This window comes from Melozone crissalis, unplaced genomic scaffold (genome assembly GCF_028551555.1).
Source record: "Melozone crissalis strain CALT ecotype California unplaced genomic scaffold, PUWL_Pcris_2 ptg000068l_1, whole genome shotgun sequence".
Classification (NCBI taxonomy): Eukaryota; Metazoa; Chordata; class Aves; order Passeriformes; family Passerellidae; genus Melozone; species Melozone crissalis.
The window spans coordinates 5389055-5677412 of NW_026535846.1; the positions used below are offsets into that span (position 1 = coordinate 5389055).

Consider the following 288358-nt stretch of genomic DNA (forward strand, 5'->3'; position numbering starts at 1 on the left):
CCAAATGCAGTGAGGTGAGAAAATCTGAATCTCTTGGGAGCTTCTAAACCTGAGCAAAAAAATTAAAAATACCAGACCCACCAAACTCAGATCTTTGTATACTCCAAGTGGAGGCAGAGCCAGGAGCTGAGCAGGGAGATGAAGCCAGCTGGGTGGTGTAAATGCAGGAATTCTGATTTTCTCCAGCTACCTGGGCTTAAAGCTGGGCTGCTGTTTGCTTTTTAAATTGACTTTGTCTTTCTGTAGCTTCTGGCAGAAAGTTACATGTGATAAAAGCAGGAGGTGTGAACTTCTGCTGAATTCACTTAATCCCAAAGGATTTCTCTGCTGTTTACTGTCACCTGGTTAGGTGCTATAAATCCAATTGCACCTAAAAATTCAGGCTACAGAAGATGAAGTAGTTAAAGCAGAGTGTGGCAATTTATACAAACTGAACATGGAGGTGCTTGCTCGTGTCACCAGAGTGCTTTGTCACTGCACCTGAGCCCTGTTCAGGCCAGAACTAACCAAAATCAAGTGGGAAAAAGTGAGGCTTTATTTTTCCTTCTGGCTGACAAAATTATCCCAGGCCATCCAAGAATATCCATGTGCAATTAAATGATGATTTGATCCTTTTTCTCTGGAAAACTCACCTTTGCAGGTATTAATTCAAGAAAACTTGTGTCCTGATGAAGGAACTTTATTTCTATTCTGAAAAAGCCAACTCTGCCAGGTTTTAAGCGCAGAAGTTGATTTTATTAAAACCCTGAGGCAAGAAAGCTCATCTAAAATAGTCAAATGGAAATCAAAAGCTCCATAGGTAGGACAGAATAAAATCCTGGACTGGAAAAGTTACCTCATCTTGATGAACTCCTTACCATGCTTACCAGATGAACTTTTTTTTTGTTAGTATTAGCTTTTTTTAATTATAGAATAATTTGCTTCCAGGATTGCTTAAGATACTAAAAGATGTAAACATCTTTTAGTAGTATGAGAAAAACACTGTTTGAGTCTTTTCTCATGGCAAAACTTAAAAAATTAAATTTATGTCACGTCTTAATCTCAGCCTTTCTCCCAAAAGCAGCCACGCCCAAACGATTTGCTCTGCATTCACACTGGTGCAGCTGAGTAATGTGTGTCCTGGCACAGCCTGACCAGTTCCTTGCTCTGTCCCCTGTGTCCTGGCACAGCCTGATCAGGGACAGTCCTGAAGGAACAGTCCCCAAAGGAACAGTCCCAAAGGAACAGCCTCCAAAGGAATAGTCCCTGATGGATAGTCCCAAATGGACAGCCCCAAAGGGACAGTCCCCAAATGGACGGTACCTGAAAGGACAGTCCCCAAAGAGACAATCCCTAATGAACCATCCCCAAAGGGACAGTCCCTGAAAGGACAGTCCCCAAATGGACAGTCCCCAAAATTAGAGTCCCAAAGAGACAGTCCCAAATGGACAGTCCCTGAAAGGACAGTCCCAAAGGAACAGTCCCAAACAGCCCCCAAAGGGATAGTCCCAAAGGGACAGTCCCCAAAAGGACAGTCCCTACCTGGACAGTGCCAAAAGGACAGTCCCCAAATGGACAGTCCCCAAAGAGACAGTCCCCAAAAGGGCAATCCCCAAATGGACAGTGCCAAAAAGACAGTTCCAAGTGGACAGTCTCCAAAGGGACAGTCCCCAAATGGACAGTCCCACTCCTGTGCTGGTGCACAGCTCTAAGCATTCAAACCCCTGAACTCTTCCCCTTTTCCCCTGTTTACAGCAAGCTGAGTCTCCTCCGTGCTCCCCAGCCCTGGGTTTGGTGCTCCCAGCTGTGCTGAGCTCTCACAGGACACAGCTGGAAAGGTCAGGAGGGGCAGGGGGGGTTTGGGGACACCCCGGTGACAGAGGTGGGGCAGGGTGTGGGGCCAGAGCTGCTTTGCCAGCACAGATGCCAAGGTTTGCCCAGCACTGGGCACTGGCAGGGACTCTGCCCCACGGAGCGTGGCTGGGGTGGGGCCCTGGCTCTGGGCACAGGAGGGAAACAGGGAAGGGCACTGGGCCCCTGACAGGGAGCAGGGCCAGGGAAGGGCCACAGGAGAGCTGTGCCAGCCATTTGGCTCCTTAAGGGTGATGGGAGATAGTCCTGGGCATTCTCTTATCATGGATACCTAAGAAAAAAATAACACCTTAAATAATAAGCTGATAAATCATCTCAAGGAGATGCTGTAGCATTATGAAAAGTAGGCTTTGTCCTGTTAACCTAAGATCTTTTCCTTAATGTCATAGTTTACAGTAATAGAGCTGTTAGAAGAAACCTTCAGCCAGAGACCAGATCTTGTCTTTCACTGTACTTTGATTGAGAAAGAGGAACAATGTGTCAATATGACAAACATTAATTGGATTGAAAGCTATCTGATAGGTCTCCAAGTGTAATTGTGAGCAGAGCACTGAACACAGCAGAGCTCCCTTCCTGCCCGATCTTGACCCCTCAGCACTTAACCTGTGATCGCTGACCTGTGAGAAAAACTAAATCATTACTGGTGATCTGCAGCTGCACAGAAGTTGGGGCAGGTCGCCAATACCAAACCTAATCTGGAGCACTTAATGAGCTGAGCTTAAATAAACAACATGTTTTTCGTGCCACCAGATGTAAAGTTGTTAGCCTAAGAATAGAGCAGCAGCTGGACTAAGGGGTGGGTGACAAAGTCATGGAAAGCAGTGACTCAGAAGAGGAATAATCAGCTGAAGATGAGCTCCTAATGAGATGCTCTGCCAAGAGGAGCTAATGCTTCCAAGGAACCACAAAGCCAGGCACCAAGGAAGACAAGAGGGGTTTTATTACCTCTGTGTAGGCTCCAGGAAGTCTTCCTTGAGGGCTGGAACACACACCTTGGTGAGGAAACACCCAAGGAACACAGTTTACTAAGAAATAAAAGGTGAAGGGACATTTTAAATGCATTTCTGGGAAGGCACATGACAGATTTAACCCTAAAGGGTGGTGAGGCCCTGGCACAGCCTGAGAGGCTGTGGCTGCTGCATCACTGGAATTGTTCAGGGCCAGGCTGGATGGGGCTTGAAGCAACCTGGGATGGCTGAAGGTGTCCCTGCCCTGGCAGGAGTGGAATGGGATGATCTTTAAGGTCCCTTCCAACCCAAACCATTCTGTGATTCCACAGATTTATCTGTGATTTCTCTGGCAGATAAATCCACAGATTTATCCCACAGATTTATCTGTGATTTCTCTGGCAGAGGGTAGTTTGGTAGCTGGACATCAGTACAGGTTGCTGTGCATTTTTAGGACTGGGGAAAGCTGTCCACTGGAACAATCCACATGCAGTTTGCCAGTTGTGCCAGAGTGCCTGTCACTGAGGAATCACTGGAACTATTTAATGAGATCATTTTTTTTCCAAAGGAAACACTCTGGTTTGAACAAGCAATAATTCAGAGGAATCCAGCAGCCTTCATTAGGCAGGAATTGGGAGCAGGTTATGAGAACAGCTCCTGCTAGATTTGCTCTGGATAAATACAGAAACCCTGTGGCTGCAGGCAGGGCAAAGGGAGGGGTGAACCAGGCAGCACAACCTGCACACTGCCTTGGTTCCCAGAGAGGAGAAGAGGCTGTTTTTACCCAATCTATTCCCCCTTCCAATATTCAACACTTTTTTCTGCATTATTAACATTATCAGTGGGAATCCTGGCTGCCCTCAGCAGCACCAACCACGGGGCCATCAGCGTTTGTGAACAGCGACCAAAACGTGCCTCAGACATTTCATTGCCAAGCTTTTGCTTTAACTCTGGCCTGTAAGAGCACCATCAGCCACTGGGAAACTTAAACTCATTACAGAGAGAGAATGCAATCAAGCAGCATCAGCTTTATTGCAATCCCTTGGCATTTGGAAAGTGCTGGGTGCCCACTGGGTCTTGTTGTTTAGGGGAAGCAAAGACTCTGGGCAGGCTTTATTGTTTCATTCATTTATGTGGAGAAACCAGACTGGAGTTAAAATCCTTTAAGTGAAAAATTCAGGAAAGAAAAAGGGGAAACACAGAATGGGGCTGGAGGAAGAGAGAGATTTCCAAGATTTTTTCTCATTCAATGTTGATGGTCACTTTCTTACTTCCATCCAAAACAGAGTTGTGATGGTCACTTACCAATCCTTATCCTGGGGCATGATTCCTGATGCCTCATGTGCAGTCTGAGTGTGTCAGTGAGTGGTCCTGGTGCCTGGTTAATCCCAGGGATAGCAGGGGGACCCGCAGTGCCTTCTGCCTCTTCTCTTTGGCAGCTGTTTCAACGGCAAATGCTAATTCCTCTCTCAATGTTTTGCTCTTTCTGGGAATTTAAAAATAACTTGCCTAATGAAGCAGTGCTGAGCAGCTCATATGTCCAGACAGATAGGAGTGAAATGCTTCAGTTCAGAAAGCAAAGTCGTCCGTGGTGGCAGTGCCTTTGAACAAGTCCCCCAAGGCCCTTTTTCAAATAATCCCAGGCCTGGCTGAAATTAATGCTGGAAGAAATTCAGAGGAAGGGGGGAGAATCACGTCAAAGAGGCTGGGACTTGGGAAGACTTTCTGGGTGAGCTGTAATCAGGCCCATCCTATGACATCCCTTCAGCAGTGCCATTTAATTACTCCTTCATGGACAGGGTTTGATGTACGTGTGCTGTAGCAGGGACATCCAGAACATGAAAGAAAAACATGGCACTTACTGAAGGCTTTTCAAAGATCAGTGGAGCTCCTTGTCCCTTGTTAGAGCAGCAAGAAGCTGAGCAGAGTGACAAAACTGCCTGTCCAAGGGTAACCACAAAAGCATGAGCAGAGGCAATTACAGGCTATGGCAATTTTCAGCTTCTCCCTCAAAACCACCTTGTTTTGTTACACACCTTTGATGTTCTATCTCCTGCACCCGGAGGTCACCATCCTCATTTAAGTTGACCTTGCAATGAGCTCATCTGCCCCATCAGGACAGGACATGAGAACCATGAAGGGTGAGCATGGAACAGGAGCTGGAGGAATGGTTACAGAAGGAGCTGGGCATGATGTGCTGTGAGGCAAAATTGCCATGGAAAAGCAGGCATGGGAGCCAGGGAGATACCTGGCTTCTTCCTTGGGGCCAAGACTGGAGTCAGAAAGTCTCTCCCTGCCCACTTGGAGCAGCCTTAGCCCCTTGCATTGATTTGCTACATTATTGTTTTCTTGATCTGAAATTAAATAATTTGCTGTTGGAATCTGAAATGAAGGGAACTCTCAGAACTTTGGGCTTGTAAGCTAAAGCTTAGAATTAAACATAGGATTTGATCTGAGACCTTGGAAAAAACTTCCAAACTTAAGTACTAGAAGTGAGAATGTGGATTTATAGTTTAAAGCAGAGTCATATTAAGCTGGTAAAAAGAAGTTTAGAGTTTTAGAGTACAGTACTGTAGGTTTGTGTGTTATAACACAATTGGCTAAGAAAGTTTACAGTGTAGCATGAGTCCATAAGACAAAATATTTAGGGATTACGTTAAAAACATTAATATCCTTGTTAGCAGTTTTAATTAGTTAATAAATCCTTAAAAGGTCTTGTAATTAGAGGTCTTGTGACCTTTTGTACCATGCAGTAAAAGCGTGAGCCAACCTCACCCTTCCTACCTATGTAGAAGATAAGAAAAACAAATTGCATTATCTAGAAAAATCTCAGAGGTTCCATCTCTAACTCATTCAAAATTCCTTCACAGTTCCCCACAATCTGCAGTGCCATAATACTTATCAGAGTATAAATGCTACTATTTCTAATATTTCAATGATAAAACACTATTTTTTCTGCAGCTATATGAATGATCATTACATTCTTCAAATCAACTCTTATTTTTCTTTAACTGTTTCTGATGCCTTTGGTACTGCTGAGAGACAGAATCTGCTCTCCATCCTTGGAGGCTGCTGGGGGAACTCAGCAATGCCCTCATCTCCACAAGAGGAGGTAATTGATCCTAAAAACCTGTTGGTTTTTTTGGGGCAGAAAGGATGAGGAAAGTATCCATCAGAAGAGTTTTCCACACAGACATTCACAGTACAACCTGATGTTAACCCTACAAAAACTACAAGATCTGTATCACATACAGCATGTCCGTGTTTTCATTGAATTGTGCTTAGAGTGCAATTCATCTTTCCCCCGAGTCCTGCATCAAATATGCCATGCTGCAGAAGGATGAAACGAAGCCAAACCACAGGGATCATGTGTTACTTTGCTCTGTGCTCATGCCAGGGAAATGAAGGACTTCCACCACTGGGATTCAGCTGCTAAACCCCAGGAGCTTCTGTCCCTCTGTACAAAATAATGAATTCCAGCATTGTTCTTCATCCTCCAGCCAAGAACGTGGCCTGTGTGATGTCCAGGGCAGTTCAGGCAATGGCACATTTCCTTTTCTATGCTGCATTCATGACCTAATTCCTAACTGTAGCCCTAAAATTAAACTGGTGCTTGCTCCCAGCTTGGCCACCCAGCCACTGTTCTCCTTAACCAACACCTCAGCACATCCCCTGTGGGATTGCAGACTTCACACCCTGGGCAATAATTGAGAGATCTGCACCTTTCTGTTCTCAAATCCCAGCCCTAACATCAAACAGCCTGTGCAGTGACTGTCTCACTCACACCAGGAGCTGCATGGAGCTCTGGGATTCAGTAAGAAGAATGACTTTTCAGCTCTTGGTCTCCATCATCTTGGTGTCATAACCCCAGCAGAGACTAGAGGCATCACAGAGGGGTCCTGCCAGGCACCCACCTTGGAGCAGAGCCAGGGCAGGGCAGGTGCCTCAAGCACTGATCCAGACAATGTCCTCAAGGGACTTGGGGTGATGCTAAATCCCTCTGGGCACTGCTGGACAGGTTCCCCTCACTGAACACTACACCAGGGCTTCATTGCAGCAAGAAAGATCCTAAAGTGTCTCCACAGCCAGCATTTTGCAGTGCTATCTGATGGGAGATGAAGGAGAGATGCATTCCTTAAAAATAATCCTCCTGGTGGTAAATAATGTGATTAAGCAGGCTGCCTAATTCTCCCCCTCAGTATTAAACTGCCGTGATTATTGCTGGCTGCAGCTCTGCCCCTGTCCCTGGCCTGTGTCCCCTCCTCTGCTGCAGCAGGGCTGGTGTCACATTAGCCCTGCTTTAGCAGCTGCCTGCTGTAAAAATGTGCCCTTATCTCTCAGACTGCAGTTTAGGCTCAGCCTCTTTATTTCCCTTCATGTAATCATCAGACATTTCTGCGTTTTGTCGTGATAAATACCAGACTGTTGAATCTCTGGGGCTGCCAAGAAATGCATCTCAGCACAGCACAAATAGAGCTGCTATTTTTTTTTTTAATTCCTTCCTTTAGTTTAACATTTCTTCCTGCTATTGTTATCCTTAGAAGGATAAAGAGGGCTGCATCTCAGTAGCCAGTTGCTCCAAATACATTAGATTAAAGATTAAATAACACAATAACCGAAGGCTATGAAGACTATATTAATATATTATATTGAGATAGTCAAGCAAAGATGTGATAATGTGCTATTCATTATACAGGTGTGCCAGTGCTCGCTACAGGATAAAATTAGATTGACTCATCTGCAGGTCATGTACCTTCTGCAGCTCAGAACTGGCAGAGCTTTGCCTCTCTCTGTGCTGAGACAGGAGTACATCAGTCCCAGCCCTCTTTGCACATAGAGGTGTCTGTGCTCACACCACACTGCCCAGTGTAAGCCACAAAGGATCCAGGTCACCATTGTGGGAACCCAGGACATCCCTCTGCTGGCCAGGATGGCCAGGACCCTGCCACGGGGCTCAGAGACCCTGGCATGGATCCCAGAACACCTGTGGGTTTGATTGTGACCCGTGGAGCAAACTACCAACCTTAGATGAAGATCAGCAAGCCACAACAGTTTAGGTAGAATAATAGTGAAGTTATCACGGTGTGGAAAAGTAGATTTTGGGGTTTTTGGTATGGGGGTTCAGGGGACAAGATAGAGGGAACTGGGTGCGTCCAGCCTTTCTCCTTTTTCTTCTTGGCCTCCATCTTCTGCTGTGATGTTGGCACTCACAGATTGGTTTAGAGTAGAAGCTCACTGTCTAACACAGGTGATAGGTATTGGAAAGTAATTGTAAACATTGTACAGGTAGTTTGTAGTACAAAAAGATAACACTGCCCTGGGGGCAGGCAGAATACCTGGAACTGTCCTGCTGGATGGACCTTGGCAGGGCAGGAGAAAGAATTTTATAGATAAGATACAATAAACAACCTTGAGACTGAGAAAAGAAGAGCTCTGACTCCTTCTTCAAGCACCAGGCTGGGAAAAGAGACTTTGGAACTCTTCTCGGGTCACTGTGACCAGCTGGAGAGGCCCCAACAACCACAGCCTTGGCTTCACTGCTCAGGACATTTTTCCCATTCCCACTCTTTAAATGCCACAGGTTTCTCTTTCCCCTGCTATCTAAGAGAAGATGTGCAATGTGCAAAGAGATCCTGATGCTGGGCACCTCCTGAAGTGCTGATACTGAGAGGCAAACTCAGCTCACACAAACAGTCACTGCCAGGCTGAACAGGCAGCTTGGCTCTGTGTTCCCTGTTTTCCTTGATATCCACATCCCAGCTTCCAGCCACCCTTCCTGAGGCACGTCTGCCACACACCTGAGCTATAAAACTCCTCTTGCTCCTGAGAGCATTAAGTACTTTTCTCTCAGCGAGTGGATTTGCTGTCTGGAGCTGCCTTTATCACCACTCACCCCTATTGTTATTGCCATTAAAAGGTTGGAAGCCTAAAACTGCATAATCATGTAGTCTGAGATCTCAAAATGAAATCTGAGGGTAAAGAAAAAAGAGGTGCAGGTAAAGGCAAGAAGTAGAAATGTCTCTTGTGCTTCTCATGGAAAACAAAGAGATACAAGATGTAAAATTCCACAGAAAAGATGTAAAATTCCACAGAAACTCACCTGTGTTTGTTAAAGGGATCAGCAAACACCCGCACAGTCATTTTGGCAGCCTGGGTTATCTCCCTGCAGGAAATGCTCTCAGATGGGTGCCCTGTAGGTGTGTCAGCTGGCTGGTCTCTCTGGATAACAATCACTTCTCCTTCTGCATTTTAAGATAGCTCAATATAGAAATCTCAAAAGAAAAATCCAGTTGGGAGTTGTGATACCTTGTGGTATGACACAAAAAGATAAAAACCATTCTGTTTTAGCACTGCCAAGAAAATGAACTCCATCCCACCCAAAACCAGCACACTGTCCCAGTCCTGGGATGGGGAAGGCTCTTCAGTCACAGCAAATGCTACTGGAGAAACAAAAACCCAGACACTTGTTTTGCATTCAACTTGTCAGAGCTTGATATTTTTGGAATATTTTTTTCCCCCTCAATTAGATGAAATTTGTCACAGAGTTCAAAAGTTATGGAAATGGTCCAAAAGACAGGCTGGTGATGCAGTTGCAGAAACTCTCTTTTCTTAGCAAATCAACTTAAATCCCCTAATGACTGGAGAAATGATGCCACAGCCCATTAGCTGGTGGCCACTTACATCCCAAGGTCACTGTCACTGATGAGAGGGAGAGGATGGCTGAATCCTTCCTTTCTCATAATTAAAGCTCATGAGCTGCAGACTCATTTCTAAGGTGCTCCTTTCTATTGATCTGTAATGCCACTTTAGAGATTCCAACTAATAATATTAGATTTTCATCAACTCAGATTTGGTCGTGGATGCTGCTTTCAGCTGAAAAAATCGAGTTAACTGCCTCTTGCCTTTTTCCTATTTATATTTCAACTGCATTGTGTGAGAATAATGTAACACCTTCATTCAGACAGAATTAGTCACTGACTTTATGTCGAAATCTTCAGCTTGTAGTAATCTCACCCACATTCAGCCGAGCAGGTAAGCACATACTGAAGTCTACAATTAAAATCCTTAATTAAATCCTTAAATTAAGCACATATTTAAATGCTTTGCTAAAGAGGGATATAATCTCCAACATGCTCAAGATAAAGTGTATGTTTAAGTGCTTTATTGAACCAGTGCTTTTGCTGCAACACAAAGTACATTTGCCAAGCAAAAGCTGCTCCTATAGGTGTAATTCCATAAAAACTGTGGGATGGGGGAACCTGTGGGCATTTATCAACATAAACCACACAGCATCTCTCCTGACAGATCACACCTGGAATGTTGGGAGGTGTGAGAAACCTCTGGGATGGGATGTTGCCAGTGGATCAGCTGTGCAGGAGCTGGACTGTGCTGGACAAAGGACAGGCCCAGCTTGGATGGCTGCTGGGGTCCACATGGCTGAGATTTTGGGCAGGCTTGAGCTCTGTGTTGACTTTGAGGAAGTTAAATATATTTCTAAGTTTGATATATATTTAAGAGAAGCACTTATGAATACCCCAGACAAAGAAATTCCCATTTTTTCCCCTATTGACTTCCTTGCATGAATAGATACAAATTCATCCTCAATTTAAGTCATTACCTGACACCTTCTAGAGGCCTCCAGCCTGCCAGTGCTGCAGGTGTTCCAAACTATACTGTGGAATTGTCTGCAGAATTTTGTTTCTACTTTGGGATGTGGGGAAGGCTCCTAACCAACCCCAGAGACACTGAGTGTCACCCTGGTGTCACCCAGGACAGGTTTGTCCCCAGGGCAGGTTTATCCCCATCCAAACTCTCCCCAGAGGCAGCAGCTCCCACTGGCAGGACAGAGAACTGGTGATATTAAATTGCATCAAAATTAAAATCTGACTCTGCCTTCACTCACAAGGAGAAGCCACTGGGCCATGCACAGACATGGATGACGGTTCATCCAGAAGTTACAAGTGTTTTAATTATATGTGCTATTATATAATATAAATGCAGTGGATAAACACAGCCCCATTTACCAGGTCTGTTCTGTAGCATGGCTCTGGTGGATGAAGGCTCTGCTTGTTTCATTAAATTGTTTTGGTACCACTCACACCAAACATGGACCGGCCAGCGTGGGGTTGTGTCAGTGCTTGGGAAAGCACAAGATTGAACAGGGTCCCCAGAATGAGTTTTTGAGCAACACAACCCTGATTATGGAGAAAATATGCAATAATAGCTCAGAGAAACAGCAGCCTTCCAGTTTGTTCCAAGCCCTATCCAACCTGGCCTTGAACACTTCCAGGCATGGGGCAGCCACAGCTTCTCTGGGCAAATGTGTGCCAGGGCCTTGCCACCCTCAGTGTAAAAAATTCTTCCCTGTATTGAGTCTAAGTTTGCCTTTTTTCAGTTAAAACCATGCCCCAACCCCCCTGCTGAAAAATCTCTCCCCCAGCCTTGCCCTAAGGAGCTGGAACATTTCCAGCCTGTGGGTCACAGGATTGATCCCCCATGGGTCACAGGATTGATCCCCCATGGGTCACAGGATTGATCCCCCATGGGTCAGAGGATTGATCCCCCATGGGACACAGGATTGATCCCCCATGGGTCACAGGATTGATCCCCCATGGGTCAGAGGATTGATCCCACATGGGACACAGGATTGATCCCACATGGGTCACAGGATTGATCCCCCATGGGTCACAGGATTGATCCCCCATGGGTCAGAGGATTGATCCCACATGGGTCACAGGATTGATCCCCCATGGGTCACAGGATTGATCCCCCATGGGTCAGAGGATTGATCCCACATGGGACACAGGATTGATCCCACATGGGTCACAGGATTGATCCCCCATGGGTCACAGGATTGATCCCACATGGGACACAGGATTGATCCCACATGGGTCACAGGATTGATCCCCCATGGGACACAGGATTGATCCCCCATGGGTCAGAGGATTGATCCCACATGGGACACAGGATTGATCCCACATGGGTCACAGGCTTGATCCCCCATGGGACACAGGATTGATCCCACATGGGACACAGGCTTGATCCCCCATGGGTCAGAGGATTGATCCCACATGGGTCACAGGATTGATCCCCCATGGGACACAGGATTGATCTCACATGGGACACACCTGATGGTTTTGGTGGCCATGGGCCTGGCCCAGCCCTCTGTGTGTCTTATTTATTGGAGAGTTTCTAGTGCCAGATGAAGCTCAGCCCTTCTCAAAGGTTCTGATGGGCTTCCCTGGACCATGGCCCCACTCCAGCCCTGTCACATGAGCACTGGGGCACTGAAATCCCTCCTGAGCCCCATTTTACTCATCTGAAACCCCTATGTGAACACAGGCAGCTTGTAGAGCTAGCAGCTCTGCTTTTGGGGATTATTTCCCAGCCCTTTGCCAAGGGATCCACTTGCAGAACACAGTGTTCATGTCCTGCTTTGTGCTGGCAGGGCTGGGAATGACCCAGTCTGAATGAATTCATTACTCCTATCAATACTAACAAATGGAATTGTGGTTTTTAAGACAAGTTTTATTTCTTTTCCGCAAGAAATTGAAGACACACATGCTCCTTCCCAGGAAAAGGCCAGTCTGGGAGTGTGCTGGGACAGTGCCAGGACAGGGACCCACCCAGGGACAGTGGGCTGGGAAGAGGCTCTGCTCCCTTCCAGCCCCACCTCTGCACCCGTGGAAGGCAAAGCCTGAGCTCTGCCTTGCCTTGCTGAAGTTTCCATTTCTCAGTTCAAGCAGCCCCACGTGTCAGCAGAAGTGACCCAAGCCTTTTTTCCCACTTTTTCCCACCTCCCTCCCTGATGTGCTTCCCACTAAGGAGCATCAGCCCAATTAGGGGGGAGCCTGGAGTGCCCTGGGAGGGGGCAGCCAGACAGATTTGGTTAAAGAAACGATTCCTAATATTCAATAAATGGCAGTTTTAATTTCTTCTTCATACATGATCTTAAAATGAGATTTTAAATTTTTTTTATTTATTCCATAAACAATATAACAAAACTCAGCAAGTTAACAATATGACGTTTTCACCATACAGAGTCAGTCACAAATATTTAAAACCTTTGCAACAAGAACAACAAAACCCAAAATATTACAAGAATAATTTACAAGAGGATCTATAAAACAGCAAAGCGCTCACAAATTTTCCAGTTTCCTTTACACAATATCACTACACTCTTTCACAACATTTCTTTTTATTACAAAATTCCCAACAAAAGTTTAATTTTTTTCTTTGTATTTTGGTTTTTAAAACCAGAAACTCTTAAGTATACATCCTTTTATTAACACCCGAAGGTGCAAAAAAAGGGAAACCTCACACATACAAACACTTCACAGCACTTTTCTAAGAAAAATATACACTTACAAAATATTTTACAAATTGGCACACTTAAAAATATACAAGATTTTGTAGGCGTCTTAGAGTGATCCTTAAGAATTATACTTCAATTGACTCTACAGAATATTTATAAAGCTTATTCTAAAAGAAAAAAGGCAAATCATTTCCAAACATGTTAAAATTGCAGTGTAAAATGTGGAACAGAAATGGATATGTTACATTCATAAAAAGGGCCATTTAATAGTTCTTAAATGCTCGAGGGGGGGAATAAAAGTTTTCTTTAGCACCATAAAACAGGAGCAACTTCCTAACGAGGTGCCTCTAGTTCTATGGGAGGGAACTCAAGGAGCAGTACATTCACATCTCTGGAGGCAGCAGTCGAGGCGCCCGGCGGCGCCGGGGCAGCGGAACAGAGCAGCTCCTTGGATTTCTACCCTGCTTCCCACCGGGGGTAAGAGACAAAAGGAGTTTCACTGGTACCTTGGTTTTGTGTGTTTGTGTGGTTTAGTCTAGGTTTAAGTCTTCCCTTTGTGCTTTAGAAATGGACGTCTGTCTGTCTGTCTGTCTGTCTGTCTAGCTAGCGAAGGGTAGTGAAGAGACCAATTTTATTTCTCGTTTCCTTTTGCACCAAGTGTTTAAAGGCTCAGTAAACGTGTCTGGCAACCCAAGCGTCCTGCGAGATGGAGGGAATCCTCCTGCTTCAGATCCCAATTCCCTTAGATGGCTGTTACTCCACTGTCATTAGTGTCACTTGTTTACCTGAGAAACAGATTTGAAAAGCCTTGCTTCTCCCACAGACATTGTACTTGGTTTAGTTTACATATTTTTCTTTTTTTTTTTTTTTCTTTTTTTTTTTTTTGCATTATTTCACATGCTGAAGAGATAAAGAGGCACATTCTCCAATAGATGTCAGTGGTTTGAACCATGCAACCTCCTCTGGCCACCCTGGGAGCTGCACAGGCAAAGTCCAACACACTGAGCTGAGAAAGTAAAGACTGAGGGCCTGATCCTGCACCAACCCAAGTCCACACTCCTGATCCTCTTCCCACTTACACTGACTTCAGGGGAGTTTCTCTTGGGACTTGACATCACTGCCTGGGAAAGCACTTGGGAGTGAGCTCCCACCTAAGTGCTCTGCTAGATCGGGAGCTTAGAGAAAGAACATGGTCCAGCAGCTCAAGGATGACAATGCTTAAAACATCTTTATTTTGGTTCCTGGCTTGTTTGGCCCATAATGCTGAAAAAATTAACAGCGATCCTGATTTTTTAAAAGAGCAAACGGTGCAGCAATGGTTTCTCCAAGCAATCACCAGCCAGCCTTGGCTTCTCCTCTCCAAGCCAACCCAGCCTCAGCAGGACAGCACAGCATGGCAAGGACAGTCCTGTGGCTGCCCCTGCCCTCCTCTTCCTCCTCCTCCCAAAATGCCTGGCTACCTCTGGTTCACAAGTCATTATTCTCAAGATGTTTTTTAAAAACATCCATCCTCCTATGCTCAAAAAAAAAAAAAAAAAAAAAAAGGAAAAGCAAGATGTAAACCTGGTAAGATGTATTTTGTAATAAAAACCCAAAAGGTTTTTATTGGATCCCCATCACTGATATTTTTCTATTTACAAAGCCTCTAAATGCAATTGATGGCCATGGGCTGGGTTGGCTCCTGCTTCAGGATTCCTTTCTGCAGGACATCTCTCCTATTCCTGTGCCATGGGAGACCCATGCTCCTATGGCAGAGTGGTGACTACCACCTTGCCCTGTGGAATTCTCCTCTCAGATGGATTTTGCAACCTTTGGAAGTGCCCAGTCCCTGCTTTGTAACATCAGTGCCACTCACCCAGATCACAGTTACACCACGGCTCAGCAGCACTGCTGGCACCATCCTCCCATCCTGCACCTGAGACAGAGTGAAAACAGATGAAGCAGAAAAGACATTTTAAGAGATGCTGCAGAATAAATATCTTTTGTGTGGCTTGGATCCATCACTCCCAAGATCCAACAAGGTCCTGGAGTCCAACAAGGAGATGCAAGAGGAGGATGGAAGCTGCACTGGGACTGGGCAAGAGGATGGGCTGAGATGGGAGCCAGCACAAGCAGGGCAGGGAGCCCCAGGGTGTGGGGTGGCAGCTGTGAGCAGTGCCATGAAAAACAAAAATGCAATTGGAGAACAAGAGCTTGTACGGTGAGGGATGAGGCAAAGGTGGGAAGTGAAACCCTTGAGGTAGCGATAGGCAGGTGGAGATGAATCCTAGGAAAGTAAAGTGCTGGCTCCTCAAGGTGTGGATCAGGAGGATCCCCTGGGAAACTGCCCTTGGGGACAAGGGAGCACAACAGAGCTGGCAGATCTTTCAGGATGCTCTTCACAGAAAGCAAGAGCTCTCAATCCCCAGGTGTGAGAAATCAGGCAAGGAAGGCAAGAGACTGGCCTGGCTGGGTCGGGACCTGCTGGTCAGGCTGAAGGGCAGGAGGAGATGCACAGGCAGCAGGAGCAGGGACAGATATCCTGGGAAGAGAACTGGGATAATGTCAGGCTGTTCAGGGACAGGGTGAGGAAGGCAAGGTGCAGATGGAGCTGCATGTGGCAAGAGACATAGAGAATAACAAGGGCCTCTACAGGTGTGTCAGCATGAAAAGGAAGGGTCAAAGCAGGTGTGACACAACTGGCAGACTGGCAACAATGGATGAGAAGGCTGAGGAAACCTCTCTTTCCATCTCCCATGAGTGGTGGAACCACAGGACAGGGATTAGAGGAGCAAAGTCTCTCCCACTGTAAGAGAAAATCAAGTTTGTGACCATCTGAGGAACCTGAATATACCTAAGGCTATGGAACCTGATGAGATGATCCCAGAGCCCAGGGGGAATTGGCTGATGGAATTACCAAGTCACTCTCCACAGTATCTGAAAAGTCCTGGCAGTCAGGTGAAGTCTTGGATGACTGGAAAATGAAACCATTGAACCACTGCCCTGCCAGCCCTCTGTGCCTGGGAACATCAGGACCAGATCCTCCTGGAAACTCTGCTGGGGCTCATGGGGGACAGGGAGGTGACTCAGGACAGCCAGCACAACTTCACCAAGGGCAATCCTGCCTGGCCAGCCCAGTGGCCTTCCAGGATGGAGTGACTGCATCCATGGACAAGAGCAGGGCTCCAGGTGTCATTTGTCTGGACTTCTGTAAAGCCTTTCACACAGTCCCCCACATTTCTAAACTGAAGAGAGATGGACTTGAAGGATGGAGTGTTCAGCAAATGAGGAACTGGTTGGACAGCCACATCCTGAGGGCAGTGGTCAACAGCTCACTGTCCAGGAGGACACCAGAGCTGAGTGCTGACCCTCAGGGGTCTGTCCTGGGACCAGCAATGTGGAGTAGCTTCACCAATGATGCTGACACTGGGATTGAGTCCCCTCAGCAGGTTTGCAGATGACACCAAACAGAGTGGTGAGCTTAACACACCTGAGGGACAGAGTGACATCCACAGGGACAGGGACATGCTCGAGAAGTGGGCCCAGAGGAACCTCAGAAGGCTCAACAAGGCCAAATGTGATGTGCTGCACCTGGGATGGGGCAGTCCCTGGGATCCACAGGCTGGGAATGAAGGGATTTAGAGCAGCCCTGCCAACAAGGACTTGAGTAAGAAATGTTTTATGAGGGTGGTGAAACGCTGGCTCAGGTTGCCCAGAGAGGTGGTGGCTGTTCCCTCCCTGGAAACATCCAAGGTCAGGTCAGACAGGGCTCTGACCAACTTGGTCTAGTAGATGTCCCTGCTTTTCGCAGGGGAGTTGGACTAGATGGCCTTCAAAGGTCCCTTCCCACCCAAATACTCTGTAAAGATCAAAAGGGAGGAGGGCAAATGGTCAGCTCAAGGCAATTTCTAAATGTTGGGGTCAAGAGTGATGACCTTTTCAGACACAGGGAAGGGCCAGTGCCACACCATGAGGGACCCAGGCTCTTTAACAGCTCCCCAGCAGAGATTTTTGGAGGACATGGGATGACCACCAAAGCTGTCAGCAACTGGAATGGTAGAAGGACTGAAGGAGAGCAACAAGGCAGCTGGAATTGTGATTAACACCGTTCTGGAACACCCAGCTGGGTATCCATGGATAAAACAGTTGATATGTTTCATGCCTGATCTTCATGCCCTATTGCACATTCCTCACATGCAGGAAGTATTGCTATCCCATCCAGTACAAGGGGTTTTATTCTGAGTCCCATATTCATAGCATTAACCATAAGGAGCACAGTGCAGGCCAGGTGAAATGTGCTTTCAGCTGATGGTTTTGGGTCAGAAAGAAGGTCTGTGCCACATCCCAGCCCTGGGCCTGACCTGTTTCTGTAAGAGCAGCAGCCAGAACATCCAAAGGAAGGGAGCTGCCAGACCATTCCTGCAGCACATGGAGGGAATGATCAAAAACTGGGATATGCCAACACCACAGCAGTGGTTGGAGCCTGTGGTATGTGATGAGCCTGTGAACAGAAAAGAGAGCTGCTGGGGAAGCAGGGAGAGTGTGGTGGCAGCAGGCCAGCCCAGAGCCCAGGGATGGAGGCCTACCACAGCTCTTGTCTCCAGAGGAAATCCTGAGCATCTTCTGGATCTCCCTCCTGGAGCCAGAGCTGGGGTGGGACACTGCATGCCATGGGGCACCAGGGACCACTGTCATCCCACTCCAGGCAATGCCAGCATTTATTCCATGAAAAAATGAACTTGCAGGGTGTTTTTTTAATTACTAATTTTTTTTTTCAGAGTTTGTCCTTTCATCTGTTAAATAAAACACAATGCAACTACTGAGCTGTTCTCTCTGGGATCACAGATCTGAGCTGAGCTGCACCCCAAGATCTGTAAGTGCTGAAAACATGATTCTAAACTAACACTCTGCATCTCCACTTTGATTTTAAGTGATTACTCTGCTTTTCTGCTAAATTAACTTAAAGCAATTCTGCTGCTTTGCCTGGTGTGTGGGTGGAAAAAAACTGACTTGGGAGGAAACCTGAGCCCAGTCCTGCCCTCTGTGTGACACCACGTCTACGCCTGTGGCCGTATCAGCAACGTCATCTGCCCACTGCTAGAAAGGCTCCTCTTCCTCACCGCCTGCTACTGCATAAGGTGTCCAAGCCTCACTTCCCTCTGCTCCCAATGGCTCCCAGGGCTCTTGCATATCAAGGTTTTTCATGAGAAATCAGCAGCAAAACGCACAGGCTCTCAGTTGCACAAGGAAAATAGATCTTTGTTGGGTTCCTTATTCTCGTGGAGGGCAAGGGTGTGGTGAGGAGGGTTACAAATAAGGCCTTTTGAGAATACATTTAGCATTCAGTACTTAACGCTGTCTTAATAAAGTCCAGTCATGATCCGGCCCTGATTGGTGAGATCACAAATAGCTCCATTGGTTGTATTTGTTTCATGAACTGAATCAAAGAAAAGGTTCAGAGTTGTGTTTTAAATGAATGACTCTGCTTTTGAAAGTTCAAACTATATTGGCATCGCAAGGTTAGACATGGAGGAAACACCAAAGCCATGATGGGAGAGCGCTTCTGACAGGCTCTGCATCGAAAATGTTTAAGAAACTATCCAAAGGAAAAGTGAATAGCACTCAATGTATGAAATGTATTAGTTCTGTTTTTATACCTATTTCAGAATTTATCCCAGGTTCTTATAAAATATATAAAACTGAGATACAAAGAATTAGCAATGTAACTTTGCATTTCAAATGATCTTCAGCTACAGGTTTTGCTTTAAGAAAACAGACACTTGAAAAGCAGCTGTTCTGTAGTCTCTAGATGCAGACACTTGAGTTCCTGGCAAACTTACCGTCAGTGGTTTTCTGAACTCCTCCACCATTGCAACTCTCTCCTATAATGAAACTCAACATTTCACCATTAAGTTTTTCTGCTCGTGGTTTCAAAGAGAGGACGTTACCATTTCCCAGCATCGGTTTCAAAGTTCCTTTTTTTCTTTTTTTTTCCCCCCTTTTTGTTTCCTTTTTTTTTTTTTTTCTTCCCTTTATGAGCTTTAAACCACAGGGTGAATCCGTGAAATGAGGTAAGTAAATTTGGCACACTTCTAGTCATGTCCATAAAACTTTTGGTAAGTTGTATCAGTGAACAATATCGTTTTTCATCGTGAGTTACAGGTGCTTTCGAAGGGGGGTGGTTAGTACTTAACAACTGGAATGTTTCTAGTAAAACCAAAAGGCATAGCTGCAGAAAACACTCACAACCCAATGTTGATAGAGAAGTAAAAATATATACAATACAGTCACTTGTTCATAGTTTGGCACAATTTTTTGTTGTTGTGGGTAATAGTGCATAAACTACTGTACAACAGTATGACTTTTAAAACAGTCTTTCACAGAGAATACCAGATTAGGTTTGCTTCCAAATAATAAAATTCCCACAATTTCAAACTCTTCATTTCAGCACTTACATTTCAACAGACCACAAGGCAGATTTCGAAAATGAACCGATGGGGGAAAAAAAAGAAAAAACAACCGGGAAAAAAAAAGGTAAGAAAAAAACCAAACATCAACCGTCTTTCTAGAAAAGGGAGTCTCTTCTTCAAATACAGGAAAACCCAAAAATGCTGTTTCTGCTTTAAGAAGAATGGAGTCTGATTCCCTGCAGGAAAAAATCAAACATTTGATGCCATCTTAGTTAGCTCGTCCGGAGTCACCACGACGGAGCGAACGCGCTAAAGGCGGGCGGGCAGAGAAGATGCAGCTTTAGATGATGCAGGTTAGGAGACACAACAGCAGAGGGGGCCAGAAAGCACTCAAAAATTGCCACGTGAAGCTCAATTAGGAACGAGTTCTCATTTGCAAAGTAAAGAGCCTTTAAGTTTTGAGATCTTGGCTTTTGGATGCAGAACCTCTTTTTTTTTTTTTGTGGTTTATTTTTTACAAAATGTTCCAAAAAAAAAAAAAGTCTTTCCTTGTCAAAATCATTAAAAAGAGTGTGTAATCTTTTTTTTTTTTTTTTAGTTTTTGTTTTTGTTTTTCCCCCCAATAAATAAGTAATTAAAAACTGAAGAAGCCAAACAGCAGAAAAGAGTAGCCTTGTTAGTTTTTTTAACCCCAGCCAAGCCAGAAAATTGGTCATTCTTTTAGGTAGCTTGCAAGTCATAAGTATTTTCATGCATTTAAAAATAATAATTAAAAAAAACCAAACAAACAAAAAAAAGAAATCAACCCCAAAACCAAAACCAACCAAAACTGTAAAAGGGGAATGTCTTTTTTTTTTTGTTTTTTTTTCTCATGCAAACTTTTGCTTTCAGGAAGGAAAACTGAGGAACAGCGGGCCTAGCAGGTGGGAGGGAGGTTAGGGGCATTCCAGCCAGTTTGGTGCAGCATTACCTCAGTTTCTCAAAAGCAGCTGTCACGGGTGGGTCCTTGTGGGGCTGTTCGCGGTCCGTCCGCTTGATTTTACAGTTCTCATCCCTCAGTGATTTCGAACTGGATTTATGACGGTAGAGTTTTTTATGAGTAGGTCCATTATTGCCTAAAGTGCTCAGGTTACTATAGTTTTTATCAAAAAAGGGAGCGTGAATGTCCGTGGTGAACCCGGTGGAGCAGTTGGGGCGCCCGGGGTCGCAGGTCACAGCTTTGCTGTTTTTGCTTGAGCCCTTGTTGTTCGACTTGTGGTTCTTCGCCGCCCCCGGCGAGCCACCGTTGGCCTTCTTCTTCGACTCTTGGGACGTCCCTGCCAAAATTTTAAGAGTTTTCAGTTTCAGGCTGTTGGACTCCGGTGACCGGAATATGTCTGGAACGCTGTTGTGGCCGACGGGCCCCCACAAGGGCTCAATGGAAGCCATCATAAACCTCTGCACATCGGCCATTCCCGACGCGATGTTGGACAGGATGTTGGAGGGTTCCTCAAACTCCCTCTGGTCATCGTCCAGGAGGCTGGTGGCATTGCCCAGGCTGGCTTCTGACCATCCCGTGCCCCCCTCTTTTCCCAGTGCCCACTCTCCAGAGAGCCCGTTGTGCTTGCCCAGCTTCACCCCCGCCGGGCCGCAGTGCTGAGTGCCCTCGGCCACGCCCTTGGTGGCCGTGGCCACGGTGCCCAGCTGAGTGACCACCCTGCCACCAACAGCTGGAGCCTTCTCGCCGTTGACTCCCGCTGCATTTTTCCCTTTCCTGGTGGATTTGGGTGCCTGCCTGGAGTTTTTCCCTTGTGGCTTATCGGTTCCTTTGTTGGTTTTGGGTGATTTTTTCCGGGTGGCTTTCTGGGAAGAGCTTTGGTTTGTACCCACATTCTTGCTGGATGAACTTTTCCTCTTCGATTTTGACACTTTGCTATTGGTGCTAATTTGACCAGATGGCTCATTAAATGTTGACAAGCATGGACTCTTTTCGAGAAGGCTGACAGAATCTTCATCGTTGAACATATGGAACTGGAACTGGTGATTATTTAAAGCAAACCCATTATCTGCCTGATCCTCCGTCTGCAGGACCCCACAGTTCCACTTGACCTTCTCGGAACTGTTGAGGGAGGCCTGGGGGCTCTCCTGAAAGCCCTTCAGGGTGCCCAGAGGCTTGGCATCGGAGCCAGCTATCTGTGGGGACAGGTTGGGAGTGTCTGGAGGGGACATCTCCGAAAGCGACGACTGGCGGAACCTATCAGGCGTGAAGTTGGAAATGTCTAAAAGGTCCGTGGACTCCTTCAAAGGGGTGATTTCATCTATGCTCTGCTGGATCACTAGCTTGGGACTGCAGTGGGCCAAGAAATCATCATTAATATCATCCTCGCCGTCCTTTTCACAAGACTTTAAACTTAAAGAACTGTAATTGCTAGAACTAACTGACAATGAACCCACTGAATCAAAACTAATGAGCCTGCCATCATCCGTACTGAGTGTACCTCGTTGGAAATGAAAGCGCCCCTCTCCATTATTGAAATGACATGACTGATAAGAATCATCAGACTGCACTTGTTGGCTATCCGGCATGTAATTTTTTTGGTATAGCAATTTGCCGCTATTCAGATTGACTTGAGTGTATCCAGAGGCGGGGAGGCCGTCCGTGCCCGGCGCGAACTCGCTCGGCATTGCGGCCGCCTCCGGCACGTCCCCGGGGAAGTCCTGGCGCTCGCCGCCCTTGCTGGCCGGCCACATGCTGCCGAAGCCGCCCTGCTCCATCTCCAAGTGGCCGGGCGACTGCTGCAGCTCCGACTCGGAGGGCGGGGAGAGCACGCAGCTCTGCGCCGGCTGCAGGGACGGGAAGGGCTTTTCCGGCGGGACGATGCTGGGGAGCGGGTGCTGCTGCTGCTGCTGCTGCTGCTGCTGTTCGGAGGGGTGCTGGGCGAAGTACGGGATACCCGTGTTGCTCGACAGATCTGAAGCATCTAACAACGTCTGCAGATACCCTCCGGGGATCAGGGGTACATTGGTGGTGATATTAGCAGATGGCAGAGGCTTGTCTGAAGAGGAGGTGGATGGTAGGAAAGGAGAATTTTTAGCAACCTTATCCTCGTGGCACTCTGGGAGATGGGAGCTGTCTGAAGCACAGGGACTGTTTTCGTCCTTCAGACGCGCTGCGGAGTCCTGGTTTTCCAGTGCTGGGGAGTCCTCTGCTGTACTGGTGGCAGCTTTAATCTTCTTGCACTTCAACCTGGCCTCACTTTTGAATTTGATTCTGCGGAGCACTTTCCGCTCCGTCCCCTTGTGCTCCCGCTCCTGCGGTTTGCATTTCACGGCGATGCCCGCGATGTCGTGGACGTGCAATCCGTTGGCACAGCTGGGGGTGGCAATGGCTAATGCCGGCAGCCCTTTCAGGCCCACGTCCTCCTTACTGCTGCAAGGCTGCTTGTGATCAGAGGAGCACGAGCCCAGCTTGTTCACTGATTGCTCGATGGCTTTAATTCTTTGAATCCGGTGCCTGTTTGCTAGCTTGCATTTTCGCTTCCGTGGGTGAGGGAGGAACGAAGCATCTGAGCCGTTAAGATAGAAATTCTGCTTGTGGTAGAGAGACGATCTGAGCAAATCCAGCCGGCTCTGCTGCCTCTCCTGCCAGAAGCCCTTCAGTGGGGCCAGCTTCTTGTATTTGCTGAGCAGCTCCTCGTTCAGAGTAACAGTTGTCTCGTTGGCATCCACTTTGCTGAGCTTAACCAGCATATGCTTCTCCCCTTTAAACCTGTTAATGATGATGTACTTGATGATCACGGGGGGCTCCTTGCGAGAGACTTTTCGCCGTTTCTTGGGGCACCACTCGTCGTCGTCCTCCTCCTTGGGCCCGTCGGGGAGCCACTCCTTCTTGTCCAGGATCTTCTCGTTCTCGATGGAGTCCACATCGTACAGGTAGTCGTCGCTGTATCGAACTTTCCTCTTGGCCCGCAGCCCGTAGTTCTGCTGGATGAAGGAGCCGGAGTGGTCCCGGGCCAGGTACCGGCTGCAGTCCTTGATGTCCCGCAGCACGTCGTAGGAGGACTCCGTGCAAGTGCTGTCGTCGCTGAACTCCCCGGAGTCCTCTGTGGAATTCACCGAGTCCAAGAAGTGGCTCCTCTTGGAGCCCACGTACTGCACCATCTCTGTGCTGTTGCAAGATTTATTTAAGGCAGCTTTCTCCTCCTCCTCACCGTCCTCTTCCTCACCGTCCTCCTCCTCCTCCCCCCAGATGATGCCTTCCTCAGATTTGAATTGAGAAGGGTCGGTGGCACCGCTGGGCCCCCTTTTCAGGGTGCTCCTGCTGTCCCTTTTGGTGCAGTTGCTGAACACGCTGGGGAAGAAGTTGAACTGGGCGTCCTCTTGTAGCGTGGTGGTCTTCTCCCGCACATTGTCCTGGAAAGATTCGTATCTAATCTTTAGGGAGCAGACATCACTTCCCAAGGTGGAATCGTCATCATCAAACATGTAATTGTCCACGTCTTCCTCAGAAAACAGATTTACAGAAAGCTCATTTTTGGAGCAGAGGTCAAGCAGCTCAATTTTACTTTCACTAATGAAAGATTCAAAATAGCCCCATTCCTGGTTGGGATTTGTTAGTAAAGGTTCCTCACCATTGCATTTGTCTAATAGTAATCCCTCGTAATAATTTTTCTGAGTGGGGTCCTCTGAATCACTGTCAGATTTCTCTGCATCTCTTTTGTCCGCTGCCCTCGATTTATGCATAGGGAAGCTTAAAAGCTGGTCTGAAAGCAGTTGATCCCCATATCTCATGGTTTCTCCTGTGCTCATGCAGTGAATCCCTATATCAGAGACCGAACAGGTGTCATAATCCCTATTTATATCCCCCACTTTCAAGCTTATTCCCGGCTCCGCATCGATGCCGTCCTTGGATTCAATGAAGCAGCCCAGGCAGGTCCGGCTCGGCTGCATCAGGCAGTCTCCCGTCAGCGCCGACATCCCCCCGGGCTCCATCATGCTGAACGGAGCCTTCTCGCAGTCGCCCGGCAGCGACCACGAGCTCATGCCCTTGGTCACGCACGACGTCAGGGAGATGGCGTGGGCCGACGAGTCGTCCGAGGCGTGCTCGGGGACATCGGTGAGGCGCAGTGGGGACGGGGGGCTCAGCAGGCACGGCTTCTTGGCCGTGGGGACGCGGTGGCACGCGGGGCCCTCCTTGGGAGCCGCGCTCAGCGCCGGGAACGGCGCCGCAGCCTCGGCCGCGCTGCAGGGCCTCTCATCGGTGTCCAGGGCGTGCGACTCTGCAGGGATGGAGCAGAGGGAGAGAAACACACAGGGGTTACCAACTATCCCCTATTCAGCCACAACCAAACCGCCCTTGGAGGTAGAAAAAGGAGAGGGTTACAAAGGTTACCACCCTTTAAAGGTCTCAGACTCGCAACCCCGCTCCCCTTCTCCCAGTGACTTTTCCCAAGTGCTCCTTTGGGAAGCCCTTCCCAGCAATCCAGAGTCCAGGGCGTGCGACTCTGAGGGGATGGAGCAGAGGGAGAGAAACACACAACTATCCCCTATTCAGCAACAATCAAACTGCCCTTGCAGGTAGAAAAAGAAGAGGGTTACAAAGGTAACCATCCTTGCAGATATCAGGCTCGCCACCCCGCTCCCCTTCTCCCAGTGATTTGTCCCACGTGCTCCTTTGGGAAGCCCTTCCCAGCAATCCTGGATCCAGTTAACATGATGATGTGCAGAGGTAAACAGGCTGCTCCCTGCAGCCAGCTGGAAGAGGTACAAGAGTACGTTTAAATCACGCAACGCATCCGCTCTTCCCTCCTCATATCCATACGGTTACCTGGAAACTGCCTCTCAAACCTCACAATGTTATTAAAAAAACAAAACAGGCCTAATAAAAATGTTCTCATTAACACTGAAAAAATTAACAGGAAAGTGAGATTCTTAAAGAAACAAAGCACCCCCCCTGCAGGGTCTGAGCTTGCACACACACCTGAGCTGCTTTACTGCTCCAGAGTCAGGGAGTGATGGCTGATTTAAAAAACCCAGCGGTCTTTTTGTCACTGTCCACACCAAGGAAAGGCAGAAGATAACACAGAGTTTAAAGCAATTATTGTTAGAATTATTGTGGGGTTTGCCATTCTTCCCTAATCGCTAAAAATGCCTTTTTAGTCATGTAAGGATTTTTTAACCTAAGGATTTTTTTAGTTTTACCTCGTTGCGCTTCTTTTATGGCAGAATAAAGTTATGAATGTACTTTTATCTGACTCCTGGCTCAACGGACGGTATGACCCTTGAAATTTAAATATGATGTCTTTTCATCCATGAACACGCTCTGATATCTCTGTATTAAAAAAAAATATATTCCAATGAGTGCATTCATCCCAGCCAGAGAGCTCTGCCGACTCTGAGCCTGCTGCTTTTGTCATGGCTCAGGTCTCTCCTTTTTGGTGGCTCTGCTGAAGGCACAGGGGTGAGAGCCAAAGCTTTCCAAGGAGGGACAAGTGCTTTAAAACACAACTGGAGCACCAGGATGTGGCATTAAATGGGGCATGCAAAGCGATTTATTTGGCTGCTGTGACCCTCCACAAGTGTTCTTATTCCAAACTAAGAAGAAAGTGAACCTCCTTCATCCTTGGAAGCCTGGGGAGGGGAGGCTGGTGCTGGTACAGGTACCACCAGCACAGTGGAAAAGCCCCAGGTGGGGAGGATGGAAAGGAACAGGATGCCATGGAAGGAGTGGGGTGCCTGCCTGTGCCAAGCAGGAGGTCAAAACCCCCCTAATTTCACTCCAACAAGTTTTGTGCTACAGGGGCCTTAGGGATGGAGCCATCAGTGAAGCCTGAACAAAGCACAAACTGCAGCTGGAACCTCAGAGCACTCCCAGGACTTTAAACCTCTTCCCAAAGACTCCCTAACTCCAACCAGAAGTGCAATGCAATGCCTGTCATCATCTTCAACATGTATGATTTGGGAAAGGCCAGACTGGCTTGCTTGAAAATGGTTAAAAAGAGGAAATAAATAAAAAAGCTGATTTTTGAGTCCCTCCCACCAGTCTTCGGATCAGAAATGCAGAGGTGGTATCTTTTTCCTTAAGCACCAAAACAAATTAACCAGTGCAGTTCCACTTCAGAAGTAAAATAAAATAAAAATCAGCTTGGAGCTGACAGGAAGCATGGAGAATTTGAGGATAAAAGAAGAATGTCTGTGAATGCTGTAAGACTCAAAGAAGGGGGAGGCAGAAAGCTGAAATTCAATCTCAAAAGCTACATTTAATAGGCAAAGCTGCTATTATATAAAATAAACCCTCTCTGGGCGTTTCTTTAGGTTTATACTTGTGTGAGTGAACTTAACTCTTGGGAAATACAAATGCCAAAACCTGATTTTCTGGGGCTCCGTATCAGCCTAAAATCAGGCCTGTGTTCAAGTGATGCTCCAAGGGAATACAGTTCAGGCAGAAAATGTTGGAGAAGCAAAACCACTTTTCCCAGTTTCCCTCAGCACCCACCCAGCAGCACATGGGCAAGGGGAGGTGGCAGCTCCAGAGCTTTGTGCTGGCTCCTGGCCTTGGATTCAGCAGCACCTCCCACACAGCAGTGTTCAAACTGAAAGCTCAAACTGGCAGAGGCTGGGATGGGATGTGGGGAGGGAATTCTGAGCTCTGAGGGTGGGCAGGCCCTGGCACAGGGTGCCCAGAGACTCCTGGAGATGTCCAAGCTTGGATGGAGCTTGGAGCCACCTGGAATAGTGGAAAGCGTCCCTGCTCATGGCAGGGGTGGCACTGGATGGGCTTTAAGGTCTCTTCTAACCTAAAACAGTGTTCTGTCTAATTAAAGCACTTTTATAGCCCTGTTTAATTGAATTCCATGGAATTGGTGTGAGGCTCTAAAAACCCCCCCTTACTGACCAGGGCAGCACTGACTTTGTTGTGCCCTGGATCAGACAAAGGGACCAAGGCTACAAAACCCCTTTGCAGCTCCAGCAGCTGCAGCTTCACCCTGGATAGTCAGGAAGGGGATGGGCTGACAGGGACAGAACCTCCCAAATTACATCCCAGGGACAAACAAGTGTGAGCATGTGCCTCACCTGCCACCAGCACCAGCTGTGGGGCCCTCATGGGCACCCACGTGGCTGGAGCTGCTCCAAGGTTTTGGCAAAGAACATTTGTCTCTACCACCTTGCACAGAGCTGACAGAAAGATCTGAACATATGTCAGAGGACTAAGTCCTTGACATCTAACAGGATCAAATTTATATATAAATAAAATATATCTATCTATCTATCTCAAGATTTATGGGCCAATACAAAATGTAAAAAGCCATGAAATTAAACATAAAACACAGTGAAGAATGAAAGCATCAGGCTCTGCCTCCCCTCTGCATTCACTGTGGCCAGAGATTACAGTCCAAATGACCTCAGAAAATGCTTGGAGGCTTATTTATTTCAATCAGGGTTTCAGACAGCTGAGCACTGTTACTCCTAATTAGCTATTCTGAGAGCAAATATAGAATCAATGAAAGATACAAAGTTGGGCATTCTGGGATGGCTGCAAGGGGCTGATCCTTCCCCACCTGGCTGGTGACTCCCAGGAACACTGTGTGTGCAGAAAAGGGATCACAGGACAGGGAATCCCATGTGCTGGGTGATGGGACACAGGCAAGAACGAGCTCACAAATCCAACCTTCCCTTCCCAAGAATCCTGGTTCCTTTCTCCCACCCAATCTCTATTTTCCCCCCAGTTTGTCGGACTAAGTATCCTTCAGCTAAATCTTGCTAATATTGGCTAATGTAATGCCAAGAGAGGGGAAGATTCCCCACAGATAGAGGGGCTACAAATTCTGGATGACTTTTTCCTCCAAGAAACCAAACCAAGATCTCTAATTCAAACTGCATGTGCACATAAACATTTCCATCCATGCACAGGTAAGAGCAGTTCTTGTTAAGGCCTAAAAAGGTGTAGATTTATGGCTGGAATGATTCCTGGGCAGAAAACACCCATTTACTCCCCTGCTCCACATTGCAGAGATACCCACAAACTGCTAATATTAAATGCACAAAAGGAATTAGGAAAATAAGTTGGCTTCCAAGTTGTCGCTGCTCCCTCATGTACCATAATTAAGTTCCTTACCATTTTCTTTCACCCCATTAATCAGGATAGTTTCTTGGTCTTCTGAGGCACAATCCTGCTCTTGTTGGTCATCCATCAATTTAACCTCTTTCTGTTCACTCCATGCCCCAGTGCATCTGGCCAACCTGCACATTTCCAGAAACACAACCACAGTCAGTGCAATCCCCAGGATCAGCTCAAGGAACCGTGAATAAAAAATAACAACAATAAACCACCCCCACACAGCCTCACACGCTGCCTGCAGCCTCCTTAAGAGGACAAATCCAATTTATTTAGGCTCTCAGCTTGTCACTTTTCCACTCCAAAAGCCAAGTCCCATGTATCTTCAGCGAGGTGAAAATGTTGTGGATCAGCATTTCCTCCCCCCAGGTCCTGCTCTGGGAGGTGGGGAGGTGCTCAGCACCTCTGCAGGACCCTCACATCACCCAAAATTGCTGTGCAAAGGCACATTAGTCATGTCCAGCCAGGAAAGGGCATCCATCTCCAGGTGGATCAGTGCAGAGATGAAGGAGAGGACTCATCCCAGTTCATCAACAGCAACTCTACAATGGAGCTGGAAAAACCCACAGGTGTGGAGTGACAGCTGCTCACCCTCACTGTCAGCCCTTCCAAGCACTGGCAGGCATGAAAAACTTCCCCAAAAAGCATTTTGCTGTGGAAAAGAATCTCCAGTGTCACTGTTCACCATGGGAGCTCCATCCCTGGAAGCCTCATCCCCCAGACCCCCATGGCTGCCCCCACTGTCCCCAGTGGGTGAAGCTCCAGCTGCAGGGAGTGCTGAGCAGTCCAGGCTTGGTGGGGCTTCGCCAGAGCAAAGAACCTGAGGTGAGGATCCAGCCCAGATCTTCTCATTCCTGCACTGAGGGCTGCCCACCCTTCAAAGCCACCACCTGCCCATGGAGTGATGTTGGAACCTGGGCATGGCTGGCACTGGAGAACCCTCATCAGGGATCCTGACTGACAGAATTTCACCTCTTTAAATGCAAATCCAAGTCAAAATCTATTTTATGCTCTTCTGGCAACTCAAACTCAATTTTTTTCTCTCTCACAGAGCAGGTACTAGATTGCAGCATTGGTTTAGGTGTTTTTCTGGGTTTGGGTTGGTTTTTTTTTTATTTTTTTTTGGCTTTTTACTTTTCACATCAACATTTGTCAGTGTCTGCTGTTCCCACAGCACTCATTGCCCTGGGGTTCAGCAGCCAAACTTCATTCATATTCAGATTTGCAGTGGAGTCCTCTTAATTAACGTGAAATCTTTACAACCGCCTTAGTAAGTGAAACCTTCACCCAACTTAAAGATGTTGTGACACCGAGAGGAAGATAAGAATAACAAGCATCAGTAACTCCATTCCTTTGCATATTTAGAGGAATATTTAACTAACCCCGAGAGTTTTCCTTTGATGCAAATCCCCATCTCAGAGCTCTCCAACACCAGCCTGTTTGCTGTGCTGAGACCCCAGCACCCTCCCCACAGCCTGAGCTCCCTCTGTGCCCTCTCATTGCTGACATGCTGCAGCAGGAGGGGCTCCAAAAGCCAGGCCAGAGATCAGAGCTATTTTTCCATGAAGGAGATTAATGTCTGAGCGTGGAAGGTGCTCTGCATCTGCCACTGACAGGCTGCAGCTTCGCGTCTCCTCGATAATATCTGCCTGGTAAATGTGCCTTAATTAAGAGAAATACTAATAAATTAAGTTTTTAAGAATATCTATTAATGAAAATATTAATAAAATATTCTCAGGAGAGCAGAGAGAAGCACCACTGGCTGCACACATGGGCCGGGGGGCCGCTGGGGAGGGCCCTGAGGTGTCACAGAGAGGTTTGGGTGGGAAGGGACATTAAAGCCCATCCAGTGCCACCCCTGCCATGGGCAGGGAAGTCACAGACATCTTTTATGAAAAATCCTTTCCTTAGGATTTTTCCTCCTGAGAAGCTGGGAGGCCTCAGGAACAAAATGTGACCAATGGTTATCTGCTGCTGTGGAATGCAACAGGTGCATCTGTGATTGGTCTCATGTGGTTGTTTGTAATTAATGGCCAATCACAGTGAGCTCTCTGTCCGAGACACAAGCCTTTGTTATAAATCTTTCTTTTTCTATCCTTAGCCAGCCTTCTGATGAAATCCTTCCTTCTGTTCTTTTAGTATAATTTTACTATAATATATATAATAAAATGATAAATCAAGCCTTCTGAAACATGGAGTCAGATCCTCGTCTCTTCCCTCATCCTGGGACCCCTGTGAACACGGTCACAGGGACACCTGCCACTGTCCCAGGCTGCTCCAAGCCCTGTCCATGAGGAAGGAGTCCATCTGTCCTTGATTCTGATGGATACTCAAGGGCCAGCCTTCATGGAGAGAGCAGGAACAGATGGGGGAGAGCAATGAGCACCCAGGCACCAAGGGAGAGTTCACAGACCCTTAATCTCATAGTTTATGATTTTTTGGGGATGTGTGTGCACAAGGGGGAGGGAACACACCAGGGATGTTCCTGGTGGATGAGATCCAAAGGCTGGAGAAGACAATGAAGGCAATGAAATGCAGCAACAAAGGGGATGTGCTTGAGGAGGGTCCAGGAGGGCCATGTTCCCACAGGGTCAGAGTGAAGTACAGCTGGGACAGACAGCCCAAGTTTGCTGAGACCTGCTGCACAAGGGCACCTTTGGGACCAGTGTGAGACCCCTAAAGGGACTGGGAGAACCAGCAGCAACTGGGAAAGAGAAGTGATGCAGAGCAGGAGGGAACAGAAGGCTGGGGATAACAAAGAGGAGAAGAACAGCTGGTCCCAGGCAAGGAAAGTGAAAGCAGGAGAGGTCTGGGGGATAAGGGCAGAGAATACTCTGGGTAGCAGGAGAGCACAGAACACAAGAGTCATCTGCAGACTGAGGTACAAAAGGGAGAGAATATAAATTTCAGATGGAGTCAGGCTCTGAAGAGAGGCACTGCTGGGGTCAGAGTATTATGGAGAGCTGGCAGGAAGAAAATCAAGCACCAGCTCCAAGTTTGTGAATTTGACTGGAGCCAGAGTGGATGGAGGAAGAGGATGGTGGGTGGAAGGGACATGGGGTCAGATGAGCTGCAGCCTCTGGAGGAGGAGGAGGGCAGGAGCACAGAGGGGCTGCCTGTGCTTCAAGGACAGGCACAGCACGTTCAGGCCCAGGGAAGAATTCAGAAGCACTTTTGGTGATTGCTCAGGAGCTCAGGGCACTGGGCTGCTAAGGTCACAGCTGGCAGCACACAGAGTCACTGGCCAGCAAGGAGATGGAGGGGAAGGAGCAGCAGGAAGCAAGCAGTGGAGCTGAACAATAATCCAACTCATTTTAGGCACAAGATGGAGAAATTAATGGACAGAAGGGCAGGATGCAGAGCTGTGGCAGCAACACCCAGGGCTCACTGACCTGGAGAAATCCCTTTCAGCCCTATTGCCCAGGTCAGGTGAAGGTCTGCAAGTGCCTCTAAACACCCTCATCATCACAGCTGAGGAAATTCCCCATTCCTCACAATTCCTGTCACTTTTCCTATTTCTAGTGCTAACAGGGCCATATAAAGCCTGTTAGTGACCAGCCCATGTGCACACAAACAGCCCCACAATGCAGCCTCTGCCACAAACCTCCTGCTGCCTTCCAGCAGGTCCTTCATCCAGGGGCCCAAGAAACCCAAAAGATGCTTTTGTTCTGTTTAAAAAACCTCCTGAGACACTCAAGAGGCGTTATGGGTGTTGGTGCTGCTGGAATGGAGGCAAACATGGCTGGAAAATGATGACCCAGCTGAGGCTCCACCAGCACAGAGCAAGGTCCTGGTGGAATGTCCCTTCACCAGTTCCTTGGAGTAAAACCACATTATTTCTTGTTCTAGAAATTCCTAGAACTGCAGAATCCCAGAATGATCAGGGCTGAAAGGAACCCTTGAAAAGAGAAGGAAACACCCAAATTGCAAAGCTAAAAATCCTGGACACGTTCCCTCTCTCACTTCCAGTCACACAAATGATGGAGCTGCCGCTCACTTAAGCCCATCCAAACTTTAGGATTTAAGCATGTTCCTGTTAACACTGATTTTACAAAGACAAAAGGGGAAATGCCATCCTTTTAAACAACAAAAAAATAACATCTGCTCAATGGCTGCCCTCTACAAAGAGAGCAACAAGTTGCTTTGCTTCTTTGTCAGCCAGGAAATGCCCATTTTCTGCTGTTTTTCTAAATGGGTTTTCACAAAGCACACAGGTCCATCACTGCACTCTGTCACAGGTGCCATGGGGAGGTGACATCCCCTTCTGCCTCTCCAGCCCCACAGATGCCAGCCCAAGGAGGGATTGTGCCAAGGGACCTGCTGGAGAGGTTTCCTGCCCCTGCAGACTCTTCCTTGGGCAGCAGCAGTGATTTGGCTAATTTGGCTGATTTGGCTGACGGCATTTCCCAACAGAGCCAGGGATGGTCACAGGGATGCCCTGGATGCTCTTAGAGGGTGTCAGGGTCTCTCGCTGGTCACAGTGACCCCAAGAAGAGTTAAAAAGTCTCTCTTCCCAGCCTGGGCTTGAAGAAGGAGTCAGGGCTCTTCATTTCTCGGTCTCAAGGTTGTTTATTGTATCTTATCTATAAAATTTTTTCTCCTGCCCCGCCGAGGTCCATCCAGCAGGACAGTTCCAGGCACTCTGCCTGCCCCCAGGGCAGTGTTATGTCTTTATACTAAAAACTACCTGTACAATGTTTACAGTTACTTCCCAATACCTATCACCTGTGTTAGACAGTGAGCTTCTACTCTAAACCAATCCAAAAGTGCCACCATCACAGCAGAAGATGGAGGCCAAGAAGAAGAAGGAGAAAGGCTGGACACACACAGATCCCTCCATCTTGCCCCCTGAACCCCCATACCAAAAACCCCAAAATCTACTTTTCCACCCCGTGATAACTTCACTAATATTCTGCCTAAACTCTTGTGGCTTGCTGATCTTCATCTATGGTTGGTCATTTGCTCCACGGGTCATAATCAAACCCACAGGTGTTCTGGGCTCTGTGCCAGGGTCTCTGAGCCCCCTGGCAGGGGTCCTGGCTATCCTGGACAGCAGAGGGATGTCCTGGGTCCTGACAAGAGGGAACAAACAAAGGAGTTGGTCATGATTGCCACAGAATCCAGTGCCTGGCCACTTAAATCTATGTATCTACATCTCAATATAATCTATAAATACAAATATTTATCCGCTGCTGCTTGAACATCACCTCATTCCTATTTCCTGTGTGTCACCATTACACCACTGAGCTCACTACTCTGCCCAGGCAGAGGAAGGAAAATAAATCTACCAGGACAAATAAGGAACAGCCCATGACTGGAAGCTCAGCTGCACACTGGGAATTCTGTGAGGTGGACAAGGTTCTAAGCTGGTAGTTGCTCTGGAATTAAAGTTACAAGAGTGTTTCTCCTTCAAGCTGAATAGACAAAAAGCCACTCACACCCAGACAAAACCCAACGTGCCAGCTCCTATTTACACACAGCTTCCACATCCTGAGTGTTGCAGCTCATGAGGGGAGATGGAGAGGGAGTATCCAAAGTGAAGGAGAATCTTTTTATGGAGAAGTGGGGGAAGAAAGCCAAGAAGAAGAAGAAGCTGTACCTTTTTTTCCTGCAGAATTGTGAATAAGTGCAGGTGTTCTATATATGCAGTTGTATCTTTCACAAAAAAGAGCTTTAGAGAAATTAATTACATGTCAGAGCCTCTGACAGGTCTTTTAAGAATTGTGATACTTTTGAATGAAAACATTATATACTTAAAAAGAAATACCATGTAAATGTCTCTGAGATATTTACAGTCAGTGGAGTAATAGTAGGAGAGGATTCAGCTCTCCCTGTGCATGGGGGATGCTGAGCACACCCTGCTCCTCCCAATGTCTCCTGCCCCTGCAGGACCTCAGCAACTGCTGCAGGAGCTCAGAGCGGAGCCAGGGATTGCCTGGGAACACAACCCAGGCTCTCCCCAACATGCTGAGCCACCTGTCTGTCTGTCTGTCTGCCCCCTCCATCCCTGAGCACCAGCTCCTCCCAGCAGCAGGGGCATCACACACCCCTCCTCCTGTGCTGCACCTCTGCAGAGGACAAGAGCCAGGTGCTTTTCTGCTTGGTTGGCTTTTCCTTGGGTTCTTTTCCCTCTTTTTTCCTCCTATTTTAGTCCCACAGCAGGACACAGGACCTAAGTGTTCCCATGGAGAAATTGTGGTGAGGCAGCACCAGAAGCCACAGCAATGGCAGGCTGGTGTTCACTGCCCTGAAGGATGCTGCTTTCATACCAGATCCTGAAATCCCCTGATCCTTTTTATTCCAGGGGTGCCATTTGATCCTTGTTTTTTCACTGTAATTCCATAACTGGGGGATGCCAGTTATGCCAGTTATACCATTTGATCCTTGTTTTTTCACTATAATTCCATAACAAGTGCTCAAAATTTTCACTTGCCAGCAAATGAGGGTGCATTTTAATGCTAACAGTACGTCTCTGAATAAAGTTCTGTTTCCATGAATTTACATTTCTACCTATGCTAAGGGTGCCTGATTTTTGGTGGAATAAGGAAAAAATGCAGAGTACCTGAGGCTTCCACATCTGACAGGGTCAGAATTCCTAAGGAAATGGTTCCTAAGTGTGGAACCATCTCCCTCTCTGCCCAGCACCAAGTGCTGCTCCTCTCCACCAAAGGAATGTTGGACTTGAGAGTTCTGGTTTCAAAGCTCTTTTCCCAGAAAAATCTCACAAGGAAATTGCATCTCCCAGCAGCTCCCTGGGCTTCTCCTATCAATGATGGTGAGCACACCAGAGAAAAGCCCAAGTGAGAGAGAAATAGGAAACAAAGAAGGGTTTTGTGGGTCAATCCCAGCAGTGAGACATCTAAAACCCTACAAGAAGGTAAGGCCTGACAGAGCCAGTGTTGGCTGAGAATAGGTTCAGGTATAAATACTGATAAAAGCCTCCAAATAGGAATAAATCTGGAGGGGGGGGGATAAAGTTGATTAAAGAAAAAGGAGGTTGCAGAGAAAATGGAGAACACAAAAACCATTAAAATAGGAAACAATTTCAGAACTGGTGTGTTCCCAGAAGGTGCAAAGGATGGATGAGTTGTTAATATTCATAGCAAGCCTCCACTTTCCCTCAGCTGAAAGCAGATGCAACAATTACTGCAGAGCCCAAGCCCCAACTCCTGCAGACCCCCAGATATGATATTAAGAACAGGCTATTTAAAGCCAGCTCTCAAATAAATGACAGTTTCTGACCTTACTCTGGGGGGACATAAGGTGTGAGTGTTTCAAGACCTGTCACAAACAACTTAAAGGCAAAAGGAAGGAAGTGAACAAAATTACAGCCTTCCTGACAAAGCACACGTTAAATACCAAAGGAGCTCTCTCTGCAAATGTATTCTCAGCCATCAAGAGCAGCAGTGTATCACAAAGGGAAAAAGGTGGCAATTAAAATCCTGGAGGAGCTGAAACGCATGAGGGAACGTCTGAAATGTGGAGAGGGCTTCAGCATAAAACTGTCCTGGGTTAGGGAAGGCAGAGCTGCCGAAGCCCAGGGAGGAGAGCTCCAAAATGCAAAGCAAGGAAGGGAAGAGTCAGGGGAGAATCACTGGGGAGCTCGTGGGGAAATTGAGAACAGAGGGACTGAGGAGATGGAAGGGAGAAGGATGGCCCAGGCCACAAACAAAGGCCTCAGATGAGCACAGCTCCACCCCACATCCCCACAGTGACCAAGAACCTGAGGAAACCTTGATGATTCAAGGCAGGAAGAATTAAACATCCCTTTTTACCAAATGTGGGATGAATTTGCACATGGGGCAGGTTAAATATTCCTGTGGGAATAATGAGGAAACGCAGGAGCCCAGGAGGACCTCATGAGGGTTTCAATGAGTGCACCCCATTCTGAGGACAAGAAGTATAAAGATAATTCCTGCCTACCCAGAGCAAGGGAGGATGATTAAGAAGAGTCGCTGGGGTTTTTTTTGGTCATCCTCTCATATTTTATAGAAGTGGAAGGAAATGAAGCAATAATTAGTGTCAGCAGCTGCATAGTTTTGAAAAGCACTGGCAAGTGAGGGGGAGATTTTCATCTCCTGAAAATGAGTAAGAACACAAACTTTGGTTTAGCTGCGATGGCCAGAAGTAAAAACATTTCTAATTAATGGGATCACAGAATGGTTTGTGTTGGAAAGGACCTTAAAACCCATTCCACCACCTTCCACCATCCCAGGCTGCTCCCAGCCCCAGTGTCCAACCTGGCCTTGGGCACTTCAGGGATCCAGGGGCAGCCACAGCTGCTCTGGGCACCCTCACAGTAAGGAATTTTCTCTTCATTCCTAATCTAAATCTCCCCTCTGGCAGTTTAATCTCTCTTTGTCCTGTCTGGAAAGCCTCTCTCCATCTTTTTTCAGAGCTCCCTTTAAGTAGCAGAGATGCCCACAGACAGCCCATGATGTTGCTTTTTGCCTTTCCTCCTTAAAGGCAACTGTATTCCAAACATGTTGTTTTCACTCCATCTCTGCATATGAAGTTAAATAAAATCAGAAATGTTAAGGGCTTGGATTTCTGAGAAAATTAGAGTGGAATGATTGAAAACTCCAACTCTCATAAATCTGCAAAGGTTGAAAATTCAGCAGGATGGTGGGGTATTAACCTCACAAAAACACAAGGACTCTCCAAAGCTAATTATACATCAGTCTGCTCTAAAATAACAAAACCAATAAAGAATGGTTTGGGACAGAGATTTCTTGATGGGCAGAATTGCTTCATTTAAATGAACTTATTACCCAGATTCCCTTTCTGCTGCTGTATTTATGGATCCATTGACAAACCAGTGTCTGAAAAGCTTAACAAACTCTTCCTGTGAACCTCATCAGGAAATAGGAGAGGCCAAGGTCAAGTGCATTAAGATTACAGAAGCTGATGAAGAAAGGGGATATTTCAGAGTCCCTCACACACTGGGTTTTATGAAATAACTCAGCTGAAGAAGGGTGTGTAAAATTTTGTTTAGAGATATGGATTAATGCAGAAACCAAACAGCACAAAGAGTTGGATTTCACAGGGATATGCTGAAGAAAAATCTCAGTCCTAAATTTTGCCATTGCCTCTTTCCCTATGAGAAATATTCTCTTATTTTCCCTGTTAAAAAAAGAACACCAGGTTTAAAAAAAGAAGGAGGAAAAGAGGAATATTTTTTTTTTCTGTAGAATTTGTAATATATTAAAGTTTGGGCTAAGGAGGGTAATTAGGCTGGTGCCGGAGGAGGATGTGAAAGCTCATCAGGATATTTGCAGTAACCCTAGTGGGGTAAACATTTCTCTTTTCTAATATCTTCAAATTAGAAATTTTATAGGAGAAAAAGAAATTTTAACAAATCTCGTTTGTCTCTTATTAGCAATTAGCCAGCGTGGACTATGGATAAAAAGTGTTAATTTCTAAAGTACACACAATTTTCATAAAAGCACAGATAGGAAACCCAACAGCAGAGTGCTTGGCTCAGGCACAGGAAGGAATTCAGATGGAGCAAGGGAGGAAGGGCTCATTCCTCCCATGTTTTACCCAAAGAACTGGTTCAGGGAGCTGCTGTGCCCTCACTGTGGGACATGGAATCCCAGAATCCCAGGATTGTTTGGGTTGGAAGGGACTACAAAACTCATCTTGTTCCCATGAGCAGGGCCATGCCATGTGCTACATCCCAGGCCATCAGCTTCAAGAAAGTAAAGATGGCCAGAAAAGAGGCAATGGTGAGAAATCCCCCAAAAAAGGGTGATGTTCCATGGGGATGTGGAAGACAAAATCCCCTTAGACATTATATCCAAGTTTCTAGCCAGATCCTTTGAATATTCCAGAACAACTCCCAAGTTTCATAAGGATTTTTTCTTTCTATGTACATATAAATGATTGCACTGATAGCAGATGGGCCCTTCCATACGATTTCCTTTTTAAAACTTCCAGCTTCATGAAATTCCTGCATATTCCTTGTGCTTGAAAATGAACTCCTGTGCTTTCAGCTCCAAAGCACAAAGCTGGGGTTACTTCTGCTCATTTGGTTTTAAAACTTTTAATTACACAAGCAGGTAACAGCTCTTAAATACATCATCACCATCATTTTGCCCTGAGAAAACCTCAGTGCAGTGGTTCTGCCTGGCAAGGTGAGCTTAAAAGTGAGCCACATTTTGGAAAAACATGCAGCACCTACTGCCTTGGGTTTGTTTTCCTGAGTAGTTTCCTGCAGCTGACACAGCTGGACCACAGATTTTCCAGGTAAAACAGCTTCCCAGTCTCATCCTGTGATGTGCATCCCAAGGAGTGAATGCTTCTGACTATAAAGGGAATCAGGGGAGGTAGGCAAAGGAAATGATCAAAACACTTATCACACCGAGAAAAGAACTTATTAGGCCCGATAAGGAGTTGGAATTGATGACAATTATAAGATACCATCCATTTTTAGCTAATAATTCAGAAAATGGATGAATTATTTGAGGAATAATATGTGATCATTTATTTAAAGACTTGTACTAATGTATACGCTGGAGGAAGCGGAGCTGAGGTTGTGGGAAGACTTTTAACACTTCCATTCCTGGTGGTTTTTCCTTTCCACTCAAATATAGAGATTTAATAACACTGGATTTGGTTTGAGGGTTACAGGGCCCCTGTAGAAAACATCAAGCCATTTTCCAAGGCTGTTTTATACACAACCTACTTTTCCTCCTCTTTCCTATTCACATGTAAGAAATCCACCAACATTTTCCCTTTGAGAACAGTTTCATTTATTCAAAATTCCCCACACCAAACAATCCCATCCCCACTCCACAGGCCTTAGCAGATCCCACAATTAGATGGAAACAACAATTAAATCTAAAGCCACATCTCTTAATTTTACTTGGGAAGGTTTTGGGTTCTGCCAAAGGTCGGAGGCGATTTCTGAAGGGAAAATCCCACATTAGGAGAGATTGCATCTCCTAAGATCTCAGCCCAAATCTCCATCTGTATCCAGGTAACAATCTGGAATGCTGATATTTAAGAAGAAAAATATCTGGACAGCTGCCCCAGCTCCCTGGGAAGCAATGTTTAGTTAAAGTCTTGGATATCACTGAAAGAAGATGTGGAGATGTCACACTGAGGCTGAAGCATTTTTTCAAGTGCTGAATTATTCACCCGTGAATCTCAGATGTGAAATCCAAATGCTCCGGTACTGCCCCGGCTTTAGACAATGGCTAATTCCTTTCTGTGCCACTGCAGGGTCTCTTCATCAGCTTTCTTTCATCTATAATCACAGCCAGGTCATGGATTATTAGTCATATTCAGTGCAGAATTCAAACCCTGCCACACCAATCAGCCGGGCCGGGGCTCCCCCGGCGTTAACAGAGCAGCTCCTGGCACGGCCTCACAGGGCACAGGGAGCCACAGACACAGCAGCACTGCCCAAACCAACAGCGATGGAGCCCTGAGCTGGGACAGAACACAGAATGTGGGAACCCAGAACATCCCTCTGCTGTCCAGGATGGCCAAGACCCTGCCAGGGGGCTCAGAGACCCTGGCACAGAGCCCAGAACACCTGTGGGTTTGATTATCAACCATGGAGCAAATTACCAACCATAGATGAAGATCAGCAAGCCACAAGAGTTTAGGTAGAATAATAGTGAAGTTATCACGGGGTGGAAAAGTAGATTTTGGGGTTTTTGGTATGGGGGTTCAGGGGGCAAGATGGAGGGAACTGGGCATGTCCAGCCTTTCTCCTTCTTCTTCTTGGCCTCCATCTTCTGCTGTGATGGTGGCACTTTTGGATTGGTTTAGAGTAGAAGCTCACTGTCTAACACAGGTGATGGGTATTGGAAAGTAACTGTAAACATTGTACAGGTAGTTTTTAGTATAAAGACATAACACTGCCCTGGGGGCAGGCAGAGTGCCTGGAACTGTCCTGCTGGATGGACCTCGGCAGGACAGGAGAAAGAATTTTATAGATAAGATACAATAAACAACCTTGAGACCAGAAATGAAGAGCCCTGACTCCTTCCTCAAGCACCAGGCTGGGAAAAGAGACTTTTTAACTCTTCTCGGGGTCACTGTGACCAGCGAGAGACTCTGACAACAGAACAACCTGGGGCTGCCAGGGATCTGCCCCAACATCCCACCTGCAGCACCAGGCACAGGGGAGCACAAACCAAGGCATGGCTTGGGTTGGAAAGGATCATAAATAAGGATTAGCCCATTCCAGCCCCTGCCATGGCAGGGACACCTTCCACCATCTCAGGCTGCTCCAAACCACATCCAGCCTGGCCTTGGGCACTGCCAGGGATCCAGGGGCAGCCCCAGCTGCACTGGGAATTCCATCCCAGCCTCTCCCCACCCTCCTTGGGAACAATTCCCAATATCCCACCCATCCCTGCCCACATTCTCTGCGTCCTGTCCCTCCATCCCTTGCCCCCAGTCCTTCTCCAGCTCTCCTGGAGCCCCTCTAGACCCCTCAGGGCTCTGAGCTCTCCCTGGATCCTCCTCCAGGTGAACACCCCCAGCTCTCCCAAGCTGGCTCCAGAGCAGAGAGAGTCAATATGTTTCCCCTCCATGTAAATGTAGTGGGAAGAAAAAAATCATAAAGACAGGCATTTATCAGCCTTTGCTGGAGGTGTTACTTTGCATATCAAGCCATGAGGATGCAATTGTTTCATTAGGACTTCGCTGGTGTTTGTAACGTTTAATGAGTCTTGGAGAACAGAGGAAGAAAATACTACAGGCATTGCTGCAGCCAAGATAAATAGGTAAACATCCCCTGCCTGACATCAGCTAATGCATCACAGCTCTGCTCACTTAGGGCAGCCATGAAATCAATTCTCAGTCATGAAATCTTCAGTAAAAATAAAAAACTCCTATCCCAATCTGCGCTCACGAGTTGAGGGACAATGTGAGGGAGGGAAACTTCAGATGGGCTGGAGGCTCCAGGCCTCTCTTTGTCCCCTCCTCATGCCAAGCCCTGCTGAGGGCTTTGCTTTCCACAAAATAAGGGGTTTTTTTGTCATTTTTTCCTCAAAATAAACAATCTGGCTTTAAAAAAACTTTTTCAGGAGTCAGCAGCAATGTGTTTCCAACCTCTCAAGGGCACTTCACTGTCACTTCCAAAGTACCCCAGATAAATTGAGAGCAATGATGGAGCTGCTAAGAAAAAGTCAAACAAACAAAAAGCCCAACTTCTCTTTAGCAAAGCTAAAATACATTTTAAATCACTTCAAATCCTATCTTATTTTTGTCTATACTTCTCAGCCTCCCACTGTAAAGAGTAAGATCTCAACAAAGTCAAAACCCAGCTGAAAACAGATTAACAAATTCCAGCTGAAGGATGAATTCCTGGTTTGGTACCAATTCTCCTGGAAAACCAAGACCGGATAATGCACAGGATGCACCCTGAGGTTCCCCCCTTGGGTGGGCTTTGCTCATGTCACGAACCTGTGTCACCCTGACCCTCAAACCCTGCCAGGATTTAAGGGGTGACCACTCTTGTGCTATTAGTTTGCCCAAGGGGCAGCACACCTCAGTTTCCAAGGGGAAGATGAGGAAACTGAGGTGTGCTGCCCCTTGTGATGCGATGGAACCAGAGCTCCCCACCCAACATACATCTCCCAGCAGCACATTGGCTGATATTCCTCCCACACCCTGCAAAGAGCAGGGAGATGGGAAACGCAAAGGAAAACGGAGCCCATGGGCTCTGGCTTGGCAGCAGAAACACCATCAGGGAGGAAGAGTACCATGGATGTGGTGCCATCTGTACCTTTGTGCTCCAGCAGTTGCTGCCACTGCTGTTGGCCTGGGCTGGCCAAAATCCAGCAAATTCCAGCCTCACAATCAGTGCCAGTGGAGGGGACCAGGGTGCAGTTACTATCTGAAAGAGGAGAACCTCTTCTAAAACCTCACCTCTAAAAGAGGAGAACCTCTTCTCAACCTCACCTCTAAACCTCCTAAACCCAGTCCTGCTGCTGGGATTAAAGGAGGTGGGAAGAGTGTGACCTTGGCATCACAAGGGGACACAGCCACCTCCAAGGGATTCACCAAAATCCCCACAACTCCTCCTTCCCTTTCAGCCTCCACAGCCTGGTTCTCCACCCTGCAAGGAGAAGGGGTGCAAGGCAGGAGCTTGGGGATCCTGCACGTCACAGAGGCACCTCAGATCCTGCTCAGACTTCACAAAACCATTCAGGGCTTTTTTGGGCAGCAGCTTCCATCTATTTTGGGCTCCAACTGATTGGCAATTTTGAAGAACGCGCTGCAAATTGCTCTGCTAATCACAGCAACTCCAGCCATGGAACTGTATTAAAATAACATCAGTGCTGAGACACAAAGCTGAGATCAGCCAGGGAATGCTGAGCTGAGGCTGCCTGCTCTGGAGCTATCATCCTGCCTGCCTGGAATGCTGCAGCTCCCCAGTTTTTCCCTGCTTATTCCAGATTCCAGCTGGCTGCTTGCATCAATTCAATGATAACAACACTCAGGGTTTCTGTATTTTCAGAAAAGCAAGTGGTTCTGTGGTGGCCATGGCCTTTCCCAGGCTGCAGGCGCCTTCTCAATGCCACCCAGGTTGGCACACAGGGATCAGGCTGCAGCTCTGCAGCTCTGACATGCGGAGTGTCAACCACACCTGGGAAAGGCCATTCATCCAGCTGAAAAATAGGGATCTCTCCAAGGAAATATTGACAGACACAAAAGAAGATTTAAAATTCCTCTTATACCAAATTGTCTCTAAATCCTTTTAGTGGAGGCAGGGAGAGACAGGGCTTTGTGCCCTGTGGGGAAAGGGTCTGCCCTGAGCACGTGGGTGCCTCTGTCTGACCTCAAACCCTGCTCAGCTCTGCTTCCCCCAGCTCTAAACCAACAGAGCCCTTAGGGAGCATCATCTGTGGCCTAACAGCCTGCAAGGAGGGTCTGTGCCTCCATCCCTGGGATGAAGATGGATGAATCCCTCCCTTCTGCACCACAGGTGAGATCCCAGCACCTCTGTTGAAGATTGCAATGCAAGATGTTTTCAATTACCATCTGTATGGCAGATTATCTTTTGTCAAGTGGGCAGTTTGCCTTATCTCTCTCTTTGAGTGACCACATTCACTCCTCCCTCGGGAGGGGACATTGCTGATAACAGCTATTGAATGTCACTGCATGGCTGATAAGAACTACAGCATCCCACTGGGAGATGTGAGCCCAGAGGGAGGAGCCAAGAATTCCTACCCAGATATAATCTGGAGATTCTGGAACACCGGCACGGCTTATCCACTGGATTCCCCAGAGGAACAGCAGCTGCCTCTCCTTCCACTGCATCTTCAGAGGAAGAATCCATCCTTTTCTACAGGATCCTGCTCCAGCAGAACCACCCCTGACACTGCAGGAGGGCTGAGCCACAATTCCAATGGGACTGCTGCCAACAGCCTGACCCACAGGGTGTCAGGCTGGGTTCTGACTCTGTCACTGTTGTTCCAGTGTACTGCATTGTTTATTTTATCCTTTTTTTTTTCCTTTCCCTATTAAAGAACTGTTATTTCCTGCTCCCATATTTTGCCTGAGAGCCCCTTAATTTAAAATTTATAGCAATTGGGAGGGGTGAGGAGGGTTTACATTCTCCATTTCAGGGGAGGCTCCTGCCTTCCTTAGCAGACTCCTGGCTTTCCAAACCAAGACAACCTCCCACCAGGGTCTGGAGAACTTGGGGCATCAACTCCCACCCCAAGACAAAGAATCTCCCACCATGGAGAAACAATGAGACTGTGACACTGCGTTGTCTTATTTTCCAACTCATCCCTTCAGATTTCTAATGAGATAAAATGAAAACTTCCAGTTGGATAAACCAAAAATCATCATTCAAAGTCCAAGCAGGGACACACACCCAAGGCTGCTCCTGGGTACTGCCATGGGTCAGCCCAGGTTGTTTGGATTCAGTGTGTGCTGCAGAGGTGGATCCTGCTTGGGAAGGGGCTGTGCTGCATCCCTGTGGGACAGAACCAGCAAGTGTGGGGCAAACAGCTCTTCAGGAGGTGTGGATTAAAACCTTCTGGCAGAAAAATGAGTCTCCTGTGTGCAGAAGGGTGTTCCCATCACCGACTGTCCCAAAAAAAAAACCAAAAAGGGAAGGGGAACAATGCTCTCTCTGCTGGCTGGCAAACACAAAGGTGGAAATGGAAGGATAAATCACCCAGCTCCCCTTCCACCATTTCCCTTACACTGGTGAAATATCCTCCACAAAGGATGGAATCAAAGTCCATCCCCAAGTTCAAGAACACATTTAATGCAGATCTATTCATTCCAAGTAGTGTCTGCACAATGGGCAGCCTTCCCCTTCAAAAATTATTCCCAACGGCACGCTTGCTTTTCATTCTTCTGCATCTTAACATTTAAAAAATACAGCACATTTGTAATGAAGACACATGTTGCATAAACCACAGCCTGCTCTAAAAAGTAGATTTCACAAAGACTTGCCACGGTACAGGGACAAGGACCACTTGTTGATAAATTACTTTCACTCCCAGAGTGGAAAAGTCATATTTGTACACAGCATAAGTGGTGCTATTGTTGAGCAATTTGATGGAAGTCCAGCAAAATACGTTGTGCAGGTTTTTATTTAACCTCATTTAAATGAAATTAACCAACAGGGATGGTGTCTAGGGACAAAACAGAATCCTGTACATAAATGAACCAAATGTATCACTGCGTGCCACATCCAGTTTTCCCTTACACACCTCCAGGGATGGGGACTCCACCACCTCCCTGGGCAGCCCCTGCCAATTTCTGATCACCCTGACTGTGAATAATTTTTTCTTCATGTCCATCCTGAACCAGATGAGCTTGCAGCTCGGAGCCAGGTAAGCTTTACAGTCCCTCCCAACCCAAATAACTCTGTGATTCCATGATTTGCTGATGGAAAGATTTGGTACTCCTGCAAGAGTGACACATATGCATAAAAAAGGAAATAACAATGAAATCCCTCTGAGCATAAAGCCAGTGTGGGAACAGAGCTGAAAGTGAAGACATTCAAATCACACAAGAGACTTTTAAAAAACAAAGTGAGGGTAAAAGGTGCAGGGGGCAACTGCTGTCCAGGGAGAAGAGCCTGGGGTTTGCTCCTCCTGAGCCCCAGGGATCTGTGCCATGCCCACCCCAAAATGAGGAGGTTCATTTGGAAGATTCAGACTCCTGGAAATTAGTGCAGAGCTCCAGATCACAGAGATAACAGGCTGCCTAAAACTGACCTGGGATTTCATTAGAGCTGATAACGGTGGGAAAAAGCCCTTCCCCAATGTGCATTACAAATTCAGTCTGTAGAAACTCTTTCAAAGGTATCTCAGTTAAAGCAAACCATGTGCAGGCGTTTGATTTGCACAAAATCAGGGATTCTGCCTCTGGGAGCAGCAGCTGATGGGCATGGAGGCTGCAGGGAAAGTGGGGCTGTGCCTTTGCCAGGAGGGACAGGAAGAAACAGAAATCTTTGTCCTGGTCCTGGACCTCTGGTGAACTCAAAATCCCAAAGCAGAATTGATCAAATCTCATAATTGCTGAAAAAACCACAGCTGGAACACGGGAGTCTGTGAACTTCAGCATGGAGGGTGACCATGGTGGGATGAAGGGTGGTGGGCACGGGGCAGAGATGTGCTCACTGTCACTGCAGCCTTTCTGCTGATGCAATGGGGAAATCTTCCTGACTGAAGAATGGGAAAGTGGCCTGGAGACAGGGACACAGACTCACAGAACAATAAAATGCTTTGGGTTGGAAGGGACCTTAAAGATCATCAAGTTCAACCCCCTGCCCTGGGCAGGGACACCTCCCACTGTCCCAGGCTGCTCCAAGTCCTGTCCAACCTGGCCTTGGGCACTGCCAGGGATCCAGGGGCAGCCCCAGCTGCTCTGGGCACCTGTGCCAGGGCCTGCCCACCCTCACAGGGAGGAATTCCTTCCCAATATCCCACCCATCCCTGTCCCCTGGCAGTGGGAGCCATTCCCTGTGCCCTGTCACTGCAGGCCCATGTCTCGCATCCCTCTCCAGTTCCCCCAGAGCCATTTAAGCACTGGAAGGGGTTGTAAGGTCTCCCTGAGCCCTTCTCACAGGACAGGAGTTACATGATAGGAGTTACATCATTCCCATCACCTTTTTGGCCTCCTTTGGACTCGCTCCAGCAGCTCCATGGCCTTCCTGTGCTGGGGACTCCAGAGCTGGAGGCAGCTCTGCAGCTGGGGTTTTTGTGAAATACCCATCCTTTATCTTAGCAAGACAGCAACAACCCACTGAATAAACTCCAGAGCAATGCATAAATTAAGTCCTAAACCAGTCCTCTAGCTGTGCCCATGGCTCTTGTTTAAGGAAAAGGCATTAGCACAGCATCTTAAAGTCACTTAGAGGATTCCTGGATATTACCCTGGCGAGGTGACGCCGCTAATGATGCTGCAGGCAGAGTCTGTTTTCCCAGCCTGGATGTTAAAAAAAGGGGATTGGCATGTCCAAGTATATTTAAAGCACAGGGGACAGGCTGCTCTCCCAGCAGGACAGGCCCTGCAGCAATCCAAAGCCAGGGCTTTTGGCTCGCCACGCTGGAGAGGTTAATGGGGAAGGCCCGTGTGCTAAACCCACATGATATCCCTGCTAAAAACCTCTGAGCAGGAGCTGATAAATGGGCTGTGCTGAGCTCAGGGCTGCACAGCTCACGCTGCACCCCAAGAAATGTGAGAGGTTTCCAAAGGAGCCAATTTAGGCTGGGCACGGCGAGGTGGAAGCTGTCTGAACAGAGCTGTCAGCTCAGCCAGGCCTGCCGCCCATTCCAGGGGCTGGGCTCTGCTCTGGGAGGGTCATTTGTGAGTTTGTCGATATTTAAAAACATTTTGGGGTTGGAGTGAGTCCAGAGAAGGGAATGGAGCACAAGGAGGGGCTGAGAGAGCTGGGAAGGGGCTCAGCCTGGAGAAAAGGAGGCCCAGGGGGCCCTTGTGGCTCTGCACAGCTCCTGACAGGAGGGGACAGCCGAGGGGGATTTGGGATCTTATCCCAGGGAACAGGGACAGGAGGAGAGGGAATGGCCTCAGATTGTTCCAGAAGAGGCTCAGGTTGGCTATGTGGGGAAATTCCTTCCTGGAATGAGCACAGGAGCCCCCATTCCTGAAGGGATGTACAAGCCATGAGGATCTGTTACCTGGGGACAGGGTGAGTGCTTGGGGGAGTGATTGGATCTGAGGGTCTCAGAGGGATTCTCCAGCCTGAATGAGGCTGTGATCCCATGACTGTGTAGGAAAACCAGAGCTCTTCCAGTGGCAAGCAGCAACCTAAGAGCTACAGCCTGCCCCACCCCTGGTTTAAAACAATTTATGGGATGGATTGAGGGCTTCTGCTTTGGGCTCATCCTCACCTGAAAAACACAAAGCTCTTGCCTGTAGAGTGACTTATCCCAGCAAGAATTAAGTGCTGCAGAAAGGAAGCAATTAAACCCCTCACAGTGATTCAGTCCATAAAACATTTTCACTGCTATTTGTCTGGGAATAACTTGCCAGAAATGACAGACCCCACTTATGTGTAATGGCTTTTGGAAGAGGTGGGAATCCCCTGGGATGAGACACCCAGGCATCCTGCAGTGCTCTGATTCTGCACCCAGCCCCAGCCAGGGCCCACTCCTTGCTGATCTTTCCCACTTTAATGATTCTGTGAAGAAATCCAAAAACCCAGATCCAAGGGAGGAAGGGAGCAATTGAAAAGCACAGCTCAAGGTGGAAACTTCCAAGGTTCACATCAACATCTTTAAAATCTGAGAATATTAAACATTTCCTGGCCTTTTTTTCTTTAATAGGCAGGGCTGTATCAAGGAGATAGCCCATTACAAAGTACCTGAAGTGGCTCAGAGAAGAGGGGCGAGGCTGGGGGTGCAGAGGATGCTCCCCACCCCTGGGCTCACTCTACATCCCTGAGATGCCACTCAAACACCTGGACAATAACAACCAGGGCAGGGTGTGATGCCTCGGGAAGGCTGACCTAGAACAGAGGCTGGCCAGAGTTAAAGAATAAAGCAGGGATTTATTAAAAGGCCTCAATAGATCCACTTGGGCAGCACAAGAGCCCAACCAGGGCCCCACCCAAGATGAACCAAAATGGCCACAAAATGCACGACCAAACACGGGGTCTCTCACTTTGATCAGTTCTGCTCCATTTGCATATTGGAGTTAATTATCCAATTACAGCTTTAGCCCATCCTTCTTGCTTTTCTCTCTTCATTCCACATTGTTTGTGCTCTTGGGCCTGAGATTTGGATCATTTGTCCTTGGTCCCCAGCTAGAGCAGGAATTGTTTTGTCTCCCTGCTCTGTGCACAGAGCTCACCATCCCCTCATATGGAGTCCAGACCCACACACTAAAGCAGCACAGAATCTGAAAAACAGAAAAGCTGAACCTGAGGCCTCAGGAGGAGCTGGGCAAGCCCATCTCCCAGTGGTGATTCTGGGCCACCTTCCAGCCCCACACTGCTGCTCCAGGGGCAGCCAGGCTCCCTCAGGAACCCTCCCCACTCCATCAGCCCACGGACAGGCAGGAAATTTCCATGTGCAAGCCCTGTAAGGTTTATCCAGCCCAGCTCCGTGCCTCAGTCTGCCAGATGACAAACGTCCTTGGCTCCCATTTACTTCAAGATGTGCTGAGAGCCTTTCAGAAATTAAACCTCTTTATTCCGAGGTAAATGACGCATGTTTTGCTGCACAATCTCCTTCCCTATTATCCCCCATGCCCAGCACTGAATGCAGGTGTCACAGATGGTGCAACTCCATCCCACTAAAGGGTTTTTGCCCTCCTTTCTTGGAGCCAGGAATATTTTCTCTCAATAGCAATCAGATCTCTGGGTTGGATTGGCTCAGTAGTGTCAGGTCACTGCTGCAGCTCCCCTGTCTACCAGCACAGATTTCTTTTACTGTTGCTTCTCCTGGCAAGGATCTGACAATATTTCATTAGCAGATCCCTGGTGTCTGTTCTTTGCATGGATGGGGAGGAAAATGACAGAGTTCCCCTCTCTCTTTGGGCCTGGCTGTGGGAGGGAGGTGAAGCTCCACAGAATTTATTTGGATTGAAAAGGATGGGATCAGTTTGGAACTCAAAGCACTTCCATGGATTTTTTCACCCTGGTTAACAACCCAGCAGCACTGCAGAGGGGAAAGATTTTAAATGATCTAAATTTAGTGCTTCCAGCTTGCCCTGTGGGATCAGCTCTGACTCTTTGGTGTCTTTCTCCTGGAGTTGAGACCTGACAGTCTCACCTGAACCAAAGCCTGTGCCTGGCCCACCAAACTGTAAAGAAATGCTTGAAAACATGAAACAAGTGTGACTTAGAAGCTCCAAACCCCAGCACACACATAAAAGAAATCAGGATTTACTTTTTAAATCGCATGGTTTCAGCCAGTCTCACAATTTCTGAGCATGTGAGGATTCACCATGTTCCTTATCTTTTACCATTTATCCAGTCTGCCCACATTTTTCCCTGACTCCAACCTTTCACAGTTGCTACAATTCCTGCTCTGATTTACCTGCATGATGTCACCATTGCATTAAATGGTGTTGGTTTGCTGGGAACTGCATTGTTCCCCTCTTTTTACAGAGGTTCAAAAAAAAAAAAAAAATCCAGTTCTGAATGGCAAATTAAATTGGACTGAAAATAGCATGCAAAAAGCAGTTGTGTTTGGGACCAATTCCCCATCACAGGTCCCTTTAACAGGCACAAACCCCTTCTCATGTAACGAAGGAAAGAAATCCAAAGATATACAAGAGATTTTTCTTGAAAATCTTACAACATGTAGATGCATATCCATAAAAATATTCCTCAGCAAGTTAGAATCTACTTTTTAAAACCACAGCTCTAAAATGGCTTAATGGATGAAAACCATTTTTGGTTTTCTGTTATTTTTTGGGGGTGTTTTTTTGGTTTGTTTTTTTTTGGGCTGTATTTTTTTTTTTAAATTGCATCTGGGCTGACAGCTTGAACACTGAGCTGCAGCCTGTGAGACAGAAATACCAACTCACACAAGTACCAGCAGTGCTGCTCCCAGTCGCTGTAATGATCTTAATCAAAGAGTATTGTGATAAAAAAAGGGATTCTGGTCTGCCTGCCTTTGGCAGATCCTAAATATCAGTGTCCACATTCCACATGATGCAGTTGGAAAAGAGAAATTCCCTCTATGGTGAATCACAGAATGGTTTGGACTGGAAGCGACCTTAAAGATCATTTTGTTCATGATAAAGTGGCCATGGGAGGGACACCTTCCACTGTCCCAGGCTGCTCCAACCCTGTCCAAGGTGGCTTCCAGGGATCCAGGGGCAGCCACAGCTGCTCTGCCCTCTCCACCCGCACAGGGAAGGATTTCTCCCCAATATCCCATCCCTCCCTGCCCTCTGGCACTGGGAGCCATTCCCTGTGTCCTGTCCCTCCATGCCTGATCCCCAGTCCCTCTGCAGCTCTCCTGGAGCCCCTGCAGGCACTGGAAAAGGTGGTAAGGCTTCCCTGGAGCCTTCTCTCCAGGCTGGCTCCAGAGCCCAGGTCTGTGTGTGGCAGGCTCAGTGCTCCCACAGCTCCACCCAGTCCCTCTGTGCCCCAAAGCCAGCAGGAAGCCAAGGGGAGAAATGCTGCTCTTGTCCTTCCCCTGCTGCCATTCCTGCCCCAGAACTGCTGTGGGGAGAAAGCCCTGGGCAAAGGAGATGTCCATTAAATATCCATTATTACCCCAACTGACCTCATGTTTTCCCCAGCCAGCTGCTGCCTGACCCAGGGGTTCCCCTTGGGGTTACGCCAAGCACCAGCAGCTCCACCAGGACCCAGGAGCATCCCAGCAGGAATGAGCCCACCTAAACAGCACTTCAGGAACCAAAGCAACAACATTTTGATGCATCATGGTACCTCATGATGTTGGTAATTAATGTCAGCTGTTAATCCAGGTGTGAAAGAGCAGCTCCTGTGACCATCCCAGCTCAGCAGGTCCCTGCCCTGTTGCCACCCTGGTACCTCAGGCAGGATCCAGCCCTGCAGGGCTCAGAGCCCCACAGGAGCCATTTCAGCCCTGCTGGGAAAATGTCACACTGTCATTTGTGCACAACAGGGGCTGCAACACAGGCAGGGAAACGTGAGGAGGAGGAGGAAAGTAACTGTAGTGTTTGTGAGGGTCCCCAGGACGAGGTGGGAGATGAGAATTTGACTCCATGTTCTCAGAAGGCTGACATATTATATTATATTATATTATATTATATTATATTATATTATATTATATTATATTATATACATTACATTATATACATTATATTATTATATATTATATTACTATATATTATATTAATATATTATATATTACATATATGTTATGTGCTATGTAGCATGATATGATATGATATGATATGATATGACATTATATGTATGACATGATATTATATGATATGATGCTACGCTAAAACTATACTAATGAAAGAGAAAGGATACATCAGAAGGTTTAACAAGAACAAATAATAAAAACCCCTGACTCCTCAGAGTCCAACACAGCTGATGGTGATTGGTCATTAATGAAAAACAATTCACATGTTTGGATAAACAATCTCCAGAGCAGCAGGACATGGAGAAGCTGAGGCTTCTCACCTTCCCAGGAGAAGAAATCCTGGTGAAGGGATTTTTCAGAAAATATCATAGTAACAAGTAACACTAACAGAACACCTGGACAGGCAAGGGAGAGGCTCCGTGTAAATCCTGTGTGAGCTCCAAGGGAAGCACAAACAAGGTGAGGAAACAAACATGGAGCTCCTGCCTCCGCCTGACTGCCAGGTGCAGAAACAGCTGGGGCAAGTTCAAATAATGAAAGCACAAAGTGCAGAAGTGTTCCTGCCACACAGAGCTCCAGTGGCTGCATGCAGGAGGGCTGGAAGAGGCTTTCCCTGTGCCAGGTAGGCTGTGCAGGAAGAGCTGCAACGCCTGTCTCCCGTGGGTGACAGTGCTGTCACAGAAAATGTTTAAAAACCTCACAAGCCACTGGGAAAAAGCAGGAGGAACAGGGCTCTGAAGGCAGCCCAAGAGCTGGCAGTCTGGAATCTGGGCTTGAACCAGTGGAGAAACCAGGGGAGAACCACAGGATCATCAAGGTTGGAAAATGACCTCCAAGATCACCAAGACCAGCCCTTACCTGGACACCACCATGACAAATAAAGAATATCATCACAAAGTGCCACAAACACTCAGTTTTTGGACACTTTCAGGGATGGGGACTCCACCACTGCCCTGGGCAGCTCTTCCAATGGTTAACCACTCTCCCAGTGAAGAAATTTTTCCCAATATTCACCCTGACCCTACCCTGGCCCAGCCTGAGGCTGTTCCCTCTCCTCCTGTCCCTGTTCCCTGGAGCAGAGCCCAAACCCCCCCTGGCTGTCCCCTCCTGTCAGGAGCTGTGCAGAGCCACAAGGTCCCCCCTCAGCCTCCTTTTCTCCAGGCTGAGCTGCTTCCCAGCTCCATTCCCTTCTCTCCATCCCCTCCATGTGCTCCCTGTCCCAGGAGAGGAGGCGTGTTAGAGGCACAGTGTCCTGAAAAGCCTGGAACACCAGTGCTAATAATAACAACCTCCAAAAGCCTGGCCGTGTTTATCCCGGGAAAAACAAAGAGTGAGCATCTGTCACCAGCCCCTGCTTGCCAAGATGCAGCTTCCAGAGAACTCTGTGGAGCCCAGATTGGCAACTCTGGGCCAGAGCAGCTCGGGTACATGAGCCACACGTGTGTCACCAGCCTGGACACTGTCCCTGTGTCCCCAACGCCTCCCCTGTCCCCAACACCTCCTCTGCCAAAGGTGGAGCTTCCCCTCAGGGTCTCCAAACCCCTCAGCTGATGAGTCCATGGATGCTGTGGCTGCAATCACAACTTGGGCCTGTTTTTCTACAATGATTTTTCACCAGGAAGAGCCTGTGTGAACTCCACTAAGTTGAGCATTCACCTGTCTCCAGCAAGTCCTGCTGGAGACAGGTGAAAAGCAGGAGAAATCACAGAAATTCAATCACAGAAATTCAGCTCATGGTATCTCTGTGCAGTTTAGATCATAACAACAACTCTGTGGCTCCTGGGCAGTGTGTGTCACCTGCTTCCATGGGGCGGTGACAGAGATGGCTGAGACTGCAGTAAATCCACCTTGGGTTTCCTCCCTACCAAGCCACAAACTCTCCATCACTTCCCAATTTTAAAGCTGACACTCACACACTGTATGGACCAAGGGTGACTTTCCTCCTGGTGTTATTATTAAAATAATCACACTGGCTGAAGCACTGCTACAAACAAAACAACATTTGCACTTCACTCCACAAAGGGGGCTCTGCTAGGCAGGAGCATTCCTACCCTTACATCCTGCCTCTGTTTTGGGCAAGCAAAAATAGGAATAAATGTTCACATGGAAACACAAGCAGATTTAGGTGAAGCTTAAGGCCTGAGTACAGCAAAACACAGATATGAGCAAAATAAACATTTCCTCTTTATTAGCTTCAATTAAAGAGCTATTTTGTTTGAACTTCTCTCCTCTGTGTTTAAGCTGCACCAAATTTGCATCATTGTTTGAAGCCATAAAATCAGAGAATCGTGGAATTGCTTAGGAAGGAAAAGCCCTCTAAGATCCTGAGTCCAACCATTCCCACAGCACTGCCACCATCACTCAATGTCCCCAAGTGCCACATCTACACAGCTTTTAAATCCCCTCAGGGACAGTGATTCCACCACTGCCCTGGACAGCTCATGCCAGGGCTGGGCAGCCTTTTCCGTGGAGAAATTTTCCTCAATACCCAATCTAAACCTCCCCTGGCCCAGCCTGGGGCTGCTCCCTCCCTTCCTGTCCCTGTTCCCTGGGATAAGATCCCAAATACCCCTGGCTGTCCCCTCCTGTCAGGAGCTGTGCAGAGCCACAAGGGCCCCCCGATCCCCCTTTGCTCCAGGCTGAGCCCCTTCCCAGCTCCCCCAGCTGTATGAGTGGAAAGAAATCTCTGGAAAAGTAACCAAACATGGAAGGGGGACTGGTGGATATTCACTGCCCACATCCACAAGTCACCATTGAAAAGAGAACTGAATTTAAAGTTCCTTTTTTTTAAACAGTGCGATGCCACAGCGGCCATGCTGAGCAGAGATGGGAAGAGCTGACAAAATTCCCCCCCAAAATTCCCTTTTTCCACCATGAGCTGGGCAAAGGAGAAGGCTCAGAGGGGCAATCCCTGTGGATAAAGACCCTGATGTTAAACCAGGAGTCAGCATTGCCCTGACCTTGGGACACACAGGGAGCACTCCTCACCACATCTGGGGGAGATTCTGCCAGCAGGGAAACACAAGGAATGCTGGTGATAATGACAATGATGAGGTGGGAAGAGAATAGGGATGATGATGATAATGGCAGTAGTAACAGTCATGATAATAAGTACCCCATTAAAGGTGTCATTAACTTTGTGCAACTTCTAACTACATAATATAAATAAATATGCAATAGATATATAGTGTGCACATAAAAATACACATATTTTACATTTATATATATTTTATATATAATATATATAATATATTATATATAAAATATATAAAATATATAAAATAGAAGATATATTATATATATTCTATGTATTATATAATATATTAAATATTAAATATAAATAGATGTAGAATATAATATTTTAATATTATAGTATATATATTTATATTTAATATTTTGTATAGAAATATTAAGTATAAATATATTGAAGTATATATATAAATAATAAAAATAGATAAAATAATATAAAATATATAAAATAAAATAATAAAATAAAAATAATAAAAGAATATAAAGTTAAAAAAATAATGTAATATTTAAAAAAAAATTAATTTTAAAAGCCCCATGCACATACCTGACTAACTGCCTAAATAAATCTGAAATGTGCCTGAAAGCTTTTTTGGCCAGGAAGGGCTGGATGTGCCGGGGTGAGGTGCTGCAGGTGGGTCCAGTGTGTACCAGGGGCTGAGGGGGATCCAGCAGGGTTGGGTCCAGCAGGGCTGGCTCTGGCACACCCAGGGCCTCTGTGCACTTGCAGAACTGGAGCCAGGATCCAAACCCATCCCTGTCCAGCTGCCAGCCCCCAGTAACTCCGCTGAGAGTGGAATCGCTGAGCTCTCACTGCTAAAAAGCCCCTTTGAACGTGCTGGAGCGTCTTACATAAGGTGGCAATAAACTGGCACCAAAAAAGAAAGCAAGTAATTACACTAGTGCCTTGTAAGCTTTGATTCTGTGCTGTTTGGGAACAATCTGAGGATTTTTTTTGTTAGGCTTATGAGGATAATGCCGAGAACAGCAAAGGTTTGGAGGTGGGGTGTCCAGCTTTCAAGCTCCCATGTACAAACACAGGTTTCCTTAGAATTTCACAGCCTGACAGGCACAACCAGAGAGAAGCAGGAGACATTTCTGCCCTCTCCTAGCAGCTTATGTATTATTCCTTAAAAAATAAAAAATAAAAAAGGTAAAGAAAAGAAAAACTTCCAGAGCAATGTGGTGCCTTTATTCCCTTGTGTTGTTTAAACCATTTTTCAGGGCACTACACAATGAGCTTTCTTTGGGAAGTAGAACAGTAGCTTTTCCTCAGACCACAGTGAAGCACTTACAGCTCCAGTGCCTTGAGAAGGTGGTGGATAAAATAGAAAAAAAGGGAGAAGAAGCTAAAAGGAAGAGAGAATGAATTGGGAACTTGAATCAGGAAGAAAGAGAGGGGGGAAGAAGGAATAGGCATCAAATGCAGGGATAATTGCAAAGCACCACCACACTCCTGGCCAGGGAAAAAAAGGAATTGTAGATGAATCATGAGTGTGACAAAGAATCCCTTCAACAAGTTGTCTTTTATCACAACTTTGCTGCTCTACAGCTACACTGCAAGCAGGAGAAATTGCATCATGTCAACAGCGAGTTTATAGAGATAAAGTGACTGGAGCAGGGGATAGATGCTGCAGTCACTCGGGCTGCAATGAATTCCCTGAGAGCAGCACACACAGGGCATGAGAACAAGAACACACCCCTGAAAGGGGCAGCTCCAAAATATCCCTGGAGGGAACCTCCTAAAAATCATCCCAAACCAGGGGCATCCTTCACTAGATCACTATGACTCAAAGCCACAATCTTTTGTTGAGGTTTAGATTGGATTTTAGGAGAAATTTCTTTCCCCAAACTTTTGTCCAGCCCTGGCAGCAGAGGAATCCCCATCTTTGGAGGGATTTAATATGGATGTGGCACTTGGGGACACTTGGGGTCACTGGTGGCCTTGGCATTGCTGAGGGAGTGGCTGGACTGGATCTGAGAGGGCTTTTCCACCCTGAACAATTCTGTGATTCTATTCTGTGACTCCCAGCCTGTGTCTGAGCCTTGCCCAGCAGCTCTGGAGGGATTTTCCTGCCTCCTTGCCCAGGTCCTTGCCCTCCTCTCCCCTCTGCCCCAGCCCCCAGAACGGCTGCTGGCTCAAATGCAAATAGTGCACATGCAGGCACAGGAGCTTTTTTTAAATTCTGAAAGCTGAGACTTCTAAGTTTATCTCAGAAGGACACTGGAAAGATGAATAGAGAGAAATTATGCAGAGAAAGAGAAAATATTCAAAGAGTGGAATTATGTATGCATAATTGCCTGGCTCCCTGGGGTGCTCGGGCGAGTACACCAAGTCACTTTGTGAAATCATTCCCCACAACTCCTGGATCCTAATTATAGTGCAGTAAGTGGGGAGAAGCTAATTTTTAAACAGTCCTGATGGGGTAACTGGAAGAACCATAAGGATGCTGTTTAACCCCTTGCCTACTGAGAGGCTTCAAGCAAAGAAGCCACCACAGGAGGAATAAATGAAATGCTGGTGAAGCCAGTGCACTGTTCCCTGGTTGATTTAAAGGTGGCCAGCAGGAGAACCAAGCAAGCACAAGCCTTCAGGTTAAAGGAGAAAAAAAGGGCAGACCTGAAGAAATAAGCCAAAACTAAAAAACCACCAGTAAACATGACCTCTGCCCAGGCTTCAAAGGAGACTGGAGGCAGCATTTGGGTATTTCTGTGTCCTTCTGCCCTGCACAGCAAATTCTCAGCCAAAAGCTTTATAAATCCTAAGAATGCCTGTGCAGGAACCTCTTTATCCATGCAGAAAATACAACCACAGCTGCCTGGTACCTCAGCATAATCCCTAGTGCAGCAGGAGTACCTGCAGCACAAAGAGCCCTATTTAATGCTCCCTGGAACCCTGGCTGGCTTGGGAAGGACCTGGTTCCAGCAGGGACCTGCTGATCCAACACCTTCTGAACCCTCACAGGTCACAGACATCAGTGGGACAGCAGGAAAGGACAAAACTGGGTGGTTTTCCTGCATTATACGTGCAATGCTAAACCTGATTTTTTACAGCAAAATAAAAGCAGTAGCAGGACATCCCTGCCCTCAAGGTGTGCCAGAGGAGGTTTAGGTTGGATAATAGGGAAAATTTATTCCCCCAAATAACTGCCCAGGGCAGTGGTGCAGTGCCCACCCCTGGAGGGATTTACAGCCATGTGGATGTGGCACTTGGGGACACGAGTCAGAGGTGGCCTTGGAGGAATGGTTGGACTCAAAGATCTCAAAGGGCTTTTCCAGCCAAAATAATTCCATGACCCAACCCATGCTCCCACACTGCCCTGTGAGTTCAGCTAATGCAGAACTCAGCCATCAAAGGCCTTTTATTCTCACCATGCTCAAGTTTAAGCCAACCAAAACCACTCCTGGAAGTCCTTAAACTCAGATATTTTGACTAAATTCCCTTTAAATTTCTCAGCCTGGTAATGTTTGTTCTCATTCATTCCAAACCCCTTCCAATGTTCCAATTAGCATTGTTTTTCCCCTATCGGAACAGATGCAGGCACACAGTATTAAAAAAGAAAAATAAAAAAAATAAAATACACCATTTACCCATTCTAGATGGACAAAGAATGATTTTGTCCCTCAGCCATGCCTTGCACAATGGCACTAAAAGCATGAAAACACCACTCAGGACTCCCAGGGATGCAGAACACCTGGATCCAACATCTGCTGCCAACAGACACAGGGGGAAATGCTAGGCTTTCACTCCAGGTTGCATTATTTTGAATCCCCAGGGTGTTTTTCGGCTTTTGTGTTTCTACCACATCCTTTTGAGTGGAGAGACCCCTGGAGATGGATCCCCTTCAGGGGAGCTCTTAGCCTGGAAAAGGGAGGCTGAGGCTTGCAGGGCCCCTCTCTGAGAAAAGCCACCTCCAAAATTTTATAGATATCCACAGGATTTAAGACCAGAAGACCATTTAGGAGGACCTCCTAGAAAAAGAAGCAATTAAATCTTCCCCAGTCACCTCTTTGTTGAGGCCAATTATTTGTTCGGAGGAGAATTTGCAGAAAGTTGTGCTTGACTTCCAGCCTTGATCTCAGATCTCAGCACGTGAAGAACTCTCAGTGCAGCCTTACAAATGATGAACTCTGCCAGGCCCACATTAATACCTAACCCTCATGCTCAGAAAATTATATATTCTACTCAAATTGAATAGTTTTTCCTTTTTTTTGGCCAAAGTAATAGACACAATTTTGCTACTTAATCCTCTCTTATTGTCTCAAGCTCACTCAAATTACAGCCATTTGAACTGAGATCTGAGCTCCCCTGTGCTTAAGGAACTCATTAGACCAAGGACAGTCAAACTTCCCAGCTCCCTGAATACTAAACTCCTTGTCTGGCCAGGAGCCACAGGGTGAGCCCTGGGTGCTGTGGGAAGGAAGGAGGGAAGGGCAGGAGCAGGTCCCAGGTGGGTGATGGCTCCAGGGACATCCCAGTGCTCCTGTCAGCTCCAAGGCAGGGGACAACCACCAGGAGCTGGCAAAAAAATCCCCACTGAGTGGATGAGACAGTTCATGTTTTCACTACTTCCTTGGAAATAAATGTTCTGTTCCATCTGAAAACAAGAGGAAAACCTGAGGGAGAGCATCCAAACATTGTTATTTGGGGCATTTGTCCCAGAAGAGGAGATTCTGGTTTATCATCTCATTTTGGGGTGGGATTCCACCTCTCTCCTTTGAAAACCTCACAGGGGAGCCCTCAGTTTGCCTGAGTTCAGAGGCCCCTCAGGCTTCAGGCTGAATCTTGTGTCACCCCCTGTCCTGTCCTGTCCTGTCCAGCACGGGCAGGATGACACAGCCAAGCCAACCTCAGCACATCTGGGGTGGCACCTGGCTGTGGCACACGAGGTCAGTGCTGTAAAACACGGACACAGAACACTGTGCAGGCAAATCTCCTTCTCTTTTTCTTGGGACAAGAGACAGAATCAGGCTCCAGGGGTAACAACATTTCAAAACAGATGTAAAGGAGGAGTTTGAGGATGAGAGGAGGGGCTGGGACCAGAGCTTGGCAGCAGCCCCTCACCTCCAGCCCCAGTCTGGCCCCAGAGCAGGAGTAAACCAAGGATTTCCTGACAAAGTTGCTGAGCCTGCTTGGAGCCTGACAGCACAGCCACCTCCTGCCTGACAGGACACCAGGAGTGACAACACCTACAGAAACTGAAATTGCTGTCTGCACTTGAAGGTGGCCCCGTCTGAACTAAAATGTGCAAATAAATTTGCACCACCAGTGTTGGGTTCTCTGGGTGAGCTTCAGGGCTGTCAGTAAGACTTAGAGAATTGCTTGGGTTGGCAGGAGCCTTAAGGAACATCTTATTCCATCCTCCTGCCATGGGCAGCGACACATTTCACCATCCCAGGCTGCTCCAAGCCATGTCCAAGCTAGCCTTGGACACTTCAAGGATCCAGGGGCAGCCACAGCTGCTCTGGGCCAGGGCCTCACCACCATTAACCACACTGATTTCTTATAATCATTATTATATGTGAAATCCCCAAAGAAGAAGCCTGTACAGATGCCATGACACAGAAAATTTGACTGGGTGCAGCAGCAGCATGCTTGCCATCAAGAGATAAGGGTGGAGGAGCCACAAGAGGCAGAGAGGCCACAGGGGGAGGGCACAAGGAGGCCTCACAGTGCCAGACATGTCTGCTGGCTTCCACACCATCACCATCACCCCACAGACAGTGTCAGAGGAGAGTTTAGGGAGATCTAAATGGGGAATATTCCAGCAGGAGCTTGCTCAAACAGCTTTCAGTGTTACACAAAAGGAAACTTTCAAGTGTTGGGAAGGCCCAGGCAGGATTTTCTGCAGGATGTGCAAGGGTGCTCCAGAGACTGCAGGACCAGGAGCCCTGGGCAAGGGCAGGAACCCCAGGAGAAAGCTGAATTCAGGCAGGTTTCCACAAGGATCTGCAAACTGGCTAAGAGGGTGCCAGAGGACTGAGACTCAGCTGGGTGCTGTCACCTCCTGGAGACAGATGATTGTAGGGATGTGCCCCTTGTTGACAGAGTGACCAAACTATCCTTTGTCTCTAAAAAGGAAAAAAAGCTCATAAGTTTGTCTCCTCAATTAGGTAAAAGACACCTCATAGGATCTGGGGGACTTCACCTCAAACTTAAGGGCAGCCAACTGGACAGAAGCCAAAAAGTCCCACCTAAGCAAATTCACTAGAAAAAGAAGAGAACAAAGGAAATAATCACTTTTTTGAGGTGTTTTACCAGGAGCAAGAACTTCTTGTGCCTGGCTCAGTTTTTCTCTGTAAAGAGTTTTGTTATTTTGCCTTTTACTAAAACTTTTCTAGGTTAGTGTTTCTAACACTATCACAGAAGCCATCCTGCTGATTTTATGCTTCTAAGGTAGCTGAGCTATCACAGGTGTGATATAGACCTCCAAGAGCTCATGAGACCTGCCTGGAGGAGCCCTATATCAGATATATATATATATCTGTATATATATCTATATATATGTTTATATAGACATATATATACATATATATATATCTATACCTTGGGCTGGGCCCTGCATGCTGGGGATGCTCTGGCATGGGTCACAGCCCACAAGGAAGACCCAGGCAGTGACACCCTCATCCAGCCTCCCAGCAGCACCAGGAGCAGCCCAGGGGAGCAGAGAGTTTTGTCCCTTTTCCACCCTCAGAGTTCCCACTGGGTGCAGATGATCTTGTGACAAGATCGATGGATCCTGATATAGCAGCACTTGAGATAAACACTGCTGCAAAGGGCTCTTGTGGGAGAGTCTGGTGTCAGGAGGAGTTTGGAGGGATGGGGCTGAATGAAGGACAATGGAACACCTCCAGCTGCTGGGAGGGAGCACTGTGCCACCTTTAGTACAAACACACCCTTTTGGGGTGACACTTAAAGCCATTTCTTATTTCCAAGCCTTCTTTCCACAGTCCTTACAAAAGCTTTCTGGCATCAGCACAGCTGGCTGGATGTGTCTGACACAGAATTCCTATGTCACTGGCTCAGAGTGCTCCTGCAGCCCCAGGCAGAGCCATCAACATCTCAGTGGTGAGCCCATCTCCTCAGCTCCAGCATCTACACCTCAGTGGCGAGCCCATCTCCTCAGCTCCAGCATCTACACCTCAGTGGTGAGCCCATCTCCTCAGCCCCAGCATCTACACCTCAGCAGTGAGCACATCTCCTCAGCTCCAGCATCTACACCTCAGCAGTGAGCACATCTCCTCAGCCCCAGCATCTACACCTCAGTGGTGAGCACATGTCCTCAGCCTCAGGGAGATGAGCAGGGCCTCACCTCCTCCCTGCAGCCCTCAGTGCTTTGGAGGGATGTGCTCCAAAATCCCGGGCATTGTCACCATCCTGCTGTGGACCTGCTGTACCCTGGGGTGTTACACCAGGTAAACACCTCCAAAACATCACAATTCCACATCTCCCCACTGCCTGTGGCCAGATCAGCACGAAAACAATGATCCTGGTGCCTCAAAGCTGCCAGAGCACTGCCCAGCATGGCAGAGCATGGCAGAGCTCTCATCTCAGAGGGGCTGGTGGCACATGGCACAGAGAGAATCCCAATCCCTGCAAAGCCAAGAGGAGCTGAGGCACAGCAGGACATCCTTTGGGCAGGACACACCACTGAGGACACAGATCCATAGACAGACAACAGCTTCCTCAGGGACCTGATTGCTATAACCACATCAGATTGAATTTTTACACCGATTTTTAAAAAAACCCTACACAAACACACCCATAAAATCAGGAATCTTGCCCCACCCTTTGGCCAGGTAAAATCACATGAAAGCTCCAGCTCTGGCTGGCACAGTGGCCAGGATCAGGAAGGGGAGGGGATGTTTATGAAATGGTTTTAACCAATTCAATTTTGAGGCAATTTGTGCGCAGCAGCAGCAGAGGCAGCCCAGGCTGCAGCAAACAGGGAGCAGGCTGGATCAATGGCAGGCTGGAGGTGGGGGCAGGAAAGCAGGAGCAGCAGACTGTGGCACTGAGGCTAAAGGCTTTGGAGCCATTTATTCCATGGGAAACACAGCTCAGAGCCACACGGGGTCTGTGCTGGGTATGGCAGGACCTCCAAGGGACAGTCCCCAACTCCAGGGAGGATCAATACCAAACACTCCAGGAAAAGCAGGAAACTTCTCCCTTTACAAGAATAAATAAATGACAGCTAATGGATGCAATCAGGCTGTCTGCAAAACCCAAAAATTCTGCTGAAAAAAGCCCCCACCCAGCAAAAGCTCCATTGCTGTGCCAGCAGTGCTCCTGGGACAGCCACTCCTCACAGCCACCTCACCCCAAACAAAACCCTCCTGCCAGAAATGCGATGGGCTCCTCATTTTCTGTAACAAGGGAAAACATAGAAAAATCTCCAACCCCTTCCCCAGCTTGGTTCTCAGCAGCCAAGCTTCACCTGGAGACACCATTCCCCTCTCCCCCATCATCTCTATCAATGCTGTGGAGGAATATTCAAGGAGTGGACAGTGAGAGCTGGTTTGGGGCTAGAACAAAGGGAAATGGCTTTCTGGACCTTGGTTTTGACAAATGAGGGGAGGAACTGCCCCTGATGGCTCCGTGTGCCCTGCAATGCAGGATCAGCAGCTCTGGATCTCTGCACCAGCAGAGTTTGCTGGGAACTGCTCCTGATGGTGTTTGCAGCCCAAGGATAATGTGCTGCTCTTTCCACATCCCACTATCTCCATGCCCAAGCACATATGGTCTGGCTAAATAAGAAGCCTTGGAAAGGCTGTCAACAAGACTAGAGGAAGGTGGGCATCTGTGCAGAAACATATGCATGTCCCAGCACTGCACTGTGAGCACGGAGAGGATGCCCAGAATGCCACCAAAACCTGCCTGGCTCCAGCAGAACTGGACCAGGGACACTGTGGCTGCCACTTCCCTTTGTGCTGAGGGACTGCAAACCCATCATTCTGCTTCCAAGAAAGCTCCTGCCAGGAAATCTGAGATGTTCCCTACTCTGGTCCAGCATTTCAGGGCATTGCTGCTCCAGCCCTTGTTTATAGACTCACTGATGTATTTGCTTCAAAGTCTTGTGTGTTTGCTTTATATTCATCTGTAAAAATCTCCCCCACGGTACTAAAGGCAGTGGAATAATCTACTATTGCAACCCGCACTCCTCAGAGAATTCTGCAGTTTAAAAAAAAAAATCAAAAAAAAAAAAAAAAAAAAGAAAAAAAAAAAGAAAAAGGGGAAAAAAACCTGGTTGAATTTGATTAAACCTTTGGAATCTCTCCAATATTTCCAGTTATTCCATCTGTAGAAACACTCTACTGGCACTTGGCACATTCAGAGCTTTAACTGCCTTCTAAATCAGCAGCAGTTCTGCCTAACAATTTGGCATTTGCACAGTGCCTTGTAAATCACCCACCTTACATCTCTGGGTACGAGCACCAAACCCTCCAAAAAGCCCATTACTGCCTCAGAGAAATTCTTCAGCAAGAAAATACCTTCCTATGGGCTTGTCTCCTGACAAAAGGAGGGGGGCACTGGCATGCAGTGGGCACGGTACTGACACCAGGGCTCCTGGTGTTACTGTGGCGCTGAAATGAAACCCAACGCAGCCAGCTGGTTGCTGCACTGCTATTAGAGCTTCTTCTCTGTTTCTGACCTTTCTAGAACTCTCCAAAATGCATTAATCTTTACCAAATCCAGCCAGGATCTAAGCTTGGTGCAAGGTGAGGGTGTTGGTGTCCTGGTCCTCCCAGCTGTCACCATGGAGGGAACGATTACGATTCCATCAGCCAGGATTTGTTTGGTTGTTTTGTTTGGGTTTCTGGTTTTTTTGGGGTTTTTTTTTTTGGAAGTCAGGAACCAAGCTTGGAAGGGTTGCAGCTCCAAATCAAGCCACAGAGCAGCAGGAAAGCACTCAGCAATATCAGCAGCGATTTGTGCATTTCTTGCAAACAAAGAGCGGAGAAGGTCGGCGTTGTTACCTCCCTGCTTCCACCTCTTTTGTCTTCCCAAATTGTTGGAGGCTAAAAACCTCCCCTTCCCAAAATGCTCCTGGCTCTTCTGAAAATGCTATCCCCTTATCTTTATGCACACCTGACCATCTTTTATGCCTCCCCATCCACAAAGTGTAAGAAAATCATCAATTTAAGCACAACGCTCACGCCTTGCCCCTCGCCTGTGCCTCAGATGTTGCTTTGTGTGGGCCCTTCCCAGCATGGATTTGGGCTCTGAAGTGTATGGGGGGAGATAAAAAAACAAAGAAGAAGAGGACAAGGTAAAAAAGAAATAAAACACACGGGGTTAACTCGCCTCCCACCGCCCTTTGCTTCCAAAATCTCACTGATTGTCACACGTGCTGTGACCCTGCAGCATCAGAAACCCTGAGGGTCACCTGAGGACCTGGAGATGGTCACTGGGCCATGCAGAGTGACCACTTGGAATGTGCCAGCAGGACAGAGTTCAGGGCTCTGTGATTAAAGAGGACTGGACACCACAGGCAGGGCTGGGAGGGAATTTCTGACTTGTTCTGCAGGTGCAGATCCAACACGCAGAGTTGAAACACTCTGGGCCTGTCCCACAATGAGAGACAGTGACTCCAACTGATTTACTCATTAATATTCTTTAGGAATTAGTGGCTTAATTGATGCTTCCCATACTAACATCTTGAAAAAACTGCATTTTGTTCATCCTTTTATATCCTTTGCTCTAGCCCTGCTTGGTGTCTTTCTTCTTTTAATCCCAAGGAGGAATAATTTCCCTCTCTGGCTGCACTAAGACACCTGCAGCAGTGAGCACCCACTGAAGTGTCCTTCACCCATTTTCTATCAGTTCATCAGGCAGAGCAAGGTCCCATCCTACATCTACCACAGGATCCTGTGCCACATCCATAATTCTGAGGTTTGGGTTCCCCAGTAAACAACTTAAACCAGTAAAAAGCTTAACCCAGTAAACAACTTAACCCAGTAAACAGCTTAACCTCTCTCTGGAAGGAGCTGTTGGGGACAGGGTGTGACCAGGACACCCAAGGATGCTGCCCTGGCACCAGGGGCTGGAGCAGGAGGAAGGATCCTCAGCAGGAGCTTTGGAGAAGCAGAGCTGAGCTCAGTTAAATGCTCCCCACCAGGGCTGGGAGAGCAGCAGATCTGTGGCCACTCAGCTCTGCACATGATGAAAATATCTGTTCCCTCCCAGCCAAAAACCCTAAAAATAATAACTGAGCAGAGCTGTGCCTGCAGCCAGCGATGCATACGAGATGATGGCCTTCTCAACACGAGAGCAAAAGGGCAAATGAATCACATTACACTCCATGAATAAAACCAGAGCCTCAATGCACAGAGACTTAATGACTCCATTCTGGATGCACGAGAGAGTCTGGCCTCGTTTGCAGGGGTGCTGAGCATTCCCAAGTGCCCCTCAGCTCCTGGGCACAGCCAGGACTCTGAGCTCTCCTGACACCCATCCACTCTGAGGAAATCCCCCCACTGGCAGGGATTTCCTGTGAAAATCAGAAGCTCTCAGCAGCTGGGCTGGGCTAAAGATCACCTATCTCAGACCTGCTGCACCCAAATCCATCCCTGGGCAGGTGGGACTGGGGGCTGCAGCTCTGTTTGAACTTTCATTCCATGCAAAGGGAGGAGGAACAAGCCCTGCCCACGATGGTGCCCCTGGAGCAGAGAGAATCCAGGATTTCCCCAGGATGTTCCCACTGGCACCAGGAGGTAACCATGGCATTGTCCCAGCCCACCTAGACTCATTCCCTGGGCCTGGTACCCTGAGGAGGCCCCTGAAATGGAGAAAAGAGCATTTCCAAATGAGCTCCTCAGCCAGGAGCTGAGGAGAGCACATCAGGCACATCACGGAGAGATGGCAGAATAAACCCAAACCCCACCGTCAGAGCATTGCTGGGAAGGGTGCTCTGCATAGCACAGCACCCAGGGAGAGTGGGAATCACCTCCACTGGGATCCTGCTGGGGTGCTGAACATGCCACCACCCCTCCCTGGGCTTTCAGGGCTCCCCATGGCATTTAAACCCAATCCTGTTCCCATTTTGTTTGGTAAACCTTGCAAGGGTGGGATTCCCCACAGCAGCTCCAGTGTCACAGCCCTGTCACATCCACCAGTGCTGGCAGGGTGAGCTGCACCCCAGCCTGGCACCAGCCTCCTGGGAGGGACTGAAAATCCTCCATACCTTCACTATTTTCCTACATCTGCTTGGAAAACAGAGCCCAGGACAACCTCTTCCAAACATCAGTCCTCTGGCAAACAAAAGGAAGTCAAAGGCAAACTATTTATTGCCAAAACCTCTTCCTTCGTTGTAAAATACTGCTTAATTTTATCCCTCAGGCATCTATTATCTCATAGCCCATATTATTTTTCCAGCTATTACTGCTTCATTTTCCCCATCCAGAAAGTCCGTGCAGGCAGCAGCCAATTTCCGTCTTGGCAGAATTGTTTAGGAGAAACAAGCAGCTGTTTCACTGGGGTCCTAAAGAATTGATGGGGAAGCAATGCTCCTCCTTTCTTTGGCCACAAGAAACCTTGGAGGAAAGTCACATGTCCTCTGCCACCAGCACTGTCACCCTGCCAGGGGACACTTTGTGATCAGAGAAGTTGGGGGGATCCACCAGACCCCTCATTTACAGCCTCACACTGAGGTGGAAATAAAGGTGGGCATAAATACTTTTATTTTTTTAAAACTTTAAATAAAAGCTGCTGGTTTTAATAAAAGTTTAAAACAAAAAGTAAAACTTGTGGCAAATGGAATCTGCCTGCACTGCTTCTGTTTCCCATTTCTGATAGAATTAGTTTTACCTCTTGTTGGTTTGGTGGGGGTTTTTTTAGCAGCAAAGCTTCTGTGGGGAGCTCAAAGAATTCCAAAAATGCCAACACTGGTAAACACAGGATATTCTCCAGGCACAAAGCCCATAACCCTTATTTTATGGAAACTTTGGAAAAGTGATTACCAGCATCAGCTGGCACAGGAGGGACCAGCACACACCTGAGGTTTGCAGGAGAGCCCCCAGGAAAGCATCTCTGCTTCCAGACTAGCATGGGGCAGGTAAAGGATGGGAAACAAGTTTAGAAACTCTCACCAAACAAAAATGATTGAGGCAATTAAGAAATACACAAAATGGTGAAATACTGTAAAGGCACACAAGGAATGAGCAAGTTACTGGCAAAATGTGTGAATGCCCAGGTGTGTCTGTGTGGGTGAGATGGACAGGGCCATGAACCCATCTGGCCTGTGTTCACAGCAGCATTTTCCATGCAGGGGTGTGCCATAGAAACATGGGAAATCCTGGGCTGGAAGGGACTAACAGGATTGAATCCAAGTCCTGCAAGGACACAATCCCATCCTGTCCCTTGCAGGGCTATCCCAACCCTCCTGCAGCTCTGGCAGCCTTGGCACCATTCCCTGGGGAGCCTGGGCAGTGCCAGCACCATCTGGGGACAGAACCTTTCCCTGATACCCAACCTAACCCTGCCCTGGCCCAGCCCCAGCCCTTCAGCCCCTGTATTTCAGCCTAATTCCTAATTCCAATCTGGGTTGAACATTTGCTGAAGCACTGCTGACCCTTTTCCCTCCAGACACAGCTATTTATGGTAGTGTTGGGATTCTGGGTGCTTGTGGAGTTGACTTTTTGTGTCACAAAGCACCTGCACATCCAAGGGTTCCCTGGTGAGTGGACAGGAAGGGATTGGTGATAATGGAGGAATGGGAAAACATTTTTTAGGGACCATGGAAGAGCCTTGATGGGCTCAGCTCATGGACAGAGCATCCTCCACACCCTCCTTCCTTTTAACACTTTATTGCTGCTCCTGAAAAAAGGGATTTTCCTTTCCCACCCTGGCTTTAGGAAAGAGAAAAGAAGCTCCTAAGGCAGTGGGAAGCATCAGGGCTTTGCTCCAGCCTTGTCCAGTGGGAGTCTCCAGAGCAAACAGGAACTGCAAGGCAAGGCTGGCAGAGAGTCAGGGAGGCAGAGAGGCGTGAAAACAGGATGGATGGCAGGCAATAAACCCCCAGTATTTCACTGAGGGACTCAGCTCTGCATCACCTCCATCCACCAGCACCACCAGGGCTGTGCTCACACCAGTGGCACTGGCACAGGAGGGGCTGTGGCCATGGGGGAGCATCACCAAACCAAGGGCTGAGGCCACCCAACATCCACCCCCTCCAGCAGCTCAGATCCCCCTCCAGAACAGCAGGGAAAAACACTGCAGCTTTTATCTGTACATGAGAGAAAAGGGATGGGGCAAATCCCACAGCCAGGAAAAGGAGCAGTCCAGGAAAGGCCCTGATGGTGGATGCAGGATTGAAATGATCCTGCTCAGGGACTCTGTCCAGGAAGGATGAAAAGGGCTCAGCCATCCTGGGTCTGACCTGCTTCAGGAAGAGGAACCTGAGGAATATGTTTAAAAAGGAAAGTTGTTCCCTGCAAAAATCTGGGAAACAATTAAAAGAGTGAAATCAGAAAAAGGTCACCCCCAAAACTCCCAGTGTCCCTCATCACCCATTTCTCATGGAAGCACAAAGCAGGGCAGCTTCTTTTTGGGAACTAAAATGGGAAACCTCCCCTCTCTCTTTATCTACAAAGAAATCACAAAAACATCACCAAGAACAGAGGATGACAACCACCTCACCACCCCAGTGCTTTATTTTCTGCAGCTCCAGTCCATTTCAGAAAGAGTCACTTGTTTTCAGTAGGATTTTAACAGGTTCCTGCACCTCCTGCCATCGCTGCCCATCTCTTGTTCCAGAGATCCAGCCACAATTCCACAGCAAAAACAGCCATGCACAAGCTTTGCCTGCACACCAGGCTCATGGCATTCCACAGAGAGCTGGCACCTCCCAAAACAGAGCTCTGGCAGGTCCAGCTGACCTCCAGCCTGGACACAGGTGGGGGCACCCACCCAGGCTGTGAGTAAATCCCACCACTCTCTCCCCAAAAAGAAGTAAATTCCCCCTTAGAGCTGCAGCAAACTCAGGCAATCAGCAAGAAGAAAGCTTTTTAAAGAGATACAACCCAGGATTTCTGTGTTGAAACACACGCCACAGATGGTGGAGCAGACGAGGATTAATTCATGAATCATATTTCTTAAACGATACAATCTCTCTTTTCACTTCCATACTTTCCCTTTTTGACTCAGAAGCAGGGATTTAAGATGCCCTTCCTAGATATGAATTTTGCATGAACAAACATTGCAGGGGTAAAAAAAAATAAAAATAAAACCAACAAACTTACAACAGCAATAAACCAGAAGACCCAGATGTTTAAAGAGAAGTTCTCAAATGTAAGTGAAGGTGGATCTTGTCCATCTACATGAGAACATGTGTGGAAATCCAATATATGCAAGCACAGAGCTGGGAATGGGGTGGGAAAACGAGCTCACTAATGCTTCAGCCAGGGTTCTGGATTGCACCAAAGCTGATTTTCTATCTCCTCCTATCTCACCCCCACCCTCGCAGCAAAAGGAAAGCCTGGAGGCAAACATTTCCAGGAGAGGCCTCCTGGCTCTGCCAGCCAGTCTGTGCCTCCTGCAGCCCCCATCAACGCTTCCCTTTGGAAAATCCCAGCACAGGCACCGCCAGCTCGCTCTCCAGGAACTCAGGGGCTGCAGGGAGCGGCAGCAAGGCAAAACATCCTGCCCCACAGGAGCACACAGCTCCCCACCCCAGCTGAGAGGGGCTTGAAGTGGGGAAGAGAGAAGGAAATGACACAAGAGCTCTCGAGCAGCGGGAGACTCCGATATCCCGGCTGGGGGCTCCTTCAGACCAGCCACAGCCATGCCAGCCTGAGCAGAGCCTCTGCTCCCCCCAGGCAGGAGCAGAACCAGCACCAGCACCCCAAACTGCCCCTCACCTTGCTCTGATCAGCAAAGCAGCATTTCAGGCATTTTTTTCCACTTTGCACACAGAGCAGCTGTGTGTGTGCCTAACGGCTTCTTTACACAGTCTTGCACTTCCTATTGTAGCTTTACACACAGAATAAGAGTGAAAGAAAAAAAAATCACTTACCCTTCAATTATTTCAACCTTTCCCTGCTCTGTGTGTGACGTGGGCTTCTCTTTTGGTTACTATTTCCAGATTTGGTCTTTGGGTAGGTGAATGGAAGAGGAGAATGACAGGAGTTGTATTTGATGACGATGGAGACTGTAAAATAAAGAGAAGCATTTTCAGCACAGAGCAGTCCTCCCCTATACATCCAGATCAGATTATATTAAATTAAATTAGTGACACCTACATAAATGCTTCCTACTGTTTTTATGCACACATACAAATATCACAACTGTCAAGGAGAACGCGGCTGTCAGTGATACGGCAGGGGGGAAAAAAGAGCAATTTCTAAAATGGAAGGGAAAAAAGGAAATCTAGGCTAACAACCAGCATTTGAGCAGCAGCAGAGGGGTCTGCAGGAGGGCCAGGAGGCAGCTGGAACTGCCACAGGAGCACTGGAAAGGGCTGGAGCAGAGGACAGCATGGAGGGAGCACGGGCAGAGAAACTGCAACAACAACCCTGACAAAACGCTCCTCTGCTTCCCAAAATACCACATCAGCTTGTGAGGAAGGGAGGAAGGAGCTGAGAGAGAGCTTCAGGAAACACAATCCCCCCATCCCCTGCAAGGATGGAAGGACTCCTAGCACGGGAAGGAATTAATAACGTGGTCATCGTAGCAGCAAGTACCCCCCTAAAAACCAGATTAATCTCCCACCATCTGCTTTAATAGCAGAATTTCTGCTAAGTGGTTTTCCCCTACACAGCCCCACACACCCATGTAAACAGACAAACAAACCATTTGGCTTCCTGCAGTCCTGGGGAACGCAGCTGCTCCGAGCAGGGCTCGCTGCCTCTGACACCGTGCCAGCCTTGAATTCCTGCCATCCCATCCACTCCCACACCTCTGCCCACACCCTCTCCTCTGCAGCCTCCTCAGGGCCTGGGGTACCCCAAATACTGCCCATCAAACATGGCAGCTGGGACCCCTAAAATATCCTCTGATTGTAGCTGAGGAAAACAAGGGAGGTGAGGAATCAGAGCAATGGACTTCCACGCTGTTATTTTCCTCGTGGCAACTCTCCCATCCTCTGTGTGCAACTGGCACCTCCAGCACCACGAGTCCCAGCCCAAACACTGAAAACACCCCAAAAAAAGCATATTTACAAAATCACTTGGAAGATGCCACGGCAGGCAGTGGAAAAAATCAACCCCCCAAGTGAAGGAGATTGTCTGCTTGGTTGGAAAAACACAAAGGTCACCGCAAGGAGTATATAAAAATACACGCTAACATTGAAGAGGTATAAACATAACACTAAATAACGCTTTTTATACCCAGCTCAGCATTTAACACTTGCCCAGAGGCCTTTGATAAATCCCAGGTGCCTGAACAAAGCAAGGAAGCTTTTTCATTGCTATTTAGCAAAACAGGGAAAGTAAAGCACAAGAGAATAAAACTGTTCAAGACATCAAGGACCGAGTCAGAAAGAAACAGCCAGGTCTCCACATCCAGCTCTTCCATAGCCAAATGCCCTGCCAGGCTGCTGGATGGAAATAGAAATACTATTGTTAGCCCCAAGCCATGCAGACTCATTAACATTTATTTTAGTGCTATAAAATATATTTTTAAATACTTGAAGAAATAATCTGGAGGAAGTGCTAAAAGCTAGGAGCATATTTTCAATATGTCCCAGCTTTTCCAGGGAGATTTGAGACCTCCTGGAAAGACAGTGACCACCTTGGAGGCTGTGGGAGCATGAGGGCACCTCCAGCCACCCAGCAGATGCAATTCCCTGCTCCTGCTTCTGCTCCCAGATTGTTCAGTGAGAAGGAAGTCTGAAAATGTCATGGATTTTAATTACTTGTGGACAGCAGAATCCCCAAAGTATTGTTTCCCACAGGTTTTTAATGCATGTGTTTATATGGGAATAACATTTGGAAACAGAGGAACCTGATGCCTGTGGGGTCACTTCAGCAGGGACAAATCCTGCTGAGCACCTTCCACAGGGCCCTCATCCCAAAAGTTCTGGGGACAAAGCATGTCAGAATTATCAGGGGCATCTCCCCATCCTTGTGGAGAGCAGCAGCTCCATGGATACTCCAGCTCTTAGGAGAGGGGTTTGGGGTTGGTGGAGAGGAGCTGTGGTTATTCCAGAGGCACCCATAAGCACATCCAGAGAAAACCATGGTGTGGGAGAGGAGATTCACCAGGGAACAGGATCCAGAGGTACACAGGGACACACAGAGCACAGGGCCCTGTTCCTGCCACGCCCAAATGGATCAAGCATATGGAGAATCCATTTTATCTTAAATAAACACTCCATAACACAGCTCCTGCTTTCCATCTGAAGCAGCCAGCCTTGGATAAAATAAAATGGGAGGAGCCAGGGATGGAGAAGAAACAGTTCTCCGTCGTAGACATCTTTTATGAAAAATCTTTTCTTTAAGATTTTTCCTCCTGAGAAGGCTCAGGAACAAAATGTAAACAATGGTTATCTGCTGCTGTGGAATGCAACAGGTGCATCTGTGATTGGTCTCATGTTGGTTGTTTTTAATTAATGGCCAATCACAGTCAGCTGGCTCGGACTCTCTGTCCCAGTCACAAGCTTTTGTTATTATTCCTTTCTATTCTATTCTTAGCCAGCCTTCTGATGAAATCCTTTCTTCTATTCTTTTAGTATAGTTTTAATGTAATATATAGAATAAAATAATAAATCAGCCTTCTGAAACATGGAGTCAGATCCTTGTCTCTTCCCTCAACCTGAGACTCCTGTGAACACGGTCACAGTTCTCTCCCTTTTCCTTGTCAAAATGTTGTTGGAGATTTCATGTTTCATGAATTTGGACAGTCTTTAATCAGTGTTCTGGTGGGGGAAACAAAGGACCATGACCATTTGTGCAGTTCCAGAGCAGGTTCAATACATGTCCACTGTGCTTTGCCATGCCAAATTGGAGATACCACCTTCCCCAGCCTCAAGGGGACCAGCCTGGCCCAGGGCACTGCCCATGGGATGGCACAACAGATCTGGAGGATCCAATGCTCCCAGGTTTCACAGGGCTGGTTCTCCCTGGGCTCTGGAGCTCAGCAGATTGCCGCAGTTTGGGTGCCCGTCCCTCAGCAAAGTCTGCACCAGGCACCGAGTTCAAAGTCAAAAGGAACATTTGTTCTACAAGAGAACACACTGCAAACGACCCCTAACAAATTGTGGCTGCTGGAGCAGCCAGCTCAGAGCACAGCAGCGTTTCCCAGCCCCGCTGTCACTGCGGGCGCTGCGAGTGGCAGCGCAGGCACAGCCACAGTTTGTGTTTCAGCACAAATTACAGAGCTGGAGAGGCAGCTCTGCTCTTCCCTGCATTGCTTCCCTCACGTTTTGATGCCCATTAAATTCCTTCCCATTTAGCTGCTTTATTTCAGCTCCTGGCTGCATAAAATCGCTCCGCGCGAGCGCCGAAGCTGAATAAATAACGGCAAAACTTTCCCTGCAAAAACTCCACGAGCTGTTATGTAAAGCAGGGAGGGGATCAGCAGATAGAGACAACTTGGAGGCAACCTGAGGGTTGGGATTCTGTGTCAGCTCGATACACAGGGGAAATAACCCTTTAATCCAGTGCAGTGTATTTCATTTACTGTAGTGTTATCCAGTTCGAAGATGTTATGAAAGGAATCCCTGGAGAGACTTAAGACTTCAAAACCAGCCTGAGTTTGAACTTAATTCCACTGTTGCAAAAGGCTGGAGCTGTGGAAGATGACCTTTTCCATACCTTGGATGCCAGGAGCCATCCTGCCTCATAATGTCACGCCAAATTAGAATATTCTCTTTTTGTTTTACTCGGGATTTTATTTTGCCGTTTCTTTTTAATTAAAAGCATCTGTCACTGTTAATGAAACGAAGGGAAAGAGAAGAAAAAATATCGTAACACACAAAAAAAATTAAAAGCTGGTGATGTCCAGAGAGATGGAGAGAGTCAAAAATCTGGATAATTAACAGAGGAACTTTCACCTCCCCATGAGATCATCACCACAGCCCAGGTCAGGACCAAAGGATCACCAGTGCCATCTCCTCGCTGCTCATCACCTGAACAAAGCAAAGGGATGCTCCCCACACACATCCCCCAGATCCCACTGGCAGCAGGGCCTTGGGTGGCCTCTTCTCCAGTAGGAAATGAGGAGGAAAATACTTTTGAGGTGCAAATCCCAAAGTTGTTCACGTCTTGCCAAGGTTATCCTGAATGAAAGTTCAGAAATAAAAACCAACCCATAAATCCATGCTAGTGAAGCACAAGCTGGTGGAACCCCAGGGGCGAAGGTGTGAGGTCTCATCTTTCACCAGCTGCAGGAGCTTCCCTGCCCAGGGGGTGTTTTTAAGGAACCCTGCAGGAATTCATTGAACAAGTCATGGAAATCCCAATATAAGTTGCTCACTACTGTTAACTGCTTCCATGGACTTTCCTGTTTGGAGGTGAACCATAAAAGGCCAGTTTTCACTCGCTGCCTCTTCCAAGTCAGATTGTGAGTGCAATTAAATGTAAATTTGTATTTTCCAAAAATAGGGTTCCCCCACAAAATACTAAATTAATTACAAAATGTATTCCTAATGTGAAATTATTTAGCCTGTTAAAGCGGTACAAACAGCTTTATTGGATCATTAATGGTTAGAAACGTTCAGTCAGCACAGTTGGAAAAAATGTAAACTAAATATGTCAAGGATACGTTGCTTTCTCTACTCACTATTTTTTTAATGTCTTATTTCATGGTAGATAAGTGAAAAATCTTTTTACCTGACTTAGTAAGAGGCTCATTTACTCATGCAAATTTAAAACCAAGTGTCATAATACAATGAAATTATAAAAACATATCAAAAAGGAGTTAGTGAGTCACTAAATTTAGCTCCTAATGGAGTTCAAGCTGTCTTATACAGTTGTATGTTAATGGGAAGAGCTCTGGTGGTCTGTAAACATCAGAGCAGAGCTCAGCCACCATCCCACGTGCCTGGGGTTGCTGGAGAAGCCCTTCGGGTTTCCAGCCCTCCACACCTGAGGAAATCTAAGGGAAAGTCAGATTTGATCCCAGCCAAGGTGAGGAATACAGCCAGCATTAAATAAATTAAAATCCATTGCTATGAGCTCGGCAGAGTCACATCCCAAGCTCTGCTACCAGACCTGGGGTGATTTACAGGTGTGATCCTCAACATCCACAGGGATTTTCCTAATCCATCCAAAATATTAGGGCTGACATGGGGGAGCACAGACTTTGTGGGCTGGAAGGTACTGAGCAACGTGAGGGCTTGCCTGGGAATCTGGGCAGATCCAAGGAACAAATTAAAGTGGTGCCTCTGAAACAACAGCAGCAATTCAGGTGCCAGGGCAGGAGCAGGATCCTGGCTGGGGTTTTGTCACTCACAATAGTCCAAGGACAGCACTAACATGAAGTCTTTACATTCTGGAACAATCTCATTCCAGGAGTAAGGAAAGATGGTGTAAGAGAAGAAAAAGGGAGGGCCAAGGTTAAGAGATGACCAGAGCTCCAAAATCCATCAAATCCAAAGCACCCACTGGGCAGGGTGGGAAAAAAGAGGATTCTGCAGAGAAATTGGCTTAAGATACAGGGAGGCAACTCCTTAAAGGTGAAAATGTCCCTATAACACCTTCCAGTGCCTAAAGGGGCTCCAGGAGAGCTGGAGAGGGACTTGGGACATGGGGATGGAGGGACAGGACACAGGGAATGGTTCCCACTGCCAGGGGGTAGGGATGGATGGGATATTGGGAATTGGGAATTCCTGGCTGGGAGGGTGGGCAGGCCCTGGCACAGGGAACAATTCCTGCCCAATATCCCATAACAATTCCACAGAGCGGCTGTGGCTGGCCCTGGATCCCTGGCAGTGCCCAAGGCCAGGCTGGACAGGGCTGGGAGCAGCCTGGGATGGTGGAAGGTGTTCCTGCCCATGGCAGGGTGGAACTGCATGGGCTTTAAGGTCCCTTTGAACCAAGCCATGCTGGCACTCTCTGACATCCCTGTCCCTGGGCTTGGGTTTGGGCGCCAGCCCAGCAGGACAAGGTGGCTGCAGCACAGGGGACAGAGGGAGGTTGTGGCCCCATGCAGCCCCTTCAGCTGCTGAAGGGCAAAACTGGGGTCCAGCACACCACAGAAGGAAGAAATAAATATTCCCAGTGCTTCCTGACCTGGCAGAAAATCGTGAAAATAAGGCCCTGTAAGGAGAAGAGGCGAGGGAACTAATGGGGAAACATCTTGTTGCATTAAGGGCTGTGTTAAAGGTTTACAGCATCATCTCCAGACAAGCCCACTGATATTCCTGAACCCTCATCGATCCACAGGTCAAACCAGGAAGGAAAAATATCAATTTCAGAAAATATCACTGGCTGAGATACAATAAACCTACCCTGTTCCTATGCACAGGTAAATAGAGAGACCTTTCCACGCGAGAGAGAAACCTGCCAGAGAGCTTGGCTGTAACTACAAAATCCCTGACCTGTAACACTCACAGGCTGATGCAAGGAATTAGGGAGATGTCCTACATAACTGCTTTAATTAATTTGTGAAATTTTGCACCCTTCCTGGAGGCGGGCGACGTGGCCCTCTGTGCTCCCTCGGATTGCCACCGCTTTCAATTTTATTTTTATCCCGAGTTCGATATGAATCAGGCTTTGCAAAAGACAAAACAACCCACTGTAATCATCCAGCATGCCAATTAAACTAAAAGATACCCTGGAAATTAAAATTAAATGCCATATCTATGAAAAGCAGCAGACAGCTTCCTCAGAAGCAACAAAAAAATCCCATTTTATAGGAACATGACCGTGGCAGCCCAAAATCAGCGCTGAAGCACTTCTGTAACTTACTGCCACCCTTCACATCTGCATACTGGAGGTCTTCATCAAACTGGGTATGTTTTTGCACGTTTATCATCAAGATTTATTGAAGTTGATTCCATAAATTTCATTGAGTTGTTCACTGCTGCTATTTGTTTCCAAGGCAACAAATGCACTTTGCCCAAGCTGCACAGTACATCACAATTGTTCAGGATTTGGGGGTCCCTGCCCCTGGAGCTGCACAGCACCAGCACCTCTCAATGCCAGCCTGGCAGTGCTGGCAATTAACAAATTTGGGGGGATTTCTGGAAAAAACAATCCCTATTAGGAGAGAAAAATGTCAAATGAAGCAGGCAGGGTGCAGGGTGCTGGCGAGAAGGTGGGATTTGTGCAAAGCCCCCGCTCCCATCTCATTTACACCTCGGATAGCTGGAGGTTGAGAAATCCATTCGCAGGTTCAGGAGGAGTTGGAAGGTTCTTTCTGCACAAAATAATGACAGGAAGTCGCCTCTTTGTCATCATGGTGGAGAAAGGGACAACAGAAGTGGTGAGGGGAATGGAGAGGAGGAGGAGGAGGATTTACAAACACTGCACATGCAGCTCCCCATCAACAGCACCCAGAGGCACACAGAACTTGCAGGCAACCTTGGAAAAGTTTGGCTTGAGATAAGAAAAGCCAAGCACCAACTGAAAGGAAGCATTGCTGCCCAATTTCCTGCTATTTGAAAAGTGGCATCACTGCTGTCCTGGCCCCACCAGTGCTGGAAAAGCTCAGGAGCACCTCTCCCTCTGCACCACAGCACAGGGCACAGCGCTAACCCACACAGGACCACCAGAACATCTCGTGAATAAGTGGTAGTGACAGAGGCAACCTCAGCTGCAGGAAGGCAAAATTCAAATGCAGCAGACCAAGGCAAAGCAGGTTCTGCTCCTGGGGACTCCTCTGGGAAAAGCCTCCCACAAAAAGCCATTCCATCAGCATTTCTAAAAACAAAACCAATCTTGGACACAGCGATGATGTTTCAACAGGACACAGCATTTTTCCAAAGATAATGAAGATATTTTTGTTTATCTGTCATAAGCAAATATCCACCACTGAAAGAAGGGGTGGCTGCCAAACTCAGCACACCAGGGCTGGCTGGTACTGACTGAACTGGAAACTTCATGGTGTGAGTCAGGGAAACCTAAAAACCATTCAGCTTCCAAACCAGAGTGCTGTATAGATGCAGAGGAGACAGCCCCAATTATCTAGAGCACAGGAAGCTGCAATCCCTTCCCTTTTCCCTTTTTTTTTTAAACAAAATTGCTTTGTTGGGTAGCACATTCCCTTGGATTCCCAGAGCGATCAAAAAAGACAGCATCCCCGATGACAAAAGCCACTAGTTTTTCTGCTTTCAGCCTCAGAAACGTTAAAGGATTGTTTGCTTTCTAAGTGCAAGTCCACATTTAAGAGGAATAAAGAATTTCTCTGGCAGGCTGGATCAATGATGCAGCAAGCCAAGCATGCGACCTCCCGCAGGGAGCCTGGGTCCGGCGCTCCTGGAAACAATAAAATAACCTCACACTGCTCCTGATCGACTGCATGATGTGGGGAAGGGGGGGAAAACTTACTCCTGACCCTCAGTGTGGGAAAGGGGGGGGAAACTTACTCCTGACCCTCAGTGTGGGAAAGGGGGGGAAAACTTACTCCTGACCTTCGAGGCAAGGAGCCACCCCCTTCTGAATGAACTCATGGCTTTCATTAACACTGCTAGGATCATTTCATCCCCTTCTCCCCTTGGTCAGGCTGGCAGCCAGGATGCCAGCCCTGCTCTCAGAGCCGTGGCACTGGCTGCAGCCCATGGATTGCCCTCTTCTTCCAGGAATGATGTTGGAAACAGACGGTCCTTGCAGTCGGGCGACGGCTGAAGAACATCCCACGCCGCCGAAAACACTGAATGTAAGGATATTCTCCAGCCAGCAGCACAAAAGCAGGGAAGGGTATAAATAGCCTTTGAGGAGGGTGTATAAATAGCTGTAGGTAACATTTGTATGCTATAAAAACCGTTCATTTTTGGCCCAGCTTCGCAAGAGTGAGTTTCCTCTCGCAGCACTTTGGAGACCGGCTTCCCCTCGCCTTGCAAGCAGCACAGCAGGGAGAGGGCAGGGACTGCTCTGAATCCACAACTGCAGCCCTCGGAAAATGCTGGGAGTGAATTTCCCTGGCTGTTTGAAAGAGACCTTATCAAGGCCTATCCTAATAGGAGACCAAAAATTGGATATATTGGGCTAGATCCTTCTGCAGGTGGCAGGCATGGGGCAGTGTGGGGCTGAAGGGGGGTGGTGATTTTCATGTGCCTTCCTTCAACATAAAACCCAAGTGATTGCATAGCCACATGCACATCTTAAGCTCTCCCTCTCCAAAACAAATGCTACCTGTCAAAGTGGGAATGGGGCACTGCCAGCTCCAGGCTGGGGGACCAGTGTGGTGACAGCAGCATCTGCACGTCAGGCCACCCCTCTGCCTGGGCCATTCTTACCAACCAGCAGAGGATATCGAGGCCTATCCTAATAGGAGACCAAAAATTGGATATATTGAGCTAGATCCTTCTGCAGGTGGCAGGCATGGGGCAGTGTGGGGCTGGAGGTGATTTTCATGTGCCTTCCCTCACATAAAACCCAAGTGATTACGTGGCCACACACATCTCAAACTCTCCCTCTCCAAACAAACCCTATCTATCAAAGTGGGAATGGGGAGCAGTGTGGTGACAGCAGCATCTGTACATCACACCACCCCTCTACATACCTCCACCTGCCTGGGCCATTCTTACCAACCAGCAGAGGATACAAATGCTCTTTAAAAGGCCGTATTTCCCTCCCAGGCTATTTGCTGGTGGTGCAGCCTGTGGTTCACACAGCCAAAGCAGTGGGAATTTCACATTCTGACCGGCTCAGCTCAGCTGTCCCCCTCCTGTACCGCAGCATCAAAGATGCTCCAGCCCAACCCCATCGCTCTCCACACCCCCTCGCTTCTCGCCCTGACGGAGCCGTGTCCTGGCACATCCCCACAGCCCCGATCCCAGCTCATATCCCTCCCCAAGCCCCGGGGAGGCCGGCAGGGAGCAGCCCCCTCCGCTGCCTCCCCGGGGAGCGGGGCTGCACAGCAAGGCTTGGCATGAGCGCTGAGCGCTGGCACCGCTCGCCCAGCCCCGGCAGCGGCTCCCCGCCGCGTGCAGGTGGCTCCTTTCATTGCTGATTGCTCCTCAGCCTTCCTTCCCTCGGGCTGGCACCGTGCCTGGGGCAAACTGCAGCGAGCGGGGCACCCACAGAACAGCCGCTCCAGGGATGCGCCTGGGATCAGCTGGGCCCCGGGTCACCCCATGGAGGATGGGACACACCATGGAGGATGGGTGCCCCATGGAGGATGGGTCACACTACAGAGGATGGAACACACCATAGAGGATGGGACACCCCACAAAGGACGGGTCACCCCATGGAGACTGGGTCACCCCATGGAGATTGAGACACCCCATGGAGGATGGGACACCCGAGGAACAGCCGCTCCAGAGATGCGCCCGGGATTGGCTGTGCCCCAGGTCACCCCATGGAGATTGGGACACTCCATGGAGGATGGGTCACCCCACGGAGGATGGGACACCCCATGGAGGATGGGACACACCATGGACACCCCATGGAGGATGGGACACACCAAAGAGGATGGGACACCCCGTGGAGGATGGGACACCCCATGGAGAATGGGACACACCATGGAGGATGGGTGACCCCACGGAGGATGGGACACACCATGGAGGATGGGTGACCCCATGGAGGATGGGTCACCCCATGGAGGATGGGACAACAGGTCCCAAATGCCTCTCCAGGGCAAATGCTTCTCCCCTCACCAACATGATGCCCCCCAGCCAAAAGCTGGCACAGCATGAGAGCTGCAGAGTGGACATATTAGAAAAAAATCCCTGTTGAGTTTGTCCACCAATTCATTGATGGCAAAATGTTGTGTCAGAACATGCTGGTTTCAGCAGAAATCACACCAGGAATGTCTCAGAAACCCCAACATCCAGAGCAGGTCACAGCATCATCTGCCAGGCACAGAGATCTGGGTTCAGGACCCTGCTGTGTCCACCTCCCACCAAGCATCTCCCAAACCTCCAGGGGAAACCCAGGGAGCAAAATCACTGGACCAAAACCTTCCAAGGTTGTGGAGCAAAACCACCCAAAGCTGTGGATCAAAATCTTCCAAGGTTGTGGAGCAAAAACCACGCAAGGGTGTGGAACAAAAACCACCCAAGGTTGTCGAGCAAAACCACCCAAGGTTGTGGAGCAAAAACCACCCAAGGTTGTGGAGCACCACAAAAAGGCACAAATGTGTAGACAAATCTCTACAAAGCTAAATACCCGGCCTGTCAAATCCACAGCTCCACAGGCTGGTAACAGCAGCTCTCCCAGTTCCCTGTTGTTCAATAAAACTGGGAAGCACAGGACCCCACTGGAGGATCCCTGGCAGGCAGTTTGGGTAGTTTGGCCTTTTTTAACTTTGCCCAAACCCTGCTTTAGTTCATTTTGGGCACAGGGTGTTTCCCAGTCTGGATCTGACCCTTCAGCTGCAGCTCTCCGTGAGTGCCTGCACCAGCAGGGACTGTGTGTATTTGTGGGAGAATGAAGGAGCTCATTCAGGGCTTTGGCAAGATGAAAGGAAAAACCTTAATTAAAATAAGTTTTAAAGCCCATCAAGATTTTTTTTTCTCATTCAGATTAGCAGCCATGCTAAGATTCCACTCAGACTCCAAAGGTGCTGCTTCCCTTCTGCCATTGTAAGACACCACACCCCACAGAAACCTCAGAAAATAGAAATAGGGGGGAAGGGACATCTGACAGTAACTGAAATTACACAGACTTCTCCAAGAATGCAAAGTAATGCCCTTATTTTGTAAAACCTTCCTTCTAACCAACCCAGCTCATGACAAGCACTGCTGGGAGCACACCACTACTCACAGAGGGTCTCATCCAGTGCCACCCCTGCCATGGCAGGGACACCTCCCACTGTCCCAGGGTGTCCCAGTGTCCAGCCTGGCCTTGGGCACTGCCAGGGATCCAGGGCAGCCACAGCTGCTCTGGGAACCTGTGCCAGGGCCTGCCCACCCTGCCAGGCTGGTTCACACAAGGTTTGGACGACAAGGACACTCACTCATTCCCCTGTGGGTTCCCCAGAGCCAGCAGACACTGACAGGAGCAGCCTGACCGAGCAACTCCAACCACCCAGGCATGGAATTCTCCTCTCAGCCTAGGGAGCTTTGTTCCAGGGCAAAGGCAGAGGTGGGGCAAGGACACATGGCCACAACAGGCTGATTTTAAAGGAAAATCCCAAAGCCACAGAAGCTCTGCATGTTCACAACACTTACAACTGATCCTGGCAGATACAGAGCAATGAGTGATCAACAGTGCATGAGAAATGCAATTTAACATCGCAGTCCCTGCCTCTGCTTCCACCACTATTTGTGATCCCCAGGCATCCCCCAGCACCTCCAGGAGTGAATTTTTTGAGGAACATCTGCAGAGTTACAGCAACAATCTCACACAAACATGTTTTACAATGAGGAGCAAGCACACAGAGAGTCTCTCCCTACCATAATTCCAACTAACAAAACTGAATCAAAGATAACAAAAATCCTTTGTGCTCAGAGGTTTCTGCAGCAACACCAGTCCTGACCTTCCAGTCACCCATCTGCCCTCCAGCCCCAGAGTACAGGATTTGGATGCTTGCTGTGATAGGGAAGAGGAAAAACAGCATTTCCAGGCAAACCTTTTGACAGATATTTCTTCTCAACTCCACAGCAGCCCGAGCCAGGGCATTACCTGTATTGCATCCCAGGTATCATCAGTTTGATATTGAGATTGCTTAAAGAAAAAGAAAAACCAAATTGATTTCTTGGGAGGATAAACTCGCAGCTAAAGGGAAAAACTACAATTACACTTTTCAGCCATGAAAAGTAAATCAGATGGTGCTGAAATCCCAGCAGAAAACACAGATTAATTAAAGTCTGCACTTTCTAAATCTGTTATTCAACTAAACACAGCTGTTAAAAAAATGATGCCTTTGCTGTAATTTCCATGTACATTCATACCGCCGAAATACTGCAAAAAACATTATTAAGTGTGTTCAGTGGCTGCTTGAGTTGAACAGGAAAAGAAAGCACACACATATCTTGAATTATGACAAGGATTGCTTTCTTTAAAAGAAAAAAAATTTACTTGGGAGCTCAAATGCTGCTTCCATGGATGGGCTGGGATTTATTGCAGTGGGAGGAGAGCAGGACTGGGACCCTGAGGTGGAGCAAAGCAGCAGCATCTCAGCAGGGTGGGAGCTCAGGGTGCTCCCTCCTCCTGCATCACCAGGGGCATCCATCAGCCAGATCCCAGCTCTCCTTCTGGTGCAAACCCACTTGTGCTTCCAAGTGCTTTTGGCCATCTGTCCGTCACAGCAGCGCTTCCCAATTGCACTGATTGCATTAACCCTAATATATTTTAAGATCTTGCACAGATTTAAAAAAAAAAAACCAACCCACCATCAGTTATTCTGCAGGGCCTCATCTAAAAGCCCATCAAGGCAAGGAGAGGCTGGTGCTGACCCTGTGGATCCAGCTCTGCTTCCACACTTTATTTATCAATTATTCACCAGGAGACAGCGCAGTTACCAACGCAGAGAAATCCTACAGGACACATGTCCTGGTCCCCCTGCACATCCCAGTCCCTGCCAGGCTCTGGGGAACCTGGCAGGGTGAGGAAGAGCCCAGAGCTGGCAGAGCACAGCCACAGTGCCACCCTGCCAGGTGGGGATAACCCAACACACCCCAAACAAAAGCTTCCCTTCCTTTTCCCTACCTTTCTTTCCAAGTCACCATCAAGGCTCCAAATGGAGAAATTGGGATTTCAGTGGGACCTCAGAGGCACTCTGCAACTCAGCCCAGCCATGAGAAACTTCCATCCCAGCCCACCTGAGATGAGATGGAGGGGAAAGCAGCACCTGAACCTCAGCTCCCCTGCAAGGGGAGAAGGCCTGGGAGAGCCTTGCTGCCTCCCAGTCCTCTGAAATCATTCCAGCTTGAAATATAATTATGATGATCTAATACAGTCATATATTCATGTTGGCAAGAGCTCCCTACCTTAATACCAGCCCGGAAAGCTCCTGTAATGCAGACCTGGGAGGTGACAGCAGTGCCACCAACACCCCCCCCACAGGCACTGGCACCAGGGGGACCCATCTGAGACCCTGGAGAGGGGAGAGCCAGCAGCAACCAGGGCTCTGTGAGACAGCCACCACTGTGGGCACTCTGTAAGGGCTCTGTGAGACAGCAGCCACCATTATGGGCACCCAGAGCTCTGTGAGACACCAGCCACCCCTGTGGGAACCCTGTCAGGGCTCTGTGAGACACCAGCCATCACTGCAGGCACCCCAGGGTTCTGTGAGACACAGCCACCCCTGTGGGCACCTCAGGCCTCTATGAGACACCAGCCATCCCTGGGGTCACCCCAGGGCTCTGTGAGATACCAGCCATCACTGTGGGCACCCCAGGCCTCTGGGAGACACAGCCACCATTATGGGCACCCAGGGCTCTGTGAGACACAGCCACCACTGGGTCACCCCAGGGCTCTGTGAGACACAGACACCACTGTGGGCACTCTGTCAGGACTCTGTGAGACACCAGCCACGCCTGTGGGCACCCCACAGCACCCCTGGCCCAGCAGGGAGAGCACCCAGTCACCACCACCCCCAAGTGAGGCCCTGTTTGCATTTAACCTCAACAGAAATCACCATCTCTTCATTCCCCTGCATTCCTTTTTGTTCTTTTTTTGTTGTTGTTTTGGTTTGGTTTTGAGTCTTTATTTTTTATTTTTTTTTAGGAATGCAAAACTGGATGGGAAAAACACACATTCAAATGTAAGGAGGCTGTAAAGAAAATCATTCTCAAGCCCAGGGAGGCCCTTGATTCCTCCCAGCCAGCTGTGTGGGACAAGGAATGTGTTGTGTCGCAGACCTCCTTTATGGAAAATCCTTTCCTTAGGATTTTTTCTCCTGAGAAGCTGGGAGGCCTCAGGAACAAAATGCAAACAATGGTTATCTGCTGCTGTGGAATGCAACAGGTGCATCTGTGATTGGTCTCATGTGGTTGTTTCTAATTAATGGCCAATCACAGTCAGGTGGCTAAGACTCTCTGTCCAAGACACAAACCTTTGTTATCATTTCTTTCTAGTCTTAGCTAGCCTTCTGATGAGATCCTTTTCTTCTATTCTTTTAGTATAGTTTTAATGTAATATATATCATAAAATAATAAATCAGCCTTCTGAAACATGGAGTCAGATCCTCATCTCTTCCCCAATCCAAGAACCCCTGTGAACATGGACACATGTTGAACAAACTGGGCTAAGCAACTCCTCCACAACTCTACAGAAAAAGACCCTTTTCAGGAGGTTTCACTGTTGCTGGCATGAAACACCTCCCTGCACCTACTCATTATTACCTTCATACCTAATCTACCCAACCCCATCAGTGTGCACCTTCTGGGAGCTCCCAAAACATGATCAACTTGGAGAAAAAACCAATGAAAACCAAGGAACTTTTGGTAAAAAAGAGGAGCTGCATTTTTTCAGGGATGAGGAAGATGCACTGGTAGCAAAGTACTTCCTATAATCTTCCATTACAGGGTGAAGGTTTTAATAAAGTGCAATAAAAAAAGCTCACATTTTGATCTTTTCCCAGAGCTAGACATGGTTTAATTAGCTTGATCTCATTATGTAAACTGGAGAGGAAAAAAGAACACCATTAAAGCAATATCCCACTGGCAAATGAGACAACCTTGACACCAACTATGATATTTTCTTGGAGAACTCTCCCCTGCCTTTGATGCAGCTTCCACACCTCTTCCCCATCACCACATCCTCATCATCCCACCTTTCCCAGCTGCCCTGCTCAATCCAGTGGCATTTCTTGGTTTCTGCTATCCCCCAAGCAGCCTGGAAAATGCTATTAGGGGGAAAAAAAATAAAATAAAAATCCAGCTAGATGCTGCCTTGGTTGTATTTAGCCCGAGATCACTCAGCATGCTCTTTAGAAAAGATCAACTGGAACTAAACGTTGCCATAATATAACTCCATCTGTTAAAGTACATACTTTTGTAATAACACATTCAGAATTCAATGAGAAAAGCCAGAATTACAAACAAGGTGTCCATAATGAGCCTCAATATAATTATTAAAGCAGATAAAGTAAACCTGGGTTTCAATACAAGGAAGTTATTTGGACCTTAATGATAATGAAAAGTAAAAAAGCATCTGTAATTTCTGCTGAAATGTATTTCAGAAAGTCAACTAAGTGCACGTCACTTTGTTAAGACTATTCTTATTATTGTGTTTGCACTGACAGCAAAATGCTTCTTAGTTCCAGCTCCTGGGATATATAAAAATATGATTAGAGCACTATAACAATACAACAATGGATTAATTTGCCCAAGCATTACATTTGGATCTGAAAGACTTTGATAATTTATTTTACCAACTGAAAGGTGGTTATTTTGGGATCCTGGCTCAGAACTAAGTAGTTCAGTGCAGCATTTTGAAATATTTTTTTTTGTTATATTCCAGCACTGGCAGCACTGGGAGGTTCCAGTGATTTTCTCCTGTTTGCCTGTAACCCTGAGCTTTTGTGGCAAGCCTTATCCTGGGATTTAGCCTACTCCAAAGGGCACCACACACCCCACAGCCTGCAAAACAACCAGGCAGTGCTGATTGATCTGGTAAAACTGCCACCCAAGGAACAGAAAATGATGGGGTTTGGGGATGTTGAACAATCTTACCTACAACAGGCAAGGAGAGCACAGAGAACTAATCCATGCTGAACACTGAAGGTAACAGAGATGGACCAAAAGCTGTTGAGAAGTCTGGCCTGGAGGGCAGATGATATAAAGGAAAATAATGAACTCATCTGCTGAGTGTCAAGCAGAGCCATGCTCTACAATGGCAAGATTAGCATGGAATAATCACAGATTATCAGCAAATCCAGGTGCTCCCTCTCAAATGAGAAGGTGATTAGGAAGAAGTTGCCATTTTGGCCAAAAACAGGGACCAGAACCATGTTTTCCCAAAAAAGTAAAGGCCCCAGGAGCTCAGCTATGGGGCTGCTCCAAAAGAAGTGGGTCTGCAGAGGCAGGAACAAAACACAAGCCAGAAATACCCAACACCATGAGGCAGCACAGACAGGAGGAGCTCTGACCCCAGGCTCTTAAATCAGGGAATCACAGGATCATTTCAGCAGGAAAACCCCTCTGAAATGATGCAGTCCAGCACTGCCAAGGCCACCATCACCCACGTACGTCCCCAAGGGCCACATCCCTGGGGGTTTTTACATCCTTCCAGTGATGGGGACTCCACCTCTGCCCTGGTCTTCATTTCCATGAAGAAATTGTCCTTAACATCCACTCTGAGCCTGCCCTGGCCAGCCTGAGGCCATTCCCTCTCCTCCTGTCCCTGTTCCCTGGGAGCAGAGCCCAAAGGTGCCCCCTGAGCCTCCTTTTCTCCATGCTGAGCCCCTTTCCCAGCTCTGGATTATTGTTTCAGGAATATCCTCAACTCTTAGGCAATCAGATTTATCCTGTAGCAAATTGCTCAAATCTTGCATGAGACTTTCTTTTTATCCTAAAGGAGATTTTTAGGAAGACTGAAATTTCCCTGCTCTTCATCTTCCTCCCTAACTCTAATTATTTTGCAGTTAACTTTTATGCCTATTTTTTGGTTTTACAAACTAAAATTTGGTCAAGTATAACATGTCATGTGCCCTTTTGTCACTTGAGGAGTAAAACAGACCAAATTTTCCTTTTTTTTTTTTTTCCCAGAAGAAAGGAAAAACAATAATGGGGTCAGGGCTCAGTGACATGGCTCTTTAAAAGTGCCAGTGAAGTTTTCTGGAAGGTCTCGTTCTCCAAGTTTAATTAAAGTCATAAACCTTATAAATGCTCTTTGTCAGACTTTTTTCCCTGGAGGGATGGGGGCAGAAGCTGCTGGGTGAGGATTCCAAACAGGATCAGCAATTGGCCTCTCCAAATGGGCACCAGGCAAGGATGGGAAGGAAAAATCTGGAATTATGTGAGCATTTGAACAGCCTGAAATGCTGTGTGGAATTCATATGTAGTGTTTTGTAAGGGGTTTGTCCCCTCCCCAGCCTACAGGATAGTGAGATAGCATGGATTTGGGAAAAGAGGAGGAGGATAAAGGGCAAATGGAGGCTGGTCTGTCTCCTCAGCGTCATCTGAAAACTCTCCCTGCCCTGCTTTCCATATGGAACCACGTGAGCTTCCCATTCATTCCTATCAGTGCCTGGCAGATTTGGATGATTGCCCAATGCTAGTGATGCCAGAAATCCCAAACATCTCAGGGGTGATTCATCTGAGCCTTGACAGCTCTGGAGCTGGGCTGGGGTGGGGGGAGACCCAAAAACCCAAATACCAAAGGATGGAGGGATCTCAAATCCTCCTGGAGCCACAAACAGAGCAAAACTCTATTCCACGGCTGTTCCATCAGGAACTGGAGTGACAGGACAAAGAGCAATGGGTTCAAACTGGAAGAGAGGAAATTCAGGTTAAATATTAGGTGGAAACTCTTCCTTGTGAGGGTGGGCAGGCCCTGGCACAGGGTGCCCAGGGAAGCTGTGGCTGCCCCTGGATCTCTGAAAATTTTCAAGGATGGCACTTGGAGCAGCCTGGGACATGGAAGTTGTCCCTGCCCATGGCAGGGGTGGAACTGGATGAGCTTCAAGGTCCCCTCTGACCCAAACCACCCCATGGCTCAACCTTGGCAAAGCCCTTCCCCCCGGATGCTGTTTGAGTCTTGTTTATACAGTGCTCGCTCATCCAAAGAGTTCACAACTGGAGAACAAGGGAGGCTTTGTACCTCCTTGCTCTGCTATGTTAAAAATTGATTTAGCATAATGGTTTCAAAGAGATTCAAATCCAATTTTGTAAATCAAAGCAGGAACTGTACTGACTCATTCCACAGCAGCAGAAAGGAACCTGCTGAATTCTGGAAACGACAGTGGCAGCCCTGAGCCTCTGCTCACACACACACACACACTCAAAAAGTGATGAACCAAACAAACCCACAGTTTAATAAGCTGCTTTTTATTGACAGCATCTGCCCTCCACATCTCTAAGAAGGGATTTTAGAACCTCAGAATGGTTTGGGTTGGAAGGGACCATAAAGATCATCTGGTTCCAACTCCCTTGACACGGGCATGGACACCTGCACTAGACCAGGTTGTTGCATGCTAAATCATCATCATCATCATCATCATCATCATCATCATCATCATCATTCCCAGATCTTCTCCAGATGATTTTCATCTGGAGAAGAAGAGCAGAAGAAGCTGTGGTCAGCCCCAGCTCCTCAGGTAGCATCATCCAGCTGTCCTGCTCGTTGTGGGGCACTCATGGCTAAACCAACATGAGATCCTTTCTCCTCCAAGCATTTCTCATCATTCAGGAGTCAGCTTTGCATTATTCAGTTCTATAAATGGCTTTCAGCATTAAACCTGATTTACAAAAAAAACCACACCAACCTGTAAACAAACACAAATGGGCAAAATAAGATAAACTGAGATAAAACAAATGCGCTCTGCACATGTTCTAAGAACTCCAACATACAAACTACCTCCTTCAAGGAAAACACATTCCCTTTAATATCCTGGATATGCAGAAATAGCTGTAAAGCAAAAAAAGCACACGTTCAGAATCATTTACAGTGAGTATCTTTGATGGTGATGGCAACTCTTGAAGCAAACACAGGCAGAGCTGACAGAGCCTGATTCCAGGCAGGACAGAGATGTTCTGCTGGCTGCAGACAGCCCAGCACTCATTAGATCTTTGAAACAAATTCTGCCTCGTTTCTTACAAGCAGTACAGAAATCCTATCACTAATTCACATATAAACAAGCAATCTGAGCTTTAAAGAGCACCTGAACCCTGCACAGGCACGGGAAGAATTGTGGATATTCCAGCTCAACTACTTACATAGATAAGGTGGGGTTTGGTGGGGTCATTTAATTTTGTTTTCTTTTAGCGAGAAGATATTGACATTTTCCCTGGCTTTCTTTTCAATTCAACACTTAACCTTGTTTATGCTACTGATTTCTCACCTAAATCAAGATCTCTGTGCTACAACACAGAAATATTTTGTGTTTATCCTCAGTTCCCCAGCTCTACCAAATATTTTCTACAAAATCCCTGCGGAAAGCTAAGGGCTTGTTCCCTACTTAGGGGGATGTGGAGCCAGAGAAGCAGGAGGTGTGGAGGAAGCCCTCATGTCACAGATATTATCCCAGTGATGTTTTAGAGCTGGGAGCAACAGGGAGGAGGCAGTGACAAATTTCCCATTGAGAGGAGTGAGATAAAGAAATTCCTACAGAGAATGGCACACCTGGGGTTGCAAAAACAGCCCTGGCCAAGACCAGATCCCAGACAAAACTCTGAGAATGTTTGAGACAAAGTGGGTGAAGTTCTTCACTCATCCTCTTTTCTTCTGGGGTCACTCCAAGCCCCCACCACAGCAGGCACCAGGCACTGCTGAGTTCGCATCCTCCTGAGCCCCCTGGACAAATCCCCCTTCCCCACAGGGACAGGGACAGCATCCCAAGCACAGCAGCTGTGCCAGCTCTGCCTGTGGGCCAGCACGTGCCACCAGAGCCATCCTCAGGAGCTGTCCTGGTGTGGCTCAGATATGGATTAGGCAAGGGGAAAAGGAAGGAAGAAACTGTTCCTCCTTCTCCCGCTGACATGTGAACCAAATACAAACATCCCCTTAATTAGCAACACCCTCCAAATCCCTGGCAGCTGCAGTTTTGATGGGCATTTCATCTAATCCAGCAATTCTTTGCATGGAAAACAACCACCTTAGCCCCACTTGGAGGATTATGGATTTCCATGGATTTCTGGGGGTGCTGAGTTAACTCCTGACGCTTCCAGCACCAGTCACAGCTCTGAGACATTCCCAGGGGACACCTGAACTGCCTCAGCTCCAGACAGGCCTTCCAGCCGAGCTCCAGAACTCCCTGACTGGGACAGATCACACCAGCACAGCCAGAAAAAAATCTTTCCTTTTTTCCCTTTGAAAAACTGTGAGGAATATTCTGGAAATGCACCATCTCTCCTCTGCTCTGTCATCATCATCATCATCATGAAGAACCTTCGGTGCACAGCAGCAGCTCTCACCTCACAAGGTTTTTGTCCCTTCTGTTGCTTTTATCTGACATGAAGTGAGAGGACAAATGGGGGGCTCTCATTTCAAGGAGAAAATGATCCTTTTCCCAATTTCTGTTCCCATGGGAAGGCTCCATCCTGGGAGGGCAGCTGGGGATCCTGGCTGCTCCTCACAGACCCAGGAACAGGTTCTGTACTGAGAGCCGGCCTGCAGCACGGGATTAATGCAAATGAGGAAAATGAATATTTAAATAAAACATTTATTAAGGACAGATTAACTCTGTCAATCACTGCTCACTTTTGTTTTGCTGCGTGCGCGTTCGGAGTGGCTGCACAAAAACCAGTTTTGGTTTTTCCAGGGTATATTTAGCTCTGTATTTAGAAGTGCAGCATCCTCCAAGATTTTTTTTTATTATTATTAAAAATGAAGTGCATTTCCTTGTGCAAAGGAGTACAAATTGCTACTTAAACTTTCTTCTATTGTCTATTTGCCTGCAATTTCCACCTCATTTGGAGCCTTTTTGTGTCTGCCCTTTTGTTTAGTTTTTACCTTTGACGTTCTCTTAATTTCTCTTCAGAGATACCTGACACCTTTACATTAAACTCACAATACCCATAATTCGGGAGTTTTTGGAGAAAGGCTGCTCAGCAGCAGCAGTAGTTCCCAGGATGGGGAGCTTTGGAGAACCATTTCCAAAAGGAATTTTCATTTCTTGTCTCCAGAGTGTGTATGGAGAGGAGGGAGCACTGGCACACTGTGGTGGGCTGACCTCAGCCGGACTCCCACTCAGCCACTCCATCCCTGCCCTCCCCAGCTGGTTATGGGAGAGAAAACACAGGAAAAGATTTGTGGGTTGAGGTGAGGACAGGGAGAGATCACTCAGCAATTACTGCCACGGCCAAAACTTGGGGAAATCAATTTCTTTTATCACCAATCAGATCAGAAATAAGAAAAGCAAATTCCCCCCACTCCTCCTTCTTCCCAGACCAGACATCACTCCTGGTTTTTCCATCTCCTCACTCCCAGCAGCACAGGGGACAGGGAATGGGGCTGTGGCCATTCCCAGCAGGACAGGGGACAGGGAATGGGGCTGTGGCCATTCCCAGGGATCCTGCAGCTGGACAAGGGTCCAGCACAGGGCCCAGCAAAGGAGGATGAGCATGAACCAACTGCCCAAGCTCCAAGGCTGTGCAAAGACATCCCCTCACCTCCACAACTCCCTCCTCCTCCCATTTGCTACAATGACCTTACACACACCCAGGGCTGCCGAGTGCCCAGATCCCCACTGATATTTGGGAAGCAGGAGCTCTACAACCATCCAAGGTCTCAATCTCCTTCAGAACTGTCACAGATTGAAAGATTCAACCCATCTTCAACCCCACTGGGTGGGGATACAATCCTACCTCAGGAACAGCCCCACCAGCACAGACTCCCACTCATCTCCCCCCTATGTCAGTTGAGTCCCATCCCCACCTAAATGGGATTTAGTGACCCAAATGGGATTTAGTGCCCCTCAGCCATCCCTCCCCAAGGCTTCCTGGGTTTGCAGAGGAAGCACAGCACCCACCCTCCTCACAGGCCCCCCAAACTGAGCCCAGCCAAAGCATTTTTGCTTCATCTTGGTCCTTTTCAATCTTGATTTCCTTTCAGCGAGTGTTCCAGTGCAGCACTGCTGCTAACAATGGGGTTATAATATATTGCTGCTGGAAGAAATAATGAGAATCTCCTCCACCTCAGCCTCTCCCAGAGCCTGCCAGGGCTGGAGTGGCTCTTCAGAGCACACCAAGGACAGGGCACACTCTGAATGGTTATTGTGAAAAGCACTGAGACCATCACCCCAGCCCTCAGCAGATCAGTCATGCCCCTTCTGCTAATGCTTCCATTTTGTTTGCAGAATAAAGTGAAACTGGTTTGCCCCTAAATGTTTGCTCCCTTTCTCTCCAAGCACTCCTGTGCTCTTGTTTCCTCCCCTCCTGATCTCAAACCAAACCAGCTGTTTGGTTTTGCTCCCCAGGCAGCACAATCAGGCTATTTCCCTGTAATAAAGGAGAGGGGAAAGCAAAGAAAAACCCCAAAACTCAAACCCAAGAACAGCCAGGAATTGGCATCTCCATCAAACACACTGGCATGACAGTAACAGTAAAAAAATAAAGCAAATAAAAAGACTCTTGGCCATGAAAATGTGAAAATTGCAAAATTTTCACTGTGTCCCAAGGCTGAAGGGCTTCATAAAATTACAGAATGGTTTGGGTTGGGAAAAAAACCATCTTGATCCACCCCTGCCATGAGCAGGAACACCTCCCACCATCCCAGGCTGCTCCAAATCCTGTCCATCCTTGGGCACTGCCAGGGATCCAGGGGCAGCCACAGCTGCTCTGGGCACCTGTGCCAGGGCCTGCCCACCCTCACAGGGAACAATTCCTTCCCAATATCCCATTATTCCTTCCCATTATCCCATTATTCCTTCCCAATATCCCAATATCCCATTATTCCTTCCTTCCCATTATTCCTTCCCAATATCCCATTATTCCTCCCCAATATTCCTCTGGCAGTGGGAGCCATTCCCTGTGTCATGTCCCTCCCTTGTCCCCAGTCCCTCTCCACCTTTCCCTGCCCACCCCAATCCCACAGCAGAGAGGATGAAGCCCTGTGAGCTGCCAGCACCACATTTTCCCCTCCTGCAAACACCTCCCACCCACCAGTGGCACGGAGATTTGATTTTCATCTGCTTTGCTGAATTTCTGCTAATTGCTCCTAACGCGCTTCCTCCCGTGCCTTTATGGCTTCATTCCTCCTGGGCATTCCAGTTTCACTGAGTGCAGCAGGAAAAGGAAACCCAACCACACTCTGATGATGGAATCACTCATGGCCTTCACAAAAACCAGAGCACAGCTGGGTTTTTGGGAGGATTCATGTCACCATCATATTTTCTGAAAAATCTTCTTTGCCCAGGATTCTTCTCCTGGGAAGCTGGGAAGCCTCAAAGAAAAAGGAAAACTATAATTATTTCATTTGCTTCTCCTGTGTTTTGCTGCTTTGGAATGTGATTGGAGATTTTCTTTTATCCAACATGTGAATTGTTTTAATTTAATGACCAATCAGGGTCAAGCTGTGTCAGGACTCTGGGAGGAGTCACAAGTTTTCATTTTCATTCTTTGTAGCCTTCTGTCTGTATGCTTTCTCTATTCTTTAGTATAGTTTTATATATTCTTTTATATAATATAGATAATAAAATAATAAATTAGCCTTCTAAGAACATGGAGTCAGATTCATCATTTTCCTCCTTCATCCTGGGGACCCAGCAAATGCCACAGATTTGGGGTTTTTGTGACCAACAGCCATCGTCAGGTTTTGTAAATCCATGAAAACTGAGCAGAAAATGCTGCAGCCCCATAAACACCATGAGACTGCGTGTGATGGCAGCAAGTCCAGTGTTTTATAATTGATTAGCACATTGGGAAGTGCAGCAGAAAGACTCTGGAGTGGAAAAGTTGGCTCAGAGGCTGCCCCTGGATCCCTGGCAGTGCCCAAGGCCAGGCTGGATGGGGCTTGGAGCAGCCTGGGATGGTGGGAGCTGTCCCTCATTCCCTGGTGGAACGAGATGAGCTTTAAGGTCCCTCCCTACCCAAACCACTCTAGGATTCTATGAAGTTTTAATAAAACTCACCTCTAACCTCCCTGGTTTAGACTGAGAGAAGCTGTCACCACCAAATAAGAAACTTTAGCACTTCTCCAGTCACCAGCAAGCTGCAGCCAGCAAGAATTAGTGCATTAATGCTCTTTTACTCCCTGACAACAAGGATGGAAGATCCATAACTCCCAAACAATATTATGCACAGCACATACTTTTCATCATTACGCATTAATAGATTTGGGAGTGAAAGTTGGAGGGGTGGTGTTACATGTCAAAATTAATTATAATGCCAATAAGCTGAAATTCAACAGGGAAGATCAGGTTGACTAAATTATTGTGTTGAGTTATCAGCACTGAAAAAATCAACTGCAAGAGGCTGTAGCCTTTGGCTGCAAATCCAAATGTAGACTGAAAAATAATGAGAAGTAAAAAAAAAAAACCCCAAAATTCCCAGCCCAACACATTGCAGAGAGTTTGAAGTGAATGAGAGCAGTTCAGAGTTAGGCTGAATTTATTTGGGATATAATTTTGCATTGCAGCTGTTGGAGAGTTCAATTGGACCTTAACTTTTCATCACAGGCTCACTAAAATTGGGGACCAGTGGCCACAAATGGTGTCAGCTCAGGTAAATCAGTCTCTTTGTTTCCCCTGCACTGGAAAGGAAAGTGCAGCCCCATTTCTGTAAGACTTTCCCAGTGTCTTTCCACATGAGGCACCACCAACATCCTTAAGGACAATCAAAGGGAGACCAAAAAAGTCCCCCCATGCTGAAAAGAGGCCAGCTGGCAACTTCAGAAGAACATTAATAGTTTTAAAACAATATTAATATAATATTGCTTATATTATATTAATTAATAGGTTTTTAAACAATATTAATATAATGTTGTTTTTATTAGTTTTTTAAACAATATTAATACAATATTGTTTATATTAGTTTTAAACAATATTAATATAATATTGTTTAAAAAAACCTAAACCAAACAAACCCCAAAACCCTGCAAGCAGAGACCCTCCCCAAGCCCACAGCATTTAAGGCTTTGCTGCTGAGTACTAAGAAAAATCTTCTTTTGTACAAGGATGAGAACAAGCAGGTACCACATGGACATTTGATTCCTCCAGAGCCAATTAAATGGGAACAATAAAATACAGTCTGAGTTAATGCTGGACAAAAGGATTAAGGAATGAGGGAAGACTTATTTATAAACATCCACACGAAAACCTGGTTAAGAAGAAGTAGGGGAATTAATAAAATATAAAAAGGAATGATTCCAATATGGCTAAGAAGGGGAATTCCTTTATTAAATTTGTCTTCAAAAGTAAATTAAGGGAAGATGCCTGTGCTATCAGAGTGATGGTGAGCTTACAAAAATAGCTTCCACTGAAGGAGGGGAAAAGGGAGTATCTGGAAAATGCAGACATGTGCCAAATCACTCAATCTGTGCAATTAACCAAGGAAATAAAGTGTTGTTGTTTGTAAAGAATTATTTTTTCAAAGGGAAATCTAACAAATTCCTTCAAAACATAAGGCTAATACCTAATTCTGGAAATTACTGAAATGGATGGATGCAATTAAGTTCTGTTCCAGGCAAAAGAATGGGGAGAACATCCAAAAAAAAAAAAAAGAAAAGAAAAAAGAAAGAAGTCTCTGTTGCAGAGAGCAGCAAGCTGCAATAGAGTCTCACAGAGAACACCTCTCCAGGCACAGTCACTTAGCACAAACTATTTATTTAAGGAAAAGAAGAATGGAAATGCCACATGGACTACAGGAGCATTTTCCAGAGACAATCCTAAAATTAAAAGCAAAAGTCTGAGCAGCCTCAACTCTCCCAACTTTAGAAGGATTAGGATTTAGCACCTGCAAGGCCAACTGGAAACAAAGCCAAGGAATCACATGGGTCTGTGTTAGATTTAATTTTAACACTTTTGTTAACCATGTGGGAGAGGAATTAATACAGTTTATTAAGTTTCATCTGCTATGTAGTGAAATGCATTGCAGGATTAGACAGGAAAAATAAATACAAACAAAGGAAATCTTGCTTTGATTGCCTGGGACACCACAAATTTGGGAAGGTGCCTCACTTCACTCAGGACCACCAAGAAATCTCCCTGCCCTCTTGAGGAGACCCTCCAAAAACTGCCAAGTCTGAAAGGAGATGTCAAAATCACACAAAGATTTTTCCTTTTGGAAAAAACAGAACTGAAACCGAGGTGACATCACCAAACCACACCACACTCCAAGAAGGAGCTGGAGTTGGGGATGCATCCACCCAAAGAGAGAGATGGAGATGAAATTGCAGAAGGATGTGGCAGCTAAAAGGAGAGTTTGGTTTCAGAGGCAGAACACACACGTCTCACATAGCAGGAAGTTCCAGTCTCCTCTCTGCACAGATGTAATTAATCCATAAATGGAATAATGTATTCACTTCTGGACACCTCATTACCAGAGAAGACATTGACAAATGGAACCGAGTACAAAGAAAACAACAAAAATGTTTAAGGGTTTGAAGGGAGAAATTTCTCTGGGAAGATCAAAAGATTTGAATACATCCAGCTCTAAGCAAGAGCACAGCTAAGCTGGAGGAGATGTGTATCAATATGTGCTTGAAAGGTGTAAACATCAAGCAGAAAAACCAGCATGGAGGGCTTTTAGCAGGAAAAATGGAATCAAATTAATAAAACTGAAAACTTGAGATGAAAATCTTGTTGCCCTATTAGGATGTACAGTTGGTCTGGAGGGATGTTGTGGTACATGTCTGCAAGGGAACCAGACTGGACCTGTCAGCAGCCAGGAGAGGTTCAGAACTTCCACGGTGATCTCTGACATCTGTCCCTCTTATCTTAGACACTGATGTAATCTAGTTGTGGACTTTCACATAAGTACTTTATCTAAACCTGGACCAATTTAATAAATCCAAGTATCAGCAGATATGCACAGCTCCCCAACCCAGATCACAGCTGAAGGACTCAATCCAACCACCCTGATCCCCCAAAACTGCAGTGGGTCTCTAATGGTAAAAAAAACTGCAAAGACATACAAAATGGGAGGAAAAAACCTGTTAGACCTGCTTTAAATAACCCCAGCAGCTCTCACACCCTCCTGCCAGGGCCACAAACCTTTCCCAAGCCAACCCTGTCTCCAAGTCCATCAGACTTTGCCCAAGGAGATGCTGCCAGGTCAGATTAAGCCTTTGGAGGAGGACATGTTCAATAGCAACACATTCTTGCTCTTCTGCTCACCTCAGAGTGCACCAACAACTCACTGAAATCAACCTGCTACTGAAAGGAGATAATTAAAAAACTGCATTAAGGCAGATGCAAGCCTACAGCAGCGTTTAATGACTCCTGTCAGCAGAGAGACACTTGGTAGCTGTGCCCCATCCAGCAGGTTGTTATCTGAAGGACTAAACCATGGAATTTCCTTTAAAAAGAGCATTTTAGAGCGGCAAGTAGGGAAAACCCAAAACCAAACCAGCCAATCTGATAGGAAACTCCACACCAAAAATCCTGGAGTCATCCTCCCCTCTCTGCTCTGGGAATATCCAGGCAATACCTTTGCATTGGCACATGGAGCTGCCAGGCTCTCCTTGGCAGTGCTCCTGCAGTCAAGAGCTCTGAGCACATGGGATTTATTTCCCTTTGCTAAGGGATGGCAGACAGCAGCTCCTCATCCAACCCCAGAACCAGAGCCCCGGGCTGAGCAGAGCTGCAGAGCCATAAAATACCTCAGCATTCCTGTATCCCATTTTTTTTCCCTTTTTTTTAAATTGGTTTTTTTTGGAACTTTAACAAAAGGTTAAACTGCAAAAGAAGGAAAATGTGCCAGGCAGGTGATGTGGAGGCTCTCTCCTGGCACCCACAGGGGCTGTGTTCGTGGGCTGTGTTCGTGGGCTGCTGCACACTCCGTGCCCAGGGTCTCTCCTTTTCTCCAAACCTTCTGAAGGAGAACAGGAGGAAGCTCTGCAGAGGTTGGCAGCCTGTGCTGCCCAGGCACTGCCTCATCACCATGACAAAGGGAGGTTTGAACATCCTGCAGCAAACTCGATGGTTCCCTTCTAGTTTCCCACTGCAAACCTGGCACTGAGCATCCCCAGCTCCTGAGATCCCATTTACCCAGGCAGAGGAACAGCAGCAAATACATTTCAGGGCTTTCTGCAGTTCTTAATGGAATTGTGTGTGTCTGTAGGATTCCTCCCAGTCTCACAGCACTGCCACAGTGCTGTGCTCACTGTCTGCAGCCTCTGTGGTAGCTCCCAATAAAGTCATCATGAACTTCTTGATCAATCCTCCCCTCCCCAAAACACTACAAGGAGGGCTGGCAGGCTTTTACCATGTGAAAATGTCAATGTTTGTTGCTGGCTGAGGCAGGATTTGCAGCCAGCCCGAGCCAAGCAGCTTGTTTCACACCCTCCCATGTCAGGGGAACAGTGCTCTCCTCTGAAGGCACCTCCCAGACACTGCAGCAGGGCAGGCACAGATCTGTCCATCACCAGGAATGGGACTCTGGCAGAGCTTTCCAGAGGGAGATCCCAACACAGAATGGCCAACTGAGAACCCACCCTGCTGCTTCCTGCACCATCCCTGCCCCACAGCCCAGCCTGAGGAACACCACTGGAAATTCAGGATGCACAGGATGGGGAACTGTCACAGACATCTTTCATGAAAAATCCTTTTCTTATGATTTTTCCAGCTGAGAAGCCTCAGGAACAAAATGTAAACAATGGTTATCTGCTGCTGTGGAATGCAACAGGTGCATCTGTGATTGGTCTCATGTTGGATGTTTGTAATTAATGGCCAATCACAGTCAGCTGGCTTGGACTCTCTGTCCCAGTCACAAGCTTTTGTTATCATTCTTTCTTTTTCTATTCTTAGCTAGCCTTCTGATGAAATCCTTTCTTCTATTCTTTTAGTATAGTTTTAATATAATATATATCATAAAATAATAAATCAGCCTTCTGAAACATGGAGTCAGATCCTCATCTCTTCCCTCAACCTCAGACCCCTGTGAACACTGTCACAGGGAACAGCACAACTGGGCAGAAAGTCCTGAAAAAGAAGAGGATTTTGGTAGCTCTATGATGATATTGTAGGCTAATATGCAAATGAAACATGGCTATTCTAATAAAGCATGACCCAAGCTAAAATCAGGGCCAGCAAGAGCCAAGTGCTGAGGTTTGGCAGGAAAACCCAGGGAGCCTTCAGAGGGCACATTCCTGAATCCCTAATTCTTCAGCTAATGTGAATTTATGCTGAGATGTGATTAGATCTGTGTTACCTCTGCTTGGGAAGTAACACCATGTGAGATGAGCACACTTGAGAGGCCCCTGTGCTGATCCTCAGGGGTTCTGTGGTCACAGGAGCCTGGTTAAACTGCACAACCTGCACACAGCACAGCTGAGGGATGCCATTTGCACAGCAATTCCCTGACTTTTCCCCCAGCCCAAATGTCCAAGAGAGTTCTTTCAGCTTGGCTAATTCAGAAGAAACTTCAGCCAACACCCTCAGAGCTCTGGAGGGGTGTGCACCAGGCAGGATTTCAGCAGGAAAGCAAACACACCCATCCTGCTCTCATTTCTGCAAATTCCATCACACTTTCTGCTACCATGTGCATGTCAGATCAGCCTCTCTACAGAGGCTCTCATTTCCTCCTGTGCTGCACCCAGAATGAAGCTCAAAGGTGTAGGGGGATACAGTATGGGTAAATGAAGGTAGTATAGAAGGTAATCTTATCCCCTAAAGAGGTGCAGCTGAACCAATTACTAAAGATTAGGAGCAGGCCTGATGTTAACAGGCCACACCTGTACCAATAAGAACAGTGTTATGAAAGAAAGGATTGGTTGGTTGAGGGTAGCTAGAGTCAGTTGGCTGTTGCAAGGACCAGGAACAGTCAGTGCCTAGAGGAGCTGCCCACAAGAAGCATCAAGGAGGTACAAAACTCTAGCAGTATGGAACCCTTGCAATATAATGACAAGAGAACTCTTGCACTATAATGACAACATGAAGGTGATGAGAACCCAGAGTTATTCCCCTCTTTGCCAAAGTCCAGCTCCCAAACTGGGCCTCCCCTATTCCCCCATCATCAACCCCTCAGTCCAAGCCCACAGGCTCCATCTCCTCACTCCACAAGATTCCCATGTCCAGCTGTATTCCAGGAGTCCCACGGCCTCTCTGGACACTCCCCTGCCTTCAGCTTCACCTCCAAGGAGGATGTGCTGCCACACAGGTGACATAAGACATGGCTGAGCTGAAAAAGGCCCCATTTGTGTGACACAGGTGCTGCATCCCAGGGTGGTTTTAGATCCTACAAATCCTGTGTGAGGAAGGGGCTCCTGGATACCCACAGAGCAGGAAAGGAACACTGGGATGCTCCTGCTCTCCCTGAGCCCTGGGATGCTCCTGCTCTCACAGCCAGGCAGGGGTGACAGGGTGACACCCCAGCCCTTGTCTCCCCGAGGCTGCTTCTCACCCCAGACAGGCTCGTGCCTCCATGTGAACACAGCTGACATCCTGACAAGCACAACAAGTCTGCCCCAGCTGCTAACAAGACTCTCTCTGCTTTTATTTTATTTTTTTCTAGACACTCTACACAGAACAAGGAGGTTTCTCTGTATAAATTGTAGGTGCTAGAAAACAAGGTGTTGAAATGACTTCGATTACACTGGAAGAATATCCCACTGTGTCCTTAGGGAAAAGAGAGAGCAGAGAAAACACACTTAAAAAACCCACATTTTTATTGGCTCCTGTATAAACCTACTCTTACACTGGGGCAATGTTTAAAAAGAAGAAACAAAAGATCTTTGTGCAAGAGGAAGAGGAGGAGGGGGAGTCCAGTGAGCAGATCCACTCTCCTATTCAGCAGATCACCAGCAAAGCCATAAAAGAGAATCCCAGAGTGGTCTGGGATGGAAGGGACCCGAAAGATCATCCTGTTCTCCCCTCTGCCATGGGCAAGGCTATTGTATTTGCAGGGCTGCCCCAACGAAGGCAGGAATGATGCATCTGACTCCATGTTCTCAGAAGGTTAATTTATTACTTTATAATACTATAGTATATTAAAGAATACTAATACTATAGTATATTAAAGAATACTATACTATACTAAAGAGTACAGAAAGGATACTTAGGGAGTATTAAAAAGATAACAATGAAAATTCCTGACTCTTTTCAGAGTCCCGACACAGCTTGGCCCTGATTGGCCAAAGAGTGAAAACAACTCACAGCAGAATGCAACGGAACAATCACCTGTGGGTAAACAATCTCCAAACACATTCCACATGAGCACAACACAGGAGAAGCAAATGAGATAATATTGCTTTCCTTTCTCTGAGGCCTCTCAACTTCCCAGGAGAAAAATCCTGGGCAAAGGAATTTTTTCAGACAATGTGAATGCCACACAGGGACGCCTCCCACTGTCCCAGGGTGCTCCAAGCCCCAATGTCCAACCTAGCCTTGGGCACTTCCATGGATCCAGGGGCAGCCACAGCTGCTCTGGGCACCCTCTCCCTGCTCACAGGGAAGGATTCCTTCCCATTCTCTGCTGAAGCTGAGCTGTGCTGGGATGCTCTGCAGCCAGAGGGATCCAGGATGCAGCAGCAGGAATGGGGAGCTCCAGGCTATGGCTGCACAGCCACACACACCCAGCACAACTCAAGCTGCCATGGGAAGAGGTTGTTTTGTTTGATATGGGGATTTTTTTCTTAATTTTTTTTTTCAAAATATCTGAACATTTTGGTTTTGGAGTCCTTAATTTTTTTGCCCTAAATTTTTTCATGGAGCTTCACAGCTCTGCTTACAACAGCGCTTGTCACCCCATCGGGAAAAGACAGCAGGCATGGATTAATTTTTGAGGAAAGCTGCTTTCATGCCAGTGCACTTGGCAATAGAGAATACAAGAAGAGCTATCCCAAAAATGCAGTATTTATGAGAGGAGTGGTTTCTAAAATTGTTTTCGCTATGGATACCAAGAAGCACCACCTGATTCCTGACTCCCCTTCCCCACACGTTTCCCTGGGATTATTTTTAAGGTGACATCTATCTCACAGAAATACAACCTCAAAGCAAAACAGTTCTAGCTGGACATCCAGCATGACCCATTTCCAAAAGTCACTGTGGAGGGTTTGCAAATGGAAACTGCACTTTTATACCCACAGAAAAAATAAAACATTGCCCGCAGAAACAGAAAGATTCTCTCGGTGCGGTTGCGATTCTGAGATTTAATTATCTCAGCCCAGAACTGCAGGTATCAATGCTTCAGAGCTAAAGAACAAACAAGGCAATTATTCCCAGAAGTCCTCCTTTTACCCCTCTAACAATCGCCAGGGTTACAAACATGCCAAGGTCAAAGAATGTGTAATAAAGAAATGTATTTCCAATTGGAATGCACAGAAACCTTGCACTATAATGGTGGAAGAGCAGTGGCGTGAGCTCAGCAGCACGGAGATGAATGCATGGCTAAAGATCATAAGGACTATCACGGAGCTGAGGCTGAAATGACAAGGAATAAAATTACCCAGCATCTTTCCAAGCAGCTCCAGCTCCTTCCCCCTCCAGATTCCCGCTGAGCCCGGAGCTCTGCCATCCATCAGCCACGTTCCCTGTGCCCTGGGATGGCTCCAGCACCTGCTGAGATGCTCTGGGGGGGAACTTTTGGGATTTGCCCTCTCCAGTGTGAATGGAGAGTAGAGAGGGGGAAAGCCCTTTCTGGTGGCAGCCTCCAAAAGGCCTAAAAGCCCTGTAAGAACAGGAGTCAAACATGTTCAGTTCCCTGATTTATTCCTCAATTTCAAATCCTGGGATTCCACAGGGGATATTTGTGGGCAGCCACCCCAGCCACACACACCACGAAGACAGGGAAGCACTGAGAACAAACCAAATCCTCCCTGGTCACCTACATGGACAACACAGGGAAAAGTGACCATCTTGAGGGCAGTGACAGACAATTTGTAATTTAAAATCTCCTTAAAAAAACCAATATATTATTTGTTAAAAAGAAAAGCCAAACTGCAGACAATTAATTGTGTTTACACTGATATTAAAACTATCTCCAACATGGCAAGGCTCCAGCAGCTTAATTTTTTGCCACAGCAAATCATGATATTTTCATACATAAGGGCAGGAAAAGTGTAATTGGGTCTAAAAACAGGGCAATACCCCATGTATTACAGTGGCCAGAAAAACTACAGCCACATCACAGAAAATTGTTGACTAATTACAGCCCCAAGTAAACTAAAAGGCATGAAGTGAAAATAATTATTTTAACAGTTTCACATTTTGTCCTTTTTAAAAATCCTGTTAAAAATATAGTTTTTCTTTCAAACAGATAAGTTTCTGTGCTATTCAACCTGCAACAACAGCATTTGACTCAGACTTTCCACGTGGTTCCCACTCCCTCTCAGCCAGAAGATTTTTGTCACCAAAGTTATACATTTGGGCAATTTCTGAAAACAGCAAAACTGTTCATGTGCCATTTTATGCAAAATATGCATATTTAGGAGAACAAATATGGACCTGGTACATACCACAAACCCTATTGATAGAAACTTTAGAGCAGGGATATCTGTCCTGCACTGGGCACTGCTGAGGAACCTCCAGTCCTGGGGGCAGTTCTGGAGGAGGACATGGAGGGGCTGGAGCAGGTCCAGGGATGGGAATGGAGCTGGGGAAGGGGCTGGAGCCCCAGGAGGGGCTGAGGGAGCTGGGAAGGGGCTCAGCCTGGAACAAAGGAGGCTCAGGGGGGCCCTTGTGGCTCTGCACAGCTCCTGACAGGAGGGGACAGCCGGGGGGGCTTGGGATCTTAACCCAGGGAACAGGGACAGGAGGAGAGGGAACGGCCTCGGGCTGGGCCAGGGGAGGTTCAGGTTGGGTATTAGATAAAATTTTTCCCTGGAAGGGCTGTCCAGCTGCCCAGGGAAGTGGAGGAGTCCCCATCCCTGGAGGGATTCAACAGACCTGTGGATGTGGCACTTGGGGACACGGGTCAGTGGTGGCCAGGGCAGGGCTGTGGAACCAGCTGGACTTGATGATCCCAAAGGTCTTTTCCAATCTAAATGATTCCATGATTCTGTGTTAAAGCACATTACACGTTATTTTAAACCTTCAATCCCCAAATCAGATGAGCACAACTCACTTCATTTTGTGGCTGGGCATGGATTCAGTCAAGTACCAAACAGTGCAGAACAGCTCAATCCGGATTTAGACAGAGATATCTGAATTTCCACTCCTTCCAGCCAGCACACATGCCCTGAAATGATGGCACTGGACCTGATATTACACACACCACCCAAACATTCTTGCTCCCCTTTGCTAGAGACACAGTCTGCTGGGCTGAGTCCTTCCAGCTGGTTTTTGTAAATGATAGGAAAAAGTGAGGGCGGGATCATTTTGATTTGGCTGTGTGCATTACAACTTGCTCACTGGCACATGCAGAGCATTATGGCATGTTCTCAACTTTTTTTTAAATTGAAAAGTCTGAATTTCTTGCAAAAAATTCCACCCATTGACTGCTCTGTGCTTGGCAGGGAAGGGAAAAGGAATAAATAGAGGATGCAGCATTTAGGTTAAGAGAAAAAATACTATCTTTGTTCCAAAGCATAACTTTACTAGAAAAATATTGCAAATGAAAAACACCCAAAATGAAATGGCAGTTCTGTGAATTTGAACTTTGCCAGCCTTTCCCAGCACCTTCAGCCAGCTCCCAACCCTGGCTCCCAGCAGGATGGGGCTGCAGCAATCCCAGAGCCTCACCAGGCACAGCTCAGACACTAAACCCCACTAACAGCCTCCTCCAAGGGCTCCTCATGTGCAATGAGCAAATTCAGACCAAAAACCCACAAGTTTTTAGTAATAAGGGAAGGAAAAAATCCTGCAATGTGTCCTAGAGCACAGGAGAGAGATGGAGAGCTCAGCCAAGCCTGCTGGGTTTGTGCACACTCCACTACACAGGCAGGCAAACCAGCAGTAGTAGCACAGCCCAATAAAGGCAGGAATCTGTGGTTTTGGGTGGGAATCCACCCTGGCTGGCAGCAGCAGGGAATTCTCACCTCTCCCAGCACAGTGCCAGGCAGGGGAGTGCTCACAGCAGGCACAGCCCCACCACAGAGGGACAAAACAAAGCAGGGCAGAGAGAGAGAACACGGGGGAATGGCTTTAGACCCAAAGGGAGTGGGTTTACATTGGGTATTGGGGAAAAACTCTTCCCTGTGAGGGTGGGCAGGCCCTGGCACAGGTGCCCAGAGCAGCTGTGGCTGCCCCTGGATCCTTGGCAGTGCCCAAGGCCAGGTTGGACAGGGCTTGGAGCAGCCTGGGATGGTGGAAGGTGTCCCTGCCCATGGCAGGGGGTGGATCTGGGTGACCTCTAAGGTCCCTTCCAAGCCAAACCACTGAACCATCTATGAAGGGTGGATCTGCTGAGGAGGATGAGCAGAGCTGAAAAAACAACATCAGCAAAGGATGAGCTGGAGCCAGCAACCAAAACCAACCCATTCCTGGAGCCAGCCCCAAATCAAACCACTCCTGCCTCAGAGCTGGGGCACAGAACAGTGGGGTGAACCCCAGTGTGTGGCTCAGTGTCACAGGAGTGTCACCAGCACCACACACCCCCAGGTGGCTCATTGTCACATGAGTGTCACCAGCACCACCGACCCCCAGGCAGGAGCCTGCAGCCCCACTGAGGCCTTCCCAGGGGACAATGGCAGCAGTGCCACCAGCACTCCCTGCAGTGTGGCAAGGCCACAGTGGGAATGCATCCAGGGCTGGCTGTAGAGCTGCAGGGTGAGAGAAGCACCTCAGCCAGGCTGCAGAGCTGCAGGGTGAGGAGCAGCACCTCAGCCAGGCTGCAGAGCTGCAGGGTGAGGAGCAGCACCTCAGCCAGGCTGCAGAGCTGCAGGGTGAGGAGCAGCACCTCAGCCCTGCCTCAGCCAGGCTGTCTCTGTTCCTCCTTTCCCAGGGACAGACACTCACTGTGACCGAGTCTCTCTTATTACAGTGACAATTCTCCACCTCTCCCCAGGGATCAGCCCATGGAGCTCACTCTCTCTGTCTCTCTCTCTGGTTTTTGTTGCAGCTGCTGTTAAACTGCGCTCACCGATCGATCCATGCCTGAAAAAACTTGAGGAAGCTTGTGCTCCTGGCTGAGCCCTGCCAGGGGAGGAGCAGCCACATCCTGCCAAAGGAAAGCTCCTCTGACAGCCTCTCTCTACCCATGGGACAGGCATGCAACCTGCAGATCAGGGAGAGAGCAAGGGGTGGGAAAACAGGTGAAAAAACCAAATTCTCCTCATTTTCTACCAGACTGCTGTTTGTGCAGGGATCATTTTGGGTGTGATGCCCTGGCCACGCACAACCAGGCACTGTTCATGCACCAGTATTTTCTGCTTATTTTTGCCTTTACAAACAGGCAAATATAAGAGACCATGGTTTAGGGCATTGATTTTCAGACTTTAAGTTGTAAAGGACATTTTAAGGTGTACCAGTCCATAGGCATAACCACTGACCTCCTCAGGGTACTCTGCAAATGCTGCCAAGTGGAGAATACCCTCATATCTGTGCAAATGCCTCATCTGAGCCTTGGCTGTGCTGGGCTCCTTCTGGAGACCACCACAGTCCAGGGAAAAACCAGGGAACACAATGACCAGGTCTGGTCATCATTGCTCCTCAACAATCTCCTCAAGGAAAAGCCAAAGGACGGACAGACATTAACAGCACCAGCTCACAGCAAACACTTCCCAGGATAAAGATTAGCACAGGCTGCTCAGAGGTGCTGCAGGCAGGCAGATTTTTCACACATTACCACAGAAAGGCAGTCCCTGATAACAATAACACAGTTTCTAAAGGCCCTCACCACCCTGGCTCCAGATGTGCAGCAGCTTCTCCAGCTGCTGCACAAACAGCAGCATTTTCACCCTGTTCCACAGCCCTGCAAGGAGACAGCACAAACCCAGCCTGCCTGAAACCTCCTTTCTTCAGCAAAATACCAGCAGACAGAGCTCTGACCTGCTGCCTCCAGCAGAGCCTGAATATCCCCGTTTATTTGTGTTTTATTTGTGTTTTCCGGAGGATTCCGAGCCCGCAGCCCCCTGCAGCACACACACAAAGGAGGGAGGACCACCACGGCTCCTCCAAAGAGAACAGAGCTCCTGGGGTCTGAGCCAGCGTGGCACAAAGGTCACATCACTGCTGCAGGGGGGGTGGCCCAGGGAGAGCAGCCACCAGCTGAAATATTTGGGGAATAAACGCATTTGCTAATTCATTTTTGCTCCGTATGAAAATGTAAATCGGGTGCAAAAATAAAACAAACAGAAGAGGCCTAATTATTTATACAGGCATTTTAATCAAACAATGAATAGCACACAGCAACCTTCTACATCAATTAATAAAGCTGGCTTCTGCAAAACAAAAGAGTTACACCATGTGCCCTAATTATAAAATCCAGCCTGGAGATGCTGCTTGTTTTTTTTTTTTTTTCCCTTTTTCCCTCCTCTATACACCTGGCTTAATATATGCCCACTGCATTCCTGTGCTGAGGACACTCGTTAGCCCCAGTCTCTAGTTACAAATTCATTACTGTGCTGCATTTTTCCTCCTGGCTCTGGCAGTAGGAGTGGTCACACTGCAGCACTCCAGGCAAGCCAGCAGCTAATTGAAGGCAGGGGCTGGGGGGGCTCACAGGAGGGTCTGCCTCCTTCTCCCCGTGCAGGAGGCAGCTGCTTCCACTTATGCCAAGCACATTTCAGGAGAGGAGGATAAAGCAGGAGCGATGAGATGCTTGCACTGGATTGCAGGGAGGCACCTCGGTGCGTGGCGTTTCCAAAAAGCGCTTTACAGCGCGCTCCTCCTCGGGCTCCACTCCATCAAACACTGCTCACCACCCCTAAAATGTGTGACCAAACTGGCTAATGATGAGCTGTCCCCCTCCTGACAAGCCAGAGCTTGTGTCTCCTGAGAGCTGATCTATCAAAAGCAGCCCTGGTGCCTCGCAGCTCTCTGCACACCCCAGAGATTTTTGGGCTCAGCCCCTGGGCAGGAGTCACACCCAAGCAAATCAAATCCCCATCAGACAATCCCCAAGCAAATCAAATCCCCAGCAGACAATCCCCATCAAATGTATTTTGTCCCCAGCTCTGCTGGGTTTGGGGAGCAGGGGATGCTGCTTGTTTATTTGCAAGTAGTGACAACAAAAGGCAGCATGAACATTGTTGTATCTATTTAGACTTATGGCATTAAACCACAAGTTTTATGAATCAATCATCCCAAAACTTCTCCAGGGCTAAGCAACACGTGGTTTGGCCCAGGGCACGTGGAAAGTAGGGCCAGAAGAGACCTGGCACTGGGGACATTCTGCCCTTTAAAAAGCACAGATGAAGCTCCCACCCTCTCATCTAAACAAACACCTGGAAGCTCAGAAAGCACCTCAATTCCTGTTTTCAAATTTCTCCCTACAACTCACGGGTGGGGAAGACACATGGGCAAGGGTTTCCCAGGAGGGATGAAGAAGTAAAATCCTGGGAAAATGGCAATAAGGACAGCTGAGCAGAGATGGGCACTGGGCTGGGTTTCCCACCACGCCCAGCCAGGTGTCACCAGCCCCGTGCCCACCCCAGGTAATGCTGGCAGAGGAGCAGCCCCAGCCCAATCCACACTGCCAGCAGTGGCACCAACCTCCAGGGAGCCAGATCCAGCTCCTGGAAGCTCATCCAGAGCTTGTGCTCCTCTCTGAGCCTGTGAAACCTGTTGGCACTGGCAGGGCTCAGCAGCTCCGGGCGCATCCGCTCGCCCAGCTGTACAAATGGGTTACGAGTACAGAGTGTTTTCAGGACTATTTCTAAAAAGGACAGCTCATATTTTGTGTTCAGCGTTGCAGAACATCTAAAAATGGTGATGAAGTCAGACCAGCATTTATCCACACAAATGGGAAAATATGTCTGTGAAATAAATCTAAATAACAGCGACAGATTTGCTTTTGTCTCTTTTAGCAGCACGAGGAAAAAGACCGATAAATTAATTTAAAAGAAAAATCACGCTCAGTTAATAAATTTGTCTAAATATTAATCTAGAGGCAGTGTTACATGCTTTAGGAATTTGGGGAAGAGGACTTTAAAACCCAGAATGTGTGTTTACAGATTATATTCCATTTTGCAACAGGTAGGACAGGCTGGTAAACAGCAACAAAAATGATGATTATCCTTGGCTGGAACCTCACAGAAACCATCCAGATTTACTTTGATTAAGTCCTTCATCCAGAAGTCAGGCACTGCAGTGCCAATACTGCATGTGGTACTTTCCACAAGGCAGGAAAATACAAATATAGAAATGCAATTGCAATTGAAATCAGTAAGGAAAAAAAATGGATTTTTTGAAACATACCAAATGTAATCAGATACTATTGATGTTCAATTATTCCTTGTTACATTTAAAAAATTTTGTTAATATACATTTGATTCTCCTAGAGAATATCACTCAATTAGAAAGCTCTCCAAATTTCGGAACCAATGCTTATGTGGAGTAAGTGAAAACGTTCAAAAATGTACTTGTCAGTTCCTGTTGCATAATAGGCCTTGTGGCAAAGGAAAGCAAGATGCACATTCAGTGCCTGCAATTCCAAATTACCACCATGAGTCACGGCTGGGGCTTGGCTGCAGGAGAAGCCCTGTGCCCTAACTCTGACTTCAGAGTTAAATAACAGAGATTTCAACAGCCCTGGCACTGACAACAACATCAGCAGAGACAACAGAGTTCCTGAGAGAGGACAGAAAACACCCTCTCCTCCTTGTTACATCCTGACGCTGCAATTCCAAGAGAGCAGGAGCAGATCCTGAGCTGCTGGCTCCGCACTCCAAATCTGGGGGTGCAACACGGTGCTGTGCAAGGGACACCTCGGAGACCCCTGTCCTGTCCTGCCCAAAAATGGTCCAAAAGCTGCTCAGACAGCCCCAGAGAAGAGATGTAGAACCTCTTCCATGAGGAAAGGCTGAGGGAGCTGGGATGGCTCAGCCTGAGGGAAAGGTGGCCCTGAGGAGACACCAGAGCCCTGCCAGGGCCTGAAGGGCTCCAGGAGGGCTGGAGAGGGACTGGGGACAAGGATGGAGGGACAGGACACAGGGAATGGCTCCCACTGCCAGAGCGCAGGGATGGATGGGATATTGGAAATTAGGAATTCCTAGCTGTGAGGGTGGGCAGGCCCTGGCTGTGAGGGTGGGCAGGCCTTGGCACAGGTGCCCAGAGAAGCTGGGGCTGCCCCTGCATCCCTGGAAATGTCCAAGGTTGGTTGGAGGAGCCTGGGATGGTGGGAGGTGTCCCTGCCCAAGATATCTTAAAATCCCTTCCTACCCAAACTTGGCTTTAAACTGAAAGGGAGTAGGTTTACATTAAGAATTGGGGACAAAACTGTTCCCTGTGAAGGTGGGCAGGCCCTGACTCAGGGTGCCCAGAGCAGCTGGGGCTGCCCCTGGATCCCTGGCAGTGCCCAAGGCCAGGCTGGGCAGGGCTGGGAGCAGCCTGGGATAATGGAAGGTGTGACACTGGATGATCTTTAATGTCCCTCCCAACCCAAACCCCTTCTGTGATTCTCTGATTAAAAGCCAAGACAGCAGTGATGAGCTCCGGGTCCATTCCACCACTACAGGATTTCAGGGATTTGCAGTCACCAGTGCACAAACCTCAGTACCAGCAGCACAAACAACCTTTCCTTATTTCTTCTCATGCCCTCAAAGTCCTCTTCAGAAGCAGAGGACACTGAAGAGCATCTCTGTTAGCCAGGGAAATATTAACACATAATCACTGTTAGATTGTACAACCTGACACCAACCTTTTCTCCTCCTCTAGACCCTAGAACCAGCTCTCCAATAACAACATTTATGAGAGTCCTTTAACAACTCCTGTAATGATTCACTTAAAAAAGAAAATAAGTCATTTTTTTATTGCAGTTCCCTGCCTCTTTAGGAAGATACAGCATCCTGACAAATAAAATGTACCTACTGAACAACAAGACCTTAGCTGTGACATTGTGAGCAGTGAAATAACACTTGGAGAATAGATGTATTCCAGAACCAAATATCCCCAGGGAGCTTGGATGTTAAAAGCAACAGCACTTGCAATTTTGGATATACACATCTGAAATGTCCTTCTAAGCTACACCACAAATTTCACAGGTGAGAAAAACAGGGGGAAAAAGCCCCCAAACCCTAAGTGCAAAGCAGAACTGTGCTTCAGAGAGGAGAGATGCTGCAAACAGGGCTGCTTTCTCAGCAAGCAGCAGGACTTCCCCTCTCTGTGATTTACAGATACTTAAAAACAAGTAGGTTAATGAAGCAACAATACACTGACTGCAGAGTGCTGATTAATACAAACTTCCCTGCATTGTGATCCATGAGCCAATTCAGCACCAGGGCAATGGCCTGGCTGTTTGGCTGGGCTTATTACGGAAAACAATAAAAATAAAAATAAAAATAAAAATAAAAATAAAAATAAAAATAAAAATAAAAAATAAAAATAAAAATAAAAATAATAGGGGGGAGGGAAGCTTTGAAGAAGCAACAATGGCATTTATTTGGTGTTAACTAAATAAAATAATTCCTAAGAAATAACTGCTTGCATCGCCATTGCATGGGGACTAAAATCCCACAGCTCATAGTATTCTACTTTGCATGTTGAGCTTGGCTTACTCCACTATTTTCACTATTAGCTTTTTCATAGTTTAATTTAGAAAAAGTTTGGCCCAGCCAAGCTGATGTGCAGTGAAACCATCAGGGCTCTAAATGTGCCTCTGGCACTCTGTGAGTCTCTGCCTCAGTTTTCTCTTCTCCAAGGTAAAGGCAACACCCCTGGCTGGGGATTAACCACAAACACGCTTGGGAAGCCTCTTCAGCACTTAAGAAGATGGAATTTCTCTGTCAGGAAGCACAGGAGCATCCCCTCCTCACCCAGAAAACCAGGAGCCACCAGCAGGTGACAACAAAAATCTCTCCAGCACCTTCCCACAGTGTCCTCACCAGAACCACCTGGAGATGGGGTTCAAAAAAAAAAAAAATTTAAATGAAGAAGCATCTTCAAGCTCTTCAAGGGTTTTGTTTAGGGCACAGTGGTGACTTTGGGAGACTCTGGAGCACAACAGGAGCAGTGCAGGGACTTGTCACCCTGGCTGGTGGCATGGGCTCACAAGGGCCAAACTTATGCTGCTACACACAAACAATCCAAAAATCCCTTCCCAGAGCTGCACAACACCTGGAGCTGTGCCTTCCCAGCCTAAATACACTGCTGGAGGAGAGAAACCACCCAGCTCCTGCCATGACTCCAACAACCCAGACATCCCAAGCCCTGTGGTCCTTCCAGTAAACCACAAGACCCTGCAGAAACATTTCCCATTTTTCTTTTTCTACAACAAAAAAGCACAAACTTGCACATTGGTATGTCACCTGTCACCTCCAATGAAGATTTCCTGAGTCCCACCAAAACAAAGGGACAGGATTAAAAGGGGAGCCCTGAGTGAGTGAGATCATCGAGGTTTTCTGAAGCAGCTTCTCCACGTCGGGTGAGGGCGTAGCCAAGCTCAGAAGTGATCTGCACTGCATGGTGGCTGTTCAGCAGTCAATGATACACTACTGGAGGTCTCAACCCAGTTCACAGTGAATAAATGGCTGTATAAAAATAGCCATTACCTAAGACGACCATTTTCATTCCAGGACAAAAGAACGTCAGGCTGGAAATTGCAGAATTAATCCCCTGAGTCTGCAACCCACCACATTAAACACCACAACGTCTCGTGTTTAATTTGCAATAGGGAAAAAAAAAAAATCACATCGTGGTGACCAAGAACAAAGGACACAAAATAAGAATTAATTTTAATATTAACTACCACTGAAACAAAGGGCAAATTGCACCCTTCACTAAAATAAGGTTCCAGAGAGACCTGAGAGCTCCTTCCAGGGCCTAAAGGGGCTCCAGGAAAGCTGGAGAGGGACTGGGGACAATGGATGGAAGGATGAGACAAGGAGGAATGGCTCCCACTGCCAAAGGGCAGGGATAGATGGGATATTGGGATGAAGTTCTTCCCTGTGAGGGTGGGGAGGCCATGGCACAGGGTGCCCAAAAAGCCCCATCCCTGGAAGTGTCCAAGGCTAGGTTGGATGGCGCTTGGAGCAGCAAAGCCACACTAGAAGGAAACAATGGGCCACCTAAAATAACAGTCCAGGTGTTCCCTGCCTCCCAGCCTGCTCCATGTCCTCGTTATTCACACTAAAACTTGCCAAATTTACACCAACAATAATAACTTGTCCATTCAGATCCTGGGGAAGGGCTCCACTGGGATGGAAATGGAAAGCTACAAATCAACCTTCAGGAGAGCACCACAGGATGGAGGGGCCATTTAGACAGGCAGAGCATTTATTTGTTGTGATTAATTTGTTGAAAGGAGTAGCAGGTTAGCACCAGGTTAGAGGCAAACACAGCAGGTGGTTAGCAGTGACTAACCAGGGATAACCATTTAATGCCAGAGGAATTCCCCAAAGGAGTGAAGGTGTAGAAGGCTGAGTTCGTGATGATCAGAATGAGGGAAAAGTCAGCTTTTCCCTCATGGCTGCTGTGCTGAAGCTCAGGAAAATGCTCCTGAGTGATGCCAGCAGCAAGCACTGCCTCCCACCATTCCCAGTGCTCCCAGCCAGCCACGTCCCCTCTCCTTTCTCACCAAATGTCCCTCCCTCCAGTGCCACCAACCCCAAAATCAAGCTGTTGCACATGAAGGATTAAAAGGACAAAAAAAATTAGAATAATGATAGTAATAAAAACTCAGTGAACCCATTTTTTAGGGTTCACAGAGAACCTTTTAGGATGTCAGGGTCACCCTGTGAATGCTGGTCTGCAGGTGGCAGCTGCATCCTGCCATCACTGGAGTGGATTAAAACCATCTGAGCACGCTCCTGTGCTCCCTGTGTATCACTGAGTGTTCAGGGAAGAGCTGGCAAAGGTTATCACTGAAAGTTTACCTCTGAATCAGAGCTGATAGGAAAGAAAAGCAAGCAGATGTTGGAAGAGTAACTTGAACACGCTTAAACGGGATTTCAGAGCAGTCAGAAAAAGAAAACATCCCTGGGGGATTTCTCAGGACTTCATGTTTAGCATAGTGCATATTGATTAAAAGCAGCCACTGGTGCAGGTATGTAGGAACACAATATTGGGTTAACACATGGGCAGACTGGGACTGACAGCTCCAAACACATCTGGAGTGCCCAGCCACATCCCAGGGTAACAACACAGCCCTGGACAGGGAGAGCTGCCCTCAGTGCAGCTTTCAGGGAGTCTTCGGGACAGAATATCAATGCAAACCCTTCTAAACCTGCTGCTTGTACCCTCTTTTCTAGGTACAAGTCTGATGTGTCTCTTCCAGAGGAAGCAGTGATTGGTTTGGTTCTCACTGTCCAGCTGGGAAGAATAGTTTGGAATGCAGAACACTCGCACCTTTCAATGCCCAAAGAGTGGCTGCTGGAAGAAATGAGGGAGCAGACACAAAAAGAGCAGCTGATGTGCATTTTGACTTGAAAATCCTGGTACATTTTGTGTTTAGCCCAATTGGAGTTGAGTGTCTGCTGCAGGAAGGGGGCAGGAGGAAGCCCTGAAGGCAGAGCCCAAAAGGATGAGGCAGAAACACACAAGGGTGAGGCAGAAACAGAGCTGGAGGTGACCAATGCCACCTGAGACAGGGGGACACAGCCACAATGTTCTGGGGACAGACCTTCCTCCTTCACTGCTGATCCCTCAGGAACTTCCAGCCCAGAATCTGAACACCCTGAGCCCCATGGCAGAGCCTCACAAAAGCTCACATTTCCTCAGCTCCTCCTTGGTTTATAGATCTGCCTCTTGCAAAGCCCCATTTCCGACACCAGAATTCCAATTTGCTATCACAACCTTCAAACCTACAACTAAAAACTGCCGTTTTCAACACTGCCCAAGCGGCAAACCACAAAGAAACTCAAAAACCCAACCACAGAGGTCTTTAAAAAAATGAAAAATATTTAGAAACTCCACAAAGCTGTTCTGGCTGCTGCACAGCAGTGGGAAAAGCTCTCAGTAAATCACCAGCCTGACCGCTGGGCAGGGGCCAGCATTCCCTGAGAACCTGGCTGGCAGCAGCACTTCCACAGGTTCTCCACCACGGGCTGCTTGAATTTGCTTTTTAACTACCCAGAGATATGACATCAGCCTTTGCTGGCAAAACAGTCTCCAAAAAACCCAACAAAAACAAGCCCAAGTAATGCTGAGCTGCAGCTGTGTGTGTGAACATGGAAAGGTGCAATTCAGCAGAGCCTGGGTTTGGACAGGGGAGCCCTCTACAAAGAGAGATAAATAAAAAACACCCAGGTCTATTTAGAAATGAGAAAGCATAGATAAAGCAGTAAAAATTTAATAAGATTGCCATACCCCATTTCTTTTTTTCTCTCTTTCCACCCCATTCCTCTCCACCTATTTCATTCAGGGACTGTCACTCAGTCCCACACAAGGGAGGGATCTCCACTGTGTCTTACAGAGTCTTGTAGGGGAGGAGAAGCTCAGCATGGCTTCAGGTATTTTTCTAGCACACCAAAACCAAAGCCCTGTACAAAACCAGCAGGTAAATACCCACAAGGAGCAAAAAACCACTGGATAATAGAAAAGAGGCAGCCAACACTGCTCTGCTTTATAAACATAAACCTGATTTATATGGTGTATAACACCAATCAGCAAAGGGGGAAGTAAGCCCTGTCTCCACATGATTTTGGGGGTGTTTGTAGCACCCACACACCATTTTCCAATTGCTAACTGCAAAGAGTGCACTCTGGAGAGAAACTGAGGCAGCAGGCTCCAGGATCTAGATTTTTCATTTCCATCTGTGTTTAGCCTGTTTCTCCTCTCCTCTGTGACTCACCAGAAAAATGGAAGTGGAGGAAACTGCTCAGAGATTAAGCTGAAAAGCAAACAGAGAAAAAAGGGATGACTTCACACTCCGGGGTCCAAGCAGTCTGGTGATGCTGCACACCAGCTGCTCCCAAAATTCACAATTCACCCTGCTGGCTGGCATTGCCTCCCCATCCTCAGGGAGAAAACCCCAGGGGACAGGGTGGGCTGCACGCACTGCTCACAGAGGCCTCTGTGAGTCTCCTGATGCCACCCAGGGTTTTTATATGGAGCCTCCAGGCACAAAATGTCCTGAGCACAAGTGGTGTCATAATTGGTTAAATAGGCAGGGAGGGTCAGTCTCTGAAACATGAGGCTTGTGGCTACCTTTGTACTCAATTTCACTACTATTTCTCTTCTCTCCACAGTCAAATCCTGCTATTTACTCCCACCTACATACCATCAGGCAGATGGGAGACACTCAGCATAATTCTCCACTCTGAGCCCTCCCCGAACCAAACCTGATTTGGTTCCCTATGCAGCGAGACAAAAATCATATTAAACTGCAGGGGGAAAAAAAAAAAACCAACAAACCCAGAACCCAAGCAGCACTGCTACACACAGGATTTGCATCTGATCCCAAATTTCCTTCCCAGCCTGTGCTTATGTTTTGCAGATTTCCAGTGTGGCAGGACTTTCATCCCCTCCCTCTGCACAGCCACTGCTTGTCTTGCAGGGTGAGATTGAAGTAGACAAGTGTGAAAGAATCATACAGGGCTCAACATCATTAGGCTCACCCTGCAAGCACAAGAGTTGACAGGGCTGAGGAAGAACTTCCCATTTCCCCCTGGGGCTCAGATTTGGGAGCTGGGAGCTTGGGGAGAGAATGGAAAAGCTTTAAAAAAAATAAAGCCAGGGAGGCTGCGTGTTTGTGGTGGTCTCTGCAGTCCTGGGGGAGCTGTGAGGCTACCAGGATGTCAGAAATTATGAGGAATTAAATGGCTATGAGAAGCCTCGAGTTAAACCTAAACCCAAACTGCGAAAACACAATGAAAGTTCAGCCTGTCAGAAATAATGTGCTGGGCAAAACATTAACACATTTACACTTGAAAGTTGTGAAAGAGTCAGAATCACCCTCCTTAAAATGTATCAGTCAGACGAGATCTGATTTCAGGACAGAGCATCCTGCACATACATAAAGGAAAGTACTTGAATAGGCGTCATAACACAAACATCCATTTATTTTCTGCCAAACAAGATCAGTGTTCTCTCTCCACAAAATAATGTTCCCTGCAAAATGCTGCAGCTCAGCTTGCTCCTTTTTTTTTTTTACAGAAAATCAAATGGCCCCAAATATTTCAGTTATTAAAACAGGCTCAGTTGCACACTTCAGGGCATTTGTCCTTAATTCAGACTGCTGGGTTTACACAAAATAAAACATAAAATAGCCTTACCCTAAAGGCTAGCAGATCAGCTCTGCCTGAAAAGTCAACCAGGCTTTCCACAGCTGGATCAATGGCAAAGTTAAGAAAAAATCTGAAAAAAAAAGATCTGTCCACTGAAATTTGGGGCTATTATGCAATGATTACCTCATCATCATTCCAGGTAATCCTCAGTGGTTTGTGGATGGATAAAGGGAATCTCTGAATGGGAGCTGCAGCTTGAAACAATATTTGTGGGGGCTCAGTCAGGAGTGGTTTTAAATTTATTTTATATTTATGTGTGGAAATAAGTGTGAAGCAACAGCACCATCACATCTTGGTGCTGATGGGCACCAAGATCAGGATCAAGCTTGATGGCCATAAACCAGGCAGGCAGGTACATTTTGTACTTCTCAGGGCCTTTGAGTCTGCCTTGTTCAGAAAACAACACAACAGCTCCAATCAGGCAGCACAGGAGAAAAGGGCACCAACACAGCCAAAGTGGAGGGAGATCAACAAACCAACAGGATTTATCAGCAAGGCCACCCCAAAAGCAGCCAATGTGCATCCCAACAGCTCAGAACCGAGGGGAGAGAGAAAGAGCTAACTCAGGGAGCTGTGTAAAAAGCATCCTTCATGACTTTTTAAATAAATACACCTGGCACACAGGTTGCAATGGGAATATATACTCATTAATTTCCAGACCAGTGTCAGCTTTCCAGGTACCAGCTTGTGCCACAACAATGGCTGTAACTGAATACAAACCCTCCAGGTCACTGCTCTGCCTGGGGTATTAAACAGCACTGAGGAATAAAAGGCACAATGAATATTTCAAGGGGCTGCAGCACCAGAAGTACTGGATGGGGATGAGGAGTGAGCAGCTCCTGGGCTGAGCTGTTCCATGGCACAAGGCTGGCTGGCTGTCAAAGCCATGACCAGCCAAAATTTCCAGAAGCAAGGCACAGTTCATGGAACTCCCATTTATACCCTGTCCAGGTGAGGTATTTCATCTGCTTTGTTTCCAGGCATTCACCACTTCTGAAATCACTCTTCCCCATCACATGTGGGTGCACAAACACTGCCTCTCCTACAAAATTTGGTTTATCTTCCCCTGACTCACCTGCAACAAGGGGGAAGTTCCTTCAGCTGTAATCCCCCAGTTCCCAAAGTTGTTGGGAGGGGCTGATTGAGGTCCCCTCTTTTTAATTTACTGATCTCTGATATCCCCCAAAACTGATTTAACAACTCCTACTTGTTGAAGTGAAAACCAGGCAGGCAGAAACTCTTCCTGCTATTCAGGTGCTTGCCAGAAAACTCAGCTGCAAAATATTTCTGTGCAGCACCGAAAGCCTCTCCTGAAACCTTTCATGTGTCTCTCTACACGTCAAGCTCCCTTTCTTCTTCCTTTTATCTTCATATTTAGATAATTCTCACTAAAAGCAAGGTGGTCGTTCTTGTGAAATTACCATAACATCTCTTGATGGACTTTTAAGATCTCTGCTGCTTGTTACACAGCGCGGGGATGTGTTTTGCCAAGAAGCGAGACATTGTTTATTCTTGTATTAGGGAGACAAAGTGTTTCCCACTTAAAGGGTTTCATCTCTCCTAAAAACACAGCAGAGAGAGTGGCAGAGCTGGAGGGAGGAGGCTCCTGATGGCCCCGGAATTTCAATCCCATTGATTAGCCAGCATCGCTGGAGGAAGGAGATTTAGTACCCAGCCCGGTGTAAATTGGATTCCAATTGCTGTCCCTGTGTAAAAGGGGGTCTCACATAAAGGATTAAACGCAGGCCAAGGGTGCACAATGAACCCACTGGCTCATTCACAATCAGCTTTGTGTACTCATTAGAAAAGGGAGCTAATCACCCCAGTTTGTGCTGGTTTCAGAGCTGCCAGCACAAAAGGCTGTGACCTCCCACTGCGAGTCAAAGACAAAATATCCCACTTTCTCCCATGTACCAGAACCTCTCATTTTGTGCCTCCAAAATTCAACCTTCTGATGGACCCACAATAAAAATTAGCTATGGTCAGCAAGACTCAGCTACCCCTAAAATCCCAATTATATTGCTTAATATAGGGGGTGAATTAGGAAAACTGAACATGTGTCCAGTGAGGAGTCTTCCAGTGACCTAGTTCTGTCCCAGTGTGTGGCTGGCTTGTAAATGTGATCAGAGCATGTGCAATGCAACAAAGCCCACAGATTTCCTAAGCAATCTCCCAGGTAATCAAAAATCACATTTTCAAGCAGCACATGGAAGTGTATTCCCACACTTTTTGGTACAGCACAGGAAAGCACAGGAGTTAAACCAGAAGTTGTAAGGAATTGAAAAAATGGAAACTTTGCTGTGAGTGCAGTTTTGAAAGAAAGTGCTGGGCAAGGGGTGTTTTGTTCCCCCACAGCCCCTTGGGTCCTACAAGCAGCTGCTGGAAAAGAAAAAGCACTCTAAGGCTGGACAGCAGCCCTTGCTGTGTAAATTCACAGCCCTGTGTAAATTCACCATGCCAAGGTTGGGGTGATGGCACCTCCACACACCGAGAGGTCCTTGAACCCTCCTCACATCTCCCTGGTGAAACATCACAGCCCCTCAAAAACGGGGTGACTCCCATGCTGAAATCACCCCCCAGCCTTCCCTGGGGTGACACCCTGTCAGAACTCAGTATATCCCTCTGGGTGTCCTGAGCAGCCCAGACCCCTGCCAGGGGGCTCAGAGACCCTGGCACACAGCCCAGAACACCTGTGGGTTTGATTATGACCCGTGGAGCAAATTGCCAGCTTTGTATGAAGACCTGAAAGGCACAGAACTAGTGTAATAATAAAATTATCACTAGGTAGAAAAGTAGATTTTGGGGTTTTTAGAATAGGGGTTTTGGGGACAAGATGGAGGGACTTGGGCGTGTCCAGCTTTTCTTCTTCTTCTCCACCTCCATCTTCTGCTGTGATGGTGGCACTTTTGGACTGGTTTAGAGTGGAAGCTCAGTGTCTAACATAGGTGATAGGCATTGGAAAGTAATTCTAAATACCGTACACATAGTTTATAGTATAAAGACATAACACTGCCCTGGGGGCAGGCAGAGTGCCTGGAACTGTCCTGCTCGACGGACCTCAGCAGGGCAGGAGAAAGAATTTTATAGATAAGATACAATAAACAACTCTGAGACCGAGAAATTAAGAACTTTGACTCATTCTTTGAACGTGCAGGCCGAAACAGAGACTGTTCATGTATCTCAGGGCTGCAATAAACTGCAGGACTGCCGAGAACACCCCTGTGCTCTGCCTTGAGCCCCCACCCTGCTGATGTTCCTGTCCCTGGTGTGCTCTCCTCAGCACACTTGTTCCTGCCCACTGTGTTCTCCTCAGCACTTCTGGCCTCCACATCTTTCCTAGCAGAGCTGCAGCCACTGCCTCCCTCCCATCCAGCACCTCCAAATAGCCCCGTGCTACTGCTGAGAGATCTGGGAGCAGCAATCAGCATTTTTTGCACAACACACATTTGCTCCTTTGGGAGATCAGTTCATTGCCCTGCTTCCTCCTCCTCCTCCTCCTCCTCCTCCTGGCTGCCTGGTGTCCCCCATGGCCAAGGATGTGTCCACACCAGAGTGAGGGTGTCACCAGCTCATGGAAACACCATGGGCACTTCCAAAGCATCTCCCTGGCTGGGAGAGGAGCTGGTCCGCGTGTCCTCTCACTGCACACCATGACACAGACATCAGCAAATGCCACAGGGACACTTGTGATGCTGGAGTAACCCAGGCGGCCACAATCCAACACATATTCTCACAGATTCCATCCAAATTGTGCACACTGTGTCAGAGAGACCAAGACCCTCACAAGCAATAAACTGCACCCACTTCATGAGGATTTCAGGGAAAAGTACATCATAGCAACAGTGAGGGGTCAAGAAAGGTTCAGATTGACCTTGCATGATGTTAAATTATCCTGTGCCTTGAATATAACCCTTGGTTTCCAATTTCTCTTTTACTACAGAAAACCCCAGGCCACAGAACTGCCAGCATCCACCCATTTTCAGATGAGGAAAACCAAGTTTGAAATCCCAAGCAGTCTGAGGAGGCAGGACCCAGTACCACAAATGCCTTTACTGTGCACAACTGCTTTCCCAAAAAAAACAAGGGAAGCAATTCCTGCTTCTCTTGCAGAGGAAATGGACCCAATGCAGCCTCCACAGCACAGCACAGCACTCCTGCAAGGAACAACCAGCACCAGGCACACCAGGGATCTGCCACACCAGCAAGGACACCAAAAGGGAATGGCTGATCCATTTATCCCTCCTTACACCCCTCCCAGGCCAGTGTAACACCACAGGCACACCAGGGGTCTGCCACACCAGCAAGGACACCAAAAGGGAATGGCTGATCCATTTATCCCTCCTTACACCCCTCCCAGGCCAGTGTAAAACCACAGGCAGCACCACCCTGTGTGCCCCCACAAAAGGATCTCAACCCAGGCTGAGGGACACATCACTGCTGTCCCATGGAGAGGAAAGCAGGTCAAGGAAACTGAAGAAATGCAGAGAAAAAGGTCAGAATGGTAATTTTCGTATTATTTATAGCACAGCTATTTTATTTTTTCCTTAATAGAGGATGTTTAATAGTTTGGAGGAAATCAGTCGACCTTTAAGAAGGAACAATTCTGAAGGAAGACAATCCAAAAATATGCTGAAGGACCACTCCTGTCAGTGGGGAACAATTTCTTTGTCCACAGGGACCTCTGTCAGGCAAATAAAATCTTCTGTCAGCAGCTGCACACAGAACCTCCAGTGCTGGAGGATAAAATCTGATTGTGTGCACATCTGAGGAGATGGTATCTATGCACTGCCTATTGGCACACAATGTGCTGGCTAAAAACAGTTTAAACTCAAATCTCATTCTCCTCTTTAGAGAAAGAAGGAAAGAAAAGCTGTAGGCCTATGGCAGCATCTCCAGTCCAGATGTGTCTCTCTGCTGATTTTTATGTAAGCATCAAGTGTTTCATTAAATTATAGCCTATTGGCAATAGGAAGGCCGAATACTCCGGATGATTTTCAGTGTCACCAATTTTTTTAGGATATACAAGAAAAAGCCAAATCCAAATGACACACAGAAGTCACAGAGCATTAAAATTACCCTCTAATATTTTAGACTGAACAATCCCCCAACAGTTATCAAAAAAACCCACAGATTTTTGTTGTTATTGGAGTTGCATCACATGCACCAGTTTCAAGCCACTGTGTCATAATAATATTAGCAATAATATTCACTGGTTTATTGTCCTGGGAAATCAGTGCTTAGCAGCTTGACATTTCACTAACACGACTGAAGCACTTGAAAAATTCCACCTCACATTTCTGCCACTCAAGCAGCACCCTGCAACCAGGAGTGCACGAATCCCTGCACTCCTCCATCAATATATTCACCAGATTCTCCCTCCAAGATGATAATACTCAATCTGCACTTATTTTCCAGATGATCAACTGGACTTCTGCACGCCTTACAACCTGGCCTTTGGCATTCTCAGCAAGAGCAGCATTAGGTCCAATGATCATTATCTCCATGACTTCAATTTTCCTCTCAGCCTCTCACAATCTCAAACCAAAGCTTTCCAACTCCTTATCCACTGCAGCATGAATAGCATCTCGCTTTTCTATAATGTCTGCCAAGCACTTAGCAAGCCCAGCACTGCTTGATAAGCTGAATCCATGGCTCCTGACAGTACAGAGCTGGGAGCAGCCAAGCCTGACCCTCCCAGCTAGGAGGAAGTTGGAAAGTGAAATATCAGGGCCTCAGAGTGGCCACTGTGCCTGGTTTTTGCTCCAGAGTTCCTGCAGGCACACAGTGCCTGACATCCCATTGCTGGGGGCACACCACAGCTCTGACAAGCTGCCCACATTTGCAGCCCACAACCATCAACCCTAAAGGTCCATGTTGGTTTATTGTAGCTTAGATGGAGGAATAAGCTTTCCATTCCCAAATATTGAATTACACCCCAATTCCAGAGGTAAAATGGCATGGCAAACAAGGGAGGCAATGTGTAACCTGGCTTTCAGAGTTACAAGAGGTGAGAGAAGGGCCCCAGGCACAAGTCCCTTCCCCAGAGCCACAACACCCTTCCCTTCCCTTCCCTTCCCTTCCCTTCCCTTCCCTTCCCTTCCCGCACAGACCAGATGAGTTCTTCCCTCCCACATGGAAAGTTAGCAAAAAAAGCTGCCTGGGTATAAAAACCACATGGAACCTCCCTCACAGTAACATCCTCACTGATTTCCCTTCTGGGGTAACTGGGATCCCCATGCCAGGGTTTGGGATCAGCAGAGTTCCCACTGCACCTCTCCATGGATTACCCAGTGCCAAGGCGTATCTCTTCTTACTCATTTAAACCCACCCTGTTTTTTTCAGGGATCTACAAAGAATCAGTTGTGGGTTATGAAAAGAAATTCTATGAAATAAAGATTTTTTTGGTTGAGGTGAGGGGAAGGGGGAGCCAGAGAAGAAGGAGAGAGGCTAGAAAAGACATTAGGTCTCTTAACAATCAAAACAGAGACAACTACAATTTGATACTTCCATCACCTGAAGAATACAAACAGCACCAAACTGCACACACTGTAGAAAACTATTATCTGAAAGACTCCAACAGAATATTTGATGTACAACACCTCCTCAGCTCTGAATTGCAGCCTCTTCCATGAGGGAAAAAAAATTGAATTGGGTAATCATCAAGGTTGGAAAACCCCTCCAAGATCATCAAGCCCAATCACTCCCCCAGCACTGCCAAGGCCACCACCAAACCATGTCCCCAAGTGCCACATCCAAGGGTTTTTGGACCCTTCCTGACAGTGATGCCACCCCGTCCTGGGCAGCTGTTCCAGAGGGAAGCAGACAGAGGGTGGAGAACAAGGAATGGTGTTCATGTCTGGATTTAAACATGAGAACTTGGAGAGCTGGGAAAAAAGGACTGGGGAAGGAAGGGAGGGCTCTGAGAGCCACTTGTGGAGATGGGAACAAGGAGCACAATGAGTGGAGGATATGAGGATGCAGCAGCTCAGACTGACAGGAGATGCTGCTTCCCCCAGCAAGCCCTGTCACAGAGAGCAGAACCCAGCAGCTTGATTTTGTATTTGTTATTTCTTTCTTTAAGAGCTACATAAACGTTCTGATTAATAATAATGGACCTGTTACTGCTTTCACTATCCCCAAAGGGAGGAAAATCAGGTTTGGCATTTGCAATTATGACTGCTAAAGCAGGAGTTATCAAGTGTCATGTTAGAGAATAGAGGGCTTGATCCTGGGCAGTGCCGAGTGCTCCCAGCATCGCTCAGCGAAACCATCAAAGCATCTATTAATTTTGGTTTAATACACCTAAATTCATTCTGTGTCTAAAGATGTGCTCGAGCCACGTGCCTGGGTCACAGCAGAGACAGGCACTGGGGACATGGAGGAAATCTTTCCCTTGGGAGAACTCAGCCTGCAGGAGTACATGAGGTGCAGCAGGTGGCCCAGCACAGATCACATCCCACATCCTGCAGGGATCTGCTCCCTGCTTGGGTGGGCATGGGGCACACAGGGAGATATGGGGCATACAGAACCCTTGAGGCTCCAAAAATGCATTCCTGAATTGTGGTGGGCATGGGGCACACAGGGACATCAGGCTCCAAGAGTCCATTCCTGAATTGTGGTGGGCATGGGGCACAGAGGGACATCAGGCTCCAAAAATCCATTCCTGAATTGTGGTGGGCATGGGGCACAGAGGGACATCAGGCTCCAAAAATCCATTCCTGAATTGTGGTGGGCATGGGGCACAGTGGGAGGAGATCAGGGGCACACAGAACCCATGGGGCTCACAGAGTCCATTCCTGAATTCAGGTGGGCATGGGGCACAGAGGGACATCAGGGGCACGCAGACCCCACTGGGCTCCAAGAGTCCATTCCTGAACTGTGGGCATTTGGCAGAGAGGGAGGTCAGGGGCACTCAGAACCCATCAGGCTCCCAGAGTCCATTCCTGAACTGTGGCGGGCATGGGGCACAGAGAACCTCTGCTCTCTGTGTCAGGGGCACACAGAACCCACCAGGTTCCCAGAGTCCATTCCTGAATTGTGGTGGGCATGTGGCACAGAGGGACATCAGGGTCCAAGAATCCATTCCTGAATTGTGGTGGGCATGGGGCACAGAGGGAGATCAGTGGCACAGAGAACCCATCAGGCCCCAAGAGTCCGTTCCTGAATTGTGGTGGGCATGGGGCACAGAGGGAGGAGATCACGGGCACACAAAACCAAAGAGGCCCCAGGAGTCCATTCCTGAATTGTAGTGGGCATGGGGCACAGAGGGGGATCAGGGGCACAGAGTCCATTCCTGAATTGTGGGGGGCATGGGGCAGGGAAGGAGATCAGGGTCCAAGAATCCATTCCTGAATTGTGGTGGGCACACAGGGAGATCAGGCTCCAAGAATCCGTTCCTGAATTGTGGTAGGCACAGAGGGAGATCAGGAGCACACAAAACCCATCAGACTCCCAGAGTCCATTCCTCAGTTGTACCCTTAAGGACTCCAACACATTTGTTGCTGGAGCTAGTGGATGTCTCATCCTATTTACATAATATATGACCTAATTTTGTGTTCACTGAGTATTTAATTACAGCCGATTGAATACAAAAATGACTCAAAATACTCCCAGCACTAATAATTAATGTTTTAATTGTGTTTTCTTCGTGGGGTTGGTTTTTTTGCCTCGCATGCAGCATTTAAATAATTTGAGCACATATCAAAAAAAAATTTAATAAAGAAAATGCACTGCTCCTTCTGGAAGCAGCTCAGAAGGGACTGGTGCTTGTTTAGCATGGTGGCCCCTCCTTTTTCTCCACAGACACAGGGATTCTGTATTTCACACTCCTGCTACCAGAATTAGTAATTCCAGCCCATTTTGTGAACTAGAACCTCTGTCAGCTCGCTCACCAGCTCCATTCCTCCGGGACAGGCCCTTGTCAAGCTGTGGAGCATCATCTGCTGCCTGTGGCAGAGCTGAGGCACAACTGTGCTGGGAGGAATCCAAGCACAGCTGCTCAGTGATCACCACAGAGTGTCTCTGTGAGGAACACCAACTCCCCACCAGGGTTTGCAAGGTATTTCATAAGGATCTCCTTAATAAGTGACTATTTCCATCCCAGGCAGGGCTGAAAATCCCCATCCCATTGCCAAATGTTTGCAGCAAATCCAGTCCTGACCATTTCTCAGGGAAGAGTGGGCTTTGCAATATTGTATTTCAGCTCATCAAAAGGCATCAATGACCATTTAATTAGGCCAGTTCAAAACACTTCACACTTCAGATAGCAACAGATTTAAAAAATAAATAAAAATTGAAAAAAGAGCAGAAGAACTAGTAACTGGTGAATTGTTCACATACCTCAGATTGAATGGGTTTACATGTTCTAAACACCTCAGGAATTGTGTGTACTGAACCCATAAGGAACAAACCCATCAAAGAATCACTACCACAGAGTACTGGAGCAGCATCAGTCCTGCTGCAGCACATCCAGGACTACTCCCTGTGTTTTCTTCCCTGGGAATGACTCAGATAATGACAGCAAGTGGCAAATTAAATCATACCAGTGCTATCTGAGAGCTGCAATCCTTTATAATTAGGGGGCTTTGTTTGTTTAGGGGAAAAAAAATCACATTTATAAAAAGCTTATCTCAGGGATAAGGGACCATTGTTTTTAGACTGCTTTTTTAATAATGCCAGCCTTAGAAAAAAGAAAAAAAAAACAAACAAAAAACAAACTCTAAAAGATCTTCTAAGCAGAGGGTCATTATAAATAAAACAAAACATTAGCCTGTAAACCACTGTTTCCACAGAGCCAAGAAATGCTCAAACACGCACAATATGTTAATCCCACACTAAGCTGGACCACTAGTTTTCACCTTGAACCAAATTAAGTATTCTTTCCAAAATTAGTTTATATTATTATTAATATAATATACTACATATATTATATTATATTATATTATATTATATTATATTATATTATATTATATTATATTATATTTACTCTATAAATATTATATACTTATATATAATTCGTTTATATTAGATTATTATTCTAAATAATCTCATCCTCCTCCTGATTCTTCTCCTGAAATAATAACTCTGTTATTACACGGCCATAATATACACCAAGAAAGCAGAGTGCTGTAGAAAGGCCTTTTAGCTTTTCAGATCAATACAAATTATTATGCCCAGCATTCCTCTCTCCAGATATTTACACCATGCTCATCACCTCAGTATCCCAGCTCAATAAAAGAAAAGCAAAAACTTGTTCACAACGCAGCATATTTAATCTTCAAGTGCTTGACAAGCACCAGCCAATATCCAGAACTCCCTGGTGGCTGCTCTGATTGAGCAGCTCAGAGGCTGAGCAGAGACAAGGGCTCAGTGCCTAGGGCAGGAATTGGGCTCACCTATCCCCAGGTGTAGCAGCCCCTAAATCTGCAGATACCTGAGTTCATTGTCACATTCCCCAAGGTGTTGAGTCCAACACCTTCAATCCCTCCAGCTCTGTGCCCAGCATCTCTCTGGATATAAAGAATTGTCCTTGCTGTCCTCTCCTGCCTGGGCAACTCTGGAAGGTGCTCCAGATTCTCCAAGCTTTAAAAAAAAATCACCTTATCCAGTGCCAAACCCTTTCATGCAGTCTGTATTTAACCCAAATTTAAGGCTCCACTCAGGGATCCAAGCACTTAAAAAATAAGATGCTGCAAAAGCCAAGTCTTCTATAAAATTTAATCCCAAGCAACCTCTGACATCAGAGGCACAGTGACTAATCCAGCAATGATCAGTGAGCAGCTCTGCTCCACAATCATTCAGAAAAGACTGGGAACAACCTCAGGATTTGGGTCTTTGGGAACCTGGGGCACATCACCCACACAGCCCTGGGAGGGATGCAGAGTCATGGCTGGGTAATCACTCTGTGGGTTTGTGAAACACAAGAAATCCAGGAAAACCAGGGCTGGAGAAGCCACTCACAGTGACTCTGTCATGGACAGAGCCCATGGCTGCAGTGACATTTGGATCTGATTTTGTTGTCATTGCCTGAGGTACAAGGTAGGTTCCCCTCAGCTTCAATGCAGAATAAAGATTAACACTGCCTATAAATACCCTTTAATGCATCACTCTTATTGTTTCTAATGCCTTAGATTAGGTTTGGTTTCATTTTTAAATGGAAATTAGGTCTTCATCAACCTTGAATGCTCGTTCTTGATCTACCAGTTACACAAATTATCCATTCATCCTTGCTGGGCTTTGGTGAGGATTGTTTGGATACTCCTGGAAATGAACAGCTCTTGGTAATCACTTAATAAACACAGCCCCAGCCAATATCTAACCTGACCTCTAACCACAGAGACCCTAAATAAGCTGTTGTGATGTTTTGTAAGAGTCCAGAACATGGTGGGGGTAAGAGTGAATCTGGAGAAATTACTCAAAGGACTTGCCTCATTGTTTTATTTACTACCTAGTGACATTCAGTTCTTAATCAGCCATTTTCTAGGAAGGTTTTATTAATTTTAATAGCAAACACACAACACAAGTCCACATATTCATCTGCTTTAGTCCCATTTAACTCCTGCTGAACACAGCTTAGCACTGGAGCTTGGACACAGTTTTCTCTCACTAGAACAGCTATGAGATTTCCCAACCTCTGTGATCACAAAGTCCACAAACATTTCCAGGAAAGGAATAAATGGGGTATTACCTCAATCATTATACCCACAAGTTAACCAAGGAAGGACAATTCAGAGGAGAGTGGTTAAAAAGTAAGGAGGAATTTCTATTCTCCAGCAGTGCTTTGATGGTTCCATCTCCCCCCTGGAATATTCCTCCTGTCCAGACCAGGGCTCTCCATGCAGGAAAAGAAGTTGGGGGAAAGAAGAAGAAAAAAATAAAGCTTTCTTTGTCTTCAACGGATTTTATAGTTTCTGTTTAGCATTTCAATGAAATATTTACTTTTCTTGTACTTTATGCTTTAATTATTCATTACTGAAATCAGTTTAAAGAGCTGCCATGCTCTTAAATGAACTTCTAAAAGTGATACCTTGGAGCTCCCCATTTATAAACTATTGTAGTTTAGTGACTTTCATCTCAAGTCTGCTCTGACAAACTCACTCCAGACACCACACGAGGAGCTGCCTACAAACCCCAGGCTGAGGCAGCAGCAGGGGCAGATCTGGCTCATTCTGCTCCTGCAGGATGGGGAAAGGCCAGCCCTGGGTCTGACTGCAGGGGTTAAAGGGTCTGGTGGCACTGTGGGTCCACCACACAAGTGGCAGAGATGATCAACATCCACCTTTAAAGGTAAAAGAGAGGGGGAAAAGAGCACAGAGAATACTGAGAGAATACTGAGTGAATACTGAGAGAATACCGAGAGAATACTGGCTCCATTGCACAGCTGGGAGCAGGACATGGACAGGTTCCTCCACCCACAGCCAGGTCTGCAGCACATGAAACACCCAGACAGGTGTGCAGAGGGTCTGCAGATAAACCCTCATCCCCCCACACTCAGAAGAGAAAAGCAAAATACAGCTCAGAACAGCAAAATAAATACAGCCACAGCAAACACAAGTTTAAAGTTCACCCAATGCCATTTCACAGCAAGATGTGTCTGTGGACAACCCAAAGCCCTGCTGGCACTGGCAGGGCCTAAAAATAAAATTCCTGCCTGAAACTTCTCACTTTGTCATCACAAGGAAAAGCAGAGCTATCATCACCTCACCTTGGCTAACCCAGGGCAGATTTCAGAGGCAAATTCCCTGCAAATGGGGCAGCTTTTGACAAATTGCCGTGGTCAGACCAGCCTGGAGGTCCCCATCACCTGCCAGCATCTCTGGAAATGTGTTCCCTGGTCTCTCCTCAAGTGCAGCTGGTGGCAGTGATGACAGTGAGGCCCAGCTGCTGGTGCCAGCACTGAACACAGAGATGATTTCAGCCCACAGTCCAGCTCAATATCACTCTGGAGGGAGAGGGGAATAGGAACAAGCAGCCTACACTGGTCAGTGTGACAGTCATTTGTCACCAGCTGAACTCTTGTCAGGTCTGGGGCATTTCATTTTTTTCACTTGTTCAGCATCACAGCAGTGGAGATGATTGAGAACTGCACTGTGGTGCCTGCAGAGAAGGCTCCCAGGGGGGACAGCAGGATGCTCACTGCGGTGGGGCAGGAAGGGAACACAGGCTTGAGGGGGTTATTGTCAGAATCAAACAGAACATTTGGGGTAGGAAGGGACTTTAGGATTCCTTGAGCACGGACACCTCCCACCATCCCATTGCTCTGAGCTCCATCCAACCATGGACACACCAGGGATCACCACAGCTGCTCTGGGCACCCTGTGCCAGGCCTGCCACCCTCACAGGGAAGGATTCCTTCCCTCCATCCCATCCATCCCTGCCCTGGCACTCCCCCTTTCTTTTATCACTACGTGTCATGGTAAAAAGCCCCTTTCCAAAATACGCTGCTGTTATTTCATGAACAGTAGATACAATATAAAATCAGACCCTGGGAGTAATTATGAGGTTCAGGATAATGCTACTATTATTTCTAGTGCTCACTTTCTCTATCTGGTGTCTAATGCATCTCAGAAGCTCATTATTAATCTCAAAAAAGAAAAAAAAAGTGTCTCTAATTCATCAACTGTGAATACTAAGTATTTCAGATTGTGTTTTGTTTGTTGTTGTTGTTTTTTTGAAGAACTCAAAATTTTCAAAACATCTAGAGGGCTCCTAAGGAATAGCATAAAACAAATACTTTGCATTTTCAAAATTAAAATTCTGGAAGAGGCTCTAAACCTAACACCAAACACTTATGCAACTTGAATTTTAACCATCTTCACATCCTTAATCTTCATGATGTTTAGTACATTACATTTCTTTGACAACTAATCAATCAAAGGCATCATACCTTCTGTAAAGCTGCCAATTTAGTGTCATTTTGCCCTCTCTCAATAACGATTTATTTTCTACAGAAACTTCCTTGTTTATTTTATATATGTATAATTTATATATATAAAAATACAGCAGAACCAAGAGGGGAAATAAGAAAAGCAGAGCAGCCAACACAATATTTCACCACTCAGGACTGTCAGGAAGAAACCCATGGCTTTCCATGGATCATCACATCATCGAGGACATCCCCACGCCTCGGTGTCCAAGCAGGGAAAGCAGAGAATTGGCTCTGAAAGGACTCAGAAGCTCTGGAAAGAGGCCACGAGGAGCCAGCAGCAGTAATGAGCTCTGTGAATGAAGAGAGGAGCAGTTTTCCCCAGCTCTGGCACAGGGGATGGCTGTGAAACGCAGTCTGGTGGTGGAGAGCGCTGCCAAAAATAAAACCCCAGCACATCGCTGTTTGTCCAGGGCTGACAGAAATGTCAGGAGAGATAAAGGGAGAGTGGAGAGAGATCAGCATTAAATACTAACAGAGGCAGCAGCACAGAACTGCTGAGGAAATGGCAGCTCCAAAATCGCAGCAAATCTCCCCCCAGCAGGGAAGGGAACACCGAGGGATGCCCACCAGAGCAGGGGAATTCTGCAGGGGAAGGCAGAGCCCTCTGCCAGGTAGTTCTGCTCTCCCCAAAAGGGGTTTTCAAAAAGAGATCGATTTCCTAAACGGGAACAACACCGCAGCCTAATTCCATTATTTTCAAGGGAGCTGAATTTGAAAGGTCTATTCAGGTGTGATGGCACCTTCCGGGAAAAGGTGCTGAGGAATCAATTCCACAAAGCACGGTGATTGAGGCCACTTAAGGAAAAACAACAGGAAAAATCAAACCTTTCACAACAATTCAAAGAACCACCCCCCTAAAGCACCTGACAGCCCCAAGGGCAGATTGCTGTTGCAGCAGCACACCTGGCTCCATCCCTGACTGCCCATCCTGGGAATCCACCGCTCCTTCCACAACCTCCAGGCTACTCCTGGGAGCAGGATTTTCCCAAAAAAACCTCAGGGTGAGGAACTGAAGATTCCCTGGGCAGGAACGCCTCCCACCATCCCACTGCTCCAAGCTCCAAGCAACTTTGGACACACCAGGGATCCAGGGCCTGCCCACCCTCACAGGGAAGGATTTCTTCCCTCCATCCCATCTTCTTTTTATTTGTTTTATGCTATTCCTTAGGAGCCCTCTAGATGTTTTGAAATTTTTGAGTTCTTCAAAAAAAAACAACAACAAACAAAACACAATCTGAAATACTTAGTATTCACAGTTGATGAATTAGATAGAGACACTTTTTTTTCTTTTTTTAGATTAATAATGAGCTTCTGAGATGCATTCGACACCAGATAGAGAAAGTGAGCACCAGAAATAATAGTAGCATTATCCTGAACCTCAGGACGCCGGGGCTTGCTCTGGCTAAGTGGTCTGGGGAGATGGGGCAGGGACATCATCCCCTTACAGAGCCTTGGGAAGGCTGGAATGATGCCTGGATGCAGGGGATGCCAGCACTGACTGGTATAAAGCTGATATAAAGATACATCCAGCCCACAAACCTCCCCCTCAGAGTGAAAGCAAACCCATCCCACACCATGGCAGCACTGCTCTCAACCAGCTTCAGGAAGAATCCAAGGATTTCAATGTGAGGCTGAATGACAGACTGGGAGAGGAGGGGAAGGGAAGCTCCCACCTGCAGGAAAGGCTCACAGGTGCTTTTAAACTCATTACCAGAAACCTGCACGGGAAGAGAATAAAATTCAAAATTCAAACACCCAGTTAGGGAGGGCAGCTGGGCACACAGCAGCCTCCCAGCTCCCAGGATATTGGTTATCATAAACTTTACCAAAACTTCCTGGTCACCTCCTCACTCCCTGCCAAGCTGGTGCTGAGATCTGCACAGTGACCTTCCCACACCACATCAGCACCCACAGTTTGATGAATTAACAGTTCCTCCTGCTGCTTCTGAATACAAATCAAATGAATTCTGAGCTACCACTCAAGCCTTAAAAGCTTCTTACAACCCACCCTAGAGCCAGCTCCAATTTGGAGTGCTGGGCACAGAAAACCTGCAACACTGCGAGCCCTCAAGATCAAGATAAAAACTTCTGCCTAAAATTTATTGCACCAGCACCTAGAAAATGAAATTAAATGGTCCAAGGTCACAATAGGCCCTAAAAGGCCACAGGTACCTCCCACCTTATTTCCACAAGTTGTACCCAACACCTTGTGCTGAGAAATTCTTGTGCTTCCATTTCTTCTCTGAGACTTCAGTAATTCAATTATTCCCTTACACTGTGCAAACTGAGACATAAAACTTTGCCCAAAAACTATAAAGAATGTATTTCTATGCAATAAGATGTATCAGAGTCCAGATTTCATTATTTTCCTCAGTTCTGATCATGTTTCAGGCGTTCTTGTGAACATCACAAACAGAAACTCCTCTGCTCCATGTGTCAACCCAAAAGCCAACCATGGGCAACTCTGGCTGGTCCTGCCTAAACACCTCAGGAAGGTTGGCTAAGCCTAGAACTGGTTTTAGCTATGAAAAGATAGCTAAAGTGAGGAATATTCCAGAGCTGGACACCAATGAGGGTAAGAGAAACCATCAGATATCAACCCAATAAATGCAGACATATTTATCAGCTTGCACTCACCACCCTGCACCCTGTGTAGCTCAGGCAGCACCTTAATCTGGCAAATATTAAAAGGTGTAAGACAACACTGCTCCACCAGTGAGGTCCTGAGCCTTTGTGCTGGCAGGGGACATGTCCCCACAGCTGTTCCTCCTTCCTCTGATTCTAATGAATCCTGTTTACTCCTCTCCTGTGCACCTCCAGGCAAAAATGGCCCTTTAGCTACTGTACATCTTATTTGTCCTTGCTTTTGCAATAAGCACTCACATCAATGAGTGTTTAAAACACTGCAAAATTCAAAAGAAACTCCCCTAGGTGGTCTATGCATACAAATAAGTATATATTTTGCTTTTTTCATAAAAAGACACCCTGCAGGTTTCAAGCTCCTCTCACTGCAAGAGATATTCTCAGGCAACAATGCTGATTTGGTGTAAGCTGATCCGTATCACTGAATCCTGCCTTTGTTTTTGGCAGTCCTCTTTCAAGGTGACTAAATTAAAGTGGAAGTACAATTCCAGGCAGCTCAACAAGGGGCAAGGCTGTTTTGCAAAATCTAAAAAGGCTAAATAAGATGAAGCAGATCTTCAAGCTAAAGAATTAGCTCATTAAAAAAAAAAAAAAGGCACTGAGAATGTCACTGGTCATCATGGAATTAGAATCACAGAATGGTTTGGGATGGAAGGGACCTTGAAGCTTTTATTCCAACCTCCTGCCATGGCAGCGACACCTTCCACCATCCCAGGCTGATCCAAGCCCCATCCAACCTGGCTTTGAACATTTCCAGGGATCCAGGGGCAGCCCCAGCTGTTCTGGGCACCCTGTGCCAGGGCCTCAGCACCCTCATAGGGAATGATTCCTAATTCCCAATTTCCCATCAAATCTATCCTGTGGCAGTGGGAGCCATTCCCTCTTGTCTTGGCACTCCATGCCCTTTTCCAAAGTCCCTCTGCAGCTCTCCTGGAGTCCCTTTAGGCCCTGGAAGAGGCTCTGAGCCCTCTTCAGATCCACCTTTTCTTCAGTCTGAATAACCCTGTATCAGACCTGGAAAAATTACACCAGCAGGTGAAACCAACACCAAAGCTCCTGACCCAGAACCCCTCACATTTAATGGTCAGGGGAATGGGCACAGTTTAAGAAGCTGCTTCCTCAGAGAATCTGATTGCCATGAACACAACAGGTTTGGCTCAGTTCAAGCAGTCCAGCCCAAATCACATGGCTCCTCACTAACCCCAGCCCCTCCAAAGCCATCGTGCACAGCAGATACAAAGAGACAAATGGAGAAGATAGCTGAGTTCGTTCTAAGTGTGTGAGCCTGAAATTGCTAAGAAAAAATATTTGCTGTCTGCACCTGTGTGAAATTGAGCTCAGGGCTGTAAGTGCTCTCAGCACCGTGCACGCTGTGGCACCAATACACTAATCACCCAAGGGTTCAGCAGCCTCATTAAGATGCAGCAGCAAAGAGCACATTTCCTCATCCAACAGACTCCAAAAATGAGCTGATGCACCCTTCCTCTGCAGCAAAACCAGAGCTTGGCAACGTGGGCAGCTGTGTGCACCCTGAGCTGAGCTGTCAGTGAGCCCATGGACCATGGGAGGGTTACCCAGGGGTGTGAGGGGTGCCTGCAGCTCCAGGGCTGCCAAAGCACATTCTCAGCTTTTGCACAGAGTAAATCCCCTCAGACAGAGCCACTCCTCACACACACCAAGGCTGGCTGAGACACTCCAGCTCACCACACACAAACCTTTCAGTCTGGCCAACAAACACATCCTACAAGGGAGCCACTCAAAGGTAGCACTGCTGGGAATTCAGAGCACAGATCCCAGCAGGAGACCTGGAAGGCAAAATCCGCAGGTGTAACATCTGCTGTTCCTATTCCTATACCTGCCAACACCAATTCCTGGTGTGGGAGGCACTGGACCCCCCTGCAGCCCAGACTGTGAGCCACGCTCACCTGCGGAGCTGCAGGGTGAAACCAGGAGCCCAGCCCAGTCCAGGGAGCTGAGCAGGGGTTCTGCAGGCCAGGCCCTGCTCACAGAACCCAGCACAGCCGAGCCCAGGGAGCACAGCAGGGCTCTGCAGGCCAGGCCCTGCTCACAGAGCCCAGCCCAGGGAGCACAGCAGGGCTCTGCAGGCCAGGCCCCGCTCACAGAGCCCAGCCCAGGGAGCTGAGCAGGGGTTCTGCAGGCCAGGCCCTGCTCACAGAGCCCAGCCCAGGGAGCACAGCAGGGCTCTGCAGGCCAGGCCCTGCTCACAGAGCCCAGCCCAGGGAGCTGAGCAGGGGTTCTGCAGGCCAGGCCCTGCTCACAGAGCCCAGCACAGCCCAGAGAGCTGAGCAGGGGTTCTGCAGGCCAGGCCCTGCTCACAGAGCCCAGCACAGCCCCTGAGCCATGGCAGGACCACGGGAGAGCCCAGGCAGGTGCTGCTGCCAAGCTCACCAAACACACTCTAGGCCAGACTGCTGCACACTAAAATAGCTGCTGCATGAAAGGCACAGCCAGCTCTGCATATTCAAGATCAGAGCAGAGATAGATGATGAGATTCTCTGAGCTACTCACAAAAGCCAAAAATCACCAGTGCATTTACAGTTCAATATTCGCCTAATCCCATCTTTATTTCTGCTGCATAAATGAAGCTCATTACAAATTATTTTCTTCAGAAAGCTACCAGCAACGCAAAATAATTTATGAATGTGCTGTTTGCATTTATACATCCTTGACACCCACAGCAAACATCAAAACAAGGAACTTAGTCAGTCACATTGGTTGTAATACACGATTCCTCTTTTCTCCGTGGATTCTGTCACAGCTACACCCAGCAAGCTCCTCCAGCAGCATCTTTTATGTTATCAGGTGAACAGACACACACAGGTACACATCTCCCCTTCCTGGGGGCTCAGCCTCAGCCCACCTTGCTCTCCTGCATGAGCAAAGGCATTTTGTGACAATGCACAGACACCTGCTGAATAATCATTCAAAATAAACAGTAAAATGTTACAAAAATGGTACAAAATAAACAGTAAAATGTTCTGACCCTGCTCCCCTCCTCACTCTCGCACTACACCATTTGCCCACCAGTAAATGGTGAGGTTCTGACATGCAGGACACACCAGGGATGGCAGCAGTGCAGGAATCACACACAGCACAGCCTGTGCCACGCAGAGAGACCTGGAGCACCTGCCAGGACAGGCAGGGCTGGAACAGGACAATGCCCACATCTGGAACATCTGGCAGGACAGGACAGGCTGGTACAGGATGCTGCCATCCCACCTTCCCTGCTGGGTGACTCTCCCAGCACCCAAGAGGCAAAGCTGATATATCAGGACTTGCTTTGCACTTCTTTGAGCACTTCAACAGGACACAGATCTCAACAAACAAATTCAGGGACAGAATTCCCCTTTTTTTTTTTAATTATTATGATTACAAGAGCACACACACACACCCATGAACACCTCAGCACACAGAGCAAGGACAGGATGATGCAAGGGCTGCACACCTGGCCCAGGGACACAGGTGGCACGTGCCCAGGTGATGCTCAGGGCACCCTGGCAGTGCCTGGGTGGCTCCGCCATGGCTGGTGCCCACGGGGCAGGGTGGATTTGTTCAGCCCCCAAAGCCTCTCCAGCCTCTGAACCCTGGCACTGCCACAAGGAGTGCTGAACAGCAAAGCTGGGGCTGGTGGGAGCTGGGCACACACAGGAGATGCTGAGAGGAGGGAGGGATGCAGAGAAACCCCCACCCCTCCATCCCTCAGGGCTGTGCTGCAGGAGAGACCCTGATCCAAGGGGAGGGGGCTTGGAATGGGGGGAGACTCCAGCCCTGCTGCCTTTGGCCCCTGCAGCCAGTCTGGATGGGCTTGGAGCATCCCCAGCCAGGGAAGGTGTCCCATGGCAGGGGATGGTGGGATGAGTTTAGAGTCCCCTCCACCCAAACCAGCCTAGATTCCATGAAGCAGAAGGACCCCCAAGGCTCCCAAGAGCTCTCCCATGTGCAGAACCCAGATCTCTGTGTGCCCAGCACATCCCACAGGTTTGGATCTGGTGTGACCACCCCAGAGAGAGCCACCAGCACAGCCTGAGAGCAGCACAGCTCCCTTTCTTCCTCAGGGCTTTGTGTTTGCAGGAGCCAGACACAAAGAGGGACTCTTATTATCAGCTCTGTGCTGAACACACACACGGAGCCCTCCTGATTGCACACACCAGGTAAAATCATCATCAGGAATTCTCCTCAAATGTTATGCTAACCTCACTCCATCAGCCAATAGCTCTTTTCCTTCTAAGACCTTGTGAACATGAACACCAGTGATTGTATACCAAATTCAATGTTTGGTCTGTGTAGTATGGCAATTTACAGGGGAAAAAAATAAGGAAAAAAAAAAAAAGAGAGAGTACTACACTTAACACATTTGGAAATACAATTAATCAAATACAACTTCACAAATAAGCAAGCAGTCCCCTCTGCCCTCAAAATAAAAAACTAAAACTAGAGTGCAAATTTAGGAACTGAGAACGGAGCTTGGAAATTTGCCACTAATGGAGAAGAGGAGATGTGGCTCATGGAATAACCCCACCGTTTCTGTGGATAATCATTATTTTCAGTTTGGCTTCCCTAAATTAAATCAGTTTTAATCTTTCCTGCTAAACTGGCACAAGGCTGACTCCAGCTTTTGGGTGTCCATTTGTTCTACCACATGACATCACGAGATGCCTGCCAATAACAGAGAGATGCCTAAAAGCCTTGAAATTCTTGGCTTTGGGACTCCAGGTTTTCTGAGAACTGTTAATTTACTTTGGCTTAAATCCTAGATTTTGGCTCCACTTGAGAAAAAGTATTTCTCACACAGTAATTAAACTTGTAGTGGACAACACTGAAGCAATAGGGGACGAGCTGCAAAGACAGGATGCTGTCTAGGCACGTTTTTCTGAGCTTTCTCTTCTTGCAGCCATGAGAAGAAAGCACTGAAGGACCAATAACACAGTTTAAGTTCTAATTAGAGGAATCAAGCAAGAAGAAATGGCATTTGTTAGACAAAACTTTATACATAATTACAAAATTGGAGAAAGCCAAGCTGTCAATTGGAAAACAAACTGAGACCATGCAAAATTCAGAACAGGAAACAGCAGCAGTGAAATTACCTTTTCCCAAGGAACATTTCCTGGGGTCTGAGCAGCTTCTTTGTGCTGGTGCACAGCAGGAGAAGCTTCACCTCTCCCACCTGCGTGGGGATTCTCTTTGAAACACAGTAAAACCAGGGGACAGCACAAAACCAGCACCCTGACCCTCAAACCAGCCAGGACAGGGACCCTTGGCTGCTCCTAAATGGGAATTTGGCTGCATTTCCCTGCCCTGCTCGTGGAGCAGGAGAACAGAAATGGCACAAGACTGCAAGTTCAAATACATGACAAAATAGTCTGCAAAAATAGCTGGGCCTTGTAAGAAATATCCTTCTCCATGGAAACCACCAGACGCTCCCAATTCTGGCAGACGGAGAAAACGGGTTTGTATTATTAAAGGAAATGTCTGTGTGTACTTGGGCTTTCAGGATCGTAACCTTCAGCAAGAGGGGAGCAATTGCTGGTGTCCAGCACGGGTCAGCTGAACTTCCCCCAGCCTCTCCTCCCCCAGGGATGTGAAATTCCCCAGGGACAGAAGGATGGGCGGGGGGTTTGCTGTGCAGGTCCCTGCAGAGCTTTTAATCACAGATACGGAATGGAAAGAAGCAAGGAACAAAAAAGGCCCCCTGGGGTTTGAAAACACCTGTCCACACAAATCAGACACCTCCACGGATGTCTGTGTCGAACGAGGCAGAGCAGAGCTCCTGCAGCACATTAATAAATGCAATGTATAGACTCCAGCATCTGTGCGTTCCAAACCTCTCACACTCAGGCAAGTGCAAGAAAAGCCATTACTATTCTCTCCCTCACCCAAAACAGTTTCCACTTTGGATGCCAGGTGGGGAACTATAGATTAATTAACTCCCAACTGGCACTGATGGGATAATTACAGTCTCCTGTCTCTGGATTTCACTATTTCCAGCTGAACTCCCACACCAAAAAGCAAATCCTAACCATGAACCTCCACTTCTCTGCTGATTCCCAACAGGGCACTGACCCCTTACCTGTGGAGGCTGGGATTCACAATTCAGAAGAACTTAATAGAATATTTTTAAAGAAATAAAAGTGCTGCAGCCTCAAAACATGAAAGGGCTGGGCTACAAAGGAGCACTCATATAGAGAGCAATTATATTTTTGATATCTAATGGTTCTGCCTCAGGAAGCAAGAGCTGGCTAGCATCAAACTGTATAAAAGAAAGGATTATGGGCTCATGAAAAAAGAATGCCATTTTGATTTAAAACCCAGCAAAGCATAGTGCAGATTTGTTATTTTAACTCACAGTGCTTAATTCCTATAACAAGCCTGAATGCCATTAAGGACGAAAAATACACGAAATACTTGTGGTACAAGACATTAAAAGTAACCTCAGTTCTCATCAATGGCTCTGAACATGCCATTCTCTGCTTCCTGGAGCTGCTCTGCACCTGCACAATGCATCTGGGCTACACAAGGCTGCAGCAGCAGGGAAAATTAAACCCCAAAAAAAAAATTTAAATTAATTTCCCAGAATCAGCTTCTCCCCAGCATCTCCCAGGTTAAGGAGCCCAAAACCTCCTCCACCAAAAGCAGCTCCCACCTGGTTTCTGTGATTTCATTCAGGTACCACAGCCCAGTTTTTAGAAGAATTCTCAGCATTTAATCCCCAGCACCAGCAATCATCATCATGGGTGAAATACAGAATTTGCACAAAAAGAAAAAGATTTAGTTCTTCCTCAATTCATGAAATTAAAGGATAATCCCCAATTATTCAGAATACTTTTGTAGTCTGGTATCTCAATTTGCCTTTTACTTTTATAGAGGGGTTTTGGGTGGTTTTGTTGTGGGTTTCTTTTGAAGTCACTCGTGTCCAGAGGATTTAGAAATTATGCAAAACCAGTTGCTGCTCCCTATATTAAAGAAATGGGTGTGTTCAGTGTGCCTTGTTTCATAAAGCAGCATGCAGCATGAGCAAATAAACAGACAGAAATGTGTTCTTGCTGCATTAGTCCATTAAAAAGAGAAAAAAAAACCAAAAAAGAGTTCTAACAAGTAGACATGGATGTGACTTCTGCAGCACTTGCATCATCACCACAATCACTGGGTCACAATCAGTGTGACACTGGGCACACACACAAGGGAGGATGGCAAAGGAACCAAGGCACAGCACAGGGGTGGAGAATTAAATCTGGGCTAAAATGTGATGTTTTGGGATCCCTGGCAGTGTCCAGGGCCAGGAGCAGCTGGGACAGTGGGAGGTGTCCCTGCCCTGGCAGGGGTTGGACCAAAATGGGCTTTACAGCTCTTTCCAACCCAAACCATTGGAATGAATTTTTTTTTCCTGCTCAATCACCCCAAAGCATGTTTAAAACTTCCCATTTTTGTTAGGTAACCTCTAAATAAAGACCCTGGAAGATAAACTAACAAACTGTAATGGTTAACAAGGCACCTTTTGACAAGACTGATAATCCATTCATACAAATTCCTCTGCTTGTCCAAAATCCCAGTCCCACACCTGAGATTGTTCAGGAGGGGGAAGGATCCCTCCTGTCACACCCCATCCATCCCAACCCACCCCAATCCCCCCAAAATCCCACCTTCATCACTAATAAAGCTGTGCAGGCACACTCTGGAGAAGATTTCTGTGGAAAAACTGGGGAATGGTGTCAGGGATGGAACAAGAAGTGTTCTGCTGAGAGCTGTAAGAGGAGATGCTGCTTGCTCTCTTTCTGCTGTGAAATGACAGCAGCTGGATTTCCTCTGCTATTTCCTCTGCTGACATCTCTTTCCATGGCCACCACTTTCTTGTAAACCCTCCTGAAAACCCAGTCCCTGAAGCTTTACACCAAATTATCCAAAGGGCTGAACCAAGGGAATGTCAAATGATTACGTTAAAGAATAAAATTAAGTAATCTGAGAAAGAAGTGATCCAAAAGCCATCTAAATACCTCCACTCCCTTCTTTTCTGTCCCTCCCTTATCCCATTTCTCAGATCCCAAGCCCAGAGGCTGCTCCAGGATGCATTTGTGGATTTTGGGGGTGAAGGTGACAGTGATTTCTGACTAATTCCAGCTGGATCAGTAATACAAAACAGCAGATTCTGTGAGATTTGGGTGCCTCAAGCTGGCCCCTTTAAGAACACTCCTGTAAAAACCAGCCAAACCATAACTATTTTCTAAGATTACCCTTTAAGTAAAAGTCCTGGCTTTATTTTTCCTGAATCAATAAAAAAAATTTATAAGGGTTTTTATGACTCTTTTGATATTTATAAGAGCCGTTTAGCAAGGAATAAAACAACCCTACTGACTATTCCGGAAAATAAAATTCTATACAAAAAAGAGCTGTGAGAAGCCTTGGCTAGTTAAAAAAACTTGCTAATTTCTATAAATCACAGCTTAAATTTTGGGTGAAGCCACAGCAGGTACATAAGGGCAAAACTGTAGTTCTCTTCTTAACATCTCTCAAACAATCAGATCCAGACAGAAGAAAGAAAACTCACTGCTTTCAAGTGATGAAGGCTATAAATTATTATAAAAATATTTAAATATGAAATCCGAAGAGACAAAAGGCTGCTGGAGGACAAGCACTGCAGCAGCCAAATTCAGGTTTTTAGCCTCTGAAAGCTTCATGCACTCAGCCCATCCTTCCAGAGGTCTCCACAGCTCCAAGCAGTGGAAAAACATCAAGGAAGTACAAAGATGCCCAAAAATAAATGGGGATCCTGCCAGGCAGAGCTCCACCAGGATGAGCTCCATGGAAGCCTGGGCAGGACCTACTCCCCTCCCACAGGAGATGCATTTAAGCTGGGACAGCACATGCTGGATGGACCCATCAGCAGACAAATGCCTGTTTTGGTTTCTACAGCACAGGAAGCTTTACAGCTCATTTAAAGGAAGTATCTTGGATTTTTATACTGTTTAAAGCTTTGGGCTTTTCAGTAAACAGTGTCACAGCTCAGAATCACTCCTGCCACACACACAATGAGAGGCTTGTCAGAAGTGGCCTCTGCTCCACCACCTGCCCTTCCCCATCCAGTTTGCTTTTCTGGGGAAGAGGGAAACACCCCATGAACACCTTTCAATCCCCACCACAAAGCCTCCAGCTCGCCTTCCACTGACCTGTATTTGCAAACCTGCACGCAAAACTTCTTTTCCCTCATTTTAATTTAATTTAATTGAGAAGCAGGTGCCTGCTGCAGTCCCACAGGGCACGTCTGCATCCTCCTGCTGATGTTCCAGAGGTTCCCTGCCACTCCTGCTGAGCCAAGGCAGCTCTGCCCAGGCAGGCAGGGACAGGTACTGGATCCTCACAAGGCTGCCAGGAACTGGGGCAGTGTCCTGCTCCAGGAACCACAGGGATGGAGGGATCCATGGAGGGATCCATAGAGGGATCCATGGAGGGATGGATGGATGATGAATGGATGGAGGGATGATGCATAGATGGATCCGCGGATGGATGGACGGATGGATGATGGATGGACGGATGGATGGATCCATGGGGGGATGATGGATGGATGGATGGATGGATGGATGGACGGATCCATGGGGGGATGATGGATGGATGGATGGATGGATGGATTGACGGATTGACCCATGGATGGATGGATGGATGGATCCATGGATGGAGGGACACACAGCCACCTCCTTGCCCAGGTGGTAGCTCCCAGTCGCAAAGGCTTCCCCAGGGTAATTCCAGCTGTTCCAGGTGCCCAGAGCAGAGCTGTGTCCCACAGTATGGTGGCCATGGGCTGCTGGGGCTCAGCTGAGCTGCAGTACCTGGTTTATTCATGGCCAGACCCCTTGCAGGAATCACCACAAGCTTTGGTCATACCTGGGTTGCAGATTTCCAACACAGAGAATTAAAGCCACAATGGCAAAAACAAAGCTTCAGTGGGAGTGACACAGAATTTGTACCAAGGAGGGCAAAACAGGGCAGGGAGGAGCACAATGAGAATTGTTCTTGTAGGGAGAAAGGGGAGGCAACCCAACAGGCCTGGCTGGGCTCCTTTCCATCATTTCTGCTATGGTTTACACCTCTTGATACCCAGAACAAGGCAAAGTTCACTAAAAGGACACAATGCAAGGAGCTCCAGCCATTCCATATCCACTTTTAACAGACCTGAAACCCTCTGAAGTCAAAGCAAGTATTTCCCTGAACTCTTATGTGCCTTTTGCTTCTGTCTTTTCTTTTTGTCATTTTCTTTTTCACAAGTATTTATGTCAAGAATATTCATACTCATCCTGTCCACTCCTCAGGAGGGTGGAGAAGTGTTCAGTGCCAAAGGTATAATCAAGTGCTCAGATAAGCTTACAGGTGTACAGCCAGACATCAGTAATAGAAGCAATCACAGCCATCAAGCCACCAAGATGAGCAGTAATGGGATTATCTGTCAACACAAACAAAAGGATAAATACAAGCAAACCCATCAGTCCCTGAAAGCTAATTCTCATGTTAATCTGAGACTATGGCAAGAAGATTAAAGAACCCTAGGATCAAATAAAAAGTTATTGATTGTGAAATTCCTGCCTTAAACAAAGCAGGTGTCTGTGGTTTGGGATGTGTATGGCACCAGCTGGCTAAGGACAAAAACTGCACCATCCCAAAGGAGCAGCAAACAAGGGACACAAGGCAGGGAATTTCCTCTTCCAGGAGGGGCTTGGAGCAAGCGGGGATAGTGGAAGGGAGTTGGAACAAGACCCCCATTCCTGTCTCCCTGCACCACTCAAGGGAGGAGGAACAGCTGGGATGAAGGGAGAAGTGAGGGCAGGTGTTTTCAAGGTCTTATTTCACTTCTCATTATCCTGCTTTGGCTTTGTTAGTAATAAATTCAGTTAATATCTCTAATTCAAGTCTGTTTTGCCTGTGATGGTATTTGGTGAGTGATCCCTCCTGGACCTTATCTCAGCTCATGGATCCTTCATTACATCTCCTCTTCCATGCAGAGGGGAGTGAGAGAGAGGCTTTGGTGATCAACCCACTACATCTCCCATCACCACATCCCAGCAGCAAGGAAAAAACCCAACTCACCACTAAGCCACAAAGAGCTGAAGGCAAACACACCATGGCACTCAAACCCCCTGCCACTTGGCCAGACTGACTGTGTGCACACAGCCAGAGCTGAAACACCCAGGGCACAGGGACAGCTCAGGGCTGAGCTGCTGCCCTCCTCACATCTGCATTTTACAGCACAGCATCACCTGCCTCTGCCTCTTAAACTGCTGGGAGCTGTGTCAGGCAGGAAAAGAGCCCCAGGCTTGGGCTGCCAGGTGAGCAAGGGAGGTGTAAAACATGAACACAGGTGCAAAACACACGAACACAGGTGTAAAACACAGGAACACAGGTGTAAAACACATGAACATGGGTGTAAAACACAGGAACATGGGTGTAAAACACATGAACGGGGTGTGAAACACATGAAGACTGGTGCACACACATGACCACAGGTGTAAAACACAGGAACACAGGTGCACACACACAAACACAGGTGTAAAACATGAACATAGGTGCACACACATGAACACGGGTGTAAAACACAAACACAGGTGCAGACACATGAACACAGGTGTAAAACACAGGAACAGAGGTGCACACATACAAACACAGATATAAAACACAAGCACAGGTACACACACATGAATACAGGTGTAAAACACATGAACAGGGTGTGAAACACATGACCACAGGTGTAAAACACATGAACACAGGTGTAAAACACAAACCCAGGTGCACACACATAAACATGGGTGTAAAACACAAACACAGGTACACACACATGAACACAGGGGTAAAACACAAACACATGAACACACATGAACACAGGGGTAAAACACATGAACACAAGGGTAAAACACAAACACAGATGCACACACATGAACACATGTAAAAACCATGAACACAGGGATAAAACACACATGAACACAGGTGTAAAACACAAACATAGATGTAAAACACAAACACAGGTGCACACACATGAACACAGGTGTAAAACACACAAACACAGGTGCAAAACACACAAGAACAGGTGCACACACATGAACACACAGGTAAAACACATGAACACACATGAACCCCACAGACCCTGGCAGGAGTCTGAGCACAGGGAGGGATCCAGCCCTGTTCTCCCTCTCCCCCCCACTGCTCCCCAGCACACCCTGCAGCTGCCCTCCTGCCTCTGCTGTGTTCAGCACAGCTGCCAAGGCTCCATGCAGATGAAAGGGCTGCAGCGGGACCCAGAACACCCACCCTGCTTCCCTGGCAATCCAGTTACTGCATTCACCTGAGCCCAGGGAGCAGGGATGAAGAGAGGGGCCCAGGAGCAGAACAGGCTGTGGCAGCTCATGGTTAATGTGATGGCACCCAAGTTCTGATCCAGTTCCAGCCCAGCACTGGGGGACTGGCAGAGCTGTTTGCACCTTCCCACCTGGGTGAGTGATCCCAGAGCTGTGCTCATCCCTTGGGGCTGCACCCTCAGATTGCTGCTCAATGAAGAAATCCTCACTTTTTTAAAGGATGGGATCAGGCCCTGGTTGCACAAAAAAGCCACAGTGATGGCTACAAAACTGGCAGCACAGCCAGTGGGAATGCTCAGAGAGATGCCTGCCTGAGTCTGGTGTAACAAGGAGTTATTTCCCTGACCATGTCTGTTCCAGATGCTCTCCCCACACTAGGATTTCAGATACACACACATTTATAGGAATCTGCTCCTCCCCTTTTTTCCACAAGTGCCTCAAGTCCACGCTGCTCCCTGAGTGCCAGGCACAGCTCCAAGCTCCCAAGGAAGGGTACATGAGACACCAGAAGGCTCCACATGCATTTTTCATCTTCTTATGCAACCACAACCGTGCCCCTCCACACTTGGCTGAGGAGATTTTCTGCAAGCAGTTCAGCCATCCACCTAATGCTTACTTAATGGCAGTGTTTGCAGAAAAACACTACAAGAATTTTCAAATAGAAACAATTAGCATTCACAGTAATTTGCATCTACTTTCCCCCATTTCTAAAGCAGCAGGCTCTGCTTTAATATTAACCCCTGCTTGCTCCTCAAAGCCCAGAGCAGGGGAGTGAGGCACACAACTCCCATTAGAGACCACAGGAACAATTCACTTCAGTGGGGAGAAGATTACATGGCAGTGCTGGAAACTTCGGGGGACAAGCCTTTGTTTTTGAGCATCCTGTGTGTCAGCAGAATGAGCAGCTTCCACCACACCACAGCTGTTTCCACCAGGGTTCCATTTCCTAATCCATCCAGGCACCAGTGATGGGATTTACACGTGCAGCATTCACCAAATCACTCCCCCATCACCCAAACTGCCCTGAACTCATGGTGGGCTGAGGCCACAGCAGCCAAACTCCTCCAAAGGCTCAAAAAATCCCTGAGCCTGTGCTGGGTAGCAGGAGGGAAAGGTTTCCTCGGCCAGAAATTGTGATGTAGGCTCATTTTTGAAAGCCAGCTATCCCATGAACATTTACATCCTGGAAATCAGGAATTACCCTGGGAAGTTTGGGTTTTCCATGGCATGGAACAGCAGGTTCTGCCTTCCAGAGCCTGCAGGGCAGAGCAGGGTGAGCAGATGCCTGCAGACACCTGGTGCTTTGGGGGACCAGGCACCACTCCCTGTGCCCAGGGGTGCAGAGGATGGGACAAGGGAAGCCCAGGATAACTCCCATGGATGAGGCTGTGTTTGTAGGGGTGCCCCAGAGAGTTACAGCTCAATCAACACAAGATGAGCAAACTCTGTGAGCAAAGAAGAAAGGGAGCAGCTTCTTATTGAAACACAGCAGTTTTTCTGCTGTCTAGCACTGAGTTCCACAAGAGAGCAGTGGGTTTTTTCCCCCCTCTTCCAAAACCCTGAAGAATTCCATGTAAAATAAGTCCAAGTTTAAAGACTCCAGATCTGACAGCACCTAAGCAGAGCCCACTTGAGCAGAGCAGTGCTGTCCCCTGTGTACACACGCTGCTCTTCACTCTTTAGGAGATCACAAACTCCTTTTCCTGCAGGACCTCTCCCTCCCTCAGCTCTCTGGTTTGATGGGAAGCAGCAAGGGATGCAGAACAAACAGGAAAAGTCTTGTCAATCTCTGTCTGATCCAGAACAAGTTCTGTTGGCAGGGCAGATGTGGATTTATGCCTGTGGTACTGAAATACCTTGTGGGAACCCAGGACATCCCTCTGCTGTCCAGGATGGCCAGGACCCCTGCCAGGGGGCTCAGAGACCCTGGCACAGAGCCCAGAACACCTGTGGGTTTGATTATCAACCATGGAGCAAATTACCAACCATAGATGAAGATCAGCAAGCCACAAGAGTTTAGGCAGAATATTAGTGAAGTTATCATGGGGTGGAAAAGTAGATTTTGGGGTTTCTGGAATGGGGGTTCAGGAGGCAAGATGGAGGGATCTGGGTGTGTCCAGCCTTTCTCCTTCTTCTTCTTGGCCTCCATCTTCTGCTGTGATGGTGGCACTTTTGGATTGGTTTAGAGTAGAAGCTCACTGTCTAACATAGGTGATAGGTATTGGGAAGTAACTGTAAACATTGTACAGGTGGTTTTTAGTATAAAGACATAACACTGCCCTGGGGGCAGGCAGAGTGCCTGGAACTGTCCTGCTGGACGGACCTCGGCAGGACAGGAGAAAGAATTTTATAGCTAAGAAACAATAAACAACCTTGAGACCGAGAAATGAAGAGCCCTGACTCCTTCTTCAAGTGCCAGGCTGGGAAAAGAGACTTTTAACAATCTCAGGGTCGCAGTGACCCGAAAAGATCCCGAGATAGCTGAGCTCTGTAAACAGGATGGCTGGTGTGCAGGGAGGGGACAGAGCCAAGGAACACCTGGATCCTTCAGAGAATGCTCTGGATTATTGCTGGTAAGCTGATGTGGCACTGCTCACCATTTACAGAGTGCTGCCCAAACACAGGGGACACACTGAGTGAATAAAAGTCTCTCTTCTCTCTGGTGACCCATGACAGCTCCCACAGAAATGGCTGGAGCTGGGCCAGGGCAGGTTTAGGTTGGATTTTAGGGAAAGGTTCCTCACCCAGAGGGTGCTGGCACTGCCCAGGCTGCCCAGGGAATGGGCACAGCCCCGAGGCTGCCAGAGCTCCAGGAGGGTTTGGATAATGCTCCCAGGGATGCCCAGGGTGGGATTTTTCAGGGGTCTGGGAACAGCAAGGATTGGACTGAGTGATTCTGTGGGTCCAACCCAGCATATTCTGTGATTCTATGACACACTTAGTTGTTTAAAGCATTACAACAGAAACTGTAGAACCAAGGGATTTCCAAGAGATCCTCTTTGCAAAAACATCTTCTTTAAATGTAGGTGTTGAAGGGCTTTTTGGGTAAGAAGGCTTTTGTTTGGTTTTTAGGGATAAAGAAGTTGAAATACCATTATATCACTAAATTACCCAAACGTGTCTGGCATCAGCAAGACACAAACCAGACTGAACAACAGAGGTCCCATGTCAGCAACTCCTGAACAAGGTAAATGCAGCAGATCTGATAAATGGATCTGGTGATAAATGAATCCCAGAGTTGCTGAGCACACACTGCAGGATACCCCAGGCCTGCTGCTCCCCAGGATCCCCTCAGAGCCTGCAGATACAGGGTGACTCCAAAAACCCCAAATGCTGACCTGTGCATGAGGAAAAGGGAGTGTTTTATCACAGGAACAGTGACACAGGCACACACCACCCCTGGGGCAGCAGCCTGCACAGCACCAACACCTCCTGCATATTCTGACATGAATATTTCCTCCTCACAAAAATAAACACAGTTAAAGGCAAACCTCAGGAAAAGGTAAAGCTAAATATCACATCAGGCTTTGCAAACACCTTTCTTTGCCTTCTCATTAAGTCATATCCTGTAGTAACTGCAATGCCAGGGAGATGAGGGTGCTGGGAGTGTTTGCATTTCCCAGACACAAAGCTCAGAATGAAAAGCCACCCCAAGAGCCATATCAGGCTCTCCTGATTTTCCTGGGAGCTCAATTAAAGATCTGCTCAACCTGCCTCCATACAAAATTCAGCAGCCTGCAGGACTTTGAAATGCTTTATACCCTGGTGTGGAACAGCCACTGGATCATTAATACTCCACTTCAATGTAAATGTTTAAAAACTATGCAAGAGTTGAAAATGAGATCTGTCTCTGCCAGTTGGGTTTGTACACTGGGAAAAGTCACATCTGAAGAACTCCAAAGTGCCAGCAGCAGGTACACTGAGCACTTGGCAGGGCCACCTGGGGACCAGCACTGCAGAGGGTGATGCTCAGGCAATGAGAGCAGAAAGCCTTGGCTGGACCCAGAAGATCCAGGCCTGGGGTGGGCTCCAGAATGAAATCCAGAGCACAAGGATGTTTGCAAAAACCAGGAAATTATCATTCCCACAAACACTTCCTTTGGAAACTGCCTTCCACCCTTGAAACTCAGCTGCCTACGCTTGGCTTTCTTCTGGCTGGTGCAGCACTGCTCACACCAGGAGCTGACACATTCCCAGGCACAGAAAACACAAAGGAAGCAGAGATCTTGTCCATCACCTGAGATAAAACAGCCATCCCAAGCTTGCCTCCTCAGCTCTGGCTCACTGCAGCAGCTCAGCACATGCTTGGAAGTTCCTGCTAAATAAATCACAAAATGCATACATCCAGAATGGCTCTCCTGGAACTTTGGGAACAGAAAGATCCCAAGCAGCTAAAACACTTCCAAAACCAGTTTTCAAATAGCAATTTATCCTCATGATATTCCTTTAACTTATGCCTGAATTATTTACCTCTTTTTTGCAGATGAGCATCTGCAAGGAAAGGCTAAGCAATGCTTTTCTGGGAACCCAGACATCTGCTGCAAGGTGTTGAGACTGTTCACACACCTCCAAAATTCTAAGGAAAGGGAGGAAAAGAAAATAATATAATCTGACATAGATTAAATGCCAGCACATATCTGTGGGAATGTCTAAAGAGCAGGACCTCCCAGTGCCAGGTGTACATGGGCAAAAAGGAGTCTGAAGTCCTTGTGCTGAAGATTGCAATGCAAGATGTTTTCTGTTACCATCTGTATGGCAGATTATCAAGTGGGCAGTTTGCCTTATCTCTCTCTTTGAGTGACCACAATCACACCTCCCTGGGAGGGGACATTGCTGATAACAGCTATTGAATGTCACTGCATGGCTGATAAGAACTGCAGCATCCCATTGGGAGATGTGAGCCCAGAGGGAGGAGCCAAGCATTGCTACCCAGATATAATCCAGAGGTTTTGAGACACCAGCACGGCTTCTCCATTGGATTCCCCAGAGGAACAGCAGCTGCCTCTCCTTCCCCTGGATCTTCAGAGGAAGAATCCATCCTTCTCTACAGGATCCCTGCTCCAGCAGAACCACCCCTGACACTGCAGGAGGGCTGAGCCACAATTCCAATGGGACTGCTGCCAACACCCTGACCCACAGGGTGTCAGGTTGAGTTCTGACTCTGTCAGTGTTGTTCTAGTGAACTGCATTGTTTATTTTATCCTTTTCCCTATTAAAGAACTGTTATTTCCTGCTCCCATATTTTTGCCTGAGAGCCCCTTAATTTAAAATGTATAGCAATTGGGAGGGGTGGGGAGGGTTTACATTCTCCATTTCAGGGGAGGCTCCTGCCTTCCTTAGCAGACTCCTGTCTTTCCAAACCAAGACACCTTGTCAGAGTAGCTTGGAGCCTGTGATGTATTAGGAGAGGAAAAGGTTTTTAGCAAACAGGAACAGCACCTGCAGTGAACCTGGAACAAGATCTCCCCATAGGAACTCATGGGAGGTAAATAACCAGGAAAAATGATGGCAATGAGGGACAAGGCAGAGGAAAAGACAAAAAGCTCTGGAGTGAGGACAAGGAGAAGAGCAAGAGGGACAACAGTCAGTGATCCCAGCTCCTCCCTCCCCACACTGCTCCTGGCTGCCCAGAACAACCCAACACCCACTTCTCTGCATCTCAGGATGTTCCTTTTCCTTTTTATAACCCCTGAGCTCCCTCAGAGCTGGGACAAGGACACTGCCAGAGCCCACCCTGGAGTGAGCCTTCCATGGATCCTGCGCACCTGGGATGGGTGAACCCTGCACACACGGAGCTCAAAACTCACCAAACCCTTCCTCTCTCCCTCCCCAGGGTAAGAGCAGGCCTAGGGATGTTTATTTAGGATGTCTCTGTGTGTCTGCAGGCACAAGGATGGGATTGCTGCCTGTTTGTGAGCTGTGAACCAGGAGTTGAGCAGGGAAATCTGTGTGTTTCTCCAAGGACTGCTGGGGAGGAAAGCACAGCACTCTGTAAAGGTCACAGCCTGTGCAATCATACATTCTGCATGGGTGAAAGTCACTCCTGTGACAGAGGGAACAAAGGAGTGACAGGAAGGTGGAACAGCAGTGGCAACACTTCAGCATCCCAGGTAAAAAGGCAAATTGCTACTCTCCAATTTGAGTGTTTTTGGGAAGGTGGTTTCAAAAGCAACTTTTCTATTTTCACGGATTAATCCCTCATTTTCTTTTCTTACACAATTTGTTTAGAAAAATCTCCTGAAAGCATATTCTAGATGTCAAATATTGTACAAGCCACAACGGAAAATAAAGGCTTAGGCAAAAATATATACTGCAAACATCACCTTTTTCATTTGGTTGAAGTCATTTACTCCAGTAACACTGTCATGCTGAGAAAATGATCTTTTGTCTATAACTGCTACATAGCTATTAAGCATTTTAGCATATAAGTATGATATTTTTCTTCTTTAGTGTGTAGCTCTGCTTGGATAGGTGTGGAGGAAAATAAAATCAGTGATTAAGCTTGGATAGGAAGTTCAAAAAACAAACACAACAGTCAACAAGGAGATGGTGTTTACACTGCAGAGAGAGAATTAAAACAGCATTTAAGTAGAAGCACAAATGGCTGCCCCATGACAAAGTCACTGATGCCACACTGTCAGTTGTGCCACAGGTCACTCACTAAATAAAAAATGCTCCTTAGAAAACATCAAACAAGAATTTACCTCAGCAAACTCCTGCCTGGGCTTGCTGATGGAGTAAGAGGTACCAAAGCATGGATGCCTTCATTTACATATCACCCTTATCAAGCAAAACAACTCTGTGCTTGCTTTCTTAATGTCTTAAATGAGAATTCAGAAAAACTTGAGGCACCTGAACAAAAAGAAAGTTCAAGTGGATGCCCAGAGCCATGCTCAGCAGCCAGAGCAGGGCAGGGAGGAGCAGCAAGAGGCCACATCCTTCCCTTTGCCATTCTGAGGTGCAAAGACTTCTCCAACACGACAGATTTTTAAGACGCTATCACACATTCATAACACTAATTGATTTTCATAGAGGAGAGAGCAGATGAGGTCTCTTTGGGAACTGCCTGCTACATTTCTGCTTGAAAGGAGATCGCTGCTGGTGTGCCTCAGCTCCTTCATAAAAAATTTAATTAACAATATCTCCAAGAAGGAAGGCACGGTGAGGTCCCCAGCTATCATGTGACTGCCAGCGCTCCGATGCACCACGGCAAATTAAACCTGAGCAAACAACACCTGGCACACGTGAGGGGCTGGGCAGCACCCCCGGCAGCACAGGGACGGGCTGGGAGGCAGGGAGGGACACACAGAGAGATGCCTGCACCAGCCTGGCAGTGACAGCTTTGTGTGGGAACCCAGGACATCCCTCTGCTGCCCAGGATGGCCAGGACCCCTGCCAGGGGGCTCAGAGACCCTGGCACAGAGCCCAAAACACCTGTGGGTTTCATTATGACCCGTGGAGCAAATTACCAACCTTAGATGAAGATCAGCAAGCCACAACAGTTTAGGTAGAATAATAGTGAAGTTATCACGGGGTGGAAAAGTAGATTTTGGGGTTTCAGGGGGCAAGATGGAGGGAACTGGGTGTGTTCAGCCTTTCTCCTTCTTCTTGGCCATCTTCTGCTGTGATATTGGCATTTTTGGATTGGTTTAGAGTAGAAGCTCACTGTCTAACATAGGTGATAGGTATTGGGAAGTAATTGTAAACATTGTACACGTAGTTTTTAGTATAAAGACATAACACTGCCCTGGGGGCAGGCAGAGTGCCTCTGTCTGACCTGCTGGATGGACCTCAGCAGGACAGGAGAAAATTTTTCATAGATAAGGAACAATAAACAACCTTGAGACTGAGAACTGGAAAGTTCTAACTCTTTCTTCAAGCACCGGGCTGAGAAAAGAGACTTTCCCACTCTTCTCAGGGTCACTCTGAGCAGCTGGAGACCTCGATGTGACAATGTTCACAGGGGTCTGAGGATGAGGGAAGAGATGAGGATCTGACTCCATGTTTCAGAAGGCTGATTTATTATTTTATGATCTATATTATATTAAAACTATACTAAAAGAATAGAAGAAAGGATTTCATCAGAAGGCTAGCTAAGAATAGAAAAAGAAGGAATGAATGTGGCTTGGACAGAGAGTCCAAGCCAGCTGACTGTGATTGGCCATTAATTAGAAACAACCACATGAGACCAATCCCAGATGCACCTGTTGCATTCCACAGCAGCAGATAACCATTGTTTACATTTTGTTCCTGAGGCCTCTCAGCTTCTCAGGAGAAAAATCCTAAGGAAAGGATTTTCATAAAAGATGTGTGTGACATCCCAACTCTTGTGCCACTCACTGCCACTCCAGAGGGTTCCTACCCATGGCAAGGGCACAAAGCAAAATGTTCACGAGACCACAGCTCCTGCTGCTGATCCTCGTGGATCTGCCTGTCAGGAGAGCTCCTGGATGCCCAGAGCCTGTGAATGGAGTGTCCCAGCTCTGTCACTCCTGAATGGCACCAGGAATAGAAAGGCACCACGTGCCAGGCTGGGTGTCCCATCTGGCACAGCCACAGAGGGGACAAGACAAAGCTGAGTTTCTGTTCCCTCCATCATCACTGCCACCCTCGCTGCCTCTCCCTGGAGCAGCTCTCATCCCTGCAGGATTTGTTCCTTCCGCAGACTGAAAGCAAGGGGGGGGAAGAAATCTGAAAATATCCACATCCAAGGCTATAAACAGATTAGCAAACTGTCCCTGCACACGGACTGCAGGCTCACACACAGCACATGGATGCAACATGTCTGAAATCCCCCCAGCTGCACAGCAATTGGTGCTGATTTACAGAAATGGTGGGGCCAGCAGGACTTGGGAAGGGATCATTTATTTCCCTGGGCTGGGTACTATTGTCATCTTATCACAGGGGTTCCATACTGTTATCTCCTTATCACTAAAGTTTCACACCTTGGTTTCTCATGGGCAGCTCCTCAGGGCATTGACTCTTCCTTCTACAGAAAGCAGCCAAGTGACGCCAGTTCCCTTCTCAACACCACCCCAACTCTTTTATAGCATCTTCTTCTCACTGGTCACAGCTGTGGCCTGTTAAAGTCAGGCCTGCTCCTAATCTTTGATAATTGGCCCAGCTGCAACTCCTAAGGGGTTAGTTCTGGATGGACATGGAGGGGCTGGAGCACATCCAGAGAAGAAAATGGAGCTGGGGAAGGGTCTGGAGCCCCAGGAGAGGCTGAGGGAGCTGGGAAGGGGCTCAGCATGGAGAAAAGGAGGATCAAGGGGGACCTTGTGGCTCTGCACAGCTCCTGACAGGAGGGGACAGCCAGGAGGGTCGGGCTGTGCTCCAGGGAACAGCAGGAGAAGTTCAGACTGGATATCAGAAACACATTTTTCCCAAAAAGGGTTGCAAAGCATTGGAACAGGCTGCCCAGGGAAGTGGAGGGGTCACCATCCCTGGAAGTGTTGGAAAAACATGTGGATGTGGCACTAGGACGTGGTTTAGTGGTGAACCTGGTGATGGTGCTGGAATTGATGATCTGAGAGGTTTTTCCCAACCCTAAACACCTCCAGGATGGGCAGCAGGCAGTGCCTGTGCTCTGATTCCTGTTTTCTTATCCTTTAAAAACTTGCACCACTGCAGAGTGATGCCAATACACTTGATTTATTATCTATAGTGTCAAAATGGAAAAGGTTAATCACCACTATTAGTCAGTGGAAATGAGGCAGGATTATCGCTTGAGTGACAAGGCTGAGTGTGGAGCAGGGAAGGGAGGGAGGGCACAGGTGGGACCTGCCCAAGGCACAGCTCCTCCACCCTGGCATCCCCCACAGCAGGGACAGAGCCCAAAGGGTCTCCACCAAACAAAGATCACACCAAAACCACCAAAATGTGAACAATTAGACAGCACCTGGGGTTACTTCTTACAGCAATTTTTAGCTCTCTGAGTGAGCTTTGAGTTTTTCCTGGCTGACAAAACTCTGGTGATGCTGTTGCACAGACCTGGCAGAGGTGGGTTTGGGAAGCAGGATAAGGAAGCAGACACCCCTCAGAGCCCCTGGTGCCATCCCCATGGCCCCATAGCCTCAGCTGGGGATTCCCAGTGACACCCTGAGCTGGAACAGCCACTCTGAGCCACCTCTCCAAGCCTGGGTAAATTCACCCTTGAGAAGGAGCTGCAGAACCAGCCATGCTCCAGCTCCTTTCAAAGGAAGGCTGGGCAGGGAAGGGAACATTACAAACACTGAATACCCACCTCACCCATCTCCAGTTGGCAGCATTATCTTTTTCTTCAGCAGTTCAAAAAGACAACAAAAAAAAACCAACCACCAAACCAAACTAATGGGATGGAAAAATAACTATTTTTACACAGGCTGTGTTTTCCAAAAGCCCTGTCAAGCCAGGGATGTGGGAAAGAGGAGCTCCAGAGCACCCTGCTGCTCTACTCCTGTTGGGAAAACACCAGGAAAAATCACCCCTGGGAAAGGGCAATGCTGTCCTGAAGGAAAGAAAAAGGGAAAGGGAAAGGGAAAGGGAAAATGGAAAGAAAAAATGGGAAAGGGAAAGTAGGATGGATCTGACCCAGGTTGGCATGGGAAAAGCCCACAGAGTTCTGGGATCTGATCATTTATCCTAGGATTACAAACAGGAACACCGGTTTGCAGATATAAAACTGAGAAAAGGTGACACAAAGTTGTTGGATATTTGAAAATTAGAGCAAGATGGTTTTGGCAAGGAGGTCAAAAGATGAAATTAAACCATGGCATTTAACTGCTGTGATAGCTGTACATCATGGACACTCACTGCAGTATTTCCACACCATTATAAACTCCCTTATCCTTATTTTGAAGGTCTGTTCTAACCTGAAACTCAGCATAAACAAAGCAAAGCTCTGGATCTACTCTAGGATCTGCTTTTCAAAACCAACCAAGTGTTAATATGAGGGTTGTAATGCTTACATAAAAACAAAAATGAGATTATTCTGTGAAGTTGTTGATTGCTGATGTCTTTGTAGGGTGGGAGACACTCAGAAGTGACTTATTAAAAAAAACCCAACATAAACATACCTATTGACTATTTTTTTAAAAATCTGTTTACTGTGAGATTATAGGCCATTTTATGTTCATAAAAACAGACTTTACTTTCACCATTTTCACGTAAACAACACTGTCTTGGTGATTTTTTAAAAGCAGACTTAAGCTTGAAAAGGCCATGATTATTTACATTAATCATTAAAATTTGAGTTCTGTGTAACAAGCAATTGTAGCAACTATTTTCCTGTCTTTTTATTTATTAAATATAGCAGGCCATTGGTAAGGAAGGTATGCAAATATAGAATGAAATATTTATGTTTGGTGAAGTATCTTTGAGTATAAAAAAAAATTAAACTCTCTGAGGTGCAGGCAAGGTAAAGGTGATTAAAACAGTGCTCAAACCCAGACAGGTAGTGCTAGTAATGGGGTAAAAAATCCTCATATGGATGGAGAAGGGTCAGTCTGGCTTGCAATTGATCATTTGAGAGGTTTGTCTTTCAAATTAAAAGCTTAGCAAAGATAAACTGATGTCATTCTCAAAAAGCCATATATCCAATAAGTACAGGTGATACCAAGTTTTTTGCCTCCGCTGAAAAAAAAACCAAAAGCAACAAAACAACAACAAACAGCAAAACAAACCACAACAGTAAAAAAGATCCAAACAAAAACCCAACCACGCGGAGAAAACAGGGAAAAAACCAAAATAAAAGCTGCAACATAAAAACCAAGCACAACACGGGGTGGGGATGAACCATATGTTTGCAGGCAGTGCTGGGGGATGGAAATGCAGGGAAATGCAGGCAGGAAGGAGTTAAGGGATGTTCTAAAAGCATCTCACCCTGTAGAAGCATCATCTCACCCCGCTCTGCTCTTGGTGCTCACACTCCACATCTCCATATGCTGCTCTGTGATGCTGCCACAACAGCTCTGCCACAACCCTGGGCTGCCCAGGAACCCCTCCTGAGCCCTGCCAGGGCTGTGCCTCTTATAAATGAGAAGCTTGACTGGGTCAATATTCAATCAATTTATTAATTAATATGGTAAAGGATGAGCAATGCAGCGCTGGGTACAGCGGGGGAAGTTTTCCCTCCAACTGCACACCCATAGTTGGGGCTTACAGGTATTTATAGGGGTTCTCATCAGCTTTCTCAGCAGTTTCTATTCCCAATTTTTACTCAGCAGCAGTTTCTAGTCCCAATTTTTACATCACAACTCTATACACTATTGTGATTTAGTTTTTCTCAGGATGTATCAGAAAAGGAATATCCCCAGATGCTGGGGTCCAGCTTCCAAGAGAAGAAAGAAGTCTCCCAGCTGGTGAGGTCCAGATTCCAGATGTGGATCCACCTTTTAATTGCAAGGACTGTAAATCTCATAACAGTGATGTCCAGCTTCCCTTGGTTGAAACTATTAATCCTTGAGTTGATGTTCATCTTCCTTTCTCAAGCTGCTTTTCACTGTTTCGGTAATGAGATAAGTATATTTTCTCTTTATATATTCTAAAGTTATAGTTTAAAAGATCCTTACTACAAGCAATATTTTAAAATTATACTTCAAAAAGTTATTATTGCAAAACTCTTTAAGGCTTAACTACAAGGAGAAAGTTCCTGTCTAAAAGCAACATCCTTAAAGCTTTAATTCGAATCTCCTAAATCAACTTAAGACTTATAAAGGTTAATTGCAAACAAAGGATAGGTTCAAAGGCCTTCTTCCATGCTTTACTTCCTCAGTTATTATTAGAATTCATCTGTATAACTGTCCCATGGTGGTTTCCACACATATCACAATCACAAATACACACATTGCCTGAATGTATCTGACACCAAACACAGTTTTGTATTTCACATGCCAGGCTGTGCCACCCTGCCCAGCCCATCCTTGGCATCACAGCCTTGGCACAGCCCTGGGCACAGCCCAGCATCACCACAGCAGGGCACAGCATCACCAAACTGAGACAGAAACCTTTAGGAATTTAGAGATTTTAGAGGAGCTAAAATTTTAGTTAGAGATAAGCTTTACTGGAGTTAATGAAAATAAATGGGTAGGCCTCGATGAAGTTAAGAGTTAGTAGTTAGCTAATAACTGATTGCTTGTCAACACAATGTTTGGTTAGCTGGGTTTGTGATGAAGAATATAGAACTGATAAATAGCTTTTGGGAACATAAGACAATTGTTTTTGGGAATATAAGACAATTTAGGGCCTCCTCTGTTCTGAAACCAATTGAAGATGGGGAATGGGAGTTCTACCAAGGGTCCATTTGTCATATTTGCATTGAAAAGGTAGAAGGGTCAGAACAAGGAAGACTTCATTTATTTCCTCATTTTGGGACCCCTCACCCATTTCAAGGAACAAACTACTTATGCTTAATGGCTTTTGAACTAATTACCACTGGAATGGGATGTACCAAAGTCATGAATGTGTATTTGTATTTTGGGTATTCAATACTTGTATAGATAAAAGGATTCTGTAATCACCTGTAAATTGTGGTGTGTATTTGGGAGCTATCCCAAAATAAACATTCACTTTCTAACTTTAAACTGTTAGAGAGTTTTTGTCCCTCACAGTTAGATATCAGTACTAGATCAATATCCGTATTTTTGTAATAAATCAAAACAAAGATCACACCAAAACATGAACAATTAGAGAGCACCTGGTGTTACTACTCACAGCAAATTTACTTCTCTAAGTGAGCTTTAGTTTTTCCTGGCTTTAGTTTTTTTGTGGCTTCGCTGTTGCACACGGCTGGGAAAACTTTGGGAGGGCTGGAAAAGGACAGGCACAGCCCTTCAATCCATGGCAAGCACTGCAGAGCTCCCAGAGGATGCTTGGGAGGGCTGGAAAAGGACAGGCACAGCCCTTCAATCCATGGCAAGCACTGCAGAGCTCCCAGAGGATGCTTGGGAGGGCTGGAAAAGGACAGGCACAGCCCTTCAATCCATGGCAAGCACTGCAGAGCTCCCAGAGGATGTTTGGGAGGGATGGAAAAGGACAGGTACAGTCCCCAGTCCATGACAAGCACTGCAGAGCTCCCAGAGGATGCAGAGCTGGAGACACCCCAGGAATGTTGGGTTCTGGGTTGTTCCCCCTGCCCACTGGTGCCCAGATGCCAAGGAAGGCACAGCCAGAGCCTCAGGATGTGCTGGACTGGAAGGGACCCACAGAGATCACAGAAACACAGAATATTCTGGGTTGGAAGGGACCCACAGAATCACTGAGGCCAACTCCTGCCCTGCACAGCACCATCCCCCAGAGTCAAGGCAGATGCACGTTTATTACTCATAAATCAGTGTAAATCCAGAGTTCTGCTGCTGCACATCTCCATTTGGTGCAGATGCAACGCTGGGCCATCCCTTGGATTTCTGCTCAGCTCACCCTGAGCAGCACAGAGCTCTCCATCCTCTCTGTCACTACCAAGTCACTTATTTTACAGCCACAAAGGAAGTTTCTAGGTGTGAGGACCTTCCTTTTTGTCCACAGCGGTTTTCTCCAAGGGAAAACTGGCCACTGCACTGGTTTCAGTATTGTACTAATAAAGGCAGACAAAAATATCCTAGAGAGAACAGAAAGAGAACTACCCACCCAATCAGAATCAGTAAATAACACATCATGGCACCACAGTGCACAACCCAGCTATGGGGAACTAATCCCTTCAAGAATTTCCACATCAACAAATCATTTCAATTATTGATGAAAAACACATAAGGAATATAATGGTTTAATTTTATTGTTTATACTGCATGACAGTATCTGGATAATAATAAAAATAAAAGGCCAATAATAATAAAATAAAAGGCCAATCAGATTTTTAAATCCATTAAAATTTACAGGACTTGGAAATTAATTTCAAATCTTGCTGTCAGAGTTCCCCCCCCCCAAAGAACTTACAAACACTATCTTTTTCCAACATGAAACCTTTGTTCCCTACTACAGCTACATGAAAAATCTATATATAATATGGAAAAACTCTTTGAATGCACTTGTATCAGTATCTTCAAAAAAATAGCCGGGGAAAAATAGAAGAACTCTGATGATCTTTTCTCAGGATAGCTTATTTTAAATGCTACTTGCAGCACTGGGAGGTAAAAAAGCCTTCTTACAAACAACAAATTTTGAAGGTGATGACATCCCTTTGCAAACAGGAGCTGCTGCCAACAACTAGCCACACATTTTTTTCTCCCCCTCTACCATACCTACACTTGTAAGGAACACTCCTTTTAATTAGAGCAAGAATACACGAAATGGGAGCCTACAGCATTGCAGCCTAAAAGCCACACACCCATTTTTGCTGATTAGAAAGTTGATTTCTTTCATTGTCTCAAAAAAATAAAAAAAAACCAAACCCAAAAAACCACCTACCACAAAACCAGCCTCACCACAGCACCCAAAACCAAACCCAAACCAAACAAAAATCCTTCCAGCAGCTCTCCCCCAGCACTCAGAACATAATGGAAGGAAGACAGGAACACAATAAACCCCAATTTCAAATTCAGCCTCTGCCTGCACTTCTCAGCCCGAGCAAGCCATGCTGAAAGCATTAGCTGGGAATCAATTACCAGCATTTAAAACAATTTGTCTAACCTCAGATACAAAAATTCTGCAATGCATTTCTCACAGAGGTGCACCCAAGTATGGCAAATGTAAAAGCAAACATCCAGTTGAATGTCAAAACGTTCATTCCAGGGTGCTCAAAATGCTTTTTATGCTAAATTATCACATGCAAATATAGGCAATATGACATTTTTTGAGGTGAAAGAGCAGGAGGGAAGGCAGAAAGAGGTTGGTTACTTGCAATTGGGCTTTTCTTGCCAAATCTGATGCATTTGATTTTTAGAATTAGCACAGCCTCCGAGATGAGTGCCTAAAGCTCACGTCTCAATATGCTACATATTCAGTACAAAAATTAATTAAGAGATTACCGCACTGAAGGTCACACACACGTCGACAAGGACTGGAAACAATTTTGTGGTGGGGGAGAAAAAGAAAAGCTTAGATCTGAAAGAAAATAAATCACAGTGCTATAGAAGAGTGAAGAAGAGCTGTGTTGATTTCAGACACCACCTCGACCAGAAAATCATCACCACCCCACGCCCTGGGTGTGCTCACACACCTGGCAGGGAGAACTGCAGAAATGTGGGGAGTTTGAGCGCTCCAGTGTGGGCTTCTCTGGGTCTGGATTGGGGCACTTGAGGAGGTAGCTCATGTTCAGACTCAGGTGTTTATTATTTATTATCAATAAAACAGTCTCACAACCACGAGTTTGGCAGCAAGGCACAAAATGGCCAACAATCTCTGTTACAAGGTCTTTTAAGACTAAACTATCCAATTAAGAAATGACACCTGGATTATTTTCCCTTTTAACCCAATAACTGATCCCACAGAGCTGCAACGTGGACTTTGCTGCCCAATTACAAAATCCCAAACCCATGGAGAAGGAGGAAGAAGAAGCATGAAGAAGAAACCCAGGACGACACCCTGTGCCCTCCATCTTGCTTCCATCCACAGCACACTGAAACTCCCAAAACCTCAATTTCTCACCCAGTGATACACCTACACTACTCTCTATAATCTATTTCACACTTTTGTGGGTTCCAGTCTATCTTGAAGTGTGGGAAACTTTCTCCATGAATGAGGGGCAAAGTCAAGATCAGGACACCCCAGAGCAGACACAGAAATATTACCTGTGTGCCCTGGGTTTGCACACTCCAGATTTGGATAAGGTTTGGGAAGAAGATGAGGAAGAGGATGAGGAGGATGAGGAGGAGCCGCCCAGTTTGGAGGGGGCAGAGCTGGCGCTGGGGTGGCAGGGCTGTGGCACAGCTGCTGCACACGCTGAGCACAGCTCCCCACTCCAAGTGTTTATCAGATCCCAGCAGCACTGCGGCATCCAGGAGCGGGGATGTGCTGTTTTGTTCACATTTTAATGTGCCATCTTGCAGTAGATGCTTGCACAGCAGAGTAAATACAATCTCTATATATACCCTGCGTGGGAGGCAGGGGTTATTTCTGACTGTCTTCATTACACTTCATTGCCAATTTGAATGTAAAATAAAAAAAAAAAAAAAACAAAAAAAAAATCCTGACCAAAAAAAAATAAATAAACCCTCAACAATTCTCCAAAGTGATTTCAGTCTGATTTTTATAATTATTTCCAGAACCTTTTCATTATGCAATTTTTATGCAATTTTGAATACTTATTGAAAGCTCGCTCTCTCTTGCAAAGTTATCCTTGATGCAAGTCAAGCAAAGCAGACAAGCTGAAGCTTCTCCCTCTTGCTGCTTTATTAATAAACACAGACATGAATGACATTCACAGTGTTTAGCCCGGAGAACAGTTTAATAATAATGCTGCATCTCCCTTTATGGGGAGGCAGCTAAAGAGGAAACTCAAAGGCTAATAGGTACAAATATCGTGCTTCCATTGCAATAAAAAATAGTGCTGAACTGTAAAAATGTAACTGATAGCAGCAATCTTAGAGATGTGGGTTCTGGTAACCCTCAAGCTAAAGCCGATTAGGTTTTGTTACATGGGTCCTTTGTGTGTTTTTGCGCTGCTGTACCAGTTAAATTGACCTCTACAGGCATGTGTGTTGCTTTTATCCTTTAATGGCTTCCCATTCCAAACCCAACTTAGGCTAGCAAAACCAAATAAATAAAAAATCCCCCCCTTCCACCTGTGAGAGGGAGATCTCTGCACACGAACACCTTGCAGTAAAATCCTGGGAATGCCAAGCAATTAGCAGGATGGCAGCAGGATGTGAGAGCTGTCAGGTGGGATGCTGGGGCTCCAAAATGGAATTACAGCCAGACTCCAGGCAGAAATGCCCAGCCCCAGCCTGCAGCAGGTCAGGAATGAGCATTTCAGAGGGAACACACAACCTGCAAAGCAACACCAAGGAAAAAACGATTCCCAGACTTTCCTTGTTTTTGATAATTGCCAGCTCTACAAATAAAAAACAGCAACTCCAAATTCAACTCCAACCACTTCCATTTCCAGCACAGTTGGTTCTGTATTTCCTCTCTGGGACAATAATTCAAGCAGCTGGCCCAGCCTCTTGCTCTGTCTGATGTTTTTTTAAAAAGTAGACACCTCAGGAGTTTACTTAAGACCAATATTTTGCATTTGATGATGTGAAGGAGCCCGAGCAGCACATCCACACAGAACAAGCCCCCTCGGCTGGAACAGGGAGCAGCTGCCACCAAAGACAGGCTCCAAAAAAAAAAAAATAGGAGACAAGACAGATGGGACAATTGATTCAAAATTTCCTCACATTGAAACACCTTGATTTGCCCACTTAAAACAGCCCAACCTCAGGGAGACGTCACCGAGTCGCTAAAGGGAAGTTTGAGCCACAATCTAAATATGTGTATTTTTCTGGAGCTTCAAGGAGGCAGAATTAGTCAATTTGGCTACAGGCCATGAAACATAATTAGTTATGTGAAGTATGTTTAAATATGTAACTACAACTGCTAATAGGAGTGCCCAGCCCCATAAATACACCGGGATGTGATGGGAGAGCAGCTGGGCACAGGCAGAGCGCCGGAGACGCTCCCAGGGGAATCGCCACCTCTTCAGGAAGAGAACTCAGAATTACAAACCTAAATAATGACACACGGGGCTGAAACCAGGCAGGAAGGAGGGGGAAAATGGTCCATGTTTAGAGCACGTGGGGAAAAAGACAGTTTGGGATTTGTGGGAAGAGAAGCAAGAGGAATCTGGAGCAGCAGCACATTTCCTGCCTGCAGGAAATTCAAGGGTCAGTGGAAACCAAAGTTCCTTCCACTGGAGATACAACAGCCACCACCTGGAACCCCAGAAAACCTCCCAGACACAACAGCCACCAGCCCAAAGCCCAGAAAAGCTCCCAGACACCGCTGAGCAGGAACAAACCTGCAAGATATGAAAATAAAAGAATGGTGTATTAAGCGATGTGGTAACTGCAATTTGTCATTTAGCACTGTGAATCTATGGATTTTAATGACAGGGTCTCATTTACATTTAACAATCAGTGTGCTAGAACATTTCTTGGGAACTGGGGGTATTTTCTTGTCTCAGTAGGAATATGTAGAAATTTCTTCTTGATTAACAACAGACTATAGGAGTTTTGCCCTGAAATCTCAGTCCCTTGGTTTCTCTCTGGAGCTGGATGAACTTCAACACACCAAACTGCAATCCTGACAGGAAAGCTCTCCAAAATTCAGCTGTTTGTAATAATTATGTATTTAACAATTCTTCCACAAGAATAACATTATAAAGCACCTTTCATTTTATTGTTCATCTATATCACAGAACTGCTTTAAAAACCACTAGCAGCATATCTTGTTCTTAATGATGCATTTTGGATGTGACTTTCAAAAGCATTTACAGCAACTTAGGAGCATAAATCCCACTGATACTCAACAGTATTTATGCCCTTAATGCCTGTAGCCATTACTGAAAATCTCATTCTTTTCCAGAGCTTTGGAGATATTCCAGAGGTCGTACATGCAGTAAGAAATGGCAAGTGTCACAAGGTATTTTGTGTTTTACAGAAATGCTATGCAGCTTTAGGACAGGCATCAAGAATACTGAATACATGCACTTAAAATAGTAATGGGCAGTTTAGGAAGCAGGAAAAGGCTCTAGTAGAATTTAGCCAGTGAGTTTGGGGATAAGGTTGCTCTCTGTTGCATCCAAGCCAGTAAAAGTGGGATTCTGGTTCTTTTTTATTCCACTGGAACATGGGGTTTATTCCACTGGAAGGTGGAGCTGCACTGTTGCACACTGACCACCACCAACCATAAATGTCTTCTCCTACTCTGACAAAAACAACCAAAACTTCAGGCCTCCATTACAGCTAAACTAAACTGCTGAACAGTTCAATTAGGCCATTTAAAATGCATATTTTTGGGCAAGTCCTAATTAGCTTTCAGCAAGCAGAGGAAGCCCCAGCCTTGATTAACAAGCTCATTTACTCTGAGACACTCCTGCAGAGCCTGGTGATCGCTGCCTGCACCCCCACTGGAGATCAGGAGCTGGTGTGCAACTGCAGAAAACATGGAGTTGTAAGTACACATGGGATTTCACATGGACCAGACAAACAGAGAATCACCATGGCCTGGGCTGGAAGGGACATTAAAGCTCATCTCTTTCCATATAAACAGGCAGGGAAACCTTCCACCACCCCAGGTAGCTCAGAGCTCCATCAGACCCGGCCTTGGATGGGGCAGAGCAGCTTGCAGTGCTCTTGTAGCTGCCACTGCTTCAGGTCTTCCCAGAACACAGAAAGTACAGTAAATAAAATTAATAAAATCAACACAATGCATGGATGAACATCCACCAGCTCCTGTGCCATACAGGGAACCCTGCACTGAATGATTCAATGGGAGAACAGAAGTTTTTTTGCTCTGCAGCCTGATTGTCATCACTGATATCCTTGGGAACTGGCAGCCTACAGCACCTTTACACCTTTACACAACTGCACCATAACTCCCTACTCTCAGTTTAACCTTCTGTAAAAAAAAAGGGTTAAAAACACTGGCTCTGTTGCTTACTGGTGATGTTCATTAACATGAGTGCTGCTTTTGCAGCAGAACTAAATTTGATGGATACCAAGAGCGTTTAGCACTTGTGCACAATCACACAGCCATGATGTGTCTGTGGTAAACTTCCACATACTGCAAAAAGGATTTTCATGGAAAAAAAGCACACAGAAGTTTGTTCACAACAGACACTGGAGCTGTATTGTTATTCTGTCATCAACTGAGAAGCAAGAATAAAACAGAAACTTCCCAGTGAACACAAAGAAAAAATTATGCTCTGAACATCTGCTTACAAATCTTTGAATCAAGCTTTTTACAAAGCCTTATCTTTTAATTACCTCCTGCCCCTTTCCATGGCATCACTTTTGGCTTGCTAATTTAATTTCTTGGACATTTTTGTACTTATGAGTTTGACTCATCACTTATTTAAACCAACGAGAAATTCCAGGTGAGATGAACAACTGTCACAGACATTTTTATGGAAAATCCTTTCCTTAGGATTTTTCCTCCTGAGAAGCTGAGAGGCCTCAGGAACAAAATGTAAACAATGGTTATCTGCTGCTGTGGAATGCAACGGGTGGATCTGTGATTGGCCCATGTTGGATGTTTCTAATTAATGGCCAATCACAGTCACCTGGCTCGGACAGAGAGCCGAGCCACAAACCTTTGTTATCATTCTTTTCTATTTTATTCTTAGCTAACCTCCTGATGAAACCTTTTCTTCTATTCTTTTAGTATAGTTTTAATGTAATATATATCATAAAATAATAAATCAAGCCTACTGAAACATGGAGTCAGGTCCTTGTCTCTTCCCTCATCCAAGAACCCCTGTGAACACCGTCACAAACAACTGTAATGAATTTTATATTTTAAATATATACACACCAGCATTACAGGCTGCTGTATTGTGTAAAAGGGTCCTGCAAGCAGTAAATGAGTCCTGCAAGGGCTCTGTGTGAGTGGCTTGGCTCCTCCTGCCTGGTGGCTGCCAGCCCGGTCACTGCCAGCCCCTGTGTCACCACCCTGCTCCCTGTGACCATCTGCAGCTCGAGAGGAGCCCTCCCTGCCAGGAACACAGAGCAGCCGAGGCAGGGGAAGCCAGGGAGACAAATCAAACAGTCAGGCACTGCCCCAGCTCTCCTGCCAGCACCGTTTCAGGCCAGCAGGATCACCCAGCCCCGTGCAGGCTTCGGGCTCCTCTGGTACCAGCACTGCCGCTGGAGCCAGGGCTCTGCCACCCCCTCATAACCACCACTGCTGCTCCCTGGGCTCTGCCACCCCCTCATAACCACCACTGCTGCTCCCTGGGCTCTGCCACCCCCTCATAACCACCACTGCTGCTCCCTGGGCTCTGCCACCCCCTCATAACCACCACTGCTGCTCCCTGGGCTCTGCCACCCCCTCATAACCACCACTGCTGCTTCAGGGCTCTGCCATCCCATCATAACCACCACTGCTGCTTCAGGGCTCTGCCACCCCCTCATAACCACCACTGCTGCTCCCTGGGCTCTGCCATCCCCTCATAACCACCACTGCTGCTCCCTGGGCTCTGCCATCCCCTCATAACCACCACTGCTGCTCCCTGGGCTCTGCCACCCCATCATAACCACCACTGCTGCTCCCCAAGCTCTGCCATCCCATCATAACCACCACTGCTGCTCCCCAAGCTCTGCCATCCCATCATAACCACCACTGCTGCTCCCCAAGCTCTGCCATCCCATCATAACCACCACTGCTGCTCCCTGGGCTCTGCCATCCCCTCATAACCACCACTGCTGCTCCCCAAGCTCTGCCACCCCCTCATAACCACCACTGCTGCTCCCCAAGCTCTGCCATCCCATCATAACCACCACTGCTGCTCCCCAAGCTCTGCCATCCCATCATAACCACCACTGCTGCTCCCTGGGCTCTGCCATCCCATCATAACCATCCCACCATCACCATTCTGCTCCTGGGCCTCTGCCAGCCCATCATCACCATCCCACCATCATCACCACTGCTGCTCCTGGGGCCCTGCCATCCCATTGTCACCACTGTACCATCACCATTCTGCTCCCCAAGCTCTGCCATCCCGTGGGAAGTGGATTTGTAGGGAATTCTCCAAGCCTGACAGAAGGCTCACACCGTGTATAGAAACTTTGAGATGAGATAGGACAGATATTGTTAAGAGAGAAATGGAGATAGAAGCAAGTTTCAAAGGATGGCCTTGTAAATAAGACTGGATACTTCAGAGAAACAGAACTATGAAAGATGCATTGTAGTAGGACCCGTGAGGGGTAATTTTAGATTTTTGGTTTTAAGGCATTTACAGCATGGTGTGGCTAAAGCTGATAGGCCAAGAAACACTTACAGTGTATTGTAAAAAGGAAATAGTTTGCTTTTGATTGTGATGGTGTGAACTATAACATCTGTATTGTCTCACCCTTCTCATGAGACTGAAAATGGAATAAAAGTTTTTAAAACTCCTCTCAGTTGTCCCATCTCTAGGTCAGAAAAGTGTTTAATCAAACACCATCCCATCCCCACTGCTGACAGCAGCTCTGCTGCCTGGGCACCCCCTGACCTGCCAGAGGGTGACACTGTCCCACAGCACCCAAGGGACACCACGGCCAAAGTGTGTCCCACACCACAGCTGCATCCTTTGGAGATGCTGGTGTGATGCTCCCTGCAGCTCCAGCCTTCCCTGAGGCACAGCCATCATCCCAAATTTTTTTGCTGGACTACTTTTCTGCCCAGGAGGGCTGGAAAGAAGCCAGGAGCAGCAGGTATTCCTCCTTGGGGCAGGTGTTCCTCCTTGGGTCAGGTATTCCTCCTGCCCCAAGACAAGTATTTGCTGTGTCCCGACAGCAGCCACCCAGTGCCAGGGCTGGGCTCTCCCCAGGCCAAGCACACACACACCTGGCAGGTGACTGCTGACCCTGGCTGGGATGGCTGAGCTGTGATAAACCAGCTGTGCAGCATTTCCATACAACCCTGACTCCTTCTCTTACAGTGCTGCTCCTGGACATGCTTCAGACACATCATGAAACTCTCTCAGGAGAACACACTGAGTTGTGGAATCAAGACTTCCAACAGACTCGCTGCAAATACACTGCTCAACTCACATAATCCTTAATTAGGTTTCATTTTTTAATGCAAGGCTTCAACAATTAGCTCAGGAGAAACTGTAAAAGCAGAAGCCAGGCCACCAAGGACCTCTCCCACACACATCTCTCTCTGCTGGTGTGGCTGCAGCATTATTGCACAGCTCCAGCACGGATAGGGATGCACCAGCACTTGTACAAACCCAGCCTGTAAAACCCAGACACCTCTCCAAAGTGCACTATTCCCTGCAAAACACTTGCCAGCCATGAAACTTGCACACAAAGGGAAATATCCATGTAACTGACACCTGCTTTGAGCCAGCAAATAATCCTATCTCCCTGATGTCTGATCTACAAATGAGGTCTTTATTGTTTTCATTATACACACTGTTTACACATGGTTTCATAAAACTCACCACTAACAACTCATCTCTGTAATTAATTGAAGTAGGTGGAAAGCAGAATAAGGATTAAAGAGAGGTTTTATCAGCTTAACTCAGAGGTGTCTTCCTGCAGTCCCACACCTTGCAGTGCTGCTGCTGCCCTGGGACAGGGAATTTGCCATTTCGGCACTCCCAATTTGGTCTCTGCATTCCTCTGCACACACACCAGACAGCCACTGGTGGGAATTAGCAAAGGTCTGAGTTATAACTCATAATCTGAGCTTTAAATTGTGACTTTAAAAACCCTCCAACAATGTTTTGACTTAGTGAAAGCCAAACAGACCTTCTTAGTTAACATGTACAGCACTGGGAACAACAGCTTAAAAATAAATCATGATTTAGGACTAAATCCTCTAGACCATCTAATCACATTATTTAGCACCTTGAGTGTGCATTTCCTGCTCTGACAGGAGCAGCTCCACCCCAAGTCAGAGAATTCCATCACCAGCACACACAGAGAATCTGCCAAGGGGGGGACTATCAATGGAGATGGAAACATTCATTTTATTACTTCCAAACTAAAGTCCATAAGCGACTTCAGCTTAACATTAAGTGATGCAGTTTGTTATCCTCCGCCTGCTTTTTTTCCCCCCAGAACTCCAAGATGTTCAGCCAGGTACAACATGGAAGCAACCCCTGAAGCTTTAAAGACACTGAAGGCAATTTCCAAACGTGCTGCTCTGGTTTCACCCTGCTCACACCACACAGCAGCCACTTCCAGAGCAGCTCCAGACCCACTGAGACCTTCCCTGAATTCTGGAGCACAGACTCCTACAGAGGGGCAGGAGCTCATGTTCACTTTTCCTGAAGCACCTGTCTGAAAAGGGTGGGTTTTAATGGCGTTATTTACAACTATCAGTGTTATAACCCATAAAAACCTGAGTTTATGGGTTTCTTTCCTGCAGTAATGTTTATCTGACAATAATTTTGCAGACCACAGGTTTACAGAGCAGGGACACCTGGGTTCCAGTTTATTCTGAGGTCCAATTAAGTGGCAGAGGCTGCTCACCCTCCTCACTCCTCCATCTCAGCCATCTGAAAATTCAAATCTCCTCCCCCTACTTTACTTTTATCTCTTATTTTATTAATGTTACTAAACCTACAGTCATCTTGTATGTATTTATCTGAAATTCTTTTCCATTGAGGCTCCATGAAATCGCCTTTATAACCCTTACAACTTGATTAAGCCTTAACAGTCACTCTCAGACTGCAAAGGAAAATTGGAAAACTTAAACTGGACCACCTCAGTTCCCATTCAGTTCCAAAGAGAAGCCTCTTTCTGTTCTTGCAAAACAGAAACTAATTCTGGATACTCCTGGATGTTTAAGGCCACCCTGCTCTCTAGATAAATTAAAAAATAATGAATGCCAGGGTTTTGAAAGAACAGCAAGAACTGTAAAAAAGGTTTTGTTAACCTTGAATAAATATCCTAAAGAGAGGTACTGGAAACACACAGAAATAGTGGATGAGTAAGAAACTGCAAGACATCTCGCACTTAGCAAACTTCAAATAGTTCATCTTTTCTGAACCCATTTCAGGCAAAACAAAGCTACCTTTGTTGAAATGAGCCCATTGCAACACTGGGGCAGCACACCTTGATAACCTAGAGCTTTTTTACTATGATACCTGGAGTTTTTTTATGATGACACCTGGAGCTTTTCTACTCCTGATCACCCAACCCTGTCCCAGCCCAAGCAGCTCAGCAGGAACTGGCACAAACACCAAACCCAGCAGCTTTTGGTGCCACACAGCTCATTCCAGGCTCAGGGAGCACAGAGAGATCACACAGAGGCACTCCCACATCATCAGGGCTGATGGACAGTTCTGTGTTTACTCAGAGATAACACCTGCCTCTCACAGCATTACTTTAGCACCTACTATAATGTGTTTAAATGAGATGTAGGTCTACAGGCACCTGAATTTGCTTTTTGATATATTTACTAAAATGCTGGCAGGTTTGATGCATGCTTTGCAGAGGCCTATTTTTTAAAATAGAGGAATTACACCTTGTTCTTACTTAAAAGTTTCTAAAATATTAGGCTAGACAGAGATCCAATTCCAAGCTTTAAACTGCTTGATAGACCTTGACAACAGGGTTGGCTTTTATGCATCATCTTGTAATGCAATAAATTTCACTTGAAACATCTTCACCTATGTACCAAGACATGTCACTGTGATACAGAAAACCTGACATGAAAATAAAAATAAATTAATAAATTAGTTGCTCAGAGAACAACTGTCTCACGGCCAGAAAAACACACTTCCTACCACAGACTCAAAGAGACAGTCTTGTTTTATGGAAAGGTAATTTAAGTAAGGAATAATTATGAAGTACAACTAATCAGGCAGCAGGTAATTTAAGACTGGAGACAAAGGTATGAGAGCTGATAGCCACAGTCCTCCAATTTCAGGCTGGAAATGCAGTTAATGAGAAGCTGGGATTTTAACCTGAAGTTAATGTTCTACCCCCAACGATGGCACAGGAAGTTTTGAAGGTGTAACCCGAGCACCCAATAATAGAAAACAAACAGAATAACCCAGCATTTCTTAATTTTTAACGCCCGTGTTTCTGCATGCTTGCTTTTTTGAAACCACGTGGAGATCTGCTCCTCAGAGAAAGCTCTCTTCCTTTCCCCAGATTATTTGCCAGCCTTCCTTTCCATTGTTTAGCACCACGATTCCCTCCCTTTTGCCTCCACCCTCTCTGCTGAAGGCATTCACAAAAATCCTCTGAATTCTCCTCCTTCTCCCTTTCCAAGCCTCCTCACACAGACATTTTCTTGTTCACAAATCAACACATGAATCAATCCAATGATCTGACCCTTTCCCATGGGGAGCACCAGCAGCATCCAGCAGAGATTCAGGAATGCACATTTTTAACCCACAGTCCCCTCTCCTGGACCTGATGTGCAGGGAGCTGCCAGGGCCAGTCCCACACACTGTCCATGGATGTTCCCAGCCCAGCAGCACAGGCTGTGGGAATTCCTGGGAAGGAAATCCAGAGTTTTCCATAAAGAGTTTTCCATAAAGCACGCTCTCTCCTCTGCAGGATGCAGCTCTCTGCATGTATCTGCTAACAACATCTCAGCATTTCTCCACCCCCTCCCCATGTTTCTCCTTTTTGTCAGGCTCCCCAGCATTTGTTCTGGGACCTAATTAAGGTCCCTTATCACCATGGCAAGAGGGGGGCAAGGTCTAACAAAACAGCATTAATGAACCGATTGTTTTCGCCGGGCACATACAGAGTTCTAATCCCCAAGATTGGAACATATCAACACTTGGAAAAAAAAAAGATTTAATCTAAAGGACTCTGTGTTGTTTACATTTTTGCAAGACTTGAATCAGAAGCCCTATATTAGTGGCATAATCCAACAGCACCTCAGAACTTATTTTTAATGGGAGTTTTATTCTGATTAGGACGGGCAGCTTCATTTTGTCTCCTCTTCTGAGCATATGCAGAAGTCTCGCTCCTACCATCTGACTCTCCTTCAAAGAGATGAGCTTCCCGTAAACTTCATTAGTTAGGTGCCATTTTGTAGGTAATTCAGAACCTCTTCCCACCTTTCTGTGTTATTAAATCTATTAACATCCCAGGATATTGTTATGTAAGTACTGCTCATCTCCATTATGCAGCAGAATTAGACGAGAGCGATTAGAACCAAGTTTGTCTTGTTTCATCTCATTCCCTGGGTGAACTCAGGCACCAAGACAACCTTCAGGGGATGCAGCTTTGAGACTGAAGGGAAAGACAACCAAAGGAGAACCAAAAATTCCATGAGGGGAAAGAAGCATGGGCTGCAGGTGAGAGTTGTAAGGGAGAAGGTGCCGTGTTCCCTTGCCCTGCCAAAGCAAACTCTTCACTCCTCCCAGCATTCACATCCTTGCTCCCTCCCTTCATCTTCAATCCAACTTCCAGGAACATCCAAGGATTTTAACACCACCTACAGATAACCCCCCTTGCAAGGATCCCCTCCAAGAAATATCTCATTTAAATGCCACAGAAAGTGTTCCTCTCAACTCGACCCCCTCTTGACACTGGCTCCCCTGCTGCCTTTTGAAAAAACTGCTAAAGGAGTTTAATTTTTGGACAAGAAATCAGTCCTGGCCACAAGTAATCTGCAAAAAGAGCTCTCCACCTTTCACTGGAATAGAAGTCTTGAAAATAGAATCCTGAACCTTTCAATTAAGCATGAGAACTGCTCTATGTCATCTGAAGGGGAAGGAGTTATACAGCCCATATTTTGAAGGTTGCCTCCTATTCCCATTCTGTGTAATAAGATACATACTGAAAATCTGACTCTCCAATACAGGATAAAATGTAACATTTTATATAGCAGGATGCAGACTGGAAGAGCCATGGGATACCACACACAAGCAACAGGAAAAATGCAAGGAGGAAATTCCAGCAGAGGAGGAGCTAAACTTCTTTTTAGTAAAGAAATCAAGAAGTTTTTACATTTTTTAATTTAAATTTTTAAGGTTTTTAAATGTTTAAAGCAGTACTGAGAGACTTCTTCAAGACTTTTCCAACTTTAACTGATTTTCAGGGAAGCAAACACATCCATATTAATAATCCCATTGAACAAGTGGGGTGAACGGGACAGAAAAGTGATGGCACTGCCACAGGGCCAAGAGAAAAGTCAATGCTGGCTCAATTGGACCTCCTGTGTATTTTAAAGGCAAACCTACTTCCCTTGTCCACTGTTCTGCTGTCATCACACCTCCTGGAAAATAAAAGCCAATGCCAGAGAGGGGGACAGCAACTTCAGCCCATTGCTGCACATCCCACCTAATTGTACAATCCTGCCTGCCCAGCGTGGCCACCTGCCCTTGTGGGCAATAAAGTGTCTTCTGTGGGAGCCCTTCTGCTCAGAGGAGCATCACAGAGTGCAAACAGAGCCCAGCACACGCTGTTTGCTCTCCCATCTCCCTGCAGGACAGGATCACGTGCAGGGCTGGGGTGTTTTCAGTAAATGCACCTTTAGAGACAGTGAGACCATAAGGGATGGCTGTAAGAGCACAAAGTTGCTGTGTGTTAATGTAGATGGCAAAGAAACACATCCAAACCAGTTTGTTTTGTCCTTTGCTCCCATGCTCATGGTCTCCCTGGCCTCAGCAAGCACCTGGTACCCCACACAGGTTCTGACCAGGGTTGAGACAAAGTTTGGCTTTGCCAAGGAACCAACACTGCCAGGAAGGGGCTGGATGTCAAAGCCTGTGAGTGCTCTGGCTCTCACATGCACAAGGCACTCACCCCCCTGCACACAAAACACCAAACTCCATTCAGAATGGAGCAGGAGGCTGACAAAATAAAGGGAAACTTGGCTGGGTTGCAATGAGCTACAGCACCCCATCTTTCTCACCTCCAGTCCTGCCCAAAATGCAGAGTGCTGTGCAGAATCATTTGGGGTGGAGAAGACGTCCAGGATCATCAAGTCCAACCATTACCCCCCAAGGGCAACATCTTGGAGGTTCACTCCAATAATGTTTCCTACGTGAGAGTGCTCAACCTAATTTTATTTCTGGCACAACAGTAATAAAACTACTTCTTATTACAGCACGTAATTAGTGGCTAACTTTCCAAAATAAAAAATGGCCATGAAATTCAGAATCAGGCAATTCTTCTACAAATCAGTAATTTTTTTGCTCAAGCTCTCACCCAAATACAAAACCCCTTACATTGATAAATGCCACAGAATTACAACTCTGACCTATTGGGAAAATAAAGTCAATGTGATTTTAAATGATTCAAAGGGCTCAGAGTTGGGCTCGATGTCCCTGTGGGTCCCCTCCAACCCAGGATATTCTATAGCTCTATAAAATTCCAGAAAGCCTGTGCTCACAGACACTCCCTACCCTGCACATACGTTCAGGAACTAAATACATTATCTAGAGGTAGTAAACAGATTTGTAATGGGTGTCACTTATCCCTGTCAGCAGCGCTGATGAATAACACTGTTAACATGGATCAGATCGCCCACCAAGCACAGTCACAGGCTTTCCCTGCCCAAGAGCCACACAACTTCTCCAATTAGCTGCTCACAGCTAATTGTCAGATGCAATTTTCAGTCAGCATTTCCTCTCCCTCCTCACCATATCCTTGTGCAGGCTTTGCCCCCAGCAGCAGCAGCCCAGCCTGGCCCGGCTCCTCCCTCCCTCCCAGCCCTGATCTCTGCTCACAGCTCTTCCAGGCAGCTGACATTTAAATAAGCTCTGTATTGACTTTCCTCTGCTGCACCTCGAGTCCTCCTTGTTTTCCTTATGTTCATATTCCAACTCTGCTGCTCTGCAGCTCCTTCTGAAGGTAATGGGAGCGGAGCTGGACTGGTAATCAATAATACCTTCACCCTGCCCAGGAGGAGACTTCCCTCTCTTCCCATGCATATTCACTGTTTTGGATAAACTTTCAGAAGGCAGGGAAAGGCTCTTTCCCAAATCTGCAGCATGTTTGAGACGATGCTAAGCCTGTGAACTTTCCTTTAACTCGCGTTAAACCGATACAACTTTTAATTAAAAAAGTAATTTTGAAAAATTGCTTGTGCGGTGCGGAAGGTGATGTTCAGACAGCATCACTGATCCCTGGAGTTCTGCAGCCTTGAGTTTAATAAACTGAATTTTCAAAAGTAAACACAGCTTGCATCAGCACCAACCTTCTATTTCAGCCCTGTATTTTATTTTCCATCCTTCCCTTAGCCAGAAGAGGATGTTTCCAGAGCACCACACACACCAAACACTGCATGGGCTGGAAAGGGAGAAAATTCCCAGCCCTGTCCCTGTGTCCTGGCCTCTGATGGAGCAAGGAGCAGGGTGAGACATCTCCTCCCTGACCCAGGACCCCAGAGCTGAGGGATGAGCTCACACCTCATCTGATCCTTGGGGAAGAAAATCCCAGGCACAAGCACTGCCCTCCAATTTACACCTGAGCCTCTGCAATTTCACCCTCCTGCCTCCTCCAACTGTAATTTAGGATTTATTTTGCACGATTTGTTATTTCCTGTAGTAGGTAATCCAGCAAGGGGGAGGGGCAAAAAGGGCAGAACAAAAGCAAAATAAAAACTAACCTAAATGTCTTGCCCCAGGCAAGAAACAAGTCAAAAACACTCTCAGGTTTCATTCTGTTTGTTTTTGTAACTGGGTTTTTTTCAAGTTCTTTTAGAAGAATCATTGGAATTATGTTTATTCCACAATTTCAAAAAGATGCCCCATGACAGTGGGTGTAACATCCCCCTCTTCTCTCCTCTTTCCCCCTTATCAATTTATCCCAGTTATCCCGACAGGCTCAAACAAGGGCTGGGAAGCCAAGATTCTGGGGTTCCCTTCCCAACTGCATTTCTAGCAGGTCATTAATTTCCCTGTGAGCTGCTTTGCTCCTCCATAGTGCAGGAGAGGTGGGTTGTGCAGCTTTATCCCTGTTTATAAAACAAATACTCTGAGAATCCAGGCACACTGTGCTGATCTGAAACACCAGGCATTCTGTTATTATACATAAATAAATATAAATACAGCATCTACCAGTTTCACTCTACTTATTTGCATTTCTACTATTTTAGAACTTCTTATGTTGTTAGAAATGCCAAAAAGAGATGATTTCATGTTCTCATGCCTATTCCACCCAGAAATGGTAGGCCTGAATGCAATTTTTTTTCCTTCTGCTAAAACTGTACTCCTAACTGTATTTTCTCAGTCAAAGCTTCATAAGAAAGGAACTTTAAAGGTGCTGTTTGCAGCTGCAGTGAAATAAACACACATTCAGTGCTGCCCATGCTGAGAGAGGCATTTCATCTCCACATCCTTTAACTCTGAGCACCTCCAGTGATTATCCCCATACAACTTAATTCTGGAGAGCATTTTATTAAATATGCATTTGGATTTGGTCTCGGTTCCATAAAACATTTAATCGTGTGCCTAAACATTACATAGCCCACCAAGTTTGGGTTTTAGGCTGTCTGGCAACACACACACAACAAACCCCAGAAGATAAAACACCTTCATTCTTTATCTGAAGAGCTGCACTCCACAGATCAGCCTTTCAGAGATGTGCCAGCTCCAGCTCTAACTAGCTCTTCACACTTTTTTAAGACTAATAGGCTCCACATATTCATCTCCAAAGGGTATAAATTCCCTTCCTCTCTTTCCCTTTTAAATATGTCAGGCAACATTACAAAAAAATAACATCTGTGCCACAGTTATGCAACAAGCAGCATGATAACCATTAAACTGCACTTTGGAGAGAGTGGGCTGAATTAAAAAACAAAACAACAAAAAGGAAACAGGGGGAAGAAGTTCACCTTTAAACCCAGGGATCAGGGAGGGTTTCACACCACCACCCTCCCCTGCTTACCCCACACTCCCTGTTTTGCTGCCCTCCTCCACTGATGCCTCATGGCTATTAATGGCAGCCTGAATACACAAGCCATGAACTGCAAAACTGGATTGAGTCTGGCTGGAAAGGGCTTAAACATTCAGTAAGGAGATGAAGAATCCCAAAAGTGGTTTTAGTATGCGTGTACATTTTGTCAGAGTATACCAACAGCACTATATATTCTTTTCTTGCAATGCTTAGCAAGCCTTCTCTTTTCATAAATATAGGTCAACAGAGCTAAACTCTGTTTTTGCCTCAACTCCCACTTTAAATGCATAAAAAATTAGATTTTTAGGGAGCAGAATGAAAGGAATGGTGTATTTCATGCTATTATATACCCAGCCAAGGATCCCAAAGGGTTTGTTTGGGCTTTAAAAACAAAACAAAAACCCTTGGCATTTGTCAGACTAAAACCATTTTTCTTTGGTCTTTGCACAGCCATCTTTTCCAGATTTGAATAAATAACATCAAACAAACTATTCTGACTTCCATTTGCCGTGCAATGCACAGAAGTTGTTCAAGGACGGACAGAGCAGGGTGTGAAGCATTTGGGGGCTCTGAGCAGGACCTGGAAATGCTCATTCCAACCCCTCTGCTCCCCTCTTGTCATTTATCTTTAAGCAGCTTTATATTGCCCCAAAGAGAAATTATTGAACCAGCCACAGATAACAAGTTTAGCAGGCACCACCACAGGGTATGGCTGTACCCAAAAACGCAGGCAGGGGGATGAAGGCATTAACAAAATAACAAAAATTCTGACTAAACTCTGAGGTACACATCAAGATTTCAACCTGAGCCTCACAAATGTAGGAGTGATTTAACACAGCCCCTTCAGCAAACGCCCAGGCCTGAACAACAGAATATAAGACAGGATAATAACCTTCAATGTAATGATGTATTATATAGATGCAATATATTACATAGAAATTATGTAAATATTGTAATACCCTCAAAGTGACTTTTGTTTTAACACCAGCTCAGGTATGCAGGGTGAGAACTCATCAATGTTATTGTCAGCTGCAGATTTCAGGTATTTTAGGTTTCCTGCACGTTGCAATGGGGAACATAACCCCTTCACATGAGCTTTAAGGCACAGGACAGTCATTAAGCATTTCTGATACAATATTTGGGTTCCACAAACTCAGTGATTACAATGAAGATTAAGAGTTTCCCATACCACACCAGGCCAAAAAGCTTCAAAACGCAATTTAGGCAGCATGTTCCTCTTTTCCCCACCACTTTCACTGAAATCCCTTCCTAGGAGGCACCTTCCTCCACTCCTGCTCTTGGCTGGCATTGAGGTTGTTTTGTTTTTATTCCCAAGTTAATCCAAGATGCTTCCAAGCTCCCCCTGAACCAACCTTTAGGAAATCTTGAACTCATCCTAGTGATAATAATACACAGATTGTGCATGGAGAGGTGAACACCATGAACAAGGGAGGAAGGGAGGATGTAGTTTATGGGAAAAAAGCCCAGAGAGAACCTGAGACACCAGGGTTTGCTGAACACATGAATTGGAAGCTGTAACTCCACACACCAGCATCAGGATCAGTAATTCACAGAACAGCCAACACATCAGGCGCTGAGGAGCTCCAGCTCTGCAGCACAACCAGCGCCCATCCTTCCTGCAGAGCCAGAAATGCTCCCAAAGGCTGGGATCAGCACCAGACCCTGCTGATGATTAAGCAGCAGCTCAAACACCCTTTGCAGGAGAAGAGAGAACTGTAAGGAGCACGTGGCTCTCAGCTCAACACTGCACAGAAACTATAACCTGAATGGAAATCCTGAAACACAACTTTGTGCTGCCGCAAACAGCCATAAATTGTGATGCTGAGTGATCAAGCCTTTCAAAAATTCACTCTTTCAAAGCAGAAGCTGCTTGGGAACCCAGTGGCCTGCCCAGCCTCCCATCCATCCACCTCCCAAAAAGCTGCAGCTGGTAAGTGCTCAAACCCAGCATGCAGCAGGCAAGGAACCAAAGGAACAGCCAAATTAACCAAAAAACAGCCACAATGCACAAAACTCCTCTCCCTGCACTACAAACCCTCTCCACCAAACTAACCAGACAAATAAGACAGTTAAGTAAGTGAAGGTTCCAGGGTCAGGACAATTATTTGTTCTGAACTCCTCTGTACCCATGGCACAATTCAGCTGGTGCCAGAGCAGCTGAATTCCTGCAGAGCTGGCACTGGATGCTCCATGGGCTCCAGAAGGAATCTCTGTCTCTCTCTCACTGCATGGACAGGTGATTTTGATATAGGAGACTTCCTCAGAGGCAGCCACAAACAAACCATGGGAAATGATTGTGTGCTGCTCCCTACAGAGCCACTGGTGGCAGGGAGATTGGGGTTTGCTGGTTTGCTTTAATGTGAGCTGAAAAATTGTGGTCAGCAGCACTTTCCCTTCTGCTCTTCCCAAAAATTCCACCCATCTTGCCACAGCTGTCACTGAAGTTAACCTGTCCATGTAATGTTGGCAGTAACATTAAACAGAAAAACCAACATCCCAATTTTTTGCACCTAAAATCACCCCACTCCCCACCAGTTTTCTCATGCAAATGAGAACAGTGACCACCCTGAAAAAGGCAATTTTCATTTTCCCCCTCGAGGTTCAGAGAGAGCCAAGATTACTAATTGCTCCGTTCCCTGGAGCAACATGAAATAAGATCCAGCATCCATCTGTATTACCACTGAAATACCAGCATGACCCTTAAATTCACATTCAGAGTATTAAAACATGACCTTGCAAGGCTACTAGAAAAAAATAAAATTAAAAAATGCTGCTTGCTGGCCAAACAGACACCAGATTCCCTCTGTACTGGTTTAATTCCCAGCCATCCTCACTCTCATGAAGCAGTTCAGTATTTCTCTGAAGTTATTCAGCAGCTGTGAAGGTCAAGTATTGTCCAGTCACAAACAAATCCACCTTTCACACCCATCTGTGCTTCAAAACCCCAACCAGAGGGGGAAAAGGACAGGGAACAGGAGCAAAGTGTCCCCACCTGCTCTGCAGAGCACAGCTGAGGCTTGCACAGGGCTTAGCTGACCCAGGCAGGGACCTGAAAATTGGGGCCAAGGCAGTGGATGGGAAAAAACTAATTTTTTTTCCATGTGTAAAACTCATAGTTTCAGCTAAAATACAAGAAATTAAAAAAAAAAAAGAGCTTCAGTGGCACTTCTGAAGAATAAAAAAAAAAAAAAAAGGCTTTGGAAGCTTTAGATTTGAAGCTTCACAAGCTTCTTATGAAAAATGCAAGCTTTGAAAAACTTCTGAAGAATTAATATTCTTACTTTGGGCTCTTCTACTGCCAATGGACTACGGATGCTGTAACTAATAAAAAATAATTAATGCCAATAAACAGGCCCTTCATAAGGCTTCAGCTTCTCTCCTCCATCAAAGACTCATCTCATTCATTGGGACATTGTGCAGGAAACAAAATTCACCCACAGAACTTGTGTTTTCCACCTTTGGCTCCCCTGTGCTGCAACTGACAATTAAAATCCTCCCAAGTGCAAGGAAAGGAATCTGATTTATTTTAATAAGGACACAGCTCCAAAAGCAGCTCCAGAGCATGGCAGAGAGCTCACCTGGAATGGAAGTGGGAAAGAGAAGGGAATTTGTTCCCAAGCCCTCCCCAGGACCCAGATCTCATGCTGGGAATGAAACAACCAAGGAGTTCTGAGCACCCCAAGCCAGGTCCTGGCACTCCAGAGGGTCCTGCAGGATCCACAGGAGCTCATTTTCCTGATAACCTCCATCTGAGTGTCCAAACACCCTCAAAAATGTCAGAGTCTCATTGCACCACCACCTTCTCAGCAGTTTCAGGAAAAGGACAGTGACAATGTTGGGTTTTAATGTGTGAGGAGCTCCCACCCCAGGGGAGAGCAGAGGCAGAAAACACCTTGGCTGTTTGGGGTTACTTCAGAAATCCTGACTTTCCTGTCTTCAGGGTCCTCAGAGGAGCAGAGTGGAACAGCCCCACACAGAGGAAGGGACCCTCACACCAAACCCACCACCAGGAGCCCCTTCTGCACCACACAAATCCCCCAGCAGCAAGAGGAGGAAGCTGATAAATTGGCAAAAACCCCAAACTGGTGTCAAGGCCCGGCATGTGAGCTCTGCCAGCCCAGTGGCACAGAGACTGGCACTGCAACACCTCTCAAGGGACACCACAATCAGACCCCAAGCTCCCTCTTAACGGAGGCACCCTGTTCTGATGCCTGAGGAAAGGAAAGCAAAGCTACTGGCAGAGACAGATCACAGTCCTGATAGGGACAATTCAGAAAGGTGTTAAACTGATGGGGTACATTAATTAGCTGGGGTCCAAGCAGGAGCAGTGCTGTTGGGCCAGCAGACTGTGGGTCCCCCTTCCCAGCAGGGAGCAACACCAGTAAATGAACACAAGGAGACGGACCAGGAACTTCTAGTGACACATCCACCCCGATTCTGAAGATGCAGCACAAAACAAAGATGTGTATAAGATCAGTGAAAGGCAACAATTAGCCAGCAGAATTCTCCATCATGGGAGACCATCGAGACAAGAGCTTGGATAAATTAAGCAAATCAGTTATCTCGTAGTCAAAAGCTTTTTTAAAGGCAAACAAGACTGCAAATATAAATCACCTGGTGAATGCTTAAGGGTTAGAAGAAGATTCTGCCCAGGGACAAGAGCCCCAGATCCCAGTGCAGCTCCTCCAGCTGGGCTGGCACAGACCCTGCCTGGGCCTGGAGGGCACTGGGCCAGTGTCTGGATTATTCACAGGGCTGACGCAGCCCTGCAGACACAGATCCACCTCATCCGTGTCACTCTTTGGAGGCTGCATAATCATAGCTCAGCCCATGCCAGAGCAACATGAGGAACACCTTCTGTACAGAAGAAATTCTCAAGATTTAAAGTTTTAACACAAGCTAACAAACGCCAGGGATGAAAGAAATCCTGGGATGAAAGATCTCCATGACACCTGCTTTGAATAAAAAGACATTGCTACAAAAATATCACAGACCCGCTGGTCTAGAGCCTTTGCTTCATGTCATTCCCCAGACATCAATTTGCAATAGAGGCACACAAAAGCAGCATTACACAGATTACATGCTACTCCCCTGAACTGCAAACAAAATCCACCCAGCACCACCACCGCAGTCCAGAGCAGCAGAGCCATTCCCCAAGACAATGTGCTGAGGAGAAGGGTTCAGCACTCATCTGCAGGGCTGAGGGCTCCTCCTGCAAGCTTCCCTCTGGCTCAGCTTTCCCAAACCCTCCCCATTTCTCCTCGTGTCAGCAGTGCTACCAACCCTCAGCACAACAGGCTTTACACTCAGTTCCTAAATCCTTCAGGCAAACCCCCACACCTGGATGCTCAAGGCAGTCCATCATCTTCAGCATCTGTAATTTCTACACAACACACGGCAGTTATTTAATGTTTGGTTGCAACAGCACCCAGGAGCCCTAAAATCAAACCCCAAAAGGCTGAGATCCTTCTCACAGCACACACAGGTAAGAAATCAGGTGGATCCTTGTGCTGGAACAGCTCAGACCCCTGCACAGGTGACAGGTGACACCAGGGGTGTGAAACACCAGCTCAGAGAAAAGAGGGAAGAGCAAGGTTCCAACAAAACATGGTTTGCTCAGTTTTATGCCACATGCCTCATTTACTCACTGCTGGCAGCATCCACAAAATCAGGCTCGTCAAGCACCTGACTGTACACACAGGTAATGATTATAAAGCCAACTCAAGCGGGGCTAAAAGTACACAAAGATCTAGCAGAAAAATAAAAAAGTGCAATCCTCTCCCAGGTGGAAAACAGGACTTTGAACGTAACAGGTGGATTACATAACAATTATTTTGCTCCCAATTCTCAAAATATATATATATTTTTTTAAATACCCTCACAGACCAAAAGCTGTCATTACTGAGAAGGAATAGCAATTTTATTCTGGTAAACACGGTATACCCAACCTCTCTCAGGGCCGAACACAAACTCAGCAGTGGCAGCATCAAAGAGCCCCCACACAAGGACCTGGAGCATCCATGGCTCTCCTCCCTGGATTCTGCCCAAGGAAAAGATTATTTCCTAATGCTGCTTTTTGTTTGCAACGGGGCATAAACTTCAAGGGGATGGTTCACTGCTGTGCTGGGGGAAAGCAGCACGGTTGGCTTGCTGCTACAATGGAAAAGCCTTAATATCCAAAAAATGCACCTCGCATCCATGGCTGGGTCCCACACCCAGGATCCAACCTGAGCCAGACCCTTTGTCTGGGAACACTTTCTCCCCAAGCCTGGGGCCTTCTTGGTCCTGTAAGCACATTTGAGCCTTTTCCTACGTTTCTTTGCAGAGCCAGGAAAAAGATCCACACGTGACCCACCACAAAACCATCCACGAGGCCTCAGCATCTCAAAAGAGAAGGGCACCACCGAGGCACTGCCACACGCAGGCGTGCTCCCTGTCCCAGTTTGGAAGTTAAAACCCACTGGCCACAACCTCTTCTCTCGTTTTTTCAATCTGAAAGAGACTCCTCAGCATTCAGAACTCAACCTTTAAGTGGGCTGCCAGAGCCTCGCCTCCAAAAGGCAACAGCAAACGCACAAAAAAAAGGAAAAACAAACCCACAAAAATCCCTCCTCCCCGCCCCCAAAGCTGAGCAGAGGAGCAGAGAGGGAAAGGGGGACGAGGCACACGGGGAAGGCGGCCGGGTGCTCCCCTTTTCTGCCTCCCTTTTATTCCTGCTGAGTGTAGTAACACTTGAACTGGCTCTCTTTATTTGCAGCCGGATACGCGCTTTCAAAGATACTGTACTACTGTGTAGGCCAAGCAGGGACTCTCTTTCTTCCCTTGGTTAGGGCTTTTGGGAAAATAATTATTCACCAGAACTGCCATCGTGAACAGAGCAAGCTAAATCAATGTAGCTTTGTATGGGCCATTGCCACTGCAAAGCAAATACTCCATCAAGACATGGATCAGTGAGAATTTTATCACTAGGAATCCTTATGCACATCTTTGTGTATTTTTAATATCCACCTTATCCCTCCCCACGCTCCTGCACCCCACCCTCCCCACGGATTTGTCTTGTGTCACTGGCAGCTATGGGGCTTGGCCACGGGATTCACATCACTAAAAACGCCTTAAATACACAGGTTTATTCTCCTTAAAAAAATTTATAATAAGGCATTGGTGCAGAGCAGATTTATTCACTGAACAGGTTGATTTATTTAACAGACTTGACATACATCAAAACCTACTATAGGCTTACATAATTGTTATCCATTTAGCAGGTCTGCTTCTTTTGTCAAGTATTTGTTTTTCAAAAGTGATTCACTAAAGACTGCTGCCTTCTGCACAGCTCACATACCTTAACAAATGCAGTCTTGCATGGGGTATTAGCTGAAGTGACTTTAAATCGCATCCTACCTGCTTGAGCGCTGCCGCTATTTTTTTTTAGCCTATGTATTATTCCTTTACTAAACCACACGCACACCACCTAAAAAAAAAAAAATTTTTCAAACAGCAAAGCGAGAGGCAGGAGCGTGTGTAGAGCACACGGAGCCCCGCTGGCAGCAGCGTGCGCCGCGGGCTCGGTGTTACCGCAGTACCACGCCGCTCCAGCGATGCCAGCAGGTACCTCCGAGTACCAGGATGTTGATGGCTGCACAGAGGTTTCGGGGCAGGGGGGACGAGCGCAGCGCCGGGCGGAAACGGGGGGAAAAGCTCCGGGAGGATGGAAGGAGCGCGGAGCCGTTTTGTTTTCCCGCAAGAGGCTCATTGAGGAGGCCTCGGCTCGCACAGGCGCACCGCTCCCTCCGGCCTCACGCATCCACCCCCGGCTGCCGGCCGCGGATCCCCCGCACACGCACCCACCGTGCGCGGCTTCCCCGCGGAACGCGCCGGGGCAGCACCCACGGCACACCGATGGCCCGGCGCTCACCGCCGGAACCCCGCGGCTTGTTTGGGTTCATCCATCGCACCGCGCATCGCTCGCTCGCCTCGGGGCCGAGGAAGGATCGCGTTCCCCCCCCCCGGCTCCGGCATCCTCCTCGCACACGCACACCGGGCACATCCCGGGGCTCGGGCATGGCAGCGCCCGGGTGCCGACCGCACGGACCCGGCGCTCCGCCGCCCGCCAGACAGATGGTTAATTACATTCACAGCCGCATTTTGCGCTGGGATAGAGTTTCAGACAATGAGCCAGTTTTATTTGATTAGCCAGTTCTCTAGTTTAATGCGCGCGGTGACAGCTACTCCCAGGGCTGGGGCTTTTTTTTTTTTTTCCCCTTAAATAAAAATAAAAATCCCATCCCCCCTCCTTCATTATGTTTTTGTTCTGGCCGAGGCTGAAGTAAGCGCGGCCCCCGCGGCCGCCGGGGGGCCCGGCGGGGCGGCGCCCCCGCCCCGCGCTGCACCTGCCCGGGGGGGGGACACGGCGCCAAGTTGCCGCCCCCCCCCCGTCACCTCAGACCACCCTCGCACACACGCACACCCCGCAACTTCCCCGCAGGCCTCCGCGCAGGCCGGCGCTGCCATCAGCATCCCCTCCTCCTCCCCGCTGCCCCCGCGGTGTGCCGGCGCGGGAGGGGGGCTGCGTGTGGCTGAAGCTCCGCCGCGGCGGGACTCACCTCGGCGCGGGGCCCGCGATGGAGCGGGGGTCCCCCGCCCGCCGGGCGCTGCCGGTGCTGCGGCTCAGCGCTGCTCCATGCGCCCGGGGCCCGGCGCGCGCAGGTGGACGCGCCCGCCCCCGGCCCCCGCCTCCCGCCGCCGGCCCCCGCCCCTTCCCCCGCCGCCGCCGCCGCCGCCGCCGCCGCCCCACGGACGGGCCCCCCGGCCCCGCGCTCCCTGCGCAGGGACGGGCGGAGGGCGGGAGGGAGGATGGGGGGCGGCGGCTCCCGCCTCGCCTCGCCCCGCCGCCGCTGCCTCCTCCTCCTCCTCGCCGCCGCCGCCCCCCCAGGCCTGCGCCCATTCAGGAGGTGCCGGGCAGTGCCGCCGCTGCCATTGTTCGTTCGCCGGGAGCGGGACCCGCTGCCCGCCCCGCGCACCCGCACCCGGCCCGGCCCGGCCCGCGAGAGCGCGCACCGCGCCCGCTCCGGCCATAAAGGGCGCGCGGCCGCCGCCGGGCCCGGGCAGGTGCCGAGAGCTCGGCCGGGGCTGAGGGAACGGAGAAGGGCCGAGGGGAAGGAAGGACGGACGGGCCGGGCCGGCGGGGAGGGGACAATGGGCCGGGCTGGTGTCACCCCCCGCGCAAGGCTCGGCCGGAGCCCGGGAGTGGAACTGGCTCCCAGCGCTGTCCATCCGGCTGAATGCTCCATAGTGGATATGGGGGTCACCTTAGGGCTTGCAGCAGCTTTTCTGGTTTATTTTCATGACCACGTTATTAATAACAGCGTCTAAACCCGTGGTTTACCTTCAGATGCCCATTCCCGGGAGGAGGCTGCCTCATCTCAGGCCGGCTGAGGACTCGCCGAGATGCGGGGCACGCAGAGGGAAGGAAGGCAGGGACCAACCAGGCGCTGCCTTCTGCCGAGCAGGAGGGCGACAAACAGTCGAGGCAGGAGCCAGCATCTCCAAAGCGTGTGAGCCGATAACATCCTCCCCTTATCGCAGAAACCCCCTCGTGTCTCTGTGACACCCTCACATGAGCACTGTGAACGTCCTTCCCTCCTCGCAGAGTGAATAAATCCCCCTCGTGTCTCTGTGACACCCTCACATGAGCACCGTGGCTGGAGTTTCTGCACCGGGGACTGGAGGAAAACTTCTGTTATTTCATCTCCTGAGTCAACAGAATGGTTTAGGAAATAGAAGGCAAACCAGACACACCTATTAGCCTTTAGGTTTATTTAAGTTCACTGTGATATTTAAAAGAGGTTTCTAGTCTTAAGTTATCGCTTGAGTTGTTTTTTCATGTTAAACAACACATGCAATCTAAAAATTGATTAGCTAATTCTGTGGTTAAAATATTAAAGTATCAAGCACTTTAGTCCTTGTTCCCACAGCATCAGAGACCCCCATCCATGGAGTAATAAAACAGGAACATATGACAACATATGGAATGCTCTCTGAATTCAGAGCATTTTACACATGAACCTTCAGCATTGCTAACTAAGAAATAATCTCATTTTTTCTTCATCAACAGCAATACCCAGAACATGCCATATATCACATGTGAATAAATTACTCATTCCCACTGTGTCAGGGCACAGGCTTGAAGGGCTGCAGAAACTGAGACCAGCAGTAAATGATTTGCCCAAGGCCACAGAGTGAGGTGGTGTCACAGTTTCTGAAAGTAGCTGTTCCCAGTCCTATCCCAAGTGTTGGTTTTCCTCTCCAGCCTCACCACATTGCTGTGGGACTCACACACTTCAGTCCCTGTGCCTTTGCACGTTTGCAATGCTGCATTTTGTTTCACTACCCCATCATTTTCTTGGCAGAAAGATTCGAGTAATATAAATAAGTAATTAATCAGGGTCAGGTGAGATGGTGACAGCACACCTGGCAGTGCTCACTAAAATAAACACACAGGTGGATGGTGGTCATGAACTGCTTTCCAAATGAGCTAGGGGCAGGTTTTGCCCTCAGCAACCTCACACAGGGGCTGTGCCCTTGAAAAGTGCCACCAAAGGCACACAAGCAAATTTGGCAGCTCTTGTGCTGAGGCACCTCCCAGGGCAGGAATAACATGGCCAGGAGCACCTGGCAGAGCCACCCAGCTGCTGCCAATGCCTTTGGGAAGGTGCCACACTGGAGCTGTGTGCTGGAGGTGATGGCAATCACCTGAGTGTAATCACCAAGATAAGATTAGAAGTAAACCTGGGGGGGGCCTTGGTGGAGACGAAAAGACACATTCAATTAAGTGAGCCTTGCACCTGGATCCAGTTTAGAAAGACAACCCAAGTATTTATTTAAGTGCTGTATTTTAGGGGGAGCACAAACATAAGGCTCAAAGATTATCCTTGGGCTGTGAAACAATACAATGCCTTCAGTTCCACTTACCCACACCACTGACTGAAGGTCCTTCAGTTACAGAACCACCACAATGGTGATTGACAGGCAGCCTGAAGTTCTGCACAGCATCTCAGGAAATCTGAAAAATTAACACTGTGATCTTGCCATGTAGTGCCACAAACAGATGTGGAGGGGCACTGACAGGGTACCCTTGGCAGGGTATTCATTTTCCCACCTTGGCAGGGTATTCATTTTCCAGGCTGTCGAATAGAGGCTCCCAGGTGTGAGAACAAGGTGCTAAGAAAGCTCCTTTTGGCAGGAGGGGATGGGCAGCCCCTGAGCCAGGCGTGGTTGTGCTACCAGCCCAGCCCTGCCCCACAGCCCTGCTGCTCTCCTGCCCCCCTGCAGCTGCACTGCTGCAGCCACTCTGTGAGCATTCACTGCAACCTGCACCACAGAGCAGATCAGACAGGTACATCTGTCCCAGCCTTCCAGCTGTCTTCACACAGAATCCATGTGCCCAGACATGGATATATGCCAGGATCTTCTGCCTGCTGCTCTCTCTAGGAGCCAGGAATCAGTCTAAGAGAAAAGAACCTGGGTTATGACAAGAGGCCGATGCCACGGTGGTTTCCAGGTCTCCAAGTGCCCATTTTCTATCATTCCTTATTTTCTTCATCATTCCTTCTTTTCCAGATTCATGGGAGCCACTGCAGCACACCCAATACAGGTCAAATCCTTATTTTTCTGTGGCCCAAATAATTTCTGCTATACACAGCCCCTCTGCTAAACCATACCAGAGGCAGAGGTCCACCACAGGATTCTGGTTTGCCCATGGCACAAGTAGAACACAAATGGGATTTTCAGATGATCTCAAATCCTGCATTCTTGGGTGAGCCTGGTAAAGCATGGCTCAAGCAGAAAGCTGCCCAAATGTTATGAACCTTACAAACTCAGAGAGAAAGGCAGCAGGGTGGCAGGAGACATCACCCTCCTATCCCATTCTAACACAAACAGATGGAGAGGATTTCTTCTCCTCTCTCTCGGCCTTCCAGGAGCAACTTCTGAACAAGAACAGTCCAACAGAGACCACTGGCAGAATGAGAAGCACTCCAGGAGGTGGGGTGGGGTTTTGACTCATGAGGGTGAAGGATTCCCCCCCTCTCCTCCTCTTTCCTTCCCAGATCCTGGTGTACAATTCAAAAGCAACAGTGTGCTGTGGGAAATAACACTGAGCCTGCAAACAATGAGTCCTTACTGAGCCCAAAGCCATTCCTGGAGAAGAAAGCTGCAATCATGAGCTGCACACACTGAATTTCTCCTTTCCTCTCTGGCACACCTGTCAAGCCACACAGCTTTGTCAGAAAACCATCCCAGCCCACCCAAACCAGCAGTGCAGGCTGAGCCCCTGCTGCAGACAGACTCCCCCTGCACTCCTGGCTGTTTGCATCCCCCTGAGCTCTGTCCCAGAGCAGCTGCAGGAGCAGAGCTGATCTTCAGCCCACACCTTCTCTTTGCCCCCATGCTCCAGACACACCCAGCAGATGCTCAAGGCTGTCACTGACCTTGTGGGAAAGACAAATTTCCAACGGGCCTGGCAGAGCTGTGGAAGGACTGAAGGTGAGGAGGGTCCCTGAGGAGTTTCCAGGCTTCTCCATTCCTTGACAGGCTCCTTGCTCCACCAAACTTTTGCTTTGGATTGACCCCAAAGACACCCAACCCTGCCTCACAAGGCTAAAAAGCTCCTTATTCAAGTCAGGCAGTTCCAGCAGGGTCACGGCCTCTGAGGCTCCCCTGGCTGTGCTGCTCACGGGCTCTGAGCCCCCAAATCTGTCCCTGCCTATTCCTTCCTTTCTCCCACCTTCCTTCCAATATCTCAACTTAGATTGTAAATCTTCCTTTACATTGTGCATTTCTCTTACCAGTTCCCATGGCCAAACCCCTCCTTGGTGGTGCCCTCTGAGCAGGAGGAAAGGAAAGCAAAGCTCCCATTTGTGCCTGGGCCAAGGCGAGCGCTCTGGGCACAGAGGGCTCTGTGTGCCCTCGTTCCCTTGGCAGCAATAACAGCCTCGGCCACTTCAGGGGAGGTGACTGCCTTAGCAGGGCACAAAGGGAAAAAGGGCAGAAGAAAAGCAGCCAGTAACAGCCAAAAAGTCTCAAGCATGGCCTGGTGGATTTGCAGTGAGCCAGAGCACAGGCTGGAACAAAACCTGGAGAAGGCAAAGGGATCAGGGCATCACAGAGCCACAAACTGCTGGGGATTCACTGCAGGTTGGATTTTCTCACAGGCAGGAAATCCATGACTGGCAAGCATGAACTGCAGAGGTGCAGGGCAGTTTCTGGTATCCCAGGGTTCAAGGCCAGTTGCTGGCTGGCACCTGGAAGTGCTGGGTCAGAATGGCAAAGCCCAGAGGGCTGCTCAGGACTTTGGTCAGGACTCTGCTCTTTGGTCACAGCTGGAAACTCAAATTCTGTTTTGCAATTCCATCCTTCCCATTGCACTGCGGTTCTTCTGGAGCTGCTCCACAGACCAGCAGAGCCAAGCCCTATTTATTGTGGATGGAGCTGTTACTTGTAGTGTTCTATAAATTATTTCCTTTCTTTAGGAAACATGCAACTCTTCATGCCCAGAGGCACCTTGTGCTTTTCTCTCCTGTTCCAAGTGCAGAGGATGCTGCAGCGGTGAGCAGAGGTCCCATAGGGCAGAGCTGGTGGAAGGGGTTGATTTTAATGCCAGCAGAGCTGCCACAAAACACAGAGCTCTTGGCATCCACAGAGCTGCTTGGCTAGCCCTCAGAACTAAACCCATCTCACAGAAATCATAAAGGTGAATTCCTCTGGTCTCTGAAAGGAGTGTTGAGGAAATGAGCCCAAACATCCTGGATCTGTTCTCCTGAAGCATCAACACCTCAGTGAGTTCCCTGAGTTGGTTTGCAACTCACCTGGGTAAATTCCATGAGCTGGTCTCACCTCTGCCTCAGCCTGCACAATCACCGAGGTTCAGCTCTCCTTAAGCCCCATCTAATTATGCAATTGAACTGCAGCAAGAACAACAGCTTTGCTGAATATGCAACAGTCCCCTCATTGTGTTTTGATGGGGGGAGACAGAAGGAAAAGGCAATTTCGTTTCAAATTCAGGCATTTCTATGGGGCTTGTCCAAGGTGAAGGAGACAAGAGGCCTCGCTGTGTCAGGTGAATCTGGAGTCAGAGACATTTTCCTGGTGTGTCTGGGTGCAGCCACAGCTACCTGAACACAATGGCACAAACCCTGGCGTTTTTCCTGCTCATTTTTCTTCAGGACTGTAGTTCATTAACTCCAGTAACGCAGTTTCATTAATGTGCATTAACCAATGACTTTCCCATTACTGCTGCTGTCTCCAATCAAAGACTCATTTATGGAAAACAAGGGCAGAGGGAACAACATGCTTTGGCAGCTGTAAGATCATACGCCCAGAGCTTCATACCCTCTGTCTTATATTTTTACGTTAAAGTATCACGAGCTATTACCATATTTTTCATTATTATTTGTGGCACTAAATACTGCAGCTCCCAGTGCCAGATGGCAAATATTCAGAATAAAAATAATGCAAGGCCAATCTTAGAAAGACTCAATGTGAGTGTAACAGCATGTATTCATCCTCCTTTCCTAATGCACATGGTTAAAATATTAGCAGACTTAAAATCTGGTTTTCCAATTTAGAGGAGTCACATATTACAGAATGATATGCATGCATATATACATATATTTAAATATGTACATATAAAATTTTTAATTTCTTTCCATTCTATTTGCATGTTTCAAGGGTCTTAACATAATACATGGACACATCATCTTTCACTCCTCAGGAGGTTATTTTAACCAGGAAAGAAAACCAAATAGTTTCAAAATGGAACATAAGCAAAACCCTTTTTCTAGAAATTGTTATTGGTACAAAATACTTTTTTTTTTTAATATATAAACAGCTTGAGTCCTAAACTTAACCAGATGGAAACGTGCCTACAAAGCGTTGGATCTAATTCAGAAGAGACTGACAGCCAACAGATGAGCCAATTTAGCCCATCCCATGCCAAAAATGGTCAATCATGTTATCTTATGTGTGACTCGACTCTGGCAGATGCCAACTCTATCCAAACAACTTCAAGCATCTTTTTGGAAGACTGGATTATTTTACACACACTTTTAAAAAATCATAATAATGCTCGATTTTTCTGGAAACCTTCCACTTAGCTTCAGCATTTTCACAAGAGATTTTTGATTAATTTATTTTAAGGATAAATCCTTTTATTTTATAGCCTAACAGAAGAAATGCTTTCCAACCCAACAAAGCCTGATAAAAAAAATTACTAAACTGCAGATCAGTGACAGACCCCCATTTGTTTAAATATTCATACAAGGAAAGCTTTACACCTGTGCAAATCTTCCTTAAGCCAAATGTTTGCTTTCAACAACACAAAGAATCACGACAGAAAGCACAAGTTAAAGGTGCTTCCTGTATCCTTCATTACCTTCCCCAAAATAAGGAGTAAAGTTAAAACTAAAGGAGTTTTTTACATGCTGAGTGATTACAACCAAGGATTTAAATATATATATATATAATTCATGATCTCTCAGCGAATTTTCTTTTGTGGCTTATCAGAAGACCTATCAATCATCTGCCTCCACCTTCACCAGGACAGGATTTCCACCTCAGTGTCCTCTGCAACCCACATAGGGTATCTGGGCAGCACAGTGCTGGTATACTGGTTTTTCCTTGCCCCTAATTTGAATAATAAAAAAGGGAAAAAAACTCCACTTATTCAGTGATTACTCCATCACTGACAGCACAGGACCATTCAATCCCTCTCCAGTGCTAAGCCCTGTATCTGCTGTCAGCTTGGGCTCTGCTTAAACTCAGTCTGAATTTTAGCTTTCCCCTGGCACCCTGGGAGGTCTCAGGTGATGAGAGTTCTCTGTTGGACTGAGAGCTGCAGCAACCACTGCAAACACTTAGCAGCTCATCATCTTTCACTGGACACCTTGAAAGGGCATATTTTAAAAGATGGACGTTTTCAAATCCATTGTTTCCAGAGAACAGTGCCAGCTTTCCTGCCACACAGAGGGCAGAGGTTCTGCTCATAGCCAGCACTTTGGGTTGTCTTCTTGGCAATCACACACAAGGTTGCAATTTCATTTTCCATTTGTCCAGGAGGTAATTGCAATGCCTGTGTGAAGTGACCTTCCTGCACACAGAGCCAGGTAATTATCCGCAGGACTTGCAGCAGCCTCTCCATTTCCAACCTTTTTATAGAGCTCTTTGTGATGGCAGGCCCAAGATTTTGAGATCCACAGACACTCATCTGGGCTGAAGTCTGGACATTTTTAGAGATCTTCCAGGACAAACAGATATTCTCGGCTGTGTGTTTCCTTACACTGGTCCTGCTCCTCAGAAATAAGATGGTGTCAGGGTGTGTTTGGCCAATGGACTTGGCTGCAGGTGTTCATGTTGGACTTGAGGCAACTCTTACAGAAAAGGTCACACACATTTAAAGGATTCACTTCTGCACTTCCCAAGCAAAAACCACTCTGGTTTCAGCAGATTGAAACATCAGGGTTTAGGTAACCACCCCTTTCTTGCATCAAACTTGTCCCATATTCGTCCTAGCTATAGATTTATAGATTATAAAACCATGGAATCATTGAATTGTTCAGGTGGGAGAAAACCTTCAAGACAGAGGATTTATAGATTATATTGTTCTCGTACCTTCTCATCCCTAAGGCTGGTGAGAAGGTATGGAGTCCTTGGAAAGAATCACAAACCGCTGGAGAAGCCTTTGGAAAAAATGGAAAAGTTAGATTTTTTTCCTCTAGGTGGGTTTGAGTTTTTAAAATAACAATTATTTCATTTCCTCTGTTTATGGACATTTGGCCAGTGGGTAACCAAACACTTCAGTCAGCCTCAGCCCGGCTGATCCCAGCTTCTCATGGGCCCAGATAACCTGACTGAACACAGCTCAGCACTCAGACAGTGCCAAGGGCTTCCCTTCATACTCATTGCCACACTCACAGCCACTGCCCACCTCTGCTGTACAGCCTGCAGTGCAAAAACTGGGCCTGGGATTCAAAAACTCTGTTGGCAACAGTTGGGTGGTTCAGCAAGTATAGTTTTTTTCTACAGCCATGGTCTTTTCTGCACCTATTTTAAAGAGCAGCACTGGCTGAATTAGTTGTTGTGTGCTGTCAAACCAATGTTTCCTTCAGTTCCTGCCACCACTCCCACAGGTCTTACAGCAGGTTCAGTAAGAACCTCAGGCCAAGTGTGCTTTAAAACAAGTAGATGGTGCCTACAAAATGTATCATAAACTTTAGCTGCACTGCAAGGATACCTGCATTCAGTCACAGGGCACAACTGACTCATCCAGGGAATCTTTAGAAAGACACAGCTTCTCCCCTTGGCTGCTCACACTCATGCCTCGTGTGAGTTCCTCAGATACAGGTGCACCTGTGAGTTTACAGCTCTCCTGCCACTGCCCATTTCAGTTTAAGTCAGGGCAGAATTGCTGTGAACCGTGAAGTCATTAGTGAGTGTTCGCTCCCCACACAGCCAGTGCTGGGCACCCAGAGCACTCAGCAGCCAGGGCTTCACCAGCCTCCTCCACCTGCAGAGTTCATTGGCCACTGGTTTCACTTCATTACCTCCTGCAGTCAGGGAGGAACAATCTGTCGAGAAACTTCCTTTTAATCTGGCTCGGGTATTGGGATGTGGCCATTTGTATGAAATTCACCTGCATGGTGGTGTGGGTCCTCGAGGGAACCGCTCTGGAACACAACCACTCCTTCTCCATGAAATATCACTGGATCTTGCTGCAGTCAGTGGGAATAAAAACAAGTGTGTTTAACAGATGACACAAACCGTTCCCAGGCTGTCACAGCTTTCCAACATTTTCCAGTGGATTGTTATTACCAGATCCCTGCAAGTCAGCAGCAGCGATGCCGCCTCTGACTCCGCTCATCCGCTCCGACTGATGACGTGAGCTGTCAGACTGTAAACTCAGAGTTGTCACAGAGCTGTAATTTGCAGATTTAGTAAAAGAGCTTAACATTCCTTTGAGTAAAGTACTTAAGAGATGTATTCCATGGGATTTATGGGCTGTGAAAGTCTGTGTGGTTTTCAGCTAGAGTGGGATCTCCATAGGACTGCTCGAGTGTCAGTAAAGCAGCTTTGGCTTAAATCAGAGGCTGCCATTAGATGTGAGCTCATATCCACTGAAAGAATTTCCACAGGGACTCTGCTATCAAGTCTGAAAGCATCCCTTTGGAGGATTTGCTTTTCTAGATACCTACTGGAATCACATGGGCATTTATTTACTGGAACTTGACTGCTTTCCAGCAGGCTACATAGTAGTTAGAAAGTTTAGGGCCTTCAATTATATTAAACAAATCTCACAAAATCAACAAAACCCACCTTTTTTTTAGCTGCCAGAGCTGATCATCCACTAAAAAGTAGGTTTTCATGGCTCCCTTTTGTTTTCATGAGTGTTATTTGCATTTGACCAGCTGTCAATGATTCCTGGACCATTTCAGGAATCAGGAAATAATTTCAGTGCTGCAGCCCAGCTTCTGTTGTTCCCTTCTCACTGGACATACTCAGTACATTTATACATACCAGGGCTCGATGGTGTGGCATTTCCTGTATGAACTAGGAGTTGAGAGATTACTCACTTGTAAATCACACACACACCTCCTGAGGGAAGATACAAAGTGTTGGAAACACCCCACACCAGCACATGCTGGACACATGGCTGTTGTGCCAATAAATTCTTCCCAGCTTCGATGCCACTGCATCTTGGAAATATCCAGCTAAATCTGTCAGAATTAAAGTAACTAATGTACAAACCTAAGACGGAAGTTGCACAAAGTCTTAGGAATATTTAAGCAATTTTCAGCCCCTTTTTGGTACAACATATTTTGATTTGAGAATTCATTAACTGGTCGAAGTTCCAGCTATCAGTTTTGCTCAGAGCATAGCTCAGGCAACAGCAACTATTTAAAATCCCACCTAATGGGCTAAATCTTGCTCATGCTGATCTTCACGAGGTAGCACTTCAGCCATGGAGTTCTACATTTGGTGACAGAAGGTTTCTGTGGTTAGTTGGAGATTCCTAACATCAAAAATTCCAGGGACTGATAAGAAAGCAGAAGACTGAATGCAATTACTCCACATATTGCAGCAGCACAGCACCCAAACACACCTTCAGCAGCCAGGTTTGATCTCTGCAGCAGCACTAGGCAGGGTTCTTGTAAACACTGATTTTCAGTGGATGTGGCATTCAAATGGATCTTTCCATGCTGTGGGAATCATGTGCACAGGCTGCTGTCTGCAAAGCTCCCTGAGCATTCTGGAAGCACAGCTACCTCACCCAGACATGCTGCTGAAAATGAGACACCTGGAGAACCCCAGCACCACCTGAGCCCAGCAGGCAAGGACCACCAGGAGCAGGCTGTTGGAGCAGGCTGCTGATTCAGGTGACCTGGAGGCCAAACTGGAATATACAGATGCTGTGACACAGCTCCCCAGGCAGCATTTCACTGAGCAAACCTCTCCCTGCAAGGCTGTGCCTGCAGACATCCAGGAGCCTTCACAGTGCCCCATTCCACTGAGAGCACCTCTGGAGGCAGCACCTCTCCACAGAACATCTGGAATAAAGCCCAGCCCTAGGACTGAAGCTGCTAATGCTCCCTCCAGTTTATAGACAGAAGTGTTTCAGGGAGAATTAGGGAATTACAGCCCCAGTAAGGGGAGAGGGAGGAAGATGAGGCACAAGGTAAGGTCATGTCTAAGGAGGGGAGATCAGCTCACACACAAAGCCCAAGGGAACCCTGCATGTGGCCACCATCATGCAGGGCCCAGATTAGCACTCACTGTAGGGAGAGAAGGGATTGAATGGAGATCTTCCTTCTCCACTAACCCAAGGTCAGCACTCTGCATTTCCCTTCCTCTGACATTTAACTACTGTAAAAATATTGTTTTTCTTCAAAAAAAGTTTCTGTACTGTACAACATCAGGTCATTAATTTTTACCCTGTCGATTTCAGAAACATTGTGTGTGTGTGTTACCATCATAGTCCTTGTGTGGGCTTTGAAGTGAAGCAATTTCCACAAGGCAGAAGGAACAACTCCAGCCTAAAATACTTGTGCCTTGTGCTCTTCCCCCTCCCTTGTATCCTGCCAAGTATCCTACGTTCCTGCAATCGCAAGTAGCGGCATCGACACGCGCTATCACTCATCACCTTTTACAGATTCTGCAAACACTGTTTTCCCCAGAGAACATTCCCTGGTTTTAATTGTAAATAAGCTGAATCTTTTATCTGTGTTCTTCAAAAGCCAGGAAGATTTTCAATTCACTGAAGAAATAAAGATTTTTACAACTCTGTGAGCAAACACATGAAGATGCATTTCCATGTTTTAAAAGCTCGGAGCCCGTTCTGTAATTCCTCCATTGCTGTTCTTGAATGGTTCCCTCCCAGCTACAGACTGACCTTCAATTCCATTTTCTCTGACAAGTGCAATATGGAAACTTTTCATCTGTTCAACCTCACTTTTCTAAATATTTGTTGGTGTGTACAAGGCCAGTAAAATCTTCAGCTGACACTTGCAAAAGGCACTCAAAGACACCCCACCACCTGATTTATTCTGCTCCAGGCTCTTTATTCTTCTCCATAATAGAGGGGAAGAACTTGTCTCCTTTTCCCTCTCCAGCACAAAGCTGAGAGCTTTACAAGTTTATGTTGGTGTGACTTAAAATGCTTTATGTGACAATTTTATAAAGGGCATTAGAAACTGGAAATTAATGTGGGAGAACTGAGATGTTACATGACTCTTTCAGCTTTGGGGATGCTGTTTTAAATTCTGCCCAAAGACACCAGTAAAGCATTTTGGCTCTTTTTCTTTTAACTAATAAATCCACTGTGCCATTTTGTACAACTGACACTTCTCACCTGGAGGAGATCCCACACCCCAGCCTGCAGCCCTGCCTCTGGAGAAATCCTCTCTCAAGGTTTCTGCTGCTTTTCCAGGCTGGGTAAGGCTATTCCCTGAACATCTGCAGAAGGGTCAAAAGTCACCTGGGAGGAATATAAAAGATAGTTTTCAAGAACTAACCATTTAAGAATTTTCTTATAAAGACATCAAATTTATCCACTAAATAAGTAGATGAATTCTGTCTGTTCTATACATTATTATGTATTTATCTGCAATTTACCTGTTGTCCTTCCATGATGTGGCCATTCCATTAATGTCAATAACATTTATGAAGCACTCCTGCACTATACTGTTACAGGATTTAAAGGTAGAACAAATGAACACTTAGAAACAGCAGCTGAAAGTTCATCCAGTCAGACCTGAAACACCCCAGGCTGCTCTAGGATCTGCCATCCATCCATCCATCCATCCATCCATCCATCCATCCATCCCCATGCCCTGTGCACAAGCTCACAGAGCTCAGTGACAGCAGGGCAGTGGCTGCTGTGGCTCAGATCAATACAGTGCAGGGCAGTAATTAATAATAATAATATAATAATAAATGTTTCCTGCATTCTGCTTTGATAATGAGCTATAGCTGCAATTAGAAATCCAGTCAGTGATTACACTGTCATGTCAAGGGTTCAAGCAGATTCTTAAAACTACTCTACTTTGACTGAGCACATGTTAAGAGTTTACATTTATAAAAATACAGTGTTTTAAAGCAAGACACAGTCAGGCTTCTCAGCAGCACGTTCATTCCCATCAGGGGGATGCAGCCAACACCTCACCTGCTTTTGCAGCTCCACACACAAATGCAGGGGGTGTGAAAGCTGAGTGGGGGCAGAATCCAGGTGTGATGCGCGAACTCCCCTGATGGATCACTGGAATTCAGTCAATTTATGCCAATTCACACCTCGGGATTGGTTACCTGCTCCACTGGCACCACCAAGCACCACAAACAATTGCTGAATTAAGACTCACATTCCACAGCAGTCACTGCTTCCTCTGGGAATTGCTGCAAAGCTGGAAGAGCTGTTGTGACAGGACAGCCATTTCTATTCACAAAGATAAATCCTTTATTTAGTAAGAATTATCTACACACAGATGAAGGACAGGAGTGGGGCAAGGAGTCTTCCAGCAGAAAGGTTACACAATCTCATCTCAGCTGAGCTTTGTGTTGTTCTGGAACATGTCACCTTCCTGTACAATGTAAATTTTACATTTCCATTCTGAAAAGTTGAACAAAATCTCAGTGCTGAGAGATGTAGGTAACCACACCTCCATGGAACAGGAGAGCTGAGACACCGTGAGGGATCATCTGCAAGGAGTAAGCTTTGAACATCCACAACCTCCCTGCCAATAACTCGTTAAGTTTCCTAACTTGGAGGTTAAAATAGCCCCAATTTTGTGTCTTGTGACCTGATATCCTGAGCTTAAAAAGTTTTTACATGGAAATTAGGATTGATTTCTCTAAGTTCACAGTTAACAGATCACTACACACTGCAAGCAGCAGCCCATTTTTAAAGTCCATTTTCTACAAACACATTTCCTCTAAAAACAGAAAGTGAAGAGAAAAAAAAAAGTCTTTTTCTACTCTAAAATTGCAGGCAAAGATTTTATAATGGGAGCAGATAACTTGAATTTTGAACAACCACCAGCTACGAGTCCAGAATCTGAAAAGCTGCTGTTTAGAAAAGGGATGTTCCAGTTTGCAGCAGAGCAGAATTACCAAGATCCACTGAGGCTGGGAGAGAGCCCCCAGATCAATCTCTGTGAGAATTGTAAGGCTTTCCTGAGAGGTGCCAGGCAGATTGTCCTAAGGGTCACTGAGTCTTTCCAAAGCCACCACTCTCCCATTCAGTGCTTTAAGCATCTGCTTCAGTGGGGACACTGTGGAGTCACGGTACAGGAATAAAAACCTCAAAATTTAAATGAAAAACAATCAAAAGAGCACAAGTTTGACTCTGCAGCAGACAGGAGACTCAGCCAGTACTGCTGCAGCTTCTCCATAGGAATTGACCCCAATACAGACACCACCAAGCCAGGAAAGTTTACCCAGCAATTCCAAGACATGAGAAAGTTTTCAATCATTTCCAGAAATTCAGTGCACTTCTATAAAATACATATTTTACTGTATGAGCAGGTTTAGGAACTGCCTTGGTCCAGAGTTCCCTCCTGCCATTCCATGTGAAGTTGGCCAGAGCTGCAGCACATCCACTGGCACCAAAGGATGGCAGAGACAGGTAATGGCCTCAGACCTGCAAACCCTATGGATTTAAACAATTATTGATCATTCCTGGCATTTACCACCTGAAAACCATCCTCATTCCAAACCTGTACTGCCCAAGACTCTCAGTCCTTGCTAAGTCCATCCACAGTGATAAATCCATCAGCTTTCATCTGAAATTGTCCCTCACAAACACAATCAGACTTGGCATTAAAGTGGGTTTGGACTCCAGACATTTCACAGACAATTCCTGATTCTGTGCAGCCTGTAGGGACCTTCTGGGATGTCCAAGCCCTGGAACATGGAAACCTTTTCACTGAGAAAAGCCCTTTCCCTCCACATTTCAGACCAGAGTAATTTCTCATCTTTGTGCCAAAAGGAAAACAATCTTAGCATTGCAATATTACTATTTACAGCTTTTGCCTGTTACCTGCTGCATGAACAGCAGACAGATTAATTCCAAAAATCAGCTCTTGCAGAGCAGGGGGAGAGCCATAGTTTGGGGTTTGTCACAATGCAGGAGATTCCTCATAAATAAGATTTTCAATAAACCTTTGCTATTTCTGGCAGCTGGGAGATAACTGCACCATTACAGTCCCCTCACTGCTGTCAGCAGCTCAACCAGGAGACAATTAGGTAAAATAAAGGGAAGGTTGTGAGCTGGAATTCTGCACTGCCACTACATTAACTGGACTTCACTTTGCTTCTGCACTCCAAGGATGAAAATTAAAGTGCTTTTAGAATCATTTTTAACTGGAGATTGATGCCAGGTTGGTTTTTCATCCATCATTTTAAGAGAGTGAAAACAAGTAACTAGAAAAGGTTTCACTCCTTTTAAGTTATGTTCCTATTTTGAGTTGTAGGGGAGGGGTATAACAAAAAAAATAAATGCTATTTGCAATTAAATTTCCAGAAGCACCAAATTCAGCCCTTCCCTAGTGCCCACACTGAGAAATCTTGCATCTGATTTACAAATGTAATTATATCAATGTAATTATACCGGTGTAATTCCTCAGAAATAACAAAGTTATTTTTCAGCATCCAAGAGAAAGATTTTAATTCTTAAATTTAACATGAAGAATTACACCAGGATAGTTCATGCTAAAGAGATGCTGAACTTCCCTGGAGAGACAAGGCCTAAAACACAACCCTGTTGTGGTGGGATGAGCCTGGCTGGATGCTGGGTGCCCGCCCAGCTGGGCAGGGAGGGAACACAACAAAGGGCTTGTGGGAAAGGCAGGGACAGGGAGAGACCACTCAGAATTACTGTCCTGGGCAAAACAGACTCCACTTGGGGAAATGAACTTCATTTGCTGCAAATTACAAGTGTGAGTTGGGTAATGAGAAAATGAAATCAAATCTTAAAACACTTTCCTCCCATCCCTGCCTTCTTCCCAGGCTCGACTTCACTTCAGAATTCCCTTCCTCCTGGGGAATGGAGGCTGTGGTCAGTTCATCACGTTGTTCCTGCTGCTCCTTCCTCCTCCTCATTCTCTTCCCTTGCCCCAATGTGTTTTTCCATGTGTTCTCTTGCCACAGGGTGCAGTCCTTCAGGGAAAGGCTGCTCCAGTGTGGGTCCCCCACGGGGTCACAGCAAACCTGCTGCACCACAGGCTCCTCTCCCCCTGGCTTCTGCCAGGAGCCTGATCCAGGGTGGGCTTCCCCAGGGCCAGAGTCTCCTCTGGGAACATCCTCCTGCCTCCAGCATGGCCTCCTTCCCAGGCTGCAGGTGCATCCCTGCTCCATCCAGGCCTCCTTCCCAGGCTACAGGTTCATCTCTGCTCCATCCAGATCTTCCCAGGCTCCTGGTGCATCTCTGTTCCATGCAGGGCTCCTTCCCAGGCTGCAGGTGCATCCCTGCTCCATCATGGACTCCTGGTGGATCCCTGCTCCATTCAGGGCTCCTTCCCAGGCTGCAGGTGCATCTCTGCTCCACTGTGGACCCCCATGGGCTGCAGGGAATCTCAGCTCCAGCTCCTGGAGCCCCTCCTGCCCCTCCTCCTTCCCTGCCCAGTGTCTGCAGGGCTGCTCCTTTCCCACTCCTCTCTCTGGCTGCAGTTGCTCTTACACCTACAGGGCTTTTCCTCCTTCCCTGTGATGCCAGCAGTGCATTGCCCTGTTGGTGATGTGCTCAGCCTTGGCTCTGCTGGACACAGGGGAAGCTTCTGGCACCTTCTCCCCCTGCAGCCCCCCCAAACCTGACACACCCCCAGTGTCCTGCAGATCCCAAAGTCTGAGGTTTCCTCCCACTGGACAAGTTTTGGCTGTTGAAATGAGGAGATTATTATAGCAATGCTTTCAGCATTATCCAGGTCATTTTCTCATACATTAATGAGATAATAGAAATTTATGGAAGTCTTTATTGAATCTTAATTGCTCCCTAAGACCATGACTGAACTAGAAAGAGCGACTTCATTCTGCTTTGACTACTACAGCAGATGGTGAGGATACAGAATCCTGAACTCAGATTTGTTCATTTTTCACCTAAAAATGCTGTTAGTTTTCCTTTAGAATAATACCAATCCATTTCCTGATAGTGCAGTATGCAAGGTGCTTCTGAAAGGTGAGAGGGGTAATTCCAGTATTTAGTTTGCTACTAGAAGTCTAATATTTTGTTGAGGCTGTTCTTACTCTCTACAAGGAAGATTTTTAAACCAGAACACCACTGAAGGATTTAAGAGGCATCTTCCTCACTAGCAAATGAGTTCAAATTAGCCCAATTACAATTAAAACATGACGCATTTATCAACCATCAATGATGAGAAATAATGTAAATCAGGGACAAATCTGTTTACAATTTAATAATCCACATCAGGCAACTACCAGGAGAATTTATCAATGCCTAAAAATTGCCATAAATTACACCCTTGGTTGGGAAGTTTAAAGTTTTTGAAAAAAGCTCAGCTCTTGCAGATGCCACTGAATATTAGAGATTCCTAAAGATGCAAAAATAGAACTCCTTTGGTTGAAATTATGTCCCTCTGTGAAACTGGAAAATCCAAAAATTGCAAAATCCAGAAGTTTTTGAATGCTGACTTAAAAACAAGAGCTGTATTTCACTGTATTCTTGTGCATTTTTAACCTGCTGTACAAGATCCAGGATCCTATTCAGCACGAACAGTTCCCACAGCCTTTCACACTGTTGATAATTTCTTCTTCTAGCTTCTTCCTTTCCTCCTCTTTGGATGTGTGGCTGGGTCTCTCCTCCCAGTCTGGCTGGTTGTGACTGTGGAGCACTTTGCTGCTCTGGGTGTGCCACATCTCATAGTAGAGATTGCTGGGGTTTGCCAGGAGCTCTGCGTGCCTGCCACGTTCTGCGACTTTACCCTGCAAAACAAGGGCAGGAAATCAGGAATCCACACTCCCAGAGCTTTAGCAATACACCAGCCTATGGACCAGAGTTTTACAGTATGGATTAGAGCACAAATTCATGAGGAAGAGCTTGAAACAGCAAGGAAGGATTGACTGCACAGTGCACTCACTTGTGTGGGCACTGCCAGCTGAAAACAAGGAGCTGTGCCCTTCTCACACTGCACCTGCCCTTTGTCCAGCTGGGCAAAATCTAAAACTTACAGCATGGAAAGCTTCCTATCTAAACTGCAGGAGTTATCTTAAGTTTCCTATCTAAACTGGAGGAGTTATCTAAAGTAAAGTTTCCTATCAAAACTGCAGGAGTTATCTAAAGTAAACGTGGAATATAAAGTAAATGTGGACCTTTATATGAGCAGCAAGGTGTTCAACTACTCCTGCAAAGGTGACATGAATGTACCAAAATAAACACAGATTTATCTTTGCTCAGTAACAAACACAGGTGAGGAAGCTAAAAGAGAGGAGCAGACAGAAAGGGGTTTATATTAGACAAGCAATGCACATCTAAGGTCAAATCCTGAAAACAGTTAGTGCAAACTGCTTTTATGGGTGCTCTGTAGCTTGTGTCACTGCAGTCACCACCATGGAATTGTGTGAGCAGTTCAGTTCTCTGGGCTGTTCTCAGAGCAGAGATGATTTATTGACTATCAGCATGGAAAGAAAGAGTTGGAGAGGAGAATCTCATGAGAACTCCAACCCTACAGAGAAATACCATCACTCTTCAAAAAACCAAACTAATTTTCTACTTTGAGAGACACATTCACTGACTTCAAATTAAACTGATACATTAATTCATTCTCCAGCTACTTTTCCTTCTCATTATACAGACAACTACATGGATTTGATATCAGTTCTAAATTCTGATCTACAATTAAATCTACCTCCTTGTGACATCTGCTGATGGACAAGCTGAGAAAAAATTTGTGTCTTGGCACTTCTATTAGTAGATGTGCCAGTGGAATCTGAACAAATATACATTTGATCAACAGAACTGCAGAATTTACTTCAATTCTTTAAGTGATTAATTTGGAGTAGAGAGCAGGTTTTGAATTATGGCTTTTTTTAGTAAGTCTTGACCAATCCTAAAAATGGAATTTCTCTGCTCAGCTCCACAGCACCAGGATCTGTATCATTACTCCAACATTTACTCACCCAGGAATGATTCTGATTTTACCTCAGCAAAGGTGCTGGAATTGTGATTCCCTGATTACCATTGCTAAGCAAAAACAGCCACAATCACCCTGTGTCATCCCTGCTCCTGAGCCTGATTTCCTTGGCTGATAACACCTCAATCCTGCAGAAGGATGGCAGAGGCACAAGGCAGTGCTGCCTCCCTCATCCACAATTCCATCCTTCAGCAAAGGAAGCACCCTGGCTCCCTCACAGTTTGAGGCTGTGCTTTTATTTTTAATTTAACAGTTACACTACAACACAAAACACGCTCTCAGGAAGCTGTGAAAAATTGCATGGAAAACAAAAAGCTGCCAATTGCCTTGTGACACGTTACAAAATGTTTGTGAGATGTTTTAACGTGCACTTGTAGGAAGGATACACCTTAGGAGAGGGTTTGTCAGCAAAAGCTGAAAAAACAAAGCAGATCAAAACCAACTAAAAACTCCATGGAGCACTGCAAGTGATTTATTCCACTACTTCATCCTGAGATTCATATAAAGCTGAGTTTTGTGTAGCAAATGTCACAATTTCACAAAGATATGGTTCTAATTGTCCCTGAAGTCATTGAATGTAGTGTAAGAATAATTTATTTGCTTTTAGATGTGTATTTTAAGTCACTAAAGACACCTAGGAGCACAAGCTTATAAATAGCAACTGATAAAAATGAATGCAGAGATAAATTTAACATCTATTATCAGCAGATCAGAGCACTGTACTTTCAGCATTATCAGTTAAAAGAATAATTATGAAGTTATCTTAAGGACATTTGTTTATTTAAAATCTCTTGCCAGATACAGATAATAGAGAAAAAATGGACTTTGGGTGAGTATGAGGTAACAGCTGAATGCTGATATTAGGGAATCAAATGTTGAGACATGTTGGTTTTTTCTTAGAAAAGAAGCGTACAGAAAGGGAACAATCACACTTTTCTACAGGTACAACAGAGAATGGTGCTCAGATTTTTAACATAATGAGGCTGAACAATCCTGCAATAGTTCTATCTGCATGGAAACAGAACACACTGTCCTCTCTCCTTCCACTGAGAGGAAAAATGGATGTATGTGAAAAACAGACCCTGAGCAATGAGAGTGAAGCATAAATTGGGGGAACACATTAGGAAACTTCAGATGACAGAAGCATGCAAAAAATTAGATTAAAACCATGCAACAGTAAGGCATAAAAATAACAACATACAAGACAGTCACACACGCCAAGCTTGGGTTGGATTTTTCAAGCATAGTTCATTTCCAAAGCAGCTTGGTGGGAGTGAATTACAATTCAAACACAATTCAAACTGGACACAGAGGCCCTAAAGCAAACCCTGCCATGGTATGAACATCCCACAGCAGCAGGGGAGCCCTCACCTGATCCAGCACGATGATCTCATCTGCATCCACCACCGTGGACAACCTGTGCGCAATGAAAATCGACGTCCGGTGCTTCACCATGTCCCTCATGGCTTTCAGAATGTTCTGCAAGAGTGGAACAGACACAAACTCTTACACACTCCTGAGTGAGATGAGGAGAGATAAAATGCTGCTGGAAATATGCAAATTACTGTAAATAAGTTTTGAAAATCATCTCTGGTACTGCTACAGCTTCCCAATAACAAACAGCCACGAGTATGTACAGGAGAAACAGAAGAGTCCCAAACATGAAATATCTGTGGTTTTGCTAAAGCCTCAAACTGAAAAAAAAGCTTGTATTCACAGAAAAACACAGCTATCCCCAGGGACACAGGAAGAGAAGTGTCACTTCATTTCAGGAAAAAACTTCCCCATAGAGCCATGCTACACAAGCAGCAAACAGCAGTAAAAGCATCTGAAAATAAGAACTCCTCGTGGTTGTAATATTAATGCTTTCCCATGATTGTTAAAGGAAAAAATCCTTCTCAGGATTATGCTAATGTGGAACAAAGACAGAACAATTCTAGGAATTATCTATCCATCCATCCATCCATCTGTCTATCCATCCATCCATCTATCCATCCATCCATCCATCCAGTGTTTCCTTTGTGAGCTCTATGGCACCTTCCAAACCACACCCTCTCTCTGCAAGGAGCACTGATGGGGAATTTGTGCCCTCACTACCAGAAGTGAAGTGTCCACTTTATTTCTCTGAAAATTTTTGTCAGAAAACATTTCCATTCCCAGGCATACTCTTGTGGAAAAGTCTCATTTTCATTTGCTGTCTTCCAAGTGCATTTCTACTCTGAAACTTTCTGTTTTGCTTATGACTCTTGCACAGATACAGCAAAAGAAGAGAGGAAAAATGTGAGAACTCAGTGTGATGTGGACATTTCAGGCCCACAAGGAAGCTGTGCTACATTTCAGAGCTGTGCTATATGGATGTACAGTTCATCCTCTGGATTCTTTGCATCTGGATAATGAAAGTAATTTAGTGCTTACAGGTCAATAAATTCCCTCAATCTGCATAAGAGAACAGAGCCATAGCTTAGCTCATTTTTGATGACATCAGTTGGGGAAATGACTGCTGGTGCTGAGAGTTTTGTGCTTAAACAAAGATGATGTTATGAAGGCTGATGCAGCTCCTGTCACAGTGCCACCACATCTATGTCACAGCTCTTCCTGTGGAATGGGCACAAATGAACAGCAGCACTGCAGGTCACACCTGCATCACCTGCACAACAAACCAGGGGGATTGTCCTGCATCATATCTCAATTATTTAGAGGGATTTTTTCATGGCCACCTGCACCAGCTTCAAGGGATAAATGCGTCAAGAGTGGAAACAGAAAATATCCCAGAGACAGCTGATATCCCTCACTATCTCCAGGGTAGATGGACTGAGCTTCTCTGCTCCACACTTCAGAACAACAGCTTCAACACCGCATCTCTTAATAATACTGAGAAAACACTTGAAAAAGAACAGAATTCTGAGAGGAAAAGAACAAGGAAAAGCATCAGAATCAAACATCATTGTATCACCTAAATTCTAGATTTTTTATCCCAATTTACCTCTTCTGTAATTGAATCTAAAGATGATGTGGCTTCATCATAGAGAAAAATAAGTGGCTCCTTTAACATTGCTCTGGCAATTGCAACTCTTTGCTTTTCTCCTCCTGAATGAGGGGGAAAGAGGAAAAAAAAGAAAAAAAGATTAAATTACAATTGTGATAGTCTAAATTCAACAGCAGACATGATTTTGAAGGGTTGGTTGTTGGGTTTTTTCTCCTTTTTTTAAGAGACATCAGAGTCACTGCTGACAAATGTCTGACATGTTACATAAGGTAGCACACAAGTTCCTGCTCCCTGGTAAATTTAGTGATTCAAGATTGCTCATCCTTTTGGAAAAGGACAGAGAACTATTTTGTATCTGCTCCAAGGCAAGAGTCTGACACAGGTGAGTAACAATGCTGTACAGTTACTCACTCTGTACGCCTGGGAGTAGGAGCCCATTCACCTGGCCTAAGCTCTGCTCCATCCAGTAACTTCTGCACACACAAATCCACTTTTCTCTCAACACTGCTCTGTCCACACCTCCTGTATTGGATTTCAGGCATTTTGCTCATACATTGTGTCTTTCAGATCTCTCCTTGACATTCATCCAACTTCCCACCCCATAATGGCAAATTTCACTCAAGAACAGTTAATATTGTACTGCAAACCACCATCAGCCTGCAATCTACAGCCTGCTGGTTTCTGATATAACCCAGTTTCAGACTAGTTTCCTTCCTAAACAATTCTTACAGCCAACATCTACTCAAGAATAACTCAGGGCAACTTTTACAGACAGGAAAACAGGTGCATTTGAGAACTTAAAATCTGCTAAACATTTGGTACGCGACGCAAACGCGTCACATTTGTGCACTTGTCCTCCTTTGTTTTATGCAAGACTTCAAAACATTCCATTTAATACCATTATACTCTTGTTAATGTTCCATTCCTATCAGGAGAGAACATGCTTTCATAAACCATTTAAAAGGCTGGTGGTAATGCTGCAGTTCACATTTTAAACTGTCTTTGGCAGAATTGAGGAGCAATTAGAACTGTATGATTTACTCAGTCTGTTTTAGTGTGCTCTCCCTCCCTCCCCTGTACAGCATCTTCAAAACTCACAGCTTGACAATAGCCATGTTTGAAAGACATATTTCAGTACCCAGCTCCCCCATATTTGCAGGGAATGTTGTTCCCCATTCACACTCAGGGCAGCAGCAGAGAAATTGTTCCATTCACAGAGTCAGGGATTTGCAGCTCTGCCTGTTACACATCTATTAGCCAACACTGATGTGGGTTCTAATTGGAACAACCCAAACAACTTGTTTTTCACTCTTTACTCTTGATGAATCAATCCTTGAGAACAGTAAGAACTGCACAAAATGCTACATCACCACTTAAATTGGCAAATCTGTCACTGCAGCTAAAATCTTGTTTTTCCATTGTGCACATAAACCCCTGGATTTTAAAGAGAATCACTTCAATTCACGCAGCTTTTACTCACCCTATTCCTGTCACAAAGTAACAGAACAAAGCAGGACTTTATGTTCTCCTTAGACTTGAGGAAGCCTCACCCAACTTAAAAAACCCCACAAACTGATTCTGAAATGAATCAATACATATCTTTATAAGAATTTAGGGAGCCAATCTACTATTGAGAGAACTATAGATTGCAATTAGCAGTAGCATTTTACAGAGCCACTGAAGGAACTCAGAGCTTTCCATTTGATATCTCCAAGTTCTGAGAGCACTGGCCTGAGACTCCTGTACCCTGGCTGCACACATTCCTGAAGCTTCTTTACCACTGGTATTTGTCAATATTCACCTAATTGTTGAAAATAAGAAACTGAAGCTGTTCTTTTAGTGGCAGATGCTTATTCAGAGCTCAAAAGAATTCCGTGGTCTTTCTCCTGAGCATTTTGCATACTCTTTCTTCTTTAAATACAAACAAAGCAGTAAAAGAACACAATTCCCTTACCTTTCTCAACACCACCTTTGTGGGAGCACTGGCAGGTAGGTGCTTATGACCATCCCAGTGGCAGCACAAACTGAAGGATGGAGGAAAGGCAGAACCACTTTCTGAAAGGCTCTGTTACAGGAGTCATGAGGTCAGAAGGAAACTCCAGCACACCCACACACAATGCTCCAGACTGAGAAAGGGACACAGAATCATGCAGGCTGGAAAAGCCCCACAAGACCATGGAGCTCAACTGTTCTCCCAGCCACCATGGTCACCACTGACCCATGTGCCTAAGTGCCACATCCACACAGCTGTAAAATCCCTCCAGGCATGAGGAGTCCACCACTGCCCCAAGAAGCCTGATCAAACCTTTGGGTGAAGAAATTTCTCCTAAAATCCAATCTAAACCTCAACATAAGGTTAAGGCATGGAGCAACCTGGTGTAGTGAAAGATGCCCCTGCTCACAGCAGGAGGGTTGGTTTAGATGAATTTTAGAAGATTCCCTCCAACTGAAACCATTCTATTCTTCTATCAACACCAAGGCATTTCAAACCTATTGTCAGTCAAATCCTCTTTCCAGCAATTATGAGTGTGGGGAGACAGGCAGCACAAGACAAATCTTTCATTGTTAGCACGATTCTCTTCAGTTCTGCCAGTACCTATTTAGCACCTTCTATTCCCTCACCCAGATCTGTGCTTCACATACTTTATTTCTCTTTTAGGTGTCTGCATAATCCCCTTCTGCAGCATGCACACTTTCTCCTGCACTCACGTTCTGGGTGCAGCCTGTACCCTCTGACCCCCTTTTTCAAAGGCACCAGGACTGACTGCAACAGCTGCAGAGAAAGAAATCCCCCTCAGAACTGTCTCTGCAACAGGCAGCACCTCTGTCTGCACCCACTGCATCCCTCAAAACACACAGAGTTCCCAATTCTAGTCCACTACCCAAAGAGATCATGAGAAAAATAATTTTTACTTAGATGCACTGCCAGCCTCACTTACAACCTCATTTAACAGTATCCCCTGAAAACACATTCCTTTGAACATCTTGCAGACTACAGCTGCCTTAAAATGCAGACCTTCATATTAATATTCAGCCTTACAGGTAGGTATTTTGGGCCCCTCTCTACAAGGACATGAAGGGGCTGGAGAGTGTCCAAAGAAGGGAATGGAGCTGGGGAAGGGTCTGGAACATAAGTCCTATGAGGAGCAGCTGAGGGAGCTGAGAAGGGGCTCAGCCTGGAGAAAAAGAGGCTCAGGTGGGACCTTCTGGCTCTGCACAGCTCCTGACAGGAGGGGACAGCCAGGGGGGTTGGGCTGTGCTCCCAGGGAAAAGGGACAGGAGGAGAGGGAACAGCCTCAGGCTGGGCCAGGGGAGGGTCAGGTTGGATGATAGGAAAGATTTCTTCACTGAAGGGTCATGCATTGCATCAGGCTGCCCAGGGCAGTGGTGGAGTCACCATTCCTGGAAGCCAAAAAGGAATGGACATGGCACTTGGTGATGTGGTTTGGTGAGCATGGTGGGATTTACTCAGAGGTTGGACTTGATCTTGGAGATCTTCTCCCACCTTAATGATTCTGTGTTATAAACTAAATAAACTAAAAGTAAACCTGAGGACTAAACTCTGCAAGAAACTTTGAGGCAGCAAAAGGGATACAAAGAAGCTGGGAGCCCACCTGAGAGTTTGAGTCCTCGCTCCCCAACCTGGGTGTTGTAGCCATTGGGCATCCTCAGGATGGCATCGTGGATCCCTGCCAGCTTGGCCACTGCATACACCTCCTCTGCTGTGGCCTCTGTGTTGCCATAGAGCAGGTTGTAGTAGATGGTGTTGTGGAAGAGAACAGCATCCTGCATTGGTGGGAAGAAGAAATTATGAACATCAGCTTCAGAATTGCCCCCTTATAAACATTTTAAAGAAGAAATCATGAACATCAGCTTCAGAACTGTCCCCTAAATCAGCCTTGCTGGGTTCAGGTGTCCCCAGCAGGCTGCAGGGGCTGGATAGCTCAGTCCTTTACGGGACAGACTGTCTGAGTTCCCAAGCAGTTCTCAGCCACAGGCAACCTTAGCAAGCTTAAGGGATATCAGCTCTTTGTGATTTCAGCTCTTTACTGATTCCAGCCCTTCAGCTTGCTAGGTGCCCAGGCAGGCAGACACAGGGAGAGAGAGGAGAAGGCTGTGTGGGGTCCCACAGTGATGTCTTTACTGATTCTTCTGAGAAGGGTTCCAGTGACAGCTCTTCCAGCAGAACCAGGCTAAAACAGCCCATTATATAGGGTACAGGGGATCAGCAATGGTCCAATGGCAAGGGTTAAAGGAAAGTGACCTGTAGGGTTACAGAGAGATAAGCAGGGGTCCAAAGGTAAAACAGGGTCTTCCTAGCCCACTCACCATGGCTTGGCATTTCCTATCTTTAGAATTCTGCACACCACAGGGCCCTTGCAAAACCAGGGCCTGCTACAGTCTCCAGCCCATGAAAGAATCAACACAGAACGTTGTTTGTATTTTTCTTTACACAGCCTGAAGGTAAAAGTGTTTGGGGACATTTCTTTTCCCAAAAAAGGGATTAATATATTTTGTGTCCTAAATATGTATGTCATGCATAGTTTCACCCCTTTGCTAACTCATTACGGGTGGTAATCAACTATAAAGCTAAATCACTTAAAGCTGGAGGCAGTTTCTCATGGGGAGGCTTAAACACATTTCAGAAATTGGATCTATATGATGATGCATATAAAAACATAATATTTCCTGGGGGAAAAAAGTCTAGTTTCTTTGAAAGTCACCATGCAACACCACTGCATTAGGAGTGGCCTTCACTGAACAGTGCCAGATACTGAGAATCACTATTAGAATTACTGTTCCAATGGAGTGTCTGGGGAGAAGGAAACATGGAATACCTGAGGCACAACTCCTATTGCCTTTCTCAGACTTTCCAAACTGACATCTTGGATGTTCTGTCCAGCAATATAAATGTTTCCTTTCTGAGGTTCATAGAAACGAAATAATAACCTCACAATGGTGCTTTTCCTGGAATTGGAAAGAATTGAAGTTAATGTTACATCCTGATTTGCCATTTACAATCTCCAATGATGTACAAACAATAAAAAGCAAACACAAGCAGCACCACATTTAAGAAACCAAATTCTGCATTGATTGGCATATTTAGTCCATTTACCCACCCTGACCCACTACCTCCTACAATGGCCACTTTCTTTCCTGCAGGGACTTCAAAGGACACTCCAGCAAGGACTTTCTGCCCCTTCAGGTATTCAAAATGCACATTGTCAAAGGCAATGGAAGCAGTCTGGGGGGTGATCTGCAGGGGTGGAGCCAGCTCTTTGTCCTATGAAAAGAAGAATTCCGCTTTATCTGCTGCCCAGAAATTATCTCCAACACTTCAACAAGCTCGACAGTCCCTTTCCCACCTCAGAAACAGGCAAACAGACACTCCAGCTCAGATATGTGGAAAATAATCATAATTTGCTGCACAAGTGACATTGGTTTGCTCCTCCTTTTCCCCAAAGGAGGTAAAAATTCCTGCTGTAAACACTCTGCCTCATAACTTCTTTTGCAATATATTCTGCATCATTAATTACCAATAAGAATTCAAGCACGAGGCATGAATACTTAAATAAAAAAGTCTCAATACAAACACAGCTTCCATGAAGCAATTTTTGCTTCTCTGCAAGAAAAAGAAAATTAACTTATTGCAGTAACTGCACTTAAGAGGCAGAACAGCAACCTCACACAAAACAACTCTTTCATGAATAGAAATTAAACCTGGAAGATGAGAACATGGTAAAATGATGGCATTGCCACTCACAGCACTGCTAAATGCCCAGATATTTTAGGAAATAAGCTACTACTTACTTTGATTTTGGTATCTACACTGAGAAGTGTAAACAAGGTATTCATATCTATCAGTGCTTGTCTTGTCTCTCTGTACACTGTTCCCAGGAAGTTCAGGGGCAGAGAAAGCTGGAACAGCAATCCATTCACCATTACCAGATCTCCAACAGAAAGGCTGCCTTAAGACAAAAGGGGTGTGAGAGAATAAGGAGACTTGAAGGGTTTTCCTTTTAGGATGCACCAAAAGAATTGATCAAGTCCATCAAACTTAATTTCTTTTATCTCATTTCTAAACCCAGATTTTTAAATAACAAACAAAACCACAGAATCCATTCTCAGATTTTATATAGGGGTGCCTGAGAGGAATGGCAATGTTTGTGTGGATTTCACTTTAAAAAAGATGTAATAGCACTGGCAAATAAGGCAAGCAGCACATACAATATCAGACTGTAAAACCCACAGAGAGGCCCAAGGAAGTTAAAAGGGAAGGAAATAATATATGGAAGCACAAATCAGGAAAGACAATCTTAAGTGCAATTACAGACAAATCCAAATGATAGATTCTGTTATGATCAAGAGAGAGCTTTCTCACTGCATGTACCACAGAGCTGCTGAAACACACTGAGCAGCTCTGGGCAGCTCGTATCAAACAGGCTGATCAAGGGAAAGCTCAGGATGTCACAGCAGCTAAAGGTAAGTGGCAGGTCAGTTCAGCTGGAACAGGCCCAGAAAGATGATTTAAAGCCATATGTCTACCATCCTGCTTCAAGCTATTCTAAATCTTGCTAAGAACAGCTATAAACTGCACCTATTGACTGATCTGTTCAGTGTAACCCTTCCCTGCCCTGGCATCTTTAAAAAGGGCAAAGCAGATGCAAGAGAGAGCACATGGTATAAAGGTCTGCCCTTCAAACACTTCTGGATGTTAACAGTCTTTAAAGCATCATTATTTTCACTCTAAAACCACCTTGCTTTAGCAGAGCTTCATCCCAATTCTGTATTTGAAGCTTGTACTCTGTCTTCCTAATCAAGCAGGCTTTATTTTATGTAGTAAATTAGACAAGGGTAGAACAGATGGAAGCAATTCTTTTAATAATGTGCCCTTATTAATGGAAGGAAATTATTGGTAACAAAACTACTGGAGACAAAGCACAGGGGTATAAATACATGGAGTCTTGCCAAAATGGGAAGGGAGAAGGGCAAAAAGAAAGGATCTTTGTACAATGTCCACAGAAATATTTTTATCTACAGAAGTGCCTTTCAAAAACCTTTAAGAAAAATTTCCTAAAGTGACATTTTCTTGGGATCTTTCTTTAACTGCTAAACTTTTATAATGCTTTTGATAAAATCATAGTATTATTGAGAGAGCCACTGAGAGAGAGATAAAATGGAATTAATAATACTCCAAGAAGCAAAAATATATAGACAAAACTTAAAGAAAAAACTCTCAGCCAAAAACTCTCAAAATGAACTATCACATCAACCCTCAGTTAATTAAGACTAACACCTCTGTTGTGGATGAACTGAGGTAAAGGAGACTCATTTCAGGCTCACAGACAGGTGAGTTACCTGCAATAATGCCCTGGCTGGCGAGCACCATGATGGCTGTTAAACCCACACTAAATATGGCACTCTGGCCAAAGTTGAGGAGAGCTAAAGTGGAGGTAGTCTTCAGGGAGGCTCTCTCATAGGTCTTCAGGAACTCATCATACCGTTGGGCTTCGTATTTCTCATTATTGAAATACTACAATACAAACAAAAATGGGAAATGTGACAGTACAAACATGTTGGACTGGTTAAGCAGCTGTAAAATCCAGTATGAACAGAGTGCAGTGACACACACACACAACTCCTCTCTAACAGTTCTCACAACTGAAGGAAAGAATCACAGAATATCCTGAGTTGGAAGGAACCCACAAGGATCATGCAGCCCAGCTCCTGCCCAGACACACCAACAATCCCATCCTGTGCCTGACAGAGCTGTATAAACCCTCCTGGAGCCCTGGCAGCCTCAGGGCCAAGCCCATTCCCTGGGAGCCTGCTCAGTGCCCACCATCCTGTGGGTGAAGAACCTTCCCCCAATATCCAACCTAAACCTCCTCTTCAAGACTAAGTTTACTCTCTGCAGAAATTGATGGTCAAGGTGATTCAGCCATGAAAGAAACTTCTCATTCTTTATTAACAAAGAGATTTTTCCCACCCCCACTAACAACCTTCCTGCTACTCTGTCAGTGCCACGCACTCCTCTTCAAATGAATAATGCTTAAAAATATGCTATTGCTCCAAATATGCAGCCCTTTAAAGATGAATCTTATGACTCACTTCCCTAAGGCTGACAGAAGCAAGACAAAGAGCCTGGTAGTAAAGACTGGCCTTACCTTCACAGTCTCATAATTCAGGAGCGAGTCAATGGCAGCGTTACCGGCATCGTTGTCGGCTTTGTTCATTTCTATCCGAAACTTTGTCCTGGGAAAGGAAAGGAAGGCTTCATCCAGTCACTGATGCTTTTATTTTAGCTTTTATATTCTTCAAACCCTGTACTGCATTAGTGTATAACTCTAAACTCCATATAGAGTTAACCGTCTTCACATTTTGGTCAGACAGAACAGTTCCTCTAGGCCTGAGATTCAAAGATACTCTACTGCCTCAGCCTCTAAAAGTGAGTTGTGGGGGAGCAAACTGGGGGAATGTAAGGGGACACAGTATGGGTGAATGAAGGTGGTATAAATGTAATCTCATCCCCTAAAGAGTTGCAGCTGGACCAATTACTAAAGATGAGGAGCAGGCCTGATGTTAACAGGCCACACCTGTAGCAAATAAGAACAGTGTCATAAAAGAGTGGATTGGTGGGATCTGGAGTCAGTTGGCTGCTGCACGGACCAGGAAGAGTCAGTGCTTAGAGGAGATGCCTATGAGAAACATTGAGGAGGTATGAAACTCTTGAGTAAGGAGACAACAATGTGAAACCTTTGCTATATAACAACAACAGAGGAATATGACTACACTGCCTGAAGCTGGAATTGGAGGATTAACCCCTGATGTGTAAATGGACCAAATATAATTGTCTGAAAAACTCATTACCATCATCATCCTGGGTGTGTCCTTGGTGGTTTCTGCACTGCCCAAGATGAACCCATTGAAGGCCTTTAATAAATTCCCACTTTATTCTCTTAATCCTAATATCTCTTATTCTGAATTCCAGGCAGCCACTGAAGGCACCATGCCAAGCTGAGGAATATGAGGGCAGGGCCTGCCTTACCTCCACTGTGTGATTCCTATGGTGAACGCTGCATAGGCTCCCAGGGTCCCCAGAGTGACCAAAGCAAACTCAGCACCACATTTGTAATACTGCAAGATTTCAAATCAAATAATAATAAAAAAGAATCATTACTGTTTTCAAAACTTCACTGATGTCTCCAGCTAGGCTATTCTAATTTTAAGACAAGAAATGATGGTCCCTCCCAACACAATCCCTGCTCTGAACAGCTTAAGGCTAAATAAAGGCTTAAACTCAAAAGGAAAGCAGCAAGAAGGATTTAGATGAAAAGATTGGAGGCAATAACCAAGAGCTGGTGTATATAATACTGCAAAGTTATTTTTCACATTATAAAACATAAATGCTGCTGATGCTTGTGCTGTTTTCACAAATAAGTATTTGTTTCTATGCTTTTTCAGATTTTGAAAGAAAGCTGGACTGTAGAAGAAGAAATAAATGGCCTTGCAAAACAACTTAGGAAGCATTTTCTGTACTTCAGGGCACATCAGGAGAGAAAAGCCCTAAGGAGGGTTGGCTGACAGCCAGCCTGGTCTGCAATTTCCACTGGTTAGAAAATGGAACCCTGTCGGATTTTGGTGCTGTTTAGATGGTCTGGGAAAAGCCCAAAGATGGCCTTGGGCCCCCGGGTTCGAAAGGACGAGAGGAAGCTTCAGATTTGTTCTCGGTCTCGGTGTTTATTAATTGCTTATCTAAAAGATTTTCTCTTGGCCTGACAGAGTTCTGCTCAGCAGTCAGCCATGGGCACACACTGAGAGCCCCTGGGGCGGCCACCTATCTTTATACCCGGAGTTACGTATACAATATTTATCATTTTTCTCCAATACCCTCTACCCTTATTAACCAGTGTTCCCCTAGTAAGGTCCAATCCTGGAGTGCCAACTCCACCACAGAAGATGGAGGCCTAGAGGAAGAAGAAGAAGGAGAAGGGCACGCCCCAATTCCTCCATCTTGCCTCTCTAGACCCCCCTGTACAGGGATCTTAAACCCTGTATCTCACACTCCAATTAACTTGTCCCTTCACCATTCACCCCAGTGAAATCCTCCCGTCCTCATACTGATGTCATCTCCCATGTGGGATCAAAGTCCAGCCACCAGACATTTCTGGCAACATTCCAGGACTCCTGAGCCCCCCAGGGGCAGTCTTGTTCACCCTGCACCCCAGTTCTGAGAGACTGAGATCCCACAGAACCCAACAGGCATTTCACTGTTCCATTCAAACTTGATTAAGTCTTTCCAAAAAGGCCAATAAACAGAACAAGATTTTTGTTTTTAATTTAAACCAAGACACATAATCATGATTCAGATTTTTGCACCCAAATAACACCCAAAGATCCTGACTTCCAAGACAGAATGTGTGATTTATTTTGTAGAAGTTTACATTTCAGGGCATTAAGCTTAAACCCTGCCAGGAGAAGCCTGTTTTCCAAAAGCTCATTTTCACTTTTAAGTTCTGGATAAGTCCAGATCAGTATTCAGGAAAGTACCAATAATCACTCCCTCCTCTATTCTGAACACACTGAACCACAACATTTTTATTCTGCTTCCTCACTATTCACCTGGGTATATTTGACACTTGTGTACACAGTTTACTTTTCTGATTTCATTTTTCCAACAATTCTGAAGAAAAACATTAAAAACTGTCCACATCAATGCAACTGGCTGAAGAGAAGCTTTAAATGTGAAAACCATTTCAAATAAGCTTACTTAAAACAACAGATATTTGAACACTATAGGTTGCTCTCTTTTGAAGTAGTTGCTTTCACCTTGTAAATTCAATTATTATTATTATAATTAGTAGAATTTGGTAAGAGCATTATTCCTAAATGAGACAATTCCAACTAAAGCACACTTACCAGAATTCCACTGACCAGAGCCACCTCAAACATTGTGGGGCCCAGGTTAAACACCAAAGCACTGAGAACAAAGCTGATGCCCCTGGTGCCTCTGTCGATGGTTTTTGACAGAGCTCCTGTTTGCCTGCTCAGATGGAAGGCCAGGTCCAGGTTGTGAAGGTGCAGGAAAACATTCTTGGCAATCCTCCTGATTGAATTCTGAGCTACCTTCCCAAACACTGCATTTCTTGCTTCATTAAATAATGCTGCCCCAGCTCTTGAGATACCATCTAAAAAGGAATGAAAAAGTTTACAAAATGAAAATAATTATATTTTCAACTTCCCTTCATGCATGAAATTACACTAGACTCATTCTTTATATGTTTTCAACAATTTTAGTTCAAAGGTAATTTATACTTAATTGGCCCAAGCTTTATGCAATTTTTCATTTATAAACCATTGTGCACACATTTAAATCAGTTTCTTTTTATAGCTGGTTGTAAGAAAGGGCAGGATTTATAATCAAGAATAATTTCTATAAGCATTATTTCATTTTTTAATTGGAATACCAGAAGCAAGGTCAGAGAATATTAGGAACAGACATCAACACAGTGCAACAATGAAATTGTTACAACACTCTGAGGGCTGGAGCCCCTCTGCTCTGGGGGCTCTGGCAGAGCTGGGGGTGCTCACCTGGACAGGAGAAGCTCCAGGGAGAGCCCAGAGCCCTGCCAGGACCTGAAGGGGCTCCAGGAGAGCTGCAGAGGGACTGGGGACAAGGATGGAGGGACAGGACACAGGGAATGGCTCCCAGTGCCACAGGGCAGGGATGGATGGGATATTGGGAATTGGGAATTGTTCCCTGGCAGGGTGGGCAGGCCCTGGCACAGGTGCCCAGAGAAGCTGGGGCAGCCCCTGGATCCCTGAAGTGTCCAAGGTTGGTTGGAGCTTGGAGCAGCTTGGGAAGGTGGGAGGTGTCCCTGCCCAAGGAATCTTAAAATCCCTTCCTACCCAAACTTGGCTTTAAACTGAAAGGGAGTAGGTTTACACTTGGCATTGGGAAAAAACTGATCCCTGTGAGGGTGGGCAGGCCCTGGCTCAGGGTGCCCAGAGCAGCTGGGGCTGCCCCTGGAACCCTGAAGTGCCCAAGGCCAGGCTGGATAGGGCTTGGAGCACAGCTTGCGCCCTTGGACACATAGAACGGCTCCCAGTGCCACAGGGCAGGGCTGGATGGGATAGTGGGAATTGGGAAGTGTTCCCTGGCAGGGTGGGCAGGCCCTGGCACAGGTGCCCAGAGCAGCTGGGGCTGCCCCTGGATCCCTGGCAGTGCCCAAGGCCAGGTTGGACATTGGGGCTTGGAGCAGCCTGGGGCAGTGGGAGGTGTCCCTGCCCACAGATGACCTTTAAGGTCCCTTCCAGCCCAAACCACTGGGTGATTCTGTGATTCACAAGCAGCTGTGATGGCCAGCAGCAACGGGCAGGAAGCTCTGCTGAACCCCTCCCTCCCTCCCTGCAGCCCCTGAGCTCCCAGGCAGGATCTGGGAATGCACTCACAGCCCACAAGGACAGCCGTCGCCAGGGTGGCCGCGGTGCTCGGGGCGTCGCCGAGGTTGAGCACGTTCCCAGACAGCTCGTTCAGGCTGTCCACTGCATACTTGAACATGAAGGGAACCAGAATATTCATGGCCTGAAAGCAGGAGCACACCAGTTAGACCATTTGCATTAAAACATCTCTGCAGCATGACTATTATTGTCTGAAATGGCTCTGCTGTGATATTTAGTCCTTGAGCACTCAGTGCAGGTGAGCTGGTTCTTTATTTCAAGCAGGATGTTAAACCCTTGCTGCTGGCACTGCAGGGTTACTTTGAATCTCTCACTGTCTTTTTTTAAATATGGATTTCTGTCCTCAACAAACCACACTGCAAAGGCCCTGAAAGTGAGCTGAGCTCTCAGGACAGCATGGCAAGCCCAGGAAATGAATCAAGCAGCAGCCACTGCATGGCACACACGGTGCTACAAAATTGTGCCATCATTTGGAGCTGTTTGCTCTTTGTGGTGCTGGCAGTATTCAGTGTGAAGAAGCTCAGTTCCACAGGAAACACTCACCTGCACTTTGCTAACACTGGGTCACTGGCATGGATTCAACCAAAGCTCCAAGGAAGTCAAAGAAAATAAACCAATCCCTCTTTTGTCTCTGTTAATACTCCCCTAAAATTTAAATAATGCTTCTCGTTTGCAACATCACTCCAAATATTATAAACCCTGGGGTTTGGCACAGCAGCACAGAAGATTTTCTGTACAGTCTATAAGACACTACAAATTACTGTACAAATATTAGTTTTCAAACAAAAAGTCACATCCACCACCTATCACCCAGTGTGCCCCTCTAGATGTGAAACCCCAAGCAGATGGAAATGCAAACACATCAACTTCAGCAGTTTTTTATTTGCACAACTGTAGCACAAGAAAAAATGGAAAATCACACAGAAAATCTAAAATTTCCTTGTTATTGCACCATTGTTACATTGCTCACTTATACCAACAAAAAAGGCAATTTACAGACAAACTTCATAAAATTAATAGAATTTCTTAATTCAAGCTGCTCCTAACTGTTGAGATTTGAAAATAAGGACACAACTTTTTTAGCAGTTTGAACAAGTATGTTATGACCTACAATCTTACAATCACAGCAGATGTTAAAATACTTTAAAACTCAACAGCAAGTTGAGTTTGCTTAAGGTTGGGCTTTTTTTTAGTATTTGGAAAAAACTTGTGAGGAGATGACAAATAATTTTACATGAGAAGAAACAAGAAACAGAAACCAGATTGATACAGATATTTCAGCTCTCTCCACCAAATGTTTTGGATACCCACTTAGATCTCAATTGTATTTAGGGACATCTGTCAGAGCTGAAAGCCCAGGGAAAAAACTGTAGATAAACTGGATAAAACCAGATTTTGAGACAAAAGAGTGATAAAGTAATTCTTAAGTTCAGTCCAAATTCAAGTGGGGAACCAGAGTTCCAGAAGTTCTAATGACTGTCCCAGGATCCAATATTTCCAGTTTTACAAGTTATGGCAAATAGTGGAAGGTACAAACTTCACCAAGCAGAGTAATTGGGTTTTGAAAATATTTTTGTGAACTACAGATTTAAAGAATATAATGTAAATTAATTTTTTGAATCTGTGCTGTTAATTTTTTCAGAGAGTGTTTTAGGCTAAAGATTTAAATGCAAATGAGGAAGGAATTAATTTTCTCCTCTTCCCCCATGTGTTCCCTATGAAATACATTATAAAAAATATCAAAATTCTCAACAGAGCATAATTTAGGTAACTCTGTGAGGAGATACATGAGATCTGAGGGCACCTGGGTGAGGTTAGTGCTGGTTTGTTAGTGACTGAAAAGAGAAACAGCTGAAGGATCAGGTCCTACACCAAGCATTCCTCAGGAACTTGTCCAGAGCAGCCTGAGAGTCCTTCAGCCACAGCTCCCCTCTAACAGATGGGAATTGTGGAAATCTCAAATCCCTTCCCCACTATAACCAAACAACTCCACTTTGCCTTCAGAGATACTGAAACTCCATTCTGGGGTGGCATTTTGTTCTTGATAAAGATGAATCTACTGCCATGTGTGTTCCAGTGACAAGCAACATGACAAAGTGCAGGTTTTCCTGGGAGACACCTCTCAGGAGAAAATAAGAATATTGTCATGCAGATGGTCTTCATTTGCTGCAGATTCTCACAAATCTCTCTGCAGGGATTTTATTCCTCACTAGACTGTGCTACACTACAGGTAGTTTTGAAATAGAACCACAGATATATTTAAAGTCCATTTAAAGAAAAGAGATGTATTCTTTAAACTGCTGTTCTCCACTCACAATTAATTTAACTGGTAACAGCCTACAATTTTGTAGAAATGTCTTCTTTTACATCAATATAATTCTTCCCAATAGAGTTTTAAATGAAATTTAAAGCCTGGTCTCAGGTTATAGTTGTTCTGACTCCTGGAGGGTAAAGCTTCAATAAGAACAAGGCAGCACAGTATTGCATTTCATTAGCAATCAAGACAGTCTGCTTTCCAGTAATTTAAAAAGAAAAAAGTTAATCTTACAAAGTTTATAGCAGGAGATGAGAGGCCATTATTAGAAACAGGCCTTTCCTACTCAATTTGTTAAGTCAATGAGATCACATTCACAGTAATGGAAACAAAATTTCATCCTTCTGCAAAAATTCACATTCTCTCTTTGTATTTGCTGGCACAGAACAAAAAGCTTTAAGCACACCTTGGTAGACCATGAAAATCTACCATGAAAAACAATTGTCTTACACAATCTATCTGTACAGGCTTCCCTCCTCTGCCTAATGCCTGAAAGCTTGATAACAATTCCCATTAAAAAGACTCTTTCAATATGAATTTGTGAATTTTCTATTTCTGGGTTTGAATTAATAGCTTATCCTTGCTTGAATTTATTGGAAAGCAAATACAGCATCCCATGAAATCATCCCAACTCAATTGCCCACATTTAACAGCAGGTTGCCCTGGAATGAATCATGAGTAAATGAGTTTAAACATTTTTTTAATGACTGCACTGTTTTAAGCTGACAGTGCAGTATCATCTTTATTCCCCCATGGGACTACACTACATTTAAGGCAAACAGCCTTATCTTTCATTTTGCTCTTCCCAGCACTTTTTGTTTAATAAAGATGATGAATTAATGACAGCCTGAGCCCCAACAAGATAAAACTGGTCCACAGTGAACTGTTCTTTGCCAATAATTCAGTGAGAAATGTTGGCATGAGGATGACTGAATTTATCTCTGGACCAATATAAACATACACATTTGTGGAGATCACACAGAAATCTCCATCCCTTGTGGAGGCAAGACTGCTAAAGAAGCTCCAAAATGTGCTCCAGAAGAGGGAAGAAGCACCTGCCTTCATGGCTTCTTCAAATGTAATGATCACCTGAACTACACTTTTTCCAGGAGGGGAAAAAACTCAAACCAATTTAAATACTTTTCACCTGAAACTCCTCAAAAAGCTACCAATTTCTAAAGGTTTATTGCAATTATCTAACTCCATCTGAGCCCCCAGAAAGAGCTCAAACACCAAGATCACAGGAACATGCTTCACTGATCAGCTGGATATCGTTATCTTCGCGTGCAGGCAGAATTTGCAATTCAACCCTTGTGTCCTGCCTCCTCAGCCAGCCATTCCTGCTCTGAAACCGATGGAATTAGCAGTCAGTAGAAATGCAGAGAGTCTGAAAGAATTCTTTGGCTCATGAATAACACATGCCTGCTCTGTGACCAGGAGGCCAAAACCCATTGCAGGCTGACAGAGGTGACAAGTGATTTTGTCATATTCATGTGTTTAATCCAGCTCCTCAGAGGCCTCAGCACTTTTCTCCTTGTGCCACAGAAGAAAAAAGGAAAAAACCAGAAAAGTAAGGAAGCATTTGCTGTACAATCACCAGTAGAGAAGCCAAAAAAAGGTGGGAAAACATAGAAAAAGAAAATGCAGATATGCAGAAGCTGAGCAATGTCTGAAAACACAGATTTTCCCTGTGTACTCCTCTCACCTGCCTTCCTCTTGCATCCTTCAGATCATGTACACACATCCAGATAGGCTATAAATATTTAAGGTAAAAATTTCAAGTGTGTCATAATAATACAACACATCTTGCAAGGAAGAAAAGACCTCACTAGCCCTGGAGCAGACTCCATCCTGTCATAAAAAGCCATCCTAACAGCTTGCTTTGAAGGCTCACAATACCACTGGCAGTTATGTGGAGACAAAAAGGAACCAAAAATCACAATAATTTGTTCAATGACAGGCAACTGGGCCCCACAAAAGGAGTTAAGACAGATTGTAACTGCAGGCTCTTCAGTAACTGCACACAAACTGGCTTTTGTTTTGAAAGTGAATTTTACTGAACTGGAAGATTTAAAGAGACAAATTATTTCTCAAGCAGCAGCACAAGGAGAAATGAACTGCAGCTGTTTTGTGAGTAAGTAACCAAATTAAATTGGGGGTATATTCCTTACATTTTTTCCCCATAGCTGAGAATTTCATAACCTACCTGTCCTCTGTGATTCCTTGGAGTTTTCACAGAATAAAACTGAAGCCACCTTACAAGCACTGTACTTAAACTGGAAATCTATTGCTGTAAATTCATAAAACTGAAAATCTTTTGTCAAACTCAGAAGGAATTGGGCACAGGGTTGACAGAAGTGTTTCTTTTGGGGGAAGGTGACTTGCAGCAGCCATCATGACCATCCAGTTCTCCATGCAAACCCCTCAGAACGAGGGGCCTTTAGACAAAATCCACAATAAGGATGTAAATCCTTCAGACACAGAATTCACTTTGTCCCATAGTGAACAAAGAAATCAGGACTGCAGTGAGGAGAAAAACATGCTGGTGTTCCTGTGCTGACACAATGATACAGCAGAAAAACTTTACCAAACAGCTTGTGTGGTCTGTGGAGTGCATTGTAATCAACCTCAGAACAAAGGGCTCCCAAGTGGGATAATGAGGAAAGCACACACAATTGCACATGGTGCAGGAAAGACACAGGTAAACCACTTTGTGCTGCATTTTCTCCAGGACAAAGTGACCCTTTGTGTGCTCTGCAAGGGCAGCAGATGTTCAGGGCTCAAAGATGTGACAGACTCACCACAGCTCTGGAATAAACTATTGCACATCACTTGTGTCACACTGACACACACACACAGAATGTGTAAAGTATGAAGCAATTCAAGAAAAGTTCTTCTCACAAAGGAAGAGTGAGCACAGCTCCTAAGATGAGAACTCCTTAATTTGCAATTATCCAGCACAGCTTTGTAATGACAGAACAAAACAAAGAACAGCTAGAAGACATCCATAAAATTTTCACCCCTGCCAGTTATGATATTTATTTTCCATAGAGAGTTTGCTGTGTGTTTTCCCAATGAAATCCTTGTTTGCCCAAACAAACATTCTCACAAAACATTTCTGCTTTAACAAGCATCTCCTAAAACCTGGGCAAAGCTCACCAGGTTTTCTGCTTTTCTTCTGAGACTCTGCTCTGGACATCAGGGCTTCTGGGCTGCCTTGTACAAATATAAAGTGGGAAACTTAAGAGAACACTTGAGATCCAAACCCCAGTTACTTCCCCAAAGAGTTAAATGATTTTCTGATGAGGGAACATCTCTCTCTCCCAGTAGAAATATAATGGCTCTTTTTTACACCAAATACAGAGCTATTGCAAGAGTCTAGGTATCCTGGTCATCAATTTTGTTTTCTTAACACCCCAGAAAGCTGCTTGAAACATTAACAAGACTTCTTAAAGGCAAGGTACAGTGCTGCCACATGCAGGATTAGAGGCTGGATTCACATCCTCCATCATATCCATATAACACTACAAATTAGAGAATAGGGAAGGGGGGAGAAGAACAGGAAAAAATCCTTCAAACATTTAAAAACTGCCTTCAGATTATTATTAACATTACTAATAAAAGTCTTTGAAAAGGAAGTGACTGAGAATAATTTTCATTTCCACCTGGCAGATCCACATCACAAAACCTCAAGGGATCTGCATTTTGAGGAGAGTTTTAAAATGCAGTGGAAAGCATTGCTGTGTGTTTTGCCCAAAGGGGGAAGCTCACTTGCACAGTCCAGCCATATTCTGCATGTCATCACCTGCATTATCAGCAACATCCTGAACTGCAGCACAACCCAAGTATCTACTGGAGACAGTACCCACAAGTACCTGAGAGATAAAAACCCCTTGAGAAAGCACTGTAGATCAGCTCCAGCTCACAGAAATGAGCACATTTCTCTCCCAAGCACTCCTCTTTTAACACCTACAGAGCTGAAATTTGTCTCTTCTCTCTTTTCATAACATGGCAATGGTGCTGAGTGCTAATATTAGCTTTATGTTTGGTTAAAATTGCTGTACTTAAAAGCAACCCAGCTGAGCTGTATGTCTCAATGGAATTCACAAAACTTCCTCCCAGTGTTTTGCAATCAAATATTTCTTTTTTTTTTATTTAAAGCAAAAGGAAGCTAACATTTGCTCTTCTGAACTATTTCTACAAGGTTTGCATAGAATTTGAATTATATCCCCTTTCAATCTGCAGAACACTTTTGCATTCCAAATCCTTTAAAAGAACAAACAAACACTAATGTTATTGCAGGTAAGAACATAGATCCTTTCACATAATGAAATAAAAGTAAGAGCAATCTTCCATTTCATAATCAAAGACTACATGAAAATCATTTGAATGAAAGCAGGGTTGTTAAATACAAAAGGTTATACAGCTTCTCTCATATTAGGACACCAGAGAAGTCCCCAAAACAATTAATTCTCTGTTATCTCACAGAGAAATATCAACAGAGTGGAGCTCAAATCCCTTTCCACAGCACAGGAAGACCTGTGAATAGGCACGACCACATTGATCACATTCAGGGTTCAGAATGGGCACTGTCTGACAGCACCACACAAGGAGAGATGAACAGCCTTTAACTCCCATTTTTTGTAATTTCTGAGGTAAATAATTAACCAAAAAAGGAAAATCATGGGCTAAATTAATGAGACCAAGAGAAACAAAAATTCTAGTTGTCACCATCACCTCCCTAAACATGCACATGGATATTACTGTTCCAAAATCCAATCATCATTTCTCATATACATTCCTGTGAAAAACCCAGACATCCTAATAGCATAAACGCCTTTAAATACCAGAAAAGCAAATGATTCCTTGCACAGATGAGCAGCAGCTGTGGGAGTTTCTGCTCTTACCTTGGCACTGGCCAGGAAGCCCAGGGAAAGGGCGACCCTGGCGCGCAGGTCGGGCCGGTCCCGGGGCCACACGTAGGACAGCATGGCCCTGATGATCTTCTTGGCATCAATCTCCTTCAGCTGGGGGAGCACAAACAGAGCACTGCTTACACACACACTTGGCAAGTAAAACAACTGTAAATAATGAATTTCATACAGTCGGATCACTTCTGTATTTTATTGGATAGGAAACAGACACTGGACAATGCCTGAGACCAGCACTGCCTATAAACCTAAAAACTTCCACCTTGAGATGTTCACGTCCATGACATGCCATTAAAATGCTCCATGTTCTCCAGAACACCTGGCTGGCTGCAACTGGAACACAGAAAAAGCCACAATTCCCCATCTTTAAACACTTCACTGACCCTTCTCTTTTATCTCCTCAAGACTGCTGTACAAAAGTCAAGGGCTTGCTACTTCTTTTTTGGAAGATGTTTTAAAATAGCAGGGGAGAAATGCAAAAAAATTAACAAATTAGCACAATAACTAAGGCAAGAAGGAAGTCTGAAAGGTCCCCAATAAACATAAATAGTTTGGAGAACATTCCCTGCCATGGATAATCAGGCTTCACAAGGCAGAAGATGTACATGGCCACGTGCTGGCATTTTGTCACCAAATGTCACTGCAGATGTATTGGAACATGACACAGGATAAGCACAATGCTCAATATCACTGAGCAGTGTTTAAGGTTTGTTTTTGTGAGGGGATTCAGCAATATCTGCTACAGGTGGCCCTAGCTTGAACTTCTGGAGTTACAATAAGAAGTTGGAGAATTTGCACACATTTCATGCTCAGGTTTTTGTTCTCTAACAAAGTGTGCCAAAAACAACATGAGATAAACTTGTATTTGCAATAAACAGAACAAGATCTGGACACAGTCTCAAGTTTTGACCTTTAAATGATGCTATCAATTTTAACTGAATTTTTGATAATAGGCTCTCCTCCAAATCTCAAATTTTGTTCTAAGTAAGAGCGCAATCCATTTAACAAGACAGCCTGAAAAACATTACTTTTTCTTTTTGTGTTTAATTTTCCTTTGGGATTACTTTTCTGGTGTTGGGTTTGGTTGCTGTATTTTTTTATTTTGTTGGGGGTTTTTTTTGCTGTATTATTTTCCAGATGGAAAGATGTTTATCACTGACACTTCTGATAATAACACTGAACTCCCAAGCTAAATTATCTGCAGCCTAAACCGTATTTCCTAATTGAGAACAAGAGGATGTGCAGCAACACAGAGCACAAGTATCAACAACTCATTTTTCTGGGCTGGCTACACTGGGGTTAACTTGAAAGACACAAGGGTTATCTAAGGGAGAAAGGAGGGCAGCAAGGGCAGCTAATCTCCCCATTTCAGGCAATATTTTGTAGTGGGGAGGAGAGAGGGAAACAAAAAGTTAGTGCACACCTTTCAAAGATGACTCTTGTGACAGAAGTCAGTAGGAAGGGGGAGTATTATAATAAATCTTACTGTTTGAGGATAAACCAAATTAGAAAAGAAATTCTCTGTTAAGGTCTGGGGTGAATAAGCAAGAAAGGAGAGGTCTGTTAAAAGGTAAAATTGCTGAGGCAACCAGGGAAGCCAATCCTATAAAGGTAAGCTTTTAAAAGCACCAGGAAATTCATCTGTTTTTCTAGTCACAGCTTCAAGCAAAACCAAGGCATTTTGTCATCAAATGTCACTGCAAATGTATTGGAACATTACACAGGATAAGCACATTTCAAAGGACTTTTAAAAAATGGCTATATGGAAGATTTGTCAGTGGAGAGAGGATGCAAAAGTGCCTCTGTTGTGTCCTACCCACTTAAAAATGGAGATATCTGCTGCAGCATATACATGAATCTTTCCATTTCAGCCAAGGATATGCATAAAAAGCAGTTCAAACACGTGGAAAATATCTTTGATCACCACTTACAGGTTAAAAGGAAGTTAAAAAAAATTGGTACCACATTAACACAAAAGATACAAAAGTGCAATCAGAGCAGTTCTAATTATATGTTGCTATTGGCTAGGCAGACTTTGCACAGAAAACCTATTAAAAGGAACAAAATATATTGGCTGCAAACAAGGAATCTATTTCCTTTTTTCATGGCTCTGAAGGGTGACAGAAGCAAATCCATTTAGAAAAGAGTCAGGAGGCAGCCACTCACTTGCCAAAGGCCTTGCAAAGGAACAAGAAGAAATATCAAAGGGTGCAAAACGCACACATATTACATCAAAGTTTACCATGAAATAAATGTTACTGTTGTACAGAAACACGAGTTAAAAAATTGTTTAAATATGCAAGTGGCAACATTAAGAATTCAAATGAGCAATCTGTTCAATGGACTCAGGCCCTTTTTTGATTCTCTGAGGTACATAAAAAGGTTAAGAGATGAATTTATTTCACCTCCTTTTAAATGGTAGTAATGTTTTGCATTTTCTTTACAGGTCTATTTCTACAGGAATGGAAGGAAAAATATTATACAGCAAGGAGGAAAGAAGGAAAGCCTCTTCCTCTTCTTGAATGCAGCATGGTTTTAAAACACTCTGTGCAATAGTGAAGGTTATTTGCAAAAGAATGACCACTGACCAACTTCCTGCCCCTTCTACCCATCCCATCCAGGTTCTGGACCTTTTAAAATACCTAAAGAGGGGGAAAAAAAAAGAAAGCCATAATTCCTCTTCACCATCTCCATGGTTATGGAGCACTGCAAGGCACTCACTGGGCTGACCCTGTCACTTGGTGGATAAAGGCTGTGCCAGGATGATGAGCTGTCACAAGAGGGATACAGGAAAGTGGTAGTTTGACTGGAATTTAAGCTGTCAGTGCTGATGAAGAGAGAAAGACACAATTCTGGCTCCCTGTGTGCTCCCTCAGGCAGCTCTATCATCCCTTTCATTGTACCAGCACAAGTTTCTCCCCCTGCATGAGGTTATTCTCCCAACCAGCACCAAAAAATGCCCCAAAGCTGGTAAAGATCAGTTCTGATCTCAGCACTCAGCACAGCAGCCACTGCTGTAGAAGTTATTTTGGAATTTTAAAAAGTGTAAGTTTCTTTAGTAGTGAAGGTAATGTGCCCCTCACTCTGTGCTCATCCTTAGGGCTCAGTTCTGTAAATGGGCAATTTAAAATGTCACTTCTGAAGTCAGAATAAACAGCCTGGTGTGTCAGAAAATATCTGCAACAAGGAAAGGTGTAATAGAGCTGACAGATGTCTCACCTGCAGTTCTCCTAAAAGTACAATCCTAGGGGAAAAAATGCAGGAAATGGGGTGCCAGTATTTGTACCCACTGAATACAAGTGCAGCACACATGAGATACAGGAGCTGCACTTGGAGCAGCAGAGCTTCTCCTTCCCTTCAGTTTTGCTGAGAAACTCCTGGCAAACCCAACATTACCCTGGTTTTTTCCACTCCTCACACATTTCACCTTTTCCACAGCTGGTCCTTGCTGCTTTCCCCTGGACAGCTGGTATTTGTTTGGTTAGACAACAGCCTTAACTGACCATGGCCTGTATTAAACAGTTTTAGCTGCATTTATTGCAATAAAGAAGTTAAGAGATTGATTTCCACAGGAATAGCTGCAAGTGGAGGCTGAAGGGAGAATGCCAATGGAATTTTACACTGCCAGCAAATGAAAAAAATATCATCTGGCATCAAAATTTTTGGATAACATATTGCTAGTGAGTTTTAGCATTAAGGAACATCCCACATCCCTTAAGGTTATTTGTGTTGTGGTGAACAGAACCCTCAATTTCCTTTCTGACCAGAGAAAACCCTGGAATTTAAATATGTCAAACAGAGAAGGAGACTCAGGTTTGAAGTCTGTTCTGCCCAGGAAATCTCTGAAAATCTCTTACACCCGTTGCAAGGAGGGTTTAAAAGTGAGTCTGGAGTTAACATTACATGCAGAGCCCTGGTACCTGTGACTGGAGACAGGAAATTATTTTGTTTCCCCTGTGCCTCATGCAGAAAAGATCAGAGATGTTTACTAAAACAAGCTGGCTACAGCTCAGGTTAGGAAATCCCCTCTCACAATAAAACACATAAAAATATAAAACCTCTCCTGACTTCTGCCTGTAGCACAAACAGGTCTGGATTCAATGAAGGGACAACTCTCAGATAACAACTTGAAAGAAAATCCTAAATTGAAATCCTCAATTTCTCTACCACTGAGGCTGTAGGAGAGACATCCTCAGAACAGTTAAACCAGCAGAGCAGCCCTGAAAGACCTGGATTCTGACACTGAAAACTTTGTCATCAATGAGATCTTCTTTAATTTTAGAGAAGATTCCACCCAAGTTTGAACAAGTTGGAAGACCTGGATTCTGAAACTGAAAATTGTTTGTCATCAATGAGATCTTCATTAATTTTAGGGAGGATTCCACCCAAGTTTGAACAAGTTATAACCATTGACACAGAATGATTCTGCAAATACACAAAGCATCAGAAATAAGTGTGCCCAGGAAATGAGAAGATGGAAGTTTTGTACACTCAAGAGCTTTGATTTGGCAATTTTAATCACACAGTTGATAGTGTCCTGTTTTAACCAAAAGTTTGCCTCATTTTCTGATTGTAATCATTTGGTCTAATAAAAGATCTTGCTTCTCCTCATACACCATCATCATTACTTTAATGTGCTTCCTGAATAGAAACACAGTCAAAATATACCAGAGGTATTACCATTAATTCCAAGTAAAAATAAACACAATTTAATTGCTTCTCTCCCCTCCCATTCCAAGTGTGATTTTACCAAGCGATGCAACAACCCAGGAGCTGATTTGCACCATCCTGTCTGCCAAGTCACAGGCAAGTATCAGTCACAAACCAGACCAACACACCAGTGAATGACAAGGAAACATTTTCCATCCAAAGAATTCAATCCAGGGCACTTCCAAGGGAGTGTGTAACAGTCAAATGGTATTTTTATAAAATAAATAAAGCCCTTCAACACCATTATCACACATTGGGTGATTTAAAAGCTAGCAAGTCTACATTGACAATTTAACAGTATCTACTACAATATTTATGTATCTGCCAAGAGAATTTTGGACAAATTGCTGCTTGAGGTCTTCAGTTTTTAGGTTTAGGTTTTTTGGGGAAGCTGATAGCATTTTTTATTTAAAAAACAATAATGACTGAGCAAGTTTTACCCCTTCCTTTGGATCTGTGTGAAGCCCTCCACCAGCATGGCCATGCCAACACATCCTCTTCTCCATCAGCTGCCACCTGGGCAGGATCTGTGTGAAAATGAAAAGTCAATTTGCAAGAACCTCAGGAAACAGGCACATAAAAGGCAGCAGAAAGAACTACTGGCTTGTTTTACCTCCCTCATCATCAAACAGTTTAAACTTGTTTTAATAAAAGATCTCACCTCCCTCTAAAAACCTTGCTTAAGAAAACAGTAATAAAAAAGGGATATAATAATCCTAGCAGCCAGGAGGGAAAGACAACAGATCCTTAAATCTTGAAAATGAACTGAACACAGGAAAACCTTGAGGTTTTGGAGGATAACCATACTCAGGCACATTAACGTAAAGTGGAACACATTTAAGCAATAATACTCCCTCCATGAAGGTAAGAGTACCTTTACTTGAGGGCAAAAAATGAGATAAATCTGCTTCCCACTTGTCTTTGCTCCCAGGATGGGAATGGGAATGTTATCCCATTGTTTGGAAAAGAACTTGCTTGTTAAAAACAAATGCTCACTTCTCTTAGCATGTGGCCAAGATACCCTGGAGAAAATTTCTGAATTTATTTATGCATGTAGATGTACTAAAAAATAACAATCACTACCACCAGGCATTTTTCCAAGTTCAAAGTGCCTGCCACAAACAAAGGACCTGTTAAAGCTTTTCAAAAAAGAATCTGCTTTTTGTTTAAAAGATTTGCTACATGTTGACAATTTCTAGGTTCAAGTTATGTAAAAGCTCATTAGCAATCTTATTTTATGGATGTTGGTTGATAGCAGACCCCAGGGTTTCCCAAATCAAAATGTCACTTTTCACATTTTAAAGTAAAGCATCAAAAAACCAAATCTAAGTAGATTTCATGCTTTGAAGTCAAAATGACCCTCAAAAGATTTTAGCTACTTAAGTCAGCTGTGAGTGGTTATTACTTCATAATTAAAAACAAAAAAAAAGCAAGACAAACACATTTCTCAGCTTCATTCTAACAAGTGTGTTACTCAGAAATGTGTCAATTCTTCCACAAACAGGAAAAATTGCATCTTCCCTGTGTTTGCAGTGGTTTTAAGGCAAGCAGACCTCACAGGAGTAAGAGCCTGACATCCTGGCACTCAGTGATGAGAATATTCTGCAATCTAAGCAGAATTTTGATAGAATAAAGCCCTACATATTGAAGGAAAACTCAGTTTCCTACTGTGCTTAATAAATGAATCTAAATATCACCACAAAACCCACACTTTTAAGATCTCTTTTTTGAAGTTATTGTGTTCCCATTAGTTTGCAGAGATTCAAAAAGATTTCTAGGGGCAGAAACATAAGTGGCCATTTAACTTCAGAACTGTAAATAGTGAAATAAAAAATAAATAAAAGTAACAAGAGTCTAAACTGAAAGATGCTGCAAAGGCTTAAGTTTCTCATGACCTGCAAGTTGGAAGAACAATTTATACCCACCTCTGAATGCTCCAATAATGGTCTTGAATAATTCCCTCCCAGGCTGTGCCATGATCCTTGCCTGCAGATTGGTGGAATCTACAGAATAAAACAGGAGGAAAAAAGAAAAAAAAAAGAAATGAAAACAGAGTCATGCAGAACATGCACTTCATATTCAGAGAATATTCATCTAGTTTATGTAAACAAGCATAACATGAAAAGAAGGCAGATGGCTTTGTTTTTTAACAACTGACCACAGAAAAAGAAAATTGGTGGGGAGCAGCTGTAAAATAAATTACATTCACACATCAGAACTGCTCAGTGACAATGAACTGCATTTCCCTTCCCTGAATCCCCACTCTCATCAGACTTTGTTTCTTCTGTACAACAAAAGCCCAGCTTTCCCTTTCCTCTCATTTTCATTTTCTCCCAGGTTGTCTCCTGAATTCTTTCAAACAGTCTTTTGTCCTGTTTTTCATTAAGAAATGTTCTTTTTATGCTTATAGCTTCTGCCATTCCCAATTCCTCTCAGCTCAGCTCATGCCATGCTTGTCTCCAGAAGGCAAATCCAAGCTCCAGCTTTGCCTGGCAACCCTGGGACCATGAGAGAAGTGGAGCAGGGCTGGCAGCAAGTTCTGGGTTAGCAGGACACAATAAATGCAATATTCACAGACCCTGCAATGCACTTAACCTCTAATACAGAGCTGACAGAACTGCACCATGCTGCACATGTTACCTTGCCAAGCAATCCATATTTTTATGTTTTAAAGGGCCAAAATAGTTTAAAAGGAGTATTTGTTTTCCTCAGAGGGAGTGGCTGGGAGTCCTTCTCCATGGCAAAGCACAGGGACCTCTCCTGGTCAGCACTGAGGCTGCACATCAGCCCTGACACTCAGGATTCCATTTTCACTGTTAGAGAATTCACCCTACCACTCACTCTGTATAACAATCACACCAAAGAGCTGCTCACCAGCCCATGGCAAAGGACAAACAGTAAAAAAAGAAAAAAAAAGAAACTTGATAATAAAAACAAGGTAATTTTAACCTTGACAAAGAGCAGCACCATTGTATATTTTATACTTTGCCTTAAACATCCTTTTCTTCCTCAGACATACCTCAAGTAATAATTTAATGAGTCATTTCAAAGAAAATTAAAACCATTTCTCCACAAGTTATCACATGCACCAGCTATTCCAAATATTTCTATTATATGACATTATATAGAGAAAGAGTGAATATCATAATTATACATTCTGCATTTAGCAGAGCTAACTGGCCTGGGTGAACCATCCTGATCCTTCCAAGACCTGGGTTAAACAAAGGAGCTGCATTTCTAAAGCATTTCCCTGCAGATGCACTCCAGCTTTGTCTCAGCACAGAGGATTCCACCTAAAGCAAGACATTTTCCACAGGAATGTTGACAGTGCCATAAATAGAAAATATAATGGAAAAAGTATGCTTCAGCAGTATTGGAAAGTAGCTAAATATTGTTTCCTGGAGTGTATACACAGGACAGCAGAGAAATGTTTTACTAAAGGTCTCAGACTTCACTTCTGACTGAAACATGAAGCAAACAACATCACATAAAGAAATTCTACTGGAACAGCAGCATTTGGTCTCAATTAGTGCATTATATAAATAGCCTGATTTCTTGACTGAAGCTATGAACTGTCATGGGGTTAAGTCAGCAAAAACATTAAAGGTTTTGCACAAGATACACAGAAAAACCTGTTCTTATTTTCAGTCTTGAGCCTGGAAGAGTGAAGGTTTCAATCCTCTCTCAAGCTCCTGCTAAAAACAAACCTGAGCAGAGAAACAAAGAGTTCAACAATGTGAACAATTTGCTTTATGGTAATTCCTGCCCATCACAGCACGGAGAGCCCAAATGAGAGGGGTGCAGCTTCCCTTGCCCCTCCACACTCACTGAGCACTCCACCCTCCCTCACCAGGGCTCCAGGACTACAAAGCAAAGCCATCCTTTAATCTAATCACAACACATAAAAGAAGCAGGTTATTGCTTTAAAGAACAGGAGCAAGTCCTGCTTATTTCAGAATTTAAGAAATAATGCAGAGAACTCAAATTCTGGCATTTCCTACCTCCTGAACGCCTGACTCTGCACCATTATGTTCTTTTCATGTATTTTTGGATCTGATTCTCTAAACTCTAAAGGATGAAACAGATGTCTAGTACTGATTGCACATAAAAGTCATGTTGTTAGAGTGTCATGACTGTGGGTAGTAGTTTAAATGCTACAAATGCAAACAAACAACAGGGATTAAACACATTTGGGCAAGGTCAAACCCACACTTAGAAGCTTCTCTCTGGAATATGCTATGTTGTGTTCCAGACATGCTGCACTCATCTCAGGGGGATTTTTTTAAACTAACTGTAATAGAAAAGATAACAGAAGGTGGGATTCAGGTTCCTCTGCAGCATTTAGGTCCCACAGTTAATCCTGCTGAGTTTACAGGGCAAGAAAAGAAATGATGCATAGGAAAGAGTGGAGCAAAATGAGACAAAAAGGTGAAAATATTCTGGTATGAAGACAGGCTGAACTGTCACCAGAATGAACAATACAAACTTATCTGGAGCTACATTTACCAGTGGCCAATGTGCAATTGCTCTGGGCACTTGGATGGATAAAGGAAGGGACCTTAAAGCTCACCCAGTGTCACCCTCTCCATGGGCAGGGACACCTCCCAGGACACCAGGCTGCTCCAAGCCCATCCAGCCTGGCCTGGAACCCTTCCAGGATGGAGCATCCTTCCTCACAGCAATTTCAGGTGTCCAGTTTTATAGGCAGACATGGGATTGCTGCCCTGCTCAGCAGCAACACCTCCCTAAAGGGATTTTAAAACTCAGGGAATTTCCAACAGCCCCACACAAAGCAGGTATGCCAGGGACTGTCCAACTGCACCTTCAGAGGCCAGAGAAGAGAATTCAGCAATGCACACAAACACATGAAATGTCAGCACAACAAACACCAGTGCCATTTTACAGAACAGACCAAGCTCCAGGTGAAAATAAATAAATAAATAGAAATAAATGTAACAAAAATACCTGAAAGTTCTCTTGCAAGCCCTGCCAGAGCCAGGGATATTATGAAGTTGTGCAGAAGAACAAGCTCTTTATCACTAGCAGCTGGAAGGGCAAGATAAAGGAAGGGAAAAGCCTCTATTCTGTTCTGTTACAGTTACAACAATTTACACAGCCCTGCTTCCTACAACTGCCAAAGCTCTCCCTGAAACAAACTTCCCAATGTATTTCTCTGCTTATAAAGATCCCTAGCAAAATAATTATCCTTACTTAAAGGCTGCTTGACCCTTCCAGTCAAAAGCTGTTTTCTTTCCATTTAGCTAATTTAACTAATTTTTAGATTAATTTAATTTCCATATTTACACTGAACAGAATCTGTCTTTGCTTTTCTTTTGAATATAGGCAAACTTCTACAAAAACCCAAACAAATAAACAAAAAAAAAAAAAGCCCCACAAGTTTCTAACAAAAAAACCCAACAGCAATTATTCAGTTACTCATAAAGTTATCAGGCCAATGTGCCAGTTCTGTACTGAGCAGAGATCCCAAATTCCAAACACAAGTTTTGACACGATGAGGCCCTGCCTGCTCCAGCCACAGGAGAGTGAACTGAAGGAGTTATGGAAATTCAGGCTGATCTCAATAGTAAAAAATGAGGCCTGATCCCAGCTCCTGAAACCTGTTTTTCCCCTCCATAAATTTAGATTTTCTTCCTCTCCAGCATACAAATGTTATGTGGCTTAGTATTCAGAATCTAATCAAAACTACTGAAAAATAAAAGTGTGAGGGGCAAAAAAAATTTGAATCTGTATTGTAATAACATCCAAACAACTCTATTGTATTTGACTCTCATGGTACTAAGTCCCATAGAAAATATATATTTTGTATACAATTAGGCTTACAATTAATTAATTGTAAGCTTAAAAAAAATCTTCAATGGAACTATGAGGACAGGAGACCAAGCACCACATGAATGCAAAGCAGAGCAGAAGGATGAGAGCCAAGTCTTTGAAATTAACTTTTTCAAGAAGAATGGTTACAACTTTGCTCTTACAGTCATTTTACCAGAGCCTCTTCCTGTCTTTAATCCCATTTTTCCTCAGGAGTTCAGCTATGGCTGTGCTGTTCACCAGCTTGAGCTGTAACAGGCACAACTCTTGACTGACCTGGCTCTGGTACCACAAACCTCTGTTATTTACTTAAAAAAATATAAAATATTAAAGCAGAACTGTGGAGTTCACTCCCACCTGGGGTGTTACCCCAGCACTGAGGAGCTCTGCTGTAACCACAGCACAGAAAGTCCTTCCTGTCAGGAAAACACATCTTCCTCTGTCAGCAAATTTATCTAAATGCTTGAAAAACCATGTCCCAGAATTCTGAAAGGCATTATAACCAAAAAGTCCAGAACACTTAAGTTTGAGCCTCCTGTTGGAGTTTTTGTTTAATAAAATAAATGCTCTTGCATTTCATGAAATCTAATATTCAGCCAAATAGAGCTTGATGCAAAAGTGAAAATTCATTACCAGATCATTAAAAAATGCATTCATTGAGCACTTTCTAACACAAAAATGCCTAGAAATTGAAAAGCCAAAGAGAGGAACACACACACACACATATATATATATATCCCACAGATGTAGTATTTACTTTCTAGTGCAGCAAATCCACATTGAGTGACACGTGGCAATTAAAACTGCTCAGCAGGGACTGGCATTTCTCACATGAAAATAAAGTCATTGAAAAGGAAAGCAGGACTATAATTAATACTTCTATTCATCACCATGATAACATTGCTGTTTGTTCCCTAACAGCTGAAATTCATCTCCAGGAACACCAGACAATACTGACTGTTCAGGTGTATTTTAATGCATGCAAATACATGGGGAAAATATTTGATCTGCATCCACTTTAGCTCTCAGCCTCTTGCACAAGTTTCAAAATTAAAACCTCCGAAATTTGTCCTTTCAGTCCTGCTCATCTCATCTAGTACCATAACGTTGCCTGTAGTCCCCGACAGAATTCTGCCTGTCAGGAAAAACTAATCAAGGCGGGTGACAAAGGAAAGTTACTCACAAACAACAGCAATCTGAGAGGATAAAGAAGTTTATTATCAAACAGAGTTACAAGCTGAGAGTTTATGAAAGTTCATTCCCTCAGTCTTTGGGATACCAAAGATAAGCCACTTTGAAAAATGCACGTGAATTACCAAAAGCTGGATTTAGTTTGAGATAAAGTACTCAATACTTTCCTTGTAATAAAAAATATTTCGCTAGGTTCGCTAGGGCGTATCACAGCGTTCCACAGGTGACAAAAGGGATTCTAAGTCCACCTGCCCGTCCGCACGTAGCGGCGGAATCACGAGTCGGGCACTACACAGCGTTCAGCATCCGCTCAGAGACACTGAGGGCTTTCATGCTGGTCACAAAGAGAGCCCAAACACCCCCGGCAGCTCCGCACGAGTGTCCCCGGGAGCCCCGGACCCCGCGCGGCGGGCACCGATACCGGCCCGGCGGGCGCCGGTACCGGCCGGGCAAGGACGAACCGGGCGGTGCTCGCAGAGCGGGCGGAACAGCGCTGCGGGCACCGGGGCCCCTCAGCCCCTCAGCGCCCAACTCTCAGCCCCTCAGCGCCCACCCTCACCAGCCCCTCACCGCCCGCCCCGGCGCCCCCACCCACCTGTACTCCTCCCGGGGCGCCTCGAGGGCCTCGCCGTCCGCTCCCCACGGCTCCTCCGGCGAAGCAAGCGAGGGTGGCGGCGGGCGGCGGGCGCAGCAGGGCCAGGGCGAGCAGCAGCCGCCGCTTGCGGGAGGCTGCGGCCGCCAGGCCCCGCGGTGCCCCCAGCACCGCCATCTTGCGAGGGCCGGGGCGCAGGGGATTGTGGGACGGCGGCGGACCCGCGGGAGGGGCGGGGCGGGGCGGGGCAGAGCGGGTCTGGCCGCCCTGGCCGCCCTGAGGGGAAGGTGGCTTGCGGTGCCGTGGAGGGAGCCGGGTTGGGCTGCCCTTGAAGCCACCATGGCGGGCAGAGAGGGGCTGCCCTGGGCCTCCTCCTGGTATTCTGTGAGAGGAGTTGCCCCATGGTGGCCCAAGATGGGCAGCTTTGAGCACCACCATAGCACTCTGACAGGGGCTGCCCTCATCACCACCATCGCACCTGAGAAGAGCAGTCCTCAGCCCTGCCATGGTACCCTGAGAGGAGCTGCCCTCATTCCCCATGGTGCCACGAAAGGAGATATCCCGAGCCACGGTGCCCTGAGGGAGCAGCCCAGAGTACCACCATGGCACCCAGAGCAGGGCAGCCCTCAGCCCCACCATGGCACTCAGAGCAGGGCAGCCCTCAGCCCCACCATAGCATCCAAAGAGGGGCAGCCCTCAGCCCCACCATGGCACCCAAAGAGGTGCAGCCAGCCCTCAGCCCCACCATGGCACCCAGAGCAGGACAGCCCTCAGCCCCACGACTGGACTCAGACAGGAGCAGCCCTGAGTCCTGCCATTGCACTCTCGGAGGGGCTGCCTACTGCCCCATCATGGAGCCCAGAGATGAGCAGCTCAGCCCGTTATGGTGTCTCAAGTGTCCCTGAGTGCCACCATGGCACCTCCCAGAGGAGCAGCCCACAGCCCTAGCAAAGCACGCGGTGAGAGGGGCTGCCCTCAGTCCCACAACATCCCCAGAAAGGGGCTGCTCTCAGTCTTGCCATGGCGCCCTGAGGGGGACAGGCACGCCCCTGCCGAGCTGGGAATTAACCAGGCCCTTCTAAGCCGGAATGAACAAGGGAATGAATGAAGGGCTTTCATGCCCTTCTCAGAAACCTTTCTGTTCTGACTGTGCAGATAAAAGCCTGCTCTTTGAAGCACTGCGCTGTTGGAATGTGGGTGTCCTCAGCACAAACTGCACAGTTGCAAGCGTGGCTCATGTTGGTCAGCAGCTCTGTACTTCATGCAGGCTGCTCATTCCAAGCTGCTGCTAGCACTCCCACACTTTGTCCTGGTGCAGCTGGACATTGTCATCACTACATACAGAAAGAGATGCTTATGTTGGCACACAGTCTGTCTGGAATTTGGGTCCCCCACAGAGCAGCTGCCCAGGCAGTTTCCTTGCCTGGGGCGCAGAAAAGCCCTGGCTCCAGCACCATGAGGGAGCTCAGGCCGGAGGGGAAGGTGTGGATGGCACGTGAGATGGTGCATCTCCATACACACCTAATCCTGTGTTGCACACCCTTCCTAGGGTTAAATTCTGAGCTACCTCAGAGGCCTCCTGCAGCCCACACAGCTTAGTTGTAGTTCCTTTGAGCCAGAATAATGCAGCAATAGTACAGTTCCTAATTAAACACCCACTTAGGAAGATCGAGCTGTGCCATGGATTACATTTCCAGTGGCCTATATACTCCCATGTGATCCGCATGCAGAGCTGTCAGAAGGCTGGAACTCTGTGTGGCTTTTCTAATCACACAAAGATTTCTTCAAAGCTACCAGAGCTTGACTGCTGATGCTCTTGCCTTGAGGGAGAGTTGTAAGCTCATTTGCAGGGGAGAAAGACAGACAGACAGACAGAAAGGAAGAGGACAATTGGCTTAAAGTCGATTTTTAATGAGGCAGGATTTCTCTAGTCTGTACTTTGATACGCAACTTTGCTCCTGACCAGGATCCACTTCAAATGACAAAGGCGACATTTCTCTGGCACTAATCTGATTCCTCATCATAATTGCATTTGGCAGAGCTGGCTCTGAACAGTGCCGCCCCGTGGCAGGGATAAACAGGATAGGGATAGGGATTCAGAGGGATAAGCAGGAATTCTGGGCCTCTGGCTTCCATACATCCCCTTCCTTCCCTTTGCTCTGCTCTGCAGGGAAGTTTGACCAGGCAAAACGGGATAGTCACAGCTCTGTCTGGGATGGCCTGGACAGACAGGCTGGCCAGCATGGCAGCATCTCTGGAGTGATTTCAAATGTTTCTGCAATTTCCCCACGTGCACTGCTGCGATGGTTTCATGCAGCGTTTGTGTGCACAGGCAGTGCTTTTTGGGTCAACCCAACATGCAGCACAGGCTCTCAGCCCTGTGAAATGTGACCAGTGTTTTGACCATGTCAGGCTCTTTGGACACATGCTGCATGGGACATCCTGCACAGGGATAACAGCAGCCTGCACTGTGGTGTCACAGGATCTCACAGCTCCAGTGCCTCTAAGGGAGGCTTACAAGTCCCTCAGCAAACGTTTATTGTCAAACCACACAACCCCTCCATCATGTCAGCCTTATCATTGTTAGATAATGTACCATTTTATTTTTTCCAAATGTAATATATTTGATATTACTGCTATACATCTCCCTGCAAATTTTACTTTAGCTGTTCCTTCTTCTTTAATAACTCCCCCACACTACTGGCTCTATTTCCTCCTGCTAATATTTCAGTCTTGTTTCCACTTCTGATCTTCTCTTTCTCCTTTTGATACCACTTTATTTATGTGACCTCAGATTACTGATACCTGCACAAGGCACTGCTCAAAGCCTGAGAGACACCCAGGGTGAACAGAGCCCACATTCCTTTAGAAGTAACAACCTCTATCCCAGAGTGACTGAACCAAGAGAACAGAGCTCATGATAGAGACACAGAAAGCCAACAGAGGAGTTTTATGAACTTACACTGTTTAAAGTAGCTCACCACAAAATAAATATCTATTTCTCTGCAGATTTAGCTGTGGAAGCAGAGGATCTCCTTGGAGACAGACAAATCAATGCCTGCTCCAGAGCTGGCACTCTGGAAAGATGACAGAAGCAGTTCAGTTGAAGAAATAGAAGCTCCAGTAATGGAAATAACTCACCACAAAGGAGATTTGTGAATAGAATCCTAAAAGATATCTAATCTGGCCTTTTTCCAGGAGCTGTGTAGGCAACAAACCAGGGCTTGAGACCAAGGTCAGTGTACTAAATGAGAACATGTTAGTTTTTTGGCTAGAAAAGTTTACAGAAGCAGCTCAACAACACAAATACAACACCAATCTTGTGGAGATGAAATAACATTTTATTTAGAGTTTCTTGAAGTTCTTATCTTCTTTCTCATTAAAGGTGCTTAATATGATTCTAGCACTGTAATGAATTTCACTTCTAGCAATAATAACTTATATCTTCTAGAAGTAAGATTTATAATTAATAACATTCCTATAAAATGGAAAGAATCAACACTGAATTCCAGATAATCAGTATTCCAAAGGGAGATTGAAACCTCTGTTCTGTATGGTAACATTGACAGTTCCAGCTGTGGCAGCCATCAGCCTAAAAGAAAATCCCCCAGGGCTGTGGGAATCCAAATCAATTCAGGAGTCAGGCTAGAGGAAAAGAAAAGCATCAATATTCAAACATCTTTTAGAATCAATGGTATTGGAAGGGGGTGAATGCTTCAAGGAAGTATATGAAGCGAGAGGGAAAATTAATGAGAACAAAGTAATGCAAAGAAAATAAAAATAGAAAAAGAGGACAAGGTTAAGGGCAGATAGGAGCCCTTTTTCAGAGGTGTAAAATAATTTTGGCAAGTAGAATGTGTGCTGAAAGGCACAGTGCTCTTTTGGATTTAGCAACTAATGCACTTATTTCTAGAAAAATATGAACTATTAATCCTTAGACCCTGCATTTAAGAACTGAGCAGCTGCACACACTTTGGAAATGCAGTGTGAGTTATATCTCACAGCCAATTAAATAAGTAGCATTAAAGAGCTGTATTTTAAAATGTGTTTGATTGTGTTACAAAAATGACATGTCCATTTGTTTTCACTGAAAGTGTGGTTAGGAATTGGAAGGAGTCCCCTAGGGCAGTGGTGGAGTTACGATCCCTTGAAGTGCTCAAGAAACAACTGAAAGGGCACATCAGCCCAGCACAGAGCAGAAGCATCCAGCCTTGCCCAGGTCATGGATTTCCTGCCTGTGGGAAGATCCAACCTGCAGTGAATCCCCAGCAGTTTGTGGCTCTGTGATGCCCTGATCCCTTTGCCTTCTCCAGGTTTTGTTCCAGCCTGTGCTCTGGCTCACTGCAAATCCACCAGGCCATGCTTGAGACTTTTTGGCTGTTACTGGCTGCTTTTCTTCTGCCCTTTTTCCCTTTGTGCCCTGCTAAGGCAGTCACCTCCCCTGAAGTGGCCGAGGCTGTTATTGCTGCCAAGGGAACGAGGGCACACAGAGCCCTCTGTGCCCAGAGCGCTCGCCTTGGCCCAGGCACAAATGGGAGCTTTGCTTTCCTTTCCTCCTGCTCAGAGGGCACCACCAAGGAGGGGTTTGGCCATGGGAACTGGTAAGAGAAATGCACAATGTAAAGGAAGATTTGCAATAAGAGAAATGCACAATGTAAAGGAAGATTTACAATCTAAGTTGAGATATTGGAAGGAAGGTGGGAGAAAGGAAGGAATAGGCAGGGACAGATTTGGGGGCTCAGAGCCCGTGAGCAGCACAGCCAGGGGAGCCTCAGAGGCCGTGACCCTGCTGGAACTGCCTGACTTGAATAAGGAGCTTTTTAGCCTTGTGAGGCAGGGTCGGGTGTCTTTGGGGTCAATCCAAAGCAAAAGTTTGGTGGAGCAAGGAGCCTGTCAAGGAATGGAGAAGCCTGGAAACTCCTCAGGGACTCTCCTCACCTTCAGTCCTTCCACAGCTCTGCCAGGCCCGTTGGAAATTTGTCTTTCCCTCAAGGTCAGTGACAGCCTTGAGCATCTGCTGGGTGTGTCTGGAGCATGGGGGCAAAGAGAAGGTGTGGGCTGAAGATCAGCTCTGCTCCTGCAGCTGCTCTGGGACAGAGCTCAGGGGGATGCAAACAGCCAGGAGTGCAGGGGGAGTCTGTCTGCAGCAGGGGCTCAGCCTGCACTGCTGGTTTGGGTGGGCTGGGATGGTTTTCTGACAAAGCTGTGAGGCTTGACAGGTGTGCCAGAGAGGAAAGGAGAAATTCAGTGTGTGCAGCTCATGATTGCAGCTTTCTTCTCCAGGAATGGCTTTGGGCTCAGTAAGGACTCATTGTTTGCAGGCTCAGTGTTATTTCCCACAGCACACTGTTGCTTTTGAATGGCATGCCAGGACTGAGAAAGAAAGAGGAGGGGAGAGGGTGAGTCCCTGTCTTCCTTTTCTCAATCAGTTTCTCTTTTTAAAAGGCACTTTTTGGAAAAGAAAGCCTTCTTTATATGTATTACTGCTATACATCTGTATGTCTGTCTGTACAGAAAGCTGCATGGAATAATTGAGCTTTACACCTTCCAGAATTGCTGCCACTAAATTTCTTAAATTCCTCCTTTTATTTCTTAAAAAAACCCAGGAAGATTTAAGAGTTCAGAAACAACACAAACATTTCCTTACCTGAACCTTCCTGGAGATCAAAATTGTAGAAGATTTTCCAAACTTGAGTTCTGACACAAACACCCACTGGGGTTTTTTGTGCATCCCCGTGCTCCTTTCTAGAGTTGTCCTGTGCATGGAGAATTCTAACCAGGGTGGGGTGAATTGGGCTGTGTGTAACAAACAGGCAGGGCTGAGGTGGCTCCTGAGCTTTGCAAAGGAATAAAGCAGCACAGAACTCCCGGCTCTGATTTCCTTGGCAGACAAGAGGCAGACAGGAGGAACGAGCTGCTGCCTCTGTCACCCATTTCCCTGTGGTACCAACCTTAAAGCAATTCCAAAACTCGGAGCTGTGCTTCTCCTGGGCCCCGGGAAGGGTTGGAGGGAAAGGCAGAGCCACCGGTTCTGTTCCCTCGCGGCCACTGAGGGGAGCCGCTCGTTGGCAAATTGGGTTGTGTGACCCAGGGGTTCCAAACCCCCGAAACTGGTTCGTGCTCTTTGTGTTACACCCACTGTGTGCTGCACCAATCCTGATTTCAACTTTGCTTTTGTCCTCCAGGGTGAATAACTGCATTGGATTTTCTAACTACAAATTCTTTCTACTGTTCTTAGCCTATTCTTTGTTGTATTGCTTGTATATTGCTGCAACAGTCTTCAAGTATTTCATTAAGTATTGGACAGTAAGTCATGAAATCCGGTTACTTTTTCATCTGCTCTCAGTCTCGTGGGCTTTGGTGACTCTCGGTGCTCTGTTGCTCTCAGGCAGTGGAGGGGCTGCATTTTCCTGGGAGGTGTTTCCTGGGCCCTTTGGGACTCCACCTCCTGTTAGGTGCCCAAAATGCACAGAGCAAGAAGCCAGGAATTTCTGACTGTAAATTATTTTCTGTCAGAGAGGTTGTACCTCTTCCCTGTCCTTGTGTTTGCATGGGTGTCCCTTGGAAAGTTTGGCATTGATGTATAAGATCCTGGCAATGATTTGTACATATTTACTGAAAAGAAAAAATGAGTCAAAAACCCTTGTTCATTTTCTAACCCCCCCAGGCCTCCTTTCTCAATTTAAAAACAGCGACTCAAAGGAGGCTTTTATTCAGCTCCCGGGGACTGTCCCGGAGGGCGCAGTGCGGGGCTGGGCCGGGGCTGGGCCGGGGCTGGACGTGTCCGGCCGGGGCAGGGCCGGGCTGGGACTGGACCGGGGCTGGGCCGGGACTGGGCCGGGCCGGGGCGGGGCAGGAGGTGCCCTCCCGGTGCCGGTCCCGCCCCGCGCTGCGCTCCCGCCGCGGGGCTGAGCGGCGGCTCCGGCCGCCAATGGAGCGCGGGCGGCGGGCGCGCTTCCCCCGCCCCGGCGGCGCGCACGGGGGCGCGGCCCCGGCGCATGGAGGCGATGCCCTGCCAGAACCAGCGCCTCGGCCCGCGGCCGCAGGATGAGCCGCCGGCGGCCGCCACGGCCACGGCGAGCGGCGGCTCCCGGCTGATCCGCTTCGCCGAGCCCAGCGAGGACAGCGGCTGCCCCAGCCCGGACAGCAGCAGCAGCAGCAGTAACGGGGTGGTGGCGGTGGCGCCGGTGCCTGCCGGGGAGGGCGGCGCACCGGCCATCGGGCCGCAGCTGAAGCTGCTGCCCATGAACGACCAACTGCGGGAGCTGCAGACTATCATCAGGGACAAGTGAGCGCGCCGGGCCGGGCTGGGCGGTGTGGGCTGGGGAGGAGCCGCGGCGGGCCGGGGAGGCGGAGGGGGATCGTCGCTTGTCGCTCGTTCCATCCTTCCCTCGTCAGGGAGCCGCAGCCCCGCCGAGCCGCTCTGGGCCGGGCCCTGGTGCCGGCTGCCCGGCTCGGCGCTGCCTGCGGGGTCCCGGCGGGCCCGAGGGCCCAGCCCCAGGCTGGCGGGACGCGCTGCCGTGCCGCGTGTGCCGGCTGGAGCGCCCGGGCTGCGGCGCGGCCATGTCTGCCGGTGAGGCGGGCCCGAGGGCAGGGCAGGCAGAGCTCCCGGGGCCCCCTGCCCACCCCGCCGCGGGGCTGCCGGGCACCGAGCGGCTCGGCCGGGCTTATAACCCCTCACACACTCGGACGGTCCTGATGGCGGTGTTTGCTCACCCCCGCCCTGCGTGCCACATCATCGGCACAAGGAGCGCGCAGTACGATGTGTGTAAGCCCTGGGGAAAGCAGGCTCTACCTTAGGGACCCGCGGCGGGCCCGGCAGCAGCTGGGGCTCATTACCGCTCTCTGCAGATGGCATCCTGCGGGCAGCATGGGGCACGGAGCCCTTCCCAGGCTCTGCATGGAGATACCTGTGAGCACCATGTTCCACAACACAGCTCAGGTGTTGAATGCGTCCCTCCCTCCCACTGATCACTGTAGCTGTGATTGTTCAGCACTGGGAAGGTGATAGTGGAAGGTATTAAATATAGCTTACAACATAAGACAAACTTCAGTAGCATCCATCTATTAAAAACTACTGGTTTGCAGGAACTACCAGCAAAGAGGTGTGAAATCAAGTCTATTAATAGAATGATCAGGTTTGGAATAAAAAACCTTCTCTTCCTGTGACACAGTGGCTTTCTGACATCTGCAGTAAGTCATTGCAGAGACACTGTTCCTTGCTGTGTTTCACTATCTGCACAGTCCATGTTTTGCTATTTTCTGGCTCTTGAGGCTCAACTTTGTAGCTAACAATAATTAATTTTTTAATGCAAAACTGATCACCATTTCTCAAATACAGTACCTCCATTAATTTTATTTACTTAGCTGAGCCTTGTTGCCTTAAACTAGTTTGTGGAGGCTTTTCCTTAATTTTCAAAGCATTGTGGGAAAAACAAGACCTGGCAGCAGGAACACCAGAGGCAATGCAGTCTTAATGTAAGGAGGGCAAGACTACACAGATCACCCACCTGGCAGCTTCTCTGTGGAGCAGAAAAGGAATCTGGGAGAGGGCTAAGCCAGAGAGGGACAGAGAGGGAATCCAAAGTAGGTTTGGTGATAGCCTCTGAAGGGTTTTGAGGTTAGTGAAAACCATATAATTTTGATGTCTAGACAAATGCTAGCAATGTAATTACTTTACTCAGGGGTTTTATTATTATTATTTTGTTGTACATGGGTTTTGACCACTTTCAAGTACATTTAAGAGGTTTCTGGTTACAGGGAGCTTATCCAGAAAGCAGCAGCTGCAATTTTAACTTGAAGGACATTCTTTGGAATTACATCTGCTTTATTGCACAAGACTTTGGTAAGAGGAAGTCTAGAATAGAGCTTGTAAACAGTGAATTACTGAGAGCAGCTGCAGCAATTGCAGGCTGTGCTTTATTCTGATGTTGCCCTGGAAGTGGGGATGGAACTGTCACTTCCAAGCTCCCTTCCCAACCAGTGAGGAAAATGGGGTGGCAGCCTGCTCAGGAAGGTTGGGTTTGTAGGTAAGGACAGTAGGGAAATATTATTTTTGTGTTCTGTCCCAGGAATTCAGCTGCATCTCATTAAGAGACCTCGGACTGGCCTATTTACGTGCCTGTCATTCATAGAGATGCTGAAGGGAGAAAAGATTTTTTTGGCACTGTTCATGAATCTTTCCCTGGGCAGCTGCAGTCTGCCCTAAGACAACTGTGTAGCTACTGTAGCATTCAAACCAGGTGCTAAAAGAAACTCCTCCTCCTCAGAACTGTGTTTGTGACCTGGCAGCAGTGTGGCTCAGAGCAGCTGCTGGTCAAAAATCCAATTTAAGCTGATAGAGAGGTATGTTGGCATACAGTGCTTGGGAAGAAGGAGAAGCTTCATCTACAGGCAGCTACAGCCCTGTCACTTAGACTTTCTGGACTAAATAAGAACAGGTAACACCTTAACTCAAGGAGAATATTTAGAATCCCCAGTGCTGCAGAGGATGGATGTTCCAAGTACAGGAGTACCTGAAAATGGCAGACATTAAAAGGCAGGCTCCTGGGGAGTGAGAAATGGAACAAAAGTCAGGAAAAACCCCAGTCAATTTGGGACTATTACTGTAAGTGAGGAAGGGGTAAATACTCAGATAATCCCAGTGAGCTGGGATGGAGCTGAGGTCTGGTCAGCCAGGTGCAGAAGGCTTTTAGGATTCTGTTTTGTCCATAGCATGAGCTGCTCAGACAAGTGGAGAGCTCTTTCCTTGTTTCTGAGAGGATTCAGAGAAAGAAATCATGGCTTTCAATTGGTATTACTGTGAAGAAAAACCCACCTTGGCTGGTGATGGTGTCCCATGGGATTCAGAGGTGGCTGGCTGGGACAGGGGTGTCCTCCTGGCAGACTGAAATGGCACTTTTGCTTCCTTAAAATTAACAAGAGCTTGGTCTGTGTGCCAGAGTCGGGGAGATGGATAGATCACCTCAATTTCACTGTGCCTGGGTTTCCTCATTCCCTCAGCCTTGTCACTCTTCTGCTCAGCAAGTGCTTAATGGGTGCCTTTTGTACTGAGGGGGATATGGACCTTGAGTGCTCTGATGGGATGGGAGCTACTGAACATTACAGATACAGTCTCTTTACAATGAGAGAATGATCTCAAGGTAATTTCCAGCCTCAGAGGTGAACCAGGGATCTGAAAGCTGAAATGAATAGTGCAGTGATGTGTTTATATAGAAGAAAATTCATTAGTTCAGGCTGGCAGTGTCATTTTAACTCATGATTTAACAGGATCTACGATTTAAATCCAGGTACTTTGAGGTTCCTGTGTCTGTTGGGTGAGATCATTCTGTGATATTCTACTAAAGCTTCTTGTTCCCTAAGGAGCAGAGTCATAACATAGAAATGCAGATGGCAGAGTGGCTGGATGTGCAGCCCTGGCTGCTGCACAGGGCAGGGGCTCAGGAGTGTGTAACTCACCTGTGCTGCAGGGAGGGAGGGTGGGATCCCTCTGCACCCCAGCCCCTGCATGGAAAGAATTAAACACTGCAGTCCATGAAGTACTGAAGTGCTGCAGGTGGAACATGGACCTGTTCCCAGCTGCCTCATCTCCCTGAGTGCCAGCAGCTCATCCAGTGCCTTCAGTTTTCTTAAAAGCCTTTTACAAATCCTCTGTAGGGAAGTGGCTTTTTCGAGCCTGGCCCTCACCCTGGTATCTCTCAAAAAGATCTGTGAGGAAATGAGAGAAACAGGAGTTACTGAAGCCCCAATACCTGCAGACCTGGCAGTGTTTGTCACTAGTACCAAGTGCTAAGGCAGGAAGAAACCCTGCAGCTACTTTATATTACAATACAGTCCCAAAAAACCCATTTCTTCCCACCTCCCAAGACAGACACTGTGATGTCAGCCACACTCCCCTGCCTTCAGAAACAAAGTGAAATTCATGTATATTGTGTAACACAGTGTTCCTGCTACAAGTTAGATTTTAATGCCTCATATTTTTAGATGTTGTCTTGTTACTTGATGAAGCTGCTGAAACAGTTTCTAGTCTGACATGAATTGTTGCTTTATGTCTTTCCAGCTGGTATTTAGGAAGAAGTTAGTGTTTTCACATTTTTTTTCTGCCCCTGGCAATTCTGACAGGATGTGGGGTTTGAGATGTGGTCTCAGCTTTCCAGCTGCCCCTGTGCACGTGGTCTGACATTTTCTGTATTACTCTTATTTGTGTGCACTGTCATTTTCCATTGCCCTCCCTTCTCAAAACCCAGGTATGACCAATGAGGGGGGTTCAGTGAACTGTGCAGAGGAACATCTGTGTCTCTGCTAGGACAGAGGAGTTGGTTCAAAGCCTCACAATCTGCATTAATATCTCAGAGTATTCACTCAGAACATGTTAGCACTTTGCAGTCAAAACTCTGGTCTGGACATTGTTTGGTTTGTTTTACACCTATTTGTGAAATTCAGCTAAATGTTCTGAAATTTCTAGGTTCTGGAAGAACCTAGAGGGGCCACTTTGCTACTTCGACTTTTAAAAATACTTATCTATACCACAGATAGACAAATGAAACTTTCCAAAAACCTTAATAAAATCAGGTCATATAATTGTATAGATTTGGGGTTGGGGTTTTTTTTCCCAGTTTTGGGGTCTTTCTGAGCATTGCCTGTCTAGTTAATGTCAAAATAGCAGAAAGTTAGGAATATCCTGTCAGTACCAGAAAGAAGGGAGAAAAAAGGCAAACAGTATTTTAACAGTGTGTTATTAATGCAAGGAATGGAACTAGATTAAGTTATTGCTCTTTTTTAAAGGGGGAATCAGTGACTGGTTCCTAGGCAATGAGCAGGTAAACCTTTTGACTTTCATTCATGTAAGCATGAGGTGTCTCAGAACCTTGGGGATTAAATGCAAAATGGTATTTAAGGAGACATGAAGAGTGATAGGGTTTGAAAACATGAGAGGGATTAATAGAACATTTCATTTAAAAGCACTCTTACCATGTTGGTGCTGTGTCTGAGGGTTTTCAAAGCCATTCTTTGATCAGATGTGTCCTGTTCTGGTGTAGTGGGAGTTGCTCTTGGCATGGGAAGCAAGGTGTTAAAGCTGCTTTTAGAATTCAGGCTTTCAACCTTTCATTTTGCCTTCTGAAGGGGCCAAAAGCCACCCAGGCACACCGGCAAAAGGTTGTACCCAAACTAATAAGAGGCAGAGAGATGTTTTCATGGGAATGCTCATTAATCCCTGCTCAGTTAACCTCACATTCACTGATCTAATCACACTCAGTGAGTTCCTGATAAGATAGGATGTGTCTCCTGCTTATCAGGGTGTTGTCAGCCCTGGGTTAAGGATCTGCATGGTCACTGCCCCACGTTTCTGTCTGACAGGAGGACAGGCAAGCAAAGCTCACCTGCTCAGAGCTGCAGGGAGTGCAGGAATATCTGAGCTCAGGAGGGGTTTGGGAGCTGAGCTGGAGCAGCAGCATCATGGGAAACCCAGAGAACATCACCCTCTTGTTTTAATTGCTGCTGGTACAGAACCAAACCCCAGTGCTGGGTCACTGCATCTCTGCCACCAGCTAGGAAACCCAGAACCTCTGGGATAAATTCAGTAAATGACAGGAGACTTTTCTCTGATCTGCCTTGGAATTTAGTATTTAATGTTGTGTTTAAGCAATGCTCTTAAAGTTATTTCCCAGTTTAAAATGTGGATTTTTACCTTTTCCAGGAAATCCAGTAGAGGAGACTTCGTATTTTCTGCTGATCGTCTGGTAGGTGAAGAATTTCTTCTTCTTGATATTGTACTGTAACTTTTCCATGAAATGGGTCTTTCAGGACAGAATGGTCGTGTGACAGCAGCTTTTCTACCCAAAGGAAATTGCTGTGTGACTGCAACTTTCTGTATAGGGACTTCTGTTCACTCTTTCATCTCAACAGGTTCCAGAAACCACGGTGTTACCAGCCACAGCTACTTGAGGACAGAGACCTGCAGTAATAAGAAAATTCTGTTCAAAAACAGATACACAGAGGCTGCAGATAATTGAGTTTTAGTTTGAAGCAGCACTTTTGATCTTGTGAACAAAGCAGTACAATTTCTTACAGCCTGGATGTTACCAGTGGCTTGCATGCAGCAGTGCCTCCTGGCACTTGGTGTGTATTAGATTATCAGCTCTGGGTGCATCCACATGGAGAATTTCTCTTTAGCCATATGGTGGTTACTGGCAGGGACAAAGCAGTTTGAAGTTTTCACATGTTTTAGGGAGTCAGAACAAAGACTGCTGGGAGTGTAGCTTTTATCTCATTTAAATTACAAGCTTAAAGAAAGCCCCAGCACTTGCTACTACACACACTTGCTCATGTCCACAAGGGTGTTTGCTTTTTGCAAATCCACTCTCATGAACAGAGGGAGGTGTTTTTCCCCTTCCAGCACAGTCAGAGACCATTCACAGTTACAGCACAGCAGGCAGCTCTCCTGTGCTGAGCCCAGGCTTAATCCAGGCTTGCTCAGGCTTAGATACGACCACAAAGATACTGACTGCAGTGCTGTTTATCTTCATGGCTTCCTACTTTCCCCTTCTTGAGGATGTTTCCTGCATTCCAGTACCTTACTGTCAGTGTGAAGGACCTTTCTCCATGTACCTTCTCACCTTTCTTGGGTGTCCTGCCCTGTTCTGAGACAAACATTGATTTTTTTCCCCCCCTTCTCATTGCTGGAAGCTGCAGATCCAGCAGTGAGTTCAGTCCTTGCAGCAGGTCCTCTGTGGGTGGCCAGCACAGCCAGGGAGCCTCTGTGTGCTGCAGCTCCTTGCCACAGAACCTGCTGCTCTGGTTTCCTTCTCGTGGGAGGAATTTTGCACAAAAGAATATGTAGCACTCTCATTTTCTGAATATTTTTCCTAGGTGTGACAAAGAACAGTTATAATTTCGTGTGGAATTTGCTCTCTACTAAACTTGGCAAGATGCAAACAGTTATGACTTGCCTTGTTTTCCACCCTGAGAGCAAACAGAGTTTAATGGCAAGAGGCAATGCCTGAAGAAGTTAGTGTGGGATTATAGGGGAAGAAAATACACCTTGTTGCAGGGAGGAAATGAGAATGAAGTTAAACTTGGGAAGGAGAATGAGGAGAATGAAGTTAAATTGTTAGGGGCAGTGTCTCCTGAGGTCACTAGAGGGAGAGGCCTTAAGGAGGGATTCTAAGGGTGATGAATTTCTGGGGGTGCAGTTTTTTCTTCTGGCAGTTTGTTTCACACATAAGGGGATGACACAAAGGAAATGTTTGGAGATACTTGTGAGAAAAAGGAGTTAATGGGTGGTGGAGGTTGGCAGGGAGTGTCTGAATGCCACTGCCAGGGCTGTGATCCTGAAGCTGAAGGAAGTGAGGTTAAAGTCATGAGGAGGAGTCATTTCAAAATGGTTTGAAATGCTGAGTGCAAAGATCTGTACAGATGCAGAGGATGTTCTGCCTCCTCTTGAGCTTCCAAGAAAAGCCACACATAATGGACTAGGGGATTTTCTACCTTGGGACCAAAGCTTTACTTCCTGTTTCATGAGGGGCTGTCATAACACTGGTTTTATCTTCTAAGCAATGGCAGCCACCCTTTGGGAGAGGAGCAGCTGGTTCTTGGGGCATGAGAGAAAAGAGGAGGAAATTAATCCCTGACTGTGGAGGTGGCAGGAAGCACAGTGCAAAAAGAAATGTTTTATCAACACTGACAAGTTTGCAAAGAATCCTTCCAGCCTCTGTGTAAAACACTGATAACTGTAGGGAGATCACAGAGATTATTTGACCATAAGACCTTTGCTGGATTACTCCAAACTTTTGGCAGATTATGTGGAGCAGTGTCAGCACTACAGCAAGATGAAAAAGGCTTTTCTTCCAAACCTGGCAAATAGGTTGGCTTTTTTTTTTTTTTGTGAATTAAGTTCAAAAATATAAAATAAAATTGGGTACAAATGTCCCAGAAACTGACCACAACTTCTGAGTATAGCTGCCACAAACACAGCTCTAGGAAGGAAAAGTTGTATAAAAATGATTAAAAATACCTTGAAAGAGAGATTATAAATGTAAGGGACCATTTCTAGCAGAGGCTGCTTGTGTGCCAGGAGCTGGGGCAGAATGGAAGGACAGGAAAACCTTCCAGGCTGCCCTCTGCAGTAAGAACTGCCTGAGGTGAGCAGTACACCTGCTCCATCCCAGGAGCATTGCCTCTCTCTCCATCCCACAGTGAATTTTGAATAATCGGTGAGTTTTTCATAAAGCTCTTGCTTGGCAGTAGCTTTCCTTGAGCAGTTCTGGCTGTGAATCTTTGGCTCATGAACAGAGAGAATTCTCACATCTTTAATCCCCAGAGCACCCTCCAGGTCACTCATTCTGGCGGCAGGGGATGTTTGGTGCTTTGCAGGGCAGCACCAGGGGAGGGCTGGGGGCTCATGAGCTGCCCCTCCACCTGGACCATCCAAAGTGCAGGGATTGGCTGCACCACCTGGAAACCAGAGCTGGGAGATGGAGGTGATAAAGAGATTCTGACTTGTCTTTGGGCACTGCTGGTGTGTGTGCATTGCTGCAGCCTCTGGGGCTGTTCTGGCAGCCCAGCTGCAGTTCAGTCCTACAAACAGGGATGTGAAAATAGAGCCTGGCTGAGGGGGAGCTTCACCTTTCCCTCACCAGGATTTCCTGTCAGCAAAGGGAGTTACATTGGTGCCTCACTCATCTGTTGAGAATAATTTGTCAGTGAAGCCTCTGCCTACCAGATGTAAATAAAATCAGTTTTATGATTGCTTATGAACTCTTATCTTCTCCCAGCTTTGTTCTGCAATGCCTTTGTTTGATTTGTGGCCAAAACATAGGCCTCACCCACAAAAAGTCTCTAAATTCAGTCCCTAATTGCTGTTAAAGACCCTTTTAGACCCTTTGGCCTCACCCAGTCCTTGTAACTCCTACTGCCATGTAGTGCCTTATCTCCAGAGATAACAATGCCTTTAAGCTGAGCCATCTCCTTGGTTCCACAGATCAGACTCGTGGTTGAAGAGGGACTGAACCAACTGCCCTACACAGAATGTACTGTGACCACTCCTACAGGTATGTGGGAAACCAGCCCTGGCCTGGGGAGGACTGGAGCTGGAACTGATACCAAAATACAGAGAAGTATTCCAAGAGTTACAGAATATCCTGAGCTGGAAGGGACTCAGAGGATCATCGAGTCCCACTCCCTGCTCCTCAGAGAACAGCCTGAAACTGAACCCTGCAACATCCAGATGGTCTTTGAACTGTGACAGACTTGGTGCCACAAGCACTTCCCTGGGGAGCTCTGAGCAGGGCAGAGTGTCTGTCCCTGCTGGTTTAGAAAGCCACAAGGCACATAACAAACAACTGAGCAAAACAGTCAGCACTGTCATTTCACTGAGGATTACAGTGGTCTTGCAAAACCATGGTGAAAATGTACCAGTGCATGTGCAGGATCAGTTCACCTGCCCACACCACAGCCTTGAACTAAAACTGGTGACATTTCACATGCCCATCAAGGAAAAAGGGCTTGGCACAAACAGCTTTGCCTTGCCAGCCTCAATCTGGCCCTGCAGCTGAGGCCAGCTGGGAGTGAGGATGAGCAGGAAATGCAAAGTGGCACTGGAGAAAACCATGGCAGGAGTTGTGGTTCCTCCTGTACGGTTACAGATCCTCAGGTGTGCAGTGCTCAGGCAGCAGCTGAGTGCATCAGCAGCTTGGGGGACCTGCTCAGCTCCGTGGTGTGACCCACAGCACCCTGTGAGATGGGCACCAGCCCAGTCCTGTTCCCCCTGGGAACTCCACTGGCATTCCTGCAGGGTGACACTCCCACGCTGCAGGAAAGCATTGGTGTGCCTTTATTTACACTTAGAGAAATGCTGAACTGCAAACCCTCAGCTGTGGAAGCAGAGTTCAGACACACACCCAGGAGCACCATCCCTTACCTGTGCTCATTTTTATATCAAACAGCAGTGGCTTCACCTTTGAGATTGGTGTCACCTCTGTTCCCATCATTCAGTGACAGACCAGGGCCATCTCCTCTCTGTCAGAGAGGGCAGAAGGGAGCAGCCACTGAGCCCTGGTTCCTTTCCTCACAGGACACAAGTATGAAGGAGTCCGATTTGAGAAGGGAAACTGCGGGGTCAGCATCATGAGAAGTGGTAGGTGCTGCTGAAGGAACACTTTAAATGCTTTGGAAACCTGGAAGCAACTTCCTTTCAAAGATGTGCAACAAGAGGTTTACTCAAATTCTTTCTTAGGTATCCTTGATAAGAGAATGCCCAGGACTATCTCCCATCACCCTTAAGGAGCCAAATGGCTGGCACAGCTCTCCTGTGGCCCTTCCCTGGCCCTGCTCCCTGTCAGGGGCCCAGTGCCCTTCCCTGTTTCCCTCCTGTGCCCAGAGCCAGGGCCCCACCCCAGCCACGCTCCGTGGGGCAGAGTCCCTGCCAGTGCCCAGTGCTGGGCAAACCTTGGCATCTGTGCTGGCAAAGCAGCTCTGGCCCCACACCCTGCCCCACCTCTGTCACCGGGGTGTCCCCAAACCCCCCCTGCCCCTCCTGACCTTTCCAGCTGTGTCCTGTGAGAGCTCAGCACAGCTGGGAGCACCAAACCCAGGGCTGGGGAGCACGGAGGAGACTCAGCTTGCTGTAAACAGGGGAAAAGGGGAAGAGTTCAGGGGTTTGAATGCTTAGAGCTGTGCACCAGCACAGGGGTGGGACTGTCCATTTGGGGACTGTCCTTTCAGGGACTGTCCATTTAGGGACTGTGCACTTGTGACTGTCCCTCTGGGAACTGTCCATTTGGGACTGTCCATTTGGGGGCTGTCCGGGACTATTCCTTTGGGATGGTTCTTTTGGGGACTGTCTCTTTGGGACTGTCCTTTTGGGGACTGTCCATCCGGTGACTGTTCCTTTGGGACTGTCTTTGGGGACTGTTCCTTTGGGGGCTGTCTGTTTGGAACTGTTCCTTTGGAACTCTAATTCTGGGGACTGTTCCTTTCGGACTGTCCTCCGGGACTGTCCATTTGGGACCTGTCCATTTGGAGACTGTCTCTTTGAGACTCTTCCTTTGGGACTGTCCATTTGGGGTCTGTTCCTTGGGGCCTGTCCCTGTCCCTGCAGCCCCTTTCCCAGTGTCACGCTGTGCTGCTGTGTCTGTGCTGCCCTGCAGGGGAGGCAATGGAGCAGGGCCTGCGGGATTGCTGCCGCTCCATCCGCATCGGGAAGATCCTGATCCAGAGCGACGAGGAGACGCAGCGAGCCAAGGTGTACTACGCCAAGTTCCCCCCCGACATCTACAGGAGGAAAGTGCTGCTCATGTACCCCATCCTGAGTGAGTGCCAGCACCCACAGCCAGGCTCCTCTGAGCTGGCATGGACTGAGAATGTCCTCACTGGGCTCTGCTTGGGGTTCCTGCTTGGTTTAGGGGACAGGGGAGGGAACTGGTCAGGCTGTGCCAGGACACACGGGACAGAGCAGGGAACTGATCAGGCTGTGCCAGGACACACATTACTCAGCTGCACCAGTGTGAATGCAGAGCAAATCGTTTGGGCGTGGCTGCTTTTGGGAGAAAGGCTGAGATTAAGATTTGATATAAATTTAATTATATGAAATTTACCTTGGGAAAAGACTCAAACAGTATTTTTCTTATTCTGTTATGAGACATTTCTAGATGAATATAATAAGGAGTTTGTTGGGATGAGGTTACTTGTCCACTCTGACAATTAGGAGAACAAGGAGTACATGCAGAGATGATGCCTTTCCCATGAGAAAGGACCTTTCAGTCACACCAGCAGTACCACAGGTATTCTCAGACAGCTTAGGACAAGTTCACCAACCACAAAACCCCCTAAAGCCTGTCCCCCTCTTGCTCCCAGGTACTGGGAACACGGTGATTGAGGCTGTCAAAGTGCTGGTGGAACACGGGGTCCAGCCCAGCGTCATCATCCTGCTCAGCCTCTTCTCCACACCTCACGGTGAGTGGGGCACAGGGTGAGCACAGCTGTGTCTGTGGGCACAGTGCCATCAGTCACACAGGGGACAGGCAGGGCACAGCTGTGCCCCTGCCATGGCAGCATCGCTTTGCTCAGAGCAGGTTTGGGGTTTTTTTTGGCTGAATTTTAAGACTGAGCAAAGACAGCGCCATGTTTGGTGTGGGCAGTGAGGAGGGGACTGAGTGGCAAAACTGCAAATGGGAGAGTGTTCCTAAAAGCTGGAGTTTGCAGCACTGCCAGTCCATGGCTCACAGAGCAGTGCCAGGCCAGCTGCTGGTCTGGACCATGGGATGTGGGGGCTGCTCCAGCACCAGAGCAACACCAGGAGTGGGAGCTGAATGGAGCTACAGAACTGGCCTGGCTGCAGGCTAAAGGTACAAGGGGATCTAAATAAGGAACATTTGCTTCTCTGGGAGGAAAGAGGATCTTGTGTGTTGTCTTAGAAATTGGCCCTGGCAGAAATCGCTATCAGAAAACTCAGCTGAGCTGCAGAGCAGCCTGTAACCACTTTAATTGGGAGTATGGGTGTGTGGGAAAGGCACTTCCAAAGAAGAAAACCCCAAAACAGCAATCCCCTGAAGTCAGGCAGTTTTCCCCATAGATGGTTAGCTAAGGCAGGAACAGGAAGAGGAGACAAGCACAGAGCCTGACTTACTTTTGGAATGCTGCTGGTCATGATTTGACATGGACTGAAGCACTGTAGTCATTATTGCCTTTGCTGTCTCTTCCAAGGTGCCAAATCCATCATCCAGGAATTCCCAGAAATCACCATTTTAACTACAGAAGTGCACCCTGTTGCACCAACACACTTTGGACAGAAGTACTTTGGGACAGACTGACAGTCTTGGAACAACTGGATATGACTCTATGGCATTACAAGAGGTTTTTTTTACATTTTATTACTATTGAGTTGGCCGAGGGCATGTTTAAAAAGCTTTTTGGCCAACTAGCTTAGGTTAGTGCTGGCCTGAACAGGGATCAGGCACAGTGACAAAGCACTCTGGTTACACGGTCAAGCATCTCCATGTTGGGGCTCTGTCATTGCCACACTCTGCTTTAACCTATTTATTCTTCTCCAGCCTGTCCGTGGCCTCCTGCAAGAGCAAAATAAACCCAACTAAACCCCCAGGGAGTGTCCTTCATTTCTAGGGTCACCTGCATCACTCCAGCCACAGCCACTCCCAGTGCTTCCAAATCTCAGGGTCCTCCTGAGCAGCCATTTTTGGTCTGGCTGCTATAAAAGACAAATTCTTGGGATTTTGCTGTGCAAACATTATTCTCAAATAGGGAAACAACCCTGATTGTCTTGCTCAGGGCTCCTGAAACAAGAAGATTCCTGTTGCAGCAGAGGTGCAGACTGGGTGGGAACTGGGGGTCGGAGCACTGCCTGTGGAAATTCTACACACACAGAACTTGGGTGTTCTGTGAGACAAAAGTTGTCGCTGTATCAGTCTCACCAACCCTTTAAATGACAGGAAAACTGCAGCAAAAAGCTGGAACTCAATTTCTAGTCCTGTTCAGGAGCACCAGAGCCAGAAGACAAGCATGGCCCTCAGGGCTCAGCAGCCTTTCCAAAGCCTCAGGGCACTCATTGTTTGGGTCACATTAAACATCATCTGCAGCCAAATCCCTTCTTTCTTTGAATCCCCTGGCATCAAACACACCATACCCAGCTGGCCAGTACCTCCCCTTACTGTAACTTTGGGGAAATTCATGAATACAAAAGAAACCATAATTATTTTAAAATATATCCATATTCTACAATTGCAGGATTAGGGAATGTTGTCTCAAGTAATGTCCTTACCTCTCATCAGGTGAGTGGAGTGTTGAGGTCAGGGCTGCCCACACCATGAATCTTTTTGTCACAGATGAAGAACCTTCCCTGTTCCAAGCAGTAATTCCAATTAATTAAAGTTGTATAACACTTCCAGAGAAGGAGTGTTTGGCCCAAGCATAGGAAATAACCATTCACAAGTCTATTAAATTAGCCAAAAATGGTTTTAATGCAGTCCTTGCCTGCAGTGCAGTATAAACCATAATAAAAAACAACAAAGCAGAACATACAGGATATTCAGCTGTAGAAACTGTACAAACACTTGGAAAATACCCGTGAAACTCCACAGAGCATCAGCATAGTCAGAGCATTGGTCTGACAGTAAAAACGAGTATCCAAGGCTTTTGTAAAAACCCATTTGATATCAAAAGTCTCAATGCCAGCAGCAGCAGCATTAAACTCCTGAACACAACACCCCAAAGGTGGGCAGCAATCCTGCTGTGACATTCCTTGCAAAATAATTACATCCCATTGAACTGGGGGGAGGGATGTGTATTAAACCAGCAGTTCTGACAGGACACCTGCCAGCCCCAGGCCATGCTGGGCCCTGAGAGCAGCTGGGTGCAGCTTCCACTCAGGGGGTGCTGCTGTGTCCCAGGTCTGGCAGCTCCATGGGGAAGGCAGAGCTGATCCTGCCCCAAAGGGAGCCCCCAAAGGGCTCCCCCTGCAGTGGGGTTCTGCTCCAGCCCCATTTTCCAGTGTGTGAAACCCCCTGGCTCTTCTGGATGACATTAAACCCTCCTGATACACTGACAGCACCATGGCACTGCCGTTCTCTGATCCTGAGATCCAGCTCAGTTCTATCTTTGAGGGACCCCTCTGCACCACAAACTGCATTTTCAGCTGAGGAGCAGCCATCTGAGCAGGCAGATTATACATTTATAAAATAACAAGACCTTTCCTACTTGCTGTGTTCCTAGCCCAAAGCTCCCTGCTCCAGCAGTGGATCTGGAGTCACCCTGGAGCAGCTCCATGAGTAGAGCAGGAAGCCATTCCATAGTGAAGTTAACTCCAAAGAAGGATGGAGCTCTAGCAGAGCAGAGGAACCACAGCTCCACCTGCTCACCCCAGCTCTCAGGCACAGCCTGGTCCCTCCCAGGGAGGGGCACCTGCACCAGCCCAGCAGTTCAGGACATCAGCAGAGATCCAGGTGCTGAGGGAGTTCTGGGACACATCCTGGAGGCTCCCAGATCCTCCAGAAAAAGGTGGGGGAATAATAAAACAACACTTTCACTTTGGGTTCTGCTTCTCTTACAGAGGGAAGTGCTGAGAAGGGGCTGCACTCACCTTCCCCAGGGTAGAAGGGAGAGGGGGAGGCTGATTTTGTTGTGTTTCCATGGGATTTAGTGCAAGGTTTAACCCAAGGAAGTGCTTCAGGAAGTACTGAAACAGCAGGGAAGCCCTCAGGTGAGGTACCTGCCTGTCCCAGGGCTGTCTGACAGCACTGCATGCAAGCAGCATTTCTTTTCAAGCACAGCTGGAATAAGAAGCAGAGATGATCCCTTTGACCTTTTTGTTGGATTTTTTGGGGGTTGTGGTTTTTCCCCCCCTCCTTAGCATAATTTCTTATTTTTTTAACAATGGCTGTCACCCACTAAAGTTTTACAAATGCTGCTGTAAATCTTAAAACCTCATACAGAAAAAAATAGTATTGTAAGGAGCATGCAGTCATGAGCAACTTACAGGCTTGTATTTGAAATGTAAACTTACATTTTATTTCACAAGGTTTACATCCCAAATGGAAGCTGGAGAATGAAGAAATGAAGCTTTAGGAAAGAGAAAATGCAGGAGGTGGGATCCTGCTCTAAGCAAAGCCTGATGATGGGAACCACAAACCAATACCTGACAAACAGAGAGATTAATTACAAATAAAATACATGGCACAACTGCATAAAATGACACCTACTCACCTTCACAGTATCCAAAAAACCAGCACAAGCAGCTCGAAGCTGAAAATATTTATCTGCATGTTCAGGAGGAAGAGGGAATACTCAAAGTGGGATGGAAAAAGCACAAGAGACCAAAACCCTGCAGCAGTGGGTGTGAGCTCAGTGTGTGTGACCAGGGCAGGGAACGCAGCCCATGGCAGAGCCAGTGCAGGGTCTGCCACACCAGAGCCCCTCTACCATGCAAACACCTTCAGTGACCTGAGGGATCTGATCAGTTCAGGTGAGTTTAGCTTTGCAAGTGTTCTGTAATAAAGCAGAAGCTGATAGAATTGGAAAAATATCAATAAAATTGAGGTATTTTCAAGTACTATGGATCCATTTCAGAAATCTGTACCACAGGAGTCACTGAAATGAAAACATGACCCTTTTGAGTTAATTAGTTCTGCCTTAATAAACAAGGTCAGCAGTGGCTCCTTCCCCTGCTAATTAAACCCTCCCATGAGTGCCTCAGCTCTGCACAGAGTAACTGCTCAGTACATCATTCTTCATAGCTAAATTCAGGGAAAAAATAGTATTTTTTCCCCTTTTACATTTTACATTCATATCACATGACAGACTTTATGCATCAAGTTGTGCTTTCAGTCCAGACCAGCATCCAGAACTACAGAGCTGCAGCTGGTGTGGATTTTGCTGAATCCATTCCTGTTTGGCCCAGGAAGCAAACATTCATTGCATAGTGGGATTTGGAAGCTTCCTGACTCTCACCAGTGGCTGCACCCCTCACAGTGGGTACAGCCTCCTCAAACATACACAGTGCTCCCTGCTTGAAGGAAAACAAGATTATCCTACTCCAAAAACTTCCAATCAGCAAGAGAAACCAAGTCCAGGTTCCTTGGGCAGGACTTGCTGGCCCAGGGCTGGACTCAGGACAATTGCACACAGAGAAACATCAATGTGATGCTCTGTCTGGGGTTTGTACCTGAATGGAAATGGAGAGAAGGGGGGAGGTGAGGAGTGGCTGTTAGTGGTCAGTTATTGTAGAGGATGAGTCCAGGAGCAGAGGGGTAAAGATGGAGGCAGCACAGTCCAGCCAAAGAGTTCCCTCCTTTCCCATGGTGAGATCACTTGGAAAAGCTGCTCCAGGCTGAGAAAGCTGTAATGCAGACCCAGTGCTAGGCAGAGAAAGCAGCTCCTGGAGGGGTGGGGACAGTTCCCCTGCTGCCTGCACACTGCTCCAGGCTGGAGAGAACACCTGCAGCAGCCCCTGCAGCCACACACTGACAGCAGCACCACAACTGAGGCTCAAACCTTCATTCTCCAGGTTCCCTGGATGGAGCTGCACCTATAGCACACACCCAGAGGGTGACAGTGACACTGGTGGCAATCCCAGTGGGGACACTTGGGCTGCTCCTGGCACACAGAGGGCTCAGGGGTACCTGGAATGCTGGGTCACCAGCACAGGCAGTGTGAGATGGCCCAACATTCACATGGAATCATGGGCAGCTCTCAGAGCTGCAGTGTCCTTGGTGTTGATGGGACTGGGGGATGAATCCTAGCCCTGGAATGCTGGGATGGAGGGTGCAGGCAGGGCAGAGCTTTGGTGACACAGCCCTTACAGTCAGTGATGATGGTGGAGAGCCTCTGGATGAGGGTCAGGGCATGGAAAACAAAGGAGGTGCTGCAGTGAGTTACCCCTAAGAGCCATTTGCAGGTTAAAAAAGCCTACCACACACTGGGCTGAATATTTTCTCTTTTGTCACCTGCAGAGTGACCACAGCAGCCTGAGGAATTTCTGCTTTCCAGTGCATTTACTCAGCATTAAAAGGACAAAGGTCAGGGTAAAATAAGGATATCACCTTAAGTGAGCAGAAGGGGATAAAATGGAGCTGCTCACTCAGACATGTGGGGTTTTCCTATTTTGTTCTGCCTCATTTTACACAACTTTTGGGTTTGTTTCACATTTCATTAAGCTTTCCAGCACCTGAGGTGTGGATATTGAGAAGTGGCTCTGAAGTAATAAACTTTGTGTTGTTCTAACAAGAGTTTGTTCCAACCACAGGAAGCTGAGCTGCTTTGAAGGAAAGGGAAGAGATGACCACAATTAATTACAAGAAAAGTGAATAAAAGTTACTTGGAAACATTTAAAACCCTTTTTCAATCTGAGCTTGGTACCTGTGCCATCACAAAGATATCTGCCTTAGTATGAGAAGACAAACCCTGATTTTCAGAGCAGCAGCAGCAGCAGGCAGGGGAGCTCCTGCACAGCTCCCTGTTCCTGCCTGGCACAGAAACAACTCAAACAATGGCAGGGCTGGAACCAGAGCCAAAGCCAGGAAGGGCACAAGAGCCTGCTCAGAAAACTCCTGTAAATCCACACAAGCTCTGGGAAAATACACTTCAGCTGGCAGGAAGAAACAGAAAGTCACCAAATCACCTTCCTGGTTTTATATACAAGGAATTTAAAGTTTTTAAAGGCACAAATAGCACCTCTGTAGGTGCTAAATTCTGGCTGTGTTTAGCTGCCATCATCCTCTCAAGCTCCCCCTCCAGAGCACATTTTGCCAGGAATGAGGGGATTCATTCAGCTGCCACCTCGCATCACACACAGCACAAGGTCCAACACCAGATTTACATCAGAAATGCAGCTTTAGATTGACAGGAAGAACCCTTCCAGCACTCAGCAGCCGTTTGGTGACAGAGCCACTCAACAGATGGGGCTCAGGTGGCTGAATAGGAACATTTTCAGTGTTCAGGGCCCCCCTGAGGAGAGACAAACCCACAGGAGCCTGGGCCAGCCCACCTGGGCCCCTCACAACCAAATTCAGCAGTGACACATCCCAGGGAGGTCAGCACTGCTCCACACAAACTGCAGAGGCTGAGGGACAAAATTCCATCCCAGGGCATGGATCAGCCAGGAGTGAAACACCTTCTCTTAGGGAAGGAACCCCTGCAAGGCTCTCCTGGCTCACAAACACATCCCTGCAGCAGAGGAACAGAGGAAAAAGGGGTTTATTCTGTAGGCAAAGCCTCCACCACCAACCTCACTCATCAGCCCCTTTCTCCTGTCATGCACAGCTGCTCCTGTAGTCACTGCCAACACCAGTGGGCTGATAAACACAAAAATGGGATAGAAAATGGTACTAAATGATCTTAGAGGCAGTACACCAATACTTTTAGCATGCACCTAATTCAAACAAGAATGATGGACTGGGCTGAATCATGCAGATTAAAAAAAAAGGACTCAGGTCTAGAAAAAGATCCATAATCCAGCCAGCCATGTCTCAGTTCCATGCCCCAGAACAGAAACAGGGATTCACCTCTTTGTAAATGCAGCAAAATGCAGAAACAAATCTGACCACCTCTTAGTGCAGAAACCCCTGAAGCCACTCAGTGCACTGAGCTGGGAAGAAGTGTGAAAAAATTCAATTCATCAATTGTGTCTTCAGTATTTTGGGGCTAAAGCCACCCCTGTGGAGTGAAACTCCAAACATGACTCTTGGAGCCAAACTTTCAGTGCATATTTCAAATTCACATCTTCCTTTCTGACTCCGTGAACACACAAATCTCCATCAAACACTGATCCAGGAATGAGATGATATTTTAACCCTAGGAATTAATGCAAACTGGACTGTCTGAAGTTCCCTTTTGCATTTTAGAAGCCTGCAAGTGGGATGCAAGAGCACTATAACCCAAACACCAGGAAAATAACACCCCCCCTAAAAAAGTTTTAAAAAATCTATGGCCACAATATTCTTGAATCTTGATACTGGCAATGTGAATATTTTATTTTCACTCACAGCTGCACATGTACATGTGCATGTTCAGTGCTTTTGCTTTCAACACTTTTACATTCAGCTCCAAATTTAGTGCCAGATTTAACTGGGTCTGTCTTGCATTGAGCTGAACTCACTCAGAATTTAAATACATGAGAAAATGCCACTTGTCAGAGAAGGTTGGAGAATCAGCCTCAAAATAAATAACCATCCCCAAGAATATTATGGCTTGGAAGAATTTCAAGAGCTCGAGTCCCTGATGTTTGCAAAATGAAAAGGCCTTCGGAACGCACTCGCATCAACATCTGTACCTATTCTGAATAAAAAATAGATAGTATTTATAAAATAAAGAGAGCAGGCCAAAGAAGATTGGCCAAAATCACTCTGTAAAATTGTTCTGTTAACTCTGTAACTTAAATTTATAAAGCCTTGGGACATCTGGACAGCAGGATTCCTGGAGAAGCACTCTGGAATGCAGATTCCCATCAGACAATACTTCAGGATATTTTCTCATCTTGAAGATCCACCTGTTTTCTGCCCCTCAAAACTGAAGTCCTTGCCAAGAGAAGGGATGTTGGCTCCTGAGAGAGAAGCTGAAATTTAAAGAAATACAAATGTGCAACCATAGCACTGCTGTTATGAGGGACTGAGGGCTGATCTGGGCTTTGGGAGTCATTTTAGAGCCATGAAGAACAAGAGGATTTTTGATTTTGCTTGGCCTGGTGCGATGGCAGGATGCAGCCCTCACTGCTGACAGAAAAACACTCTGGGGTTTTTCTCAGTGGAACAAGGCAGACTCCTACACCCACTGACAGCAGTGTGGAGGGGAGCCAGGCAGGGATTGCAGGGCTCTGCCTCAGCAGTCACTGCCTGCCCTGGAACTGAGAGGGGCAAACCCAGCTGGCAATTCCACCTCCTGCCAGAGGGACAGCAGAGGATGCTGCTGGAATCTCATCAGTTCCATTCCCCTGGACAGCAGGACATTGTGCCCTCCTCACTGCCTGCAGCTCCTGGGGCAAGGTGTGGGTGGGGCATCTCCCCTGTTCTCCAAGCCAGAGCAGGAGGCAGAGCAGGGAATGTTCTGGAAGCAGCACCTGCAGGAGGCAGAGCAGGGAATGTTCTGGAAGCAGCACCTGCCCCAGCTGGTGTGGGACTCACCTTTCCCAGGGGGAGGGAAATCCTGGAGAGGAGTGACAGCTGATGTGACATTACAGGGCACTTCCTTGTGTCTCCAGCTGCACCTTGGCTGTGCTCAGCTGCAGTTTAACACCTCACCTTTGCATACCTCCCACAGACCCCAGAATTTCCATCCTGCCATTGTCCCAGCCATGTTTTCCACAGGAGCTGCAGGGTTGGTGTTCCCCCCTTCACAGAGTGCTGGTGGCTCTGGTGTCACCTGTGCCACCCAGCCCAGGGCCTCTGAGAGCATCTGCTGCTCTCCAGGGCCCCTTGAATAAGGGATTGCTGGGCAAGCTGGAGAAATATTTTTCTGCTAAAGCCCAAACCTTTTCAACATCACCTCCCCAGTCCCTGCAGAGCAGTGGTTTTGAGGGAGATAAAGAAACACTGACCTTTCTGATGCAGCTTTCCACCACTGTGTGCTCACACTGCTATGTCTCCTTTTCTATGGCAAGGGATGGGGCCTCACCAGAACCTGTGAAAACCAAAGCAGTTAGAGACAAATAAATCTGATTTTCTCACTGAGAATACATTTTTCACTAAGCATGGGACTGTGTTTTTAAGGATAATTACAAACAAAAATAGACAACCACTTGTCAGAGAGAACTGAACAGCTGTTTTTAACTGAGATTACTCTATTATTGGCTTTATTTATTTCATAACCAAGTCACAAGCTTTAAAGCCACAAAGACAAATAAAGGTCTTGCAGTTTCAATGGGACATTTCAGGTCTTTCTGGTTAGACACTTTTACTGATTTACCTCTGTTTTGTAAGGGAAAATCTGAATATTTCAGTTGAGAGGAACCACAGTGATCATCCAGTTCAACTGCCTGGAAATGTCAGTTATTTTATAAGCACTATAAATTGGGAGACCTCATATAAACTCCAGACCATACTCTGGGGTCTGATCTAGCCAAAAATCACCTCACTGCCACTGTTTTCATATGGAAGAATTAATTATTTATTCATGGAATTTAAAGTTTGTAAAAATTGGAAGAAGCTCTGACTCATTCCTAAAGGAGTTATTTTAAGCATCATTAAAAATTCACAGAAATGCCATAGTTTGCTATTTTAAAGCGAAATTTGTTGGTTTAAAAACTCATTTGTGTTACCTTGTGTAAGTACCAAAATGCATAGAACCCACCAGGGAGAGCAGGTAAATTTACACTGGAAATAGAGCTGGACAAAGTATAAAGCAGCTTCCTAAATGCATCCCTGAACTCAGGTGTTTGCATGCCTGATTTCACACACTGTCACAGGATAAATACACTTTAAAAAATCTAGATATTCTCCTCCTTGCAGGCACCACTTTATATCCCAAATAACTGGGCTGCATGCAGCAACATTTACTTGTAAATGCTCTCAGTTTGTGGCAGCTTCACTTTCTCAAACCCTTGAAACACCTTTTAAGTTCATTCACCTACAAGTAGAAAGTTATTAAAAAAAGAATTGTTTCCAAAGCAGAGCTCATTTTAGTCTGTGCTCATTAATCAAGTCCCAGCTGCTCAGGGACTTCACCAACACAGTTTTTTATTTGATTATCTCTTATAGTTCATTTATTGGCCACTGTAGATCAGGACAAGTAATTTCACTAATTCCTTACCCTGAGGCTCTTCATCTATTCCATCCTCTTCCCACTGCTCCTCATTTGCCAGGAGAGGGTTCCGAGCTTCACTCAAGGTTCTCATGGGGAAAAAATGTCCATCCCCCTGGCTGCATGGAAAAGAGACAGAGGGACACTGCAAAAGCAGCAAGGAACTCTAAAAAATGACAATTTCTCTACATTTTTTCTGCAAAGTTTTCTGTTGCCAGTATTTCCGACGTTTACTTAAAATCATCTTTAAGCTTGAAAAGCACCGTGTTTGTCTTTCATTTTGGTTCTCAATTTTTTCAAGGTCTCTGCAGTACAAAAGTTGAAATTTGTGGCCTGGAATCAAGTAATTTTTAGCAGAAGGTAAATGTGATAATTTGGTCAAGTAATTTGAATACAGAAAAAAGGCCTGGAAAAATGTGGACAGTTAGAAGTGACAGGGGAACTAAGGAAAACATTTATGAAAATTAAGCCATTAATAGGTATAAATTTTATCAATTTATCCCACAGATTCTTCAGGGCAGAAATCTCACTTGTGTTTGGGTGACACCCAACAGGAAATGGCCCCACTCTTACTCAAAGACACATAAAACCCCCAATTTTCTGGGACCTAAACCTGGACACAAAATGTGAAAAACTGTAATTACATCAGCTTTTAGCAGGGTTACTTACCTAGAGGCAATAGGCAGCAACCAGAGCTTTTTTTCTTCCCCAAACACTTGCTGGAGGTTCTTCACAAAGCCAAGATTGAATCCATTTTTATCTGGGCCATTTTGAAACACTGGAGCTGAGAAAGCCTCTGCAAACAGAGGCAATTTCAGTGGAAAAAAAATGAAAATCAATGGAAACACTCTGAAACAGGGTTGTGCATCTTGTAACCATCTAAAAGACAACATGATTTAACAGATTATAGATACACAGCAATACAGAGTTTCAAAATAATGGTTTTTCCCATTTTGCACAGCCTGTAAAGACTTTCCAGCTGAAGGCAGAATTTGATTGTGCAACTGAACCCAGAGAACAGTCAAAGAACCCACAAGGGGTTGTTTCATCCAGAGAATGGAGTTAAAAGATCTTCCTGTGGGACTTGATGGAATTCAGAGGGTAAAAGTTTCTAGGTAAAAAACTCTGCAGGATGAAGTAGGTTGGTGTTCAGTGCATATTCCAGAAGTGGCACTGCAGATTTAAATTACCTCATTTGTTAATCTTAGAATGAACAAGCACTAGGGATAAACAAATGCAAATAAACTCTGGGCTCTGGTGGGGCATAAAATTAAGAAAAGAAAGGAGAGAAGAACCTTGAGTGCTTTAGGAACAGTTTGATCTCCCTGCTCAGCTGCTGCACAGGTCTGATGTTTTGGGATAGATGAGCTTCAGTGCCCCATGAAATGACTTTTGAAGTAAATAACTTGATAAAATCAGAATATTTGCTCTCTCTTGACAGTGTCTGTTTTGTTACAAAACTTTATCCCAAAAGCTTTGAAAGTTGAACATTTATCTGAGGAAAAGCAAAGAAACTTTGGCAAAATGATACTATTTTAGATGATAATTTCTTTGACTTTACAGTCACAACTTCTTTGCCTTTATCAGTAAAGATGGACACTGTGTTTCCCAAGCTCACCAAGCTGATTGGGGTGCACCCCAGTACAGGAATAAATTATTCCTGAAAAGCTGCACTCATTTCACAGCAAATACAGTTTCACATATGCATAACACTTTTATAATTGGACTTCTACACTTTTAGGCTCTGGTTTCCCTAACAAAGCTTTTGTCACACCAGCTAATAAATGCAGCTCATTTGCAGTGACAAATTTCTGCAGCTTGTACCAAGATCTTAAATCTTCCTCCCCTCATAAACCAGCAGGAATGTACAGAAATAGAACAAATGCATTTTTTCTTTTATTTTTTTCTTCTTACAGCACCTTTGGTGTGTCTTAGCAGAAGGAAGAGACAGAAGAGCCTTACCCAGAGTGGATCTGTTCCTGCTGACCAGCCAGCAATGGTAGCCAAACAGGAACATGAGGCTCACAAAGAACATGATTGCCACAAAGAGAAGGAAAAGGATGTGGAATTTGGAGCGTGCATTGGTCAGCTCACCCTGGAAAGGAAAGCAACACAGAACAAGTGATGGGAACAAATTAAAGATGGAAATTATTTGTACTTAGAAATATAATTCTAAAACTCCTATTGGGAGTTCTCAAAATTTACAGGCAAAAGGGAACATTACTAAATAAAGCAAAAAGAGACAAAGAAATGAATGTGGTTCATTTCCCCTCCTGTACCACAGCACAAAGAGTGGGGGGTGTTATTAACCCTTGGTATGGCTCTGAGCCAGCCCAGCACAGCTGCCCAGGTGGGCATGAGGAGCACCCTGCGCCTGGGGAAATGAGCAGGCAGGAGCTCTTGAAGCCCTGATTAAGTTCTGCTGAGTTTCCTGTGCATACATTAAAATTCTGCACCTTGCTCAAGGTAAGCCCAGAGAAACCTGCCCTGCACATCTGCAGCTATTGGGGAGGGTTAGAACTGAGCACAGATGGATGGGGAAGGGTTAAAAGCCAAGTGGGACACTCCCAGCAGAAGAAAGGCTCCTTTCCCTCTGCAGCAGGAGAGCCAGGTGCCAGAGGTGCCCAGCAGGGACACAGGCAGGCTCTGGGGACATCCAAGGCTCAGGGCTGTGCCTTGCTGGGCGTGGGGAACAATTAGTGCACAGCAAAGGTACCTAAACACAAACACACAGGTACTGAGGAGAGGGGACAGAAATAGAGACCAAGGGCCAGTGTCCTACTAGAGCTGTCAGCTGGCCTTGATTTCACAGAAACAATCAGCAGTAACTGAGTAAAAGCCTCCTTTGGGTCACTGTTTTTAAATTGAGAAAGGAGGCCTGTGGGGGTTAGAAAATGAACAAGGGGTTTTGACTCATTTTTTCTTTTCAGTAAATATGTACAAATCATTGCCAGGATCTTACACATCAATGCCAAACTTTCCAAGGGACACCCATGCAAACACAAGGACAGGGAAGGGACAGCACCTCTCTGACAGAAAATAATCTACTGTCTGAAATTCCTGGCTTCTTGCTCTGTGCATTTTGGGCACCTAACAGGAGGTGGAGTCCCAAAGGGCCCAGGAAACACCTCCCAGGAAAATGCAGCCCCTCCACTGCCTGAGAGCAACAGAGCACTGAGAGTCACCAAAGCCCACGAGACTGAGAGCAGATGAAAAAGTAACCGGATTTCATGACTTACTGTCCAATACTTAATGAAATACTTGAAGACTGTTGCAGCAATATACAAGCAATACAACAAAGAATAGGCTAAGAACAGTAGAAAGAATTTGTAGTTAGAAAATCCAATGCAGTTATTCACCCTGGAGGACAAAAGCAAAGTTGAAATCAGGATTGGTGCAGCACACAGTGGGTGTAACACAAAGAGCACGAACCAGTTTCGGGGGTTTGGAACCCCTGGGTCACACAACCCAATTTGCCAACGAGCGGCTCCCCTCAGTGGCCGCGAGGGAACAGAACCGGTGGCTGTGCCTTTCCCTCCAACCCTTCCCGGGGCCCAGGAGAAGCACAGCTCCGAGTTTTGGAATTGCTTTAAGGTTGGTACCACAGGGAAATGGGTGACAGAGGCAGCAGCTCGTTCCTCCTGTCTGCCTCTTGTCTGCCAAGGAAATCAGAGCCGGGAGTTCTGTGCTGCTTTATTCCTTTGCAAAGCTCAGGAGCCACCTCAGCCCTGCCTGTTTGTTACACACAGCCCAATTCACTCCACCCTGGTTAGAATTCTCCATGCACAGGACAACTCTGGAAAGGAACACGGGGATGTACAAAAAAACCCCAGTGGGTGTTTGTGTCAGAACTCAGGTTTGGAAAATCCTCTCCAATTTTGATCACCAGGAAGGTTCAGGTAGGGAAATGTTTGGCTTGTTTCTGAATTCTTAAATCTTCCTTTTTTTTTTTTAAAAAAAAGGAGGAATTTAAGAAATTTAGTGGCAGCAATTCTGGAAGGTGTAAAGCTCAATTATTCCATGCAGCTTTCTGCACAGACTGTCTCTGACCATCATCAGTCCAGAAACAATCCATGTGCAATTGTTGTTATTGGGAGCACCCCAAGTGCAGCTGAAACACTGAGAGAGCCCAAAGGAAAGGCTAAGCTGGAGTTCCTTTCAAATTTCAATAATAGTTAATGAGTGAATTAGCAGTTGGGGTTGAAACTTTATCAGTATTATAGCATTTTTACACATGGGTTATGGAGTGAATGTGAATGATTTGTTAAAATTTAATTTCAGGCAATCTCAAAGTGCAATTATTTTATAAGTTTCCCAAACTAAAGAGATGGATGGCCTAAAATGTGAGAGGCATACAGACATGAGAGGCATACAGAAATATATCTAAGTAACCTTTCCTTTCAGAAAACCACAAACCAGTTATCTGGGACATACCATGGACAGTGATGATCCATTTTTAGCACACACCTGCAAAAGGACAAAAAAGAAAAATGGAAGATTTTTAATTGGTACTTCATTACCAACTGCAGATCAACAGCAAAACTTTGATTTTTGTGAGGTTTCTACACTACAGATACTCAAAATGATGCTGTCTCTAAGTTTTTTAAGGTAGATATAATTCTAAGAATGGAACATTTCTTAGTGTTTGAAGACCAACCAATGTCCTTGGTCCTTGTGGAGATAGAGAGACACAAGAATGATTTCTGCCCTAGAGCAGAAGAGCTGCAGCTGGGACAGAGACCCTGGGGAACCTTTTTGTGTACAAAGACACCTGAAGGAGCAGCCCACTCCCAAAACCTTCTGGTGACTGCAGCCCATGACTTACATGGCACAAACAGAGCAGTGGTGACAACGGTCAGGTTTGATCAGCTGGCATCTGTCACAGAACCGAATCCCTGCAATCAGAGACAAATTAAAACAAAGGAAAAGTGTTTTGGTTTTTTTTATCTGTTAGTTGATACTGTGCTCATTTCCTAACTATTCTTTTTCTTTCCTCTATCACTTCAGCAGGTGACCTGGTGTTTGCTGCAGGTCACAATCAGGTAAGCAACACTCAGTTCTGATGGAGACTTGCAGATGGTGCAACAATGAGTGAAAGCACAAAATCACAGAACCATGGAATGCTTTGGGCTGGCAGGGACTCTAAAGTCCATCTTGTTCCATTCCCTGCCATGGCAGGGACACCTCCCACTGTCCCAGGCTGCTCCAAGCCCTGTCCAGCCTGGCCTTGGGCACTGCCAGGGATCCAGGGGCAGCCACAGCTGCTCTGTGAAGCTGTTCCAGGGCCTGCCCACCCTCACAGGAAGGAATTCCTTCCTAACATCTATCCCAAACCTGCTCTAACTCATACAGCCAGCTCAAAAGTGACAAACCAAAGCTGCACACTTGCATCCACATTTACTCAACTACCTACACCTCATTTTGATAATTCTCTATTTATTCCAGTTCTCTGCTTCAAAATGGCTTGCCTGACAGAAACAAACAGGTCAGAGCCTCCAATATGAACACAGATTTCTTTAAGCTGTGAAGGGAGTGCAGCAGGCATTTAATCACTGAACACAATACAGAAAACTGGTCACAGAAGTATGTGCTGCATCCCTAAGCCAGAGTCCATTTTAAGTAAAAATTATGACAGATTTGATTATTCTATTGCTATTTCTAAATACAGACAGCATATGTGGACTGTAAATCCAGAGGGTAACATCTTGCTTCTCAAAGGCAGCACCTGGAACTGCACTGAATTAGAGGGCTCAAGGCTTTTTTTGTTTTTCCTGAGAGCAAGGGAGGGCAGGAGTCAGTGGGTGCCTGGCAATGCTGCTGCTCAGCAGGATGCTCTGGGTGCCAGCCTTGCTGCTGGCCGTGACTGGGGGGGTTCGGGCCCCGTGCCGGCCTGACCTCCATTCCCTGTCCTCGTGTACACCGGCAGCTTCCTGGCGATCTCGGCGAGGATCTGCCGCTGCACCTCGGGCCGCTCCTCGCTCTCGTAGCGCTCCTGGTCAGCGTAGGACATGTGGAACTGCAAGCAGAGGGCACCGGAGAGCGCTCAGCACGGGCACCACAGAGCATTTCACACACAGCTGAGCCTTTCACATCCAGCTCAGCTTGGGAACGCTTTTACCTCCCCCTCCTGAGGTTAATGTCGTGGGAAATGTGCTTGTTAAGAAGACAAAGGGAGGCAGTGAGTGCTGGAGAGCCAGAATACCGAGAGACAGCAATAAGAAATGAAAAACTGAAATTAAGGCTCATAAAACAACTTACTAGAATTGCTTCTATTGCTGCCCTAGATGAATGCCATTACTCACCTTCATAACACATTCAGCAGCTCTCTAGTGAGCAAGAACCTTTTTTAATATTTAAAACTGGGATTAGTTGTTATTTATAAATTTACATTCTTGTAATCAGGATCAGAGCAAGGCTGAGTATATTTGGAGTGCCACACAAATACTGACCTCATTTTGCTGCCTCAGTCTGAGTGTTTTATTAGTATTACATAGAGAGATAAAATGTGAAAAAAAGGTAAATCTAGTAACCCCAGCAACATGACAAAGTAAATATTTGGTTGAAAAGAATTAAGAGACATTTGCCTCTGACTCTCCTCTTCAGATGAACTAGACTGAAGGATTTTTGAGTTCTTTTTAACATCTGTGCTTTTGTTTTGCAAGGAATGAAAGGTGTTGGCTCTCTTACCTTTTTGCCTGGCTGTATTGGGAGAGTGAAAACAGACTTCCAGTATGTCCACACAAAGAGCACAAAGAGAATATGGAATACTACAAGATAGGCCACTAAAAACAAAACGAGAAAAGAAAAAAACAGAAACAGAGTAATGACTTCTTAAGCAAAGGTTTCATCCACGATGGGCATAATTCAAATTTTGCACAACAAAGTGAAAAAATAAAAAGAAGAAAGGAAAAGCCTGATGTCCATCCAGTGCCACCCATTATTGCAGTCCAGCTAAACCTCATGCTGAGGGTCAGCAGCACCCAGAGCTCAGGAGTGACCAAACTCAGAGCTCCCCCTGCTCCACCTGATCCCATTCTGTGGGAGATGCAGCTGTCAGAGAATTGTCCCACAGGGCAGGTGACAGCCCCCTATCCCTGGGAATGACAGGATTCCTGTCCCTTCCCCACAGTCCAGGCACAAGCCCAGCAGATCTGGCTGGTGCTGAGCAGTGCAAAGGTGAATTTTGCTCCTCCCAGTATTGGGGTTCAGTTGCTGCTAAAAGCAGTGGGAAGCAAAGTGTGCACTGCCCACCCCTGCACCATGATCCTCTTGTGACAGCAGAAATAATATGAGCTTTACATCACCAGAAAAAGCCTAATTTCTTATTAAACATATTTTACATTTGCCACAGTTGATACAATAAGTGAGGAAAACTTCCCTCAAATTGAGCAAAATAGGGCTTGTGATTACTGAGGGAGAATTGCAAACCAGCCCATGTCAGAACAGTCTCAGTTCAATGTGCAAACCTGATTCCTTTGGCATTTGCAGGCTTTCCATGGCCAGGGAGCCAAAGGAGCTGTCCTTCAGCTGCACAGACTATTTGCCATTTCTTTAACACTCAGCTCATTAAGACATTATCAAAGTTACAAGATAGTTTTATTTAAACACATCATTTCATTGCAATAACAATCTCGTTTCCCCATTTCATTTCAGCTTCAAATTCTAGAAAATAAGATTAAAATAACCAGTTGGAAAGAGAAATCTAAAATTCAAACACTTCTTAACTATGTCAAAACACTTCTTTTCCTGTGTGAAAATTGGTACAAAAGGTCAAATGCATCAGTGAGAGTTTCTAATGAGACAGGACACATCTCCCAAGGATGTGATGGACTGTGGGAAGGAGCTGTGAATCACAGCTAAGTCATCCTCATGCTCCAAGCTGGTTTCAGATGTTATCCTCACACTACAGGTGGAGCTGAGCCATTTTTAATTAATATGGAAAGAGGTAAATCTTGCAACAGGTTTAATTTTGTTGATCAGCTAGCAGCACATTAGAGGAAGCTGACCTGCAGATGCACTAACAGATCAGGCAACAATGAACTTTCTTCTGCAGAGCAGCCATTAACATCTTTCAGTCATTAACATCCTGCTTTCTGCAGTTTCTCTGTAGCAATTTCAAACATTTGAGCTGCTTTATAGAGGAATTTACTGGATGCAGCAATCTGGAGGATCTTTAAATGTGAGCTGGCACTGCTCTTCATGGAACAGCTCACACTACACCTACTCCTGTCCTTCACAACCCCTGAAGAACAAAGCCACCAAGAGAACACCTGGATTAGCCAAAAGCATCCAAAGAAGGAGAAAAATGTTAAAATAGCCACTGACTCCTTATTCTTAGCACATGGCCATTACCTCCACCAACACACCTCAAGAGTGTCACTGAGCAATCCTACTGTGCTGTGACTCAGGATCTGTTAGTGGGCACCAGAGCTGGGGGAGAAAACTTAGCAAAAATAGCTTTCACTGAAAGATCAACCAGAACAGCAAAAAAAGCCAGGTGGGCTGCAGATGGGAACTAGTATTTTCTGTTTGGCTTGTAAAATCAGCTCTGGAAATGTGAAAGGGAAAGGGAGAAGAGGGGTGTGGGTGTGCACAGACACACACAGAGCTTTTCTGAAAGAGTCAGAGGGATCAGAGCCTTCCCATGCTCTGCCCAGACTGACAGAGCATTTCCCAGGGCACCCAGGAGCTCAGCATGCTCAGTGCCTCAGGAGGGTGCAGTCACAGGAAGGAAACACTGAAAGAGGATGGACCTTAAAAATATGACAGCAAATATTTCTGATATCTCAGCCAGAACATTTGTGAGCCCTTTTACATGAGGGTTGCATGGCAAATAATAAATTATCACACATACCTTTCTCCACAGGGTTGCTCACAGTCACTGGAAAACAAAAAAAAAAACCAAGTGTCCACAGAGGAAATATGAATCTCAGAGAAGTTTGTGACAATTAACATTTCTGTGTGAAATACAGCCATTTTAGGAAAAATGTTCACATTCAAGAGGCAAAGAGATGGCCCACAGCTCAGCATCAAACAAAGTATCCATAAGAACTCTTCACTCACGCACACACCCACAGCAAGATGTTCACTCACTCTCACTTGTGCTGTCTTTTCCCTGCTTATAAAATACATTCTGTATATATTGCATTAGAAATATGATAAAAGCAATCCTGTGGTGACAGGGAGAAGATCACCAGGGCTCCTCTAGCACCTGTGTCTCTGCATTTTCCACACACTTGCAGCTGCTTTCTACTGATCTCAAGGTGGTCTTGACTCTTCATTGTAAGCACTGTCCCAAAGCATTTCTGCATCAGCAGGGTTAAAAAATTAAAAATTTCTCAGCTTTGGCCAAGTCAGCAACTGCACTGAGTTCATTGTTTTTTTACACTACCTATCAGCAGAAATTTTACAACCCCTTCTTATTCCACCATAATGAGAGAAAAGGCCCTCCTAACAGAAGCCTCTGAGCAAGCAGCAGAAGGTGCATTGTTCAATGCCTTCTTGTAGTGACTATTTGAAAATCCATCCATTATCTGAAAAGCCAGCATGCAAGTTTAACAGAAGAGACAAGGACAGCTTTTTGAACTGAAAACAGGGAGTTCTGTGATATTTTGATAGAGCATTGCCTGGAAGACAAAGCTTTGTGCCACACAGCAACGGAGATGAAAAAAGAAACCGAATCTTTGTTGTGTCTCTGCCCACTCAATTTCAAGTAAACAAGACTGTTAGGAAACCTTCACTTTTCCCTTTGCTTTGCTGCCAATCAAGCCACGATGAGATTTTCACAAGCACTGCCTGGCTCCCTCCTGCAGCAGGGCCTGGCTAAGGATTTACCTGAGACAAGAACACAGAGATACAAAAGGTTCTGGGGAGGATCACTGCTGTCACCGTGGCAAACAAGAACAGAGCCCTCCTCCTGTGACTCACTGGCCAGCCCAGCACTGAGAGCTCAAAGAGCATCAGGAGGTGCCTCCCAGACATCACCCCAGCTCAGCACAGCTGAAAATGTAAATCCAGGCTCCAGACAAAGCATTCACTCTTTACAGGCTCCCAGCAGCTGAGAAGAGGCAGCCAGCTCAGCAAGCCTTGCTGGGTTAGAAATTAGAGAGAGACAACATCCTGCTTGGCAAGTAACAGCACAGGCCAAGTGTTCATGCTCCAATCCTGAAATAACTCAATCATCGCAACTTCTGCATAGATAAACTCCTCCACACACAAATAAAATAGATGAGAGAGAAACAGGGTAAAAAACCATGGTGGGTGCGGGAAAATGAATGAATTTAAGCTGTGATTCCACACAGCAAGCTGAGCTCCTGCCAGCTGAACCAGCACTTGGGGAGCAGCACAGCCCAACCCAAACCTCACTGAAATCACCTGAGCCTCCTCCAGCAGCTGCACGGGGACCTGGGATCAGCCTGTGTTCAATATTACTGAATTTGCACAGCACATCTCAAAACACTGACAGTGTTCCAGGAAAATGCTCCACATTTTTTGTCACATGTTCTAATGACAGTTCCATGCACCTCAGAGATATCATCCCATGTGAATTCTTGAAAGAAACAGCCCACAGTCTCAGAGATGGGATAAATGCGATGAAGTGTTTGGGGGCTTTGCCAAGCTGCTGATTAAAACAGACCAAAGAAGCTGCATTTCATTCTAGCTCCCATGGAGAAAAACCAGCAGGTCTCACTGCACTGCCAACCCTAACAAACACCTGATTTACGTTTGCTGTGCAGCACCAGAAGGCAGCTCCTGCCCCAGGAATATCTCAAACTATCTGAGACCTCTGGTTTCGTTTGTCTGCCTTACTCTGTCCTGAGGAATCACAGCTCCTTCTCACAATTTCACAAATCCAAGCTTCCAGCTCTTCTCTCCACCAGAGCTAACAACTCTTTTTTCCAATAGCACACTAAACCAGATATAACAAACATAAGAAAGTTTGCAACTTACTATACAGTTAAATTGTTACATTAAATATACAATTACTAGCCAGCATAAAACTTCCTCTTCTCAAATGCAGCGTTTTCTGTGCTACTGTAACAACTCCACGCCTGAGTGTGATCCCATGTAACCTATTTATTTCCTTTTCACAATACAAACATAAAACCATTGTAAGGCAGGGCATAGACTGGTGTTTGTTACTGTTTAGCTCACAAATCACATCTGCACGTTATCAAATCACAACAACGCCGCCTTTCACGGGGGGATCACCATCCCAGCCCTCTCAAACGCCACCTCCCCGCTGCCAGGACACACAGAACCGGGGCCCAGGACCGACAGACAGCACCCCCAGCCCGCAGCCCGCCCGGCCGGGCACAAGCCCTGCGGAAAGCAGGGCAGCACATCCGAAACCCCACTGATCCCGAGCAGGGCTCGGCTCGTACTGAAGTGTTCGTCCCTGCGCACGGATCGCTGCCGGCATCGAAGCCTCGGGACACCGAGGGGCACCGGGGCCCCGCTCACACCGCGGGCACGGCAGGAGGAGGAGGAGGAGGAAGAGAGGATGAGGAGAGCGAGGAGGAAGTGGAGAAGGCGAGGAAGAGGAGGAGGGAAATAGGAAGAGGAAGAGGAGAAGAAGGAGAATGGAAAGAGTAAGAGGAGAAAGGGAACAGCCGAAGCCCCCGGCCCGCCGCGCCCCCCGCCCGCAGCTCCGCGGGGGCCCCGGCGGCACCGAGGGACGGCCTGCAGCGGGGGCCCCGCTGGGCAGGGGCGGCGCTCACCGAGGCAGAGCTCGCAGACGTACGCGTAGTAGGACCAGAGCAGGAGCAGCGCGATGAGCAGCACGGGCACCCAGGCGAAGGCGCGGCGGCAGCAGCGCAGCCCCCGCCACAGCGCCATCCCGCCGCCCTCAGCGTCGCGCATCGGCGCGCGGCTGCGCGGGCTGCCCCGGGGCCGGCGCGCTCGGCGCTCGGCTGAGCGGCCTGCGGGCAGCGGCGCCCCCTGGCGGGGCGGGCGGGCAGTGGCGCTCGGGCTGAGGGAGGGACGCTGCGGCCGCGCTGTCTCCCTCGCAGCCCGTCCGCACGGAGCCCGGCTCAGGGAGCTTTGCCCCGGCCGCTGTCCCCTCACAGCCCGGCTGAAGGAGCTTTGCTCCGGCCTCACTCCCCTCACATCCCGCCCGTGCCGAGCCCGGCTGAGGGAGCTTTGCTCTGGCCGCGCTTCCCCCTCACAGCCCGGCTGAGGGAGCTTTGCCCCGGCCGCTGTCCCCTCACAGTCCGACTGAGGGAGCTTTGCTCCGGCCGCGCTCTCCCCTCACAGCCTGCCCGTGCCTGCCCTGGCTGAGGGAGTTTTGCTCCGGCCGCGCTCTCCCCTCACAGCCCGCCCGTGCCGGCTCTGTGTGCTGGGGACGGTAGGGACGTGGAGCTGCCCCATCTGCTCAGCCCTGTGGGCACACCCAGGGCGCTGTGTGCCCCTCCGGGCTCCGCAGCTCAGCAAACCCGGGGCTGTCGAGGTGATGGCGGGGCTGGAGCCTCTCTGAGGGGAAAGCTGAGGGAGCTGGGGCTCAGCAGCCTCGGGAGGAGACGGCTGATCCATAAATATCAAAGAGGAGGTGTCAGAACATGCACCAGGCTCTGCTCCTGGGCCCAGCAATGGCACCAGCGGAACTGATGCTCGGGAAGTTTCAGCTGGACATGAGGAAGAAGTTCCCTGGCAGTGCCCAGCCCTGAGCAGAGAGTAGACAGGCTGTGCAGGCTCCTCCCTGGGGATATTCCGGAGCTGTCTGGACACGAACCTGTGCCCGGTGCTCCGGGATGGCTCTGCTGGAGCAGGGAGGTGGCACCAGACAGACCCACTGTGGTGCCTCCCCTCTGACCCATCCTGGGACCTTGCAGCACTGTCCTGTCCTCTGCACAGACAAGAGCTTGGCATTGCCTTCAATTCCCTCAGCACACACCCAGGAGTGTGTTTGTGTGTATATATATACACACACAAACACACTTCCATATATAAGTGAATATATATGTAATATTCACTTACTATTACGGAATATCCATGGGACAATCATATTCCAGACAACTCGTGGAACAAAAGGAGTGCCCTCTCCAACATGGCATTTAATGTATAAAACAGAAAACAAAAAGAACCCCCGTGCCCCAGACTGCTCCACAAACCCCTTTGAATTCTGGTAGGAATCTCCTCATTCTCACTCAGTGATTTGAGTTGCAGCTCCAGGTAATTAACTCCACTCTATCATGTCTGGTAAGGAAATTAGTTTTCTCATCAAGAGAATGACTTATCTGACAGAATGTTCTTCTGACAAACCTCTGGTGTAATTTGTGACACTTTCTGGTCACCTCTTTGTTCAGCAAGGTTTTTTTCCCCTCAGAGTTTGTTCTAAAACTTCCCTCATTGGGATCACACTCGGAGCCGTGCTGCCTCCACCAACCCTTTTCTCTTTTTGGGTACAGGCACCACATTTGCCATTCTCCTGCCCAGATCAATGAATTAAGACATCACCCACAAATCCTCAGGCCACACCTGTAATTCCAAATTTAGTTCTCCCACTATTTTAAGAGGGATATGATCTACAATCTCTGTTTTTTTCAAAAAAATTATTCACTACTGAAGTGACAGCTCTATTAACCTGTTCTCTACCCTGCTCAAGCTTTACAATCAGTATTATCCTCTTCTCCAGCTACTCAATTCTTCCTTTAATATAAAACCTGAACATTTGGCACCTGTTTTAATTTTCTGTGTGGGGTTGAACTTAACCAAGATTTTGGGGAGCCCCTGCTGTACCAAAGTGCCTTGCAGACAGGATAACATAGCTTGGCCTGAGCTGCATGTAACCCTTAAACAGAAATTTATATTTATTTTTTATATATATAAACACACATGAAAAACCTCCTCCCAGGAGATTCAGGAAGGGCATCTAGAACACAAACACCCCAAGTTTTGAGGATTTAGGAGAAGAAGATGTGAGTGCCCCCTTGTTTCCCTCCTTCCCCCACAGTGTAAGCACTGATGAGGAATATTTTTGCCAGCAGTACATTTTATAATCAATAATATTTAAAAATCACTTTTGTGAGTTAGATCACTCCCTAAAGCAGCTCACAGAATCTCCTCTCGTGAGGCAGATGGGATGAACAGCACATCCATGGGACATTTTTCCTGCATGTTCCTGTGAAGCAGGAAGGCACCTTCCCCACAGACAGCAAAGGAACAGGCAGCAGTGAGCAGACTGTGTCAGGTAAAGCCTCTGCAAACAAAGTTCAGGCTTTTTCTTTTGTTCAACAGCCAGTTTTTCTACATCCTCTAAGATCCACATGGATCATCCTCAAAATTCTTATTTCCTGGGCTTCCAGGGGACACTTAGTTATATAAACATGAGCTCATCTGAGGTGAGATTCCCAAATACAGCTCTTTGAAACAAAACAATCAGGTGACATTAAATCTTGGGGTGTGTTTCTGCACTTGTGGTTCTGCTGTAGCTCCCCATTTGAAACAGCTGGAGTGAGATATACCTGGGATAAGGCTCCTCGTGCCCTTTCCAGAAATCAATACTGCATGTGTTATTCAGAGTAAATATTAAATCTAAATTGACCTTCAGCCAGTTGTAAAAGGAGAGAAAAACCTCTCTGGATGTGCAGCCTGATTGGGCTCCACAGGAAATACAACAGTGGGATTATCCTAATAAACATCCCTATCCTTAAATTCAACCCTGACCACGAGCAGTTTCCTGCTAAGACACATTTCACCAGCTTTCAACAGGGAGAGGAACTTCTGCAGAGCTCAGCAAGCTGTGGTTGCACCATGGTGTAACAACACTGTTCAAAACCACTGCCACAGACTGCAGACAAACCCCGGGTCCCAGCAGCTTTAGGGTAATTTAAACAAGGCTCATCATCACCGGTTCTTCTGGAGAAACGAAGTGTTGGGTGCTTAAAGAAAGGAAGATGGTGGTGACTCACCAGTGGCACTCAGGGCACCAGGGAACACGTCATCCCCAAGAGCAAGGCTGACAGCAGCTAAGATGGCTCTGGCACTGGTCCAAACCAGCTAAAAGAAATCAGGAAAGAAATGCCAGTTTTTACAACAATTGCAGAAAACCCCATATGTACAAATTTCACTGAGATGCTCTTTCCTGTGAGAAAATGCTTTAAAAAAAATCACTCATGGTAGAAAATGCTCAATTGTCCTGTAAAAAAACCACAACTGGAAAATGCAGTTTGTCTTTGCAGTGCTGAATGTGAAACTGTGCCTGGCTTAATGTCTGAATTTCAAAATGATATTCTGATTCAAAACCCAAAGTTGCACAAGTTACTTCCCCAGTGTTCATTTCCCAGTCTTGCTTGAGCTGGTAACACATGAGCCTTGGAGCTGTGGGCAAAGTCAGCTACAGCCCCTGCAAGCTGCAGGGAGCCAAACTTTGGGCAGAGCCAACTTTTCCAACTACTCTGGAGCCAGGGCATGTAAAATAAAGGAGTGACCCAGTTGTCAGACATATTTTTATCTGGGTAGGTTCCACGTGGTTTTGCTTATCAGTGACAGAGATCCAAGAAAATTTGATAATCCATGAGCTAAAATGGGAACTAAACCCAACCCTGGCTGGCTCCTGAGCTCCTGCTGAGCTAAAAAAGCTTGTGAGCCCCAAGGCTGGCCCATTTCTGTCCTTTATTGTAGGAAAAACACAGCAACCCTCCCTATCTCAGACCCATCTTGGCCTTCCCCACGCTGTACTTGTAGGTAAGGAGATAAATCAAATCTGAATGCTCAATGTTATCATATCAGATTTGGGCTTTCTCTCAGGATTGCTGCACCCAGCTTGTGCAGAGGAGCAGGCAAAGCTTTCCTAGGGCATGCACTGAGCATTGGGACTGAGCTATGAGCAAGCTGTATTTTTGTTACAAGCATTAAGAACTCTCCACTCTGTGGGATAAGCCACCACATTTACACATTAACACCTTCCCAGAAACTCCAGGAAAAGCCAGTTTTTGTTATTGCAGCAGGATTTTGCAGCTCTGTACTGGGACTCCTCCATTTCACAGGAGTTTGTGCACACACACAATGGTCCCACCATTCCTTTATCCACATAACCCATGGATGCTACTTTGCAGTGGAGAAAGCAAATTAGGAAACTGCTAGAACATACTCATGTAAATCAGCAGGGCTCTAATGAAGCAGGTGGACCTTTGTTTGAACACTCAGTTTTAAGATTTCTCTTC

General features: G+C 46.4%; 4 protein-coding genes across 4 annotated transcripts; 1 reads left to right on the top strand and 3 right to left on the bottom strand.

The window, feature by feature from the left end:
- Positions 1–14970: 14970 nt before the first annotated feature.
- Positions 14971–188906, bottom strand: NEXMIF (neurite extension and migration factor). Its single transcript, XM_054289939.1, has 4 exons — positions 188860–188906; positions 70904–71038; positions 28597–28721; positions 14971–24760 (listed from the first exon to the last, which is right to left on the bottom strand). Exons 3-4 carry the CDS (start codon positions 28670–28672, stop codon positions 20469–20471), a joined length of 4368 nt encoding a protein of 1455 aa, XP_054145914.1. The 5' UTR covers positions 28673–28721; positions 70904–71038; positions 188860–188906; the 3' UTR covers positions 14971–20468.
- Positions 188907–205749: 16843 nt separating this feature from the next.
- ABCB7 (ATP binding cassette subfamily B member 7) lies at positions 205750–243134 on the bottom strand. Its single transcript, XM_054289798.1, has 16 exons — positions 242961–243134; positions 237271–237348; positions 235786–235872; positions 230612–230731; positions 223382–223514; positions 221849–222117; positions 219978–220066; positions 219097–219184; positions 218288–218462; positions 216740–216897; positions 216049–216212; positions 215767–215896; positions 214543–214714; positions 210926–211029; positions 209314–209421; positions 205750–206734 (listed from the first exon to the last, which is right to left on the bottom strand). Exons 1-16 carry the CDS (start codon positions 243132–243134, stop codon positions 206516–206518), a joined length of 2268 nt encoding a protein of 755 aa, XP_054145773.1. The 3' UTR covers positions 205750–206515.
- A 6821-nt stretch (positions 243135–249955) lies between these two features.
- UPRT (uracil phosphoribosyltransferase homolog) lies at positions 249956–263052 on the top strand. Its single transcript, XM_054289631.1, has 7 exons — positions 249956–250245; positions 255655–255697; positions 258937–259006; positions 260029–260091; positions 261104–261265; positions 261810–261908; positions 262659–263052. Exons 1-7 carry the CDS (start codon positions 249956–249958, stop codon positions 262763–262765), a joined length of 834 nt encoding a protein of 277 aa, XP_054145606.1. The 3' UTR covers positions 262766–263052.
- Positions 263053–267429: 4377 nt separating this feature from the next.
- Positions 267430–284057, bottom strand: ZDHHC15 (zinc finger DHHC-type palmitoyltransferase 15). Its single transcript, XM_054289517.1, has 12 exons — positions 283916–284057; positions 281050–281076; positions 278883–278977; positions 278091–278211; positions 277021–277090; positions 276630–276662; positions 275435–275555; positions 274158–274290; positions 272865–272991; positions 272205–272314; positions 270994–271076; positions 267430–270015 (listed from the first exon to the last, which is right to left on the bottom strand). The coding sequence occupies exons 1-11, from the start codon at positions 284055–284057 to the stop codon at positions 271033–271035; spliced, it is 1023 nt and encodes a 340-aa protein (XP_054145492.1). The 3' UTR covers positions 267430–270015; positions 270994–271032.
- Between the last annotated feature and the right edge of the window lie 4301 nt (positions 284058–288358).

Bases quoted from the DNA above. Each gene is read 5' to 3' on its own strand.
- NEXMIF (XM_054289939.1), bottom strand. From the start codon at position 28,672: ATGGATGACCAACAAGAGCAGGATTGTGCCTCAGAAGACCAAGAAACT. The intron at 24,761-28,596 runs GTAAGGAACTTA...CCATCCCTGCAG, and splicing joins TAATGGGGTGAAAGAAAATG to AGTCGCACGCCCTGGACACC.
- ABCB7 (XM_054289798.1), bottom strand. From the start codon at position 243,134: ATGGCGGTGCTGGGGGCACCGCGGGGCCTGGCGGCCGCAGCCTCCCGC. The intron at 235,873-237,270 runs GTGGGTATAAAT...ATTTTCACACAG, and splicing joins CATTATTGGAGCATTCAGAG to ATCCTGCCCAGGTGGCAGCT. The intron at 230,732-235,785 runs GTAAAACTTGCT...GTGCTCCCCCAG, and splicing joins ACACAGATCCAAAGGAAGGG to CTGAAGGAGATTGATGCCAA.
- UPRT (XM_054289631.1), top strand. From the start codon at position 249,956: ATGGAGGCGATGCCCTGCCAGAACCAGCGCCTCGGCCCGCGGCCGCAG. The intron at 250,246-255,654 runs GTGAGCGCGCCG...TACCTTTTCCAG, and splicing joins CAGACTATCATCAGGGACAA to GAAATCCAGTAGAGGAGACT. The intron at 259,007-260,028 runs GTATGTGGGAAA...CTTTCCTCACAG, and splicing joins TACTGTGACCACTCCTACAG to GACACAAGTATGAAGGAGTC.
- ZDHHC15 (XM_054289517.1), bottom strand. From the start codon at position 284,057: ATGCGCGACGCTGAGGGCGGCGGGATGGCGCTGTGGCGGGGGCTGCGC. The intron at 281,077-283,915 runs GTGAGCGCCGCC...TTTGTTTTCCAG, and splicing joins CGTCTGCGAGCTCTGCCTCG to TGACTGTGAGCAACCCTGTG. The intron at 278,978-281,049 runs GTATGTGTGATA...TTTTGTTTTTAG, and splicing joins GAGCAACCCTGTGGAGAAAG to TGGCCTATCTTGTAGTATTC.